The sequence below is a fragment of the Vipera berus genome, assembly GCF_964194415.1.
Source record: "Vipera berus genome assembly, chromosome: Z".
NCBI classification, from domain to species: domain Eukaryota; kingdom Metazoa; phylum Chordata; class Lepidosauria; order Squamata; family Viperidae; genus Vipera; species Vipera berus.
In genome coordinates this window covers 15493498-15779093 of record NC_138205.1, presented here as the reverse complement: position 1 = coordinate 15779093, position 285596 = coordinate 15493498, and the positions used below count along the sequence as shown (strand labels likewise).

Sequence of the window (285596 nt, the reverse complement as noted above, 5' to 3'; positions counted from 1 at the left end):
AAGGGTATCAGATTAGAGCAGTCTTTTTCAACCTTGGCAACTTGAAGATGGGTGGATTTCAACTCCCAGAATTCCCCAGCCTGGAAGTCCAGCCATCTTCAAGCTGCCAAGGATGATAAACACTGGGTGAGAGAAACCGATTAATGGCACACACAGTTCCAGTGCTTGTGCACGATGGATGGACGTTCATCCAGAAAACCCACCAAACACAATAATGATAATTCAGAGAAATAATATTCTGTGAACGCTCCAACACTGGAAGATTTTAAGAAAAGATTGGACAATCTTTTGTCTGAAATGGTATAGGGTTTCCTGCCTGAGCAAATGATTGGACTAGAAGACCTCCAAGGTCCCTTCCAACTACGGTGTGTTAATAAATAATAATAATAATAATAATAATAATAATAATAATAATAATAATAATAATAATAATAGTAGTAGTAGTAGTAGTAGAAGAAGAAGAAGAAGAAGAAGAAGAAGAAGAAGAAGAAGAAGAAGAAGAAGAAGAAGAAGAAGAAGAAGAAGAAGAAGAAGAAGAAGAAGAAGAAGACCTTGGAGGTCATCTAGTTCAACCCCCTGCTCAGGCAGGAAACCCTATACCATTTCAGGCAAATGGCTGTCCAGTCACTTCTTAAAAACTTCCAGTGTTGGAGCATTCACTTCTGGAGGCAGGTTGTTCCACTGGTTAATTGTTCTAACTGTCAGGAAGTTTCTCCTTAGTTCTAGGTTGCTTCTCTCCTTGACTAGTTTCCATCCATTGCTTCTTGTCCTGCTTTCAGGTGATTTGGAGAATAGCTTGACTCCCTCTTTTTTGTGGCAGCCCCTGAGATACTGGAACACGGCTATCATGTCACCCCTCACCCTTCTCTTCGTTAAACTACACATACCCAATTCCAGCAACCGTTCCCTCTATGTTTTAGCCTCCAGTCCCCCAATCATCCTTGTTGCTCTTCTCTGTACTCTTTCTAGAGTCTCGACATCTTTTTTACATCGTGGTGACCAAAACTGGATGCAGTATTCCAGGTGTGGCCTTACCAAGGCATTGTAAAGTGGTATTAGTACTTCACGTGATCTTGATTCTATCCCTCTGTTAATGCAGCCTAGTACTGTGTTGGCTTTTTTGGCAGCTGCAGCACACTGCTGGCTCATTTTGAAGTGATTGTCTACTAGGACTCCGAGATCCCTCTCACAGTTACTACTATTGAGCAAGGTACCACCTATACAATACCTGACTAAATGTAGAACCTTACTTTTTTCACCATTGAATTTCATTTTGTTAGATAGCGCCCAGTGTTTGAGTCTGTCCAGATCCTCCTGTATTTTAAGCCTATCTTCTGGAGTATTGGCTATTCCTGCCAGCTTGGTGTCGTCTGCAAATTTGATGAGTTCCCCATCTATCCCCTCATCCAAATCATTAATGAAGATGATGGGCCCAGAACAGAGCCCTGGGGCACCCCACTACACACTTTCTTCCATGTAGATGCAGTTCCATTGAGGACCACAATATTTCTTTAATTATTCTTTATTAATAATAATGTGCTCTTTGGGCTCCATCAGACTGTTTGTGTTTCAGTAGACCTTAATTATTGTGATTCATTATTTTTAACTGGATTAGTCCTTTTTAATAAGATCTTTCACATCTTCTGGTTATTTATACTTCTGAAAGAGGGTACCTATTTTCCATTTATTTAGTTTTGTCATTTATATCTTGCCCACCTACTCCCTTAAGCGAATAGAATATAAAAAGAAACATGGACAACTAATGCTTTATCTGCCCACAAGCTAGTTTTGCAGCAGACTGGACTGGATAAAAATAATCAACATTAAAAATAAATAAATACCTGGAGCGTCCAGCCACAGGTCATTGTAGCATCTTGTTCTTCCAAAAATTGCTTGATGGAAGATGGTCTATTTTTATCATGTCTGGAAAGGTTTCATGAAAAGTTGTGAGATACAATACAGTCGTCCTTGACTTATGACCATAGTTGAGCCAAACGTTTGTGTAGCTAAGCAAAACATTTGCTAAGTGAATTTTATCCCATTTTATGACTTTTCTCCCCACAGTTGTTAAGTGAATCCCTGTAATTGCTAAGTTAGTAACACAGCTGTGAAGTGAATCTGGCCTCCCCACTGACTTTGCTTGTCAAGAGGTTGCAAAAAGGGATCACATGATCCCAGGACACTGCAACCGTCATAAACACAGGTCAGTTGCCACGCATCCAAATTTTGATCACATGATCGTGGGGATGCTGCAACTGTCATAAGGGTGGAAAAAATGGTCATAAGTCACTCCTCCTGAGGTGTGGACCTGGAGCTCAGTTGGGCTTGTTGCTGACATACCTGGTGCCCAGCTGTGTAGCAACGGCCCTGCCTGGGCTTCTCAACACCCTTTCAGGGTTGGTGGTTGAGTTTCCCAGACTTATAGTTCTGGGTGACTTTAACCTTCCTTCCCTGGGGAGGTCATCAGAGTTGGCTCGGGAGTTCATGGCCTCCATGACGGCCATGGACCTGACCCAAATAATTCAGGGTCCGACTCATGGGGGGGGTCACACTCTCAACCTAGTTTTTCTATCTGGACAGTGGTTTGATGATCTGGGAGGGGGCTCGCCAACGATTGTCCCCCTGTCATGGTCCGATCATCATCTCCTGGAGTTGGTCTTCGGTTTTGCTACCCCTCGCTGCTGGGCTACGGAACCGACCAGGTGGTTCCAACCCAGGCGCCTAATGGATCCGGAACAGTTCCAAACGGCGCTTGGGTCTATACCTATCTCCCTCACTCACAGCCCGGCCGACGCCTTGGTGGACGCCTGGGAAAAGGTTGCCGAGGTGCTCGACCGCGTTGTACCCTTGCGACCCCTGATCCGGTGCAGATCCCGATTGGCCCCATGGTTTTCTGTGGAGCTCCGGGAGATGAAGCGTTGGAGACGGATTCTGGAGAGCAGTTGGAGATCCAGCCGGTCTGAATCTGACCGATTGCTGTTGAGAACCACTACAAGGTTTTACCTCGCGGCGATGAGGACAGCGAAGTCTAATTACTTCGCTGCTCTCATCGCGTCCGCAGATAATCGCCCAGCCGCCCTGTTTAGGGTGACCCGCTCCCTCCTTAATCAGGAGGTGAGGGAGGAGCCCTTGCAGGGACGGGCCGAGGAGTTTAGTCATCATCTTGCAGACAAGATCGCTCAGATTCGGACCGGTCTGGATTCTGACTGGGCAGAGACTGACGGGGAGGAATCGAGCGGTCTTGAGAACATCATTTGGAATGAATTCGATCCTGTGACCCCAGATGAAGTGGACAGGATCATGAGGAGACTGAGTTCCACCACGTGTTTATTGGACCTGTGCCCCTCCTGGCTGGTGTATGCAGCTCGGGAGGACACACGAGGCTGGTTCCAGGCAGTAATAACTGCTTCTTTGAGGGAGGGTATCTTTCCTGCCGCCTTGAAGGAGGCGGTGGTGAGGCCCCTCCTCAAGAAGCCTGCTCTGGACCCGGCTGTTTTAAACAACTATTGTCCGGTCTCCAACCTTCGCTTTTTAGCGAAGGTTGTTGAGAGCGTGGTGGCGCATCAGCTTCCTTTGTTCCTGGAGGAAACTGATTATCTGGACCCGTACCAATTGGGCTTTAGGCCCGGGTACAGCACGGAGACGGCATTGGTCGCGCTGGTGAATGATCTCTGGCAGGCTCGGGACAGGGGTTGTTCCTCTGTCCTAGTCCTGTTAGATCTCTCAGCGGCTTTTGATACCATCGACCATGGTATCCTACTGCGGCGTCTCAGGGGGTTGGGAGTGGGGGACACTGTTTTACAGTGGTTCTCCTTCTACCTCCTGGGCCGCTCGCAGTCGGTGTTGATGGGAGGGCAGAGGTCCGCCCCGAGGCCTCTCGTTTGTGGAGTCCCTCAGGGGTCGGTCCTCTCTCCCCTCTTGTTCAACCTCTACATGAAGCCACTGGGCGAGCTCATTCGTGGTTTTGGGGTGGGTATCATCAGTATGCTGATGATACGCAGCTTTTTCTTTCCACCCCGAACCAACCCAGTGATGCCCTCGACATGATGTCCCGTTGCCTAGAGGCGGTCCAGGTTTGGATGGGGAGAAACAGGCTTCGACTCAATCCTGCCAAGACTGAGTGGCTGTGCATACCGGCATCTCGGATGAACCAGTTTTGTCCATCGTTAACTATGGGGGGTGAGGTGTTACCCCCCCGTTGATAGGGCTCGCAACTTGGGTGTCCTCCTGGACTCATGGCTCAGTTTGGAAGATCATATAAGAGCCGTGACCAGGGGGGCTTTTGCCCAGGTCCGCCTGGTGTGCCAGTTGCGGCCCTATCTGGACCGAGATGCCCTACGCACAGTCACTCATGCGCTCGTGACCTCCCGGTTAGACTACTGCAATGCTCTCTACATGGGGCTGCCCTTGAGGACCACTCAGAGGCTTCAGCTGGTGCAGAATGCAACCGCACGAGTTGTGATGGGAGTTTCCCGATACTCCCGTGTAACACCTCTCCTCCGCGAGCTGCATTGGCTTCCAGTTGTCCTCCGGGTGAGATTCAAGGTGCTGGTGATGACCTATAAAGCCCTAAATGGCATGGGTCTAGATTATCTTAGGGAGCACCTGCTGCCAGCATCAACTTCCCATCGTCCTGTGCGCTCCCAGGGGAAGGGCGTTCTCTGTGGGTGCGCCTGCCCTATGGAATGATCTACCTGTGGATCTCTGGACTGCCCCCGACCTTCGTTCGTTTCGCCGGGACCTAAAAACCTGGTTATTTGATTTATCTGGCCTTGACTGAGGGGTTTTAAATTTTTAACTTTTGGGGCTATTAATTGTTATTTAATTTTATTTTAACTCTATTTTAACTTATATTGTTTTTTAACTTTGTCCTGTAAACCGCCCTGAGTCCTTCGGGAATAGGGCGGTATATAAAACCAAATAAATAAATAAATAAATAAAATAACTCATTTTTTCCAGTGCTGTTATAACTTTAAATGGTTACTAGAGGGATGGTGGTAAGTGAAGAACTACCTTTATGCTATTCCACTGCTGATTCTTTTTTAGCTTTGATGTTTTTAATATATAGTACGATATCATCACATCACCTGGAATGGCAGGAAATTATAATGAATCCAGCACTGTCTGAGTGAACCATACAGAATTAAGAACCCATAGGGCCTTTTAATAATAGGTATAGCTTTCTTCCAAAGAGTGCTCAGCCCTCATTTTAAAATGCTAAGGTTCACCTGCAACACCAGTGACCCATAAGCCAAGATTTCCATTTGTCAAAACCAAGATTACATTGTCACTTTCTATCCAAGCCAAACAGGGAATCAAACAATCATAGGCATGCGCACTCTGGTACAGGGGTCTTCAAACTTGGCCCTTTTATTTTATTTGGCCCTTGGATAGAAAGTGACAATGTAATCTTGGTTTTGACAAATGGAAATCTTGGCTTATGGGTCACTGGTGTTGCAGGTGAACCTTAGCATTTTAAAATGAGGGCTGAGCACTCTTTGGAAGAAAGCTATACCTATTATTAAAAGGCCGTATGGGTTCTTAATTCTGTATGGTTCACTCAGACAGTGCTGGATTCATTATAATTTCCTGCCATTCCAGGTGATGTGATGATATCGTACTATATATTAAAAACATCAAAGCTAAAAAAGAATCAGCAGTGGAATAGCATAAAGGTAGTTCTTCGCTGGCTAAGGAATTCTGGGAGTTGAAGTCCACAAATCATATAAGGGCCAGGTTTGAAGACCCTTGCTCTAGTTCAGACATGTCAAACTCACGATGTCCTGTGACATCGCACAACATATTGGAGCTTTTTCCCCATTGTCGGCAATGGGCGGGCGCGGTTTTCTCATGACGCGTCCGGCCCCTGGGCCGGCAGTTTGACACCCCTGCTCTAGTTACTTAAGAGGGGCAGGGCCTTTTACACCCTCAGTGGTTCTCAATTCTGGCAACTTTAAGATGTGTGGACTTCAACTCCCAGAATTCCCTTGCTAGCACATTTGTCAAGACTGAGAAATATTTCTCTAAGAATTTTCTGACCATACCCTGCAGTAATATGCTACATCCATGGCAAAAGGTTTAAAGATGGAAAAAACACTTCAATGCCCAAATTGCTACAGACATATTAAGGCTGCCCCTGGCATAAGACAGAGAACAAAGAGGAAAGTACCTCAAAAAAAAATAAAGGTTGTGACGTCATATGAGCTGCACATTAAAAAGACTTTCACTAGCAATCTAAGTGGGGCACCATCACTGAACATTCAATTAAGCCCTTAACATTTACCATAAAGGATTAACACAATTTAAAATACATGCAGTCCTCCACTTAGGACCAGAATTGAACCCAAAATTTGTGTTGCTAAGCGAGACATTTATTGTGAGTTTTGCCCCATTTTACGATCTTTCTTGTCACAGTTAAGATGAAGCACTGCTAGTTGGTAACATGGTTGTCAAGGGAATCTGGATTCCCCATTGACTTTGCTTGTCAGAAGGTTGCAAAAGGTGATCACATGACTCTGTGACACTGCAACTGTCACAAATACGAACCAGTTGCCAAGCATCTGAATTTTGATCATGTGACCGTGGGGATGCTGCAGTGGTCCTAAGTGTGAATAATCCTCATGTCACTTTTTTCAGTGCCGCTGTAACTTTGAATGGTCACTAAATGAACAGTTTTAAGTGGAGGACTGCCTGTATAAAGATATGAATGCCCTTTAGGGCAGGGGTCTGCAACCTGGCTGAGGAATTCCGGTAGCTGAAGTCCACAAGTCTTAAATTTGTCAAGGTTGCAGACCTTTGCTTTAGGGGGACGGTGAGCGTTTGGTTTTTACAAGCGATGGGATCCAGATTCTTTGACTTAGGAAAAATTGAAAACAGTTCTTACACGAAGAGTTTTTGACACACACAAATGCCACCAGCTAGCCACAAAGGGGACCACCGTAGGTGTGGTGAAAATATTGTGCTTTCTTTCTCTACAGCTGTCTCAAGAAATAAACCAATCCCTTTTCTGAAGCAAGTATATCGCCATTGGAAGGGAACCTTCCACAGGCCACAAGGCAATCCTCCTTTGTTTATGTAACTGTGGAGATGGGATCTGTGTGGCTTCCAGAAGTCTCCAGGTGTGCACGGTGATGAAGGAGACAGGTGTCCAGATCCGAAAGTGGAGTCCAATTCTTGAGGGCACAGAAGGTAGAAGCAAGTAGGCCCAATCCTGTCTTGATTCTCCTGTCAAGAAAGCGGCTTTTTTCCCCCCACGGGTGTGGCAAAATGACAACATAAGCAGCTTGGCAGAAGGCTGGGAGGGGCCGAACCATGTGTGCCCATTTATGACCATGTGACCTGTAAACACACACACACACTAAAAACCAATAGGTAAAAAGTCATGATGGGCAGGTGCTGGTAGCAAAGGGGAGGGTTACGTTTCTGACCTTTGCTTCTACACACCCATTAACTCCTACTCCTGCCCTTCACTGCCTTGCTTACCTACAGCATTCAAGATTCATGGCACCAGCAAATCAGGATTTCCAATCTACCTGATTTCACCTACCGACTTTTTCCAGGCTCTCTGCAGATGACCTAATCCCTACTTTTCTTGCTGAGAAAACCAGGAGCGCTTCTCATTCCAGAGCATCTGAGTGTCCCAGCTCCTGGTTGCTGCTCCTTGCTTTAATTTACCAACCTCAGAAATACTAACCACCTGCTTCCTCGTTGCCACATACCACAATGAGCTGCAACGTGCTCCTCTATGGGCTACCTGCCTTGGGAATCTACGCGCTGGCATCTCACTGTCTTCGGAAGAAGCCACATCTCCTTCACAAACCGCACAGGTTTCCCGTTCGATGCTTGCATGTCTCTCACAGGGGTGGTAAGTTGTGAGGTGTAAATTGGGTATTTTGATAGAGTGGCTTTGTGGGCAGCTAGAGGGAGGCTGGAGAGGCCAGCATGTCCACCTCAGCTGCAAGTCAAGGATGAATGAGGGAAGCAGGGAGAAAAGCAATAAGTCATGAGACTCCTGCCTCTGCTTCTCCTCTTGAGAAGTGGGCAGGTGGGATATTTGCATTTCTTCCTGCTCCGCGGTAGTCTCAAGACTTGTAAAGCCACATTCCTAAAGCCCAAAGCAGAACCTACCTTCCAAGGAGGTAGACTGCCCAAGATAAAGTTTCTTGGAATCTGATTTCCTCTTCAGGTGCTGGAGAGCAGATTGAGAACACTTTGGGCGCCTTTAAAAAGTGAGTAATGCAATCTCCACTCTACCTCAACTTGCCCTTCTTCTGCACTAATCCTGTCCTTCAACTTCTCTTGCCAATCTTTGCATCTTCCCAGTGCAGTGAGCCAGGGGACAAACCTGCTTGAACTGGATTGCCACATAACGAAAGATGGGGTTGTGGTTGTGTCCCATGATGAAAATCTGAAACGCCAGACAGGGCACAACATTGATATCAGCCTCACATACTATAAGGTGAGCGTTTCTAGATCCCTGGTCCCCCACGTGCTCTGGCTTTGGGTTGTTTATTCAGTTCCATTCTATGACAGATTTTAAGGCAAGATTTTAAGGCGACATATGTAATGTTCCCAGACTGTTTCCCATTATTAAGTCATTATTTATACACACATATATATATATATATATATATATATATATATATATATATATATATATATATATATATATATATATATATACACAATATATATATACACAATATATATATATATATATATATATATATATATATATATATATATATATATATATATATATATACAATATATATATATATATATATATATATATATATATATATATATATATATATATATATATATATATATATATATATATATATATATATATATATATATATATATATATATAAAGGGACACGGAGGCTCAGTGGGTTAGGATGCTGAGCTTGTCGATCAGAAGGTTGGCACTTTGGTGGGTCGAATCCCGAGTGCTGCGTAGCAGAGTGAGCACCTGTTACTCGTCCCAGCTTCTGCCAACCAAGCAGTTCAAAAGCACGTAAAAATGCAAGTAGAAAAATAGGGACCACTACGGTGGGAAGGTAACAGCGTTCCATGCACCTTTGGCATCTAGTCATGCCAGCCACATGACCACGGAGACGTCCTCGGACAAGTGCTGGCTCTTCGGCTTTGAAACGGAGATGAGCACCGGCCCCTAGAGTCGGAAACGACTAGCACGCATGTGCGGGGGAACCTTTACCTTTGTCTATCTATCTATCTATCTATCTATCTATCTATCTATCTATCTATCTATCTATCTATCTATCTATATAAGTGTTAACAATGGAGAGTGTTAATATATATCCCATTGAGCTATGTTGGGTAGAGTGTGTGTGATTCGCCCAAAGTCACCTCGTGAAATGTATGACTGGGAGAGGGCTTGTGTTTGGGTTGGGCACCATTGTAATGATATAATGATCCTTGACAAAACCACCATTGTGCCATCACAATGCAAGCTTCACCACTTTTGAGAGCACAACACGATATCACATAACGAAAGAGGTGAAGCTTGGGTCACGACAGAATAAGGCTGCATTTGGATGAAGGTGTTGATCTCCTACAAATGGATCTAGCTTGGACCTTATCACTCCTATTTCAGCATTCCAACCACTGCACCCCAAGGGCTTTACCCGTTTTCCAGAAACAAGATAACTTCCATATTACTCCCTTTGAACAATGGTTCTAGCTCTATGGGGAGAACCAAAGAGCTTCTCCCAAAACTTCTAGGAAGGCCTGCTCTCCATTCCCTCCTTTCAACACATATGGCAAATCTCTCTCAAAACCACTCTTACCACTCCTTACTCTCATTGGTTGTGTTCCCTAGGATTTGCCACACTATCTGTCTTCTCTGGAGGTGACATTTGCTCCAGGTGAGTAGGACTATGAGTTGCTTTGGGGGAAAATGCACTGTGGTAGAAAGCAAATCATCTGTTCTCTTTGTCCCTGAGAAAAATGCTCAGTTCTTTGTAGTAACCCTCAACCTACCCTTCCTAACAGGAAGCTTCTCCCATGGCACTGATCATCAGATTCCTCGTTTGGAAGAGGTTTTTGAGCAGTTCCCTTCAGTCCCGATTAACATTGAAATTAAAGAGGATAATGATGAGCTCATCCATCAGGTAAGAAACCCAACTGAGCTATTCAAATGTCTTTCCTGCCCAACATCTCCAGCACCATTTTGCATGGAGCACAGACCTTGGCCAATGTCCACCTTCCAGCCTCTACATCTCTCTTGCTTTTATACCTGTCAACATGAAGCTATGTTATTCACCAAAACAGTCTCTCCCATGCACAGAACCATATTCAACTTGAAAATCTCTTATCAATTAAGATACAGGACACTTTCTATTTTTCTAGCAGACAAAAATAACGTTAATAGTAGAGGTGTTCCTTGTGCGTCTAATCACACTTGGTCAATAAAAAAATATCCAACCCTACCCTACCCTACCCTACCCTACTCTATTCTATTCTATTATTTCTATTCTTATTTCTATTTCTATTGCTGTTCTCTCATTCCTGTAATTCAGTCACATTCCTAAGAATATATAGAACATCCAGGAAGATGTTGACCTCCCAGGTCTCATTCCACTTCTGCAGTTAACTCTTTCATCTGAGGCTGCTCAAATCTGTTGAGAAATTTGGATTCATCATTTTGAAGAAAAAAAAAGTTTGCTACAGGAATGAACTTTCCATGGGTTTTAAAACATATCTGGGATTTTACATAAAAATGGCAGCCATAGAGGAAAGGAAATAAGTAATCAAAGGCTTACATAGTGTCAAGAAATATTCACAACATTGAATTATGGAATCATAATTTAGAGCAGGAACTGGCAGTCTTCTCCTGAGAGATAACTAATTTTGTATAAGGCTTTCAGTTTTGCTAGGACCAGGAATATCACAGGCTGCCGGAGTCACCAAAACCAAAAGAACCACAATTTTTACGTCCTTTTGACCATATAACAACAGAGAGTCCTCAGTTTACAACCATTTGTTCTGAAGTTGTGAAGAAAAGTTATTTATGACCCGGTCCTTGCACTTACAGTCATTGTAGCATCCCCCTGATCAAAATTTGGACACTTGGCAACTGGCATGTATTTATGGTGGTTGCAGCGTCTGAGGGTCACTTCATCCCATTTGCAACCTTCTCAGATGGCTCCCAACAAACAGGGTCAATGGGGGAAGCCAGATTTGCTTAACGACTGCAGTGATTCACTTAATCATGGCAAAAAAGTTGTAAAATCGGGCACAACTCATTTAAAAATGGCTTATCAGTGGAAATTCTGGTCCCCATTGTGATTATAAGATGATGACTACCTGTATTTTATGGTACTATGAACTTTGAAGCTTTAGAGGCAGTAAAAGAATAAAGAGAGCTATAATTAGCCTATGGTCTTCAAGTTGTCATCCTTGTGCCGAGAGTACAGGTGGCCACAGTCCTGGCTAGCGGATTGGGAGCCCGACATACAGGTATGGTCCTTGACTTACAACAGCTCATTTAGTGACTGTTCAAAGTTACAACGGTACTGGGGAAAAGATGACTTGTCATTTTTCCCAGTTATGACAGTTGCAGCATTCCCACGGTGACGTGATTTACATTCGGATGCTTGACAACTGATTCATTCTTATGACAGATGCAGTATCTTGGGGTCGTGGGATCCCCTTTTGCGGCCTTCTGACCAGCAAAGTCAATGAGGAAGCCAGATCCGCTTAACTAATTTAACAACTGCAGTGGTTCACTTAACAAACACGGCCAGAAAAGTTGTAAAATGGGGCAAAACTCACTTAACAAATTTCTCACTTAGCAAATGAAATTTTGGGCTCCGTTGTGGTCGTACGTTGAGGACTACCTGTATTCATATCAGTGTTCACATCAAGGTGTTAGAAGAAGCTGAATGTCTGTAGAGCTCCACAATATAGTAGGAAAATGCGTAAGACTACCTTTGCCCAAATCAATGCCCAACAGAGAAACCCCGATTGGTGGCTTCAGACTCCCTTTTCACTCATCTGATTGGTGCTTCTGCAACTAAAAACTTGACATTCCTTCTAGAAATCCGTTATCTGAGTATGTGTTATTTTGCCTTCTTTCTGTGAACACAGGTAGCGCATCTTGTCCAGAAATACCATCGTTCCCACATCACCATCTGGGCCTCCATACAGGATCGAATACTTAAAAAATGCCACAAAGCTGTGCGTATAAAATGTCTTTTTCTCCAGTTTCACATTTTATGTTTACAAACACTTTTTTTGCTTAAAGCAGGGGTCTCCAAACTTGGCCTTTTTATGACTCGTGGACTTTAACTCCCAGAATTCCTCAGCATTGAAGTCCACGAGTCATAAAAGGGCCAAGTTTGAAGACCCCTGGCTTAAAGATTCAGGCTGCATAAAGATAATGTAAGTTTTTTTTTCCAATTCTTCAGACAGCAGTAAATAAAATATCCCTTAACAGAAGTCCTCCTCTACTTACAAGCATTCATTTAGTGACCCGGTTACCATGGTGCTGAAAAAAAGTCACTTACCTCACACTTACAAATGTTGCAGCATCTCCACTGTTACGAATTCAGGTGCTTGGCAACTGTCCTGTATTTATGACCGTTGCTGTGTCTCAAGAGTCATGAGAGCTTCTGACAAGCAAAGTCAACGGGGGGAAGCCAGACTCGCTTAACAAGTGTGTGATTCACTTATCAACCACAGCCGAAGAGTCATAAAATTAGGCACAACAACTCACTTAAGACCACCTTATGTAGCAGTGGGAAAGTTCCTGTCACAATTGTGGTTGTAAGTCGAGGATTACTTGTAACACATTAGAGCACGGGGGTCAAACTCGCCGTGTCACGTGGCATGTCGTGATGTATCGAGACTTTTTTTGCATTGCTGGAGCTGGGGTGGGCGTAGCCTCAGCACAATGCAACTGGCCCGTGGGTTGGCAGTTTGACACCCCTGCATTAGAGCATGGTTAAAAACTTCCCTCCCTTTCTCCTTTCTCTCCTTAAGCTTTCTTTGTAGACCAACATGTTACACCTGCTTTTTCCAATTCTGCATAAGCATCAGACAGCAGTTCCCTATATCCACCAAGCAAGATGGAAAGACTGTGTTAAGCAGTTGTGTTTGCCAAGTCAGGGCAAGAATTCCCTGGGGCATTTGGATACTCAGCGAGCTAGAAAACAAAGCAGTGGGATGAAGGGCAGAAACCTTCCTAGGACTTGAAGTGTAGGCATGACAAAATCCTCCCGCTGTCTAAAATAAAAATAAATGTTATTTATCCTCCAGAACAAAGACATGCCCTACATCTTCTCCAGGAAGAGAGTCATCGCCCTGCTTTGTCTCTGGTATCTTGGACTCCTGCCCTTCGTCCCTCTGAAGGAATCGTTCCTTGAATTCGTGCTGCCCTCGATCATAAACAGGTAACAGTCACTACAAGGGTGGGGGATTCAGGCAGAAAAATATACAGAGTTAGAAACTTGGTCATCTATCTACCGTAATGATCAGACTTTGGAAGTCGCGGGCCCTTCAAACAGAGCCGTGTGCCAGCTTTGGAGAAACACTTTCCTGGTATGCTAATTCTGAGAAAAGGGAGGGTTATTTTGTGTCCACATCACACAATGGCCTTTCTGCAGGACCAGTAGCTAAGCAGCATCCAAGAATTCTCAACCGAGGAGAGCAGAGAAGTAGGCAACCTTGGCTCTTTTATAACTCGTGGACTTCAACTCCCAGAATTCCTGAGCCAGCCATCCTGAGGGGAAAGGGAGAGGTTTCCAAGCTGAGCCATGCTGGCTCAGGAATTCTGGGAGTTGAAGTCCACGAGTCATAAAAGAGCCAAGGTTGCCTACCCCTGGTCTATCAGCTCCAGTGAGCCATGGCCAAGGCTGCCCTCTCAAACCCTTTGCTCTGGCTTTGCTTGCGTTTTGTATGAGACAACCTATCTCCAGCTGCTCCTGCTCATCTAATACAGCTAGTCCTCGACTTACAACAGTTCATTTAGTGACAGTTCGAAGTTAGAACGGCACTGAAAAATGTGACTTACGACCATTTTCACAATTACCACCTTTGCAGCAACCCCATGATCATGTGATCAAAATTCAGATGCTTGGCAACTGGTTCATAGTTATGACCGTTGCTGTGTCCCAAGGTCATGGGGTTGCCTTTTGTGACTTTCCAACAAGGAAGTCGGATTCATTTAATAACTGGATTACTAACTTATCAACTGCACTGAATCACTTAACAACTGTGGCAAGAAAGGTCGCAAAATGGGGCAAAACACACTTAACAAATGTCTCACTGAACCACACAAATTTTGGGGTCAGTTGAGGACTACCTGTACAATCTGATAAGGTTGACATGTGCCAGGTCCCATCCATTAATCAATGTCATCTGATGGGATCTGAGCCGTGTGCCTTTTCTATTGCTGTTCTATTGCTGTTCCTGTGGGACATCATTTTCCCAAGATCCAAATGGCCCTGCCTGTCGGTCTTCTGAAAGGCTAGGAAGACCAGCCTTTTCCCAGGCATTCAGTCAAGAGATATGGGGAGTCCTTCTGGATCAATTGCTTCTGTCTGCAAGCTGCCTCTATTTGATTATATTTTATTCTTTTGCCAGTTGTCATTTTATATGCTACTCTGAGCTATATGTCAATCAGTGACCATGGAGCATGTATTCATGAGCCGTTAATGGTCTAGTAGTTAAGGCACTAGGCATGAAAGCCTACTGGATGACTTTGGACTAATTGCCAGGAGGCTGTGAGTTCTAGTCCCGCCTTAGGCATAAAAGCTGGCTGGATGACTTTGAGCCAATCACCAGGAGATGATGAGTTCTAGTCCCACTGTAGGAATGAAAGCCAGCTGGGTGATTTTGGGAAAGTCAATCTCTCTCAATCCAACCCACCTCACAGGATTATTGTTGTGGGGAAAATTAGGGAGAGTAATTGGTATGTTCCCGACCTTCAGTTATTTATAAAAAATAATAAAAGATGGGAAACAAACAAAGAGTTTGTTTGATCTAAAGAAAAGATGGACTAGGGGTGACACAATAGCAGTATTCCAGTATTTAAGGGGCTGCCACAAAGAACGGTCAACCTATTCTCCAAAGCACCTGAAGGCAAGACAAGAAACAATGGATGGAAACTAATCAAGGAGAGAAGCAACCTGGAATTAAGGAGAAACTTCCTAACAGGGGGGACAATTAACCAGTGGAATGGCTTGCCTTCAGAAATTGTAGGTACTCCAATATTGGAGGTTTTTAAGAGACTGAACAGCCATTTGTCTCAAATTTATTTATTTATTTATTTATTAAATTTTTATACCGCCCTTCTCCCGAAGGACTCAGGGCGGTGTACAGGGCAATAAATATCAAAATATAAATACAAAAGTTAAAAAGAATTAAATAATTATGCCCAATATAATACAATAATTGAATCTCACCCGGAGGGCAACTGGCAGCCAATGCAGCTCGCGGAGCAGAGGTGTAACATGGGAGTATCGGGAGACCCCCAACACCACTCGCGCGGCTGCATTCTGTACCAGTTGAAGCCTCCAAGTGGTCCTCAAGGGCAGCCCCATGTAGAGAGCGTTGCAGTAGTCCAAACGAGAGGTCACGAGCGCATGAGTGACTGTACGCAAGGCATCCCAGTCTAGATAGGGCCGCAACTGGCGCACCAGGCGAACCTGGGCGAAGGCCCCCCCTAGTCACAGCTCCTATATGATCTTCTAAAAAGAGCTGTGAATCTAGAAGGACCCCCAAGTTGCGAGCCCGATCTATGGGGGGTAACTCACCCCCCATATTAAGAGATGGAATAATCTGCGTTTCCCGAGATGCCAACACACACAGCCACTCAGTCTTGTCAGGGTTGAGCTGAAGCCTGTTCCTCCCCATCCAGACCCGGACCGCCTCCAGGTCTTCTGTGTAAGGTCTTCTGCTTGAGCAGGGGGCTGGACTAGATGATCTCCAAGGTCCCTTCCAGAAATATGAATACAGTAGTACTCTTTTCCCCCTTCTCAGATAGCTTCTCCCCTTGCCACTTCTAGAACCAGTAAACATTTCACTGACCATCAACAGAAGGATGACAACTACGTAGGATCTTTTGCTTCAGAGGCAATTGCTGTGAAGCATAGCAAGAAAAGACTGGAATTTTTTTTTATAAGGCATAATGTTGACTCTTTGAGAAGCAGGAAGTATTAAAATGCAAAAAACACAAACCACCAAAGGAAATAACTCCCAAGGTTTCAAATGGAATTATTTGAATCTCCTTGAAGTTCCAATATCTAAAAGGAATTCTGAAGGAAAAATGATGGAGGCTGGTGTGGAGGAGAAGCGACTTAGCAAAATTGCAGGTGCCTCGGGTTGTCTTCTCCTCCCATCGGCGTCTTCCACCCAGCATCAACACAAAAGAGTTGCCAATAAATGCTGCAACCTTTGACACAGCTGTGGGAGGAGAATGGAGGAGATGCTCTTTTGCAGCTCTGCAGCCTCCAGCAAATAGTTCAGCAGCCAAACAAAAGACGGTGTTTTCCTTCAGGAGCAGAGAGTGCAAAAGGGAAGTATAGCAATGCAGCAACACAAAGTACAGTATAAAAAAAATTGCAAGAGCTCTACATGCAGCCATTAACAGGAAAAAAAAAGAAGAAATCAGAGGCAACTTAAGACAGAGCAGGCTTAAGAAAGAAATGTTAATGCATAGTAGTAATATTCTCGAGGACAGTATACACCAGGGGCTCCCAATCTTGGCAACTTTTAAGATGTGTGGACCTCAACTCCCAGAATTCCCCAGCCAGCTGCTGTATACAGGTAGAGCTCAACAGAAACCAGAAAGTTCATCATTAAGTGGTGCAGTAATTGCGTGAGATCTCACAAGAAAATACTCAATTCTACCTTCTTTTTTTTGCCATGGTGGTTAAGTGAATCACTGTGGTGGTTAAATAAGTCATCACATGACTGCAACTTGTGACCTTCCCTGCCAGCTTCCCCACTTGCATCTTGGAAGCTGGGATGGAAGGTCACAGACGTTGTCCTATGAGTGTCAAGCGTCCCAATCACAATCATGTGACTGACGGTGGGGATGGAGAGACGGTCGTAAGTGCAAGGGCAGCCCTAAGATGCTTTTTTCCCCCCAACTCAGTCGTAACTCTGAACAGTCACCAAATGAATGGTCATTAGTGGGATGGAACAATGTGTACCTGGAGCAGCAGAAAACCTTGGACCACACAAAGTTTTCCCAGAAAAAAAAGAGAGTGCAGTCTCTTAATCTGAGCATTTTTCTAAGAAAGCCAAAGTTTCGCAATAGTAGTGGAGAATATCTGTGGCTCGGGTGTAGGATGAGGGTGAAGGTTTTGGTTTTTTTTAATAATATATTTTATTAATTTTTTAACATGGTCACCTTAATAGCCGGTAAACAGTGTGTTGTCTGGGTTTACATTTAAAAAACGTTCGCTAACGATTGGTTTCTATCATCTATAATCCACAAAACAGCTTTACTTGATTTCCTCTTCTTCCCATAATGTTCTCTTTTACCAACCTTAACACAGTTCTTATTGTTTTGATAGATAACAATTGAATGTAAATTTTTTTCTAATATTTCCACAAATAATGATCACAATATAATATTTCTTTTCTATCTAGTCCAGACATGTCAAACACAAGGCCCGGGGGCCGGATCCGGCCCGCGAAATGGTTTCATGTGGCCCGCGAAGCCATCCTGGAAACAGTGAGGGAAGGGCCCCCACTGCCTTGGCCCTGGCCCAGAGACCCTCCTTCTGCCAGAGACCCTCAGATCTGTCCCACTCCTGCCCAGGCCCCCATAGGCACCCTTGATGCAAACGATATAGAGCTGGCCACGCCCACCCAGTAGGCCATACGCACTCTAGCCACGCCCACCCAGTAGGCCACGCCCACCCAGCCCCTTGAGGGCAACTGCAATGCTGATGCGGCCCTCAATGAAATTGAGTTTGACACCCCTGATCTAGTCATTCTGGTTGCCTCATCATAGATCCCGCTTACCGTTCTTGTTCACATTTGTTTTTCCCACAATAGTCAAGACATTCTTACTGGTTAAGATTTTCTCAAAGTTAATTACATTTAGATACTTGATTCTATTTTTTTCTCATGTAAACCATCCCATAACTTTTACCTTACTTAAGGAATAAATAAGAGGGGGGGGGGAAGAGGAAAAAAAGAACAAGAGTAAAGAGGGATAAAAAGATAGAATACTACTGAAAGCCCAAGGTTCCCCTAAGCTAATACATATTTCCAAAATTTTTCCATTCTTTTTTTTTTACCATAATTAAGAATGCATTTAATCTTTAAATATTGCATTTAATAAATCTAGTCATTCTGGCCTTTTAACTCTTATTCAAAACATATTTTCAATCCATTGTAATTTTCTTTAAATCAATCACACTTAAATATCTAAAATATGTCTAAAATATGAGGGTGAAGGTTTGTTTCCCGAGCTTCCCCTGAACGCCGCTGAAGAGGTTACCTAGCCTGGTAACAAAATGTTTGGAAACCCGCCCACAACCTGAGAGAATGAATCTTCACCCTCAAGGCCAAAAGTCCCACCTGTTTGTTCCTGCAGGTACACATTCCATCACATCAAGAGAGGACAAGCTGTATAGGAAATTGTAGCAAAACAATGTTGGCTTGTTTTTCATTCAATCTTATCTGATTCTCAGAGACTGCGGTTTTCTTGGCCAGGTTTTTCAGAAGTGGTTTGTCACTGACTCCTTCCTAGGGCTGAGAGAAAGCGACTGGCCCAAGGTCACCCAACTGGTTTTGTGCCTAAGGTGGGGCTAGAAATCCCAGTCTTCTGGTTTTGAGCCTAATGCCGTAACCACTATGCTAAACTGGCTCTCTTAGAATAATAACAGTATAAATGCTGCCATAAAGTAACAGTAATCGAGGAGCAATAATGTATTGCAATAGTCATTACCACAGGAATAGTATGGGGTTAACAATAAAATGAGGGACACAGTGGCTCAGGACGCTGAGCTTGTCGATCAGAAGATCGGCAGTTTGGCGGGTCGAATCCCGAGTGCCACGTAGCAGAGTGAGCACCTGTTACTCATCCCAGCTTCTGCCAACCTAGCAGTTCGAAAGCACGTAAAAATGCAAGTAGAAAAATAGGGACCACTACGGTGGGAAGGTAACAGCATCTCGTGCGCCTTTGGCGTCTAGTCCACGGAGACGTCCTTGGACATCCTCGGACAAATGCTGGCTCTTCGGCTTTGAAACAGAGATGAGCACCGGCCCCTAGAGTTGGAAATGACTAGCACACATGTGCAGGGGAACCTTTACCTTTACTAACAGTAGAATAGAATAGAGGAAGTACTCCTGTATCATTTTGTTTTTAGCAAATAAAACATCTCCCCCACTCTTATGGGAAGACATAAGAAAACCACCTGTCCAGGGTCCAATGATTCTGTGTCTCTCTTGGATCTGAATCCATCTAACTGGGTGCAGTTTAACAAAGAAACTTAATGCACAAGGCATTCAGTTACATCAGGTCTCACAGCTTGGGGCTTTCCCCCTATAATGTGACTAACGCCTAGGTTAATTGGACAGGATAAAGTTAAGCTGACCTTCCTCACATGTTCTCTTTCATGTTCTGTAGAAGTTTAGTTGTGAAGAAAAACAGGGCAGGTGTGTAAAAATTATTCTAAGAGTTTCTCCCGTCAACGACCAGATGCGTTTGTCGTATGTTTTGTAATTCATGGATTCTTGGGGGGGGGAGAAGTGTGGGATCCAATATTTTAGAGGAGGAACAGCAGGAAACCAGCAGTTGTCAGGAGCTTGTTAATTTTGCCACCTTTTTGTTTTGTTTAATCGTAGGACTTATTTTCCAGTGGAAAAGGGAAGACTTGGATCACTACTGGCAAAATTTACCACCAAGTGAGTGACACAGAGCTGTGGTTTTAATTGTTTCGTTGCTACTAAGTATTCCTTTCCTTCATCACCTTCTCTCCTTTCCCAGCAGGAGAGTTCTTAATGAAGCCCATAACCCAAGCCAGCTGTTTCCCTGCTAGAGACAATAAATTTCAGAAAAATAACCCCTCTCTCCCCAAGTGAGACTATGATTTTTCTCATATCTAGCTTTTTTCCCCTTTTTCTGCTGGGCTCTGCAATAGATAAAGTAGAGTGGTTACACCTAAACTTCTTGTATTGCTATTTCTTTCCTTTCCCAACAGGGTGGCAATGCATAAACAGCTGTTCAAACATCTGGAAGACAGAGGAATACAAGTATGTTGGGGAAGACTGAGAAATCAGAATTTTGGGTGGCAGCCTAGTCTCTACTTCTGGGGATGATCAGAATTATTATTTATTTATTCATTTATTATTAAAGTTATATGCCACTCATCTCACTATTAAGCAACTCTGGGTGGCTTACAATATTATAAACATTGATATAAGCAATTAAAACATCAAAAGAGCAAAACTTTGGGCATCAAAAGTTAAAATACTAAGTTAACAACAAAGCGAATAAAATGAAATGTGTACTCCGGGTGGAGTTGGGATCTTCTAATAGTCTACTAGCCACCTTGGAAATGAGACCACCTCCCATTGGGGCCCCAGGCCAGTTGGCAAAGTCAGGTTCTTTCGGAAGGCCAAGAGGGCGAGGGCAGATCTCACCTCAAGTGGCATGACGTTCCAAAGGGCAGGAGCCACAGCAAAAAGGCTTTCCCATTGGATCTCACCAGCTACAATTCCTTGGCCAACTGAATCCAGAGCCTCCCACTCCTGCCAAACTAAGTAGGGAGGGCCAATCCCATCAGGGTGAGACTGTTTTTCAGATAACCTGGACCGTGCCCTACACGGGGCTTTAAAGGTAATGACTAACACCTTGAATACCGGAAGCAAATCAGCAACCAAAGCAGTTCGTGTAGCAGTGGTGTAACATGGGCCACTCTAGGGACCCCTAAAACTGTTCGCGCTGCTGCATTTTGTGCCAGCTATAGCTCCCAAATGCTCTTCAAGGGTAGCTCCACATAGAGTGGATTGCAGTAGTCCAAGTGCAAGATGACCCCAGGGCCTCAGTGGCTGAGCCTGAATTAAAACCTGAGTTGGAACAATTGCCAAAAAAAAAATTGCTATTGACCTAGCTAATGGGTGTATGTTTTAGCTTCTGAGTACAGATAGTCCCTGACTTACAGCCATTTGTTTAGTGACCGCTCAAAGTTACAACAGCACTGAAAAAAGTGACTTATGACCGTTTTTCATACTTACAACCATTGCTGCATCCCTGTGGTCAGGTGAGCAAAATTCAGGCAACTGTAGTGTTCGTATTTATGACGGTTGCAGTGTCCTGGGGTTATATGATCACCTTCTGCGATCTGATAAGAAAGGGAACAAGATTCACTTAACAATTGTGTTACTAACTTAACAACTGCAGTGATTCACTTAACAACCATGGCAAGAAAGGTTGTAAAATGGGCAAAACTCACTTAACTGTCTTGCTTAGCCACAGAAATTTTGGGCTCAATTGCAGTCATAAGTCAAGGACTACTTCTACTCCATGTAGATCCATGAATGTGGTACATCCACAGAAATCTCCATGTCTTGCCTGATCATTTCTATATATATATATTTGAAGCTTGCATGCTAGAAGCCATTTTGAATTCTCAAACACAATCTTTTTTTCTCTCTAAGAAAAGCACATTTGTATTTTCACCAACGCTGTAAGAAAGGATGAGGAAGAACCAACTTCCCAGTTTTCCATAATCATTTTTACAGGAATGTTCATAATATAGTATCAAAATGTCAAACATGAGTTCCAGTCCTAAAAGCTTGGCTATCCTCTTTTAACAGAAGATTAAATTGTGGGAAATTCTAATAATGTGGAATTGCTAACCACGTTAAAGACTTCACCTTTCCAAACTCCAAGTTAGAGGCGTCCTACCTCTAACACCCTCTACACCAGTATCTTTTAAACTTGGCAACTTGTGTGTGGATTTCAACTCCCAAACTTGGCAACTTGTGTGCGGATTTCAACTCCCAGAATTCCCCAACCATTCTGGGAGTTGAAGTCCACCCATCTTAAAGTTGCCAAGTTTTAAAAAAACACCCCTCTACTCTTTTCTAGTTTCCCCTGTCTGTGACATAGGCTAATGCAACCATACTTCACAGGGTTTATTTCAGATAACCAATCACAAGACTTTTTCTGCAGCTTGTTGCTAAGGTAGGGATGGCAGCAGAAGCAAAGATTCTTCTTCTTCCCTTCAGTGACAAGATGCTTTGCACTTGGTCTGCTGGGGAAATGCTGGAGAAATAATTGTACATATAAATAATAGACTTTTACAAGGGAAATCTGGCTTCAGAGAGTTCTCTGAAGATTCTACATTATTACTATATAATATGGAATGGAATGGAATGGAATGGAATGGAATGGAATGGAATGGAATGGAATAGAATGGAATAGAATAGAATCTGGAAGGGACCTTGGAGGTCTTCTAGTCCAGCCCCCTGCTCAAGCAGGAGAACTTATGTTTATATATCCAGCCAGATGTTTAGACTGGATTTGGCAAGAACATAGGATAGGCAGATACAGGTAGTCCTTGAATTAGGACCACAATTGAGCCCAAAATTTCTGTTGTCAAGTAAGACATTTCTTAAGTGAGCTTTGCCCCATTTTACAATCTTACTTGCCAGTTATTTTTTTTATTAAAGAGTTTTACAGATACATTTTAAACATTGTTGTTGTTGTTAGCTGCGAAGTCGTGTCCGACCCATCGCGACCCCATGGACAACGTTCCTCCAGGCCTTTCTGTCCTCTACCATCTTCTGGAGTCCATCTAAGCTCACGCCTACTGCTTCAGTGACTCCATCCAGCCACCTCATTCTCTGTCGTCCCCTTCTTCTCTTGCCCTCAATCTTTCCCAGCATTAGGCTCTTCTCCAGTGAGTCCTTCCTTCTCATTAGGTGGCCAAAGTATTTTGAGTTTCAGCTTCAGGATCTGGTCTTTCTAAAGAGCAGTCAGGGTTGATCTCCTCTAGGACTGACCGGTTTGATCGCCTGGCAGACCAAGGGACTCGCAGGAGTCTTCTCCAGCACCAGAGCTCAAAGGCCTCAATTCTTTGGCGCTCAGACTGCAAGGCGATCAAACAAACATAAAAAACATAAAAAGCCATCCCCCCCCACCCAGTTCCCCCTCCCTCTCCCTGCCCCCCCCAGACTTCCCAGAGCATAATACAGGGTATTGACCCTAACAATCTTAAACTATAATATGCAAACTAACTATAATAACATTTTGAGTCCTATCGCACTTTAACTCTCCTTAAAAATAACTAAATAATAACAAATCTTCTAAATCTAATACTCATTCAAATGCTAAATGAAACTTTTTGGTCCCATATTTATTCTGGATATAATCAATCCATCTTCTCCATTCCAGAATATATCTTTGTTGTGAATGGTCTTTCAAATATGCTGACATTTTCGCCATTTCTGCCAGGTTCGAAACTTTTAAAGTCCATTCTTCTATAGTAGGCAAATCCTCCTTCTTCCAATATTGCGCTACCAAAAGTCTTGCTGCCGTTATTAAATACAGCATCAATTTAGTTTCTATAGCAGTACAGTCTATAGTAATACCCAGCAAAAATAATTGTGGAGAAAATTTTATCTTTTTCTTAAAATATCTTCTGCATATTCCACCAAATTTTAATCCAAAAAGCTTTAACTTTTTTACAAGTCCACCATATATGTTAATACGTTGCATCATCACAACCACACCTCCAGCATTTAGGCTGATAATTTGAATACATAGATGCCAGTTTCTTAGGATCTAAATGCCATCTATAAAACATCTTATAAAAATTCTCTCTTAAATTTTGTGCCTGTGTAAATTTTACATTTCTGACCCATATTGTTTCCCAAGTATCCATCATTATTGGTTCTTGAATATTCTGAGCCCATTTTATCATACAATCTTTAACAAGTTCCGTTTCTGAATCTAATTCTATCAATGCATTATATATCCTTCTTATATGTGCAGGATTTGATCTCTAATTTGTTTAATCAAGTTTTCATCTACTATAGAAATACCAATTTTCTGATCCTGTTTCCATCTAGCTTGTAACTGCCCATACTGAAACCAAGTTTGTACTATCTTTTCTTCTTTTAAAATATTAAATGACTTTAATTGCCACATATTTCTTTCCAATCTAAGAATTTCTTTATATTTATTTATTTATTAAATTTATTTATTTATTAAATTCTTATACCGCCCTTCTCCCGAAGGACTCAGGGCGGTGTACAGGGCAATAAATATCAAAAGTGTAAATACAAAAGTTAAAAAAGAGATTTAAAAAAATTAAATAATTATGCCCAAGAATACAATACTAAAAATGTGTTAAGAACTTATTTAAATCCAACCCCAAACCCATCAGACCAGGCCAGATTGTTCAAATAGATAAGTTTTTAAATCACGCCGGAAGGAGCACAGGTCGGGGGCCATCCGGAACTCAACCGGAAGGCGGTTCCACAGGTCTGGCGCGCCCACAGAGAACGCCCTCCCCCTGGGGGCCACCAATCGACATTCTTTGATCGGAGGCACCCTGAGGAGGCCCTCTCTGTGGGAGCGCACTGGACGGAGGGAAGTTGATGCCGGCAGCAGGTGCTGCCCTAGGTAATCCAGACCCATGCCATGTAGGGCTTTATATGTAGTCACATCATGCTTAAATCCCACATTTATATTTTCTATCGCATGTTTAGGTATTGCCCAAATTGGAATTTTAAGGTTCAACTTATAACGATATTTTTTCCAAACTCGCAACAGGGCATATCTTAATATATGTGTCTTAAAAACATTATCCACTTTTTTATCATACAATAAATAAGCATGCCAACCATATAACAAATCATATCCTTCAATATTCACTAATCTCTCTTGTGTTAAATTGAACCAATTACTAATTGATGATAATACCGCAGCTTCATACTATAATTTAAAATTTAATTTAAGACCACCTCTTTCACGTGCAACTTGCATTATCTTAAGTTTAACTCTCGGTCTCTTCCCTGCCCAAACAAATTTATTAATACCTCTCTGCCATTCCTCCAAATTTTAATCATTTTTAAGTATAGGTATCATTTGAAACAAAAATAAGAATTTAGGTAAAACATTCATTTTCACAGCTGCAATACTTCCCAATAAAGACAATTGCAATTTTTTCCAACTATCTAGTTCTTTTTGTATTTTTAACCATAACAATTCATAATTATTTTTATATAATTTCACATTTGAAGCTGAAAGATATACCCCCAAGTATTTGACCTTTTTAACTATTTCAAATCCTGTTAGTTTTCCTAAAACTTCCTTTTGTTCTTTGGTCATATTTTTAGACAATATTTTAGTTTTTTGCCTATTTACCTTAAATCCAGAGACTTCTCCATATTGTAAAATTATTTCCATTAAATCTATAACCGATTGAGTTGGTTGACCTAATGTAATAACCAAATCATCCGCAAACGCTTTCAATCTATAATCTTGATCTTTAATTTTAATTCCCTTTATTTTCTTTGATTCACGCATCTTAATCAACAATATTTCCAATGTTAAAACAAACAATGGCGACAACGGACAACCCTGTCTTGTACCCTTTTCAATTTTACAAGCTTCTGTTAAGCTACCATTAATTATTATTTGAGCTGTTTGTTTTTGATATATTGCCCTAATAGATTGTAAAAACTTACCACCAAACTCCATTTTCTCCAAAACCTTAAATAAAAATTGCCAATTCAATTGATCAAACGCTTTTTCAGCATCCAAAAAAATCAGCGCTGCAGGGACTTATTTCTTTCCAAATATTCTAATAAATTTACAATATGTCTCACATTATTTTTCATTTGCCTACCACTTATAAAACCTGTTTGATCAGAATAAATCATTTGCTGCATAACCCCCATTAATCTATTTGCTAAAATCTTTGAAAATATTTTATAATCATTATTTAAAAGCGATATAGGCCTATAATTTTTAAGTTGAACAAGATCTTGATCTTCCTTCGGAATCAAAGTTATAAATGCTGTTTTCCACGATGGAGGCTTGCCACAGTTATTAAGTAGATCATTGCAGTTGTTAAGTTAGTAACACGGTTGTAAAGTGAATCTGGCTTCCCCATTGACTTTGCTTGTCAGAAGCTCGCCAAAGGTGATCTCGTGACTCTGGGGCATTGCAACCGTCATAAATATGAGCCAGTTGCCAAGCGTCTGAATTTTGATCACATGACCATAGGGATGCTGCAATGGTCGTATGTGTGAAAAAACGGTCATAGGTCACTTTTCCACTGCCGTTGTAATTTCGGTCACTAAACGAACTGTTGTAAGTTTGAAGTCTATCTGTATTACAGTTGTTTGGTGGTGTTAAAAGCATCATCGCAGGATCTTCCAGGTAAAGCTGCCTCATGCAACTGACTGATGGTGATTTTTGTCAATATTGCTGGTGTTCCAAGAGTTGCTCCAGAAATTTTGGGATTGCAGCAAAGGCACCTCTTCTGCTCGGTACTGTCTTGGCTTTGGTCATTTTATTTCCCGTGTTTGCATTCTGGGATTGTATTTTCCCTTTTCCTCTTTTCTATTTAAGATTCTTCTGTGGGTTTTGAATGAAGAAAAAGACTTTGAGGAAGCCTTTAGCTATGGAGTCTCCGGAGTCATGTCTGACTACCCAACTCTTCTTCGGCATTACCTGGATGCTCACCCGCCACCACCTTCCCAGGCATAAATTGCTATGTTATCTTAGAATCACCATTGACATTTCTGGTGGGGAATGGAGAGAGAAAAAGAAGATGAATGTGAACGATCGGTATACCTGTGTATACTGTAATTTTGAAAAGAAAAAAAATAACAATTCTGTTACCGGTGTGGGGCATTTTCAGTAGCTGAGTAACATATTACGTACTGAAGCAAGGGACTGAAGATAATGCGAGGCTACTGTTTTGCTACAATCCTGCTTGTAGAACACTGACATTTTCATCATTCACCTCCTGGATAATCGGAACAAAAAGACAAAGGAGGAGGACAACTCTCTCATTAACGCTCAGCAAAACAAACAGAAATAAAAAAGCACTCGGTAAAGAATAATCAACTTTCTTTTTCTCCTGAGGGGAGTGCTTCCTTTGTAATAAACAGTGCTTTTTTTGTAAAAGAAAAAGGTGCCGGAACTCACACGTCGTACAACCCTCCTTGCCTATCCTACAAGGTTCCATCCAGAAAAGGTGCCGGAACTCCGTTCTGAGCAAAAAAAGCCCTGGTAATAAATAGGCCACAAGGTTAGTTTGGTGTAGTGCAAGTGGTCTTCAAACTTGGCCCTTTTATGACTTGCTGACTTCAGCTTCCAGAATTCCTCAGCCAGGCACGCTGGCTGAGGAATTCTGGGAGTTGAAGTCCGCAAGTCATAAAAGGGCCAAGTTTGAAGATCCCTGGTGTAAAAACAGAATTATAAAGACACTGAAAGCATTAAAGTTAAGGTGGCACAATGATGTGATTTTTTTTTGTCAAAATACTTTCCACAGATTTTTTTCCTAGAGCACAAATATGGAATCCGTGAGTCTCCAGATATTGTTGGATATTAATTCCCATCAGTTTAAGCCAGCAGGACCAATAATCAGAAACAATGGCAGCTATAGCTGCAAATCTTTTTAAACCAAGCTTAGATGGCATTATGTTAACCTCCACACATAGGTTTTACACTCATGGTACCAGTGCTCTTACTTTTACATTCCACAAATCTCATTTCCCAATCTAAGAGGTGAGCCAATCTCAGAATGGTAATAGAATTCACACCTGGCCAGAGACTTCCTCCGTATTATTTGGTAAGATGTTCCTTGGCTGAGCCCTAACACTGAAAAACCGGTTTTGCCAGCTAAGTCCCAATTCAAATTAACTGCACTGTAAAAATTGAGGTCCCCATAATTATCATTCATTTCACTATGTAACATATCCTTTAGTGACAATAGTCTGAGTCTATATCAATTGCCTTTTCTCTGATCGAAGTGCTTATCCTAAGAAGCTACACTATACTGTACTATGTTGGTGCAAAATTGTAGGAAATTGGTCACCACCCAAAGGGGAAGGGAATTATAGATATAATAGTGGCAGAAGGACACCACAATTAAACTTCTTATTCCTAGAATTGTTGCCTAGCAGAAGGGAGGTTGGTTCATGGACCAGGATGAATCATGGGGATATCGTTGAAAATTCTGGTCTCCAATTCGGTTTAGTCAATACTGTACATCAGGGATATCCAACCTTGGCAACTTTAAAACTTACGGACTTCAACTCCCAGAATTTGCCAGCTGGCATGGCTGGCTGCGGAATTCTGGGAGTTGAAGTCCATAAGACTTAAAATTGCCAAGATTGGGAACCTCTACTGTACATCATCCCTTCCAATCTGATTATGATTTACTCATGTGTTATCAAGTTGGCATTGACTCTTAGAAATCACATAGATATGAATAATAGATCACATTGTACTATTTGGACAATAAATAGAATCAATCTTAAATACATAAGTTTTATCCTTTTTCTCTTGGTTTGAAGACTTGGGTCTCTTGGTCATATGTCCAGGGCTATTCTCACAAGCAGAATACAGAATAACAAAATTGGAAGGAACTTTGGACATCTTCTAGTCTAACCCCCTGCAACCCTATTACAGACAGATTGCTCTTCAGACTCTTCTGTCCAAACCCACTCTGGGTGTGTTTTAGAATGAGAAGTAAAAATAAAAGTTTTCTGAAGAAGCTGCATAGCTGAGTGGGAATTGGTACCCAGGTCTTCCCACTCCTAACCGCTAGGGGACACTCTCTTTCAAATAAATATTTGCTAGAGCTGGCTGCAGTTAAGCCAAGTAAACAGTATAAAGAAAGCCAAAGGCAACAACTTGGAAAACACCCACAATCACACAAGCTGTATACGTGCAGTTCTGCAGCTAACTTAGCAAGTAAATTCATTTCTATCTCCCATTCTACTTCATTTCAAGCATATCAACGTAGCTCATAGAATCCAGCTGACAAGGTGGGGGGTCATGTATAAAATCTCTAGCAAAAAAACTGCAAGGTTTTTAGACTCCTGTGGAATCCAATTAAAAAGAACCACATTGACGAAGACTTTTATTAGAACCACTGGATTTCCTTAACCAAAGTCAATCTTCTCAAATCCAAGGACAAGATAATTGCAGAATGTAGAATATCTATCTTCCTCTGTGCAGAATCAGCAGTTGCTGGTTAGAAAAAGGTTACTGCCATGCTGATTAGATCATGTTGCCTCTTGATAAGTGGGCACTCATTCATGTTTTGCATAATATTACAATGTGCTGTGTTCTACCTCATACAGGCTGGAGGTAGGTAAAAAGCACGTTTCTCTATCTGGACTCAGATCATTTTTGTTTATTTGCATCCCACCTTTATTACTTTTACAAATAACTCAAGACAGCAAACATATCGAACACACTTTCCTCCTATTTTCACCACAACAACCCTGTGAGGTGGGCTGGGCTAAGAGAAAGTGATTGGCCCAGGATCATCCAACTGGCTTTTGTGTCTAAGGAGGGACTAGACCTCATGGTCCGTTGGTTTCTAGCCTTGTGTCTTAACCACTAGCCCTGGTCATAAGCTGCCTATTCACTTTTTTAAAAAGTCATTTTATGCAGCTGATAAAACAGGCTGCGGCCATCACAACTGATGCCCCAAATGCATATATTAATCTAATCAGCAACATTGGACTTGGTTTCAGTGCAGCAGCATGGTTATTTTTCTGGCATTAGCCAACTTGTGGAACTGAAGTCATTATATGCAGATTCAGATCCTGCATAACCATAAAACTTTAATCTAGTCTACTTTGTTGCAGGCATGCCAGACAATTTCCTTCCTCCTGACATCTAACCCTGACTCACAATGAGGAAGTAAACAATGACCACCTTCCCCTCCCAGACCAATGTTGTCTCCTTTGGCTTGCAGTGGTTTTCCAAAATACCCAAGCACAAAATAATTGTTCAGATCCCACCATATACAATTCCCCCCCCCCACACACACACCTCCTTTTTACTGGAATGTAGAGTCTGCAACTTCTGAATTTAATAAGATGCCCCCATAAGATAAAAGTCGTTGGCACTGTTTGAATTTGTTCTACCAGCAGCAAGATCTGACTGCTGGGCCAGTGATGGATTGTATTGCAAATCAGGGCTGTTTCCAGAGGAGGCAGAGGAGGAGAGGACCTGGAGCTTATGGAGTGAAGGAGCTGGATGAGGCTGTCAGCAGGCCCAGAGGAAGGGAGTGGGGCTTTTGGAGGAGTTGGTGGCTGCGGCATGCTCCAGGGGTGAAAAGAAGCAGGGCCTCTTTGAGGAAAAGGTGGAAGAGTCAGGATCAGAAAAAGGAAAGAAGGCGAGGTTGTCAGAATACAAGCGAATTTGAGGGCTAGTCCACATGGAGCCCCATTTCCATCTGTCCTGTGTGCCATCGTTCACTCCCTAGACTAAAATGGACAATGTGAAATTTGAGCGGGACACAAACAAGGAGTATATATCGGAGATGGTGACCCTTTGAGAGCTGTATGCAACGAAATTTCATTTTGATGTATGCCGACTGGTGTACATTCAAAGTGACAATAAAGTTATCATGCTCAAGGTTGACTCAGCCTTCCACCCTTCCCAGGTAGGTAAAATGAGGACCCAGATTGTTGGGGGCAATTAAGCTGACTTTGTAATAATGCCACTTGGGATGTGTGTGAAAGCCCTAATAAGCAGGCATATACATAGAATGAAGGCTACTGCTAAGCTTGTAAGCCGCCCTGAGTCTTCAGAGAAGGGCGGGATATAAATGGAATTAAAATAAAAATAAAATAAATAAATAAATAAATAAATCATCACGATGTGGTCTGCCTTGGGGGAAGAGCTTCTACTACAGCGATGATGGTGTTTATATTTGTTTACATTTTAATATCCGGATTTTTATTTTATTTATTTATTTATTTATTTAAAAAGCGTTATTACCAGCAGAAAAGTCAATTTCAGCACCGAGACGTTTGCAGGATCCTCTGTTTCCTCGGTACAAAATCTGCCAGGCACGGAAGGCTATCATATTAAAGTGTATTAGCGCCCATCTGCAAGATGCCACTTTCGCTGTAAAAAAAAAAAGACTAAGACTAAGACGTCGTTTCCAAAGAAAAAAAAGTTCCCGCCTCCACCCTTCCCTCCGGCCGCCCGATCGTCTGGGCGCGAGGCACTCTGCACGCGCCCAGAAGCCCGTCGCTTTCAGGGCCGGCCCACGCGCGGCTCTAACGCGCCGCCCAGCCACGCCATCTCTGCCGACTGGCCTCGCCGCGCCCCGCCCCCCGACTCCGTGCGTGCGCGTGTGCGTCCGTCCCCCTCCCCTTTTATCAGCTCTGCAGTTTATTTGCATAGCCGCACCCGATTGGCTGGGCGGAAAGAGGAAGGAGCGGAGGGGGAAGCCCGCAGAAAGGAGGAGGGAGGGGGGGAAAGGGGGAGGAGACACCTTTGTTTCACAGCCTGGGTTTGTAAACAAGAGGAAGTCTAGACTCCCAGCTGAAGCTCTTGGCGGGGGGCTGCGGGTCTGTCGGCGGGGCGACTCCCCTCCCCAAAAGCCGCATCGAGGCACCATCCCAGGCGGGGGCGCTTCGCCGTTGCTCTTCGGACAGGTGAGACGGGGAAAAGGGCTCAAGGGAAGCGGCGGCGCCCGTGGACGCGTCTTCCCCCGCGAAAGGCTGGCGGTGCGTGGTCGGTCTCTCCGGGTGTATGTATCAAAAGACGCACGGCGTCCCTTGGGTCCTCCCTTGCGGGAATGAAGGGAGGGGGGAGGCATTGGGTGTCTGTGGGCACCGATTTCCAGTGACCCGCTGACCCCGCCTGAAAAGGAGGGAGATCCTCCAAGCTATCAGAACGGATCTGATAAGCCGGAGAGGGAGGAAACGGATTCCGGTGGGTTCTTTTCAGAGGATTTCCAGTTATTGCCCTCATCCCGTCCACGCAAAGAGAGCCTATTTCCTGCGATAACCAAATGTACCTTTTGTTATTTCAGCAGGGGATTTATCTCCTCCCCTCGCGGTTGGCCCGCATCCCCTCTAATCCCACAGGAAATGCTATAGGGAGAGGGATCCGTTTTCGAGAGTCTCTAATTCGGGATCAGGTGGCATCTTTTATCTATTGAGCAGTCGGGGCTGCGGTTTTTTTGTTTTTTGTTTTTGTCCTTGGAGGATAGTTTCCTGCACACTATCGATTGGTAGCCAAACGACTGAACTGTTTATGAAAGCTGGTTTTAACCCTCCCTTAGTCTCTCCGAGCAAGTAGATTTCTCTCCTTTCTCTGTCCATCAGTCAAGGGAATTTACATTTTTCCAGCTGCTATTTTTCAAAAGTTTTAGTAGAAGGAGGGGGTGCTGGTGGTTTACACCTCCAACTTCTCTTTCCATACCCTTTTTTCCTTATTCTAAAAGTTCATATTTTAGGAAGTTTTTAATAAACATAAATGCTTGGATGAGTGGTCCTACAATTTATACGGAAATATAAATATAAATATAATATGGCCTATTACTCAACAACTGCCTCCTTCTGATCTCGAAGTAAAAAATCTTGCCATTTACCTCTGACAGAGAACACAAACACAGTTTTCAGTTTATGACTCTCATCCCAGCCCTATCATCAACTGTCCCACCCCCTGTATCAACCTCCTCTTTTTCTACATGCATATTTCAAGCTTCCTGTTTAACAGTTATAAAAATAAGTAAATATAAAGTGCACGTGATTGTTACAATAAAAGGAAACCAAGATACTTCAGCTTGTCTCATGTCTTTCTCTATTCCTATTTTTCTCTCATGAAAGGGTTCCCAAATAGCCTATTTCTGGGTGTGTTTCTACAGGCACACTGTATTTGATATATCAGATCCACTATATTTTCTTGAGGTTCAAATCATTTCAATATCTTATCATGCCCATTTATTTCTTACTTGCTATACCAGAGTCGAATTGCTATATATAAACAAGTATGTTGTTCTTAGAGCACAATATATCATGGCAATAATAATCTTTTCCATTATCAGCACAGAGACTAAAGTCAGATAAGCTCAATGTTTATTTATGGGCCTCACGTATAAAACAAATTAGCTTAGGAAAATCCCTCCTCATACCTGGTATATATTTTCCTTATCATATTTAAAAAAGCTTTATTATCTTCTGAAATAAATGTGCAAAAGATAATATTTGAATTATATGGTCCAGTTCATTTGGTGTTCAGACAAAAACATATACGTATTTCCTGTGCACATCTGGTAGAAAAGCAATTAATAAATTGCTGGTAAACAAGATGCCTCCCCATTAGTTATGGCTAGTATGTTTCTGTTCTTTCTTAAGACTGTCTTGGATGTTGTTTAGAAGACAATCTCAGTTGCAACTGTTACTGGCAAATATGTAATTTATTTAGAAGAACAATATTTTGTGTTACAGTTCCTTGGGAACTTTGATGACATTTTTATAAGGCATATAATGGGAGGACATTTAAGATTTTTTAAAAATCTTTTTCAAAATTGTAAACAAATCCTTTTTTAAAAAAATAAAGGAACTGTATTTTTTTTAAAACAAAACCACTTCCTTCTTTGTTTCCTTCCTTTCACTTCTTCCTTTATTACTCCTGTCTAGCTATTCCTCACATTCATCCCTTGTTATATTCCTCTCTTTCCTTGGCCTACCAGTAATTTCTGTGTTCAGTGTAGATTCTTAAGAGAAATTATGGGGAAATTTAAAAAAGGTGGGGAATAAAAAACCTCTACGCCATGGCCACACATGGAAAAGCAGAGGTTTGCCTGTAAGGTAGATATTCATAACTTGCTTTAAGTTTAAAGCTTGCTTAGGAGGAAGAGGGGAAAATGTGGAGGGGGTGGGGGATTAAGTTGGATCTTTAAGTTCTCCCAAATGCTAAGATCTTGTCTAAAAAAAAGTCAAAGCACAAATCCAGCTTCCAGGGAGATTTTCCTGGCTCAGCATTTCCTTGCTTGCTTGACTGGCTGGTTTGCTTCCCTTTGAAGGAAGCACCTTTCTCCTCCTCCACCATGAGGTTCCAGACAACCACTCCACCCACCCGCTTTGAAAACCAAGCCTCCATCCTTCCTTCCAGAGGTTTTCCTCTTGCCCGCCTCCCCTCAAATTCCTCTCCAGCTGATTGGTTTAGCCCACTGTATTTCCTAGCAATCCCATCACTTTGCTCCTCCCTCCTCTTCTCTCATCTTCAAGGCTGCTTTGTGTCTACCCCATTCTTCTCCAGCTAGCTGTCCCATGTGGTGCCTTATTCTATGTCTCCAATGCCTCTGGTTTGGCTGCACTTAAGGGCCACACAATTCTCCAAGCCCTTTGTTGTGTTTCTTTGAAGCTGCCCCTTGCCATCATGTAACATGATTCCTCTAGATTCCTTCTGCCTTCTTCCTGGCTTAGCAGCAGATCCCTTCACCATTTCACAACTCCTAATGTTGCCTGCTATTCAGTGACAAGCTGTTGATGTCTGTCACCACCAAGTATGCTTTCTAGACTTTGCTACTTTCTGTCTTGACATTCCCTTCCCTCTCAACCAAGCGGATGTTAGTTGCCAGTTTGGTCTAGTGGTAAAGGCACCCAGCTAGAAACCAGAAGTCTGAATTCTAGTCCCACTTTAGGCATGTAAACCAGTTGGGTGGCTCTGGGCCAGTCACTCTCTCTCAGCCCAGCCCACCCCACAGGGCTGTTGTGAAAAAAATAGGAGGAAGATTACAATTACAAATAGCAATAAAGGTGGGATACAAATAAACAGATATATATATATACAAATAGCTACAAATAGCAATAAAGGTGGGATATAAATAAACAGATATATATATATATTGGAACAAAGGCCCATGCTGCAAAAGTGAAAACTGCTCATAGGTTTGGGGTCTGTGGCTGGTTATAATACTTGACAGTTATGTCCACAATCTGGTAGAATAAAGAAAACGGAAAGCTGTTTTTATAAGAAAAGTCTAGAGTTTACAGCGAGGGGTGTTCATGGTTGGAGACGTACTAGGACAGGGGGGGTCTTCAAACTTGGCCAATTTAAGACTTGTGGACTTCAACTCCCAGAACTCCTCAACCAGCGTGTTCTGGCTGAGGAATTTTGGGAGTTGAAGTCCACAGGTCTTAAATTGGGCAAGTCTGAAGACCCCTGTATTAAGAAGACCTACCCTGAAATTAATTGGAAGGGTGGCTTGGAAAGTTAAAGCCTTATTCCTAAGGTAGTTTTCTTTCATCACGGGATGATCAGCTGTGACCTACATCCTGGGGTTAATTACAGGCTGAGTCTCCAAGAAGCTGCCGGGAGGGAGGGAGGGAGAGCATGAGGGAGGGAAGGAAAGCACCACGTGGTATTGTTTTTGTTTAGATACCAGACTGGTTACACAGAACCTGGCCAGTTCCCAGAGCTAAGAAGCAAAATCTTGGCATTCTGACTCTAGGTCTGTAAGCTGTCACTTCTGATAGGTTCTCTGTAGGTTGGTGATCTGCCTCTTCCTCTTTTTTTAGGGCTTTCATCTGCCCTCCCCCAACATCTCCTCCAGGAGCTGTCTAGTTCTCCACAACTCTCCTGCAGCTTTTCTCCTGGTGTGACTCCCACCACAATGGTGAGGCTGTCCAAACCCAAAACTTTTCAGGCCTATCTGGACAACTGTCACCGTCGCTACAGTTGTGTGCATTGCCGGGCCCACCTGGCTAATCACGACGACCTCATCTCCAAGGTACAAAAAAGGGAATGAGATAACCCTGGTACACCCCTCTAGAGAAGATCACAGCACCCAAGGGAAAGGGGTTGCTGCGCCTAGGTTAGCTCATTTTAAAAGAAAAAGGAAAACATAAGGCGGTTTATTGCCAAAGGAGGAGAATGTAATACGGAAGGGCGACAGAGAAAGGACAGCCATATTTTCTTATACCCCAACGTAAAAATTACTACTGTGGATTTTCTGTGTTCCTTTAAAATTTCTCAATCCTCTAACAAGTACAGGTAGTCCTCAGTTTACAACCATTTGTTTAGTGACCATTTGAAGTTACAACAGCACTGAAAAAAGTGGCTTACAATTGAACTGCGTGGTGACCAACTACTGCAGCATCCCCACGGTCAGGTGATCAGAATTTGAATGCTTGACAACTAGCATGTATTTACGATGTCTGCAGCATCCCAGGTCATATGATCACCATTTGCAACTTTCCCAGCCAGCTTCTGGCAAGCAAAGTCAATGGGGGAACCCAGACTTGCTTAACAATCACAGGCTTCACTTAACAGCCACAGTAATTCCCTACAGTAATTGCAATTGTGGGCATAAACTGAGGACTACCTGTAAGTCATTCCAGGACCAGTGTCAAATAATATCTTAAAATACTTTTTACCCTAACGGAGCAATATTAATGTTTTAAGTTAAATACAGAGGCTTGGGAACATAGATTATAATTAGTATAGATCAGACATGTCAAACACAAGGCCTGGGGGCCAGATCCGGCCCGCAAAGTGGTTTCATGCGGCCCGCGAAGCCATCCTGGAAACAGTGAGGGAACGGCCCCCACTGCCTTGGCCCTGGCCCAGAGACCCTCCTTCTGCCAGAGACCCTCAGATCTGTCCCATTCCTGCCTAGGCCCCTATAGGCACCCTTGATGTGAACAAGGTAGAGCTGGCCACGCCCACCCAGTAGGCCATACCCACTCTAGCCCCGCCCACCCAGTAGGCCGTGCCCACCCTGGTCATACACCCCCCCACCCCTGCAACTGCAATGCTGATGCGGCCCTCAATGAAATTGAGTTTGACACCCTTGGTATAGATTAAGCAAGCCAAACTCTGGCCGGTATGGTTTATTGGAGAAATCAGCACCTCCCAAGCAAACCACCATTTAGATCTAGAAGTTTCTCCTCTGGGAATAAAGCAGTTAAAAACAGACAAAGAAGGGGAGGGCCGTCCTCTAAGCAGCCACCGCCAATTGCAACATCACATCTCTTTCCGGAGCCACCTTCCAGATGCTGCAGAATTTCTGAGCAGTAAAAGATGGGAAATTATTTGGGACTAGAAGAAGGCATGAAGAGAAGGGTGTGTGGGGGGGGGTTTGTTTACAGAGGGCAATGGGTTCTTTCAGAGATGCCTGCCTAGGCTTGCCAGCCACCTCCACCCCAATTCTCAAGAGCTTTCAAGGGCAACAGGTCTCAGCTGTGGCTGATTAATCATTAAATTCAGTTTCATGGGTTTGAAAGCAAACTAGAGAATCAACAAGGAAACGGGGAAGAGAGCGATGGCCATCAGCCAAGCCAGGGAGGGGAAGATAAGCAGCTGATCTGGAACTAAAGTCTACAGAAGATGATAAAAACAGCTTGAGACAGGCTGAAGGCCGCTCCTGGGATTTGGGTTCCCAAAGTGTGTGTGTGTGTGTGTGTGTGTGTGTGTGTGTGTGTGTGTGATAACCAGGGAGACAGAGTGGCAGGATGAGAAATAACTGCGGAAAGTACTCAGGGTTGATGGGAGGCATTTGTTTAAAATAGGGACAGGAAAGTATTTTGTTTTTTAACTATGCCCCCTTCCCCTTTTTGTTACAGTCTTTTCAAGGAAGCCAAGGACGGGCATACCTATTCAACTCTGTGTGAGTATCACAAAAGAGGAACATATTTTGGAAGAAAAAAATATAAAACCTGCACTCAGGTTTTCTCTCCCAAAGGACCTCTAGCTATGTTAAGTGGCATTGTCTGGGGCCAGGACAGATGAGATGGTTGTTTTAGTTTACCATCAGAAGAGCAGCAAGTCTCTGCCGTATCCTAATTCTATGTCTGAATGCTCATTGAGCTAGTACTCTCAGGTCCTACTATACTGCATCTTCTATAAGGACTCCCAGACTCAATTCATAACACCTTACCTGATAAAATATCCGAGAAATGCTGATCTTATTTTTACATGCAACTACTGTTACCAGATCGGTATAAAATAACTTCCCTGAATGTGGCCAAATTCTGTTATACTGTATGTAAAAGTAGGCAAACTTTAACAGGCCACTGTTAATCCACCACCAATTACAATAAATTATTCTGCCTGTCTTTCAATTTTATTTTTTACTATTAATTATTGTTTTAATGCTTTTATTTGCCGGTCTGTGAACGTAATAAAGATTGATTGATGGAGGTAGTAACTCTATTTAGTCAGTACTCTAACACTAGCACTAACCACAAGGACTTTGGCCAGCCAGAGTCCTCTGTTGAGAAAAATCTAGCTACCTGAAAGAAAAAATCTTGCACTGAAGTCTTTCCCCTACCACTGTCCCTATGGGGCATCTGTAGATTAAAGGGTCAACAGAAGAGACAATCTCTCATTTTCCATGGATGGGAGCTGAAACAAAGGAAAGCAGAAGCAGTTAAGCTATTAAGATAGTAGAAATGAGAGAAGGAAGGAAATAGATTTCAGTAAAAGATAACCTAATAGGCTAATCCCCTTTTCCAAAACAGTCAACCCAGCAGGAATGGGGGCTATTCAGATACAATTCAAAAACATATAAGAGACCTTCAAAGCAAACTTAAAATACTTCAGGACTAGTATTGATCGGCACATTATTCCAAACTGAAACTCACACCTAATCAAAGAGGGTTATTTCCCAGTGATCCCATAGGAATAAATGAACACTGCAAGTGAGTTACAGGAGCAAGTAGCTACTCATACCTTGTTGCTATTTTGATAGCAGAGCCACAGCCCGGAGGCTAACCAGATCCTCTCCTAATATGCAGGCTGTTGTTTGTCCCTGTGCATTGCACACTTGACTTCCACCATAAGGTTATAAACCATTTGGGTTTTCCTTTCTCCCCAGCTCCAGCCTGTCTCTGTGGCACTACACTTCAAAAGACCTTGGTAGACACCCCCCCAAAAAAAACCAGAAACCCTACCCTCCTTTCCAGATGGGGGTTGTGGGCTGACCTCCCTCATTGGGTGCTGTTTCTGAAGTCACTGAGTGACTCTGAAGCTGGACATAATCCAAATGCTGGAATAATCTCCATCTTCGTATTCCAGTTTGTGAGAAAGTTTTGGGCTAGTTCTTGTCCTGGTGTGCGTCCAAACTAACCTAACAGAACTGGGGGAAATCCAATCCAATCCCAACCTTTTTCCCACTGGAAGACCAAACCAGCCTGAGCTTTGTCAAGCACCCACAAAGGGAATAGAATCATTATGGCAGTGACGGGTCCAGCTTCAAAGAACAATGCCATTCATTTCATCCCTCGATTGGTTTCCATTTTCAGTGATTTCAAGGCAAAGTAGAAGTCGTACTAGGAAGACGATTGGGCGGAGGGGCCCTCTTAAATCCAGATGATATTGTGCTTTCTTTTGGCTCCCTACAGAGTGAATGTGGGATGTGGCCCAGCAGAGGAACGTGTTCTGCTGACGGGCCTGCATGCTGTAGCTGATATATACTGTGAAAACTGCAAGACTACCCTTGGATGGAAATATGTGAGTCTCCTGCTTTGTGCCTTCCTCTTCCTCCTTAAAACAATTGCAACCCCCCCCCCATAGCTGGCTCCCACCTGTATTGTTCCTTTCTCTTCTTCTTCTTCTATCTACAGGAGCAGGCCTTTGAAACTAGCCAGAAATACAAGGAGGGCAAATTTATAATTGAACTGAACCACATGATTAAAGACAATGGCTGGGATTGAAAGCCAACCAGCATCTTTGGACAACTGTATGTAGGGGGTGGTGCCTAAGAAATGTCAAATTTCCACCAAACCTGCCTCTACCTTCTCAACCATTGGATTGCCATCCCAGGCACCTCCAGGGGCACCTGAGTTGTGAAGGAGGAGGCGGTGCTCCTGCCAGAGACACATACCCACAGCTCAGTCATGTTAACTTCCTGTGGCACAAGGTGGAAGCTCCAGGACACCGTTAGGCCAGGGACTGTGTGCAAGCAGGGACTGGGGTGGGGTGGGGTGGGAGGACTACGGCTGGCTGTTGTCCAGAGAAAAATACTGTATTAAGAGAAATACAGAGGGGAAATGTACAGTGCGAGGGGGAAGGGAAACGTTAGGCGTGTACAGTACTTGTGTGTGAGTGTGCGTGTGTATGTATTATATAAATAAAAGTATTGGAAGTGATGGAGTTTTTTTTCTTCTTCTTCCTTCTGCAGTATGGTAGATTGGAGCAAGGGAGACATGATAAATTCCTTGGGCTGCTCCCTGCTTAGCTAATTAAAGTTAAGGCTTGGGTATTTTTTTTTATTAAAAAGTTTTACAATACATTTTTAAATACAATAAACTCCCTCCTCCCCCTCCCCTCTCCCCAAACCTCCCCCCCTCCCCTCCCCCCTCCCCGACTTCCCAGAGCTGAATACAGGGTATAGTAATACAAACATAAGCTAAAATATAAAGGTAAAGGTTCCCCCACACGTGCGTGCCAGTCGTTTCCGACTCTAGGGGCCGGTGCTCATCTCCGTTTCAAAGCCGAAGAGCCAGCGCTTGTCCGAGGATGTCTCCGTGGTCATGTGGCCGGCATGACTAGACGTCAAAGGCGCACGGAACGCTGTTACCTTCCCACCATAGTGGTCCCTATTTTTCTACTTGCATTTTTACGTGCTTTCAAACTGCTAGGTTGGCAGAAGCTGGGACAAGTAACAGGCGCTCGCTCTGTTACACGGCACTCTGGATTTGACCCGCCAAACTGCCGACCTTCTGATCGACAAGCTCAGCGTCCTAACCCACTGAGCCACCGCGTCCCTTATAAGCTAAAATATGCTAACAACAAAAAAAACATTAAGTTCTATCGGACTTTAACTCTCCATAGTCATAATATTAATAAAGTAACAAATAACTAATAAAAATCCACTACTTATTCAAATGCTAAATGAAACTTTTTAGTCCCATATTTATTCTGAATATATTCAATCCATCTTCTCCATTCTACAATATATCTCTGTTGCGATTGGTCTTTCAAATATGCTGAAATCTTTGCCATTTCCGCCAGATTGGAAACTTTCAAAGTCCACTCTTCTATAGTCGGCAATTCCTCCTTCTTCCAATATTGCGCAACTAAAAGTCTTGCCGCCATAATTAGATGCAACATCAACTTAGTATCTATAACAGTAGTATCTGTAATAATACCCAATAAAAACAATTGCGGAGAAAACTTTATCCTTTTCTTAAATATCTTTTGCATATTCCACCAAATTTTAATCCAAAAGGCTTTAACCTTTTTACAAGTCCACCATATATGAAAATACGTTGCATCCTCACAACCACACCTCCAACATTTGGGCTGGCAGTTCGGATACATACTTGCTAATTTTTTAGGATCTAAGTGCCACCTATAAAACATTTTATAAAAATACTCTCTTAAATTTTGGGCAGTATTTTTATTTTTATCCAGTTGTTCTGAAACATTCAAGACTTTCTGTGAGCAGTGGAACACCACCAGCAAATCAGGATTTGTAGCTGTTTCACTAGCCGTATGTTGTTTTTCTAATTTATTAGATTTTTACCCTGCCTTTATTATTATAGCAGTGGACATACCTTATGCTCCTTCCTCCCCCTATTTTCCCCGCAACAGCCCTGTGAGATGGATTGGGCTGAGAGAGTGACTGGCCCAAACCCACTCAGCCTAAGGCGGGACTAGAATTCACATTCTCCTGATGATTGGCCCAAAGTCACCTATTTGGCTTTCACACCTAGGGTGGCACTAGAATTCACAGTGTCCTGGTGATAGGCTCAAAGTCACCCAGCCAGCTTTCATGCCTAAGATGATACTACAACTCACATTCTCCTGATGATCGGCCCAAAGTCACCTATTTGACTTTCACGCCTAAGGTGGCACTAGAATTCACAGTGTCCTGGTGATAGGTTCAAAGTCATCCAGGCAGCTTTCATGCCCAAAGACTAGAATTTACGGTCTCCTAGTTCCTAAGCCAGCACCTTAAACACTGGATTAATTTGGCAATACATTCTTGCAATATGTTCACAATTCTTATTGAGAGGGAATAATTGCCTCTAAGCCTGCGTAGAAGTCACAATCTGTCAATCTATCAAAATATTGTGGAGGAATGGGGCTGTGTCACAGAAGAAAATATGATTCATCTCAACTCAAGGTTGGTGGTACCTAATTCTAATCACACTGCCCCCCTGCTATAGCTGAGTTCTAGAAAGCTAATAGCACAGGATGAGTGGACAGGGTCCAAATCATATTATGTGGCTCCATTTATTAAGACAGACTGTCCCTCATTTAGCCCCTGAAAGGTCAACTCAGCCTTGCTTGAAGTACAGGTAATTCTTGACTTACAACCAAACTGGGATCATAATTTCGGTTGCTAAGTAAAGTAGTTGTTAAGTGAGTTACACCCAATTTTATGGCCTTTTTTGCGAAGTTGTTAAGCACTTGTTAAGTGAATCAGTTTAGTTTTTAGTTTAGTTTTATTAAATTTTTATACCGCCCTTCTCCCAAGGGACTCAGGGCGGTGAACAGGGCATATGATAAAAATACAAAACTACAAAAGTTAAAATAGAATTAAATTAATGCCCAAGATAAAACAATAAAATATACAAATATTTAAAACCCAAATTAACTCCCCATCAGGCCAGGCCAGCTTGTTCAAACAGGTGGGTCTTTAACCCGCGCCGGAAGGAGCGGAGATCCGGTGACATCCGGAGCTCCACCGGCAGTTGATTCCACAAAGCCGGGGCGCCCACAGAGAAGGCCCTCCCCCTGGGGGCCACCAGCCGGCATTCTCTGACTGGAGGCACCCTGAGGAGGCCCTCTCTGTGGGAACGCACAGGGCGGAGGGGAGTTGACGCCGGCAGCAGGTGGTCCCCGAGGAATCACACTGTCATTAAGCAAAATATAGCTCTGAAGCCCAAATGAAGCAGTTGGCTGAAAGTAAAAACGATTTGCTAAAGGAAGAAGATTATGGATTAACTTCACCCAGCCTCCCTTTGGAGCAAGCTGACGCCAGCTCAGCTGAAAGTAAAGACTCCAAGACCCAATTGGACCATTATCAAAACACATTGCACACCCCTTTCATAACTCAGGGTGAGAAACCAACCAAGGGCATACAATTTGAACTCTGGTCTAAATATGGCTTTATTCCTAGATTCTGCAATAGCTGATCATTGTTTTTAGAGCTTCTTTGGCAACTGCATTAAATTGATTTAGTCATCCAATTTAGTCCTCAGCCTTATCCTTGATTCTTTGCTACTAATTGCTGAATGCAGTTATAAATAACAACACTGATGCCCTGTGGGAAGCTTTCACATATTGATCTTGGAATCCTAGTGGACAATCACTTAAATATGAGCCAGCAGTGTGCTACAGCTGCCAAAAAAGCCAACACAGTGTTAGGCTGCATTAACAGAGGGATAGAATCAAGATCACGTGAAGTATTAATACCACTTTACAATGCCTTGGTAAGGCCACACTTAGAACACTGCATCCAGTTTTGGTCACCACGATGTAAAAAAAGATGTTGAGACTCTTAGAAAGAGTACAGGGAAGAGCAACAAAGTTGATTAGGGGACTGGAGGCTAAAACATATAAGGAATGGTTGCTGGAATTGGGTATGTCTAGTTCAGGGGTAGGCAACCTTGGCTCTTTTATGACTCGTGGACTTCAATTCCCAGAGTTCCTGAGCCATGGGAGTTGAAGTCCACAAGTCATAAAAGAGCCAAGGTTGCCTACCGCTGGTCTAGTTAAATGAAGAGAAGGATGAGGGGTTGCCACAAAGAAGAGGGAGTCAAGCTGTTCTCCAAAGCACCTGAAGGCAGGACAAGAAGCAACGGATGGAAACTAGTCAAGGAGAGAAGCAACCTAGAACTAAGGAGACACTTCCTGACAGTACAATTAATCAGTGGAACAACCTGCCTCCAGAAGCTGTGAATGCTCCAACACTGGAAGTTTTTAAGAAGAGACTGGACAGCCATTTGCCTGAAATGGTATAGGGTTTCCTGCCTGAGCAGGGGGTTGGACTAGATGACCTCCAAGGTCCCTTCCAACATCATCATCATCATCATCATCATCATCATCATTATTTTAAATGGTGCTCTCCATCCCTCTGTGGTTGGAGCACTTTTCCATTCTGGACAGCATGGCTAATGGTGAGGAGGAATAACAGACGTCGAAGGCCACAAATAGCTGGAGGGAGAGGAGACTCACTGCACTGGCTTCTGGCAGCAATTCTTGCAAAGGGATGCTGCTGCCTTTAGTCCAGGTTCCTACCAAATTAACCTGGGACTCAGTGCAGTACACCACAATTTCTCTTTGCATTTTCTAGCCTTTTATTAGTTCATTCCCATTTTAATCCCAATTCAGTATGCCTTCAAAGGGTGTATCACTTCCAACCCCAGAAGATTAAGCTGCTGTACAATATAGGTAGAGGAATAGGGAGAGGAAATTGGGGTGGGGGGGGAGGGTGTTAGGTAGCTTTCTACACCTTGTGTGCTTAGCCAAAGGATGTGTGTTTCTGGCATGCAACAGAAGCTGCACAAAGGCCTGATGACCTATTTCAGCCACTTACGGCTCTTTCCTTAAAAAAAACACGTATTTCTCAAAGCCTCCCTCTGCTGGCCAAAGCATAACCTCGCTCTAGTTAAGGATTAACCTACATTTGTCATTTGTAAAGCCCGTTGGAGGACTTCTTACAATTACACCATCCCATCACACAATACAAAGAACTATTCAAATACTGCTTTACATAGCCCAACATTCTCCCTTTCAACAACGATGGGCAAATTTTATATTTTAGCTATTCTGAAAATTGTGCAACAGCAGCCAAAAAAGCTAATACAATCCTTGGTTGTGCAAACAGGTATAGAATCAAAATCACATGAAGTATTAGTATTGCTTTATAAAGACTTAGGAAGACCACACCTGGAATACGGGCACCCAATTTTGGTCACCACATTGCAAAAATGATGTTGAGACTTTGGAAAAAGACCAGAGAAGAGCAACTAAGATGAATAAGGGCTTGGAGACAAAAAACATATGAAGAACGGTTGTAGGAATTGGGTATGGCCAGTCTAGAGAAAAGAACTAGGGGTGACAATGATAGCAATATTGAGTAGTTGAGGGGCTACCACAAAGAGAAGGGGGTCAATTCATTTCCCAAAGCACCAGAAGGCAAGACAAGAAGCAATGGATGGAAACTAATCAAGGAGAGAAGCATCCTGGAATTAAGGAGAAACTTCCTAAGAGTGAGGAGAATCAAGCAGTGGAACAGTTTGCCTTCAGAATTTGTGGGTACTTCATCACTGGAGGTTTTTAAGAAAAAACTGGACAGCCACTTGTGTGAAATGGTCTAGGTCAGCAGGAGGTTGGACTAGAAGACCTCTAAGGTCCCTTCCAGCTCCATTCTGATTGATTGAAATCTTATAATCAAAAGTAAATTGATGCAGAATATGGAAGTTCTCTTTAATTATGTTGTCATCAGTGGCTTTATTTCATCCTTCAGAATTTAGGAAAACGCGAGTACTGTCCTAATCTAGAGGAAGAAATGCACACACACACACACACACACACACACATGCAACAGATAATTATTTTGAAGGGGATGAGTGGGAGACAGATCCATTCATATAAAGAATGCATGTGCGAAGTGTAAGATACTTCACCATGCTCTTGATTTCACAATAATCCAGAAAATCATGTCTGTCTAAATCAGATGCAAGTAAATACTATTTCCACTAACTCTCAATTAATCAGGATAAGTCTCCTGCAATTGCTTAAGAGGGAAGGATGTATCGGTTCCTTGTTTTAAGGGTTTGGATGCTCACAGAGGACCATTCTGAGGTCCACTGCCCATTTCTCATCTGTTTCCCCTGAGTAGAAGAAAATGGCCGTTGAGAGTGGATAGAGAAGGGCAGTGAGGAAGGGTTGCAGCCAAGACAATGGTCAGGTAAAGGAAATCTGAGCCCAAAGCGGACATGTAATTTGAGAACACATTTCTTATTTTCAGGGGAACACGGTACCTGTATGTGATCACACATGACATCACTGTTACTTTTACCAGATGCCATGCCGATAGCCTATTTCTTTCACTAAAGAAACAACAGAAACTCTTAGAATTAAGTTTTAAACATTTAACATGCCAAATGTACTATTAAATTCAGATACAAATGTCACCAGGAGTGTAAAGAAACCATTAAATAGTATCCATATATGGGTCTTTAACTTTGCTGTTAAACAGTAAAGAATTAATCCACATCTTTTCATTAAAAACAATTTCCCTCAAAGATTTCCTGCATCTTTATCAAGTGTGCAAATGCTTCTTTAAAACATTTACATAGCCACCTATCTTATACTGAAAATAGTTATCACAGGGAACTTACTGAAACTGCCTTGATTTATATAGAAAATAAAATCAGGCTGATTTTAAAAAGTATGGTATTTAAGATTAGCTATATGGTACCTGAATAGTATGAGTTAGTATCAGTTCTTCAAGGTAAATCAGATTAGGAAACAGACACCTTAAGAATCTTTGGAGTTTCTTTTTATTAAGGGAATAATAACAGAAACTTGAAAGCCTGTCAGAGAGTCTGTCTTTCCCCCTAGTATACCAAAGAGAATCTGTTGTGATTCAGGGTCAGCCTGTGGGTTCGGCAGTTGGGTCGGACGACTCAGAGGAAGAGGGGGGTGTTGAAGAGCTTGCTGAGGGGGTTGGAGAGCTTGCTGATGAGAGCCCTCAGCCAGGCCCCTCCCACCTGGTCACGACAGAGACCCAGCTGTGTGAGCCTGACAGCGTGGATGAAGATGACCCACAGCTGGCCCTGTTCAAGGACGCCCGACGCAGGAGGCAGTCAATCAGGAGTAAACAGAGGAAGGCAATGGGGCACCTCGGAAGGAGGCAGAGAGAAGCCACGCCCTGAACTGTATAAAAGGGGAATGCGTGGGAGGGCTGGTTTGCTGAAGGCAACCGCTTGAATAGTTCCTGTTTCATAGCTCCTGTTTCATGGTTCGTGTCTTGTTTTGCTCTGTTTTATGTTAATAAATTTGGCAGGCTTAATTCCAGCCTCTTGCCGTTTGTAAAGGGGTTGTCCCTGCCTTTTCTGCAGGGCCGGTAGCAGGCTGGTACAGAACAGAATCAAGGCAGAGCAATCTTGAACTTCTTTCTCAACCCTTCCTTTCTTTCAGGGGTAAACTGGTATTTACCTAACAAATTCCTTTTCTACAAGACCATCTCTTAAGAGCATTAGCAATGCTTTGCTGGAACAGATTCCTGGGCCATGCAGTGCAGCAGTTTGTTCTCACAGAAGAAGCCAGCGGACTGCACAAGGAGGCCCACCTTCTTCTCTCAGTAGATGGTCCTCACAGGCAGCCATCCTGCCATCAAGGCTAATAGCCATTGATCCCCATGACTTCTGTGAACTGATCTAACCTTTTTTTGAAGCCAGTCAGGTTGGTTGCCAGCCCCAGATCCCGTGGTAGCAAATTCCAAAGTTTAATTATGTGTTGTGTAACCACATTAATCCTTTTGTGTCTCCTGATTCTTTCAGACATCTCCACAGTTCAGATTTTCAACTTTGGCAATAACCCACTGATACCAACACCAATCACTAAAGACCATATTTTTATTTTTATCTTTAATATTTGGCCAAACAGCAATGATTAAATTCTGACTTAAATCTAAATCACAGAGCCAATTCTGGACACGTCCTTGCTTTCTGTGTGGCCATCTCCGAAAGGATTTCCAGCCAAAAGGAAGAACAGTGGAGACAAATCTACCACAGGAACTGAATGAAGACAGGCCCTTAACTTGCTTCCGTTGTATCTCCCTCAGCTATACAGTAGTGGCCAAAATTGTGGAAACCTTTTGGAAAAAGTGCATTTTTGAGGTTTGATGGCTAATAACACCACTTTTTTTTTGGAGTAGTACCATAAAATTAGGGACGCGGTGGCTCAGTGGGTTAGGACGCTGAGCTTGTCGATCAGAAGGTCGGCAGTTTGGCGGGTTGAATCCCGAGTGCCGCGTAACAGAGTGAGCGCCTGTTACTCGTCCCAGCTTCTGCCAACCTAGCAGTTCGAAAGCATGTAAAAATGCAAGTAGAAAAATAGGGACCACTACGGTGGGAAGGTAACAGCATTCCATGTGCCTTTGGCGTCTAGACATGCCGGCCACGTGACCACGGAGACGTCCTCAGACAAGCGCTGGCTCTTCGGCTTTGAAACGGAGATGAGCACCGGGCCCTAGAGTCGGAAACGACTGGCACGCATGTGCGGTGGAACCTTTACCTTTACCATAAAATTATATATCAATGGAGAGATAATTTAATCAAGAATGTAATGCAACATAGTTTGTTCAATTATCTGTACTGTACTCTATGAAAAGTTATAGCCAAATAACCAGAAAAAGGAAACACAACTTGCTTAGGTTGATATCAGGTAGCTTTCCTTCATCTGATTGTAGCCAATGAGCATGAGTGTTTAGAGAGCCAATCAGGTGTTTTGGCAATGAGCCAATCGGATCACAGTAGGACTCAGTTATTGATGTCATGTATTGAAGCTGAGAGGAGGACATTTGTCGGTGTGTTATGTGATCACTATCAAGTGGGATGGGGGTTTTTTGTGTTCTTTCATTTAGTGAGCTTGTAAAATGTAATAAAATTAAAGTAATGGTGCAAAGAGTTGACTGGTTGCCCAGAAAGCGATGTAAAATAGCATTATTAAGTGAATAAGGCTTATAAAGAAATTAGAAGAAAAATTGGTGGAAACTTAACCAAAGGTGGCATTCCTACTGTACACTTTTCCCAAAAGGTTTCCACAAATTTGGCCACTACTGGATATCTATACTTTGTAAATACAGATGTGTCCATCCAAATGTGTTTGTCATACAGGACAGGACATTTGTGCACTGTAGTTCCCAAGAGCATCAGGGACACTTCTGCAGATACAAACCGTCCACATCTCACCTAAGTTTTAGATCAGTGGGGAAAGAGATTTGTATGCTATTCTGCCATGCCTTTAATTTCTGGTCCCAAATTCTTTTCATATCTGAGTCATAGAATATGGACTGGAAGAATGATTGCAGGAATTGGGTATGTCTAGCCTAGTGAAAAGAAAGTCTAGGGGCGACACTGTTATGTACGGGGATGAATGAACACAAGCAGCGGCTCACTGACACCATCAGGTGGCGCTGTACTGTGACAGGATTGGCTGACTAGCGCTCGGCGGGAAAACCAGATAAAGGGATTGGCCGCGAGCGCACCTGGCCAGGTATATAAGGGGCACAGGTGACCCCTATTGTCCGTTGAGTACTTCCACCAATAAAGAGCTGCCATGCTGAACCCTTTGTCCATCGTATTGCCATGCGGTCGAGAACCCACAATAGACACGACAGCAGTGTTTCAATATTTGAGGGGCTGTCACAAAGAAGAGGGGAGACAACCTAGTCTCCAAAGCACCTGAAGGCAGGACAAGAAACAGTGGGTGGAAACTAATCAAGGAGAGAAGCAATCTGGAACTAAGGACAAATTTCCTGACAGTGAGAACAATCAAAAACCAGCTTGCCTTCAAAAGTTGTGGGTTCTTCATCACTGGAGGTTTTTAAGAAGAGATTGGACAGCCATTTGACTGAAATGGTACAGGGTCTCCTGCTCGACCACGGGTTTGGACTAGAAGATCTCCAAGGTCCCTTACAACTCTGTTGTTATACGTTCTATGAAAAGAATTGGTGGATGGATGTGGCTGCTCCGAATCATATTCCAGATTTTCTGCACTTCTTTTATTCACCTTAAGAGGGCACTCCAATCACATAGCAAGACATCACAGGGGGTTATTACCATTGTACTGCATTGCCTTGTTTTCATCTGCTAGAGAGGTGGGGCACACTATTTTTCACTTAACCCACTTTTTTTGAGGGAGAGAGAAAATGCAATGTTCATTCAGTTGCATAGCAACCGCCTCTTCTTGAAGTCAAAGGAAGGGAAATAAATATTAAATGGATGAAATTAATTTTGTCTGCCATGTGCCCTTAATTCCTATAGTCACCACTTGTTAAATTTTGCTTCAGCAACAAAAATCACCTGCACCTACCTATTAAGCAATGATTCCAAGGAAGCATTTTTAATCCCTACTTCCTTCAAAACCTAGAATTTCCGGTTAATGGTTCTAGATTGTACTTCCTTCCTAGAGGAACTACACTGGGTTTTGTTTTTTTAAATATCTAGCTAAAATAAGTTGGGGTGGTGACCAAGCCTGTTTTTCTCCATAGCAAATTGGCTCATGAGTGACTCTTCGACATTCAATTCTTGGAAAGATGAGTAAACAACACGTGCACTAGGAAACTACAGTAGTGGCCAAAATTGTGGAAACCTTTTGGGAAAAGTGTACAGTAGAGATGCCACCTTTGGTTAAGTTTCCACCAATTTTTCTTCTAATTTCTTTATAACTGTAGCCTTGTTCACTTAATAATACTATTTTATATCTCTTTCTGGGCAACCAGTCAACTCTTTGCACCATTACTTTAATTTTATTACGTTTTACAAGCTCACTAAATGAAAGCATACAAAAAAACCCCAACCCACTTGATAGCGATCACATAACACACCGACAAATGTCCTCCTCTCAGCTTCAATACATGACATCAATAACTGAGTCCTACTGTGATCCGATTGGCTCATTGCCAAAACAAGATGACACCTGATTGGCTCTCTAAACACTCATGCTCATTGGCTACAATCAGATGAAGGAAAGCTACCTGATATCAACCTAAGCAAGTTGTGTTTCCTTTTTCTGGTTATTTGGCTATAACTTTTTATAGAGTAAAGTACAGATAATTGAACAAACTATGTTACATTACATTCTTGATTAAATTATCTTTCCATTAATATATAATTTTATGGTTACTCCCAAAAAAGTGGTGTTATTAGCCATCAAATCTCAAAAATGCACTTTTCCCAAAAGGTTTCCACAATTTTGGTCACTACTGCAAACAGTAGAAATTCAGCTAGAGTCGATCTTTAGAAAAGGCCAATTAATGGAAATATTTCAATAGTATTTATGAGTATTATTTTATATCTTTCCTCCGCACTCAAGAATTGAGAAATCGTCGCCAATGCAACAAATTTTCATTTTTCTGCCAGAAATCAGGAATGGGATCAAGCACCAATAAGATGCAAACAAAGCACATAGGGATCTGGAGCCCCTAGATAGGTTATTGTATCTCAGATTATTGTGACGGGGACTACATAGAGGAAAATTTTCATATCACACTAGTTGCCCTAAGATATTTGAAGAAATGGCTGGAGAAAAATACAGAGAAATAAATAAATACTTCCTCTAGATTCCAGTTAGAAATTTTAAGCATGATGGTTCTCTTGATTGAGAAATGGAGAGTTTTGTGGCACTTTAAAGACTAACAAATGGCTGTAAACCCTCCTTCAATGGAGCTTGACTTTTGGTGATCATTCTCTACAACACAGTAATATCTTCAGGAACGATTTGAAATCTCCACTCTCCAAACTTTCTTTGCCACTAATTTTATTACCTGATTTAGTGGAAGAATGCCCCAGCAAATGATTTTGGTTTCAGTAACTTCCACTTTAGCATTAATTCCCAACTTGTCATGCAAATTCACTTTCTGGACATTACAGAGGACATTTGTATGCTTCTTGCATGCTTTCAACGAGAACACATGGCAAAATCCATTGTTTACTGCAAAGCCCTTAATCATCACCACTCAGATGAAGGGATCTAAGTCAGAACTTTCTCAAACTACAATACTGTGGGAAGAAAAACACCAGATAAAGAAGACCAGATTGATACCTAAGAATAGTTCACTTTTGGAGAGGACTAGAAGAACATTGCTTCATTGTTTATTGTCAGCTACAGTTCCTCTAAGGCAGGGGTGTCAAACTGCCGGCCCACACGCAAGTTGCATCATACAGAGGCCGCGCCCACCCCAGCTCCAGCAATGCAAAAAAAGTCACGATATGTCGTGACACGTCACATGACGTGACGGGTTTGACACCCGTGCTCTAAGGAAACAATGTTTTATAGCTCATTCTGTAAAGTAACAGTTCACTTTCACAAGCCTTGATTTATTTGATTTTTTTAAATCGCACTTTATCACTTTATAAGTAATTATAAAGTAATTATAAGTAATTATAAGTAAACAAAAAGGTGAACATTCCTAATTCTTCTTCCTCCTATTATTCCCCACAACAACCACCTTGTAAATTGGGTTGGGCTGAGAGAGAGTCAACCAGCCAGTTTTCATGCCTAAAACGGGATTAGAACTCACAGTTCTGGTTATTGACCCAATGTCATTTAATTGGCTTTTAGGCCTAAAGTGGAATTAGTACTCACAGCCTTCTGGTTTCTAAGATGGAACCTTAACCATTGCACGAAACTGTCTCTCTTAATGATATTAAAAAGAGCCAATCAGATTAAAAAGTTAATCAAGGTGTTTTAATGGGGCCGACACAGGAGCCAGCTCAACAGCAGACCCATATGTGCCCCTATATTTGTTTTGACAACACTGCTGTCTTGCAACTCCTACTAATGTCACCTACAGGCTTTGTGGTTGTTAATTCACTAAGTCATGTCTGACTCTTCATGATCCTACGGGCCACGGGACACCAGGCCCACCTGTCCTCCACTGTCTCCAGGAGTTTGCCCAATTTTATGTGAATTGCGTCAACAAGACTATCCAACCATCTCATCCTCCTCCATCCCTTATCTCCTTTTGCCTTCAATCCTTCCCAACATCAGGGTCTCTTCCAGTGAGTCTTCTCTTTTTTCGTTAGGTGGCAGAAGCCTTCAGCTCCAGCATCTGCCCTTCCAAAGAACAATGAGGGGGAAATTTCCTTAGGATTGACTGGTCTGATCTCCTTGTAGTCCAAGGAACTCTCGAGAATCTTCTTCAGGACCACAATTCAAGAGCATCAATTCTTGGGTGCTCTGCCTTCCTTATGGTCCAGTTCTCACAGTCATACATTACTACTGGGAAAACCATAGCTTTGACTTTTGTCAGCAAGATGGCATCTCTGCTTTTTAATATGCTGTCTAGGTTTACCTTACTAGCCCCTTTTCCAAAACAATCTTCCATCAGAAATTCCCCACCGCCTTCCAGAAAGATTGGGCAATAAGTCAATGCATAATAGTGACAATGCAGCAATAAATGGGCACAGATCTAATATGAGAATTAAGTATGTCTCCCCCACAAAAAAACAGTGGAGCCCCTCCCCCGCTCCTTTTCCAAATTGCTCTGTCTCTGATCTCATGGCAACCATCCACTGTTCTCACTGACTCTGCAGTGTTCAGCCACCATTTTTTAAAACAGGAGGATCTGGCAACATTTTTGTGGTTCCAACGAACTAAGGTTTTGATCAGAGGATGTGTGTTGATCATGTCACTAATGCAAAACTTTCTGTCTCACAAACCTAAACCCCATTTTTGTGCACAACCATTAAAGGTAATGTGTCTTTTCAGTCAAACGTCTGGAAACAGAGCTGCCAAAAGGCTCTGTAAACGAGATGGGCAGCCAATGAATTTCATTGATTCATTCATTCATTCATTCATTCATTCATTCATTCATTTATTCACAAATAAATAAATAAATATCACTGAATTTTTGTGGCGATGATAAGTGATTTGCCACTGCCTTTATTTATTTTTTCAACTTCACAGTCCAGCTTCAATCCTGCTTCATTTTTGAGATCAATCAAGGCCACCTGGGTGCTGCCATAACTTTCAGCTTCTTATTACTGTCCACCTCTTATATTTCATATGTCTCTGATCTCCCCTTTAATTATCTTCCTTCCTTCTTTATATGTGCCAGGAAAAGCACACACATATTATAATAAGCATCTTAGTCTTAAGATACTAGAAGCTTCTGCTGTTTTCCTGCAACATAGAAATTTAAGCCAGCCTATTTCAATCTGGGTGTGGATTCTGGAGGTTTATTCACAACAGAAGATCTTTGGCAGAAACTAACGTTTTGTAGTCTAACATAACTCCCTGGACAGCAATTCTCGTGACCCATTAGAACTGCATTTCAAAAAACTGTCATCAAATGACCCTTCAAGAATCTGAAGTATGGTTCTGTCACCGTACCCTATAGCTGAGAAGATCTCACTTGCCTCTCCCAGGATCTGGCAGTCTTTTGCAGCTGTCCTGCCCAGCTGTGAAAACATCTGGATGATAAATGACTCTGGCAAACTCTCCCCGCCCCCCTTCACTCACTTGTAAACCAAGGATCCCATAGGTCAGGATCAATCAGGAAACTTTGGAGTCAGGGTGTTAATTAGGCAATTAGGAGGATTCAAGGGGTGGGCGCAGAAAGAGATTCAGCCACCACTCTTAATGAAGTCTGAGATGGAGTTGGGCAGCCGGACTTAAGTGGGAGAAGGTCTGGCTGGGCATCTCTAGTTCTGAAGGAGGAGCAGACGGAGACTGGGGAGGGCAGCTGGGCCTAGAAGCAACTTCCCAAAAGAGGGCAGAGGGCCGACGTAACAGGGGAGGCAGAAGGAGAAAACCGACCTTGGGAAGTAGAGGGATCCTGACAGAAATAGCTGGAAGGTGTGTAAAGATGGGACATCCCAAGGCTGAGCCACTGCTCTGCTGCTTCTTCCCTGCAGCTCCCCTGCTACCAGCCCCAAACCCCTCCCCTCTTGAGGTGTGAATGTGCCATTTGGGGTCTCACTTCAAAGAGCCTTGGCGGAATCATAAATACAAGCCCCCAACCAGGGGCGCTTCAGGGAAAGAGAGGATTTGGAGGGGGACACATCCCAGACTTGCTTCAAGAGACCAAGCCAAGGAGATTTGGCTCCCAGCTCCTGAAACAGCTCCTACCTTTCTGCCTCTGAGCCCGCCCTCCTTCCTTCCTTCCTTTCCTTCTCTCCCCAAATCACATCCAACTTTGCTCCCCAAACCAACTTTCCAGCCTCCAAGCCTTCTCCTCTACCCCCACCCTCAAGGCAGGAGCTCTGGCTTCCAGCCTCACCTGTTCCCATCCACAGGACCCCCACTCCCTCCCCAGGGAAGCCGGTCCTGCCCTCCAGCCTTCTGTCCACCCCTCATGTATCACCCATCAGAGGTGTTCCCCCAATACGGGGGCTCCTATGCTCTGCGACCGCCACCCCCTCCTGGAGCTGCCTATCCCCAGAGTCAGGCACCCCAATATGAAGCCTTCAGATACTCAGGTGAGAAATTGGGAGATGATGTGGCAAAGTGGCGGGGGAAGGAAGAACTGGGTCAGGGTAAAGCCGTGAATGGGAGGGAGCGAAAAATGCTGGTGAGGATTGTGGGCTCAAGAACATCTTCATTTAGCCATTACGCTCCATGGTGGCCTGATCCAGAGCCAGGCACCATGATTCAGTCTGTCTACCTCACAGGGCTGTTGTGTGAAAGGGAACGGGATAGAAGAAAAAGCATCTGTGCCTTCCTGGAGTGTCTCTTGAGATGGATATGGTGGGACTGTGAGAGACATTTAAGGAAGAAGATGGGAATTAAGCATCTCTGAAGACTCAGAGGAGGTTAAAGAAGTAGGAATCTGGCACGGAGATACTTTCTTCTTGTATAAGAAAGTAAAATAAAACCAGCAATGTTTTGGGGACACCGGGAGAGAAGGTGGTAGCCAGGATGTTTACGATAAGAGGGTCAAGCAAGCTGATTCCAGGATGTAACTAACTATATTAGAGTGGAAGAGTGGACCCAAAATGTTTATGTTGTGAAGCCGCCCAGAGTCGCCCAGGGTATGACATGGGTAGCAAATAAATTCCATAAATAAATAAAATCAATACAGAATGGGTGAGCTGGAATCAGACAATGAGGATTAGAAGGCGAGGCTATTATATCCGTGGGAAAAGTGGGACCTACATTTAAAAAAAAAAAGAAAAGAAAGGGAGGGGAGGGGAGTCCACTAGGCACCCCGAGGATGAGAGTGGTCCTCAGATGAAGGGGAAGCAGCTTGTGATTTAGACAGGCCAGTGGGAGGTCAGGGCTGGGGAGCGCAGAAAGGGAGCTGAGAGATGGAGAATTCCCATAAATTGTTGGCTTTTGCCCACCACCCCCATCAGCTGGATATTTAGCACCCAAGACCAACTGGTCAGGGAAAGGGGGAGAGGGGGGGAGAGAATAAAACGGGCGGAAACCAGCAGGAGAGTGACAAATTCCTTTTGACGATGCCCCCTCAGTAATGCCTGCAGCCCCCTCCTTACCCTTAACTCCACATGGCTCAGCAGCCGATGCCCCTCGGTTCTCTTAACCTTCCCCTCAGCACTCTTTTCTCTGCGTTTTTGTCAGCAGAGCTGGAAGCGGCTCCCAAACTGGAAGGCTTCTTCCCAGGCTTGGACCCTCCTGGGCGCCTCCTGCCCCCAAACCCTGGCCTCCCTTATGGATCGTCTCAGGCGCTCCCATCAGGCCCCCCCACAACTTCACAGCTACCCCCTGGAGTACGGATGAGCCTGGAGAACAGCGAACTCTGGAAGCGGTTCAGCGGCATTGGCACCGAGATGATCATCACCAAAGCAGGCAGGTGAGCTGCTGGTCCATCATCATCTCTCTCTCTCCTTGCAGAGGCAGGGATCAATCTTGGATCATGTAAATCAGAGCTTCGGATGACGGTTCTTCTGTCCTAAAGTTAAAACATCTCCCCAATAGACGGATGCCGTAATCTTATCCTTCCCTACTCTGAAGTAAGCCCTATAAAGTTCAGTGGCTCTTGTTTGTATATAAATATAGATAAGATAAGATAACCTTTACTGTCATTTTTTTACTGTGGGCACAATGGCACACATCAAAAATGAAATTTAGTTGCCCGCTGTCAAAGTGGAGCACATACATGACACACACCTAACCATACTATATACACATAGGTATAGACCACACCCCTACATATACAAAACAAATAAATATTAAATATTAAATACTGTCCATTTTGAATATATAAGGGAAGGAGGAAGCCTGAGAGTTCACAAGGTTAATGCTGTATAGAATGAAATTATGGCTGAATCTGGACGTTCTGCTACGGATACCACGAAGCCTCCTCCTCCCAGAAGGTAACAAGGAAAACAGGTCTTGAAGAGGATGAGTTGTGTCCCAGATAATCTTACGGACCCTGCTCAAGCAACGCTTCTGTGCTATGTCCTGGATGGAGGGGAGGGAAGTGCCAATGATCTTTTCGGCCATCCTCACCACTCTCTGCACCGTCTTCCTGTCTGAAGCAGTGAGGCTTCCAAACCAGACTATACAGAGGGTTATGACTGCAACCAAAATTATTTTAACATACTAGCTTTGCATATGTTCACTGGGCTTTTTGTGTGTGTGTGTGTGTGTCTCACTGGAGCTGGCAGGGAGGAAGACTATAATGCAAAATATGAAAATTGTTTATAGAATTCACTAGTTTAGGGATCTATGGCCATAACACATATTGATGAATTATAGTTTAAATAGCTTGCAAATGGGATTTGACAAGTTCACCAAGGATAAGCAATCTAAACCTACTTTCTCTGTTACTAAGTCTAAGCTGGACTTAGATGCCTGAATGGTCCCTTCTAATTCTCCACTTCTAATATTTTAAATGAAGCCTCATGTTCAAAGGCAGTATACCTGCATCATGCTCATTTTGTAAGTTCTGTTTAGGATGCTGATGGAAAATAATGTACTTGATTAGACTGTTAATTTGATTTAGCAAGGCTCTCAAGACATTAAGAGAAATAAATCTTTTCTCGGTTACTATTTAATTAAGTGACCAAAGAGAGAAGGAACCATGGAATTAAGGAGAAACTTCCTAACAATGAGGACAATTTTTTATTTTTTTTAATTTTTATTTTAATTCCATTTATATCCTGCCCTTCTCCGAAGACTCAGGGCGGCTTACAAACTTAGCAGTAGCCAGTGGAACAGCTTGCCTGCAGAAACTATGGGCACTCCATCACTGGAGATTTTTAAGAAGAGACTAGACAGTCACTTGTCTGAAATAGTATAGGTTCTCCTGCTCAAGCAGGGGGCTGGACTAGAAGACCTCCAAGGTCCCTTCCTATTCTATTCTATTCTATTCTATTCTATTCTATTCTATTCTATTCTATTCTATTCTATTCTATTCTATTCTATTCTATTCTATTCTATTCTATTCTATTCTAAATTTTGCTGAGTTATTACAATAAAAGCAATATTCTGAGAAGCAGGTGTACCTTTTGGGTACCGGAGAATAAAGGGAAAATGTTTCCTAACATTGGGTCTCCAGCTGTTGGACCATTTTAAGTCACTGCAGACCAGAGATGAGCTGATCTGGTGAGAAACAATGTTGGGAATTTATAGTAATTGTATGAAACCTATATAGATGGGTGAAGGGAGAAATGAACTAGAAAGACTGCATCCCAGAAAACTGGGAAAGAATATTCACTGCTCTAAGGAATTAAATGAGAGTGTTTTGTATGTTTTCAGCTTTCCAAGGAATAATCAAAAGCCATTTGTCATGCACAGGATCCTAACATTCTTCCACTAAAGTTAGTCCTCAGCTTAAAAGCATTTATTTAGCAATCCTTTAAAGTTATAATGGCACTGAAAAAAATGTTTCGTTCAACCGGTCCTCGCACTTTCTTTCGCAGCATCCCCACAGTCACGTGATCAAAATCCGGGCACCTGGCAACCATTGTATATTTCCAACCATTGCAGCATCCCAGTGTCAATGCCATCCGCAGGCTTCACAGCTGGCTTCCCACAAACAACATCAGTGGGGGGAAACAGATTTGCTTAACGACAGTGTGATTCACTTAACAACTGCTTAACAACTTGGCAAAAAAAGTCATAAAATTGGGCGCAGCTCACTTAACAACTGCTTTGCTTAGCAACCGAAATTATGATCCCAGTTTGGTTGTCAGTCAAGGGCAGAGTTGACCTTTCAAGGGCTGTCTGTCTTTTCTTAATAAACGGAGCCAAATAATATGATTTGGACCCCGTCCACTCATCCTGTGCTATTAGCTTTCTAGAACTCAGCTACAGCGGGGGGGGGGTGAGGCATGTGATTAGAATTGCCTACCCACCAACCTTGAGTTGAGACGAATCCTAATTTCTTCTTCGGTGACACAGCCCTGTTCCTCCACGCTTTGAATTTTTCTAATCCATGTTTTAATCACTTTTCAGGCGGATGTTTCCACAGCTAAAAGTTGCAGTCACAGGCTTGGATTCTGAAGCTAAATACCTACTGCTGGTAGACGTCGTCCCTGTAGGAGGCTCCCGTTACAAGTGGCATGGCAAAAAGTGGGAAGCCAGTGGCAAGGCAGAATTACCACCTCCAGACCGGGTTTACATCCATCCTGACTCACCTGCATCAGGTGCCCACTGGATGCGTCAACCTGTATCCTTCCATCGGCTGAAGCTCACCAACAATACCCTGGATCCTCATGGACATGTATGACTGGGGCCTGAGATTGGAGGAAAGATAAATGGGGAAGAGGGGATATACACCCAGGAGACGATAATTGATAGAGTACACTTATAGCCCAAATAAAATGATTTAGAAGTGGGGACACATGTGGGAGGATCTTTTAGGCTACTAACTATGAGGAGTTATAGTTAAGCTCCAGGAGTTTGTGAATCCAGTGACAAAAACGAAGCAAAATCTTTCCCAGAGGAGCACTACATTTTGAAATTCAAAGTAAACAAATTCTATAGCAACCATGCAGTATTTAAACTTAGGTTTTGTTGGTATGTGTTGGATTATTATTAAAAAATTGTTCATGGATGTAAGGCATGAAACAACTTAGCTCACTGAGATCCCTCTAGAAAAATGACTTGGGGATTTTGTTTTGTTCTTTTGGCAGATTGTCATGCCTAGATTCTTACTCTTCCTTTTAATTACAAAATGAAGTCATATTTCAGGTTAATGAATCATGCAATTAGAATCATATTTTGTGCTTTGCCCAGAATGACAGCAGGCATAGGCAGCTCAGCTTTGCAGAGAACTAAAATGGAGTGGGGAAATGGAGGAACATAAGATGGCCAGGTAAAATAAAGATCATTGTCGATTCTTCTCTTCTTAGTTGATTGTTCATTCCATGCATCGTTACCAGCCCCGAATACATGTGGTGGGAGCTGGAGGGCGCCGCGGAGCAGGTGGTGGCTGTGCTTCCTTCACCTTTCCTGAGACGCAGTTTCTGACTGTCACAGCTTACCAGAACCCACAGGTGAGAGAGCAAGAGCAGGGTTTTAAAAAGTGTTTTTTTATACTGTATGTTAAATAGCGGGTTCTTTGGCGCAGGAATGAAGACGCGGAACTGAGTACAGGGTAACTCATCGTTTATTTCGTGCAGTAACTGTACTGGGGGAATGACTGCAACTAGCCACAATATATAGTCTAGCCCCTAGGTGGCAGACAATAGGTTTGAATCAACCATTGCTGCCTGGAGGTAGCCAATTGCAGCACAGGAGACTTGTAGTCTGGGTTGCTGGAGAGCCGTTAGCTGCTCCAGCAACCCACATGGTGTTCCCTCAAGAGCCCAATACACAACACTGTAGACCAGGGGTCTTCACACTTGGCCCTTTTATGACTTGTGGACTTCAACTCCCAGAATTCTTCAGACAGCATGCCTGGCTGAGGAATTCTGGGACGAAGTCCACAAGTCATTAAAGGGCCAAGTTTGAAGAGCCCTGCTGTAGACTTATTCTCATTTGTAGAGTCCATAATATCCCCAAACTTCTTCTCCTTCATTGTCTCCTTCTTTTCATAGATAGATAGATAGATAGATAGATAGATAGATAGATAGATAGATAGATAGATAGATAGATAGATAGATATAGACAGATAGACAGATGAGAGAGAGAAAGAGAGAGACAGAGACAGAGAGCACTTTGTTAGTCTACGGTACCTAAAAACAGCCTTACCCTCTTTAATAAAATGTATTAATATCGCACAGGGGGTGGACTAGAAGACCTCCAAAATCCCTTCCAACCCTATTATTCTATGTCTTAGAGTTAGTTGTCTAGAATCTCTAGGAATGTTTTCAGCCAGAAAAATGCCTAGGCAAATATACCAATGGACTTTCAGAAGATATAGTAATTGAGAGAAATCTTGTCTCTTTACAAAAATCCATTTTGCCCCTCCGTATATTTTCCCCCCTTATCCCACCATTGCCCGTTCTTCGTTTAACTTCACCTGTTTCCTCATGTTTAGAGATGTCCCTCCACCCCTTATCTTCACAGTCCTGTAGCCTTTGCTATTTATATTTCCTATATACATTGACTTTCTAGGGTTCCTTAATACTCTCTTTCTGCATATTTTCCTATTCTTTTATCCTTTGACATCCTCGTCCAAGCCAAATCTTTTCAGAACTAACCCTTACCTGGCAGTCTTAATGTGCCCTTTTCTTGCCCTCAGAATCTGTTTTTCTGTCTAGCAATTTCAGTTCACAACACTTTGGGTCCTCCTATTATTCACAACAATTGTATTTTTCAGTATAAACATGTCTCCAGCAAAGTTTAATCTCCACCCCCACCCCCCATAGCTTTTCACAGTCTTTCATTTCAATACCTTTCACCGGTGTTTCTCACTGTCACCAACTTTAAGATGTATGGACTTCAACTTCCCTAGCATGGTTGGATAGGGAATTCTGGGAGCTGAAGTTCATGCATCTTCAGGTTGCTGAGTTAAAGAACACTACATTACACCATCATAGTCTTTCATGTTATGAAGACTTTATAAGTCTTATTTTGTTCATTTTAGTTGGTCTAGGACAGGGCTTTTCAACCAGTGGTACGGGTACCACCTGTGGTACATTGGCACCTGGCAGGTGGTACACGACCATCCTAGAAAAGTGGTAGTGGGGGAGGGGAATGAGCTGAACCGGTGGCAGCACCGCACAAGCCTGAGCGAGAGATGGCTGGAGCTGCAGGGCTGTCAGGGCTCAGCAGAAGCGCCAGGATCAGCACTTCTTCGGGGCTGTCAGGGCTCAGCGGAAGTGCCAGGATCAGCGCCAGGCTCCAGGTGGAGCTCGGTGCTGATCCTGGCAGTTCTGCTGAGCCCAGAAGAACCGCCGATCAGCTGGAATGTTGCAGCATCTCCAGGGTCTTGTGATTTACATTCAGATGCTTGGCAACTGATTCATATTTATGACAGTCACAATGTCCCAGGGTCATGTGAAGTGACCAAAACCTGCTGCAACCACCCAGCAGACGGGGGGAATAAAAACCAAACACCCACCACCCCACCCTCGCTGCCAATCCTCAACAGAAATGCTCACAACAATGAAAACCTTGGACAGGAGGAAGAGCACCGCTGGGCAGTGGCTTGGGGGGCACTTTTTTCAGTGCCATTGTAACTTCGAACAGTCACTAAGCAAACTGTTGTAAGTCGAGGAGTACCTGTACTTCATCACTTTTTTCCTTTTTTGGGGGGGTCATCAAGTTTTTGACACGTTCCTAGGCGACTGGTGGTACTCGGATGTTGCCATATCCTAAAAGTGGAACAATGAGTGAAAAGGTTGAAAAGTCCTGGTCTAGGTGGGCTAACTGAACTGGGAATATAATCTTAATAATATTTCTAATGGAATCTAATAGAAATTTCTCCACTGGTGTCATCCACTGATATTGAGCCAGGGTTTCCCAGGCTGGCTGAGGAATTCTGGGAGTTGAAATCCACACATCTTAAGCTCGCCAATTGGGAAACCGTGTGTTGAACTATAACTCCAGCAGTTCTCAGACAATGGCCATTCTGGCTTGGGATCAAGGGAACTATAATCCATTGTAGAAAGGTTTAAATAGAAAAATAAATCTGCAAGAGTTGCTGAAAATTGGTTGCTGGGAGGGGCAGAAGTAATCATCTCCCATTAATATACAAACCCACTTCAGAAATATAACTGAATATACATAGCCGAAGAATTCATTCGTTTTGTTGGCTGCAGCTACTCAGAGTCATAAAAATTAGACTTTTATCTTATTTATTTGTGCCCTGCCTATATGGTTTTTATAAATAACTCAAAGTGGTGAACATTTCCAACATACCTTCCTCCTCCTATTTTCCCCATAACAGCAACCCTGTGAGGTAGGTTGGGCTGAGAGAGAGTGACTGGCCCAAAGTCACCAGGCTGGCTTTCATGCCTAAGGCAAGACTAGAACTCACTGTCTCCTGGCAATTGGCCCAAAGCCACCCAGCCAGCTTACATGCCTAATGCTGCACTAGAACTCACAGTTTCCTGGTTTCTAGGCCAGCTCCTTAAGCACTACATCGAAGTGGCTCTAGATCTCTTTCTAAGAAATTTCTGCCAGACCACTAATTGGTACTTAAATGGGCAAAACCCATTGTCAACTTTATAATTTGTACAGCGGCTATTCTAAACATACATTGTTGTCCCTTGTCCCTCTCATTTTCAGCTTAGCTAGGATATCTCCCAAATCACATTTTTGCCATCTTCTCTTGCATTGTGCTATTCCTGGCCTCCAAGAACACATACACATATGAATTTTGCACACAGAAACAAAACTTAAAATCCTAACCCCCCCCAAACAGATTGAGAGTAACATTAACATACGTTTATGCTTATTTCAGAAATAACCCTAAACTGGGTGGAAAAAAACACCAAGGCAGAATGTATGTATTACTGTCAATATGTATAATGACTTCTATCCTTTTAATTCTAACGTATACATTTGTTATTTCTTTTACTCCTCGCCGTCCATTCAGATCACTCAGATGAAGATAGAAAGCAATCCTTTTGCAAAGGGCTTCCGAGAAAATGGCATGAACAGCAAAAGGTGAGCAGGAAGTAATCAAAACTATGGGTCTCCCGATGTTTCCTACTGCAAAAGGTGTCCTTCTAGATTGGCTGAGGCTGAAGGACATTGTAATCCCTCTATGGATGGCTGCATAGTTTGTGGCCTCCAGATTATCTGGCATGAGAGAGTTCATTCCAACAAGCCGAATGGTCACAAACAAAATGGGATTGTGATAGCACACAAAAGATATGGGACATGGTGTTTAGGGAAATTAGACAACTTTTGAATGTAAATTTAGATATGTCATGGAGGAAAAAAAGGAATTGATTGTAAATTTGATAATGGCAGCTAGATGTAAAGGTAAAGGTAAAGGTTCCCCCCACATGCGTGCTAGTCGTTTCTGACTCTAGGGGCCGGTGCTCATCTCCGTTTCAAAGCCGAAGAGCCAGCGCTTGTCCAAGGACGTCTCCGTGGTCATGTGGCCGGCATGACTAGACGCCAAAGGCACACGGAACACTGTTACCTTCCCACCGTAGTGGTCCCTATTTTTCTACTTGCATTTTACGTGCTTTTGAACTGCTAGGTTGGCAGAAGTTGGGACGAGTAACAGGCGCTCACTCTGTTACACGGCACTCAGGATTCGACCTGCCAAACTGCCAACCTTCTGATCGACAAGCTCAGCGTCCTAACCCACTGAACCACCGCGTCCCTATAGCAGCTAGATGAGTGATAAATATTGGAGACGGAATTAGGTTATCCAAAGAAATGAGTGGTATAATGAAATATGGAATATGGCAATAAATGATAAATTAACAACAGAAATTAAACTTTAAAAAGGGATGATTAAAGTAAATAATTATAATGAAATATGGGAGGATTTTATAAAAACAGTGTTGGTGGAAGGCAAAGGGAATAAATCTATTCAGGAATATATGCTGTTTTGGAGGGGATAAGGCAGACATGTCAAACACAAGGCCCGGGGGCTGGATTCGGTTTCATGTGGCCCGCGAAGCCATCCTGGAAACAGTGAGGGAATGGCCCCCACTGCCTTGGCCCTGGCCCAGAGACGCTCCTTCTGCCAGAGACCCTCAGATCTGTCCCACTCCTGCCCAAGCCCCCATAGGCACCCTTGATGCGAACGATGTAGAGCTGGCCACGCCCACCCAGCAGGCCATACGCACTCTAGCCATGCCCACTCAGTAGGCCACGCCCACCCAGGCCACACCCACCCGGCCCCCTGAGGGCAACTGCAATGCTGATGCGGCCCTCAGTGAAATTGAGTTTGACACCCCTGGGATAAGGGCACAATTGAAATACGTTGTATATTGTTAGTTGTTATATGAGAAGAAATATAGGTAACAAAAATGGTCTCCAGGGGATGGGTGCAATATATATATATATATATATATATATATATATATATATATATATATATATATATATATATATATATATATATATATATATATATATATATATATATATATATATATATATATATATATAATGTTTGTATTATTTCTATTTGAATAAAAAAATATAAATTAAAAAATTAGCATAAAAAATAAACAAACAAAATGCTAAGACTCTAGAAAGCAGATGGGGTGAACTCTGCTAGACCAACAATCGGCAACTGCATGATCCTGAAAGATGTTTGAGCTCTGACTGCTGTTTTATCAGATTTCATTATGGTCCGTTACAAAATACAGGGAGCGTGAGGCCCGAATCAAAAGGAAGATGAAGATCAGTGAATGCGAAGCAAATCAGGGAGAAAGCGGTGAGGACAATAGAGCTACCTTATTCTGTCAACTTCCTAAATGCTACTTCTAAGCTTCAGCCTCTCCTCTTCCGTGGAGGCATGTTTGCAGACTGTGGTCCAAAAAAGTCAAAACGGCAGTTATGCTGATGCAATAACAGCCCCACCTGTTTTTAGGTGCATTACATGTAATTCCTATGTGATTCTTCATTCAGGACTAGCTAAGGCTGGCCTGCTGAAATTCTGTGGTTAATCAACATTTGTCAACAAGGATCTCACTATGTCAAACTGACGAGCTTTATCCCTTTGGGCATGTATGCAATGTTGCAATACATGTAGAAAATGGGTAGAGCTTGTTTTGTGATGTCTGATGTTTTCATCTCTCTGATCCCCTTTACTAGTGGATACGCCTGGATCACTCATAACTATGATTCTAGATCAGAGATGGGGAACTATGTGGACTTCAAATCCAAGGATTCCTGTGCCAGCATGGCTCAGGAATTCTGGAAGTCCACAAGTCATAAAAGGACCATAGTTCCCCATCCCTGTTCTAGATAGTTCACCAAATGCCTACATCTCCATCTCTTGCCTAGGTATCCATCACCCTAGACACACATTCAATAATCCCTTCTTGTTCGCTTTTCTAATTCTCTGCACATCCCTTCCCATAGAGAGCAAAAAGGGTCCTTGCGACTCCACCCTGACGGAAGAGGGGCCTCTGGAACAACAGCCCCCCCCTGCACTTCCACAGCCTTCCTGTTCCTTCTACCCCCCTGCAGGAATTAATCTCAATGGGGCCGAGGCTTATGTACAACATCCAGCTGCTTTTCATGGTTTAAGGGGGCCATCCTCACCTTACGGCAGGTAACAGAATATTTATTTATTTCATTATTTGGTGTTAAAACTCCAAAAAAAATGTCTTGCAATATTTAAAAGAATACCTAATTGAAGTATGGCTGTCAGGGGAATTCTGGGATTGAAGTCCACAGGTCTGAAAGTTGCCAAGGTTGGACACCCCTGATTTAAAGGGCCCCTCAGTTGAGGGAAGAGCATATAGCTGGTGCACATAAAAGGGCTCTTATAGCTGCCATTTGAGCAGTTGTGACCCCAGGAGGAACCCCAAGTTGCTTACTAATCTCAAAAAGGAAAGTGCAACTCCATCCAGAACCAGAAGTGGAAACATCCCAAACTTAGGATCCCAAACAGCCACAGCCACTCAGTCTTGTCAGGATTGATCCTGAAGGTGCCCTTCACCCATATAGGCCTGCACAGCCTCCAGATCCTGAGTCATCATTTGCACAGCCTGGGAATGAGATGCACAGATCACATTACCGATGATCCTGTACTCTGAATTGATCATTGATATCACGCAGTAGTTTCATATCAAAGCAAGCTAATTGCTTATATCCCGTATCAGGCAGCAATCCAAATTTAACGACTGACACTCTTCTGTCTTTAGGAAACGGGTGGCAACCTCTGTAGATTTTATTTATATCCAGCCTTTATTATTTTTACAAACAACTCAAGGCAGCAATCATATCGTAATGCTCCTTCTTCTTCCTACTTTCCCCACTACAACAATCCTGTGAGGTTAGTTGGGCTGAGACAGAGTGGCCCAAATCACTGAGCTGGCTTTCATGCCTGAAACAGAATTAGAACTCACAGTCCTCCAGATTTTGGTCTGTTGCCTTCACCACTGGACCATTTAGCTAACTTCAGATATTCAGATTGTTTTTTTTTAGTTGCTATCTAATAAAGGACCATGTTACTTTTCCTCCAGGGTGGCAGGACTGACCTGGATTTATTATTATTCTTCCTAGCGTTTTCCCAGAAGCACAGTCTGCTTTTTTCAGATCAACCAAGTGTTAATCCAATGGTTGCCTGGTCTGAACCATGACATTGTGGGCTGAGAGTGACTGACCCAGTCACCCAGCTGGCTTTCATGCCTAAGCACGATTATAACTGACAGTTTCCTGGTTTCTAGCCCTGGTGCCTTATCACTAGACCAGGGGTAGGCAACCTTGGCTCTTTTATGACTCGTGGACTTCAACTCCCAGAATTCCTGAGCCACCTGGCTCAGAAATTCTGGGAGTTGAAGTCCACGAGTCATAAAAGAGCCAAAGTTGCCTACCCCTGCACTAGACCAAACTGGCTTTTAAAAATATCCTTATATCCCGAAAATACCCTCATTATATGTTAGAGAAATATATTGTTTTAGTAATTTTTACATGTTCCATGTATCCACTTTTGAGAACCAGGCATTTATTTTTTCCCCCAACTCAAGACTGCATGGAAACTTAAATTGAGTGTGAAAATTTATCTATAACAAAGTCCTTTCTCCTCCAAATAAATTCTGTACAAAACCATTTTGTTTGTGCACACATGCTCCAATATTTGTCACACTTAGGACTTAAGACTCTTAGAGGAATCTAGGGATATAGCCCCGAGAAAGGATATATAACTGATGCCTATCAAATGTTTCAGACGCAGCTATACATAATAGGAGTTACTTATAACTACATTAATTTTTATTGTGCAAGAGTGATCATTGTCTAAATCCTGCCCTGAAAATTGCTCTTGGCTTTTTCTGGCAAAGGCTTTGTTTTATACGTAAATCAATATTTTAGGTTTGACAAGAGAGTTGGAGGGCTTCTACAGATGTTTCAGTAGATTAAGTTTGCTTCACTGATCATATGATCAAAATGAGTCAAGCCAGCATCTTTATTAGCAGCTGTTCCAATCATGTGCAAGATTTTCCTCCAGCTTATCTTTTAATGTCAGCTGTGTTGCTAGAGGCAATAACCTATCGCTTAATATCATCCTGCACTCCATCCTTGGTTTCAGGCCAATGCGAAAGTATTTAAAAAGAATCATATCTGGCTGATTTGCAATTATCCTTTCGACTCAATGTCATAAGAAAGTCAAAATTCACGACGTTATCAATTTACACCAGGAGTGTCCAACCTCGGCAACTTTTAAGACTTGTGGACTTCAACTCCCAGAAGTCTGGCTGGCGAATTCTGGGAGTTGAAGTCCACAATCTTTAAAGTTGCCAGGGTTGGACACCCGATTTACGTCAAAGTAGGATATTGCAAGAAGAAAAAGGAATGTTTTCAGTGGAATGAGAAAGGACTAAGGAAGGTTAGAAATACCTAAGGCAGGGAAATCAGAATGAAAATCCTGAGATACGTAAGGGAAAGCACAATTGTGTGAACCACGAAATGGGAGGCTAGGCAGGTTCAGCCAATGATCTACAAGTTCTGTCTTCTTAGGTGCTGACTTTATGCTATGCTTTTCCGCAGCCCGAGCCAAGAAATAGCAGCTCTTCCATCTTCTCCCCCTACCAAGTCTCCTCCTGAGCAAGCCGATTTCAGACCGATGCTCCCAGCAAGCTGGGCCAGCCTGGATGTGATTCCTTTCCTTGGAAGTGCAGAACCACCGGAAGCGTCCTCGTTCTCTCCTTTCAAGTTCAGTTTTGCACCCTACCCGCCTCCACCTCGTGTCTATGGACCTCCCTCTGGCTATCCTGGCTCACAGCCATCCATGCTTTAACCCCTGCGCAAGCTGGATACCTGCATTTTATTTGTTTCTGCTTGCAAAATTTCGTGGCGTTTTCCTCGTCCATTTAAGCAAGTAGAGCTTGTTTATATCCGCATAGTTTGTAATTAAATCCCACAAAGGCTGCAACAGACTGTACATTTTTCCCCACAGTGAATATAAGTTAAGTTGAGACACTCACATTCAAACTTCTCTTTTTCAATTACTTCCCAAGTAGAAAATTTCTCTTCAGTTTCCTGACTTAAGTGGTGGCTATGCTTTAGCTATTCCTTTTAAAACATCTTACAAAGAGTAACATGCAAGTACACATTCTTACATATGTCTGCACAATGTGTCATCTTAGCATTGATATTGCAGTGGTACATGTGGTAGGGCAGCACCATAGGAACTGGCAACTTGCTTTTTTTAAAAAAAAATATATTTTTATCAGGTGTTAAAAACCAAATCCCATAGCTGGCAGATCCCATCTGGCTTGATGAGAGGATGCAAATTCTCTTAATGTTCACCTGCAGCTAAAGTGAATATATTAAAATTATCCTCCTTTTTCAGCCACTACCAAATTAATTAGGAAATTAACTATCATAAGACAGGACATATTTGCAGACATTTCCGTAGCACTCATTCATAAATGATGTGGCAGTGCAAATACACAAGGTACAAGAGACTCAATTTTTCTTAATTTTATTATTTTTTATCTAAAAGTTGTAAATAGGAAAAACAAAATGAAAACAAAATAAAATTAGAGCAGGAGACAGATCATGGGAGATGGCAGGAAGTTCCCCCTTCTAACTCTAAGTAGATACCTGGACTGCACATTCCTTCACAGGAATAAAGGTAAAGAAGGGAAGGGAAAGACGTCAGCCTTGGGATGACAGGTGTGGCTACCTCATCCCCACAGGGGCACAAGAGCAGAGGGAAGAGAGAGAAAACATGCCCCATTGGTCAAATTCATTAGCATGATGTGGTCCCAATCTCCACAGTCGGGGAGAAGGAGAAGAAGTAAGAGAACCAGATCCGCCAATAAAAGATTTAATAAACCCATCGCCAAAGCTGAATGGATTCCAGAGAGCCTTTGGATCCTCCAGTGACCACAAAAAAAATCTTTTTGCAAGATCAGGATTTTTTTTTTGGTATAGTATGCTGGGGACAGTCTTGTCTTCCACTGGCCATATAGTTTTTAAGGAGCAGAGTGGGAATCAGGAGCGGTGGAGCACAAAGGAAGGACTTCCTGTATTAGCTCAAAAACTATTCCGCATAACTGAAGCAAATTACAGAATGAAGTGCCCCGAACCCCTCAGCATTGTAGGTCTTCCAGCAACCCAAAACAGCAGAGTTTGAAGCACTTCCTGTTCTTTGCTTCAGTCTTTCAGAGTGGCGCCAAAAACCACGGAGTCCCAAGGTCAGCTGACAAAAAGCAAAAGCAAAAAGCATCTTAAGTGACCCGGCAGGAGAGGGAGGAATTAATCCAGATAATTAGCTCCCCTAACAAGATCAGATATTCTTTGATCAAGCTGGCTTCTCCTTATTTCTGAATCCAGTTCTTTGTAATGTATAGATTCTCTAAGCCATAACTTCCAGTTCTTCTAAAACAGCCTTCTCTAAATTAAGTGTCCTCCAGTTTGGATTATGCTACCATTCCCATCATCTAAAATTCAGAATGGCCAGGTTGGCTAGGATGATAGGGAGTTTCAGGGCCAATACATTTGGAGGGCACCAGCTGGGACGATGCTGCTTCATTAGAAAAGCCCCGTCAACAGTTGCTCAAGAAATCGGTCAGTGACTTCTCTACAAAACTAGAGAACTTTAAAGAGCTACTTTTCTTCGTTCCTGGGCTGATACTTCTTTTCATGGAAAGAGCTGACAAAGTTCCAGGTTTTTCCACAGGTAGAAATCCTAAGAAACGTGTGTGGTGTGTTTTTTTAGGGGTGGGGTGGGGAATATACCAATTATGGCAATGCTAGGGATTGCCCAGGAATCAGCAATGTTGGGAAAAGATGGCTAATTCAGTCTAAGGGGTCCAGAACGGAGAATTTATTGGGCGAGGGCCAAGGTAAGGGAGAGAAGGAAAGAAGAGAGCTGAACCCCTGCCAAAGGCTGAAAGGGAAGCTGACCGCTCCGTCCAGAATAGGAAACAGAAGCCGCACAAGGGGGGAGGAGGGAGGAGCAGCATTCACAGGAAGTAGTCCGCAACAGGCTTCTTAGATGGGATGCCTCGGGTTTCTTGAGGGGCTGCTTCAAAGATGATAAATTCCTTTTGAAGGTGTTCGTCCAGTTCCAAGATGGCTGCAACGTTCCCACAGCTGTGGTTGGAAGAGAGAAGGGAGGTCAAATGTGTGTGTTTTCAGGTTTTATCCATGCCACACATCCCTGGACAACACCTCCAGCTAATTTCAATCTCCCTCTCCTTCTCCCCATCCCACAGTTCTTCCTCTTCACAGGCATACCCTGTCGCAATTTTCTCACCGGTAGCAATAGTTGGGGGCTGACCACACGGTAAGAACGGTCTCGTTGAAATGCCATTTGTAACCCTCCATGACCAGCTGATGTGCCCGGCAAATCATGTCGATGTCATTTGCTGCGTTGAACTGCGCTACCACATCGCTGCCAAATAAATAGCCAGCACCTCGAGGACTGACCCCCCAGCCTGTAGTGTCTAGGAAGAGCAAAGGAAGAGAATATCGACAACATGGGAACCCAAATGGCAGGCAAACGCTAGGAAAAGTAAACATCTGGTCTTGCAAGCTAATAGAAGAAGCCATTACAGTGTCTACTATCGACCTAATATTTGCACGAACAGAAAAAAGAAAGACTCATAGCTCTACCTTCAGGGTCAGACCATAGAAGATCACACATGGGGCCATCATGAGGGACCTCTTGTTTGCGATCTATCGTTCGGATCTGGTCCAGCGTCTGGATGGATGGGGATAAGCCACCATGGACACAGAAAATCTGAACAGAAAAGACACACTTATACAATATACATCATGGATCTCCCTCCATCTTTAAACTGTCATTTTTTTTTCTCTGATCACCTTACCCCAGAGACATAATATCTACGTGCCCCACTACCCCTTTACAGTCTCCGATATTCAGTTATGCAATTGATTAAAAACAATCGAGTGCTGGATTTGAATTAAGAGAAAACATTCATTTTGAATCAGCCCTATGCCACCAGTGATTAGCCCATAATTACATCTCCTGGCAAGTAAAATGTTGTCCCCTCCCCCCCTCTATTTTTCAGACAGTAAGTCTTTCAAATTAGAATCTGATCTCGTTCAGATCCACAATTCATCATGATTCAAGAATTATACTTGCATACTCACCTTGCCATCAATAATGGCAGAGAGGCTGAGGTAGTCAAAAATCTCAGTGCAATAGCGCCACACAGTGACAGAGCCATATTTTCTCAAGCACTCATCATAAAACCCATAGACCTGGGTGATCTGCCTGCTTTCGTGATTGCCACGGATAAGGGTGATTCTGTCCGGGTAACGGACCTGTAAAAAGAAGTGGATCCATTTAGCTTAGCCTACAGATTTAAAGAGGTATTAGCCAAACTTGCATAATTGCCAACACGTATTGACTTTTAAATAAAAAAGGGGAAAAAAATAATGCTAACTTATCAGGACTTTCCTTACTTTGAGTGCCAGCAGCAGCAAGAATGTTTCAACACTGTAGAAGCCTCGGTCAACAAAGTCTCCCATGAAAAGATAGTTGGTCTCAGGTACATCGCCACCCACCTGACGCATGAAGACACGGAACACACGAAACGATTAATTCATAAAATTAGGGAGTCTACAGAAAACAAGCAAAAAGCAGCAGAAGGCAGCATGGAACTAGTGGGTTTCAGTACTCACCCTGAATAGCTCTTTAAGGTCATAGAACTGGCCATGGATATCCCCACAAACCTGGGGGGAAAAGCATCAAGGATAAAAAAAAATAAGTTTGCCTGACTGCCGATGTCACACCAGTCTAAGGTATTATGAAGCGTTTCCCCCCAAACCCTTACTCACTGTTACTGGGGAATCTACTCGCTGGACATTACTTTCTTCCACCAAGATCTCTCTGTTGGAAGGAAAAGGGAGTTGTATTATCTGGAATTGCTTTCATATCATCAGCTGCATGCTGCAGTATAAAAGCAGCTACTGCTCAGAAATCTACAAACACTTGCCTGGCCTTTGCACAGAGGGCTTTGACCTCACTCTCCTTGATGAGTTCACAGCGCCGCAGTTGTTCAATCTGACGGTCAAGGTCACTGATTTCAGCCATCTCTCCCCCCTTGTAAAAATAGGAAATGTTGTCAGTTACATGTGTGGACAAACACATGGATAAACATGTTGCGCCCAGACTTTCTATGAGCACACACAGATTCTTCTTGAAAAGGATTCCAGACCAGAGCATACCACAACTAAGCACTACAAGTAGTCCTCAACTTACGATCACAACTGAGCCCAGAATTTCTGTTGCTAAGGGAGACAATTGTTAGGTTTTGCCCCATTTTACGATCTTTCTTGCCACAGCTGTTAAACGAAACACTGCAGTTGTTAAAATTAATAACATGGCTGTTAAGTGAATCTGGCGTCCCCATTGACTGGGATACTGCAACTGTCAGAAATACATGCCAATTGCCAAATGCCTGAATTTTGATCATGTGACCACAGAGGGATGCTGCTACAGTTGTGTGAAAAATTGTCAAAAGTCACTTTTTTCAGTGCTGGTGTAACTTCGAACCGTCAGTAAATGAAAGCTTAAGTCAAGGACTACATGTATATTCTTAAGATTGTAATATTGATGAAAGCAAGGTGAAGCTAAAGAAATTCCCCATCCTCAAACAACTCCTAATAAACTACAGGAAAATCTCAGTTATGGGTATCTTTTCATCTACAGTCTCCTCACTGGAAACTAACAAAAAAGAAACACCAAGACAGGCAGAATGAAATTGTGTTGAAGTATAGCCAGGCAGATAATAATAATAAATAATAATAATAATAAACCTTTAATGTCAAAGTACAACATGTGTACATTGAGATTAGCTGAGCCTCCCCCCCCATGCTCTCTCCCCCCAACACACAGTGACAACAAACCCTCCATCCTACCACACCATGTGAACCAACTACACCACACACCGGCCTCCCAAGTCAATTCTGCATAAGATTATGTCCCATTTAAAAGCCTAACAGCCCACGGATAAAAGCTATTTTTCAGCCTGTTGGTACGGCTGGCTATATTCCTATATCTCCTACCGGATGGTAGGAGAGTAAAGAGATACCGTCCAGGGTGTGAGTCATCCCTGAGAATCTTCCTCACTCTTCCAAGGCAACGATACTTTCACACTACAACCAAACCACTCAGGAAGCCCACGTAAACCAGTGATAAAATGCAAGACGATTTCTTCAAATCTTCCCAGCGGACTACAGCAAAGCTACACTTTTGGTAAAGAAATGGAAACACACCTTGTAGAGCCAAGCTAAGCAGTTTCTGGGATACCAATTACTGTACTGAAGTTAAAAAAAACACCAGCTCATAGAATATATTCAACAGGTTCCTGCAAACTGCAGCGCTTGTTCATTTTGTCCTTTGTGCAACACTAATAATACTGCTTGATCCAGCTCCCTTCGGTTCACAGCCTTCCAAAAACCGGGTGCTGTCAAGGTGAGTTGGCACACGCAACCGCCACCACCATTCCTAAGCCTATATGGCCCAAGCAAAAGAGCAATTCAACCTCCTTAGAAGAGAAGCACCAGAAATCGGGAGAGGAGGAAGCAAAGCTCACTGCACCAAGTTCATAAATTTCTCGGTGGAGAAAGCCACACGAACTTTTTAGGTGCCTTATCAAGGGGGGGGGCGGGGGAGAAGGGGAAGAAAAGAGAAAGTAAATGCGGGTGTGATATATCAAGACTCCCCCTCACCGCCACCCACCCCCACCCCCACCAGTGAAGCTCAGGGGCCGCCACAAAGAAGAGGGAGCCAAGCTCTTCTCCAAAGCACCTGAAGGCAGGACAAGAAGCAACGGATGGAAACTAACCAAGGAGAGAAGCAACCTAGAACTAAGGAGAATTTTCCTGAGAGTGGAACGACCTGCCTCTAGAGGTGGTGAATGCTCCAACACTGGAAGTTTTTAAGAAGAGACTGGACAGCCATTTGTCTGAAATGGTATAGGGTTTCCTGCCTGAGCAGGGGGTTGGACTAGATGACCTCCAAGGTCCCTTCCAACATTATTATTATTATTATTATTATTATTATTATTATTATTATTATTATTATTATTATTATTATTATTATTACTATTATTAAGCTGGCAGATCAATCAAGCCCAAGGCGTCAGAAGGAACCTCAACCCAATCTTTCCACCCCCCTCCCCCCCCCCCGTGGGCCCAGGCTGTTGCTTCACACGACTTTTAACACAATACGGGGGAGGGAAGGGGGGGAGGGAAGAGGAAGCAGCATAAGGAAGGACCCCTCCCTCCTTTACCATAGCAAGCCCCCCCTCCCCCGACACGCCATATCCATCCCCTCCTCTTAACTTCCCGAGACGACACCCATCAGAGAAGCCTCCCGGCCGCCTCCCTGCAATGAAACCGACCGACCGACCCTCCCCTGAGCCCCGCCACCACCATGGAGAGCCCGCCGCGCTCCTCACCCGAGCCGGCAACCTCTGCCCTCTCCTCGCCCTCGGGGAGAAGAAGAAGCTTGCCCCTCTTCGACATGACACCCTGGCTGGAGCGCCCCGGCCCCGGCGCCCCACAGCTTCCCCAACGAGGCATCGCTTCACCGGCAGCGCCCCCCCCCCCCACACCGCTTTTCCCTCCCTCGCCGGCACTCCCTAACTCCTGTCTCTATGGCAACCAACTTTCCCCCGGCGGCCCCGTCACGAGGGTCGAAGGGAGGCAGAGAAGAGGGCTCCTCGCGCATGCGCGCGATAACCCCCACCCCACCCCCGCGCGCGCGCGTACCTGGAGGGTCCGGGCAGCTACGGCGGAGACAGTAGCAGCTGCTCTGCGGCTCCCTCCGGCTCCCGGGCCCGAGCCTTTAACCCTCCCTCTTTCCGGCTCTCCACTAACTACTAAGCCCAGGACGTCACTTCCGCTTCCTTCCTTAGACGCAAGTGGGAGGAGGCGGAGCGACTTTGGCTCTTTAAAGCAAGGGTCTTCAAACTTGGCCCTTTTATGACTTGTGGACTTCAACTCCCAGAATTCCTCAGCCAGCGTATGCTGGCGTATGCTGGCTGAGGAATTCTGGGAGTTGAAGTCCACAAGTCATAAAAGGGCCAAGTTTGAAGACCCCTGCGAGTTTAAAGCGACTCGCCTGACTTGCGCGTGTGTGCACATATAGGCGTGTATTTTATTGATAGCTAGCGGCTTAATGTTGTAAGGTAACGTGGAAAAGAAGATGTCTTCCTTCCAGGAAGGATTTTAAAAGAAGGGGGACACAGCGCCGGAAATGAGGAAACGGAATCGCGAAGAGTTTTTTAAGTACACTTTTTTTTAAATGGTATGTGTACTGTAAAAAAACTTCCGGGTGCTTTTTCTGTTGTGCACTTCCCGTTCCTCTTCCTTTCCCCCCCCCCAACTTCCTCGTATCATCCGGCAAGATGTTATGCCGCTCAGGGTAAAGTCAAGAATGTCTTCCAGTTGAGTTTGACTTCCGGTTGATAAAGTTCATGTAGTTTCTTGGCAACGGTATGGAAATGTTTCTTTGATTCCAATCTATTACATTGCTTACTTGGTCAAGAATGTTTGATGATCACGGGCGGCCAAGCATTTTCGGCCTGCAAAACTCCAAAGGACCACTAGATGGCGGCAAGAAGGCGATACAGAAAACCAGTCCTTTGCTGCCACCGAGAGGTCACCCCATATAAAAGTTAGGGTTCATCTGGAATTTTGCAGGCCATATATGGGAGCTCTGATATTATTACTGAAGAGAGACACAATTTTATATTTTAATAAGGTGGAGGAGATTAGCATAGCCTCAATATGATGACAGTGTGCCACATCTAATTATGTGCTGCGTGTATATGTCTCACAACTTTTATTAGAGGATGATCATGACTGGATAAAGATACTACAAATACATTTTATTTATTAGATTTTTATTCCACCTTTATTATTTTTATAAATAAGGCAGTAAACGTACCTAATCTTCCTTCCTCCTATTTTACCCACCACAACAACCCTGTGAGGTAGGTTGGGTTGAGAAAATGTGATCGGCCCAGTCACCTAGGTGATTTTTTTCATTCCTAAGGTGGAACTAGCGCTCACTTTTTCTTGGTTGGCTGTCTTTATTTAAAGTTTATTTATTTAAACAAAAATGGTTTAACAGTTGAAATAGTACTAGGCCCATCTTGTTGGACCCAGCCTGAAGCTGTGGGTCTGGCATTTTCCCATTGGGAGAATTCAACACCCTACCATCTTCTGGCCCCTCTGCTCTTTCCCATTCCTGCAGAAATCAGAGCAACCTCAGCCCTTTGTCCTCATTTCAGCAGATTTTTTTAAATTGAGCTGTATTTTTTTATATTGTGAGGCCATGGTAAGGAAGGGCAAAGGCATTGACTGGAAGCTCTTATTGATGCTACTCTATTGGCCAGGAAATAGGGAGGAGCACTACGTTGCAAGGATATTCATAAAATTGTTTGAAAATATGGCTAAAGATTTGGAGTGTGTGTGTGTGGGGGGGGAGCTAGTGATTTCAAAAGACTTTCCCTGTTGAGATTTAGCTGAAGAAGAGAACTATCCCTATCAGGGTGAACTTTACACAGGTGAGATATTCTCAAAATTGGCTCGGAATGACTGAGAATTATGGAAGTTGCAGCCCAATAATACGTCATGAAACTCTTAGCTGTATACATCCGACAGATCCACTCGCTCGATGTGCCTTGCCCAAACAGAACCTAAACTGGAAAGGTAGATTAAAATCTCTCTTAAGTACAGTACACAAGTAAGGAAAGGCACCTCAGCCAAGAGCAGAGAGGAGCAGCTTAGAAACGTAAAAAAAAATAACTTTCTATTCAGTTTAAACATGTTGGGTTTGGAATTAGTTCTTTCGTTAAGTAACATCATTTGACACATCTCTGTTGCATGCTTGCTCAGTAACTTTAGTATGTAGCGTGTAATATTCCATATCATCCCATAATATTCTTAGTACGGATAGGATCTTGTTAATGCTCACCTTCATATTCAGAAGGTAGGATTCTCACAGTATGACGAGCTTGCAAGTAACTAAAATTCAAGTCCTTGTACCAATAGAAGAGAATCCTTGTCTTTGACAAGTTTGAACCAGTTCTTATCAGACTCTACATTCCTCATGGGGAGCTTGCTTTGCAACTTCAAATACATCTTAAATCTATAGTAACATTAATCAAAGAATTTCCTAGTTACTAAAAACATTAATCAAACAGGCCCCCATCTGCTGCTGCATCAATACTGCAATGGAAATTGCAGATGAAAAATAAACTAAGAGGAATGACTCTTCAAAACAATTGGCAATGTGCGCATTGGTGCATTTGACATGTTGGACTAATAATTTCTGTTTTATGTTCTCATTTTTATGGGTGTGAGCGGGCATAGAAATGCAATAACTGGTCTTATAGAGGAGAAAAATGCAAAACAAATTTGCATGTAAAATACAGAAAAATGAAAAACTAAGTCAGAAGTAGTACATTGCATTACTGAATTAAGTGTTCCTCTTTTTTTTTTGAACACACACTAATTTGCAGTGTACGGCTACTTTTTTTTCTGAGTGAATTCACAGAAATTTGCTAGCACCTCTTTTTCCTAGTGGTGACTTCCAAGCTGAATACTAAATAGCATCCTACTTTCTTTCCATGTTTTGGGAAGTAAAAAAAACTTCTTTCCTAGTGTGGAGCTTCCATCGTGCAAATGATTTCTAAGTAAGAACATTTTTATGAATGCCCCTGTTCTGTTTAAGTTCTGTATACAATTTCTTTCAAAATCTTGATGTGGGACCAGGAAGATTGCAATTCAATAAACCAGTATGATTTATACTTTTGGCTACTCTATTAAAAATTCATGGATGGGTGTTTTTTTCCATTGGGCTAGTTTGTCAACATTAATTATGATTTTTTTAACTGAAGAGTGAGGCAGCAGTTCTCCAAGATTAATTCCTTAAACACTACAGAACAATGATAGCTCATTGTTATCAATCATATTCACATAGCTAATCGTTTCTCAGATGCCAGAGAAAAAAATCCTTTGATATAGTTGAAGATAGGCCAAATCCTCTCTGGTGTAATTAACACATTCCTATATCCAATCTTTCAATCTAAAGGATTATAAGAGGTTTTTGAATTTCATCTGTAGTCTCAGAAAGGTGAGAAATTGATTTTTGTAGACTTACTCCAGGCCCAACTGGAGAATAGGAACAGTAAATCATATTGCCACTCTAGCCGTTTACAATAAATATTAATATTCTCCTTTGTTACTTAACCGTTGTGCTTAAATAACTAGCATACCTTGACACATGCCTACCAAACTGATTACCATGCTATACCACTAATATAACTCTCCAGTTTACACCCCCCCCTTTTTTCCGGTGTAAATTCTCAGTTGTTGTGTTGACTATTAAGCATTTACTTTAGTATATAGGTAGTCCTTGACTTAACAAAAATTCATTTAGTGACTGTTCAAAGTTACAACAGCACTGAAAAAACTGACATGACTGTTTTTCACACTTACGACCATTGCAGCATCCCCAGGGTCACGTAATCAGAATTCAGACGCTTGGCAACTGTCTCATATTTATAATGGTTGCAGTGTCCCAGAGTCATGTGATCACTTTTTGCAACCTTTTGACAAGCAAAATCAATGGGGAAGCCAGATTCACTTAACAGTTGCATTACTAATTTAACTGCAGTGATTCACTTAATAACTCTGGCAAGAAAGGTTGTAAAATGGGGTAAAATTCACTGTCTCGCTTAGCAACGGAAACTTTGGGCTCAATTGTGGTCATAAGTCGAGGACTACCTGTACCAAATTGCTTTCCCTCTCTTACCCACAAATGTTATAGGTTTAACTAACTAACAGCCTCTGAACGGGTGGTTTAAGGCCCATAAAGCAGTTCTGCCCGTTGTAAAATGGCTACGGTGAAATGTCATAAAATTGTTGCACTCTCCATTTTCAATCTTCCCTGCTGGCTTCCCCAGAAAAGTCGTTGGGGAAGCTGACAGGAAAGGTTGCTGGATTTGAACATCCATTTCCCCTCGCACACTGCAGGATTTCTATGCAGGGAGAAAAAATCTCTCATGCTGGAGGAACCGACCTCAAATCTGATGAAAATGCTAACAAACGCCATCGTTCTCCCTGATGGGTCAGGGAGAGCGTCTAAAATTCCTTGGTGTGGTGTGAGGCTGATGTCCTCTCCCTGGCACAGCTTAATGTCTGCAACTGGGAGACATTAGATTGTGGGCGTTGAGCAAAGCGGTCAGATGGTATCTCGCTTAACAATCACTTCACTCAAGAACCAAGATTCCTGGCCCAACCCAATGCGGTCCTAAGTGGAGGACTAACTATTGAAAACATGTAGACAATAGATTGCGCTTCAGCTCTTCCAGTCACATTTCTGCTTTGAAATGTTACACTCTGCTTGAATTAACTAGCACGATCCAGACTAACTAGAACAGGAATGGAAAGTCTGCCCAAGTATAACAGGAAGTTATAGTCAGATTACTACTTCAACACTGAAATTGCCACCTCTTCAGAAGTAAAGGGATGCTGACTGCCCAATGTTTGCCTAGAATAGAATAGAGCTGGAAGGGACCTTGGAGGTCTTCTAGTCCAGCCCCCTGTTCAAACAGGAGAGCCTATAGCATTTCAGATAAGTGGCTGTCCAGTCTCTTCTTAAAAACCTCCAGTGATGGAGCGCCCACGATTTCTGGAGGCAAGTAGTTCCGCTGGTTAATTGTTCTCACTGTTAGGAAGTTTCTCCTTAATGCCAGGTTGCTTCTCTCTTTGATTTGTTTCCAACCATTGTTTCTTGTCCTGCCCTCTGGTGCTTTGGAGAACTTGACCCCCTCTTCTTTGTGGCAGCCCCTCAAATACTGGAATATTGCTATCATGTCACCCCTATTTTTTCTTTTCTTTGACTAGCCCAGGGGTAGGCAACCTCGGCTCTTTTATGAGTCATGGACTTCAACTCCCAGAATTCCTGAGTCAGCATATTGCCGAGGTTGCCTACCCCTGGACTAGCCTAATTCAATCCTGTGCCCAGTTTATCTAGTTTAAAAGAGACCAGGGGTAGACTTTTTTAAAGGTGTTTTCTACCACTCCTAGAGATAGCTATGGTGTAGTGATTAAGGCACCAGACTGGGAAATTAGGAGACTTTTGAGTTCTAGTCCAATCTTAGGTACAAAGCCACCTGAATAACTGTGGGCCAGTCATAGTCTCTCAGCCCTAGGAAGGAGGCAATGGCAAACCACTTCTGAAAAACCATGTTAAGAAAATGCAGGGACTTGTCCAGGCAGTCTGAGAATCGGACAAATTGAATGTAAGAGGGGGGGGGGGAAATAGCTTCTGCCTACTTATAATTCCAAACTGGGGTTGTTGTATCACACAATCCTTACTGCATTTGGTACCTCCATCTTAACAAACCTATAGTCATTTCTTAAGCAACCTTCCAACTCTGTTATTCTGTATTCTGAATTGGCTTTTATGGAGTTCTTGGTATTATGTATTTACCAGGCTAATACAAGAGGATTGTTTTAAGCTATTTCTAGAGCATAATGATCATCGGTGTGCTTCCCAGAGATTTTGTAATAGGCTTGTAACTACTTTTTCAATTGTGGACATTTCCAAGGGGTCAATAAAATCTAAATAGCTACTTGAGAGACATAGCATCCTCAAAACAGGCTCCAACTGGTCAGTTGAATGAGATGTGTTTTTCTCAATTAAAAAAAACCTCATTAAGTTCTTTAATGTCCGTGCTATGTCTTGTCATCAGATTTAAAAACCAAAGTTCTGATCTCTGTCTGCCCCACCCTTTTTTGTCAGAATGCTGTCTGGCTTCATCTGAACAGGGAACGATGGGACCGAGGTCAGAATTCTTGCTTCCCAGGCAAAATGAAACAAGGCCAGGGGAAAGTACTGCAAACCATAAGCAGCAGCGTGACCTCACAAGGACCAGAGCAATCTCCCCATTTGTAAAAAAAAAAAAAAAAGCAAAAACGAAATTTGAAGAAATCGCCTTGCCTTTCTGTTCAATTGGGGTTTTTTGCTAGAGCAGAATAGGTTCAAAAGAATGTCAATTCCTCCCACTTTAATCCACAAAATAGGTGTTCTCCTATAACTGTATTTGAATCGCCTCCGAGAACTGCTTTGAATGTTAGAATTGTTAATACCAAAAATCTCTTTGAAACTTTCACACAACAGGGAAAAGAAAAAACACCTAGATTTTTGATCGTGAGGGACTAGATCAAGGGTAGGCAACCTTGGCTCTTTTATGACTCATGGACTTCAACTCCCAGAATTCCTCAGCCAGCCATGCTGAGGGGAAAGGGAGAGGTTTCCAAGCTGAGCCATGCTGGCTCAGGAATTCTGGGAATTGAAGTCCACAAGTCATAAAAGAGCCAAGGTTGCCTGCCCCTGGGCTAGATGAACTACTGATTTACCAGAGCTGAAGGAAGAAGCTCTTCTCTGGCAGAATTTAGGATTAGCCTTCCCCTAAATTCCCAGGTTGCTGGTTGAGAAGTGAGGGATTTCCTGACAGAAGAATTAATCAATGAACAGCTCGCCTCCAGGAGTTGTGGGTGCTCGGTTGCTGGAGATTTTCCGGAAAAGATCTATTTGTCTGGGATAAGGACTCCTGCTTTTAAAAGGCCTACAAGATCCCTCCCAGCCCTATGATTCTGAGAAGTCTAAGTTCAGTGTGCCTTGATTTATTAAGCTTGAAGCTTAGAAGCAGATGGCCAAAATGACTAATCACCCAAGCAGAAGGATCCGCCATTCCCATGCTACACTGTGCCTGCAGCACTGTTCCACAAGGACGCAAGGGGGAGTCCACTGGAGTAATGAAATTAGAGGATGGCAATAGCTTCAGAATTTCTTGGAACTCAAAACAAGAAGCCATTTCAAAACCTGAAATGAAATTCACGGGGCGGGGGGCAGATAGAGAAATAACTACAATTTGGACCAGAATTTCCCTTAAGCAAGGCAGTTAAGTAAGTCGCATCCAATGAAATGGCAATCATATAACACACACACAGACACAGACGCTGGTTAGAAATGGCGATCATCTCTCACTCATCTCTCTCTCTCTTTCAGAGAGAGAGAGAGAGAGAGAGAGAGAGAGAGAGAGAGAGAGAGAGAGAGAGAGAGAGAGAGAGAGAGAGAGAGAGAGAGCGAGCAACCTGGTAAATACATGCCAGTTGCCGAGCACTCAAGATTTTGATCATGTGACTGTGGGATACCATGACAGGTTGCATGCGTGAGGACAGGTTGCAACTCACTTTTTTCGGTACCATTATAATTTCAAATTGTCATTAATCAAATAGTTCTAAATTGTCCTTCCATCTAATGGCAGGAGTATTTTTTTGTTGTTGTTGTTCTTAAGCAATCAACTTTGTTGAAGTTCTGCAGAGGGACAAGAAAAAGAGGCACTTGCAATGTTTAAATAGATTTTTATTTCAAGAGGTCTGCAAGTCAGACGTCCCTGCTCCGGAGACATTTTGATGTTTTGGCCGCAGACCCGGGAGTGTCGTTCACCAGAAGAAGCTGGATTTCACATACAAAGATGGGGATGTGTGAGAGAAGGGAGTAAGCCAGAACTTCTAGGTTTTTCACAACAAGACAAAGATCTACACCTTTCTCTTTATGAGGGAAGCTGGCAAAAGGGACAGGTGAGGGTAAGGGAAGGAGGGGGACAGGGGAAAAACAGTCAGCAGACATCACAGTAGCCCAGGCACAATATAGCAACAAGAGAGCAGACAAGGTAACCAAGCCTCCGATTTTTAATAAGCGTGGTTGGAAACAAAGAGCGACTCGCTGGCAGCTGCTCCCGTTTGGCCAGATGAAACGTATTTACCTTGGCAGGCAAGGCTGTTGGCCTGTAAGGGGGGAAAAAGTCATTGTGAGAGGAGTAGGACCGGTCAAAAGCAGAAATAGCACATCGCTTCGCCTTCCCTGCCTTATTGAGCTCAGGGACAGCCACAGGGCACTGAGGGCACCTATCAAAGTCCTTTCTCTTGTTGAAGGAGACAAAAGAACTGCAGGGGAATCTCTTTCCCACAAACCCTCTTTTCTGGCAGAATTGCTGGCAAATACAAGAGCTCTCCTACCACTTTCAATCTCTTTTCCCCCAAAAGGCTCCTGGGTAAGTGTGGCCCACCAGCATGATATAGAAATAACACTCAGACTTATATACTGCCCCATAGTGCTTTACAGCACTCTCTGGGCTGTTTATATCATCAGCATTCTCTGCATATTGCCCCTCAAGAGCCAGGATCGAACTCCAGGCTGTGAGCAGAGTTTGCCTGCAATGCTGCATTCTAACCACTGCGCCACCAGGTGGTGGACTCTTGTGAAATGCAACATCGCAAACCATTCCCACTAAAATTGCTTCACCATTCTGCTTTTCCGCTTAATCTTCTTGCCTCATCTTAATTAAAAAGTATGACTAACACACTATATGCTTCACTTTGGGGGAAACTGGCTTTTTTAACTCTTTCACGGATTACACATGTTCTTTTCCACAATCATAACCCCTTGTTAAACCCTGCTAGATGTAACCTACCAAAGCACGCTTGATGTATTCCTCCTGGGCGTTCTTCAAGTTTTCTTTCTTACCGCTCCAGGCCTTGAGGGCAGAAGCTTGGAGGGCACGGCCATAAGAGAAGGTCAGGGCCCATGGCTTGTGCAGAGGGCACTTATTGATGGCATTCAAATGGATGGAAGCCTCTTCCTCACTCTGACCTCCAGACAGGAAAGTGATGCCTGTGACCACAGAAAGAATGTGAGTAGGCCAGGCAGAACTAAGCATGGATTTAAGGTCTATGGAAAATAGCTTTAAGAAGGAGGAAGTGTCTGTATGGGGAAATTCAACACTCAGAAATCCAGGAGAAAAATTGAAGGATTCTTGCTTTCTTTTCTATCTTCACTCTACACTGACCCTTTAAGAAAATGGTTCCAATTATATAGGTGGGGTGCACCTTGTCTACACTTACAAAATGGGGGAGCCCCCAAGGGGGGGGAATTCTATAGGACTCCAGTAGCAAACATGGTATAAAATATCAATGATGTCACAGGTCAGTTTTCCCCAACTGGATGCGTAGGCTCTATAATTCCCAGAGTTGCAGTCCCCACAGACCCAAATAATTGAAGAACCCCAGAATGACAAAAAAAACTAACATATTAATAACTTTTGTTATTATAAAATGCAGAGAAGCCCAAATGCACACAAGTAATCTTCTACAGCTGTCCATGTGTCTACATGACCCACTTTGGGATTAGAAGCAGGCAGAAAATTGGGGTGTTAGAAGTTTGATTTTTCTTACCAGGCACTGCTGGAGGGACGGTGCGGCGCAGGGCAGTCACGGTGGCAAAAGCAATTTCCTCAGGCGCGTATTTGGTAGTACAGGCATGGCCAGGTGTCACCATGTTTGGCTTGAGCAGGGTCCCCTCCAGGTAGACATGATGGTCACTTAAGGCCTTGTACACAGCAGCCAGAACCTGTCCAGAGAGTGAATCAAAGCAAGAAATAATAAGATTCCTATTGTCAAAAGAATTCTCAGTTGCATCGGGAGCCTCCTTTTCCAGTTACGAGGCATGCAAAAGGCTTTTCCGCCTAGACCCACTGTACCCTACTGAGGTCGGTTGAGGAGCCCCCTTCCCCGTCCTCACCTTCTCTGTCACATACTGGCAGCGTTTGAGGTCATGGTCACCATCGGGAAGGATTTCTGGTTCCACAATGGGAACAATTCCATTCTGCAGTTCAGGGAAAGGAGAGACATTATCATGTTTAGAACCCCAAATTGATCATGCATATATATTTTTTTATTAAAAAAATCCCATTTCAGAAACCAGTGCAGCCCCTTTTCAGGTCACCGGCTGTATTCAACTTTGGAATAGTGCGCAGCACTGCACCAATTGCCAGATGCCTCCTAAGCACTTTTTTAAGGTGGTGGCATTAATCCTAAGAGGCTGAGGGCTTCGCCACCTGAAATATTTCCCTCTTCTTCACACAAACCCATTGGCCATTAAGAACTTCATGCTGTTCCTTTGTGTCCCCTCTGCTGGAGAGACCGCAGTCACATTGCTCTTGAGAAACTTGTCTGCCCATCACGTTATTTAGAAAATCACTAGCTTTTTAAACCATCACAAAAAGGGCCATGAAATTAGGTGATCAATCTGTTTTACAACTACCACAAGTTACAACCATGGAGCGAGAGTCTACTAAGTTGAGGACTACCTAGCTTTTAATTATACACCGATTTTCAAATTAACCGTTTTTCATTTTCTTAGCTCCCTTAGCTCTTGCCCAAGCAAAAAGGTAGAATATAAATTTAATAAGTAAAGCAAATATGATTATTTCCTGTGGGTTCCCTTTTCCCTTCTTCACATTAAAATTATAGATAAATGGCATTTTTTTAAAAAGAGAAATCTGAAATGTGGGGTTTAGATTTTAACCCCTGCCATAAACGACCTCTATTTTCAGGGGGAAACAACCCAAAACTCTTATTCCTTTCCAATTTATCCATGCTGTCTGTGAAATTGCAAGCAGTGAAGCATAATATATTGGGGGACGTTTATGGAAGTATGCCCCAGGAAAAATTTACAGTCATGTACATATCTAACTCCAGCCACTGGAAAAATAAGGACATTGAAAAAGGTCCTTGCAAAATTGCCCAGAACTATTTCTGTTGATAGGAGACCACAAAACAGCCATTTGAGCACTGCCCTCTTGAGACATACTTGGCAGCTAAATGACATTAGGAGCTCTGCTCCACACAGCTGCATCGAGCTAACTGAAACCCAGCTTGTCTCCCAACCTAGCCAGCTAAGAATTTTTAAGGAGAGATCAAACTTTGGCTCTGTTCCATGAATTGCATTTGCTCCATTATGATGCTTTCTGTCCATTAAATATCAGTGGGTATATCGATCATCGCTGAGGCAAAAAAAAGGGGGGGGGGAGGGGAGGGGCAAAAAAGCCAACACAGTGCTAGACTGCATTAACAGAGGGATAGAATCAAGATCACGTGAAGTGTTAATACTTTACAATGCCACACTTGGAATACAGCATCCAGTTTTGGACACCATGATGTAAAAAAGATGTCGAGATTCTAGAAAGAGTGCAGAGAAGAGCAACAAAGATGATTAGGGGACTGGAGGCTAAAACATATAAGGAACGGTTGCTGGAATTGGGTATGTCTAGTTTAACGAAGAGAAGGACGAGGGGTGACGTGATAGCAGTGTTCCAGTATCTCAGGGGCTGCCACAAAGAGGGAGTCAAGCTATTCTCCAAAGCACCTGAAGGCAGGACAAGAAGCAACGGATGGAAACTAATCAAGGAGAGAAGCAACCTAGAACTAAGGAGAAACTTCCTGACAGAACAATTAATCAGTGGAACAACCTGTCTCCAGAAGCTGTGAATGCTCCAACACTGGAAGTTTTTTTTTAAGAAGAGACTGGACACTCAAATTTGTTTTGAAATGGTATAGGGTTTCCTGCCTGAGCAGGGGGCTGGACTAGATGATCTCCAAGGTCCCTCCCAATTGTATTATTATTGCTATCCAATGACAGCCAGAATTCCTCTCCTAATGCCGCTGTGCACCCACCTGCTGGCAGATGCTGGCATAACGAGCAAGCACATTGGCATTCTCAATGATGGCCAGGTGGGAAGGGGTGGTGGGAGTGATCTTCAAGACACAGCGCCACTTGGCAAAGTCAGCACCATCCTTCTTGTACTGGGCACAGCGTTCAGACAAGCCATCCAGACCTACAAAGTTAGGAAGAGATTATAAGAATAAACTTCTTGGAACGCCTCAACCTGAACCTTTCATTGCTACGTGAATCCAGGTTTCTAGTCCATAATGTCAGCCACCTCTCATAATCTGCTGACATATATTTGCTTACCCTGGGTGGTGGTCTCTCCATTAGTCCCAGCAAGAGGCACAACACCTTTGTCAACCTGCACGGAGGGAAGAACGGAGGAATATCTGTCAAACCAATGACTGATCACTCCATTCTCATCAATACACCTTTAGTTTCCCATAGTGATTAGGGCAAAAATATAAACATTCCCTTTTCATCCCTATCAGCGGTCTGTGTCTTCCTCAGTCTTGGGTCCTCTACCAGACCTCTGGAAGTCTGAGGGTTCTGCACAGAAACTTAGCTGTTCCTAGCACTGCCTTCTTCCAGACAGAGAACTATGATGTTGTTCCTGGAATCTGTTGAAGTCACTTTCCCAGCTTAGGAGTTGCAGTTCTGAATGCTCCTACCAGCACTGGAACTACTTCAGCCTTTACTTTTCACAGCTTCTCTAGTTCATCCTTCAGGTCCTGGTACTTCTCATATACGTAGTCCTCAACTTACAACTTGCGACTTAGTGACCGTTCAAATTTACGACAGATCTACTTGGGGGCTTACGACCCCAGATTTCAAGTTCTGCAGTTATATGACCAAATTTAGGGTGCTTAGCACCAGCTGGACACACTTATGGCCATATTTACAGCTGTTTGCAGTGTCCTCCAGTCCTGTAAACCCATTTTAGTTACTTCCGGTTTTCGGCAAAACCATGCCAACAGAGGACGATTGGTTTGCTTAAAGACAGCGGTGTCCGCTTAACTTTCGGAAAGTACACCAGCCCTTGAAATTCTAATCTATCAGATTAGCTGAATGTAGGAAACAATAGACGATCCAAATGAAAAAAATATAAAGGCACCACTCTGAATAATTTTGTTACGGTTGTCAATCTCCTGTTTCAATAGCAAAACTTTGTAGCCACCATCTCTCTCCTCCCTTGTTGGTCCCCCCCATTAAGCACACTAAAGGGATTCCAGTGTTTAGTATCCCAAAAGCTTCCTGTTCATCATTAAACTGGAAAAAGAATTATGTTCAGTACAGTTAACCACAAAAGGTGCAAATCACCGAGGACATGGCATATCCTGTCTTCCTATGCAGACAATATCTAGATATGTTACGAGAGACACTATCTAAAACCCACTTTATTCAACCCAATGGCCTCGTGTATCTTGGATCAGCTCCATCCAAAGAGTTCAATGGCGACAATGAATATTATTAGCATCCATCAGCATTTTTCTTATACGATTTAGTAAAAGAAAATCAGGCATGGGTGAAATCAAATGTTCCCGTCCCTTGCATTCTGTTCCAGATTTGTTCACACCATTCCATTCCCACCATTTTGGGTTTTGCAAACCCCTAATTAAAACCCAACGAGATGCTTACCTTGATGCCAACCAGGGCACCTTTGTCCTTAATGACCTTTGTGAAGAGATTCCCGTCATCAGCTTTTTGGTACATGGTCTCGTGGAAGAGGATCACACCACCGATGCAAGGGTTGACACGGGCGTCTGCGGTGAAGAGCAGTTGCCTGTAGAAGCGGCGGTTTTCTTCGGTGTTTTCGGTGCCAATGGACTGCAGGCGTTTGGCAATGCTGCCTAAGAGGCAAAAAGACAAAGCAGAAATTTGTGTCAAATGCTCCATTTGAGACCTGCAGGCCTTTTAAAGTCCTGTCTCCACACCCCACCCCACCCTATTTTTACCCCACTGCCCTCCCAACCCCCCAACCTCCCCCCCCCAGCCCAGAGCCTCTCAATGTGCCTCTTTGGCTCTTACCAGTAGACTCATCAGCTGCTAGGATGCCTTTGCCGGTTGCCACAATGCGGAGAGCATTTTCTGACAGCTCCTTCTTCTGCTCTGGAGTCAAGGCTGGGTATTGGTGAGGCATCTTGGATGACTAAACTGGAGAAGGCCAGGAAGTGTTAACGGCTTGGCAACAAAGATCCTGTAGCCGAAGGGCGGATCAGCAGGGGGACCCAAGCGCTCTTCTCAATTCCCAAAAGCATAGCTTAAAACAAGAGTTTTAAGCCGCAAAATCATAACACAAAATACACCGGGGGGGGGGGGGAGATTTTCTGTGCTTTATCAATTCCTGCACTAGGTACATGCTCAGGAGAGCCTTAATCTTGCCCTTCCCAATTCTGAGACGTTACAGGTAGGTTGGAATGCAACCCTATCATTGTTAGCCAGCAGAAGCCCAGGTTAACAACCTTAGTGCGATACATCTGAAGGGTTAATTAGGGAAAGGAGGCTACGAATATATTCATCCTGAGCCACGATTTCAGCCCCCAACCACTGTGATGGTTTACATGACTGGCCATTGATGAACCAGGTCTCCTTGTTCCTTCCCATTGCAACACAACCATACATCTACTATCTAACCCTGATGAACCAACAAACGTTTCTACAGAGACAGAGAATTATATTACCATAGAGATTAGAGGATTTCCATTCAGGTTAAAAGGAGGCCTCTAATTTCCTGTCAAGGGAGCAAATTAACCCAGCCAAGGTCATTTCAAGGACAAGGAAATCTTTTATTCTCATTTTCAGCTTCCCTAAACCACCCCCCCCCATGTTTCTAGCACAGCCTCTCTTTCACCTAGCCTCATTCATATCTTTCGTTCTGCAAACTACTATAGATTATTAAAAAAAAGAATAAGGAGGGGGGGAAAAGCATTAACTTCGAAAGCTTGGCTGGGGCGCAAAAACCGGAACTTGGAAGAGTGGGAATTACCCTGGAAGGAAGAAAAAAAGGCAAAAATCCCTGATTTCTCCGGCGGCAAGAGTTAAAATGTGCTAAGCCCATTGGTTTGTGCTTAAATTGTAAGCCGCCCAGAGTCTTCGGAGAAGGGCGGGATATAAATGGGATTAAAATTAAAAAAAATAAAATAAATAAAAATAAAAAGAGATGAAACGTCGCCACGTGACTTCGTCTCCTGCTCCCCCCCCCTCCCCAAGCGGTTTCTTTTCCCTCCCTTCGGCAAATATTATTACCTCTCCAAAACAAGATTCTTGCATGCATAAATATATATTTTTTTAAAAAAAATGAAACGGAGATAAATTGGAACCGTCCCTCAACCTTGTAGCAATGTCCACTGTTCCCCTTCTCATCCCCCCCCCCCCGGCCACTTCCAAATCAAGATGGCTCACCGCTCTCCTCCTTCGGAAAAGTACTAACGCCTGCGCGCGGGGGAACAGCAGCAGCAGAAGCAGCTACAGACGGCGAGAGAGCCCGAAACCCGAGTGAGGAGCTCGAGTCGAACGCAGAGAGGCCCCGCCGTTCCAAAATCGAACGTCACGTAACTTAGGCGGAAAAAGGTGAGAAGTTGACTCATTAAGGATTGGGGGGAGGGGAGAGACTTAAAGGGCCCGAGTCCTTTCTTCGCATCACGACAAAGTATTTAAAACACACACACACACACACGCGCACGCACACAGAGACGGAAACGAAGCGTAACGTGGGCGGAAGGCTTTGCTGAGTCGCGCCCGGGAAAAGGAAGGCCAGGGTAATAATTTCGCATGGCCTGGCCGTGATTGTGCAAAAAAAAACAACACACACACACAAAAAAGGGGCTGCTACTTGAATAGTCTTGGAGCAGTAAAATTACACAATAAAATGTGGCATTCTGATGGCAATTGAAAGGCAAGGGAAAGGCCTGGCTTAGAATCTCCCTACATGGTAACTTTTAAGGGCACTGTGGCAAGATAACAACGATCCTTTCTTTAATTAGCCTTCCATCCTTCCGAGGTAGGTAAAATGAGGACCCAGATTGTTGGGGGCAATAAGCTGACTTTGTAATAATGCCGCTGGTGGGGGAAAGCCCTAATAAACAGGCATATACATAGAATGAAGGCTATTGCTAAGCACATTGGTTTGTGCTTAAATTGTAAGCCGCCCTGAGTCTTCGGAGAAGGGCGGGATATAAATGGAATTAAAATAAAAATAAAATAAAAAAATTACCCTGCCCTAATGGTATGGAGATCGCTGCAGATGGGGAGTGTAGCCAAGAAATTAAAAGACGCTTGCTCCTGGGGAGGATAAGCCATGGCAAATCTAGACAGCACGCTAAAAAGCAGAGACGTCACCCTGTCAACAAAAGTGCGTATAGTCAAGGCTACGGTCTTCCCAGTTGCAATGTATGGCAGTGAAAGTTGGACCATAAAAAAGGCCGAGCGCCGAAGAATGGAGGCCTTTGAACTATGGTGCTGGAGAAGACTCCTGCGAGTCCCTTGGGCTGCCAGGCGATCAAACCGGTCAGTCCTAGAGGAGATCAACCCTGACTGCTCTTTAGAAGGCCAGATCCTGAAGCTGAAACTCAAATACTTGGGCCACCTAATGAGAAGGAAGGACTCACTGGAGAAGAGCCTAAGGCTGGGAAAGGCTGAGGGCAAGAGAAGAAGGGGACGACAGAGAATGAGGTGGCTGGATGGAGTCACTGAAGCAGTAGGCATGAGCTTAAATGGACTCCAGAAGATGGCAGAGGACAGGAAGGCCTGGAGGAACGTTGTCCATGGGGTTGCGATGGGTCAGATACGACTTCGCAACTAACAACAACAAATGGTATGGAGGGCAGTTAAAGATCATGAAGGAATCAAAGCCAACTGCTGAAGTTACATCAAATTGGTGGCTCTGTAGGGTTCCCCCCACCCCTTTCTCCTTAACATCCTCTCCAACTTCAGTTTCACTAGTGACCTTTCAAGGGGAAACCTGATCACTCCTCCTTCAGCTCTTCTGTCCTTTCCTGAAGGACACATTACTATTTCTGGATCTCCCCCTACCCCACCCTGGGCCTGTGAGCGCTGGATCTCAGCTACCAGAAAAATGCCCTGGGCATATATGGACTGAAAGATAGCAAAATGCCATGGAAGTGATAAGAGGGAAGCAGGAGCGTGAAGAAAAGAGGCGTTAAATTAATAAACCGGGTAGAAAAATCCCAGAACTTTGGATGCCCGCCACATCTGCCCAAGCCTTACAAGCTGAAGCACTTCGGTTGAGGTGGCTGAGTTTGGAATCACTACTAAGTGTTCCAAAGAGCCCCTAAGTAGGGGAACCTCTTGACACAAAACATAGCAAAGGCTGCCAGTGTAGATTCCTTGGCGGCAGCAGCTAGGGAAGAGGGGTGGGAGCCGACTGCCCCCAGTCCTGTTTGTTAAACTTCCTCTGGTATGGAACAGCTGCAGTGGGAGTAGATGCTGGGTTAGACAAGCCTTTGGCCTGGTCCTGCATGCTTGTTTTTATCTTCAGGATCAACATTATAGATAGGGGCAAGGTTAGATGGAGGAATTCTTAACAGGACGTTTTTTGGCTGGGGAATTCTGGGAGTTGAAATCCACCTGTCTTAGACTTGCTGAGTTTGAGAAGCACTGCTTTAGGGCAAGGCGTCAGTGGCTCAGCAGCTGGAGATCATAGAATTAGGCTTTTTTTAATAAGATAAGCTTAAGTGGCATTGTCCTGTGCCAGTCTAGCAGTATTAACTCCAAGAACCTAGGGCTGGCAAGTGAAGGAGTAGAGATACAGTAATTATTCCCAGGCTGTGTTCATACAACATAATGAACTAGCCTCCTGGGTTGCACCAACTCAACTCCTGGAGTTAATTATTAGTATGAAGGTATGAAGACAATACATTAATTCCTCAAAACATTATTACAATTCTATGACCATAGTCCATGACTGATCAACACAACCAATCTAATCTACCGAGCTTTAAATAATATTTTAAAAAGGAACGCATCTGAGTTTGTACAGTATCTTAATCTGAATCAGTTTCTTCACGTTTTAATAGTTGAAGAAATAGACCAAGTGAGTGGCAAAACACTTTCTGCTTACTCAAAAGCAAAAACAAACTTATTTGAAATTAAACCACCCATTTTAGGAGCCAGGTGTGCTGGGCAGGGAGATTTTGGTTGTACCTACACAAGTCTTAACTGCAATCCATTTCTTAATGACATGAACACAATCACACTCATGACTCTCAATGCATCTTCCCAGTTTGCTTACTGGAAGTTCACGGTGAAACATTCAGTAGAAAGGCCTACTAATTACTGAGTAAGGATCATGCATAAATGCAGAGTTTCCAGGCAGAATGTTAATATCAAGGAACAACTGTTGAGTAGTCTTGCAACAGAGTGCTGCCTATTCCTCATAAGCTCAGTTGTTAAAGGAAACAACAAATGGAAGATAATGCAAAGAGGCATTTGCCAAGTTGGAAAGCCGCACTCCTTGAGAGTTATCTGATGCCCCAGTGCCTAAGCCAGCATTTCTCAACTTTAGCAACTTTCAGATTGAGAGTTGAAGCTGACATATCTGAAAATTGCTAAGGTTCAGAAATACTTGCTTCCAAGGCGAGAGAGGCACCCCTGTTTGATTTACAACAGGAGACAGGTGGCCAGGTCCCTCTGCTCTCAGTGTAACAGCATCTCATTAGTTTTGCCTGAATTTCCTAAGCCCTGCCTAAAACCAGGCTGAATCCACAGGGGCTTCTTTTGGGATGATTACGGTAACTGCTGAATCACAGGCTCTGTGCAGGATCTCACGTAGCAAGCAGTAGGGGACAGAGTGGGGAGCCCTCTCCTTCTCTCCCCCCCCCCCACTTATGGTCCTTTCTATAGCCCTGTCAAAACTAAAGGATAATTTTTGAAGAACAGATGCAACTCTTGGAGACAACTGCTCCAGGGATGCTATCTTTAAATCTGAAAGATAATTATACTGCATGCAATTATTCTTATCCATTTTAGGGATTTCTGTAGATCAGACATGTAATATTGTAGATGTGAGATGGAGAGGCCAGCAATTAGGCAACCCACAATGCTGTAATATTTTCTGATCCGTTTCAGGATTTATGAAACCTAATAACTTGACTCACTGTTTCCAGTCCCCAAAGTTCCTTTCATAGCTTGGCTTAAGCAAGAGTGTGAACAGCTGAGTTCCCCGGTGCTTCAATAAGGGGGTGGGGTGGGGGGGTGGGAGCTCCAGAGTGAGCACACTAGGGGGGAGAAACATAAATTTTCAATTCAATGCATTCATCTTCAGCTTCCAAAGAGCTTCTCTGGAGACTGATAAGAACATCAAATTCATGAAATCAAAGCAGTTTTATCATTTGGATGAAATGGACTCAGACACCAAAAATTAAGTTGTCTTGCAACAAACTATAGTACAGAGTTTTACTCCAAGATTGTGACAGGGACTCAAGGGTAACTGAATAAAACAGCTACCTGTGAAAGTTATTCAAAATTACTCCTGATTTTCATACCTCAGTAAAGCCAATAAAAGCAACCTGGATCATTTACAAGGATCTACTACAAAGCCCTTAACATAAAGATCTAACAAACCAATGGTTTAATTATTAAGCCAAAAATGTAGACAGCCTTTTTCACATTTTCATGAATCATTTTCACAAGTGATATAAAAATATATTTAGTCTGGAACATTAATGGATTTTAATGCAGGATAGAAAGCCATGGGCACATTTTTTAAAAAATGGAAATATTCATTGCATTTAATGGGTTGGACTGAGGTATGGACATACTTCGAGTGTGAAATCAATTATCTTTTATCTATTCCAATGGTGTATGTTCAGCCATATATTTTTTTTTGCAAATGAGTTACAGATGCTCTACAAGGAGCAATACAAATTATTACACATGGAAACCAGCCTACCATCCAGGCAGAAGGATGGAAAATGTTTAGGAGCAAGGGGAAAAAAAGAGAAAGTGCAAAATAGCAGCATGGATATAAATTTGTTGACTTAGTTTGCAAGTGACACATTTACAGACAACAAGATTAGATACCTCACAAGAATGCGGAGAAAACAACGAGACGCAAACATTCATGGTCTGCAAAGCAGGAAATTGTGTAAGCAGCGCTTCCTCAAGCTAGCAACCAGCAACTTGTACTTTTTGCAAGTCATACCAGTCAAAAGGAAGAAACAACTGTCTTATATTATGCATGGTGTGAGACGCTAACAATAAACTGCTGGGCCCAATCGGAGCAGAGAAACCCAATTCCAAACAGGACTGGAACTTAAATCTTCTCAAACAGACAGCACGCAGCCGCACGCACACACACACACAGAAACACAGGAATGCAAAAGCACTGTATCTAAAATCCCTGAAGAGAACGATGGATGAATGGCCTAGAAGAGGACTAAAAGGGAGCTACGGCTGTCAAACAAATAACGGGGGGGGGGGAACCCTCTCCATCTTATTTAGATAATCAAAATAAGAGACGGATAGTTTTGAGCTGGGAAGAACTTACTTGCCCAGTGAATCTGCAGCTAACCTATTCGGTGATGCTATTTTTCCAGCCCAGCCATTGTGATTTAGCACCCTCCCCCAGGACCCCGACTGCAACCCACCCCCATCTCTCTACCCCACCACCCCACCCCACCATGGCTCATTCCTATGGAGAAAAACGCCGACGCAAAGCTGGTTTCTCTCTTGCCAGTCTCTGCTCTCAGCAACCTTGCTCTCCTCTAAAAACTATAATGTGAAATCCCGGCTCCCCCGCCCCCCAATCTTTTGCCCTTCTCCCCCCCCCCCAATACCGTGGGTACAGCAGGGGGCTCTGGCGAGACACGGCAGCTCCGGAGGGCGCTTGCTGACTGGCAAGAGGCAAAGACTGGAGGAGGGCTATAAAAAGAGGGAGCAGTCACTGGGCGGGGCCGGGCTAACCTTTTCCCCAACCCCTGACCTTTTGTCAGGCAGGCTAAATATAGGCCCCGGGACCTGAACAGGTGAAACCCGAGGCTCTTCTTGACATTCCCTGCAGAGCAAGGAAGAGTGAGAGGGTCACGGGGAGGAGGGGGGAGAGGGCCAGCCAACCCCCCCCCCCAACAAGGGGGCATCTCTCAGTTGCAACACACTTTCTGTCCTTTGGACCCCTTCCTACTTGGACCCCTCTGAGCCCCACCCCCCATGCAGAGATATTTGGTTATAGCGGATACTCCCTCCCGTTCCAAGTTTTCCCCTTCTCCTCCTTGCCATCTGCAAAAAAACCTTCCGCCAAGAAGGCACCACCCTCTCTTACCAAATCTCCGCTGGAATTAATTGCTGGATTTCGGTTTCTGCTCCTGGGCCCAGGATGCCAAGGTTGTCAATGCCATCTACTGTCCTCTGGGAGGAACAGCATTTTTAAACCACCGGAGAGTTAAATGGGTCAAGGCTGCCAACTGCAACACAAGAAGGGCAGGCGGAAAGAATCAAAGAGAACAGTTTTCCCCTCTGTAGGCCCAAGGAATGGGAAAGCAAAAATGGGAAGACAAATCTTCACTGGCGGACAGGAAACTGATCAGAGATTCACTTTTTGATTTCAGGATGGAGGATAAGGCTTTGTTTATTTATTAAATTTGTTTGCCACTGGATCTCGCCACAAGGTGACTCTGGTCAGCTTGCCTTACAACATTAAGCGTTGCTGGAAATTTAGACTCTTCCAGATCTCTAGGCCCTTCCATAAATTTACGGCTTCTCCAGAGACATATTAAGCAACAGGCATGACCTGGTCTTATTTTTGGACATTGCTTGCTAATCCTTGCTCTGAATCTCTGAATGCATCAGTTTTCCCTCTCATCCATCAAATTTGCACCAGTGTGTCTTGGGGGCAAAGCTGCAGGGAACTGAAAAGTTTGCAGAGTCTTGTGTGTAGTTCTGATAAAGCTGTTGTGCAATTAAGACCACCCACATGACCACAGAGACGTCCTTAGACAAGCTTCGGCTTTGAAACGGAGATGAGCACCGGCCCCTAGAGTCGGAAACGACTAGCACGCATGTGCGGGGGAACCTTTACCTTTAATGTCATGTAGTATAAGTCATAAACTAATTTTATCAGAGTTTGCTCCTTGCACTAAGCGAACAATTTGTTTTCAGCATAGGACACTGTATGAATCCAGCACTTGTAATTAAAATCAGACTGGAATGGCTATCCAACAAGCTTTTGACAGAGAGTCCTTAAGTCAGAACTGGGACCAGAATTTCCCTCGCTAAATGAGGTGGTTGTTAAGTGAGTTATGCCCAATTTTACCGCCTTTTTCCCCACTGTTGTTAGGCGGATCACTGCAGTTGTTACTTGAATCATGCAGTCCTTAAGCAAGTCCATCTTCCCCCACTGACTTTGCTTTCAGAAGCTGCCTGGGAAAATTGCAAATGGTGATCACATGGTCACAGGTTACTCCAGGAGTCATGAAATATATGCTGGTTGCCAAACACCAGAATTTTGATCACAATGGGGATGCACTTCTTGTGTGAGTACTGGTCATAAGTCACTTTTTATCAGTGCTATGGTGTAACAGTTGCTAAATAGAATAGTTGTAAGTACAGGATTAATGTATTAAAACAAACCATGCTTTTGCATGATCCCAGCTATTAACAAGAACTAGAAATCACACATACATATTCTTCCCCACCCTATAATTAAGAGAGAAGGAAATGGCTGCACTACAGTTGTTATAAGTCAGATGAATGGTTTTTAGCAAACATTTCATTAGCATGAGGTGGACAGAAATGCACCCTGCCAGAAGGAAGAAAAAAGCGTTCTCATTTTACATTACATAAGCAGATCTCTGGGTGAGGCAAGTGTAAACATGAGCAAGATATTTCCCTGTGGCTGGTCAATTTAGCCACAGAAAGGTTGTAGGGACTTCCATATGACCATCTATAGAGTTTTCACCTTATCAATCTGTTGGATGAATAAATCATAACCTACAGGAGCTGTTGTGATAATCTGGTCATGTTTTAAATTGTCACAGGTATTTTTTACACAACTCACCAAGCCAGACTCCATAAATGGGGGATTTATACATCACACTAATCTCAAAGCAAACAAATCACAATATAGTTTAGTGCTATGTGCAAGTCATTGCAATTGGTAAATCATAGCGTATGATTTAGCACTGCATATTAACCCGAATGGGTGGAACAATGGAATAATATGATGAGTAAACCCAATCTTTGATAACATTAAGCCTGCATTGTCTTAAGAATACTGTATCTAGATTAATAGGCCAAAATATCCTTGGCAAGTTTGTGTTTCCAACACACAAAACTACCCTTTATTTATTTGCTGCAAAAATTTGCTGTAAAAAATTAACATAGCCATTTGGGTCTGGAAAGCTTTACAAAATTCTGGGATCTACAGTCAAAATCTGATGTAGAAAGATCTCAGAGTTGCATATTATTAAGGATCGAGCCAACAGTGGTGATCAAATGTTAAGAGTTATCCTGAAGATGATTAGGATCAGATTCATTCCCAGTTGTTCCAGTGAATTAGATTGTGGACAAAGAATAGAAATTAAGATATAAATGTTGGCTTAACATAAGAATAATGGCCAGAATGTTTTAAAAACTTTGAAAACCTTGAGGCCTTTGCCCAGAATGCTATGCTTCAAAGATTCTAATATACAGTATATTGTGTTTTCCCCAAAATAAAACCCATCTGGAAATAAGCTTTAGCATAATTTTTCAGGATGCTTGCAATATAAGCCCTACCCCCAATTAAGATCGTCAGCCAGCCCCATTTAGTACCATATTTTCCCCAAAATAAGACCTAACTGGAAAATAAGCTCTACTGCATCCTTTGGAGCAAAAATTAATATAAGACCTGGTCTTATTTTCAGGGAAACACGGTATATAATAGAAGTGGGTAACTTGTGGTTATCAGAATTACATACATCTCAGGAGCTTTTTATGACTTAGAATGAGGTTTTCTATCATTGTGAGTCAGAAAATACAGGAGTATTAAATCTACACCTGTACTGGGCCGTTGGGCCTCTGCTAAATATTAGAAGCCTATCTCAGCCACAAAAATTGCCTGCCACCTGCTTACATTTTTAAATACCTAGAGGAATTCAGAAAAAAAACACCTGCCTATCACATTAAATTGCCCCTATCCTCTAACGTGTATTTATGTATTATTTGTCTCTGGATTGTTTCAAAGTAATCGACTATTACAATGCACCATATCAGTCTAGTTTCTAAATATTAATTGTACATGACACAACCGTCCCCCAGCCATGTACACGGAGGTAATCACTGCAGTCATTCTGAGAATTGTGGTAGAGATTGGGAAGTTTTCCTCTAGGACACTGGATTTTGAATATAGTAAGGAAAATTTAGTAAGGAAATTTAGTAAGGAAAAATACTGCACCCGTGAGCCAGAGGAGCTGTTCCTACGCATGGAAAGGGAGGCTTGATGGAACAACAGGTGGAGATCAAGAGGCCCCAAACCACACCTGTGGTGCATACTACTGCAATCTTCAGCCTATCTCCAGCAATGGGCTGTGATCCAGTTCCCCATGGCAACCTGCAAGGCCTGGGTTGTGATGCTAGTTACCATGGCAGCACTGTTACTCTTTGCCCAGATCCATCCTCCAGCCCCTCCCCAGAAGAAGTCCATGGCAGCTGAGAAATAATCAGCAGGAAACTTTAATTAACAAGGCAGTTTTGGAACAGACATCAAGTTGAGCGGGGATCTTACAAGAAGTGGCAGAGTTCTGTTTTATTTGGTCAAAGCCAAGCATGGCCACTTCTCTCCAAGCAAGCAAGGCCCAAGGGAAAGAGGAAGGCAAGGGGGTTCCTCATGAAAGCTCAGAGCTTCTTCTGCCATAGGATGCAAATGAAGTAAATTCAAGGGCATATAATTGAAAATCACAAGGCCAAAGCAGTAAAAGTTCTTAGGAAGCAAAAGGGAACAAGCCCAGAAAAGTCAAAGTATATCAAATCAACTACAATAATAGCATTTAAGAATAATGTTATCAAGGAGCAGCTTTCCTAAGTCAAGGAGGTGAAGATGGCCACAGCGCCCATATTCCGCTGGATCATCACAAGAGTCTACTGAGGAGGTCATAATTTAACATTCACATCAAAAAGGTCAAGAAGTTCAAAGGGAATCCAGAATTCAGAGCATTGTGATCCGGTGAGGGTCAGCAGCAGTTCAGGTGTTCCCCTGGGTAATTCAGCTGGTTTCCTCCGAGTCTAGGACTTTGACGTGGGTGAAGGGGAAGTGTCCACGGCGCCCATTCAGCTCTCCCTCCCATTGGCCATTGACATTCATCTTGGTGACTGCAATGAGATCACCCACCTGTGGAATATCACAAGACACAAAGCCAAGATCAGAAGACTGCCCACCTTTCTATACTTTCCCAGTATCACAACCTTTCCTAACTTCTGTGCGGGGAATTATAACTCCTGGAACATAGGGTCAAACAACTCCCACAACTGTTGGGTATCAAGCTGGTGAAAAATGACCTCGTTTCCCCAATACCTGACAGATGAAGCTTTTTATATTCTTTTAGTAGTCATCTCAAATGAGGAATAGGTTCCAGGCCAGCATATTTCCAATTTTCAAAGTACTGCCATGAAAGAACTGGATTGCTAGGAATGCCAGAATCCAAGCTTGTTTAGTTTATTATTATTTTCAAGCTCCTTCCCCTGCATATCCCTCAGTCCTAGGAAATAGTTTGATAATTGCAATGGGCTCCTTAAGAGCATAGTCGGAAGTCTGTAGCCTGGATTCTTTCATCAGCAAACTCCTCTACTCAACATTTTGATGAATAATCATATCAGCATAATTTGTATCCCCTCCCACATAACCTTTAAAGTAAAGAGGAGGCAGGCCATAATTCCATGCTTCCTAGCAACAAAAGAAGCATTGCTCAACATTCATCATTAATCTATATCATCACCACTACCAGTGATAAATCCCCACTCACATACAGACATAATAACCAGATATTTATTCATCTCACCACCCTCCATGATCAAGATCATCCTGACCCTTTTAAAAACATTTATTTTTACTGTTTTGGTGACTTGCCTCAAAGGCCAATGCTGTTTTGTCACTGGCACCAGGCACCCTTCGTTGGACTGCTCTGGCTATTATGGGAGCGTGTCGGGGAGCGCCATGGCTGCTGGGATGAGCGTATGGACAAGGCTGGACATATGGCACGGGTATCATACCCACACGCCCATCGGCACGTTGAGCTGTCCACCACTGCTCTTCTGGCTTGGCCAAAACTCGCAAAGGCTCCCCTTTGGTGAAGGGAAGGTCTTCCTGGTCACGGCCAACAAAGTCATAGAGGGCACGGACCCACTCGCCAGCAGGAGGTGGCTGGGCAGAGGAAGGGGCTACAACGCGTCCCAAGGGAGCTACCAGGGTGGTAGTGTCCAGGTAATGCAGGCGGTAGAAGTCTAAAAGCGCTGGAAAACCATCAAATTCATGCTCCCCAATCCGTAGACGGCCAGGGAGGCTGTTTATGATGTAGTGTGATACCTGAAAGAGACAATGACAAAGAAGCATAAGCCTGTCGTCTCAAATCTTCATCAGTTTATTTTATTTATTTATTTTTATTTTAATTCCATTTATATCCCGCCCTTCTCCGAAGACTCAGGGCGGCTTACAAGCTTAGCAGTAGCCTTCATTCTATGTATATGCCTGCTTGTTAGGGCTTTCACACACACACCCCCAAGCGGCATTATTACAAAGTCAGCTTAATTGCCCCCAACAATCTGGGTCCTCATGATAGTTTCATGATAGAACAACCAACCTTGCCCAGCTAGGATGCATCCCTCTACGTAAGTGAACTTCAAATCCTAGAATGCCCCAGTGCCAAGTATTCTGGATACTAAAGTTCAAACACCTAAAAGTCACTCTTCTAAATCTATCAGCAACTCCCTGCTAACTCTCCACAAGCATATTTCTTTTCCCCCACCAGATATTAGGATTACACAAAAATCACCTTGGAGTTTTCACTGACGGAGAGGACGTAGTCACCAGGGCACGTAGTACTGTCCCGTACCAGAAAGGTCCCATGGCGGTGTCCCTGGAGACATGCAGCTGCTTCTTGACGACTCAGAGCACCCATATACCATTCATGAGCATCCCCAAAAGCAGACATGGCTTCAGGGAACATGGAAGGTGGAAAAAAACCACCACTCTCGTTGTTGAATGTTATTCCTACAAAAACCTGGTAAGTTTTGCTCCAGTATTTAACAGTGCTTTATGAAAGAAAGCTACCCTGCTGAGTGCTTGCCATTTCAGTAGTTTAGTAGGACCATTAAATAATCGCAGGTATGATCCTGCAAGGGAACAGGATTTATTTTGTAGTTCCACCCCAAAATCTTTCAGCCTAAGGTCTACTATTCAAACTTGGTATCTCCCAAGAGTATCCACAGCTACTTTCCCACACACTTCCACACCACAGCAATATTTTCTCAGAAGAAAAGTAATATCTCAGGAATGCAAATAAAGTTTTTGCAGTCAAATGGTTATAATTAATGGGAAACAATTATTAAGTCTTTCGTGTTTCCCAGTTTGAACATAATGCAATAAGAGGGATACTTTCAACAATAACAAATCACTTTATGGTTACAATCAAATCAAAGAATTAACCAGCTACTCAAAGGTAGCTTACATAGGAAAAACATCAAGATACAATGCAATCATATGAGTAATATATTTACACAGGAATCAATATAGTGTCTAATATTCAGATAAAATTAAGAGAACAGATTGCGTAAACTACAGAATCTCCACTCCTTTTAAATTAACATGAAGCATTATATGAGAAATCAGCACCACACAAAAAAAGTAATAATAATAACGGGGTGCTCTCCTTTTAAAGTCAAATTTGAAAAGCCTTAATTTTTCACAGACAAAGCTGGCATAGTTCACAGGCACCTAAACGGAAAGGATCATCTTCCACAGCACCACAAACCCCACAAAAGCCTTGAACAGGATCTGCCACAGATGGACTCAGTCCTCTCTGCCCTGCATCCTTCTATTACTAGGTCGTCCTCTGGAGAAAACCACCGCACCCCAATTAACAGCTGCTGCTTCTGAGCTAATTAAAACTATTTCCCCAAGGCCTCTGGCACATCAGACATTGACCCGCCTTCTCTCCCCCACCCCCAAGCCCCACTGCAGCAGAGGAAAAAGAAGCCCTCGCGACCCCCCCGTCCCTAAATGGGCAGCATCCCACACGAGACCATCTAGCTCTGCCTCCAAAGCCGGCCGCGCTACCCCTCCACCAGGCAAATAGACCCCGAATCCCCCATTTTATCTGCACCCGCCCGGCGATTTCTCTACCGCGGCATCGCAGCCCCTTAACTCCCCAATGCAACCGGCCAGCGCCTCTTTCGCCCAGGACATCCTCCGAATCAGCGGAGCGCCCTGCCGAGGCTCCCCCGCCGGGACCCCAGAATAAAGCCTCGGCTGCACATGTCTCCCCGCTTTCCCTGCACTCCTGTCCGTGGACGCGGCAGGGCTCGCCCGCGGCGACCCCGTTCAACAGCCCGCGCCCTCCCCGGATCCCCCGCGCGGCCTGGCGCCCATCGCCTCGGCCCTGCCCTGCCCTGCCCTGCCCTCGGAAAGCCTGGGAGTCCTGGTGGGCAGCCGACCCGCCCCTGCCCGAAAACCGCTGCCCGCAATCCGGATTGCAGCTGCCGAAGGGCTGATGGGAAAGTGACGCACCCACCCTCCTCCCCCTCCCCTTTTTAAGCGGGGGTGGGGCAGCCATCTTGAGGGTTGGCAAGGGGGGGGTCTAGGGGAAGGGGCTGTCACCATCTTCACTGTGGGAATGGCCTTCCACGCCGAGGTGGAGGCTGCGGTCGAGCTGGTGGGGGGGGGGGCGGTTTGTGGCTGCAAGGATGGGTGGATGGGAGGGGGATTTATTTATTTGTTTAGCGTATGCCATAGAATACATGGATAAAAATATTAAAAGTATATAAATAAAGGGAGCATATAATACTGTGCTACACGTATGATGGAAATATGTAGTCAAATTTGTGAGCTCTGATGTATGAGGTATTCAAGAAGCTATATATATAAGCTATAGGTTATATATATTATATTTTATAACTAATATTGATATATATACACGTGTGTGTGTGTGTACACATGGAACGTATACATATATATATATATATATATATATATATATATATATATATATATATATATATATATATATATATATATATATATATATATACACACACATGTATATATATATATATTTAAAAAAGAGGAACAAACAGCCACCACCACATATATATATATATGTGTGTGTGTGTGTGTTTTCTGAGGTTTTCGCGGGTGTCTGTATGTGGACCTTTGGTCATTCGGGTTTTTCCCCACGTAGAAATGAAGGTGTAGGCGCAACGTTTCGACGGAATCCCATCCTTCATCATCAGGCTAGTGGCTTCTGCTTCCTTCTTCTGGGAGAAGCATGTATATATATATATATATATATACACACACACACACACATACATACATACATATATATACATACACGGAACAGTGTTCCGTGCGCCTTTGGCATCTAGTCATGCCGGCCACGGCTGTGTGTGTATGTGTGTAGATCTTTGTTCATTCGGGTTTTTTCCCCACGTAGAATTGGAGGTATACCAATTCTACGTGGGGAAAAACCCGAATGAACAAAGATCTACATACAAGCACACGCGAAAACCTCAGAAAACAAATAAATATATATATAAATATATATATAAATATATAAAATTTGTTGTGTGTTTTTTTGCTATTTATTTCTCTTCATCTCTGCTGGAGGGAGCCATCGATAGAGTTAGAATTAGTGTTATGATTATTAAGAGACGTTTCCAATAAGCATTGTACTAGATTATTGGAAATGTTCACAGATAAATGAAAATAGGTGGTGTTTTTTTAAACTGATATATATTAACATATCAGTCCACTCAACCATTGGTTTGCTGATTAAATGCCAATAAGAGCCTTGGTGGCACAGTGGTTAAAATGCAATATTGCAGACTAATTTTTTCTCGTATATTTCGACTGGAAATTCTCTTCAGATGCTATTTGTGATCTTCACATTTATTTATTTTTAACTTCACCTTCAAATGAGAAAAAAGGCTTTTTCAACCTTTTGTTGTGTGTGCAAGCCTTGTGAAATTTCTGTACACCTTGTGATATTGATCTGTCTCCCAAAGGAGGAAGGGGAGACTGATTTCCCTAGTATCACATTTCACTCTACTCTGTGCTGTATATTTGATGGCATTTTTATCAGCTTTATTGTCCCTGCTAATTTACCAGGCAGGTTCGCAGGCTTTGGGACCTCCCCCCCCCCTCTCACATATCAGGGTTAAAGACAGGACATTTGATAACATCCCATGGCAGTTGTAATTACATATAGCTGCACAAAGTCAAGATGGCAGGGCCAGAGTATATAGAACCAATTGACTTCTAGGAATGGAGTATTAAGACCTCTAATCATCACCCTGCAGGGTCAGCCCTCTACCTAAATCTTATCTCTCTCTCTCTCTCATACACGTGATCTGTGGCTTCCCATCTTGTGAAATACAACTCTGGGTAACAGTAATAAGAAACACAATAAAACAATGAACAAGAAAAACTAGATGCCTAATTCAACAACTTATATTTATCCAGCTATTCCAAGTGCCTGGGGGAAAAGCCAATTCCTAACAGCTTTCCAAAAGTTTCAAGGGTGGGGGTGGGAGGGGCGGTGGCAGCGGTGTTTTCAGATCTTAAAGAGAAGGGTGTTCCATAATCGTAATTCTTAACCACTTTCAGAATTTCTAACAAACAATTTCTCTTTGTTATCACTGATTTTTGTCTTCATATTTTTTCTACTTATTCAATAAATAGTGAAGCAAACCATAGCTTACCTGTGGAATGAACATAACCATCTCAGTTTGCTTTAATTGCAGATCTTTGTCATCATAATAAAAAGTCATAATTCAGTGGGCTTTAACCTTGTTATAAGGTCATTTGACTAAGCAGAAATATTTAGGCCTAATTGTGTCAGTCTGGGAGGCATATTATAGCAGCAATCTTTTAAGTCAGTTAAGATCAAAGGCCCTCACACCTTAATCCTCAATTGTTACATATTTACCCTGGTTTTGTTCATTGCCCTTCAAATTGTTTTGCCCTCAAGTCATTTGCAGATAATCTTTACTCAAAGAAGCACACAATTTCCCTTAGCTCTATATGTGTGTGTACATAAGTGAAAAGATGAAGGTATTTTGCTTGATATTTCTGTACTGATCTGAAAAAGGTACATGCGTGGGTTTGTGCATGTGCACATATATATAGTAGCTCATTTGATGCTGTATACTGATATTTTAAATCAAGAACCATGGCTTTGGAGAGCAACATTTGACCTATTGAAAGAATTCTGACTATGCTACAAAGACAGCAACCAAGATAGCATTTGCCTTAATTTGTTTACCTACGTGAGGAACAGCATTACGGTATGTAGTTACAGACATGTGAGCTGGGCTATCTGGATCCTTGCACAAATAGATTAATGGCCCTGGGCAGCTTGGCATAATAACACAAAGCTTCATTGGTGCAGAGGTTTTTCCTTCTGGCCATAACCAAAGAAGTTGGCCTACGTGCTACCTAAATGAGGCACCTCAGTTATCTTTCAGTGGAAGATAAAAAACGGAGCAAGACGAACTTTTAATAGCTGGTGTGTTATAAAGTACCAAACAGGGACTGGAGGGAGGGGGATATAGCTTGGCAGTCCTGCTCAGACAAGAATGTTAGTGGATGAACCCATATTCCTTTTCAACCTACCCTTCTTCTTAAATGCAGTTTTTAAGTTCCCTGGTAGGAAAATATGAGCTTAAAATATAAATTTCTTTAAAGTTGAACGTTAAAAAAATGAATAGTTCACATACCCTGTTCAGGTTATGGCTTGTTTATCTATAGTTCGAATAAACTAGAGCTCTGCATCATAATGAAATGTTAAGCCAGCTTACAAACCATTGTGGTGTTATGTATTGATCACACAACATAGTAACTCAAACTGGCCCCATGATGGCTTGGCATAATGTGCAGATTCAGTCAAGATGTCCTCGTGGGAGTTCACAAAGATTTTGAATTGGACAACTATTTGTCTGAAATGGTATAAGGTATACTTGAGCAGGGGGTTGGACTAGAAGACCTCCAACGTCCCTTCCCAACTGTATTATTATTCCAGTTATTTCTGTGTACATTTCTGCTGCCTTGGCTTCCAAGATGCCAGTTCAGTTGCAGAACCTGCACAAATCAATAATTTCAAAATTGTAGAGTGCTTATTTATGCCACAAGCAAAATTCACTTGAGTTTCCAGATTGTAACTAATAAAGCGATTTAGGTAAAGAAGACTTTTTTGTGACCATGGAAGCAGAGAAAAATGCATTGGTTGAACAATAGTTGAATAAAATTGAATAATCAGATCTGAATAATCAGAATTGAATAATCACATTTAGTCCCATATTTATCAACCAAAGTGCATATGAGCACCCAAGCACTTCCATAAAATTGGCATCCAAACTCTTCACTGTTTGCATTTATACGTGTCTACTGTACATCTACATCCACATTGTTGTTTACTAGCCTTTTAATGCATATACAAAAATTAGACAAGGATAGACAATTCAATTTATTATAAATGCAGCAGTTCATATAAAACATGGTATCAATCATCAAAAAAATCGGTGTTTTGAAGAAAAAAAAGCTATAAAAAGAAGTGCAAAATTTCAAATCTCTTGGCAACAGAAAAGTTAATTTTGCCAATGTCAGCAACAATTTGTTGTATTAACCATCACTTGCAGTCGTCTACATTTTTCCATGCACCCAGATAAAAAATCTCTTTTTATTTAGAAAGCTAAGATCCCTTAACGCAATTTGATCTCAAAACAAATACAGTTGATATTCTGGCAGTCTGGGGGCTGGTATGTACAGGCACAGTCACAAAGTGGACACAGGCGTGGAAAGGAGCAACTTGCTGGTTCCAATCCCTGTTGGGAAGAGAAAAATCATACGTTGTTAAGCCACAAAATGTTCTCCATCAAAATCTATTAATCCCTTCAAACTGAAGGCATGGAGCAATATTCCAGAGTGATTATGAAGTGATTACGAAGACCGAGACAAACTGAACTTATATTTCTTCACTCAGGAACAGTCAATTAAATTCTATATGAATTTAATTGACTGTTCCTGAGTGAAGAAATATAAGCAGTTCTCAATTTATGACTGGCTGCTTAGTGATTGTTCAAAGTTATCACAGACCTCCCCAGGGCTAATGACCTGGTTCCGAAGTTTCAATGGCCGTTCCCCACCCCACCCCACCCGTCATGTGATTGCATGTCAGGCACTCAGAAACCAGCTGACATTACCGTTTGCAGCATCCTGCAGTCACATGAACACGTTTTAGGGCATTTTTGCTGAAACTCGACATTTACTTCTGGCGTTCAGCAAAAATGGCCCATAGCAAACAATGGGTTTGCTTTACAGCCATGGTGTTTGCTTAACAACCGCCACAATAAAGTGTAAAATTGGGTTGGTCACATGGGTGTCCTGATTTACAACTATCATGACTTACAACCACAGTGGAGCGGCACCACTGTGATTGTAAATTGAGGATTACCTGTATTGCATTCATTCTTAAGTATGACATCATGGTTCCTACTCCACCATGTATTGACTTTATTTCTCAGTCATTTATGCTTTTCAGCTCAGAATTTAAAATATAACTTAAATCATTCAATTTATCAAATCTGATTGTTACTCTTTGAGGAGAAAAACTCTAAAAATATTTAATTTTTCTTGGCTTTGAGATGACATCGCATGCTTAAAACAGACATTGTCTCTTGTCTGTTTTATGGAGGGTTGTTCCTGATTTTGTTTAATCAATCATACTTTTAAATGCTAGAGGGCAACTCTAAATTGGCGGTTGCAGCAGTCTCTCATTTGCTGTCATTAGGTGAATCTTGTGCAGTTACAGCATCTTGTGGTGCCATAGCTGCCATTTGCAACCTCCTACCAGCTTCCTCATTGACTTTGCCAATCAGAAGCCAGCAGTGAAGATTGGAACTGGCAATCACGTTACTGCAGGATGCTACAATGTTGTAATTACAAATCAGTTGCCAAGTGCCTGAATCGTAATCACATGACCACAGGACACTGCAATGGTTGCAACCAGGAGGACCTATTGCAAGTGCCCCTTCTTCAGCGCTGTTGAACTTTGAATGGTTGCTAACTGAGTGGTCCTTCAATGAGGACTATCTGTATAGCCAAATAATGCTGCTCCCCAGTCTAAATCCAACACCAACCTTGCCCTTTGACCCAAATCCAGAAAAAAACAAAATGTTCAAGGTTTCAATTCTACTGACCCACAGCCATCTGGAATAATTTTGCAAAACTTAAAGGACACAATGTGTTTATTTTAGGTTGGACCAAAATATATATTTTCCATTTCACAGACACCTCTTGCATTTGCTAAAGGCTGAAGGTTTTTCCATAGGCATTCAACAGAGTCCTAACAACTTATTATCTAAACCAGCTACCTTCTTACTCTAGAAAAATAGGGCGTTGAGAAAACTTACGTTAGCACAAGAACAACAGTGATCTAGACAACGGGTTGGAGTGGGAAGGGCACAGTCACATGATTCGGCACACGCCATACAGCATTCACACATAGTTGGCCAAGACCGCTTCTCACAGGAACAGCAATTGGCACAAAAACCTCTGGCCTGAGCAGCAGTATTAAAAAGCAAAACAGGATATGGCTTAATTACAAAATAACTACAAGCAACTCCACCTGTATTGAGTCTCACTGGTCAAAGCCCCTATATAATTTATTTCTTAGATTTACATATTGCAAGTACAGGTAGCCCTTGATTTATGACCACAATTGAGCCCAAAGTTTCTGTTGCTAAGTGAGACAATTGAGTTTTGCCCCATTTTTAGTTAGGTGAACCACTGCAATTGTTTAGTTGCTAACACAGTTCTTAAGTAAATCTGGCTTCCCCATTGACTTTGTTCATCCAAAGGTCACAAAAGGTGATTACATGATCCCGGGACACTGCAACCGTCATAAATATGAACCAGTTGCCAAGCGTCTGAATTTTGATCATGTGGCCCTGGGGACGCTGCAACGGTTGCAAGTCTGAAAAATGGTCATAAGCCACTCTTTTCAGTACCAGTCATTAAAGAAATGGTTGTAAATCAAGGACTACCTGTAATCCATAAGTGTCTAAGCAGCAACAATGCATGTTGGCAATCTTTGGAGAAAAAGCTAAGGTAAGACTAAATAAGGTAATAGTGGAAAATAGATCTGACTATATGGAATAACCAATGCAATCTGTGTGAATGAGAGAATCCAGTCAGGATTTCATAAGATTAGTGCCTAAATGAATTATTTTTGCTCATTTTCCAATGGAGAACTGTTCTCTTAATATACTGCTGATATAACAGCAGTATTAATATGGAAAATAGTTTAAATCTTATTTATCCTGTCATCTCTAAATCCCCAACTGCTGACTATCACTTCTCCCAGTTACCAGTAGGCACTGTCTGAGGACCAGGACCAGAATGAGGAGCAGCAGGTAGGAACCAACAACCAAGAAAACGATGGCAGGGAGGGGCAGGAACAAGGTGGCAGCAAAGGGGAGATCTGGTGGAGGATTCAGCGGTGGAGTCTGTAAGATGGAAAAAGTCAAAGGTAGGTTGACAGCAGGAGGGGTGAGGAGTAAGGAGGCATAAATGGGAGTTGCACGCAAGACCACTTAGGTTCAATATCAATTTTTTATTTATTTTTTATTTAATGTGTGTATCTCGCCTTTACTATTTTTATAAATAACTCAAGGTGGTGAATATATCCAGTACACCATCCTCCTATTCTCTCCACAACAGCCCTATGACTAGGTTGAACTGAGAGAGGAACTGGCCCAAAGTCACCCAGCTAGCTTTCATGGCGAAGATGTGATTTGAACTCGTGGTCTTCTGCTTTCTAGCCTGATGCCTTAACCACTAGACTAAATTGGCTTGTCTGGTAAACCTCAACTAAATGTTAACAAATCAAACAGCACTGACTGGAAGTCTTTATACCAAATGTATAGCTCCTCTAGTTATCAAAACTTTGGAAGTCAGGTCATCTTTTAGATTAATGCTCCTGCTACACAGTAAATACAACCAAGTAACATATAGCACATAGTATGACATGCTTACCACATTTTGTGCTATATGTTACATATATGACAGTTATCAAATGCTTAACACTGAGATTATTTCACAACTGTCAGCGTTCAAAATATTTGGGTTTGAACTCTGGGCTTCTAAGATAACTGATCTGTAGGTATATTTATGAAGTCCAGTACCATTCTGATGGAGACCCAGGAGAGGGGAATTATTGAACAGCCTGCATCTAACACCCATCTAAGATGGGTGCTGCACTTACTGCCATTCCTCAGTTGGGAAATGAGTCTGGAGGCTCCATAGATGTCAAACAGTCTTAAGAGAAAGAGAATATTGTCAATAAATTTCATCACATAAGCATAATGGCATTGATCAAAAACCAGTCAGGACTTAATCTAAGTTCCTGTTTCCATATAAATACATACCTATGCATACTTTTCAAGCAGCATACATTTAAAGAAAGCCAAGTCTTGTTCAAGAGCCGATCTTAGGCCCTCGTCTTTTTTTTCTAACTTCTACATGCACCACAGATTTTCAGATCAGCTAATGAATTTGTAATGAAAATGTAAACTATTTTTCAGATTGCAGGATATGAATTCAATAGTTAATAGCCTTGGTGGAGCAGTGGGCTAATGCCTCCTTAAGTAACACCAGCTGCCTGCAATTATTGCAGGTCCGCATCCCACCAAGGTTGACTCAGCCTTCCATCCTTCCGAGGTAGGTAAAATGAGGACCCAGATTGTTGGGGCAATAAGCTGACTTTGTAATAATGCCGCTTGGGGGGGGAAGCCCTAATAAGCAGGCATATACATAGAATGAAGGCTATTGCTAAGCACATTGGTTTGTGCTTAAATTGTAAGCCGCCCTGAGTCTTCGGAGAAGGGTGGGTTATAAATGGGATTAAAATAAAAATAAAATAAAAAATCTGTGTTGGGCCTTCTGCACAATTCCTGCCTCGAATTGCTTCCCTGATTGCGAATATTACATAAAAAAAATTCTCACCCCTAGACTAGAGAATTCAGACTTAGCCACATTTAAGCTATGTGGACTTCAAGTCCCAGAATTCCTCAGCCAGTAAGGTAATTGCTGGCTGGGGAATTCTGGGAGCTGAAGTCTATGCAATCTTAAAAGTTGTTAGGTTTGCAAAACACTGCGTGAGAAAGTACGAAGGCATCCTTAATCCGACCTTCCTCTCTCAAGCCCCACAACTCGTTAAATCATTTCCCATTAGCATTCACCCTATGGACGTCGCTCATCTTCCAGCACAGGGGTCTTCAAACTTGGCCCTTTTATGACTTGTGGACTTCAACTCCCAGAATTCCTCAGCCAGCAAAGCTGGCTGAAGAATTCTGGAAGTTGAAGTCCACAAGTCATAAAAGGGCCAAGTTTGAAGACCCCTGTTCCAGCAAGTTGCTTAGTTAATATGTAAATAAGCGTCGAGATTACAGTATGCGCTTCGCGAACCAACCAATAACCCGGCGAGTCCTTCGGGGAAAGGGCGGTATATAAATCTAATAAAATTAAAATTAAATTAAATTCATTCTAGGAAGTCAACCCAATGTCCGTTTTCACAGTTCTCGGGTTCTCCTCCCGCCAGGCATACTTCAGGTCAAATGCTTCCCGAATTTCTCTGGGTCGCTCCTTCTCTCGGCCTAACTTCACATGGTCGTTGTGGAGAAAAGGATCGACTAAATAAACAAACAAACAAACAAACCCTGGGATCTAAAATCAAAATCGCGTTCTTCCGTCGCCAAGGGAACTAGTTGCACTCCGACGTTGTGGCAGGCTCCTACGGGTTCCCATCGCGACCAAAATTCCTGAAGCCGTCTGGGCTCGCGGAAGACTCAAGGGAACCAGTGACGTCATCGAGAAACGCTTTCCCCTATCAGTTCTGGGTCATCCGCCAATCTGAAGCAGAAGCCCCCCTCCTCCACGTTCTGGCAGAAATACGGCAACTGCCCCCCCCGAACTGACGTCATCGGGGAGAGTCAGGCGGAGGATTTTTCCATCGATATAAAAAGGGGGGGGGGAAACGACAATATTTCAATGTTTATGGGGAATCCAAGCCTTTCCTATTCCATCAGCAGCATAAAATTATACGCTAATTTCTTATATTGCTAATAGCCCAGGACAAAGGATTGTTGTTTCTTTCCCGTTTAATCTGTACAGAGTCCATCGGCTCGTTTCTTTTACAAACCCACCCAGCAACAAGTCTGCTCTTCGGCGGGCCCTTCGATCATTATGGCAACCAATCATAAACCCGGAATGATGAGACGGGATGGGAAAGATTCAAAAGACGTGTTCCAATTGGAAGTTCGTAGCGGCCTCCGGCGTCCGTTCTCCCCCATGCCGGACCTGCGCATTTGCCTCGTTCTAAAGAAGCGCTCCAGCTCTACGGTAGTGCGCAAGCGCTCAGCGCTGTTGGAAAAGAAGATTCAGTCTTTCAAGGTGGAGGGAGAGCCGCTGTCAGATTTCATTCTGTTTTCTACCTTTCCCTTTCTGTAGGTTTATGCATGTAATTGCTCAGGCTACACCGGCCTTAACTTTTGCGCTGTTGAGTCTCATGTTTAACCAGTCTATTATCACATAGCAGGGATCTTCAAACTTGGCCCCTTTATGACTTGTGGACTTCAACTCCCAGAATTCCTCAGCCAGCATGTCTGGTTGAGGAATTCTGGGAGTTGAAGTCCACAAGTCATAAAAGGGCCAAGTTTGAAGACCCCTGACATACAGGGTCGCTCTGCAGAATGAGATGGGCAGCATATCATTTTAGCATATTAACAACATTGTTTTTTTACTACTTACATCAAGACTGTAACTAGCAAAAAAATAAATAAATCCAAAGCCCTAACATGGAAACCCTTTCCAATGTTTTATATATATATATGTGAAACCATTTTAAGGTGAAAATGGTTTCCTGGGTGAGCTTCCTGCGTTTTGAAGGTTGCAAAGGTTTGCATTTGTTGCTAAAAGCCTCAAAGTGCCTCTGGTCACTATAGAAATCGTGGTCTACCTACCATGCTTTGCATAGTAAGAACTTTTATCTACTATGCAAGAGTTTTCTGTAGATTGCATTATCGACTTGATAACTCATATATGGAAGGAAACTCTTAAAATGGGTATAAATCAACAATCCAAGTACATTTTTAATAATATGTCATGTTTAGTATTAAATATTTAATATTTACTTTGTATTATCTATCAACGTTAATATTCTTAAATATCATATTTGATCATTTGCTTTGTTGATTTTATTGACGTTTGATGATTGCGAGCTGCCCTGACTGGTGGAGGCATGCACGTTTAAGCCATTATGATTATTAATTTATCCTATACAAAGGGAAAGCCGGTTTATCTTCCAGATGGCCCGTTAAATCATCCTCTGTGCCCAGAAGGAGAAGCAACAAAGAAAGGCAAGGGAAATAAAATGGGATGGCGACCCCACTCCTCTTAAGACACCTGATCCAGTGGGACTTTTAACTCTTCCTTTTCCTGTCTCTACCTTGAAGAGCGGCTACCATGTCACGCATGCGTAAAAAGCGCCTTCCCCGACTGCTCTCGTTGCGGCACCTTTGTCGTTGCTATGGGAACGGCAAACTTTCAAGGTGGCGGCCACAGGGTATTCCGGGGACTCGAGAGAGGCTCGTGGCAGGTGGGCGGGAGGGTAGAGAGGAGCGGGCTTTTCATTGGCCAGCATGTTTAAGGGGCCCCCGAAGATGCTCCGCAGGAATTCAAATATGCCAATCATCACTCGTTAATTAGCCCCCCAGCTGGCGGAAGCGGGGAGGAGGCGGGGCTCACAATGTAAATTTATTTAGTCTGAAGGGAGGAGAGATGCTCTCCCCGGTCCTTAAAAGCCATTAAGCACCGGCACATCTGGCTATGACGTCACTGAAGGAAAGTGTTTAGCTCGTTGTGTTGCATTAACCGTACTTTTCTGGAAGATTTTTTTTAATTTTTATTTTAAATCCATTTATATCCCGCCCTTCTCCGAAGACTCAGGGCGGCTTACAAGCTTAGCAGTAGCCTTCATTCTATGTATATGCCTGCTTATTAGGGCTTTCACACACACCCCCAAGCGGCATTATTACAAAGTCAGCTTAATTGCCCCCAACAATCTGGGTCCTCATTTTACCTACCTCGGAAGGATGGAAGGCTGAGTCAACCTTGAGCCTGGTGGGACGCGAACCTGCATTCCTTGAAGCATGATTCCGACTTTAACAAACAAATGTATTTATCTATTCTAAGAGGGTTCAACTTTTCTATATTTTTTGTGTTTTCTACTGTACCATAGTAGACTAACGTATTAACCATTTATTTATTAAAACAATGTTGTTCAAGGTTACAGATATGAAGATAAACTAATTCAAACGAAGAAAAACTAAAGGCTAAAGAAAAAAGTGCAAAGAGATAGAAAAAAAATAAAAGTAAAAAATAAAAGATATATATAAAATGACTTCCCCTCCAGATACTGTAAGTAGAAACAGTGGCAGCAAACTAATACTTTTTCTTTTGTTTCAATTTTAAAAATGATCTCATATCTCATTCCTTATCAATGATCAAATTATAAAAACTCAATTTTAATCAGCAAAAAGCAATGAAGAGCTATTAGAAATAATAACTTATTTTAACTTTAGTCCATTTTGTATTCCATGTTATCCCTTCCTCTAAAGAAAAGCAGAAGAAATCCCTCCCCATTTATTCACAGATCCTTAAAGCCTTATCATTCAGCCCTGGTCGTTAATAGGAAACAGAAACCACAACACATATATTTTAACCCTGGTCAGATAAGTTCACTTATCTTCCATTTATTTTTTAAAAGCATAATCTTTAACCCTATCAAATGATATCCCACAAATTGATTTCTTATCACTTTCTCTATCTCCTTTCAGGAACAGCTTCAGTAGTTCAACACATCCTGTTTATAAAACCAAATAAGGCTTTCAAAATCATTCTTCTGGTTTGTTACAGTATTTGTACGTCCTCTTTAATTATTAAGACATTAGCTGGTTTCAAATGTAAACTCATTATACTGTAGCATCCCTTTAAATATCAGTCTTGCTCTTTGGTATAAATCCATTTTCAAACCCACAGCATCTTTTCCCATATCCATTTTCAATCAGCCCCAATCTCTGTTTTGTCCAGTAAAATCTGTCCTCCTATATCCTCTGATAAATCCATTTTTATTATATCAGACAATCTTATAACCAATTTCTGAGGACATTGTTCCCAAACAAACTTAATTTCTTCAACAGTCAAATAGTATTGCTCCATTGTGTTTAACATTCTCCTCCCCTTTAATTGTAATACTTCGTTCCCTCTGTCAACCTTCAAAGTTCCCACATTATATGTTTATTTTCCAATCAGCAAATTTTTCCCATGGGAGGATTGATTAACAGTTAATTTCAAAATCTTCATGTATTCTTTTATAATATTTTAAACACCCTACGGGAAATATTTTCCCAAGTCAACCTAGCTCTTTAACTTTCAGAAGTCAACATTCTAGTTCCTTCCCCTTTTGCTGTTTTTAAAAATAAATAAAGTTTTTCTAATCCTTAAACTTATATAAAACTTCTTTCATCAAGGGTAGAAATAAACTTGCCCTTCAGAAGATTCTTAACATCTTGAAAATCAATAACAAGAAATTCCTAAAGTAGTGGGCCAACCCAGTGTCTGTCTGAAGGCACTGAATCTGGGCTTAGGCAAGACCAGACCTGGGCATTTTATGCCCCCCCCAGGCCGTTTGGCTGACCCAGTCTGGCCCACATGAGGTCAATCAGAAATTAGAAATCAAATGTATATTGGTGTGTGTATGTGTGTAGCAGAAGAAGCTAAGTTGGGTCTGGCTCCTTGAATTGGTTGGTGGTCACAGAAGGATGAGAGGAGAAAGTTCTCTTCTGCACCTGTGCAGCTTTCACCCCTCACCTGGAGCAGCCTAAGGAGTTGAGCCGATGGAATTTGAGGACACCAAATCAATTTACATTGGTTCCAACCATCACAAAAGTTCCAGTTTCTCATGTGGCCCCTTGGGAACATTAATTGCCCACCCTGGGCAAGATTATTTTCCCCTGCCTCTTAGAGTGCTCAAACCCACTGGAGATTGCTATTTTGCAATCTCTTTGGGGGTAGACGCTGTATGGACCAAGCCTGTGGATGGTCCTAGACCTAGTCCTGTCCTTGATCTGGAGTTTCAAGGAGCTCTTCCATTCGCCGGCTCCTCTTTTTGCTGAGATCATTGGTTCTGTGAGAATAGTCGGCCACTGCTTCCCCAGATGTTATGCATTAACAATTTCTATTGCATTTAATTGTTTATTTAAAGATTTATAAGGCTGGCCAAGTCAGTGTCAGTCTAAAAGCTTCAAGAGTGATTTTATCCGTAAGTACTCATCTTCAGTGGGAAACTCCTCCCCAGAGTTGGAATAAATCAAGGTTTTATATAAAATGCAATTCAGTTTCAAATAGATATAGGTCCTTGGTGGTGCAGTGGTTAACAATACAGTGTTGGGGACAAACTGTATACCCACAGCCAGGAGTTTGATCCTGACTGGTTGAAACTTGACTCAGCTTTCCATCCTTCTGAAGTTGGTAAAATGAGAAGCCAGATTGTTGGGGGCAATATGCTGATGCTGTAAACTGCCCAGAGTGCCGTTACCAATTTGTGCTACATTACTTTGGGTGGTCACAAGAGAGCAGTAAACAGAGGCTAACCACAACCCCTTTGCTGACATCTAGTAATCATCAAGAGATTTGCAGCCCAGATATCGTTATCCTAGGGCAGTCATCAGATTGAAATCTAGGCTCTATGATACGGCAGAAGATACGCTACGACAGGCACATTACAACTATTAAAGGTATGTTGGGACAACACTTAGAAATCATGGCATATCCCCCATCCCCTCGCAAATATTCAAATGTTCATAGGCTCCACCAATGGCAATCTTTTCAGGCTGGGAAATCTGGAAGTTGTAATCCAATATATTGGGGAGCACCGGGCTGCAGCATATTAGATGATAGAATTTCCATTCTAGGATTAGTATTTAATTTTCCATTGAGGATAAAACATTTGAACAGTTGCTTCTCTGATCATGTGCCATAAAGTCATTGTTGACTCTTAGTGACCACATACAGCAAATTGTCTCCGTGATGATCTGCCTTCGGGTCTCCCAACATCGTATCCATGGCTATCCTCTTCTCTTTCCTTTCACCTTTCCCAGCGTTAGAGAGCTAGATCTTCACACAATCTGTCCAGAATAATTTGAGCCACGTTATTTGTGCCTCAAGACTTACTGGGTTGATTTGTTCAGTGATCCATTTGTTTATTTTCTTGGCTGCCTGTGCTATTCTCAGGAGTCTTCGACACTAAAATTCAAAAGCACCAATAAGCTTCCTAACCTGATTCTTCAAAATCCAATTTTCACTTCCAGAAGCTGTCATACCCTGTTTCCCCAAAAATGAGACTGGGTCTTATATTAATTTTTGCTCCAAAAGATGCATTAGAGCTTATTTTCTGGTTAGGTCTTATTTTCAGGGCAATATAGTACTAAATACGTCCGTCTGGTTGACAATCTTAACTGGGGCTTATTTTGGGGGTGGGGCTTACAGTATATGAGCATCCTGAAAAAATCATGCTAGGGCTTATTATCCAGTTAGTCTTATTTTTGGGGAAACACGGTAGAACACACCATTGATTCTGTGATTCTGATTTTTGTAGCTATAGACATCACAGCATTTGAATATCTTTTCCAAAGCCTTCAATGGGCATTTTAGCATTGCTGGTTTGCAATGTACTGTATTTCACGAATTCTTGTTTCTTGTGATAGTTGATCCTAAAAGGCAAAAGCTATCCACTACCTCAATATCTTAATTGTCAAGTCTAAGGCTGGTTATTGTAGCTGTTGTCATTAATTTGGTTTTCTTTATATTTATTTTAGTCCCGTGTTTTTTTTATTATGTCCCTAGACTTTTATTAATCGTTTGCAGATTGTTTGCCTTTTCAGCTAATTCTGTCTCGTGCATTATCAAAATAAGAACTCATTATTATTAGAAAGTTAGTTTGATATAGTAGTTAAGGCACGGGTGTCAAACTCGCTGGGTCATGTGATGTGTTGCAACATATCGTGACTTTTTTTTGCATTGCCAGAGCTGGGGTGGGCACGGCCTCCGTATGATGCAGCCAGCCCTGGGGGCCGGCAGTTTAACACCCCTGAGTTAAGGCATCAGGCAAGAAACTGGGAGACAGAGTTGTAGTCCAGTCCTGCCATAAGTATGAAACCAGCTGGTTGACCTTGGGCCAGTCACTCTTGGCTCTAGGAAGCAGGCAATGGCAAACCACTTCCAAAAACTTTGCAAAGAAAACTGCAGGGACGTGTCCAGGCAGTTGCCAGGAGGCATAAACTAACACGAAGGCATATATACACATATTATTAGTAACAAACTGTCCTGCCCTTAAAATCCATTAATACACAAGAGAATTAAAAACATAAATCATTGCTTCCCTGGTGAATTGTTAGACCTCTTAAAGAAATGTAATCTTTAACAGTGAATTGTTGGTAAAGCTTACTAAATACCGTATGCGAAATCTGTCAATTATGTATAAGTAATTCATTATCCAGCTGACTGGATTTGTCTCTGTGTGTGTGCGTGTGCATGTGTGTGTGAGAGAGATTTCTCCATATTTCTTTTTGCTTTCTGTAACTCTTACAGCTGCTTGAGCTGAAATGGAGACAGAAATTGATAACATAAATACATACTTAATGTTTATATTTCAATAAATTAAGAATTAATATCTTAAAGGCATAATCAAGGGAGGCATTTTATACAAATTCTGTGGGCATACATCTGTGTCTTGGAAAATTGGCTCTTTTTGCCCTGTCTGGACTATATTCAAAACTCAACTAAATCCTCCAGGACACTAAATTGATTGCATGTTGTGCTAAAATAAGACTAATCCTTTGCAATCCAGAGTTGCAACTCTACTTTTAACGCTAGTCGCATTCACATAATAACTAAACCATTTGCAAATCATGGTTAGTTGGTTGAACCGTGGGTGGCTGCCTAATGCACCAAACAATAGGCCACAACTGTTCACATACAAGCCAAAGCAAAGTAAATAACATTATGGCTGCATGAACCAGGTCACTGTATACAAACTGTAGGGTAAATTGATATAGTATCTCCTACCCATTTTCTTTGTAATTCTTATCCCTTGTTATTTTTCCAGTCTGAAGCAACAAGCTTCATTTCAGCTTAGGTCAACAGTAATAAGTTAGTATTATGTATGGCAGTGAAAGCTGGACCATAAGAAAGGCTGAGCGCCAAAGAATGGAGGCCTTTGAACTGTGGTGCTGGAGAAGACTCCTGCGAGTCCCTTGGACTGCAAGGCGATCAAACCGGTCAGTCCTAGAGGAGATCAACCCTGACTGCTCTTTAGAAGGCCAGATCCTGAAGCTGAAACTCAAATACTTTGTCCACCTAATGAGGAGGAAGGACTCACTGGAGAAGAGCCTCATGCTGGGAAAGGTTGAGGGCAAGAGAAGGAGGGGACGACAGAGAATGAGGTGGCTGGATGGAGTCACCGACGCAGTAGGCGTGAGCTTAAATGGACTCCAGAAGATGGTAGAAGACAGGAAGGCCTGGAGGAATGTTGTCCATAGGGTCGCGATGGGTCGGACACGACTTCGCAGCTAACAACAACAAATAAGTTAGTATTAGGAAAAGAATTTTCTGCTGTAAAGAGAAGGCATCCCAGATCAAGTGCAAGGTCTGAATTAAAGATAAAAAATAAATACACCTACCTAGGATGTGGATCAGAGAATAGGGAATTTATTCAGGAGATATGATGAATGTAGCTTGGGCTATTTACATACTACACATAATTTCTGCATCTCTCTTGCCCAAAGTAAATCAATTCCAGTACCATTATTTTCAAAACAATTGATTTCGGCTGCAATTCTATATCGACACATCTAGAGCAAGTCCATCCATGTGAAATGTGCTTAGCCAGATAGCACTGAAAATAACTTATTCAAATTAATGAGATTTAAAGATTGGCAGTTTTCACTGCTTTGTGTTTTATTACGATTAAAAAACTGCTGTTTACTTCTCCCTTATTCCACATTCCCTACACAAACACTTATTTTGTTAAGTATTTTGTCACATTCTTCCTTCCAGAAACGTATCCTCGGGGTGTGTGTGTGTGTGCGTGTGCCATGCCCTCCCCCAGTTTAGAATCACACTAACCCTAGGAGGTAGGCTGAGCAAAGACTTGCCCAAATAATCCTTATCACTGTGTTTTGAAATGCCATTGAATTAGCTTGTGCTATTCTGATCACTCTTAGGCAATGCATTATTTCACTGTCACAACACAAGTCATTTCTTCCACTGAATTAATCAACCAAATGTTCCGACTTGATTGCTTCATTAACTATAAAAGTAAAACTCTTCTATGTTATGCATGTTTCAATGGTGTCTTAATTAGCCCCTCAGGGAAGCATCTTGATAACATGAAGTACCCTCCATGAAGGAGGACCTATGGAATAACATGGATTTCATTTCTCACCTTTCCTGGGTTCACTAGGATGGCAGAGGAACTGGTGAGTAAACAGCTAAGCTCTTAGTATGTACACATTCCTTCTCCATCGGTTTCACAGAGGCAGTAAACAGGGGAAGAAGCTGGCTGGGTTTACATATGGGTAAATACATGTTTGTCTGTTAGCCCCGGCTTGCCTAATCAGTGTATTAAATAAGTCACAATTGGACGGGTTCACTAACACGCTGAGCTGTTAATTGTGTTTCTAGAAACCACAGTGCCCAACGAAGTTAACAAAAGTCAAAACAGATGACATTGTAGATTAGTACACACATTACGCAAACCCAACTGATCTCTTACCTGGAATGGTGAAGAGTTTCAATCCACAGTAGGAGGGGAAAGGAAGAAAAGATCTCCAGCTGGGGTCCACCAGCTTCTCAGATGATCAACTCTGCTCTTAAATGTTTGCATCAACAAGGAGGTCTTAATCTTTCATCAAATCCCTGTTCAAGTAATCCTTGCTTGGGTCCTAGGTTTGGAGCGACCCTCCCAAAAAATTTGCTGTGTAACTTATGGGACAAGCCTTTAGATATTTGCCTGTTAGGCATACTTCCAAGATAACTGCACACAAATCCCTTCATATTTTTTCTTATATTTAGGCAGTATTGTTTATACCTCCTCCAGGTGGTATACTACCCCCAAAGTCTAATAACAAATTCCACAGTTCTTGATAGGCCTCTGATCTGATCCAGCAAGACCGTCCCCATTATGTATTTAATCAACCAACATTTTTTATTATACACATATTCATACGTTTAGTCAACGCCATCACAACCTCACTTTGTTTATAATGAACTGGTTATTTAAAGACAAAAAAGGCCATTTCCTTTGCTGGAACTGTGGCAAGGACAAGGTATGCTTAGTCTGTAACCGGTAAAATCTCTGAAGTATTTCAGAAACAGCAAACTGGTACTAGTTTGGGTTTTTTTAAAAAAAAAAACATATCAGAGATTTATTGCTTCCTGCAGTAAAAGTTAAGTCAAAGTGGAACTAATAGCGCCTGATAAATTGGATCTCCATACATTTATGCCTGAAAAAAGCTTGAGCAGCCAATGGAACAGTTGCACTGTCCTCAAAAAGTGGGAAGTTGAGGGTGTGTCATTAATAAGCCGACGAAACCCACCTTACCAAACTGATGCTCAAAGATTCTTGTGGGTTTCGGAGGAAAGGCAAGAAGACCAGTGTTGCTTCGACCAAAATTGGTTGCCTTAACCATTGAATCCTGTCCTTTGCTTTGACAGTTCTCCTACTTCTTCCTTCTGGGTTTGGTTGCTTACCCCAGTCTCTACTATGTCCTGCGTTGGATCCTGGTGCACGTCTGGAAAATGGAAATCTGCTTTGCCGTCTATGTAACTGCCAGGTGGGAGACTCCCTGGAAACCTAGACCTACCACAGGCTAAAAGACACGGGGAGAAAATCACTCACATCCACCCAGCTAGCCCAACCACTTCTGCCCATCCCTGTTTTCAGAAAACCAGCATGCTACAATGCTCGTAGTCAGCCGTAAGGTGTCACTGCTGATTTAGTTACTTCCTCCTGGCAGCCAATTTCTCTTTTACCTATCAAAGGTTGTATCAGGGTCACCTCTTAGCAGGTGGAAGATTATCCCTTAATGCATTAGGAGGGGAATGGGTTAGCTGCCCCATTGTCTCCACAAACTGAGCTGAGATTATAGGCTTAGCTAAATTTCCAGCGATCCTGCCAGAGAAGGGAAGAGGGAGAGCTCCAGGAAGTTAGGCTTCGGTGTTGCGGGGGTTAAATGATGAGGCCTGATTAGCTGCTTTGGAAAAGGGGGAGCAATGCTCAGCCCGCTCTCAGACGGAAAGAAGCAACGACTTAGCGGAGTCTGTTAAGGGCAGCAAAATCTGCCTCTCGAGCTTCATCCCTCTGAGATGTCCTAAGCCTCCAGCTTAGACCTCCAATCCTGAGTCAGATCCATCCTACCCGGCTTCGTCCCCCACTGGGCAGGTTCCCCACAATCCTTCTCCACCCATACATAGATCTCATCTTCCCTCTCCCACCATGCCTTGCAACCTGGGCCCTGAGCTTCTTTAGCTGTGATTATTCAACACTGAGCTGTGCTACCCTGCTCTTCTTTCTGCCGGTCCATCTGCACAGCGCAGTCCACTGTCTCTTTAAGTTGTTCCCGCACTGTGCTGACAGCTGCTCCCCCTCCCTCCCTCCCTCCCTCCCTCCCTCACTCACTCCCTCCTTCCCCCGACTGAGTCTCTCTCTGTGTCTGTCACAGCAGCTCTGCTAGGGACCAACCCTCCCACCGCCATCCCCCCTTCCCTCTCCATCCCCCCTTGCCCCCTGGGGGACCATGAGCCTTCCTCGTGGACACCCGGAGGGATCCCAGCCCCACTGACCCTCCCCATCCTCCGCTCTGCCCTCCTTCCTCCTTCCTCCTCCTCCTCCTCCTCCTCCCCCCATCACCCCAACCCTGCAGCCTGAGCGAGATGTTTCACGCCTTGGTAGCAGGGACCATTGTCTTTCCTGGCCTCTTCCTGTTGTCCAAGAACGGCCTCAAGTGGCTACCGGGCCTGCGATGGGAGGAAGCTGACGCGGTCATCGTCTCAGCCAGGTAACCAGGGATGCAGGAGGGGATGCCAGCAGGATCTAGCAGTCCAGAGGGTGGGCAGGCAGGAGGGCAGGCCGAAGGCCTCAAGGATGAGCTGATAGGCACCTGGAATTTCTGTAGGCATGTTAGTTTGATGTGGGGGAGGGGGGTTAAGGAAAAGGGGGGAACTGTGGGTCCTGGGGAGATGGAATGAGAAGGGAGAGGTTTTTTTGGAGGGGGAGTGGTGTCCTCATCCCTACCAAGCTTTCCTGATGGCTTCAGAAGGAGAGGCTAAAGCTGGAAGCCAATCCTTAGGCTCACAGGGAATAGAGTAGGGTGCGTTGAGTTTCCAACTCTCTTGGACCCGTGAGGAATCTCTATCAATAGAAAAGCATCCAGGATTTTCTGGAAGAAGCATTGTATTGAGGCTGTCAGCCAGTGGATATGTTCCTAGGACCCCCACAGTGGGAATGGGACCATCATAGGGAAAGCAACCCACACAGAGTCGAAAGGGCGTCATTCCCACCTCTTGATAACCCAACAGTAGTGATAACTCATGAAAGTCAAGTCTTAGCAGGGTGTTTTGAGCCTGGGATAGAGGTGTCACCAAACGGGTTATCGGAGTCACTGTTTGTTAAGCTGTGAGTTAAAGTACCCACAGCTCTGCACTCCAAAATGGAAATTCATTGAAAAAAGGAGTCTTTCAGGAGGCTGGGTGTTTTGTTGGGATACATAAAGAGATGCTTTAAAAAAAAGGGGGGGCATTTAGTGAAAGCCCCAGGTATGTCTTCTAAGATGGGGTGGGGGGACACTGAGTTGCCCTAATCACTTAGGATGTTTTCTTTAAAGCATGAAAGCCTCTCTGTTGATTGATTTCTGGAATCACTTGAGAATGTAGCTGGGTCAATGGGCAGCTGAACCGTTTAGCCATTGCTACTTATCTCCAAATGTATCCAACCAATGGCAGTTGTTATGGGATGGTGGAAGGTGGGTGGGTTGGAATTAAAGCTGTCGGTCAAGGCTGGCAGAGTTCTGGAGCAATGTAATAGTCTAGGCTGGCTCCCAGAGTATCAGATTGGGATCGAGAACTACAGTTTGGGCCTCATAACTTCAGACCTAAAATGGAAACAGGGTTCTAGAATCCAAGAGAAGAGGAAGAAGAAACCAGAGTTACTTAAACTTCTTACCATTTCCCATTCTCCTATCACAGACTTGTCTCCTCAGTGCAGGCCATTATGGCTTCCACGGTTGGCTACATCATCTCCTCATCCTGCAAGCACATTATCGATGACCAGTAAGTCAGCATTTATGGTGTAATGCCAGGGCAGCCCTATGGTGCAGTAATCTCATTCCTACCCCAACCCCATCTCTACCTTATTTTCTGAGTGCAGCCCAGACAGCATCTTGGCAAGGTCACACTACTGAGAAACTTGATACCTGCGCCAGGAGTGGCACCAAATTTAGAACAGGATGACAGTGACATGTTCCAAGCAGATGTACCGCAATGAGTAGGCTGGATCAGGAAGCTGGGAGCAGGGCAGAGAGTTTGGGGCCACCAGCGGGAGTGCTACGGTGTAGGGTCAGGCTCTGGTTTCTGGACCCAGAAAGAGCGTGTTCAGGATGCTGTTCCAAACTGAGGTGTTTCAAAGATTATGGGGATGGTGGAGAAAAGGTGCTTTGCATATAAGGATTGCACCCACCACGAAACTAGTAGAGGTGTTAGAGTAAGACAAAAGTAGCAGGATGGCAGAAGCCAAGCCTTGCTGAACTTGCACAATACAGTGCTGTCCATGGTGCTGCAAAAAAAGGTAGGCCTCAGAGTTGGTAACTTCCCTTTTCAGCACCATGGACAGCCCCCGCTCAAACTACAGCGAGTCGTCCCATTCTCATCCTAAATCCTCATATAATGTATGGGAGAGTTGATTTCTACAATATGTGCTGGAAATAAGCTCCAGGATCAGATTTGTCAGTCCCTCTGGCTTCTGGGAGGACTGCCAGCCCTCAGTTTCTGCAGAATCCAATTTGGCAGTAGGGCAGTTCTGCAGGACAAGAAAGACTGGAAACGCAGCACAAGTCCACACTGGGGGATTCTGAGGACAGAACAGGGTAGAGATGAAGGTTTGGGGTGGCTGTAAGTTATGGCAGGGGGTGTAAGTTGAATCTATTTCTATCGTGTCCTTCCTTTTTTTCCACAACGATAGTTTAGCTTCTCATTAATGAATTTAGTTGGGATTAATTCCCTCCCTGGGTGATGTTAGATAGGCATGTGGGAGCAGCAGAGGGAATTAGACCAAAGGAACAGCTGTTTCCGTTGCTGATTTGCATTCTGTGTATGTGTAATTAAGTTTTATTGGGCAGCCAGTGAGGAGGAACTCCAGGGCCTTTAGGAGAGGAGGAGGTTAAACCAGAGGGAAGTTGGATTGTTGGGTCCTCTGCCATGAGCTCCGATTGGATATGCACAGAAGGAGGGAGCTATGAGATAAGACCTCTCTTAAGGATGTGAAAACTGCCTCGGCGTTTTTATTTTCACAAAAATATCACGGTGCCCCTTCCACAGCAAACCTCCTTCTGGGAAGTAACGTGAGGTTTCACTGGCAACATTTCAACACTTTTGAAGTATCCTCTTCATTGACCCTCGTGACTAGATAAATCAAGAAAGAACCCTTCCTATGTAGGTCCTTCCGCATGGAAATCAAATACTGCTGTACCCGTCCTCAAAGCATACAGCCCAGTCCTCCTAAATGTGCTTCAGACCCAAATGCCCTACTTTTCCTTAGGTCTGGGCTCCACAAGGACGTTTGAGCTTAGCATCCTGCATTGCACTGCTGCTTTGGCATTTGGCCTAATCACCTTGCATGGAGCAGAGACTATCGTCAGCAGAAATGTTTGGGAGAGGGGGGGAGATAGCAAAGAGAGCTAGCTGAGCAAGGGATACAATGGTTAAGAAGTTGGGTCCCATCTGTAAAGAAACCCTGTTTTATTTATCTCTATTTCAGTTGCTCCTTAGCGTTTTCAAAAATTAGTCTGGACCAGGAAATTCAGGGGGGGTTAAAGTAGAACGAAATTAGTAGAAATTAGTCTGGACCAGGAAATTCAGGGGGGGGGGGTGTTAAAGTAGAACGAGACTAAGGCCAATGTTCCAAATTTACATGAATCTCAGTGCCTATTTATAGAGTTGTTGGGTTTCTAAGCCAAGTTGAACGGATGGGTCTCAGCCAGATACTAGCAAGCTAAAACATCCTGTTCATAAAAGCCAGAGGGAGTAATATGGAACCGATAAGTAAGGAGGAATTGCTAAGAGTATACCTGTCCTAGATGCAGCAGTGTCTGGAGTATCTTAGAAATAAGGTTGTCAGCAAGTAGAAAGCGGGGGAAGAGAACTGGAGAGAGGCCACATTTTCTCCAGGAGCAGAAGGATGTGATCAGGATCAGAGAGTGGGAGTGGGAGTGAGAGTGGGGGGGGGAGAGAGAGAGAGAGAGAGAGAGAGAGAGAGAGAGAGAGAGAGAGAGAGAGAGAGAGAGAGAGAGAGAGAGAGAGAGAGAAGGACGATGTGAGCAAGGCAGAATCTATGTTACCATTGTCCTTGGGAGTGAAGCACATCAGCATGTCATCAATTCCTCATTGATTGTGGCCTTGAGTCTGTTCCAGAGGGGTGGAGTGTGTCCTACTCTTCCATCCCCTTTGCTTGTGGCTCAAGTTATCTGCAGGGATTACTGTGTCTGTTAGCTGCTTATATTCCTTTACCCCTTTTTCACCTCCTGCAGGCACTGGCTGACTTCCAACTACACCCAATTTGCCGTCCCCTACTTCATCTACGACATCTACGCTATGTTCTTGTGCCACTGGCACAGGTACCAGGTCAAAGGGCACGAGTCGAGATGCGTCGAGAGCCAGACGCTGCACACCGCCATCCGTGCCTACTTGCACAAGGAATTACTGATGGTGATTCACCATCTTTTCATGGTGTTGGTTTGCTTCCCTGTGTCTGTGGTGAGTGGGACCAGGGGGGACCCGTGTGCACAGATGAGGATGGGAAGGGAAAGGATGGGCTGTTGACCCACGCGGCAGAAGTTGCATATAAGGTGGCTGTGCTTTAGAAGATGCTGCCCCACCCAACCAGGTCTGCCATGTTTATCCCTTTCCCCCCTTCAGCTGTGGCGTCAAGGCAAAGGTGACTTCTTTCTGGGTTGCATGTTGATGGCTGAACTCAGCACCCCCTTTGTCTGCCTGGGCAAGGTTCTCATCCTGGTGAGTATGATCTGCTACTGAGCTTCTCTCTTAGGGGAGCGGGCTAAGAGAAAGGTTCAGATTGGTTTTTACCTTGGTGTACATTACAGGTAGTCCTTGACTAATAGCCACAGGTAGCCCTCAACGCACGACCGCAGTTGAGGCCAAAATTTGTGTGGCTAAGTGAGAAATTTGTTCAGTGAGTTTTGGCCCATTTTACTACTTTTCTTGACACGTTTGCTAAGTGAATCACTGCAGCTGTTAAATTAGCAACACGGGTTGTTCAGTGATATCTGACATTGCTTGTCAGAAGGTCACAAAAGGCCATTACATGTCTCCGGGACACAGCAACCGTCATAAATGTGAGTCAATTGTCAAGGGTCCCAATGTAAATCACGTGACCAGGAGGATGCTACAATAGTTGTAAGAGTGAAAAAAAAAGGTCATAAGTCACTTTTTTCAATTCCTGGGAGTCTACCTCTGTGAAGATCTTACCTGGAAAGTCAATACAACCCAGGTGGCCAGAAAGGCCCAACAGAGACTCTACTTCCTCAGGGTCTTGTGGAAGAACAGGGTAGAACAATGGCTAATGACCTTCTTTTACCGGTCTACTATAGAGAGCGTCCTCTCACACTGTATTGTGGTTTGGTATGCTGGCCTGACAGCCACGGATAGAAAGATACTACAGAGGGTGGTGAGCACAGCACAAAACATCGTGGGCTGTCCCCTGACACCACTGGATGACCTCACCAGGGCTCGCTGCCTTGGAAGAGTGAAGAAAATTCTCAGGGACGACTCACATCCTGGTCGGTACCTCTTTACTCTCCTACCATCGGGTAGGAGATACAGGAGTATAGCCAGCCACACCAACAGGCTGAAGAACAGCTTCTATCCGTGGGCTGTCAGGCTCCTGAATGGGAAATAACTTAATGTATGATTGACTTGCAAGGCCGGTGTGTTGTGCAATTAGCTCACATGGTGTAACATTATGGTGGGTTTGTCGTCACTGTGAGTTGTGGTGGTGGGGGACATGAAGGGAGGCTCAGCCCATCTCACTGTATACGTGTCGTACTTTGATAATAAAGGTTCATTCATTCATTCATTCATTCATGCAACTTGGAATGGTCACTAAATGGACTGTTGTAAGTCAAGGACTACCTGCATTGACTTAGCGACCATCCAGAGTTACTGCTGCCCTGAAAAAATTACGACAGTCCTATGATCAAAATTTGGGCCCTTGGTATTTATGATAGTCGCAGAGTCCTGGAGTCACGTGGTCGCCATTCGCAACCTTCCCAGCTGGCTTCCGATAAGTAAAGTCAAGGGGGGGAAACCAGATTCCCTTAATGGGTGTGTGACTCACTTAACAACCACCTTGCTTTTGAAAAGAAATTCTGGTCCCCATTGTGGTCGTAAGTCGAGGACTATCCGTATAGGTTTTATATATTTGTCGTTGGGTTTGTTGACATTTTATACACTATTATAATTTATGAGATGCCCAGAGTTGCTAGGGTAAGATGGGAGACCTAATGGGAAGGCAGAAGAGGCTCACCCCTGGTGCTACAGAGAGAAGTGGAAGTGTTAGTCAACCTGAGCTGAATTTGCCTTTCAACTCTCTTCCCCCCCCTCTCTCCACAGTACAAGCAGCAGCACACTCTTCTCCACAAGGTGAATGGCATGGCCATGCTACTCACATTCTTCTGCTGCCGAATCCTGCTCTTTCCATATATGTACTGGGTATATGGGCAGTATGCTGGCTTGCCCTTCTACCGTGTACCCTTCTCCATCCCTGCCGAGTACAACTTGGGATCGGCCATCCTGATGGCTCCCCAAATATATTGGTTTGGCCTCATCTGCCGCGGAGCGTTCCGTGTCTTCCGTGCCCGGGGTACCACCAAGGAACAAGTCGTGCGAAACGGGCACAGGATGGATAGCCAGGCGCTGGACTAATGGCTCTCTTGCCCCCTCCCACAGCTGCAAACGGACAAGACGCCTTTTTTCCCCTATGACTTTATTTATTGGGGGGATGGGAGGGAGTGGGGAAGCTGGCTCCTAAGCCAAAGGGGAAACGGGAGGGTCTGGGAAGGGGGTGGGGGTGTCTCAAAGGAAGTCTTTAGAGGGCACAAAACCAAAGTATTCCTTGGTTTGCTATGTGGAAATCCTTTGCCAAAGGAAACCCTCTAAATTTGCAACGCTGTCAATATTTTGAAATGTCTATGAGTTGGGCAGGGTTTGAACCAGAGTGTAGTCCTAAACCAATGGGAATACTGAGGTTATCTATGTTGGGAGATAGTCAGGCCAGTGGGGCACAAGTAGATCAAGAGTCAACCGGATGTGGGCCTGTAGAGCAAAACCAGGTTTCTAATGCATCAGGACTCTGCCAAGCTGAAGAATGCATAGTGGCTATTGCTTGCTAGACTATGCTTAGATGACCTAAGATTTTTCTGAGCATGGCTAGCCAAGGAGAGACCCATGTGGCTTGCATGGGGGTGATACTATTACCTGAAAGCAGGGGTTATACCGTTGGATAGCAAGATTAAGTCAAATTCCCCCCCCCCCAATCCTATTTTTTTTAGAGTTGCAGAATCTCTATCACCTGTAAACACGATGGAGAAATAATACTGGGTTTGGCTTGCCCTCACCCCAGGCAGCAATAGGGGACCTATCAGCAGAATCAGTTATATTTGTAGGATAACCAATAAGGAAACACATCATTTTTTTTGGATGCTAGTAACATACATGGTCTTCAGTATTGCTGGAATGTCACCTACCCAGGATATTTAATTCATTCATATGTAGGTGTGGGTGTGAGCACACACCCACCCACAAACACACCCACACATTTATCCTCTGTAGCAAGATGATCAGAGGGGTGCTGCTTAAAAACCACATGCCCTCCTCCCCATAGCAATAACCAAGCAGGGGGAAAGACATATTCTTCTCCTCTTGACACTTTCCTCTGTTCAGCACAGAATTCCTTCACTGCTCACTCCTAGACTCTTCTTCACTTCATAGGGCAGGAATCTAGCTGTAAATAAAGAGCAAGGGGGGGGGGAATGTACTTATAACCCAAGGTCTGCCAAGTATTAAAGGAGCCTTTATCTACTGTCAGCAGAGGGGCTGTGTGTGTCATTTATTAATTCCAAATCCCCAGCCCCTTGTGTATTGCCGAGTCCTGCACAGTATTCGGATCACTCTTTCCCTAAAACCATGGAGGACCACGTAGCGTGTCTTTACAGCTCTCCCTCTTTAATCGTCTTTTATTTCTTTACTGATTTGTATCCCGCCTTTTATCATTTTTACAAACAACACAAGGTGGCAAACGTATCCAGCACGCCTTCCTCCTCCTCGTTTTCCCCGCAACGTTATTGTGAGGTGGGTTCAGCTGAGCAAGAGGGACTGGCCCAGCCGCCTTTGATGCCTTAAGATGGAACTAGAACTCACTGTCTCCTGGTGTTTGGCCCAAAAGTCACCTGGCCAGCTTTCATGGCTAAGGTGGGACTTGAATTCAGAGTCTCCCGCTTTCTAGCCTGGCGCGTTATCTCTTCATCGGTGAATACCTTGCAAATGCGTACAGATTCAAAGGCCTTTTACTTAACAGGAAGGACGGGGGGGGGAGGGGGGGAAGAGCACAGGGCAAGCCGTTCGGCTCAGGAAACTCTAGTCCTCTTCTCTAGTTGTGTTGTTTACGAAAAAGCCTGGAATGAGGAAGGAGGGGAAATCAGATCCGGGAGGAAATGGGAATGAGGAAATGGGCCCAAAATGTGGGCTCTTGAGAGCACCAGGGAAAAGGGTTCCAGCCGAGGCCTAAAAGATGTGGGCCGGGGCATCACTTACGCTTGGACAATCTGGAAAACAAAGAACAGCAGGATGAGGAGAATGGATCCCACCAGGATGTAGCGCAGCAGCTGAGGGAAAGCGCCTGGAAGACAAGAGAGAAAGGAGGCTTCTCGTGGGCCCCCACAACTCCAGCAGAGACTGAGGGAGCCCACTGCTCAGAAATAAACTGGGAGGGTTGTTTACCGGCTTAGGATCTAACAAGCAGGAATCCTGCAAAAAAAAAAAAAAGGCCAGGGCAGGGATTTGGAGGCATAATCTGTTGTGTCAAGCAAGTGACCTTCCCTTGGACTTCTTTTTTCTCACAAACAGGTTTAGAAGCCCCAACATGGAGGAGAGGGGGAGAGGGAGGAATGAAAGCTGTAACAAGGGAAGATATATCACACGCGTGGGCAGCGTATGCTTCTTTTTAGCCCCATGCTATAGTTTTCAAATGTCCCGTTGCTTGATTTCAGTCTTCCTGGAGGGGATTCTGGCAATCCCTAGAACGGTGTTTCTCAACCTTATCAACTTTAAGATGGGTGGACTTCAACGCCCAGAATTCCCCAGCCAGCCAGGGAATTCTGGGAGTTGAAGTCCACCCAATCTTCAAGGTGTCCGAGGTTGAGAAACGCTGCCTTAGAGGTGAATACAAACTGACATCTCACTTGGAGCAATAAATTCGGGCTTTTCTCCAATAAACTTATAGACATCTAGGATCTTCTCTTTATCGGAGTCAGGGTAGTCAAACCAGAGTGCCTCATGGGAGGAGGACTCCATTGTCTCATTGGCGTCTTCTACTTTTTCTGCCGGTGCTGTGGGCCAAAGAAATAAGAAGCAGATCCATCAGAGAACACAGGAAAGCATTCTTGATGCCAAAGGGAAGTTAACACTTCTTAAAATTGGTTTCATATTATTACTGATCAAGGACAAAAGTATCTTCCTTACTTTTATATCTGTTTTCAGAACTGGTGGATAATGACTTTATTCCTCAAACATAACCATCCTTACATTCAGTCATAACTTTTCTATCTACCTTCTCTCTTTTAACATTTTATGGAAGGTCTCTTTTAAGCATTCAATTCCCATCAATTGTGTGATCAATTAACTGTTCCCCAGGTCTTTGTTTATAAAATGAACAAACTTTTTTCTGACTGCAATGCATATAGCCAGGAACTAATGAAAAAAGTGCTGGAGTTTATCACAATATTTTTTTCTGTACGACTATACGTGGATAGTGCTATGATAGTAGGCTCTTGAAATTTCCCAAGTCATTTCAACATCTCTTTTGTAGTTTAAAAAGGCATTAATCACTTTTATTTATTTTATTTATTTTATTAAATTTATATACCACCCTATTCCCGTAGGACTCAGGGCGGTTTACAGGGAGGGTTAAAAACAAACATACAAAATCAGATTAAAATTAATTAAATCAAGTCCCCAATTTAAACTAAAACCCAATAAAATTAAAACCCCTCAGCCTGGGCCAGACAGCTCGAAGAGCCAAGTTTTCAGGTCCCAGCGAAATGAGCGAAGGTCGAGGGCAGTCCTAAGTTCCATTGGGAGTTGGTTCCATAGGGCCGGCGCGCCCACAGAGAACGCTCTTCCCCTGGGAATAACCCACCGGCATTCCTTAACCGGCGGTATCCTGAGAAGGCCCTCCCTGTGGGAGCGCACAGGACGAAGGGAGCTTGATGCTGGCAGCAGGTGTTCCCTCAGATAACCTGGACCCAAGCCATTTAGGGCTTTATAGGTCATCACCAGCACCTTGAATCTCACCCGAAGGGCAACCGGAAGCCAATGCAGCTCGCGGAGTAGAGGTGTTACATGGGAGTATCGGGAAACCCCCATCACAACTCGCGCGGCCGCATCCTGCACCAGTTGAAGCCTCCGAGTGGTCCTCAAGGGCAGCTCCATGTAGAGAGTGTTGCAGCAGTCTAAACGGGAGGTCACGAGCACGAGTGACTGTGCATAGGGCATCTCGGTCCAGATAGGGTCGCAACTGGCGCAACAGGCGAACACTTTTAAATAGTGTTAACACAGAACTAGAATCAACTTTGGTCTGGCATTGATGTTAGCCTTGTCACACTATGCTGGAGAATACCTAAAGACAATTCTGAGATAAAAGCCGCATCCATGTAGAGTTGTGGAATTATATTGTGAACAGATTTTTTTTCCCCCAGTTGCACACAGGCTCTAAAGAAGCTGCTGAAATTTATTCCGAAAACTTCAAAGAGTGGATTCATTAACAATAAAATAATCTCGACTTCACCTTTTTAGAGCCTGGGTTCATGCCTCATATGGATGATTTGGTTCTAGTTTGGTAGGTTGAATGAGATTTGTGTTATTTTGCCGGACCATAGTTGAACAAACCAGGGCTTGGCGTTATATAATCCCAAACTAAGACTGAAGTTTTTTTTTAAATTAGTTACAATAGCTTGTCTGCAAAAACACGGACAATCACTAGAGGGTAGCAGATCTGACCACATATGGCCACTGTTTTAACCAGAGATGCAGGAACTTAACCCAAGACCTGTTGCACTTGAACTAAGCACACCAAGCCAGATTTACTTTCCTTGCAGTAGGTGTAACTGTAGAATTAAGGTGGATAATGTTAAGTTTTAGACAAATGGAGAAAGCTGGGCAGGAGGGCCTGGGCTCACCTTCCATTAGTCGATCGATCCATTTTTCCTGGGAGAGATTTGCAAAATTGCATAAGATGCAGAGAAACAAAGACTGCAAGTGGCTTGGCATATTGGAGCAGTCTCTCTCTCACACACATCTCAACACACATACTTGATGACCTCACAGTGCATGCTTCTCTGCTCACATTCCAGCTGACTTCACCACCACAACAGCCAAGATTCCACCCCCACCCCCACCCCTCCAGGTTCTATCGTTGTTCCCAGGAACAATCATTCTCAAAACAATTAACAGCAAAGCAGAGGATGCTATTGCAACAGAAAAGATGTTTATTTTATACTTTGCCCCCATCAAAAGATTCACGCATTCTGGGGATGCACAGTATCATAGCACACGGACCCCTGGCATGTTCTTGTAAGGCACTCATTAAGTAATAATAGAGAGTATTACTCTGGAGTGGTATCTCCACCCCCCACCCCACCCCACCCCTTGATTTCATGTCTCCGAAGGCCTGGGCAGGATCCCCAGCAGTCCTCCAGCAGCTGTGAAGAGGTTAATAGGAGAAGAACCATCTGTAATGAGGGTGGATTGGATTCCCAGACCCTGGAGCAATTTGACCTGCAAGGAATAGAAAGCAAAAAGTCATGCATCAGGGTTTCAAAACCTCAGATGAATATTTCTAATTTGCTATCACATTGTGGCATCTGAGATATGTAGCTGGCTGCTCCTGCTCTTGTAGCAGGTAGTCCTCAACTTATAACCATCCATTTAGGGACCGTTTGAAGCTGAAAAAAAAGACTTATGACCAGTTTTTACACAACCGTTGCAGCATCCCTGTGGTCACGTGATCAAAATTCGGGTGCTTGGCAACTGGCATGTATTTATGACAGCTGCACTGTCCCGCGGCCGTGTGATCACCGCTCGCAACCTTCCCAGCTTGGCTTCCAACAAGCAAAGTCAATGGGAGGGAGAAGCCAGATTCACTTAACAACTGCATGCTTCACTTAACAACTGCAGTGATTCACTTAACTGTGGCAAAAAGATCGTAACACGGGGCACAACTCAGCTGTCTTGCTTACCCAAGGGAAAATTTGGACTCAACTGTGCTTGTAAGTCGAGGACTACCTATCGTTTACTGTGCCCCGTGCTTAGATTAGTAGGAATGTTCACCCCTGTCTTGTGTCTTCATGCCACTTGGCCCAGCCTGGTGTTCTCCAGATATGGTAGAATTGACAGTTGCCTCCTGAAAAAGCACCTTTGGGACAACCATGACCTGGATGACTGAGAATCTCCATAGACATTTAGCTATGCACTTTGCGATGAACACCCTTCGAATGGTGCGGGAGTATGAACGGATTTCCAGAAAACACTGCAGACTACAGGAACCATTTGCACTTCTGTTTGAGAGGCAGACAAGACAGACACATCCCCAACAGCCTGTGTGTCTGTCTTCAACAGTGAAGGGACCTGGGCAGAAAACATCCTGCAGCCAAGAAGGCTCCACACCCATTTGCACTACTCAGGTGACTCTGAGGACATAGATAAACCTCCAAGTGACTCTCTAAAAGAAGGCAAATGACCAGCTGTCTGTAAGGAGTATAAATCCTTCCATTCCCCACCATCCAGTCAGAGCTGAAGAAGCTTCTTGGATGAGAAGCGAAACGTCTTCAAAGAAGAAACAAGAAAGTCCAGTAGCCTCCTGAAAAACAGCACCTTTGGGACAACCATGACCTCGAAGACTGAGAAGGTCCAAAATTGACATTTCCAGAATTTCCCCAACCAGAATTAGAGGAAAACCATACTGGGGAAGGCTGATCTGACCTCATTGCCAGTGGGGTTGGTTGTTTTTTTTGTTTGGTAGACTAGAAGCCACAGTCCACATCAAAATGAGTAAACTTTGAGTTTAAGCACACCCATTATTTGGAACGCCAATGTTCTCCTCCTCCCTCTTCCTTTCTCTGCTTCTCACCTGCATCTCTGGCCCAGCCACTGCAATGTCGCGGATAGTGCTGGCTCCAAGAGATTTGATGACAGCTTCAAATTTCTTAACTTCAACAGCAGCCAGAGCTTCTGCCCGGCTCACATCCAAGTCGGCTTGCTCTTTGGCAAAACGCAGCTCTTGTTCCCGGGCTTGCGCGAGACGCTGCAGTTCTGATTCCTGGAAATGTTTAGAGAATAAGGGAGGGAGGGAGGACGTAGGCCGGATCCAAACATCAGAGTGGAAGAAAAGCAGCTACCAATGTGATTTCTTAAATACTCTGGCAACAATTTATACCGCACTATTGCATACCATTTTTTTCCTCTTAATCCCTGCTAGAGAGGTTATATCAGCTGGTGGGTCTTCTCTAGTTTGCCTTTATTTTTCCCACCTAAAGTTTATTAAGATACCCATTCTGTGAGCAAAATCTATCTGCATATAAAACAATGGATGTAATCTAAAGGCTTTAAAATTCAGCATGTTCTTCTTAGTCTGACAAGCAACTATCATCAGTCATCTATCAAGTTAGCCTAGGAAAGTTTTCGGGAGGACTGGCAGGACTCACCGTCTCTATGGCAGTAGCTTGAGCCTTCAGCTTGGCCTGCAGAACAGCTCCTTCTCCTTCAATTCGGGCTGCCTCTGCTCGGGACTGGGCCTCAGCCTTGGCTGCCCCTGTGCTCTCAACAGCCGTGCTGGAAAGATAGGGGAGTGGAAGAAGAGCCTTTAGAAGCTGCATCTCAGGATAGGCAACCTTGGCTCTTTTATGACTCGTGGACTTCAACTCCCAGAATTCCTGAGCCAGCCACGCTGAGGAGAAAGGGAGAGGTTTTCATGCTGAGCCATGCTGGCTCAGGAATTCTGGGAGTTGAAGTCCACGAGTCATAAGGTTGCCTACCCCCGGCCTATGCAATCAAAGGCTAGATCAGCCTTCCCAAACTTGCAGTCTCCAGATTTAAGGAGTCCAGCATTTAGCTAGCACTGCCTGGGGCCTCAGAGAGCAGGAAAGAAGTAAGTTTGGAACAAATGTCCATAGTTCTTCCTTAAAAGCTGGATCCTGCACACTCACCACAGTGCTTCCAGCTCCAGCAGCTCCTTCCGGGCTCGTTCTGCCTCAGCCTGATCAAGGATTTTCTGCCGTTCAAGGCGACCTCGGGCCTCTTGTTCCAGCCTCTCTGCCTCATGTCTGGAGAGGGAGATGATGTCAGTGGATCAGGGGAAATGAACAGCAAAAACGGAAACAAGCTTACCTAAGATCCATCTCTTTATTCCGGGAAAAGCTCAAAGGCATTCTCCAGGTGTAAATTAGAAGAGAATTTGCCAGGAAGGAAAGAGCAGGCCGTTTCCATTTTTCTTTGTTTTTGAGTAAACAAGAAGCTTGAGAAGAATATAGTGGTGCCTTGGTATTCAACGGCTTTGAAACTCGCCAAATTTGGTAATCAACACATTTAGATGTGAAAAGTTTGCCTCACTGTTGGTTTGGTACTCAATGCCCAAGCTAGAACTTTTCAGTATTGGCTGCCTTGTGACTCACTATATTATTCTTTCTCTTTCTTTCTTTCTTTCTTTCTTTCTTTCTTTCTTTCTTTCTTTCTTTCTTTCTTTCTTTCTTTCTTTCTTTCTTATTATTTATTTAAATAAATAAATAAATAAATAAATAAATAAATATTCTTTATGGGAAAAAATTGTTTGGTACTCATCATTTTTGGTACTCATTGCAGCTCCCGGAACCAATTAACGATGAGTACCGAGGTACCACTGTAAGTAATCCGTGAGAACTCTGTAGGTTGTTTGATGATTTGAAAGCAACGGTCGGACTCGAAAAACCAAGAAAGACGTGTTGTGATTCTTCCAAGCAGATTTCTTTATTGTTCCTCACCTCTAGATAGAATCTTGCCACACTAGAGCAGGCTACCAGCCACAATAAACATACGGTACACTCTAGGAACTGTTAAGGAGGAAACGTCTTTACCCTCTTTCGCTCACACAAACTGTCAGAACTGTGTGGTCGCTTGTTCCTCCGGAATGCCCCCCCTCCCACCTGGGAATCCAGACTACATTCCTTTACAGCAACAGACTTGGAAATTTGAATGGCCATAGAGAAAAGGCTTAGGCGTTTCAAACTGTCCTTAAAGTGACAGAGCTACAGTTGAATTAGGTCAGCAAGAGCAGACATTTTGGAAGTCGCAGAAATCGTGTTTGTCAGATATCTTCATATCTGATCCTTTCACAAGCCAAGAAAAGTAAAACAGTGACCAAAACCAAGAACTTTTCCATGCTTGTGGTTTTGCTTATTCAAAAAGAGGGGTGCCCTCTGTATCAAAATTTCTTTTTTTTCCCTGGCAGCTCCTAAAACCTTCAGCGATCCCTTTTATTTCTCTGGCTGGAGGTAGAAATTCATAGTCTATGCTCACTAAGCGCCTATAACCCCCACAGTATAAATGCAGGTTCTTCTGTTAACCCAGGGGTAGGCAATCTCGGCTCTTTTATGACTCATGGACTTCAACTCCCAGAATTCCTGAGTCAGCATAGCTGACTCAGGAATTCTGGGAGTTGAAGTCCATGAGTCACAAACGAGCCGAGGTTGCTTACCCCTGTGTTCACCTTTCCCTGCCATCTGAAGAGATCACCCACCCTTGTCACCCCCTCCTTGGGGGAAAATAGCCTTAATCACCAGGAGATGATGGGTTTTAGTCATTAAGCCAGCTAGGTGGCTTTGGGGCTATCACTCTCTCTCTCTCTCTCAGCCCAGCTCACCTCGCAGGGTTGTTGTTGTGCGGAAAATAAGAGGTAGAAGGAATGTTAGGTATTTCACTGCCTTGAGTTACTTGTCAGTAATACAAGTGAAATAAAAATCAAATAAATAAATTTAAATTGCACAGAGATTCAGGGGCAAGTTACACATATTGTTAATGAGGTGAATAGGGGAAACCTGGTTGCTTCCCACCCCAGTTGCTCCATACCGAGCGGCAGCTTCCTGAGAGTTGGTGGTGATCTCAATGGCGAGCTGCACACTGCGCTGGAGGGCATCCCGTGTCCGTTGGTCCACTGGCTCCACACTTTGAATATCAACACTGCTGATGACTAGGCCATTTGGGGTAAAGCGTAAGGAGTTGCGCAGGGCCCCTTCTCCATCAAACCCAAAGACAGCAGCACAGATCAGACGATTTGAGTTCTAGGAACATCAATTGAAGTAAGATAACACGAGAAGAGAAATATTAACTATTAACCCACTCCAAAAAGTCCGTCTTCCCTTCACCTCACAGTGACTTCCCTCACAATAATCAAAAACGGTGTTTTTCAAGCTTGGCAGCTTTTTAAGATGCGTGGACTTCAACTGCCAGAATTCCCCAGTCAGCATGCTGGCTGGGGAATTCTGGGAGTTGAAGTCCACGCATCTTAAAAGTTGCCGAGGTTGAGAAACACTGACCTAAAGTACATTTCTCCTCCAGCACTCAGGTCACTGCATTCCCACCTGGAAGTCTTTCTCTGCAAGAAAAAAAAAACCAAGCTCAGAGAACATCAAGGACCCCACAAGTTTTTCTCTCTTGATTTTATCTTACAAATCAGACTTTTCTGTCGTTGAATGGATTTTTGCAGTCCTGGAATCAAATGCCTATTCTCTGTCCCCTTTTTCCTCGACATGCAGCAAGGAGGAAGAGACAGATAAGAGGAAAAAAGAAGGTCTAAGGACAAGAACTCCAGTTCTTCCAAGGCCTCTATTCCAGCACTGGCAGTTGGTTGCTTCCGAGACCACAGCTGACTTGGAAGCAGCAGTGGAGAAGCTATAAGCAGCATTTCTTAATTCCCCTTTCTTCCCCTCCCCTCCCCTCCCCTCCCCTCCCCTGGTTTACATCCCAACTTTCTTTTGTAAATAAGACACCTATCTCCTATTTTCTCCAGAACACCTTGTGAAGTGAGGTGGATTCGGAGAGAATGACTAGTCCAAAGTCACCCAGCCAGCTTTCATGCTTAAAGTAGGACTAAAATGCACAGTCTCCTGGTTTCTAGGCCAGCACTTTAACCATTACATCAGTGGTTCCTTCCATGCAACTCTTCTCTGACAGCTCCTTTTGGGGCCTTCTGCTTAGGTTAACATATCTGGGCTGCAAAAATCAAGCATCCTTTAGATGGCAGCAAAGTGATAACCACCCAACTCTTTGCTACCACCTAGCGGCTGTCTAGATTTTGCAGTCTAGATGTGGCAGGATTTTGTGATAATTTTGTACCTATTCTATTAAACAGAAGTAGTAGGCGTGAGCTTAAATGGACTCCAGAAAATGGTAGAGGACAGGAAGGCCTGGAGGAACGTTGTCCATAGGGTCGCAATGGGTTGGACACGACTTCGCAGCTAACAACAACAAAGTGTATTTACTAATAAATCTGTTACTATTGATAATATATAAGAGTATTTGTCCCTTTTTTCTTTCTTACTTTGGGTTTTTTTCCCTTTTACTTTCCTTTTAATCTTTTTAAGCTTAAAAGATTGTTTTCTTAATTTGTAGTAGATTAAAAAGGAAAAATAAATAAATAAAAATCAAATACCCAATGAAACCAACACAAGGCAAACCAAATAGCGTTCAAAAACAAATAGGAACACCTGTATAATAAGTATCTGTCTTATCTGCTTTGTCTCTATGGATTGGAAAGCCACTAGACATCAGATTTCCCCTACAATGCCCAAGTCTCAAGAAAAGTTTACTGAACACTGAAGATGTGGAACATCTCCCTAGTCACACCTCTCACCTTTTCCAATCTGTGGTCATGGATAAACAAAACCACAAGGAAGAGACACGGCATTTTTAACTCTTGGTTTTGAAGGGCAGTATGCCAAGTTTAAAAGTAAATAGGGATTTACACATAAATGACAGAGGAGCTGGTGGGACAACAGTCATGGAGGAGAAGCTAAAGTTAAGCTCACCTTATGGAAATCATCAAAGGTGACAGCAGCCACAGCTCCCCGAATGCGTGAGGCCAATGTCTTACAGGCATCCCCTATAAAATCTGGGACTGAGAAAAGGCGGGTTGCTTCAGCCGCTGCAGGAATCTCAAAGTGCCTGATGGGAAAACAGATCCACATACAGTTACCAAGAAAACCTGAGAAGATGACGGTGATTTGATTGATGAAACTTTGCTTGCCTGAAACCAGACCATTGTGACTTTACAAACCACACGTCTATGGAGATTCTCTGTCCTCCAGGCCATGGTTGTCCCAAAGGTGCTTTTTCCAAGAGGCAACTGGACTTCCTTGGTTTTTCCTTGCGGACATGTCGCTTCTCATCCAAGAAGCTTCTTCAGTGAAGTTTCTTCTTGGATGAGAAGTGAAATGTCTTCTAGGAAAAGCAAAGTCCAGTTGCCTCTTGAAAGAAAGCACTTTTGGGATTTACAAGCATCACTTAAGTGTCCTGCATCCACCCAGGCAATATTTAAATATTTTCAAAACAGAGATTTAAATAGTTCATAATGAAAATCAGAATGGAGAATTAAGGCAATTAAATATATTTGATAAAGCAGATGTACCATATGCCATACTGAGGATTAGATCACATTTAAGAATGAAAGGAGCTTTAAGATCTAGTTGAAATATTAAGGATAACTTAAATAGCTAGATAGCCTCGTATGACTTTCAACTGAAAAATATACTTCTGACCCCAAAGAGTATAAAAAAAGTCATGCAAGGTTTGTAACTGTTATATAGATATTGCTAAATGGGAGTAACTGATTTTATATCCCCTTGGTAGAATTGTTTAAAGACTTAATCACTTTACTGTGTTTTTTTTAAAAAAACCCACATACTCATCACTTTCTTCCATTTCAAGCTAAGGAATATAATGCAAGTGCAAAACAGTTCCAGCAAATAGTGAGCCAAACACAGAGAGAAGGAAACCTAAATAAATTAATACTGTATTGTTGATGACTATTATTTTGTAGATCAGCTGGCCCAATCTGTTATGACTCTTGCCAGCTTACAAAATACAATGATAAAAGTACTAGAGAAACACCAAACCATCTAAAGGTCTGAAAACCCCATGGAATTTCCTGACAGTGAGAACTATTTTGCCTGCCTCCCAGAGTTGAAGGTGCCCCATTGCTGGAGATTTTCGAGAAAAGAGTGGAAAACAATTTGTCCGAGACAGTATGAGGACTCCTGCCTTGGGCAAGGATTTGGAGACCTCCATGGTCCCATCTAGCCAAGTGATTCTATAATCTTTAAAAGACCAGAACACCACGTAAGGGATCCATCCTCTCATTCTAATCAAGACCTGGGCCAACTTTCAATCCATCCAGTTACCCTTCACTCACCAGTTGTAGGCCAGCTGGAGCTGGAGACGGGCATGGTCAGCTGTTTCAATAGTGATAATGTCAGTGCAGAAATCTGGCCCCAAGAGGAGGCATAGAGAACGGCGGGTGTGGGGGCGTTTGGGTCTGCCCCCAGAGAGACTCAGGATTGTGAATTGCTCATCTGGACCCAGTAGCACTAGTTCTGGTCCAAAAACCACCCTGGAGGAAAGAGAAGATCATATTAAATCACAGAGGTTCCAAACAGCATTTGATAGTGTTACCTGGAATTTTAGCCTTGATTATTAGCCTGCTGCAAATTCCGTATGGTGTCAGGAACGGCATCCAGCCAGTAAATGCTCAGCTCCATCCAGTCTCCCCAATTCTACCCCAAATTAAGGGATTACAGGGTTGTAAAAAAAGGAGTTTATTAACATTTTAAAAAGTGATGTTAGCATTTTTAACAGGATGGTCTAGGCCAGAGGTCCCCAACCATCGTACCGGTACTGGGCCACGGCATGCCAGCAACCAGTCTGCACAAACAAGCAAAGCCCCATCCGCAGGATGTAGGCAGCAAAAACATGCACCCTCCGGTCCGCGGAAAAACCTCCCTCTACATAACCAGTCCCTGGCGCTCAAAAGGTTGGGGACCTCTGGTCTAGGCTACTTTTTTTAACTTCAGGAAAATGTCTTTTTTTTCCTTCTTGGTCAGGGCCATTTCTTTTGGTATGCAAGAACTTGTCTTTTCAACACCAAACAATAGAGACCATATTGTGACAGTCCTCAAATATTCTTGCAAGTTCTAAGAAAGGTACAAACCTAGCTGGGAAAGAGTAATATAACCCATAAATTTACCACTTGTGAAATCTTATCTAGAATCAATGTTTTCTGTTGTTCAAATCTTACATGTAATCAGTATCTTTAATTGTTTGATCACTTGCTTTCTGACGTATCACACATACCAAATGTATATATTACATTCATTTCTGTACCCTATAAAAAGACTTGACATCCCCCCCCTGCTTTGCCTGAATCACTTAGCAATTTGCATTTTAGAGGGGGGGGAAACCTGGTAAAGGTGTTCTCTCTCAAATTCAGGGATCACTTATCAGCTCACACCAAATTCAGGTACCCAACAATTTAACATGGGATGAAATTTTCTCTAAGGCCAAAGTTCTTTTGCAATGCTTATTTTCATATTTCACGTCTCATTTGTTGAAGGACTCCTCCTCTGTCAATCTAGCCAGTAGATTAAATGTTATTCTTTCTGATCCACTGGGACTCTTATAATGAATCCATTCTCAACTTAATATAATTATATTAACTTCATAGCAGCATTAAGGACACCTGTAATCTTTTAGAAAAAGAGTGCTAATTTAGTAAAATGTAGGGAGAAAAGGGAGGAATCAGAGACCTGAACATATCCACTTCTCAGCCTCACTGGGAGATACACAAGAGACTGAATTTGTGAAGAGAAGATCTTATTAAAGACATGACAGCCCTTTATCAAACCTTTAAAGGGCCGTCTTACCTTTAATTTTGTGTGTTAAAGTTGCAGAGCTGAGAGCACAAATTGGCGTCTTTACTAAAATATACTGCTAATAATTAAGTCTGAGGGGGAAAAAAACACATGAAGGCCTTGCAGTGAAGTGCAATAATGTGGCTATTAATAGCATGTGAAATTAATTGGGTTATCTGGGCTAGCCATCTCAAAATTAAATGGGAGAAGGCCAGAAGGGACAAGTAGTATGTGTTATCTTATCCTTCTTGAATAAAAGATGGAAAATAAATGAAAATTACAGTTATCACAAATGAGAAAGCAGCCGTTCTAAAAGTCAACCAAGCAACTTACTTTCCCCGAAGTCTAAGGTCTGGAATGGGCAAAGCTTATTTCTTATTCCACAGGAAATTCAAGGTCACTTCCTTGGGCTCTACCTCAAAATCAAAGAATGACCAGATTACCAAATTTGGGTGCCAAGGTTCTGACTGACGAACCCAATCAAGCAAACACCTTCGAGACATTCTGATCGCTTAATGTAAGACTTTATTGAGTACATCACTTCAGCACTAATGAAGGCAAAACCAGTCCTGGCAAGACCCCTCCCAAACCCATATAGTAAAAGCACTGAATTCTCCTTCCTCTCTCTGGATCAGGTCACGTTGCCCAATCAAGTAGAAAAATATGGTTATGAGAAAGCATCTCTAGGTTTGGCTAGACCAGGGGTAGGCAACCTCGGCTCTTTTATGACTCATGGACTTCAACTCCCAGAATTCCTGAGTCAAAGCTGACTCAGGAATTCTGGGAGTTGAAGTCCATGAGTCATAAAAGAGCCGAGGTTGCCTACCCCTGGGCTAGACGCCTGGTGTTATGCCCTTGAGTCTCACGGTCTGGCTTCTTAACCTTTGAAGTCTGCATTCCCAACCTCTCCCCACGCCACCCCCCCACGTTCGTTGGCAAGCTGAGAAGCAGTTATTTGTCACACCAGCAAAACCCCGTGCTTCGTAACTTGACATTGGGGCTACGAAATTGCAGGCAAAAAACTAAATCCACTTTCCAACAGCAATCAAACGTGTTTGTCGGGAACTATTGGAACTTGCAAACTTCATTTCCTGAGCCCAATTGTGAGTGTTAGCATCCCCACAAGTTTGTCCAGCAACAACAACAACAGGCCATGAAAGCCAATTCTTAAGAATGTGCCATTCCACATCTGGCCCAGAAAGAGTACAGGTAGTCCTTGATTTATAACCATTCGTTGATTGACCGTTCAAAGTTACAACAGCACTGGAAAAAATGACTTCTGGCCATTTTTTCCACACTTGCAACCATTGCAGCATCCCCTTGGTCATGTGATCAAAATTTGGCCCTTGGCAACTGGCATGCATTTATGATGGGTCCCGGAGTCATGTAATTACTATTTGTAACTTTCCTGGCTTCTGACAAGTCAATGAGGGGCGCTAGATTCGCTTAAGGACTGTATGATTCACTTAACCACTGCAGATGTTCACTTAACCACTGTGGCCAAAAGTTCCCAAAATGAGGTGCAAACTCACTTAAGAGCTGCCTTGCTTAACAACACAAAGGTTGAGCAAAATTGTGATCAGCCAAGGACTATCTGTAGGTCAATTTTCTCACCTGGATTTACGCTCCTTGTAGTCGTAAACTTGCACAGCCGCGTTGTGAGGGACACGATAAGACACAGCCCGTGTCTTATCACGGGGCAACGCCACGACTTTATCTGAGCTGTCTTTGGAGCGATCAAGAAGAGGATCCCTGCCTGTGGTCAACAAATCCTCCACGTGGGCAGGCAGGTGTTTCTCCCACAGTTCCTCATCCTGAGACAGCATGTAAGAGTGGCCAATCACAGCCCTAATCTGGGAGAGAGAGACAAATGGTAGAAAACATAAAAATACATAACAGCCCCATAAATTTAGTAGAATTTCCTGGGCAATCTTTATTTCAGAAGCACTACAAAAAGGAGGTCTCTGCCTATAGCTCTGAAAGAACAAGGATGTTCTCCACGTTAGCAATTGTTTTCCCTATAGCAGCATGGAAGGGAAAGTTGGATTTTCAAGAAAAGTATTGACACTTTTGAACTTCAGTGCTGGAGAAGGTTTCTGAGGATAGCCCCAAAAGCAAACAAATGGACGATAAAAACAAATAAATCCAGAGCACAAATGACCAGTCTCAAATCCATCGTATTTTGGGCAAGTTATGTAACGATCCAGTTTCCTTAAGAAGTCCATTAAACTGGGAAAGGAAGGAAAGAAATGAAGAGGATAACCAGCAGCAAGATGGGCAACTACACTGGACTGTTGGAAGACCTCAAGAGCAAGGCTGGAGACACATCATCCTTGAGAAGGTCTATCTAAGTGGGTGCTGAGAGTTGGCACTAAGTTAACAGAACAAGGAGAGAACCAACCTAGAACTCAGGAGAATTTTCCTGACAGTTCGTTAATACAATTAATCAGTGGAATGATTTGCATTGAGAGGTTTTGGGTGCTCCAACACTGGATGTTTTTAAAAATAGATTAGACAACCATTTGTCTGGGATGGTATAGGACCGTGGTGGCAAACCTATGGCACGGGTGCCACAGGTGGCACGCAGAGCCCTCTCTGTGAGCACGCGCGCAGTCGCCCCAGTCCTAGGCCTTCAGCTGGGTTTTATAAAACATTTTCGCTTTAGGCCTCCACCACCATGTGCAAAAAAAAAAGGTTCAATCAATCAATTTCAACTTCTTGCGGAACCATGACAAGCAGTTAATAATGTCATGAAGCATATTAGAGAATTGCGGTCCTTTTGCTAAAATTGACCTCTAAAAGTCTGCATTCCTAAAGACTGATGTGCTTCTTCAGGAACCACTGCTGGATCTATTCCACTCACCTTCCCTGTCTTAATATCCCGGACATAAATGCCTTCATTCTCAGCCAGGGGAATAGCGTGGCGTTGCTCCATCACTTCGACCTCCGCAGGTGGTATGTACTCCAGAGGGCCTCGGATCAGCCAGCGGTCACCTGGCTTGCGCAGAATGTCCTCGTCGTCCTGGGTAAGAGACAAAGGAAGGAGAAGAGGTATCATATCCACCTGTAGCAACTCATCCACCCTCCCTGGCCATCAGAGACTCAGCACCTCCTACCTCGTTTCGGTCTTCAATGGGACGAACTGCACGTAGTAAGAGGCCATCTTCTTCAGACAGGACATAAATGTCTTGGATCCCATCTTTCAACCATTCTCCAGGCTGTAGGAAAAATGATATCTCGCCCTGCAGAATGAGAAGCAAGAATTGGAGAAAACTCAAGAATGATTGCCAGTCATTGGTTTTAAAAAGTGTGTGTGTTTATCCCATAGAATAAAAAGATGTAAGAATGCATGCAGGGTACAGCTATTATATAAAGAATTCAAGTCTACATTTCTTGTTAATTATACTAAGTGGTAACTGCTCATCTGATCTACTGAAACACAAATGGGTAGATCTGAAAAGCTGAGGGAAAAGGCAGAAGAAGGCCGATCAGCAACACAGTTATATAATCAGAAAAAGGCCTCTCCCATCCTCTGTGTTCCCCAAGATGAGACAAAATCCCATTACTGAAATTTGACTGCAACGTAAACGAGTTTCAGGGCTGCATACGCACCAAACGTCGCCAGCCAATTTCAAGTATCCCTAACGAAAAACAGAGCTTGATACGCAGAGCTTAAAACAGGCGGACCATCAAAATTGAGCATGGAATTTTGCTTGTAAGTTATTGTGGTCACAAGCAGAGTCACCACATGCTCAGATTCAATTTTATGAGCCTTTTTATGATTGTTGTTGAACAAGACACCGCAGTCATTAAGCAAATCACGTCGTTGCAAGTCCAAATCGAGCTTATCCAATGGGTGGTTTTTGCCACAAAATGGCAAAAAAGGTCACAAAACACGAGCACATGGCTGCAGGAGACTGCAGGTGGTTGTAAATACGAGCCAGATGCCAAGCACCCAAAATGGAATCACTGGATCACAGGGGTGGTTCCGACAGTTGTTAACTTTTGGGACAGATCGTAACTTTTTTTCAAGTCCATTATAACTTTGAACAGTCATTGCAAACTATCAGAACTGTGATTTCTGGCAAGTTTATCCTAATGTTTAGCCCAAATCTGCTCCAGTGGCAATCGCTTTCCTGCTTTCTGGAGCAACACGGTTTAAGAGAGCAGGAGCTGTGGATACTATCAAGGTTACTTCCCAAATCATTTACCACGGATATAGCATCTAAACAAAGTATTTTCTAACACCAGCTTCCTAATCTGCCTCCCGGTAGGAGATGCAGACCAGCTTCTCCTGAAGGAGAGGCTGCTTTAAGGAGTTCTGTTATAATCCCTAGGGCTGCCCTGCTGAATGGTAACAGTACAGGTGGTCCTCTACTTACAACCATTTATTTAGTGACCATTTGAAGTTGCAACAGCACTGAAAAAAGTGACTAATGACCATTTTTCTCACTTACTACCATTGCAGCATCCCTGTGGTCACGTGACCAAAATTCAGATGCTTGGCAACTGACTCATCTTTATGACGGTTGCAGTGTCCCGGAGTCACGTGATCACTCCTTGTGACCTTCTGACAAGCAAAGTCAATGGGGAAGCCAGATTCACTTAGAACAGACATGTCAAACTCGTGACGTCACGCAACGTATTGGGTCAGTCAATTGGGTGGGCATGGCTTCCAGATGACGAGTCCGGCCCACGAGCCGGCAGTTTGACACCCCTTAGAACATGTTATTAACAGCTACAGTGATTCACTTAACAATCGTGGCAGGAAAGGTCGTAAAATGGGCCAAAACTCATTTTAACAACTGTCTCGCTTAGCAACAGAAATTTTGGGCTCAGTTGTGGTCCTAAAGTCAAGGGCTACCTGTAGGTCATTAGAGTCCTTCATGATCCTGAGGTAAAGATACATACCTTAATGACCTTCTTCTGCCCAAGCTGAGGCTTTCCATCTATGCCTATCGGGTCACAAACTACACAATACTGGCAACTGTTCAAGGTGGTGATGTCAATAATGCCCAGCACTTCCTCATACACATCAGGGATGTGGGCTTCAGTTTCCGCCATGGTGACCAACCACTCTTCTCCAGTTTTCCTCACGATACTTTGAGAGTCCCGAAACGTTTTAGTGGCCCGGAGGTGCAGTGCTTTCTTCAAAGAGCAAAAGAAGCAGAAATATATATATATATATATATGTATGTGTATATTAGTGCAAAGCCTCCTTTTTATGATTTAACATTGTTATTAATCTGACTCTTCATGCAAATGACACCATGTAGGGTTTAAGCCCCCCCACACACAATGTTGCTTCTGATTAAATTTCGCTAAGAAACAGGCAAGAATGCAAATATGAGGCAGCAATGGTAACTGTGCATCCTTTCAGAAAATGTTGGTCGACAAACTTTCACCTCTGGTTGCCAGTGGGACAGGACTAATCTATCAGCATCTGGCAACATATTGTTTTTTAAAACAACCCTTAGGAAAAGAGGCCTTGCAAAGCAGAGAACGATCACAAGATCCATACAAGACTGTCTGGTGTAGTGCAGCATTTTTAAACTTGACAAAATTAAGATGTGTGGACTTCAGTTCCCAGAATTCCCCAGCCACTGTGAGTTCTAGTTCCACCTTAGGCATGAAAGCCAGCTGGGTGACTTTGAGCCAATCATTCCCTCCCAGCCCAACCCACCTCACAGGGTTGTTGTTGTTGTGAGGAAAACAGGATGAAGGAGCATTAGGTGTGTTTGCCATCTTGAGTTATCAATCAATCAATCAATCAATCAATCAATCAAGGTGGGATAAAAGTCTAATAATAGTAATGCAAGACCATGGATGTCATTTCCATATAATCAGAGATTAGTTTAGTGACTTTTAAATTTGTATTAAGGTATTGGGAAGGCTAAACTAAAAGTCTCTAACCAAACATACTTTCCCAGAGAAACTAAAATGCTAATTTCAGCCATGAAATATTCAGAAACCAAGGACGGCTGGAAATTTAGAAAAGGATTTACTGGGAGGCCAGTACAGCTTTGGGACAGTAAAAGAAAGTAACTCTTAGGAAAAAATGAGGTTCATGCCTCTTTATTGCTTCAAAACCCCATTGTGTTTATAGTCCTGCACCATTACCCCACAGTTACCTAACTACCCCACTGCTTTTGTGAAACGTGTTTTATCCAGTCAAATACCTGCTGTTGTCTATACCCAACCCAATACCTTGATGCCATATCCCAGAAGTGGGGAATGATAGCTCCTTTATGGCTGGCTCAGGAATTCTGGGAGTTGAAGTCCACAAGTCATAAAAGGGCCATCATTCCCCACCCTTGCCAAATCCAGCCACACATATATTTTAAGCATACAAAATGGGACCAAGACCCCTCCTTCTTTAGGCCTGCCTTGCCTCCAGCGCCATCAATAAATCCACTTGTGTTTCAATACAATGCATCTTGGCCTCCAGTTCACACATTCCCCTGGGAATGTTCTCCTACATAGTGTAAGGCCCCAGAGTCACTGAGCGAATGGTGCTACTCAAAAGGCATTAGAACCTGGGTCTTCCTTTCTTTGTCTAACTAGGAGATTGTCTTTTGGAGCAATTCACACAATCTCTAAGATCGTGACGGGCAAAAATCTTTCCATACATCTTCAATTAGCTATTAAAAAGGAGCTTTTTCATATTTGTTAGGCAAGGACAGTCATAGTATGCCTGTACAATGGGGCGCCTGATCATAAGTGGAGGAGCTTCAGAATCAAAGGAGAGTTTGGCCTGGCCTTTGCAACAAAGACCTCGAAAACGAAAGCAAATGAAATCAATAACCTCTTTCCCATAACCACCATCTACCATTAGAAGCTGCACTTACTTTCTCAGTCAGAATGACAGCATCAACAATGTCAACTACTTCCTCAAATACACCTGGTAAGTAAGCCCCAACTTTCTTTACCATCCATTCCTCACCTGCAGAGAAAAGAAATTGGAAACTCAAGATATATACACACACATACTCAAAAGCTGTCCTCTCATGGGATCGTGGGCAGGAAACCAAAAAGATACCTGTCACACGTTTGTTCCCCTCTCTGTCCTTGCATTCCTTCCGTGCTTGAAGTTTGATGGCTTGATTGGGACGAATGATGGTGGCCAGGATTGTCTCCACAATTTCAACCTCTTTTCGTGGGATGTAGGTGCCTAGAAACGACAATGGTTTAGTAGATGAGCTACGTAGGCTCCATCTCAGTTATGGTAGGGATGGGAAAGGGTTGCAAGCCAACACACAGGAAGAAAAGGGATGGAAGCTATTTTTCTGGTTCCATGCATAGAGGGGAAGTCCTCGTAAAATACACTGTGGTCTTTGGGGAAGAAAAATCAGATGGATCCATTTTTTTAATACAATTGTTCACTTAAAACATATTCCCTACACCAGAGTGCCCAAACTGCAACCCAAAACCCACTTACGTATCCTTGGGTGCTGGGTGCGCATGGCTCATTGGGTGGGTGTGGCCCATTGGGTGGGCGTGGCTGCAGTGGTAATGGCAGACAGGGTGGGACTAAAAAGTTCAATCAATAAATTCCAACTTTGTGAGATCCTTTTTTTCCTACGAGAAGTTGAAATTGACTGAACCTTTTTTTTTTTTTGCACATGGCGGCGGAGGCCTAAGGCGAAAAAGTTTGTATAAAATCCAGTTGAAGGCCTAAGACTTGGGGTGACAGTGCGCGTGCCCACAGAGAGGACTCTGGGTGCCACCTGTGGCACATGTGCCATAGGTTCGGCACCACGGCCCTACACCTTTTCCAATGCTGTCATTTTTGCCATTAATTTCAACTGGGATAAAAAATAGAGAAAAAATTACATTCATATCGGATGCAATGAGAAGAAAGGGGAGAATTCAGAGGAATATTTTGGCCCCAGGTTTCCTGGAGTCCTGGAAAACAACTGGATCTGACTCAGTTTTGCCTATTTGACTGGCAACAGCTTGGTGAAATCTCAGAATTCCTCACCTTTCTTCATATCCATTTGTTTCAGTTGAAGATGCTGGGAAGTGAAGCCATAATCTTCTGCAAAGATCTGCATGTGACCTCCCGGGGTGTGGAATCTATGGCTCCCCACATTTGGCTGAAGTAGTGCATTCAGGATTCCTCACCACTGGCTATGCTAATTGGGGCGATTGGGACCTCTACTTCAGCCACATATTTAGTATCCTATGACTATCACCGAATGTTGTGTCTTATGACTTACGATGAATGTATTTTACGATTATAATCATGATTTATCATTTGTTGCTTATATGTACAGTGAGAGCTTATGCACCGGAGACAAATTTCTTGTGTGTCCAATGACACTTGGCCAATGAAGAATTCTATTCTATATAAAGGACCATACATCTCACCTCCCAAGCAACGTTTCCTTCCTTGACAATTGCCACTTACCAGGTCCTTCAAACAGCCATTCATCTCCAGCAACATATTTGCCCTCTTGGTCATCTTCAAAGTCCAGTAGGGCTTTCAAATGCAGGGCGGTGTTAGCCAAGACAATTTGTAAAGGTGTAACATCCTAGAAAATCAGATGAACAAAGGGGCTAGTAACAGGAGCAACTTCAGGGAGTAGTCAAGCCTTGGGAGGCTGGCAAACTCGGGAAACAAGACCCCTTTGGATTTCTGGAAAGAACTTTCTTAGCGGTCAAGTAAATTGAACAGAGCAAAAATTTCAAGAAAATTGAACCGGACAAATACAGGATCTTGAAACTTACCAAAGTAATTCTCCAGCACAACCTATGTAAATAGTCCCCAACTTACAACCGCAACTGAGCCCCAACTTACAACTGCAACTTAGCAACATTTCTGTTGCTAAGCCAGAGAGCTCTGAAGTGAGTCGTGCCCCATTTTACGGCCTTTCTTGCCACAGTTGTTAAGTGAATCACTGCAGTTCTTTAGTAACACGGCTGAGTGAATCTGGCTTTCCCACTGGCTTTGCTTGTCAAAAGGTCTCAAGAGGTGATCACACCACCCCGGGGACACTCCATCCGTCATAAATAAGAATCAGTTGCCAAGCACCCTGGTGCGCCAGTTGCGGCCCTATCTGGACCGAGATGCCCTACGTACAGTCACTCATGCGCTCGTGACCTCTCGAATAGACTACTGCAATGCTCTCTACATGGGGCTGCCCTTGAGGACCACTCGGAGGTTTCAGCTGGTGCAGAATGCGGCCGCGCGAGTTGTGATGGGGGGTCTCCTGATACTCCCATGTTACGCCTCTTCTCCGTGAGCTGCATTGGCTTCCAGTTGCCCTCCGGATGAGATTCAAGGTGCTGGTGATGACCTATAAAGCCCTAAATGGCATGGGTCCAGATTATTTACGGGAGCACCTGCTGCCGGCGTCTACTTTCCATCGCCCCGTGCACTCCCACAGAGAGGGTCTCCTCAGGGTGCTGTTGGTCAGGGAGTGCTGGCTGGTGGGCACCAGGGGGAGAGCATTCTCTGTGGGTGCGCCTGCCCTCTGGAATCAGCTGCCTGTGGAGCTCCGGATGGCTTCTGACCTTCGCTCTTTTCACCGTGACCTGAAAACCTGGTTATTTGAGCTTGCCGGCCTGGACTGAGGGATTGGGGGTCTTAAATTTTATAATTTAATTTATTTGTTTGGGGCTAAATTTAATTTAATCTATTTTAACTTTTGTATGCTGTATTTTAATTGCCCTGTACACCACCCTGAGTCCTTCGGGAGAAGGGCGGTACATAAATCTAATAAATAAATAAATAAATAAATAAATAAGCACCCGAATTTTGATCACATGACAAAGGGAATGCAAGGTTCGTAAGTATGAAAAAAGGTCATGACCTTTTTCCCAGTGTTGTTGGAACTTCGAATGGTCACTAAATGAATAAATTGAAGACTACCAGTACTTAGGGTAATCAAGGCAGAATTTCTTTCAGTCTCTTTCTCACACTTTCTGCTCCCCTGAAGTCAAGAATCATTTATGTAATGGTTCCGTCACCTCCCTTAAGTGTCCCTTCTATTTTCTCTGTGTTCTCACGTTCTCTTGGGCCGAGGGTAGGCAACCTTGGCTCTTTTATGACTCGTGGACTTCAACTCCCAGAATTCCTGAGCCAGCATGGCTCAAGAATTCTGGGAGTTAAAGACCACAAGACATAAAAGAGCTAAGGTTGCCTAACCCTGTCTTAGGCATTCCATCACACATAGAAATTTACAGCATGGAATTCATACATTTCCCCTGCCCTTGCTACAAGAGACCATTACTCATTATGGGCCATTTGAGGGGAAGAGAAATTAAAGACACCCTTACCTGTTTTAGTTCCTCTCCTGGATATAAAGGGAAAGGGTCCCGAGCCATTCTGATCTCCAAGTCAGCATGTGCGAGACGGACTTGCCCTAGAGCATCAAGATGCACTGCCCCATCTGTCCCATGAACCACTGGATTGAGGATGATGCAGTAATGTCGTGGGGGAACCATCACCATCTTCTTTGGAGCTAATATGATCCTGAAGTAGGAAAGAAGTTTAGTAAGGTGGAGGAAATGGAAAGGGAGAAATAAGATCTTGGGTTTCTTGGTTCCTGGTTAAAGACGCTGACCTTATGCTTGCCTTCTTTGAGTTTTGGCATACAGGTAAGTCCTTGACTTACACCAGTTCGTTTAGTAACCATTTGAAGTTACAACAGCACTGAAAAAAGTGACCTATGATGTTTTTCACACTCATGACTGTTGCAGCATCCCCATAGTCACATGATCAAAATTTGACACTTGGCAACTGACATGTATTTATAATGGTCGCAGTGTCCCGTGGTCATGTGATCACCTTTTACCACCTTCTGACAAGTCAAGTCAATGGGGAAGCCAAATTCACTTCACATCTGTGTTGCCAACTTAATAACGATTAACAACCTGGCAAGAAAGTTCGTAAAATGGTGCAAAACTCTAACAATAGAAATTTTCTGCTCACTTGTGGTTGTAAGTCGAGTACAACATGTATTACGTATTTGACCCAAATTTTGCAAAACATGGCAGATTGACACTCTTGAGAGGTGTTTGGAAAGTTCAGGCTAGGTCTGCAGTGGGCTACCTTTTTGGGGGGGGCTGGGGGAAACAGTAGATTCAGCCATGTAACATGTCAACAGAAGGCTCTACTCTGATTTTTTGGAAAGATGTGGTAATTCTTCTTAGTTCCTTTATATACTTGAAGCCTGCACCCACAGGTGCTTTTCTAAAAGGCAACCGGATTTCTGTTTTTCTTTGAAGATGTTTCGGGTTTTCTTTGAAGATGTTTTGTTTCTAATCTAAGAAGCTTGGGTTGAGAGTCATTGAGGCCATTTGCATTCTAAAAGGTGGCAAATGACCAGCTGTCTGCAAGGTGTATAAGTCCTTCCATTCCCCACCATCCAGTCAGAGCTGAAGAAGCTTCTTGGATGAGAAGCCAAACGTCTTCAAAGAAAAACAAGAAAGTCCAGTTGCCTCTTGAAAGAGCACCATTGGATCATCATCAGAATTTGCAAAAATAGCTTTCAAGGGCCCAGGTGGTCCAGAAGCTGCTCTTTGCTCATCCTGGTGTAACAAGTGTTACTCAAAACAGCCAAAGTGACAGCAGAGAAAGTGCCAATAAACGTAACAGAAAACTGGAAGAAAGTTAAGGGATCCAGTCATCCAAAGCCAAAAGGCGAGGTTTAAAATAGCAAGATAAAGAAATCAGAACAATGACTTTTGAAACTGCCCTTTTGATAAGTAAAAGGAACTTTGCACCAAGTGAAATTCAACTCAGCAGCCTCACTTCCTCAAAGGAATTGATCCCCATCCAGAATTCAGTTTGCCAGTCCCACCCAAGATTGATTGTAACAAGCACTGTATTTGCATTCTCGTTCCTAACTTGTTTCATATCCAGGAATGTTATGTTAATGTTGTAAATGTTTCTAACCCCCGCAGAGTGGCCCGACCGTGTGATGGGCGGCATATAAATTTAATAAATGTAGAGCAGGCGTCTCCAAACTTGACAACTTTAAGACTTGTGAACTTCAACCCCCCAAATTCCCCAACCAGCAGCTGGCTGAGAAATTCTGGGAGTTGAAGTCCACAAGTCTTAAAAGTTGCCAAGTTTGGAGACCCATCATTTAGAGCATGCAAACAGTAGCTTCTTTACCCCAAGCCCCTGGGGGAAAAAAATCAGCAGACACACAGACACACACACACACCCACACACACCCTCCAGCCCCCCCCTGCAGACTAATTCTTGGTCTCAACAGGAAGACTTGAGCAACTGCCCCCTTGCGGGAAGTTTGGGGGGAAAAGTAAAAGGAGCGGCTTTTTACCCACGCGAATAGAAAACGTCTATTTTATTGCAAAACTTTGGACAAACCGGAGCTTTTGCTCCCCGCTGGAGTCAGGCGCGGAGGGCTTGGAAGACCGGCAACTATTTTGCCAAGGAAGGCAGAGGCGTCACATCGCCTGGCGGTTGCAGCGCAATTATTTTTCCCGGTTAGAGTCCTCTTTCTGCCGGGGGTGGGTGGGACTCACCTCTCGTTATCCTGGCGGATGTAGGTCTTGGGCCCGATTTCCACGCGGGTGACATTGGAGTTCTGATCCAAGACGTGGATGTAATGATAGGGAGGGATCCGGATAATCGACTCGTTCGCCATTTTGTCTCCCGAGCTGCGTTTGGCGAGAGAAGAGCAATGGGATTTTAGACATCGGCCAGAAAAATAATCACGGCAAGAATGCCCGCTGAGTCATTCCTCCCCTTTTCTCTCTGACCGGGAGGACTTGAAGAAAGCCTGCAACCTCTTTCCCTCGCCGGCAGCCCTGCGAGGCGCTTTAATCCTGCAAGAATTCAGATGGGTTTACTCAGCAACCAGCGCCCTAAGGGCGGGTGGGTGGGTGGGGGAGAGAAAGAAGCGAGACACCCGCTCCCTAAGTTCATAGCCCTTTGGCAGTTACGGGAAAACCTAGTTAAAAGAGCTGGGCGTGCAACGTGGGGAGTTGGTCATTGCCGAACGAGGTGGATGTCAGGTTTGCTTTTCTGGGTGAAAAAGAAAGCCACACAAACGCTCCGGGTTTGGAGATTTTTATTTTATTTTTTTTGCGCGTGTCGGCCAGAAAAAAATCCACCCTAAAACTCTCATTCCTCGTAGCCCCCGAGCCTTCTTAACTACTGTACGTAATTGGTGAGAAAGTCAATTTCATTCACTAACTGAGAATGGGCTAATTTATACGTCCCGGCTCCTAATGCTACGCTTTGGGAAACTTCTTAGCTGAAAGATGGATAGTTTGGAAGAAAAAAAAAAGGATGGCAAAGCAAAAGACAGAGGGAAGGAAGTAAGGGGCAGGGGTGGGGTCTACCTAAGGCATGGGCCACCCCAATCTGGAACTAAGGAGACAAGGATAAAGAGGGTGCATTAAACTTACCAAGTGAAAATTGCTTTCTGTCGCTTCAGCGATGGATGACCGTAGACTTGGAATTCCTCTTATATAGTAAATTTATTTCCTGGTTTGAGAGGTGGAGCAAACTACAGCTGTTCAGAAAAATGTTAAAGGAGAAGCCGAGTTCAGATGCAGCCAAATAATAGTCCTACCAACGTATAAAACATTTGATATAAATTTTCTTTATACGCAGTTGACATGGTCAATTTATAATTTCTCTCCCATAGTTTTTGCCATTTTTCTAATTCTATATTATAACCAAAGTTTTTCGCCCACCTTGTCATTGTCTCTTTAGTTTGTTCACTTTCCATCTCTAAAATTAACAAAAAATTATACATTTTCTTAATTAATTTCTCATCAGAAGTTAATAATATCTTATCAAATGCAGTTTGTTCTTTGTAAAATCCATACAGTTTCACATCTTGTTCATATCTATTTTGTATTTGTAACAATATCCACCATGATATGTTGATGCCCTGATTTTCCAGCTCTTGTTTTGATTTAAAAAAGTGACTTACGACCATTTTTCAGAGTTACAGCCTTTCCAGCACCCCCATGACCATGTGATCAAAATTCAGATGTTTGGCAACTGACTCATAGTTATGACTGTTGCTGTGTCCCAAGATCGTGTAATCACCTTTCGCAATCTTCTGACAAGCAAACTCAAATGGGGAAGCCAGGTTCACTTAACAACCGAGTTACTAACTTAGCAACTGAGGCAAGGTCCTAAAATGGGTCTAAAATGTCTCATTTAACAACAGAAATTTTGGGCTCAATTATTGTCGTAAGTTGAGGACTACCTGTATTGTAGACTCTAAAGCAGGGGTGGGCAACCGTGGCTCTTTTATGACTCATGGATTTCAACTCCCAGAATTCAGGGCTTCTCAACTTTGAGAAGTGTGGCTTTCAGTTCCCAGAATTCCCCAGCCAGCACAGATAGGGAATTATGGCAGTTGAAGTCCTCTTAAACCTTACAGTTGCCAAGGTTGAGAAACACTGCTGTAGAGCAAGGGTCTGCAACCTTGACAACTTTTAAGACTTGTGGACTTCAGCTTCCAGAATTTCTCAGCCAGCATAGCTGGCTGAGGAATTCTAGAAGCTGAAGTCCACAAGTCTTAAAGTTGTCAAGCTGGCTGAGGAATTCTGGGAGCTGAAGTCCACAAGTCTTAAAGTTGTCAAGCTGGCTGAGGAATTCTGGGAGCTGAAGTCCAAAAGTCAAGGTTGCAAACCCCTGCTGTAGAGTCTGGAGGATTCTTGTGGGATTGGAGGAACGCTTGAGAACCAAAGAAATTTCTCCACAAACCTGGTGAGGGGCAATATGTATACTTATCCTGTCTACCACACACGCTTTGGGGGGCATTTCACAAAGTGAAAATAAAATGGCCATCATTCTGACTCATGACTCTGCTGACTTGCACAAAGCAGGCTGAACCAGGAAAATAGATCATCAAGAATGGGAATTGGGGAGATCCTTTACAGCACAGTAATGTACAGGTAACTCGATTTACAACAGTTCATTTAGTGACCCGTTGACGATTTTTCCCAGTTACAACTTTTGCAGCATCCCGATGAGCATGTGATCAAAATTCAGATGCTTGCCAACTGGTTCATACTTATGACCGCTGCAGCATCCTGGGGTCATGTGATCCCCTTTTGCAACCTTCTGACAAGCAAAGCCAATGGGGGAGTCAGATTCACTTAACAACCAGATTACTAATCAATTGCAGGAATTCACTTAACTTGGGCAAGAAATGTCATAAAATGGGGCAAAGCTCACTTAACAAATGTCTCACTTAACAACAGCAATTTTGGACTCAGTTGTAAGTTAAGGATTACCTGCATTGTGGAGAAGTGTTGGTTCAGGAAACTCCTGAACTGGAGGAAGGAATTTATTTATGGAATTGTTCAGAATAATTGACAGACTGTCTACATTAGACATGTCAAACTCGCGACGTCGCGAGACATATCGGGACTGTTTTGCCATTGCCGGCAATGGGGTGGGTGTGGCTTCCAGATGACACATCCGGCCTGTGGGCCAGCAGTTTGACACCCTTGGTCCTACATCCAAACTAAAAATCAAAATAAGTCTGGTAACATTCTTTCCATCTAACAAATTTTGGCATATTGAGATCTATGTCTGTACATGACACTGGTTTGCAAGTATATTTTATTGCCAAAGGTGAAGTAGTTATAAATGATTTCAAAGTTACACAGTCCAACAGAATTCATGAACCAGAGGGTTATCCCTGATAGTAAACCAAAGAGACATATAACTGTATATTGGGGTATAAATATGTAAACCCTGAAGCTGTGAGAGGCAATGATAATAAATTCATTTCAGATTTTACAATTAAAATAGTAAAGCTTGGAGATTATTTTCTTCAACCTTGGCTGACTACTGCAGAAAACCAGTTTTAAAACAACAGATGAAGTATGCTTGGAAACACAGCTTTATGAAGAATTTACCTGTTGGAATCCTGCCTATTACACAGCTGGAAGATGTAAAAATTGTTCCCGAGAAAAAAAGTGTCATGTTTGCTGATCAAACTGAAATTAGAAATAGATTATTTATGGTATGACAAGGTTAAGGTAAATGTTGATCTTTAACCATCACTTTGTTAGATGTGCCATTCTAAGAGTTAGGAATAAATATAAAATAAGGTTTTCTACGAGGATGCCCCTTTGGGTGTCTCTACAGGAAGCTTTTGTTGAAAAGAAACAGGGACAAAGCCAGACTGGTGGACTTATGGTAAAATAATATGTTTTAATATTGGTGATTGTATCCTCAAGTCTAAGGAAGAGCTAGTCTCAGAAGGACATGTCTACCATTGGTTTACATATTTAAAACTGAAAGAATTAAATTAGACAAAAAGGACTATGAATTTGACTGTTAAAAATGAATTGGAAACTGGTAGTGATGAACATATCATTGCTAAGGTCTATAAAACATTGAATTTGAATTTGGAAAGTGAATATGTAAAGCATTTATGAGTCAGAGTGCAAGGAACCTTAGATCTAATGTAAAGCTTGAACAATGGGAGAATATGTGGATGAAAAGTTTAAAATTTACATTAAATTACAATTTAAAAGCAATTTTTATAAGATGATGCAATACTGGTATTTAACACCAGATAAGTTATCAAGAAGGGAAGCGGTGGGTTAGGACGCTGAGCTTGTCGATCAGAAGATCGGCAGTTTGGCGGGTCGAATCCCAAGTGCCGTGTAACAGAGTGAGCGCCTGTTACTCGTCCCAGCTGCCAACTTAGCAGTTCTAAAGCACATAAAAATGCAACTAGAAAAATAGGGACCACTACAGTGGGAAGGTAACAGCGTTCCGTGCGCCTTTGGCGTCTAGTCATGCCGGCCACATGACCACAGAGACGTCCTCGGACAAGCGCTGGCTCTTCGGCTTTGAAACAGAGATGAGCACCGGCCCCTAGAGTTGGAAACAACTAGCACGCATGTGCGGGGGAACTTTTACCTTTACCTTAAGTTATCAAGACTATATAAAGATATTTCAAATGAATGCTGGTAATACAAATGTAAAGAAGGGATGTTTGATCATTTATGGTGGACATGTGATAAAGCAAAGGAATATTGGAGTAGACTTCATATTTTAATACAGAAGATTCTTAAAGTGAATATAAAGATAAAACCAGAAATTTTTCTTTGGGGTTTAATGGAAAAAGACTTGGTAAAAAAAAATTGGAACTTTGATATTATGTATGTTGATGGCAGCAAGATTACTTTATGCACAAAAAGATGGAAGGATGCTTCTGTCCCCACAATGGATGAATGGTTGCAAAAGCTGGTGGAGTTAGCAGAGTTAGCTAAATTGACTGTTTGATTTTTTTTAAAAAAGTACTTTTGTTTCTACTTGGACAGGGCTTTTCAACCAGTGGTAGGGGTACCACCTGGGGTACATTGGCACCTGGCAGGTGGTACGTGACCATCCTAGAAAAGTGGTAGCGGGCGAGGGGAATGAGCTGAACCGGTGGTAGCACCACACAAGCCTGAGCGAGAGACGGCTGGAGCTGCAGGGCTGTCAGGACTCAGTGGAAGCACCAGGATCAGTGCCAGGCTCCAGCTGGAGCTCGGCGCTGATCCTGGCCCTTCTGCTGAGCCCAGAAGAACCGCCGATCAGCTGGAATGTTGCAGCATCTCCAGGGTCTTGTGATTTACATTCAGATGCTTGGGAACTGATTCATATTTATGACGGTCACAGAGTCCCAGGGTAATGTGAAGTGACCAAAATCTGCTGCAACCACCCAGCAGACGGGGGGAATAAAAACCAAACACCACCCCACCCCACCCCACCCCCACTGCCAATCCTCAACAGAAATGCTCACAACAATGAAAACCTCAGGAGGAAGAGCACCGCCGGGCGGGCAGGCAAGTGTCTTACTCGGCTGTGGCTTGGGGGGAGCACTTTTTCAGTGCCATTGTAACTTCGAACAGTCACTAAGCGAACTGCTGTAAGTCGAGGACTACCTGTGCTTCATCACTTTTTTCCTTTTTTTTTTGGGTCATCAAGTTTTTGACACCTTGCTAAGCGACTGGTGGTACTTGGATGTTGCCATATCCTAAAAGTGGTACAATGGGTGAAAAAGTTGAAAAGCCCTGTACTTGGAAACCACTTCTGGACTTTGTGCTTGAGATGGAAAAAAAAAAGAAACTTTGATTTTGGGTTTTACTGATTAGGTAGATCTGTTGTTATAGAAATGGGTGGTTTATGTTATTATGTAAAAGTAAGTTATTCGTGCTATTTGAAGTAAGTTCCGGTTTCTCACATAAACACTGCAGGCTGATTTATTCATGGGGGTTTTATTTCTTAGCCTTATAGTCCGCCTCCGCTGAGGATCAAAGCATGATCGTCTTCCAATGGTGCCCACGCTATGAAGTAGGCTGAGCTGACAGAGACAGAGAGTGGCACAGTCACCTAGTAAGCATGCTGACTAGGGAATTCTGGGAACTGAAGTCCAGATTGAAAATATTCCTTAGTCCTAATCCAACCCCTTTCCATTACAATATGCAGATTCTATTTTAAAAAATTATTAGAAACTGTCACTTGACAGTTTCAACCTTTCAACCTTGGCAATTTTGGTGGACTTCAACTCCCAGAATTCCCCAGCTAGCATGCTGGAGAAACCTATGGCTAGATCTCTGTATTATAGTGAACTGTAAAATGACATAGATATGCCACGACACACATACATCCATGGTTTGTGGACCACAGTGATTTGTAAGGTGTTCAAACCTCCAGCCAGCATAGCCAATAGTAACGGATACTGGGTATTTTGCTCAGCACTTTACCCAGCATGGCTGGGGGGATTCTGGGAGTTGAAGTCCACAAATCTAAGTGTTGTCAAAGTTGGGCACCCCTAACCTACATGATTCTAAACAACTCCTCTGGTTTATTCAGTAAATTATAATTAAATAAACCAAGGGTTGGCAGGATGGATGACTAAATGACAGGATTTATCATCTATATATTTAGAAATTCTGGATTCAATAATTAGCTTAGTTGACTAAAAATGTCATTTAATCCAGCAGAGAAAAAAAGTTGAAACTTCAGAAAGTGATAGCAAATATTCAGAATATTCTGGATATAAGTGGGCTTGAAGCTTGTGAAAACTCTTTTGACATTCTGCCTGGCTGTGGATTTTGACAGGTATGCAAATCCTACTTGCAACAAATAGATTAACAAGCTTCCTTTCCTTGGATATGTCAAAACACCTTCATTTTAGCTGCTGTGTGGGGAAAAAAAATGAGACAGCTGATCCTTTTTTCCATCATTAGGTTTCCATGCAAGACAAATTTGGCCCAGCTGTTATAAACATAAGTGTAGCAAGAAAACAGTTAACTACAGTTCAGCCAAGGTACATCAGATCAGAAAACAGACTCCACGATGTCTGATTTAGTGATAGATTATAATAACAGAATCTTGCAGGTCTGTCTCTGTTTTCCCTCCCCCCCCCCTATACTTCTCCTTCCCTGTTGCTTTCTCTGTACCTGTTGTCTTAACAGCTTCTGGATGACTTCTCCAAGGTCATCTCCATGGCTATCTCTGCTAACATTTATTCAGCTGGGTAAATTGATCACCATTCGGGTTAAAGAAGACTTCTTTGTTGAGGAGACTGAAAACGGAATTGTCATAGACCAGGGGACTTCAAACTTGGCCCTTTTATGACTTGTGGACTTCAACTCCCAGAATTCCTCAGCCAGGCATGCTGGCTGAGGAATTCTGGGAGTTGAAGTCCACAAGTCATAAAAGGGCCCAGGTTTGAAGACCCCTGTCATAGAATCATACCAGTGGAAATGATCTAAGAAGTCATCAAGTTCAACCTTTTGCACATTTTTATTTTATTTTAATCCCATTTATATCCCGCCCTTCTCCGAAGACTCGGGGCGGCTTACAATCTAAGAAACACAAATCAATGTGCTTAGCAATAGCCTTCATTCTATGTATATGCCTGCTTATTAGGGCTTTCGCCCCCCCCCCAAGCGGCATTATTACAAAGTCAGCTTATTGCCCCCAACAATCTAGGTCCTCATTTTACCTACCTCGGAAGGATGGAAGGCTACTCAGTCTCCATTTAAAAACCTCCAGTGAAGAGAAAGAAACCGCTTCCACTGACTGATGGCTCTTTACTGCCAAGAAGGTCTTCCTCATACCAGTAGCTAATCTAAAAGCGCCATGGTGGTGCAGTGGTTAGAATGCTGAGGATCCAAGACACCATCCCTAGGAATTTTAAAGGAAGGGTGAATGAGAAAACAATAGTACTTAAAGGACTATATTAGCCTGTAATATGTGGGTTGAAAATTACAATTAATTTTTTGTACATCTCTGATATCATCCATAGATTGTCTGGATTATTATGCCCCAAAATCCCAAATAAAGTTGTTGACTGCAGTCCATCAAGTCATGGGATTAAGAGCAGTTCCATGTGCATCCATAGGCTTTGAATGTAGGCTAAATCTACTTTGAAAAGGATTTGGAAGATGTGATTCAGACTTCCTGTAATCCTAACTCCTCTTCATTGTTGATTAAAACTGTGTGCTTTTCCACACTTTGATGGCTGCTGTTTTAAAGAATCCACCTATTAAAAAAGTTAAAAATCACTTCTAAAACACCTTTTGATTATTTGAAGTGTGGAGACCTTTTTTTCAAACCATGTTCTATTTTGATTAATGATGCAAGAATATTATGAACTACATATATAGATTGCTCAGGATTAATATTCTAAAGCTGTTCCTGATGATGTGGGATGCATACTTTAAGTCAGTTAATAGGATTAAATTATACATTTTTGTTATCTGAGGTGTCGCAACATAATGCTCATTTTCATCTGTTCTGTTGTTAATACTATAGAAATGTCTTAGCATTATCTTCTCCTGTGAGATTCTTTTGACTTCCCAGACTCCTATACTGTAATCTCAAAATAATAACTATTCTCCCAATATATAACTTACAAAGAGTATTAAGTATGCTGTTCCTGACTTGACTTATGACAGCAAGATTTCAGCAGGAAAAAAATTTCTGTTCATTAACCTGAAAGAAGATGCACTTGATGGAATAAATTCAAGTTTCTGGAATTTGGAAACAGCACAATTTCTTTGTTCAAGAATGGATAGCCTAAGATGAGTTTGGAATTCTGCTCAAACAATAACTGTATATTACAGGTAGTCCTTGAGTTTACAACAGTTCTTTTAATGACCTGTTCGAAGTTACAATGGCACTGAAAATTGTGGCTTATGACCATTTTTCAAACTTATGACCGTTGCAGCATCCCCATGGTCACATGATCAAAATCCAGAAGCTTGGCAATTGACTCATATTTATGACAGCTGCAGTGTCCTGTGGTCATGTCAGCAACTTTTGTGACCTTCTGACAAGCAAAGTCAATGGGTGAGCTAGATTCACTTAACAACCGTATTACTAACCTTACAAAAACAGTGATTCACTTAACAACAGTGGCAAGAAAGATCATAAAATGGGACAAATTTCATTTCACCATGTTGGCACAGTGGTTAGAATGCAGTATTGGAGGCTAATTCTGCCGACTGCCAGGAGTTCAATCCTGACTGGCTCAAGGTTGACTCAGCCTTCTATCCCCCCGAGGTCAGTAAAATGAGGAGCCAGATTGTTGGGGGCAATAGGCTGACTTTGTAAATTACTTTGAGCTGTAAAGCACTGTGAAGTGCTATATAAGTCTAAGTGCTCTTGCTACTGCTATTAACTGTCTCAATTAGCAACTGAAATTTTGGGCTCAATTGTAGTCGTAAGATGAGGACTGCCTGCATTAATTACTGAATTAATCCGGTTGTTGACTTCACACAATATAGTGAACCCCAAATAAACATGCCACATGTTAATTTAGCATATTCTATGAATTCAGGTATAGAGATCTCTAGAAACTTGAGAAATTTGTTTACTTTTATTATTTCCAACTCAACAGACTGTTGAAATGATGGTTTAACTCATTCATTTATAACCAAAATACAGAAAGAAAAACAAGAAAAAGGGGGGGGGAAACCACCACATTTTTTGCTATTATTGAAAAGCCAACTAAAAGAATAATAAAGGAAATCATGCAAAAAGTGACTTTATTGGTCAGCAAAATAACCCTTTGAAAACAGTATTGGACAAGAATTTAATGAGAAATGGGAGGATTATGTTACTAAAGGATGGGTGAGATCCAGCTGGGGACATGGAAAAATAGAAATCCTGAAAAATTATTTCTCTTCTATGGGAAATGCTAATGAGTGGGTAACACTGCTTCAGTCTAAGCCACTCTTTTGGTCATGTGACAGAGAATAGAGCACACAATACAGTAGGCAGCCTACCCTGTGCTTCCCTGTTCAAATGTATATATATAGGCACATGGTAGGTAGTAGACACATGTAGATAGATAAATATGGTGTTGTGCAACTTAGTGTTGTGCATCAATTACACCCTTTCCTGCAATGCACTCTACCTGGGGCTATTCTTGAAGAGTATTTGTAAGTTACAGATGGGTACAGTGAGCAGTGCAAGCAGTTTTGGGTGCCTCTTGAGTTATGCATGTTACACCTCTGCCGCAGGAGCTGCATTGGATGTCAATTAGCTTCCGGGTTCAATTAACCTCTTGGTTATCACCTTTGAAGTCCTTTATGGCATGGGATCGGGTTACCTGAGGAACTGTCTCATCCCAATCACATTGTCCAGTCCCACCTGATCCTGCAGGGAGGGTATGTTGCAGATCCCATCAGTTAAAAGAATTTCAACCAGTGGGATTCAAAATGGCAGCCTTTTCTGCGGTTGTGCCTGCTCTTTGGAATATCAGCCCAGAAAAGAGGTGGAACGCCCCCCTCTTCTGGCCTTCCAAAGGAGTGTTAAAGACCCTGCTCTGCCAATTGGTGTATGGTGTGTGTGTCAAAGAGTGTGATTCAATCAAGAAAAATTAATAAATTATAATAGAAGACAATCCCCTCTCAGAGAAAGAGTTTGGTAATGGCTTGGGATGCTGGTTACACTCCATTTAACATGCCGCCACCCCCACCCCAATAGCCCAGAATAGGAGGAATAACCCATATAAACCCAGAATAATCCAGCATATGAAGCAACCCCCTGCTTTCCAGTGGAAATAGGGGCACTACTAGTAAAGGAGTTGCAAAGAATTCCATAAGCCATGCTCTGCATGTTTTCTTTGCCTTATTTTTATATTATCCTTTATGATGTCACCTATATGCCTTTATATTTTAAACTATCCTATTTATCCTAAGTACAACCCATGGGCATTGCTGACATTGCTTCACATGTGAAGCTGAGTGTGTATATGAATTTTTCATACTGTAGTTCAGACAATGATATTTACCCAGCAGAAAAGTTAAATAGTTGGAGACATCATCACAGCAAAATGCAGATGTCTTTGAAAAAATAAATAATAAAACCTTTATTGTCAAAGTACAACGTGTACATTGAGATTAGCTGAGGTGAATTTAACCCTTTTGAAAGACTTAAGCGAGACTTCTGTTTTTCTTTCTCTGTTAACTTTCCCACTTAATTTCTCTATCCAGTTATGTTCTTGCCTCTTTTCTTCCCTTCTAAGTGTAACTTTTTAAAGCTCATTTTTAGCTTAGTGCTACAACCTACAATACTGTAGTCAATAAGTACATATACTGATATCAGTAAAACCACCTCCTCTATTTCTACCAGACTAGAGGAAAAGAGGGGAAAACTTGTACCGTAGGTATGTGTGGGCTTTAATGGGTAAGAGAAGTCTGTGCGTGAGAAAATTGTTGATATACATGGATCAATTACTTATGTGAGTAGGCTAACTAATTTTACAATTGATTTTATTTATCCAGTTGAGTATTACAACATTTTTATAGTGCCCTAATTTCTGATGACTCAGGTATGTAATGTCAAATATACTGACATTTTAAAAAGCCTATTTGCGTAAAATAATATAGATAATATGTCTGTTTCAATTAGTTTTTAATTCAGTGAAATATGTGCCTATTTCTGGTTCTAGAGCAGGGGTGTCAAACTGACGGTCCATGGCCGGATGCATCATAGCGAAACCGTGCCCACCCCATTGCTGACAATGGCAAAAAAGTCACGACACATCACGTAACATTGCAGGTTTGACACCCCTGTTCTAGAGTATGTCTTCTGACAGATATATATATTTACAGATAGATGTACATTTGAACAAATTACATACATGTAAGGGTGGGTGGGTATCTTTGTGTGTGTGTAATCTTCAAGTATGTTTTCAGCTAGAATTGGCAATTGAGGGGAAACTGAGCACTGCAATGAATTTTTGTCTATGTTTATTTGTATTTGCTTTTTCTCAATATACAGTTGTATTTCTTTTAGCAATGAATCTAATAAAGGTATAATAACATAAGACTTAAGATATCCATCTAGTCTTTATTCTTTTCCCCTGCATATGTCTTTATAGATTTACCTAATAATTTATGGCATCTCATGCCTGTCTTCTAATATTTATTTCTAGCCTTTATTTTTATACATAACTCAAGGTGGCAAACACACCTAATTCTCCTTCCTCTTATTTTCCCCACAACTACAGAAATAAAAGACAAATGTCACATTTCTGGAATGCCCTTGTTAGAAGTTAAAAAAAACCCTCTAATCTGCCTGTTAGGCAGATAAGGGAAATCTTTTATGTCAATACTTGTTTGATTACCTCATTATAAATCCACACCTAGGAAGGAATCTATACAGCTGAAGGCAACCTTCCTTTCCTTTCTCCGGATATTACATCACCTCAGACTAACATCCTAATATATACATCCAGCATGCACTTCAGGAACAAAGCCCAGGGCAGGAGCATCTGGATCTGCACATGTAAACATCAAAGCCCACGTCATGATATATTCCTCTACTGGTAGGCCCCTAATGAGGTAGGCTACCTTTAACCACTGTCTTATGTTGAATGAATAAAATACTTTACTTCCAGCAGCTGCCATTTGTGTTTATTGATGACTTGGCTCAGAAAACCAGACCAAGAAAATTCTTCTGATAAAGGTGAATATTTGTAGGTCGGGCTTGAAATGAGGGGTCCATGCTGCCCTATGAGCTTGGTTGTTTTCTTGCAGAGGTTTCATTGCAAAACTAGGTAGCATAATCAATGCTAAAAGGGGTGGGATTTGCTCTCAATTTATATTCTCACAGGGAAAGCCACTAGAATATAAATTGAGAGCAAACCCGACTCCTTACTAGCATTGATGTTATCTAGCTTGGGTAATGAATCGTCTGCAAGAGAGCAACCAAGCTCAGAGAGTAGCATGGATCCCCTCAATTCTCCTAACAGCCTCTCTGAGGATAGTTGGAGTAGAGTGAAGACTTCAAAAGGAATCTTGCAGTACAGTGTGATGGGACTGGGTACTTAATCCATGCGGAGCACCATCGAACTGCAATTATTTAAGGAACCGTTCAAACGTTCACCGATCTCGCCTAAGCATCCAGTGAAATAGCGACCCCACGTCCAGTCGCCACCCGGAAGTTAGAATTACTAGCCGGTCTTATTACGCATGCGGCATATTGTCCCCGCATTCTCACGCTTGTGGAAAAACGCATGCGCAAAACGAGCTACTTTGCACACCGCGGCGGACGCGGTGTAAATCTGGAATCACAAGACCCCTGAGACGCATGCGCTTTACTTTATTTACAACTTCTCTTGAGCTCAGGCGCGCACGACAGTCGAGCACGAGCATATTGTTTTCGCAGTGCCTCCGCATCTCTCCGTGCACGGTTCCGTTCCTTCCTGGAGCGCATGCGTCTTTCTGATCTACGAGCGCGGAATTGGCGTACGCAGCCCGCATGTGCTTAGAGAAAATTGGTTGGTGGAATTACGGAGATGTAGTTTGTTACTATGTATCTGTAAGTGACTCAGCCAGTTGAAAGGATTGGGTGAAACAAAACCGGGAAGTGTGTGTCTCTTCTAGCTCGTCAGCCATTTTCTTTGACTTTCTCCTATTGAGGCACGAGACGTAGTATTGCTCCTACGATAAACATGAGGCGTTCTGTATGTTTCAGCACATTGCATCAATTCTTTATATTTGGTCATAAATATTACTGAATACTGTAAATGTGCATACATCTGGACTGTACAACTGCAATGAAAGCACTTTTTATTGTCATCTGGTAATTGATAAGATACAGAGAAGTAAACTGTAGTCACTAGAAAGATATCTAATTTGCTCAGACCAGATAAGTATAAAGAAATGCTGAGCTTGTATTTTGATGTGCTTTTAAAACAAGGTTTTTAGAAGCTGCCAGGGCAGAATTTGGAAACCTGACAACTAAGAAAATATCTGCAACAACTGGAAACGATACGGTGATCAGTCCACAGAAAATGGATGTATCAAAAATGGATGAGCATTTGTAGCAAGCCCGTGATATCAAAATGATACGTGCATGATGAGAGGATCACAAAAATGCCACCATTATTTCTCTCTTGCATCCTGTCAGCTGTGAATTATATATGTGGACACTGGCCTGATAACATGCGCATTATTTGTCTCCTTTGAAGATATCCAAGGATTATATCTGCAGGATGTGGTTTTATTCAATACAGTACAGCTTTCTGATCAACATACCATGTCATAAAATAACCACATACAAAAGCAATTTGTGATCCAAGATGCTGTGTGAAAACAGCTTATCTGAACTGTGGTAAAGTGGATTTTGAAGACTTCATTAAATATTTTGTACTGCATGCAATTCAAAGTAATAAATACAAAAACTTATCAGTATTAGAAGATTGGGAGCATATCCTAATCCAGTGATGTTAATTGGTTTGAGAACTACTAAAAGGGTTCAGGTCAAGTTAAACCATGATTTAACCATGGCTAAATATGCACATCATGCCAAGTCATTATACTTGGATCTCTTTGTTGTGGTCAGTAGCCATATATATTTTCCCAACATGGCAATCCTGTTAAATTTGAGCATGGCAGGTATGAATTCAGGGACTGGATCACTGGATTTCCTTAGAAGAAAGCAAACAAAAGTAAAATAAGTGAAAATCAGAATTGCAATTTTTTTCAAGTGTAAAGAAATGATATTTTATTTTAGGTTATTGTTCACTAGAAATAAATTATCTTTCAATGTAAAAAATGACAAATTTCCAGCAAATTTTGGCAATATATAAAGACCTGTTCAGAGCTCTAACTTTAAGTTCTGTTATGCAGCTCTCACAGCTCTGCAGTAGCATATCTACTATTGCTTATTAATACTTAATACTCCATTTTCTACTCCATTTTTCTTGAATTCCCCTTTTTTTCTTCTGTTGAATTGTGTCCGAGTCTTGGAAACTGCCTAGATAAGTCCCTGCAATTTTCTTTTTTTCAGAATTGGCTTGCTAATGCCTTCTACTGAGGGCTGAAAGAGAAGAACTGGCCCAAGGTCATCCAGCTGGCTTTGTGCAAAAAAGGTGGCACTACAACTCCTGATTTCTAGCTTGATTCCTTAACCACTTCACCAAAGGGGCATGCAGTAGTATACAAAAAGAAAAAAAATCAGTTTAAAACATTGGATCTATCTGTTGCTCTTACTGTTTTTCACAATGATTTATATCCCATTTTTCTATCCAGGGAGCAGGTAAAAATAGTTAAAATAAAGTATTTAAAAATGCACTCAATTATGGCCCAACAGTTATCCATCAATGGAAATTTATTTTCATTGGAGGTATAGGTAGTCTTCCACTGACAAGTCTGTTTAGTGACTGTTCAATGTTACATAACTGCAAAAATTGACTTCTGACAGTTTTTCTCACTTAGCATCTCCATGGGCAAGTGATTTACATTCAGATGCTTGACAATTCACTCATTTATGATTGTTGCAGTATCCTGAAGACAAGGACTCTCATTTTGTTACCTGACAGTCAATGAGGAAATCAGATTCAGTTAACCATTACTAATTTAACAACTGCAGTGATTCACTTGAAGTGGCAAGAAAAGTTGTAAAATGGGGCAAAACTCACTTAAACATAAATTTTGTGCTCAATTTTGGTCGTAAATTGAGTACCTGTATTGGCTTGCCTAAAGCTATCTTTGGCTCATCAGTTAAGAGATACCTTTTCACCCAGGCATTTATAGGGTAACACTGCTAGAATCAAAATCACTTAACTTGTTTTTCCCCCAATAATTTTAAATCAATTTGTCTATTATTTAAACATTGATAATGCTTTATTTTGTATACTGTCTAAATTACAAGAGAGGACGGTACTATGCTTCCTGAATAGGTTGGTTAGAAGAAAAAATCCCGTGTTACAGCTTCTCAGAACGCAAGGTACATGTATACTTTACATTATAAGGTACTTGTCCTCTGCAATGGAGCTCTTTACTGGTCAATACAATAATTTAAACTTAACAGGCTAATATGGACTTCGTTAATCCTTGTCGCGCTTTTTCCAGTAAAGATTAAATCGATGTAAAGCCGAATAATATGGACGGCTGGCAGCAAAAATGTAACCAAATTAGAAGGTGAAAAGATCAAGGCTGGCGGCCATTTTGTAAAACGGGTCCATGTCACTCAGATAAGAAAAAAAAATAACGGCGAAGAGACAGACAACCGTTACTCGCGCGCGGCCGTCTTGGCATTGGCCAATCAACTTTAGTCTTTAAAAGAATGAGCCCTACGGTCACAGCGCTCGCCAGTCCGCCCAATCAGCAGGCACCACACGTGGGATCCCTTGTACGGTTCCGCGCACGTCGGGAGCGAGGACTACAGCCCCACCCAATCACTACCTGCCGCCTTCTCCACACCCCTCCTTTCCCCCTCCCGCTCAGAAACGCTGTGGCGCGGGAGGGGGGGAACGCACGCGCGCGCGCGCGCGCAGAAGGGGCCAATCAGCGTGCGCGCCGAGGAATCCTCGCGCCGCTGCCTCCTCGCTCTATCCCCCCTCCCACCTCACTCCCCCCGCCCGCGCGACGTTGCTGCTGCTCCCCACTCGCTCCCCCCTCCCTTCCCGACCCCCCCTCTCGCCGAGCCGAACCCCCTCCCCCGCTCGTTACCGCCGCCATGGACCCGAGCAACTGGAGCAGCTTCATCTTCCAGGTAACCCCCCCTTTTTTTCCTCCACCTTCCCCCTCCCTTCTCCGCAAAAAAAAAGGGGGGGGAGCGCGAGCAGGGAAGGACAAGAGAGCGCAAGCTGCAGCTCTAGGCTCCCTACTCACACCCTCCCTGCCCCGCCCCTCCCCTCGGGAATCTCAGCGGGCGGGGGCCCTTGCGCGCGCGGGCCAGCAGGGCGCACTCGGCACGCGCTCCCCCCCCTCCACCGTCCGCCTCGCGCTGCCCCAACGGTCACCTCCCTCCGCCCAGCGTTGCCTTGCGCTCCCTCTACCCCCTCGTTGTCTACGCTCGCTGTGCCCAGCCCCTCGCGCTTCTCTCTCTCCCCCCCCCCGCCAACGGTCACCTCCCTCTCGCGCTTGCTCTGCCCAGCCCCTCGCGCTGCTCCCCCACCTTTTTCCTCTGCCAGTTGCTACCTCGGTGCCTCCTCAGCCCCACTCCGAGGGAGCTGTCTTTCCAAAATGCCCCCCAAGATAGGCGCGCCTTAGTCGCCTCGCCCTAGTTTTGCCACACGCGCGTAACCCTCCCTTTCCTGCTCCCACCACCCTCTGCCAATATCATGCCCCTTATCCGTGTTGGCTCCCTGCTTGTCAGGCCGGTATCTCAGGGGTTTCCACCCCGCGTTAGTTTGAACTTGGCCACTCATGCTCAAAAGGTGCTTCCTTCTTCTTTTCCGGTCCCCAGTATTTGCTTGCCCTCAAGCGCATGCACTTACGGTAGGGGGTGGCTATGGACTACCTTCTGGGGCCAACAGGTGTAGTGTGAATTTTCCACCTGTTTCCTCTCATGTTTTTTGGTATGAACTCTCAAGGGTAGGTGGTCTGCCATAGGATAATGCAGAAAAATCCCCAAGTCTTCCATCTGACCTAGTAATAGAGAGCTATAGACATCACTAGGAAGAGGCATATTGACTCCATTTATTTAACTTTCTAACATTTGGGGTGAATTGGTGTGGGTGGTCAAACCCCACCCCAGGTGTGTTGCCTTGGACTTGCCTTGACATGCTGTCCTTTCTTCACTCCATTGAGTTGTCTTAATTTGTTCCCCTTTTGTAATCATTTAAGCCTGTTTTAGTCCATTCCCCAACAGTTTCAAACATACATGTAAATCCTGGATTCTGCCGTTTTGCCAATAAATAGTTAATATTATATAAATAGATGTAGATATGCCTAATAAGAGGCACATCTCTTCCATTCGTTTACTCCCCAGTGTTTTGGGACAAAATGTGCATATGGCTCAGAGGCCTCAAGTCAGTTGATTGTATTTGCTTCAACGTCTTTTTTCCACCACCTTTAATTCTTTGAACCTCAGTTTTCAGTGTTTATCAGCAAAGACTAGCCTCTTCCTGTTATATGCTCCCCCAAAAGAAATGCTGTATTTCTTTCCAGTACCTTTTCTTTCTGATCAGAAATTTCTCTGCAGAAGACAACCAAGGCCTTCTATTTTTCAGATAGACCACCACTCAGTTTTCAAACCACTTCTAAATAATTCTCCTTTAAACTGTTTTCTTAAGTTTCATACACTACACCTCAACTTCATCTGCAGCTTTCTCTTTATCTTCCCCCATCATAGCCTTTATTCTATACTTCAGAAATGTAAGGCACATACATATACAGTGACTGTCTATATCTATTGCTACCAGTTATCTTTTCTGGTCTCCTTACAGAACATTTTCATACAACTCTAGTATTCTAGATAGAATCTCAATTTATTTTGGCTGCAAACATAATCAACTATCTGTTTTGACACCATGCTGTTTCATGTGATTTGAATTTGAATGCTAATTGATGTACTTAATGTTATAAATTCTTTTTTTTCCTGCTATTTTTTCATTTCCAACTCAATTTTGCAATGTATTCATAATTTGTTCATACTTGCATACAGTGCTTAAAATTACTTAGCTCAGATGAAGAAAAGTTTGAGCTTTCTCCCAATCCAAAAATTCAATATGGCTGACATTTTCAAAAATATTTTTATTAAAGAAGCCTTTTTTATAAGGTAAAAACAACTCAAATTTAAAGAGAAACTTAAGGTAAAAGAAAAGTGATAAATAGCAAAGAAAAAATGAAGGAAAGAAAAGGGTATAAAAATGGTTTCTGATCTTTACAGCAGTTATATTTGTATTTATATTTTATCCTTTCTAAGGGTCATGCTGCCACCTGGTTTAAGGTATTTTATTTTTTATAATGAGCTCCTCTTCCAGTTTAAATCAGCTTTCCTGTGGAATCACTAAGTTATTTCTCTCTATTGGTTTTTGAATTTAACTCTTGCAGTTGCCTGTCATAAGAGTCATTTTTTATTAAAATTCCCTGATCTTTATTTTGTTTTTTTAGCAGAGTCATACTCAGAATCCTCTACAGGTCGGGTCTGAAATCCAGTCAAGATTTTTTGCTGCTCAGGGCTGTAGTCAAAGTCCTTTCCAGGTGAGCTATTTAGGCAATAAAGGAAAATCAAGTGATTCTTTGGAAAACAATTGCTAGAAGCAACCGTCTCACTATTGCAGATTAGATTTTATGTATATCAGAAGTAATCGTACCCTTTGCAAGACTTTTATTGAAAGTTGTTGCTGTTGCTATAAATGAGTTTTATAATAATCTAGTCATTATTTGAAGTCACTTTCATTTTGATACTGTTGGCTCTGAAATAATGATTAGGCCAAGACTAATAAAACTGGTGAGAGTCAGTTTAGTGTAGTGGTTAAAACATCAGGCTAGAAACTAGGACCTCCTTAGGCACGAAGCCAGCTGAATAATCTTGGCCTAGTCATTTCTTGCAGCCCTAGGAAAAGAGGCAATGACAGACCACTTCTAAAAACCTTGCCAAAAAAACTGCAGAGACTAATTCAGACAAGTCTTGAGTATTGGACAGGATTGAACAGAAAAAAAAGTTTGACCCATCATTTTGGATTTGTTCTGCTTTTTAAAGTAAAGATTAAATTATTCAATGGGGCCTAACTCCCAGTATAACTGCACCCTAAGATTTCCTCATGATTATTTAAAAATAAAGCCAATCTGCATAAAAATGGTACTGTATTTCTGGAAAATGCAAAACGTTTGATGCTGACAGATGTCTGACAGATGAGTGTTGCTCAGCCCTAGGAAAAAAATGCCTCCGTGTACTTACTATCCAAACATGGTTTGAGATGATGTATCCCAAAACACAATACATCTGGAATAGCTTCGTCACGTAAGTCTTGCAGTCAATTGGAGCTTCATTTACCAAGCAGGCATAAACATAAACATCCATGCCTTTACTGCTTATAGTAGATAAATAGCATGAAACACAGGTTGCTATCTTTGACCTTGTAGCTGAGATGCCAGTTTTTTCAGGGATAAGTCAAAAGTCTACCCACTTTTTCTCTTCATTTTGTGGCTTGATTACTTTGGATTTTTATTTGTATCCCACAAGAACAAGTAGCAATTTGCACCCATGTTTGGGACTATGGAAAGAGGGGGCTCCCTCCTCTCCCCCCCCCCCGTTACAGCTGTAATTTTGAAAGACTTAGAATTGCTTATCTTACCATTTTGCCATCTTTTGTCATGGACACAGAAGCAAGTGAGATTGGCATACTCTATGTCAATAAATTGTTTTGCTTTTTAAAGATTATATTTAAATATATTTTTTCTTTATAAAGCACTAAAACCTACTTGTTAATAATATAGCTAACAGATCATTTTCTGAAATTGTAGGTCAAAGATTATGTAGCGTTTTATGGTCATTTTTTTTTCTAAGGCATGTTACCGTAATTATATCATTTTAGTGACAATATTTCTTTGCATGTTTCATGACTATATCTTGCTGAACGTATTGAGATTTATTTCCAAATAAAATTAACTCGTTCAAAGTTACAAAAAATGTCTGATCTGGACACCTACAGTGCATTCAGAAAGTATTCAGACCCCTTCACTTTTATCAATTTTGTTATGCTGCAGCCTGATTCTACAGTTTTTGAAGTTTATTTTTTTTCTCATTAATCTACACTCAGTATCCTATAATGATAAAGTTAAAACAGAATTTTAGAAATGTCTGTAAATTTATTAAAAAGGAAAAAACAGCAAAATCACATTGGTATAAGTATTTAGACCCTTTACTCAGTACTTTGTTGAAGTACTTTTGGCAGCAATGAGAGCCTTGAGTCTTTGGGGTTATGATGTGACAAGCTTTGCACATCTGGATTGGGGGGATTTTCTACCATTCTTCCTTGCAAATCCTCTCAAGCTCAGTCAGGTTGGATGGCGACCCTCGGTGGGCAGCCATTTTCAGGTCTCTCCAGAGATGGTCAATAGAGTTCAAGTCAGGCCTCTGACTGGGCCACTCATTCACAGAGTTGCCCCTAAGCCACTCCTGTGTTGTCTTGGTTGTGTGCTTAGGATTGTTGTTATGTTGGAAAGTGAACCTTTGGCTCAGTCTGAGGTCCTGAGTGCTGTGGAACAGGTTTTAATCGAGGATATTCCTGTACTTTGCACTATTCAGCCTTCCCTCAACCATGACTAAACTCCCAGTCCCTGCTGCTGAAAAACACCCCCACAGCATGATGCTGCCACCACCATGCTTCACTGTTGGGGTGATATTGGGCAGGTGAGGAGCGATGCCTGCTTGTCTCCAGACATAACATTTAGAATTGAGGCCAAACAGTTCATTCTTTGTTCCATCAGATCAGAGAATCTTGTTCCTCATAGTCAGAGAGTACTTCAGTTGCTTTTTTGCAAATTTGGGCTTTCATGTGTTTTGCACTGAGGAGAGGCTTCTATCTAACCACTCTGCCATAAAACCCAGATCGGTAGAGGGCTGCAGTGATGGTTGTCCTTCTGGAACTCTGTCCCACCTCCACACAGGATCTCTGGAACTCAGAATGACCATTGGGTTCTTGGTCACCTCTCTTACTAAGGTCGGTCTCCCCTGATTGCTCAGTTTGAGCGGGTGACCAGCTCTTGGAAGAGATCTGGTTGTGCCAAACTTTTCCCATTTATTTATTTATTGATTGATTGATGGGATTTATATCCCGCCCTATCTCCCGAAGGACTCAGGGCGGCTAACAACAAAACATATAATAAGTACAGAAATCAAGATAAAAATAAAATTAAAATCATCTGTGCAATAAATTAAAATTAAAAACTAAAAATAAATTAAAAATTCTAAATATAATTAATTAAAATGCCTGTCAGTCCAGGTCAGCCTGGTGGAAAAGGAGTGTTTTGAGGCCGCGGCGAAAGGATTGGAGATTTTGGGCCATCCGAAGCTCGGGGGAGCTGGTTCCACAGGGCTGGTGCTCCCACAGAGAAGGCCCTCCCCCTGGGGGTCGCCAGCCAACATTGCCTAGCTGACGGTACCCTGAGGAGGCCTTCTCTGTGTGAGCGTACTGGACGATGGGAATTTGTTCCCGGCAGCAGATGGTCCTGAGAATTATGGAGGCCACTGTGCTTGTAGGAACCTTCAGTGCAGCAGAAATTTTATTATAGAGGTTCCTTGATCTGTGCCTTGCAATAATCCTGTCTGAGCTCTACAGGCAATTCCTTTGACCTCATGGCTTTTGCTCTGCTACAGCATGCATTGTCAGCTCTGTGTGTGCCTTTCCAAATCATGTCCAATCAATTTAATTTACCACAGGCGGACTCCAATCAAGGTGTAGAAACATGTCAGCAACAATTAAGAGAAATGGGGGGCACCTGAGCTAGGTTTCAAGTGTTGTTGCAAAGGGTCTGAATACTTATGCCAATCTGATATTTCAGGGTGTTTTTTTTCTTTTTAATAATTTACAGACGTTTCTAAAATTCCGTATCCACTTTCTCATTATGGGATACTGAGTGTAGATTAATGAGAAAAAATGAATTTCAACAATTATAGAATCAAAAGTGAAGGGAGTTTGAAAACTTTCTGAATGCCTTGTATATTGATTATTATATCACAAGATTATTATATCACAAACAAGAATTTATATATAAATCTAATAAGCGGCATTTTTCTCTACTTTTTCACAAGTTTATATGTTCAATCCTACATATGTCTTAGAAAAGTTAAACTATATGATAGTTCCTGTTCCGTGCTTTCTTTTGAGTGGTTGGAGCAATCACTATAATACTGAGAATCTGTCTTTGAGATAGGTATGGCAGTATCACTGTTCACTTATACCTTGGATTGTCTGGACTATACTTCTGCCCTTCATTTTAATCAGCAGTACAGATAATATGCAGAACATAATATTTATACCTTGTGGTGTGAAGATGCACTTCTTTTGTAAGTATGAAAGGCAAAATAAAATGCCTAAATATGACAACAGTATCTACATGTTTTTGTTAGAATTGATTGATTTTTGAAACCTAGGAATCGTTCATATATATATATGTTTATGTTTAATTTTAGCAGTGCTGTAATCTCAGAACTCCATGCTCTGGGCAACTAGAGAGAAATTAGATAAACATTGAAATATGCATGATTGAGGATAATCATGCATTTTAAAATGCAACTGAATTTTTCCTAGATGGGTTCTATAAATCTACCTTGTAATAGCTGATCATCTGATGCTTCTGAGGAAGAGGGTAGGCCTTCCCTTACTGATTTTGCCTATAAATTTTCTGAAATTGTGAAAGCAAGCATGTTTGAGCAACAGGGTGGTCATTTTTATGGAAGCGGTTTCAAGGTTGATTTAATTTAAAAAATAGTTTTTGAAACTGACTCAGAAACTTATTTAACAGCACAGACTTGAGAGAGTATAATTAGTTTTATACTAAGAAAACTATTATGTGCTGCAAGAGAGATCACTGTTCAGTATCATTTAAAAATAAATATTTTAAGTTAAATTTTATTACTGTAATTCTTCAGGATAAATTAGAAGCAGGTCTGTCTTAAAAAAATGAAAATATGCTCCCTATCACTGTGAATGAACATTTCTGCAGTGCTGAGAACATCAAGGTAAAATTAAAGTGATTCCTCCAGGAAGCTAAACTAGTGGTAGGCATTGTTTAAAAAGAAAAATAATTATAAACTGCTACAGTTTTTTTCACATTTTAGGATGCCTGTATTTTCACTTCACAGTACAGTACAGTACATAGAAATTCCCAACCATTTGGCAAAAGTATAATTGGAAAGTTCAACCTAGTCAAAAGCATTCATTTCTAGAGAGTACTACTACATGGACTTAATCTCTAATACATAGTACTGAAGGAAAACCATAAGAAAAATGAGATTGTTCTGCCTTGCAGGTATTAAAACATAAAAGCATCATTTGGGCATTTGCACATCTATATACCCTTAAGTCTAGATGACAGTTGTTTGTGCACACACTAAAACTGATCACCTCTGTTTAGTGTAGAGAAAGACATTCTCTGGAAAACAAATGGGATAGAACTCAACATATCACAATATCTTTCTGCTGAACTGTGGAATTACTCCCTCCACTGCACTGTCATAGACAAAAGCCAGCTACTTTTCTTCCACTCTTATTCCAAGGATATTTCACAGGTGCTGATATTGTTCCTTATATTTGTAAACAATCAATTTTAAATACACACACTGTGTCACTTATCTGTTATGCAACAAGGAAACTAATTTTAGTCTCAGTAGTGGGACATTGTAATACATTCTAGGAGCAGAAAAGGGAAATTCTCCACATGATGGAACTCTCAAATATTGGTATATTAAAAACTAATTTGCTTTTATTTTGCTTAGTAGCACATGCTGCATATTGATTAATCCAGCTCTTTTTGCTAGGAAAAACTATGCTTGCTTTTGAAGTGAGAATTTACTTAGCTTTGTATTTAAGTTGCTAGATTACTGTAGGGTTTCAGACTTCATTGTTCATCACTATGTTACTCAATTATACAATCTCTCTTTTTTCAGACTGCCACCACAACTGCTCCTCCCCAACAGACAACTACCCCTGCGGAGTCCCTCCAAGTGGACCTCCTGCCTGTTTTGGCTGCAGCACAAGAAACAGCAGCTGCAGCTGCTGTGGTTGCTGCTGCCACTGCTTCTGCACCAGCTGCTTCCACAGTAGATACAGCTGCCTTGAAACAGCAGCAGCCTTCTGCCTCCGAAGGTGGGAGTGGGCAGGTAGTGCCATCCACTCAGACCACGCAAGCCCCTACCCCACAGGCAGCTCCTGCCAACCCACAGGCAGCTGAGGCCCAGAAGAAACCGAAGAGTAAAGGGCCCTACATCTGCTCCCTGTGTGCTAAAGAATTCAAGAATGGCTACAACTTGCGGCGTCATGAAGCTATACACACAGGAGCAAAAGCTTCTCGCGCTGGACCCACAACCATGAAGATGCCCACTATGGTTCCCCTCAGCTTGCTTAGCGTTTCTGCCATCGGTGGTACAGCCCCAGCAACACCTGCCCCTGCTGAGGGTACTGGAAACACAGCAGGGTCAGGTGCAGGCCTAGTGACCACTACAGCATCAGGCAAACGTATCCGGAAGAACCATGCTTGTGAGATGTGTGGGAAAGCCTTCCGGGATGTCTACCATCTCAATCGGCATAAGTTGTCACATTCAGATGAGAAGCCCTACCAATGTCCTGTCTGCCAGCAACGGTTCAAACGGAAGGACCGCATGAGCTATCATGTCCGTTCACATGATGGTGCTGTGCACAAGCCGTACATCTGCAGCCACTGTGGGAAGAGTTTCTCTCGGTATGAGGGAGTTGAGGGCTCAGGGAGGATTTATTTATTTATTTATTTATTTATTTATTTTCTTATTTTATTTTATTTATTTTATTTTATTTTATTTTATTTTATTTTATTTTATTTTATTTTATTTTATTTTATTTTATTTTATTTTATTTTATTTGTATACCACCCTTCTCCCGATGCAGTTCATATGGGAATTTTTAAAGTGTTTGCACGAGAAATGTGAGAAAAATAGTTCCCCTTTTTGGTAAAGACAAATACACATACCACATGCCAAACTGACTTACGAAGGCATAATAATATAGGAGTGCAAGTTCCCAAATCATCTAGGGAGGTCTGTGGGCCAGACCAGGCCCTCCTCCTTTATTAACTTCCCCATATATCTACATAACATTCTAAGAGACACTGGTAGACACTTAGTTCTATGGGTCTCCATAATAGTCAACTCCTTAGGAAATCTTTGCTTGCTTTTCATCATTAACCTTAGCAACAATTTCCTTATTCTATATAAATAGCAGCTGAGAGAAAAATAGTGAACAAATGTGAGAACATATTTCTCCTTGGTGTGGCTACAGGTGACAATGTGCAACCTTAACTTGGAAAGCTTCCCAATTCTTGCCATAGTTCTGTTGGATTCTGACATAAAAGAATCTCTCAGGCAGTTTTCTGATTATTATGTGCACAAGACACCGAAAGTGAATTGAAATGCCTTGGCAGGCTTAAGAATTAGGTTTGGAACCTCAGAAAACAAAAGATCTATTGAATTTAAAAAGAAATGGGGAAAAACATTTTAATCTCATTCCAATGCATACTCATTTTGATATTACCTGTGAAATTACCTCGTCAGCTTGATACAGTTTGAAGCAATTCTTCAAAGACATTCTAAAAAAAACTTGCTCTTTAGGTAGTAAATGACTTAGAATTTCTCCAAATAAAGAAGTCTATACTAAGAAAGTTATGGGAAGTGGGGGGAAACAAAATTTATCATTGCCAGCATACTACATTTGGGGAGATCTTTGTTTTTAACTCCATGTTAACATGGAATGCCTTACATTTTCCTCAAAATGACAGTCTGAAAAGATTCCAGGCTGTCTGATTTTTACATATTAGAAAATATTCTTGGATCAAGCAGCAAACCATGTGGTCAGTTTGTGGGAAAAGGAAATGCCACATTTTCAGAAATAAAACCTTGCAAGTGTATCAAGTAATGACATTATGGTACTGTATTGGCAACAAGCTTATAAATATTTGTCAGTGTGCTGTGGTTAAAAGTTTTAAATACTTTGGCACTCCGGGATATTTCAACAAACACCTGCCCAGAAGAAATAGAACTATAAAATAGCAAGAGTCTGGAATACCTTGGACTAAAATACTGAAACTGCTTAATTTAGGGCATAGATTGTAAGAAAAATAAATTATTTAAAATGGCATGAGCAGAAGTGAGAAATCTCAAACGGTATTTAGACCTAGAGACTGCACAATTTCTTCAGTTCAAAATTAGAACTGAAAAGCGGAGAAGACTCAGGATTCAAAACAAGACACAAGAGGGAAAGGGAAATTGGGATTTTGAACAGGTCTAAGATTTTGCCTCTAAAGTGTTTGGTTGTTAAAATCACTCCAAAATATACCAAAGAAGTCGGTTTTGATCCTGCGTACTCTGGAGGCCACCAGACAGATGCTGATGAGATGCATATGGCTTATGAACTACACTTTTTTACATCCTTGCCCTAAAGGCAAGTTCCAAACAATAAGAATGTGTGTTCCACTTCAGAAATGCAAATAAGCTTACCAGGTTGGTGATTTTCAGACATTCCCACAAACGTTGAATTAAAAAAAAATACACAGGAAAAATAGTTCCGGCTGATATGTCTTAGCAAATAAAATTAAAGGTTATGTTGCTTTCACTTGCCTACTAACAGGGATATTAAATTTTTCTGGCTGTTTTGGAAAAAAAGACAATAAAAGTTGCACCTTGTATGTGGAAGGCAAGGGAAAAATGGATAATAGCAATCAAAAAGGTTGCTGGTACTCAAGAAACTTCCTTGGTTTCTATTTGCTGCCCTCACTCCCCCTCCCCCCACTATGGAAGCCATGTGCTTGCTTTTTAAATATATGATATTTTTAATGTTTACAGTATATTCATGTTCTGCAAATGCCAAGCATTTGTAATTTTGCATCCCAAATAAATTGCCAGGTTGATCAATTATTACATTTTACTTAAGGAAAGCTCCTTTTAAAAAGAACCAATAGTTATAAACCAGTTTGTTTTATAAAAGGAATTGATTCTTTTGGATTCAAAAATACAAGATATCTTCAATATTTTTAAACACTTTATAATAATTAAAAACTATTAAAAAAGTCTAATACCTTTGATACTTGCTGGGTTAGAAAGATTTGTTAAAGATAGTCCTCTAGCAACCACAATTGGGACTGGCAATTAGTCATTAAGGGATGGAGTCACTAAATGAAACTGCAACTGTGCTTATGATCTTATTTCAGTTTTTCTTTGCTTTACAAACCTGTGAAGGCTATAAATGAGCTGGTTAAGTTACTTTTTCATTACTGTGATAATTGCAAATGGTCTCTAAATAAGACAGTCATTGAATTCAAAATACAAGTATAGTCTGAAGCAAAAGAAATTGCATAAAACAGGATGTACCACTGTCTGCAATAAATCCCTCCTGCCTACTTTTATTTAATATTTATAGCAGACACTACTTGAATCTATTTACAAATTGTTCCCATTATTATGAATGCTAGAAGCAAAATCTTACAGAAATTAGTTCCAATTAAACCAGGTGTAGTTAAACAGTCTCATTTTTAATAGTGAATGTTCTGACACGTGAAAACCATAATGTCACATCCAGGATTCTAATTTCCAGACTTGCTCGATATGGGCCCTCCATAAGTCCAACAGATTAATTCCTTATGAATTGCTCAGGATATAATTATCTAAATTCTCATTAGTTAATTCTTTAAAGTGTCAAACATGTATTTTCCACCACTAGTGGTATGTATTGTACATAATGAGAATTTCCAGAGTGGAACTAAAATTCTGAAGGCTGTTCCTATTATATGTGCTGCTTTTGCAGCAGTTAAGTACATGATTCTTCCAAGTTTTTTAAAAATATATAAAATCCTACTACAAAATAAATTTACCACTGTTATTCCAGTCTTCCCCCAAATATTCCTCAACACAAGGTTTTTTTGGTGGATAAGTAGAATCACCCCAACCTCTTTTAGAGATTGAATAAGAAAAGCACTTTTCATCTTACTTTTTTTTCCTTTCCTCCCACAGGCCAGACCATTTGAACAGCCATGTTCGACAAGTCCACTCAACAGAGAGACCCTTCAAATGTGAGGTATTTTTTCTCCATTGATAACTGTGTTCTATTTATTTATGTTCAAGTGTTCTGGGGAATCTTCCTGATGCAACAGGGAGCAAAGATGATCTCCACCTTAACACCTTATGTGTACTTTAGTCTTTAGCTGTTAAATGCATTGAGCAATGGACCAATGGATATAACATTCATTCATAGGATTCCTTTGCTCCTATTTTTGCAGACTTGTGAAGCAGCTTTTGCCACTAAGGATCGCCTACGTGCTCACACAGTCCGTCATGAGGAAAAGGTCCCATGTCACGTGTGTGGAAAGATGCTGAGTGCTGCCTATATCACAGACCACATGAAAGTACACAGCCAAGGGCCGAATCATGTCTGTGAACTGTGCAACAAAGGTAAGAGAATAGGGCTCAGATGCGTAACATTTGAACTTAACTGTAAATATAAATATTACTCTTTTTTGAAATGTGCTAAGAGGCCCTGTATGCAAATGTGTACAGGTTTTCTTAGGTTTCACTCAGTTTCACTGGAATTTAATCCCAGGTAAATTAGTTTTTCAAGCTTTACACTTACACTCTTTTCTTCAGGAATATCTCAATCATAAATCTCTTTGTTCTGGACTAACCTGTTTGAAGATAAATTTAAGTTCAACTTTGTTTCTGGGTACTATTCCCAGCCTCAGCCCCCACCCCAATTTAATCTCTGTTCTGGATATTACTTTCCCTTTTTTGCAAGGGGGTATCTTCAAGTCAGTTTCAACTTCTGGCAACTGTCTGAGTGAGTCATTTCAGTTAGTGGGTTGCCATTGCCTTCTTCCTAGAACTGAGGGAGAATGACCGGCTTAAGTCAACTCATTGGCTTCATAACCTAATGCAGTACAAGAATTAGTTTCCTAGTTTCTAGCCTATTTGAATATTACTAAATTTCCATATTTTTTTTAAAAAAGCTGCATAATTTCCATCAACTAGAATACAGCTAAATAGCTTTATATAAATGACTCAGGCCTTATGGAAAGGATATTAAAAACCTTTAAACATGGAACCAAATTTGTTGCCCATGAGCAGTTCTGCAAAAATGCAGGTGTGGCCTGTTAAGATTATCCATAATACACCTTGGAAATTGTGAACTAAGCTTTCTTAATACACAAGGGTTAATCAGGCTGCCAATTTATATTTGTTTACAATAAGCAAACTGCTGGGCAATACAAATGGTTCCCAGTATTTCTTTCTCCCATTTATGTATCAAAGCATTTCCTTAGTTTCATTTTGTAGGACACTGAAGAGATTTATAGTATGCAGTGTAAGTGAAAGATTATGCTTCTTATTTCTGTGGATATAGTCCAATGAATTGATAGACGTGTACAAGAAATAATTTTAAGAATGGTTGAAAGGCATCTGCAGTGGATGTGTCTGTTTCTGCTCTATCCATCTGATAGATCAGTATCCCAAATGATCTTGACAATGCAATAGCCTTAATACATTAATTAAAATTATTGGACAATGTGCAAATTAAAAATTGTTGAATTTTTAAAAGTTTAACAGTGCTTTTATTATATCTCCTGGATTACATTTTTGACTGATGTGTGTTATCCATATATTTATAATTATATGTTCATATATCTGGAATGTTGGAAACATAAAATAGCAGTTAATTATTAATTTTTATTCAATTTTAGCTCTGAAGTTTGTAGTGAATTAAATAATAGAAATACAACATTATAAATCTCTTGTAGGGGGATTCTACTAACATTCTCTTACCAAAATGTCTCTGTTGAAGGTTTGATGACTTTATGTTAAGAGGTTTAGGTTATTTGTACTATATTGATTTCCTTAGTAGCAAGATGCAGCTGCCCTTAGGGTGGGATGTGCTGTTTGTGCAGTAATAACCTGCTTGGTGGCAAGAAACAGCTGTCTTTGGGATGAGAAGCTGTCTCTGAAATTAGGGAAGCTTGTTGCAATAGATCCTTCACTAAGTTTCAAGACACAGCCACCTCTAAGATGAAGCACAACCAAGCATTGCAGGACACCGGGTTAACGCTTTCACTAGGCCGGACACTGACCTGGCTGGTTTTTGTCCTTCTCCCCCTCCCGTAGGGTTCACCACAGCGGCCTACCTCAGGGTCCACGCGGTCAAGGACCATGGACTAGCCGCCCCGCGGCTGGAGCGTTTCCTTTGCAAGCTGTGTGGCGTGCACTGCAAGACCCCAGCTCAGCTCAACGGGCATCTGCAGACGCACGCAGGAGAAGGGGCCGCGGCCACTGAGGGCCAACCGCTGCGGTGAAACACTGGCCGGGCCACCAGGCAAGAGCCACTTCCTTCTGTCCTGGGAAGGGGGAGGGGAGGCCCATTTTCCCCCTAGGGTTGTTTAGGCATCCTTATATGTTGAGTGAGAAAAGGGAGAATCCCAGCTCCTTGGGGGCAGCTGCATCCTAACTTAGCATCTCTTTGCCAGTTTAAAGTGCTGCGTATAGCAGTATCTGACTAGTGTGATTTGACTGATCTTCCTGCAGGTTCATCTTCAGGATTTGAGCTCTAGTTTTTAAAAAGCCACACATGGTCCATTGAGTGTTGTATTTATCTGAATATTTTTCTACGGGATTTGTGTGTTTTTTTAATGTTAAAACCAGGAGGGTTGGGGATATCAACAAATACCTTTATGTTATCAGCAGATACAAACCCATTGGTAAGTGTTTGAGCTTCTTTTTGCCTTTACAGACTGTTGCTTGCACTATGCATCCTGGACAGATCCATTTTATTTTATATTGTACTCTACAGTTTCCTAATCCAGGCACTTAAGCGATAAACCGAGTTTCCATATTGTCTTCAGGCTTAACAGTTAGTGCCAGCCTATTTAATTAGCATACCGCAGATTTAAAATACTTAATCCGTTCAGCTTTTTAGAGAGAAATTCTACCAGTCTGTGGCTAAATAGGGTATTTTGGAGAAGGGACAGCTGCATCTCTCCTTTACCTCATCAAACCGGATGATTAAACCCGAACTAGTTTAAGGTAGTAATAAGAGGATGTAGGAAGCAAGTTGAAAGCTTGGGCCAATAACAGTAAGAGTTTGGGTATGAACACTCTGACTTTTCTATTTCTCTTCCTCCACAGGTACGGGTGAGGTCTGCCCCCTCGCTGCAGCCGTCTCGGCTCCACCTCCAGCTGCCGTCACGGTGCTGCCCATGGAGGGAGCTTCGGTTGTGAGCCAAGCCCTCCCCACACAGCCCTGGTGATTTCTGGGAGTGGGGAGACAGAAGCCAACCCTCCCAGACCCATCCCTCTCCCTCACTGGCAGCTGGAGCCTTCCAAGCCCAGATGGATACTCATTGGCCATATATGGGTTTCTAATGTAATGGCAGTTTCATTCATTCTTTTCCCCCTGCCTGTGCTCATAAAATAGTGGAGCTGGGAAAGCATCTGCTCAGCCAATGAAGCAACTCTTATTCAGAGGGCCACGAAAGGACTTTGTGCGTTTTGAGAGCACCCTCATTTTATCGACTCCCTTACTCTGTTACTCTTAACTTGTGGCTCTCGGAACAGTCCTGGAAATGCTTTCATTTCTGTTGTCCATGGTCTAAGCCAAATAACGATAGTCTTTTTTATCAAAGTAGATCTTGCTTATTCCAGCAGTGCCCCCTGTGGCCCCCCCAAGGGAACTACACAAAAAGAGTGAAACAACGAGACTTAGTAAGCTCAGCTCACAGACCAAGGGGGACTGAAGACTGGCATAGTTGTGAGACGTAGTATAAGCAACATTGCAGGAGCAGGGAGGACTGAGTTAGAAATAATGGGGTTGGTTGAGGGATTGACAAAACTTGGGGAGCCTACAGAGAAGTTAGAAGGGGGTGCAGGTTGGGATTATCACGGCATCTTGGGTGCCTTGTGCTCATGGCTGGGGTTGTGGGGGCTGCAGTGAGATGAGATGGAGAAGGGCTGTACTTCTTTCTCCGTGGCTTCAGTGTGGAGTGTTCTCCATTTCCATGCTGAGAATCTGCTCTGAATTCCCCTCCTTGCCCAGCGCCTCATTCTTCCATGGTGTCTTTTAATGCTCCATTTCCTCAGCTTCTCTCGTGATTCGTGTTCCAAGCGCATCAGCCCTTCGCACCAAGCATTGATGCCCCACCTGCTGAACACCCCCCTTGTTGCATGCGACCCCCACAGTTCGGGGTTAGAGTCTCTCGCTTTTTTGTATTATATATATATTAAAAAAAATCCCCTGACATTTAAAATAACCCTCCTTTGTGGGGTTTTTTTTTGTTGTTAACACAAATGTAATGAAGCTGTGTCCACCTATATCCACTCTCCCTGTTCCTTCTCTCGTAAGCCCTTCCCCCTCTCCATCCTTTCCTCTTCTGTGAGCCCTTTCTGGATCTGTGTCTCAGCAGCAAAAGATTTTAGTAAAACAATTGAAGGGAAAAATCCACACTTGTGTCTATTTATTGTCAGATTATTTTGGTATCACTTGGTGGGCGTGGGGGGAAGTATCCTGGTTCCTGGCTTCTCTCGCACCTCCTTTTATTATCATATTTATTTATTTATTTATTTATTTATTTATTTATTTATTTATTTATTTATTTATTTATTTATTAATTATCATATTATCTTGGGACCTCTCATATGTATTTAAAATGTGTAATGGATCAAACATCAGGTTGCCTATCTCCATTCTAACCACTTCCTTATTTCTTCCAATTACTCATGAGACTGCTTTCTGGGTTATGGCTTAGTGGGCATAGCCTTCTTTATAGGAGAAAGAGCAATTCTGAATGTTTTGGAGCCAGAAACTGTGGTGTGATGCAGTTGCTGTGCCCTGGCAAGCCGTTAAATGCTGCACTGGAGCTCTGCTGTGCTTGGAGTTAATTTGTGGGCTCTTTTTGTCCTCCCTCCTGCAGCAGCCTGGGCAGCTTATAAATAATTGATGAAAGACTGGAACCGAGAGATTTTATATAATTTTCTCCTGAGGAAGCAGGATTTCCCCCTGAAAACATTTTTCTGCATCAAACCTCCCGCATCAGCTTGCTGAGCTCGTTTGGATCCGAAGCATAATTAATTAGTCTGGTTTCTCCCATCTTTCCTAGGCTGGCGTTTCAGTTCTGCACCTTCGATGGGAGCTTTCAGTTCTTCCTAATTTGGCCAGGTTTTGATTTGCGCTGGGCAGTCCCAGAGGAAATGGTGTTCAATTGTTCTGGGACTCTAGTTCTTCCATACTCTCTGCACTTGTAGCTTGTCAATGTGAAGTTTTTATCATTGGCAAGGAAAGACAGGCATATATATATATATATCCGGGAATATATGGGACTTTCCAGCAACAGCACCATCTCTGCTAATCTCTTGCCCCTGCCAGATCAGCTGGTTCTTCATAAAACTCAAAACCACAACTACTCCCCCCACAGCTTGCACTGAAGAAGCAGGGTCGATGAGACCATTTGACGCGCACCAGTGCAAAGGGAGGGGAAGGGGCGTCCTTGCAGACAAAGCTGCCGAGTGAGCAAGTAAGAGGAGTGGGTGTGGGGGGGGAGGGAGGGAGGGAAGGAAGGGGGGCGGAGGCTGCATTTTTTCCCATCTACAGTAGCCTCACTGTCCATGGAAGGGGAGAAAGGAGGGTTACAGCAGCAAGAAGGAGGGGTGTGATGTGTGAGTAAGGGAGGGGGGCATCCAACCTTCTAGCTCTCTGTTCACCCCACCTCAACACCTTCTGCCAACCGGACATAGCCAGAAGCTCAGGTAGGAGAACGGGAGACCTTGCTTGGGTCCAGCCTTTCTCTCTCTCTCACACACAAACACAACACACACCCGCCGCCCCAAACCTCTCTCTCTCTCAATCTCTATAACGGGAGACCGGTTGTTGCTGCGGCAAGCGGGCGGGGGAGACCAAAAAGACCGAAGCGAGCTGGGTGTGGGTGAGAGGAGTGCGGCGCTCGCTGGTAGATGAAGGGGCGTCCTGCTCCTGGGGGGCAGCAGGCTGTGGGAAAGTGTCGGGATGCGGAATAAGGGCAGGGGCAGTCAGGAATGCTGGGTGGGCGTGGATCCCATCCTCGGATGAGGTTCCCTCTGGAGACCGGGAAGACTGAGCAGCAGGTATAAGGGCGTGGGAGGGGGGGAGAGTGCGTGGGAGGAAGGAGCTGAAAGAGGAAAGTGGCGGGTTGGCGGAGGCGAGGAGACATCGGCGACGAGAGGCGCTTCGGCCCCGTGTGTGTGTGTGTGTGTGTGTGCGTGCGTGCGTGCGCGCGACTGCCCGCCGAAATGGCTGGGGGGTGGTGGTGGGGGGGTGGAGAGACAGGGTTTTGGCCCTCTTTGCTCCAAGATGGGTGTGAACTAGGGATGCGGGAAGAGGGCGTGCGATGAAGTTGGAAACTGATGGAGGGAGGGCTCGGCAATGAAGGCTTTTGACTGAGTTAGGGGGTCTTCCAGACGACGCGCCCTACCTTGAAAAGGGAGAAAGCGAAGGCTGGTGGGACACGGAGTAACGCAAGGATCCTTATGCACGCTTAGTCGCGTGTGTGGAGCAGAGAGGGGCAGGGTGACATCAGGGCTTTCTGAAGGCAGCAAAGTGGGGAGGGGAGCGAACGGCCTGTAGACCGGAGGAGGGAGCGAGGGATCAACTTGGTGGAGGGAGGGAGTAGCCACGAGGTAGAGCAGAAAGAAGAGCAGAGGGAGCGGGGCGGCGGGGATTGGCGGCGGAAAGTAAGAGGTTCCTAAGGAGCTGTCCATGGTAAAAGCCAGATCTGGGGGAGGGTTGAATGGCGGAGAAGAAACGCGTGTAAGCAAAGGGTTTGTGGAAGTGAGTTCACCCTCAAGAGCGGATGGGAAGTGTGGGGGAGAAGGGAAACAGCCGATTCAAGCGGTTTGGGTGCTTGGATGATGTTGAGTGATCTGAGATATGTACGATTCCCCAGGCAATAGTTATGGGGCCGGTTGAGAGAGAAGACAGAGGTCAAGACGGAGGAAACAAAAAAAATCAAGGTGGTTATTGGAGATATATCCGTAAAGAGAAGGGAATCAATACAAGCCGTTCAAACCTCTTTAGACAAGAAGGCTTCCAATCAGTGGAGGAGTAGATAAAAAGGCATCTGCTTAGAATGGAAAGCATGTACACAGGTTGGATTCGCACCAACCCCAACCAACCCAGCCAAAAGAAAGAATGGGAGTGGGGGAGAAGATATTGAGGACCATAAGTCCCATTTTTGTGTCAGGTGTTGTTTTTTTGTAATAAAAAGAAGCTGTTCCAATGTAGCTGTTCTGTGATAAGTGACTCTAGCACCTGTTCTCCATCCCAGATGATAAAAATTAATCTGGTTTTAGAAAACTTGCATAACTTAATACTCAGATATTTTCTATTCCTTGTGCAAGACAGAGCTGCTGAAATTCCATCCGCTTTTAATTCTTTCTGTGAAATAATGTGGCTTTATTGTTAGGAATCTCTTTGCAAGCTTGAGTTATGGTTGCCTCAGAGAACAAAACAGATGAATTCAAAATATATAGAACTGCATCAGATTAAAAGAGAGAAGATGATTAAAAATACCAAGATTTGGGGCTGGGCATGCCTTTTATCCTGTGGTGCTTTTCAATCTCAGCAACTTTTAAGATGCATGGATTCCCAGAATTCCCCAGTCAGCTTTGTCAGACAAAGATGGAGGCATTGGCAAGGATTTTTTTTCTTGGGATTACTCTTTTGCCTTTCAATGAGCAGTCAAAAAGTTTAGAGAATCAAGTCAGATGTTTCCTTTTTATGAATGTGTGTAAATAATGGAAAGAGACACTTGTACCACCAGGCCATGTGCCACAAATGTGTGCCAGCTAATTAATACAAAATAACGGGTTAGCAGTTGTTTTGTATGTGCTGGTGATGCTGCTCATAAGACTATCAGCAAGTTGCTATGCCTTTTTATACACAAGGAATTTCCCTGTCTGAGGGTTTTCTCTAAGGGACAATTGTGTCCATCAGAAAATCAGTTATGGCATTCATGTGCCAGCATCAGAAGCTGGTGATTGTATGTTAATTATATAGCATGTCAGAAAAAAATGGGAATGTGCCATCTGGAGACATATGCTATATAATTACTTGTAACAATAATGGTTATTTTTCTAGCCTGTTTATAAAAGGGTGTGTGTGTATGCATACGGAGATAAAGCATAAAATACCACGTTGTAAATACAGGAGCACATACTCGTTGAGAAGATTACTTTTCTAATGTTGAATTCCGAAGTAAACCTGACTGAGTTCTGTTGGAGTCATTTCCAGGTAGGTGTGTATACAGCCTTTCCCTATCTTGGCATCCTATAGATGTGTTCAGACTGCAGCATTCAGAATTTCCAGGTGGAATTTTTTCTGGCATCAAGAGGGATTGCACAGGATGTGTTGAAACTCTCTCACATTAGCTGAAACATCACTTGGGCCACATGCTGCATGAAGCCATAGGATGTTTTATTTTGTGGAATGTGTTTTGTTAATGAACAATTGTGGTTTGCAAGGCACTATTTATGACTTAGCGTCTTGTGCAAACCTAGACAATGTAATAAGCCGTGGTTAACCAAACCTAAACTAAAGTATTTAGTATTTAAACTAAATTCTGAGTTTAAGATGACTTATGGATGACATTAACAGCAGCCTGTAACAGCCTCATCCCTCCAGAATTCATTGTTAACTTGCAGTTCATGTATTCTGTATTGGATCAACATCTGATTTTGTAGTCCTCATCTCTTGCCCAGTGAGCTCTGTAACATGGTACTCTCTCTGTTTTGATTAGGTGTAAACTGCCCTTTATGATTCCTGATTATGTGAGTCAATCTTTGCTACACCCCCTATTATGGATCTTGAAAGAAGAGTTGTGGGGGCAAAAAAAATTGGAATCCAATAGTACCTTTTCCAGTTAACAAACATATTAAAAGGCTAAATAAATAATAAAAGAGCCTGTTTGCTCTAGTGGTTAAGGCACCTGGCTAGAAACTGGGAGATAGTGAGTTCTACTCCTGCCTAATGCACGAAAGCTGACTGGATGACTTCGGGCCAACCACCAGAGACTGAGAGTTCTAGTCCCGCCTTAGGCGTGAAAGCCTGCTGGGTGATTTTGGACCTGTCACTCTTTTTCAGCCCTACCCACCTCACAGGGTTGTTGTTGTGGAGCAAGGAGGAGGAGGAAGGAGTATTAGATATGTTCACCACCTTGAGTTATTTGTAAAAAAGAATAATAAAGGTGGGGTTAAAAAAATATCTAAATTTTGAATGAAGCTTATAGCCTTTCATACAAATTTTAGTCAGGAAAAAATGTTCCAGATGTTTTGCATTGTTGGTCATTTGACTCAAATGAGTTCATCTCTTTTGAATTAATATATTCTGCAATAGATTTACAAGGTAATAACTCAAGCTAAGTAGATTTGGCAAAGATGGCTAAATCCATCCATTTTTATTCCTGTTTGCTTCTCATTTTCAATTGTTTGTGTCCCACTTCTACACCACTTTGAGCTTAGAAAAACCTGAAGAGGCCTAGTCTCTTTTCTTTTTCCCCCCTAATCTGCACTTTTTGGAACACAATTTTGTCCTAGGCATACTTTTTCAAGGAATCCTTTTCTTGCATAATATATGTGTCTATATCATTTTTATCATTACCGTTTTATGATCTCTTTCCTTTTATTTATACATTTTTACATCTTTAAAACTCTACAACGGCATTTTTTTTAACAAACAACTAAGTGTTGTTTGCATTTTGGTTTGAAACTAAATTTGCACTGAAAGGTGAACTGATGTCTCATTTATCCCTTGGACTGAATATGCTTAGAGACTGGGTGACTATTATTTTGAATTACTGAATGAAGGCACAATTTATGTACAATTAATAATATGTACTGTTGAACTTCCACATATTCCTCTGAATCATAGCTCCTAATCTTGATTTACAGTTAACTACAGTATTTTATGTAAGATAAGAATCAGTTTTGGTGCTTTAAGCTTAATGTCTGGCAGTTCTTGGGGAAAATATCCCAACAATTATATCTTGTTTTTATTTCCTTATTTAACAGCTGCCTAAAGTGTTTATAAAGCTTCAGATGGTTTTATTGTTTTAAAAACAAAACGCATGTGCCAATAATGAAATATTAAGTAGATATAAAAATGGAAAATTGGCAACCATGTATCAAGAACGGGGCTAACAAGAATTAAGAAGCGATAATGAGGGTCACCTTCTGCAAATTCTTAACACATTTTTGAAAAGACATTTTGGGGAAAAAGCTAGTTGTGCCATCTAAAGAGTTTCTGGTAAATCTGACCTTCCAATGGAAAACATTTACTTCTACTGGAAGTGAATCAAACCACTTTGTAGGATCTGAAGAGGCAGGCTGGGGTGGGAGAGGAAATTACTTTCTTGCAGAAGGATTTTTTTTTCCATGGATCATTTGAACTCTAGCAATTACAGAGTTAAGAGGGAGGATCCAGTATTGAACTGAGCTGAGAAACTAATCAGCAATTTATGCAGACTTCACAAATGGATGATGGGTGAGACCATTAAATTGCTTCCATTAGCCTGCCACACTCGACCCTAGATGAAGTTCCTGAACTGCCTTTAGCTCCATAAAAAGTGCATTACAAGCCTCCAATCTGGAAGACACCAATGCAGGAATTATAGCAGTCTGCATGGCAGATGAGCATCAGGCAAACCTGCTCACACCAAGCAAGGCAAGTCGTAATGCAAGGCCAGTTTAAGAAACAATTTGCATCTTTAACTTATGCCTAAGAAGGGCACGTGTGAATGCCTCAGACCTGTTTTTAAATACGTATCAGGAATGGCCACTGAGCAGGGAGTTGGATCTTAAGATGAATCCCTGACCATCGAACCTGGCGGAAAGGTCCACATCAGCTTCCTCTTCCCAGTTTCGTGTCTGCATGAAAAGAGGGATGCAAAAGTCTTGAACCTGGAAAGGAAGCAGTAGGAATTGAAAGCCTGAAGAATTTAACACAGCTGAGGCTCCCTCCTCTCCATGAGTGCCCACAACTCTTTTATATCCTCAGCATCGGTGCAAGAGGGCATACATTTTATGTAAGATAAAAAACAGTTAGGAATCAGTTTTGGGGCTATAAGCCAAATGTCTCCTGCTATAAGCTTGATATTAGGTCTGCATTCCAAAATGAAAATGGTGTGTGTGTGTGTGTGTGTGTGTTGTCTAATTATTGATCCTTGGTGAGTTGCAGTGCAACCACAATAGTTCCTGTGAACTATGAATTACTATAATAGTTTCTTCCCCAGCCTGGTCTTGCCAAAGTTTCACGTTAGCTGACAATGGTAGAAGCTATAAGCTCGAATATCAGGATGTCAGAGATGAGAAGGAATGATGTAAGTTTTTAAAATTAAAATAATGTCTATATATATATTTAAAAGTCTTAGTATATTATTTCTTAGCAGTTTTCCTTTATTTTGCAAATGCCTAAACATGTTGTAAGGATGAAGGGCTTTATGTTAGCTTGTATTCAAACATTAATTTTGAATGTATCCCAAGTTTTGACATTTAGGTATTATGGTCCTGCTGACCTCCAAAAGCAAGCACAACCTGGTTAATATTTGAAAGGGGGATCATTAAGAAATCTCAGGATAGGATAGGAAAGGAAAGGAAAGGAAAGGAAAGGAAAGGAAAGGAAAGGAAAGGAAAGGAAAGGAAAGGAAAGGAAAGGAAAGGAAAGGAAAGGAAAGGAAAGGAAAGGAGGAAAGGGAAGGGAAGGGAAGGGAAGGGAAGGGAAGGGAAGGGAAAGAAAGAAGGAAAGAGGAAAAGAAGGAGAGGAGAGGAATCCCCGTGGATTTTACTCCACTAATCATTGCTGACTATAAGGGGTAGCATCTCTGTTTCAAGGCCATTCAGACAGTGCTGTCCGAAGATGTTCCCATGGTCATGTGGCCAGCATGACATAGCGGAGCTTCCTCCCCACTGAAGTGGTACCTATTTATCTACTTGCATTTGCATGCTTTCAAACTGCTAGGTGGGCGGAAGCTAGATGAAGATGGGCCTTGATTCTGTTGCGCGGCACTTGGTCTTAAGTCTTGAACCCAAACTGTTGGCCATCCAGCCAACAAGTCCAGCGTCTTAACCACTGAGCCATTGCGTTGCCCTGGGAAAGCAGATAAGGTGGTTAACATTTTTTTAAAAAACCACTATCTGGGAGCCTTGGTGGAGCAGTGGGCTAATGCCTCCTTAAGTAACACCAGCTGCCTGCAATTAGTGCAGGTTCCCATCCCACCAGGCTCAAGGTTGACTCAGCCTTCCATCCTTCCGAGGTAGGTAAAATGAGGACCCAGATTGTTGGGGGCAATTAAGCTGACTTTGTAATAATGCCGCTTGGGTGTGTGTGTGAAAGCCCTAATAAGCAGGCATATACATAGAATGAAGGCTACTGCTAAGCTTGTAAGCCGCCCTGAGTCTTCGGAGAAGGCGGGATATAAATGGAATTAAAATAAAAAATAAAAAAATAAAAAACAGCAGTAACTCACTTCTATAGATTTATTTATTTTCCTCTATTTGTTCAATTTATTTGGTGCTTATCTCACCATGAGGCTGCTCTAGGCATCTTACAGTAATAAAAGCAACCACCTCCACTGTAGAACTTTCCCATTGGGTTGCCAGGCTATCTGGCAGAGTCAGATCTTCAGGTCCTTGTGGAAGGATAGGAGTTAGGACCAGATCTCATCCCAGAGGGCAGAATGTTCCAAAGGGCGGGTGCTACAGCAGAGAGGCTCTTTTTCTGGATCCCAATGGTTGGAGTTTTTTTTACTCTGCCAGCACAGGTTAGGACCGCTTATCCTAGTGCAGGGGTCTTCAAACCTAGTCCTTTTATGATTTGTGGACTTCCACTCCCAGAATTCCTCAGCCAGCATGGCTCAGCTTGGAAACCTCTCCCTTTCCCCTCAGCATGGCTGGCTCAGGAATTCTGGGAGTTGAACTCCATGAGCCATAAAAGATCCAAGGTTGCCTACCCCTGGCCTAGACCCAAGGTGGGGGGGACTATGGCCAGTTTGTGACTTGTGGACTTCAACTCCCCAAATTCCCGAATTATGGGAGTTGAAGTCCACAAGTGATAAAGGAGCTGTAGTTCTCCACCTCTGGCCTAGACCAATAGTAGAGGCATTTGTGAAGTCACCAGGTGTGCATCGCAACACGAGGGTGTATTTTTAAAATTATTATTAAATCTTGTCTCCCAAACGTGAAATTCCTCTTTGTTTCCCTTTCTCTCACCTATTATTCAACTCTATGTTGGATTGATGTTGGCATACTTAACTTAAATTATGTTAGCCAGCATAAGCATAAGCTTAGCCAGCATAAGCCCTCTCAAGTCAACCTGAAAAGTTAAGCTGACAGTTTGAAATTCTGTTCAATTTCAGATTAGCTACTACACGTAAATCTCAGAGCTTTTCTTCTTCCACATGGCAATCACAATGGGTCAGGTTTCATCTGATGTCTGGAACTCATCACTGTTCTTCCCACCATCATTCAGGCTGACTCTCAACACCTCAGAATGAGGTGAAAGATGGTGGATGGGGATACAGGTAGTCCTTGACTTACAATAGTTTGTTTAGTGGCCGTCCGAAGTTACAACGGCACTGAAAAAAATGACTTATAACCGGTTTTGTACCTATGACCATTGCAGTATCTCCACGGCCAAGTGATCAAAATCTTATACTTGATAACTGTCTCATATTTATGACGGTTGCAGTGTCCCGGGGTCGTGTGATCACCTTTTGCGACCTTCTGATAAGCAAAGTCAGTGGAGAAGCCGGGTTCACTTAACAACTGTGTTACTAATGCAGTTAACAGATGCAGTGATTCACTTAACAACTGTGGCAAGAAGGGCCGTAAAAAGGGGCAAAACTCAACAAATGTCTTGCTTAGCAACATAAATTTTGGGCTCAATTGTGGTCATAAGTCAAGGACTATCTGTATGAGGCTGTGTTGGTGGTAAGGTGTCCTTGGGCTGGATCTTCACGTTTCATCCTTATGTTAGCTATAACTCTTCAGTTTAATTGTTATTTGGGGGGGGAAAATCAATTCAAAGTGTGAGAAAGCCTTGTGCAAAGGAAGCTCAAACTAGAATGCAGAAGCTCAAAGTAATATGTATACAATCTATGCCTTACTAAACATTATTTATTTATTTATTTATTTATTTATTTAATCCCATTTATATCCCGCCCTTCTCCGAAGACTCAGGGCGGCTTACAATCTAAAGCGCAAATCAATGTGCTTAGCAATAGCCTTCATTCTATGTATATGCCTGCTTATTAGGGCTTTCGCCCCCCCCCCCAAGCGGCATTATTACAAAGTCAGCTTATTGCCCCCAACAATCTGGGTCCTCATTTTACCTACCTCAGAAGGATGGAAGGCTGAGTCAACCTTGAGCCTGGTGGGATGCGAACCTGCACTAATTGCAGGCAGCTGGTGTTACTTAAGGAGGCATTAGCCCACTGCTCCACCAAGGCTCAATTTGTCTATTTATTATAGAAATCCAAATGAATTTATATTTAATATGCATACATAAAATGTCAGTATATCAATTTCTGATCAATAGGATGATGGGTTTTTCCCCCCAAATTTAATACTACGGAAAAATGAAAGGCAGTTTTAAAAAGTAACTAAGGAACGCCAGTTCTGGATTTATTATTCTAAACATAATAAAAGCCATTATTTCTAAAATGCAAATTTCCATCCAAAATGTACCTCATATGAAAGCTTAATTCTATTACTCTGCAGAAAATAGAGGAAGGAGGAAGACCTGGACCTTTTGTAGTTTTGCGTGTTTGTGTGTACCAGCGCTAGATGGAAATTTGGAAGTCATAAATGTTGTTTCAAGTACTGGAATTGAATAAACCTCACACCCTTCTTCATTTCAGCAGCATATATTGCTGCTGTCAACATCCTCTTGTCTTGTTATTATTTCTGAAAAACAGACGTCAAACCCTCGTGTTGACTTTCACCAGCGGTTTTTAATTTACCTTCACTCCGACCCTGGAAAACCAATCACATGCAGAGGAGACAATATCCGTTCCTGGCAGTATGAAGAGATCAAAGGGATTGCAAACATTTCTCTTTCCCCCCCCCCCCGGAAATTTTATTAGTTAATCAAAATACAAAATACAGAGAAACAAAGAAAACGAAGATAATGTGAAAATAGGGGAAGAAAAAAGTGTTAGGTAAAGGAGGGGGGAAAAAAAGGATTGACTTCTGACTCCTTTTGGCCCAGTAGAACAAGGTAATAACACCTTGACTTTTTATTTTTATATAACACCGTGCTATATGGTAGCCGTTTCTATATCAAGAAATCTATCTAGTCAGCAAAACCCAAAATCAGAAGTTTCATATTTTTTTTCTAGCTCAAGCACAAAGTCCAGAAGAGGTTTCTTAGTAGCAACAAAATTAATTGTGTTCTTTTCTATAACCAAAGCAGTCGATTTAGCCATCTCTGCTAACTCCATCAACATTTGCAGCCCTTCATCCTTTGTGGGAGGATTGCAGACGTTTCTCTGCTAATAGCCATTTCCGTGTCCAAGTCCTTATCCCCAAATTATCACTTTAGGAATTCTAAAGGTCTCCTTGAAAATCTTGGAGTCTCGGGTTGAAAGACATGGAAAGAGGGTCTCTATTATTTCCTGTTTTCCTCACGGCAATTCAGACATAGAGAGCAAGCTCTGGGGTTGATGCAATCCAAGGTATCTCCTGTTGTTGTTGTTGTTAGCTGCGAAGTTGTTTCCGACCCATCGTGAGCCCATGGACAACGCTCCTCCAGGCCTTCCTGTCCTCTACCTAGTTTTATGGTATCTCCTAGTTTGATGTTATTGAATTCAAGCCTCCTCTAATTTCCCCCAGATCCTTGCCTGTCATGTCAGATGATGTGGAGAAGAATGAGGCTCCTCCAGAGCCAGAGGCAAAGCAAGATGAAGGAGAGAAGAAAGAGCCGGAGCCAAAAACTGAGCCAGAGGGAAAGCTGGAGCAACAACCAGAGCTGGAACCTCCACCTCGTAGCCCCCCAGCACCAGAAGCCCCTCCGTCATCCATGCTGGTGACTGTCACCGTTGAAGAGGAGAATGTGGGGGGACCACAACTGAATGGGGATCCTTTGGGGCTGAGGGCCGGCTCAGCGGAGGAATTAGGAACCACCCCAGCCCCTCCTGGCAGCCCCCCGGCACGGTCCAAGTCAGCGTCGCTGAACGACCTGAAGCCACAGAACAGCGTCAATGGAGGCCCGCGGGCAGTTGCGAGGGGCAGCTTGTGCGGCTCTCAGGTGCATATTGCGGGCACAGCAGCATCTTCGCGGGCCAGTCTGAGTCGGCAGGCCTCAGCAACTGGTTCGGCAGCTGGGGAGGCTGGGGCAAAACCCAGAGACTACATATTCTTGGCTGCTCTGTCCTGCTTTTGCCCCATCTGGCCGATCAACATTGTGGCCTTCGTGTACTCGGTCATGGTAAGTGCCTAGGCGGGATTGGGCAATTAAAAGAACCACCGGCTACACGGATCCTGCAAAACGCTTTCCCCAGCATGGCTGAATGCTGGTTTGCATGCACCCTTTCCACCCAGCCTACCTACTGCTGCATCCAACACTTCATCCCCACGAGACAAAAGAAGAGAAGTACACTTACTCATGCAGGAGTGGAACAGGCAGGATAAGCTACTGTATATAAACAGGAAGCAAGCTCCACTCCCCCTCACACTGATGATGTTGCCTATTTGGGTAAGGAGATGTCTGCAAACAAAGAACCAAGCTCAGAGAGCAGCAAGGACCCACAGTTCAACCCTGAGCCAAAGATACAGGCAGTCCTCAATTTACAACCATTGGTTCAGTGACCATCTGCAGTTACAACAGCACTGAAATAAGTTACTTACAACTGGTCCTCACATTTATGACTGTCACAGCATCCCCACATCATGTGATCAAAATTCAGGCACTTGGCAATCAGCTTGTGTTTCAAACAATTGGAGTTTCTCGGAGTCAGGTGACTTTGCCATTTGTGACCTTCCCAGCTGCCTTTCTGACAAATGAAGTCAATGGGGAAAGCTAGATTCCCTTAACAACTGCAGTGATTTGCTTAAGGTGTGTGGCAAAACAGATCCTAAAATCGGTCTCAACTCACTTAACAAGTGCCTCGCTTAACAAACAGAAATTCTGATCCCAACTGTGTCTGTAAGTCGAGGACTACCTGTATTCTCTTCGATTTCCATTTTTGGCCCCTTGTGCCAGGGGAGAAATAGATCCCACTTGCTTTGTCAAAAAAGAAAGGACAGTACAATGCTGTGGCCTGTGTAAAATTTGCACATGCTAATCTGTCTATATATGTGCGCATATGCACAAATGAAAAAAAAATAAATCTATCGTGCAAACAAGTTCGGCTTAGTGGGCAAGGATCTGAGGGGAGGGGGGCAAAAAGTCAAAGTGGTGTCACAACCATGCAGTTAATGCACATAAAGAGGGGATGGGTTTGATTGCGTGGTTCAGGCTGTCATCCTGACTTTTCAGATACCCCGGTACAGACATGTCAAACACAAGGCCCGGGAGCCAGAGCCGGCCCGCGAAGTGGTTTCATGTGGCCCACGAAGCCATCCTGGAAACAGTGAGGGAACGGTCCCCACTGCCTTGGCCCTGGCCAGAGACCCTCCTTCTGCCAGAGACCCTCAAATCTGTCCCACTCCTGCCCAGGCCCCCATAGGCACCCTTGATGCGAACGATGTAGAGCTGGCCACGCCCACCCAGTAGGCCATACACACTCTAGCCACGCCCACCCAGTAGGCCACGCACACCCTGGCCATACCCACTTGGCCCCCTGAGGGCAACTGCAATGTTGATGCGGCCCTCAGTGAAATTGAGTTTGACACCCCTGCCCCAGTAGATGATTTTTTCATGCCTGATTGAGAAGCTGTCTAACGGTTAATATCTCAGCTTCTCCTTCTTCTGGGTCTCTAAATCAAACATGGCCTTTGCAGTCTTTCAGTCAGAGCTTGAAAAAATGCCCAGGGGTCATGTGGAAATGGTTGAGGTGCTCAGGTGAGCTCTTATATTTTTAACATCATTTTTCTTTTTGTTCCCTCTTCAGTCCCGTAACAGCTTTCAGCAGGGAGACATTGATGGGGCTCGGCGCTTGGGACGGGTAGCAAAGCTGCTGAGTGTCGTGGCCCTGGTCGGGGGCTTGCTCATCATTGTGGCCTCTTGTGCCATCAATTTTGGAGGTGAGTGGACAGGAAAGCACTGCATGACGGGAGGATTTCTCTAGAGCAGGGTTTTTCAAACTTGGCCCTTTTATGACTTGTGGACTTCAACTCCCAGAATTCCTCAGCCAGGCACGCTGGCTGAGGAATTCTGGGAGTGGAAGTCCACAAGTCATAAAGGGGCCAAGTTTGAAGAGCCCTGCTCTAGGGAGTTGTGATGCTTAGATTTTAGACCAGTGATTCCAAATCTCAGCAATTTTAAGATGTGTGGAGTTCAAGTCCCAGAATTCTCCAGCCAGCATCCTGGCTTGGGAGTTCTGGGAGTTGAAGTTCTCCCTTCTTGGTTGAGGAACACTGTTTTGGATTACTTCAGAAGATGATTTCAGAATAAAGACTTCCTTTTCTTAAAATGGAGTCTATGTTGATACTCTGTGGAGTGGACCCCACTGGGGAGGACAAAGCCAGATGAGGTACTGTGTTGATTGTGCTGCAACCATTAATGGCTGCTAATGTTCCCCCAAGAGAAATAAACTGCTATAATCATCATCATCATCATAATACATTGAAGAGTCTTGTTGTGGCAAGAAGTTACATAATTATGACCCAAAAGATCATTGACAGAGAAGCAGCCCACATCTACAGTACAAAATCTGGCTCATGGAAATCAGCATTCTTATTAAAACCTGCAGCTGCTCCAGAAAAACTCTTTTTTTGGGGGGGGGGTCAGTCTTTTTTCTGGGGAGGCCTATGAGCCAACCAGAGCATTGTGAGACTTTGAGGTAACCAGATAAGATATAATTATCAATATTAATTATAATAGATAAAGCCCCAGCCTAAGACCTTTACCACTGACGATAGCAAAAAAAAAAGAAGTCAAAATTGCAGTCAGGGCATCAAAGCCACACCTGGTCTATTTATTCATTTGCCGCTGTTATTACTTTTATACATAACTCAAGGTGGTATATACACACACAGTATTCCCTCTTCCTCCTAATTTGCCCACAACAACCTGGTGGGGTGGGATGGGCTAAGAGAGAGTGATAGGCCCTAGGTCAGCCAGCCAGATTTCATGCTAAGGGAGGATTAGAACTCATAATCTCTTGATTTCTAGCCTGGTGCCTTAACCACTAGACCAGGGGTAGGAAACCTTGGCTCTTTTATGACTTGTGGACTTCAACTCCCAGAATTCCTGAGCTAGCCATGCTGAGGAGAAATGGAGAGGTTTCCATACTGAGCCATGCTGGCTCAGGAATTCTGGGAGCTGAAGTCCACGAGTCATAAAAGAGATACCCCTGCACTAGACCAAATCTTTCTATATATCACCTGTGCAATCTGTATAAAAAGAGGGTGGGGCTTTGATCACATGATCACACCTGCCATTTTGACTTTTTTGACCCCTGCACACACCTGAATCTCACAACTTCCCTTGAAGTAACATCATGAATCTCCCCTTTGCTTTTCCTAATGGTCTGCTCCTGCATGCTTCGGGTTCCAATGAGTGCCAGGGGTAGGGAGGGTGAATTGAGCACATCTGAGATACTAATCCCTCATGTTTCTCAACAAATAGTAAATAAGTCCCTTGTTTTGCTCTTTTTTCCTGTGTTCATCCTCCCCTCCTCGATTCCTTTGCCCTTGTCCCCTTTCCCTCAAACCTTTCTCCTTCCCAGTCTTTCAGTGAAGGCAGCCCTTGGCTGCTACTGCACCCCTAGCCTCAAAATTTCCACCTTTGGAGCAGGGGACCTGTATGACTACAGCGCACCCATCCCTTCTCATCCCACCCACCTTCCCTGCATCCCAGAACCATACAAAGCAAGAGCACAAGGATGGAAACGAGAGGGAGAGAGAGAGAGGGGGGGAAACGCAAATGAAAGAAAACCGCAGAAACTGGAAGCAACCCCCCTCCCCATCCAATGGAGAAAGAAGGAAAAAGGAGGAGCAGGTTTGCCACTTTCTCTCCCACAGTCTCTCTCTTTCTCTCTCATTTTCTTTTCATCCCTCCGTCCATCCATCCATCGGTTCAACCGATGACCTGCCTGCCCATCTTCCATCGACTGCCAAATTTCAACAGCAAATAAAACTCTTTCAATGTTCCATGTTTACAAGAAACTTCTGGAGAAAAGCTCTTCCCCCCCCCACAGCCCCTATGAAGATAGTGGGGGGGAGCATGTTTACACGTTTTTGCTGGGAACAAAGGAAAAGAAAGAGCCTTGGAAAAGAGGAAAATCTGATCTCTCCTCTGTGGTGTTTACAAAAGACAACAGACAGGGATGTGCAGGAGTGGGCTCAGAGCCATGAATTGGTTTACAAACTGGCAGTGATGGAGCAACTTAGAGCAACTTACCACAACTTCAAAGATGAGGGATCCAGGTGGAGTATAATTCAAATAGGTGTGTTTGCACACCTATAAGACATCCAGAAAGGCTTGTATAACCAAACACACCATCCCGCCAATCAACCAGTGGAAAAGAAACGACAACGAAATGAATGAAATTGTCTGAAGGAATCAATTAAACCAACAGAGAGTCAACAGCTTGAATCACAAGAAGATCAAAAATGTATGGTGGAAACTGGTGTGAAAGTGAAGATGAAAAAAAGGGGGGATTCCCCCCCCACACAGAGCAAAAGAAGGAGGTGATTGGCAGAATGGGCTTTACGGAGAAAAATGTTACAGGTCCAACACACCAGAGTGAAATGACAGCAAAAGAAGTTGGAAGAATTTGGCAACAGAGCTAGTGGAGGACATGAAATACCTGTCTTGGGAATCCTACAGAAAAAAGTGAGATTGCAATGTTTAAAATGTGAACGTTCAAACTTGGCCCTTTTATGACTTGTGGACTTCAGCTCCCAGAATTCTGGGAGTTAAAGTCCACAAGTCATAAAAGGGACAAGTTTGAAGACCCCTGCATTGGAATGAATGAAATGAAGGTTGTAGTAGAAGTAAGTGTTGGGGGGGGGATGTTAGCAGGCATCCCATTCAGAAGTTGAGAGCATGAAAGAGATAAAGACCATTTTTCCCCTCTTTTTAAAGGACCAGCTGTAGCCAGACAAATAGGATTGCAAAGCATGAATTTGTGCAGCGTCTTTTAATTGGTGAACCGACGTATTAACCTCAGAATCAGGCTGTGGGAAGAGATGAATCTTGGCCAAACACTGCTTAGAGAAACCCAAATATTTAGCAGATGTGAGAGACAGCTGGGGTATGAATGTAGCAGGAATTCAGGGTGGCTATTGGGCGAGTTGTGAAACGTGCCAAGAAATTGTGGGGAAAGACGGTTCCAAGATCTTACGCTACCTGAAACAAAAGATAAAATATTGATGTGCAAAAGCAGATTTAAGTATCCCATTGTACTTGAGGAGGGAAAAATAACTTAAAGAGGAAAGGACAGGCTGCACAGCATTCATAGTTTGGTTGTCCAGCATATTGTACACAGTGATTGCTACCCCCTTAAATCTTTGTGAAGCATCTGCCATCAAAGGCACGTTAAACAGGATATCTTTCACATATCTAAGTCCAGACCCACCCAGAGGTCATGTGCACACTGGCTGGACTTGATGGGAGTTGTGGTCAAAAATATCTGGAGGAGTCCAGTTGAGGAAACTGAAGTTCAGTATCTCTTCTTGTTCAGTCCTTTTCTTTGGTCAAATAAGAGATTGTGAACTTTTTTGCTCAGTTGCTTTAAAAGGCAGAAAAGGCAGAGAGAGGAAGGACACACACACACACACATACACACACACACACACACACGTATCGACATGCTCTCTTTCACACACACAACAGAGGAGTTACCGTACTGTACACCTTCACCCTCACCATGAAGAGTAAAAACCCTACACATTGTGAGGATCAGAATTAAAGCAGCGACCAAGAAGATGTGTGAGGGAAGCATAAATGTGTTTATATAGATACATACAGGAGTGAAGATGTGATAAGAGAGGAATATATGTTTCCACCCTGTATATATATTATATTATTTCTTCTCTGCTGGACAAAGGAAGCGTATAATTCTAATCTGCCGTCGGAACTGTGCTATTAAAAACAAAATAAGGCACCCCTGTTATTGGAAGTGTACAGATCCTAGTCAACATTATCCACAGTGTAAGAGTCAAAGACAAGAAGGAATGGGATAATACCACCTAGTACTAACAAGTAAAAAAGCAAGACATTCTCTAAGGGGGGGGGGGTAAAGGAGGGGGGAAGCCTGGGATAGATGGAAGTTTGCATGATTCAGTTTAAAAACCAAGACAGGGGGAACACAACTATCCTTGGAGAAGGAAAGGAAGCTGGGATGATACAGACCCCTCCTTGGATGGAGAGAAGATCACTCCAGCCAGAGAGGGAAGCACATCTGCCTAGCGGGCTCACCAGATGTGACGCAGCAGCACAGGGAGGGACAGGTTGAACGATGTTGCTTTGCTGAGAAATTTATTCTTGAGAGGCCAAATGCTCCATACAAGCCAGAAAGACAGAATATCTTGAAAAGGGTCAGATAGACAACCACGTATGTGATTGGACAAAATCTACTTGGGGGGGCGAGGTGGGGATGGCAGGGGAGGAGAACAGGGTGAGGGAAGGACACCAGCAAAGAAGTTGTGTGTAGCAGACACTAAATTTACACCCAGCACAATGTGAGTTTTATTTCTTTTCTTTCCCCACCCCCACTGGCTTTGCTTTCCTGCAGACTGTTACACAAAGGGGATGGGGTGGGGTGGGTGGGTGGATGGGACACTAGCAGCCTCGTGGCAGCCTCCTTTATAATTTGTACTTGGGAGACAGCATGGAGCATTACTTAAGCGGGAGGAGAGTCTGAAACTCCTTCCACTATTAATCCCATCTGCACGATGTACAAGCCTCTGGCTCCCCCCTGCCAACCGTCCTGTCCAATTAAGCCAAGGAAAACCAAAATGGCCCGTCCCCCGATGGATGCATGGTGCAGGTGGGAGGGCAGTTTTGGTGGAAGGAGTCTTCTCTTTGGCGCACGTTAATCTCTAGGGGGCCGAAAGGGACGGCTGGCAGGGTGGGGCCCAGGGTTGTTGTATTTTGATGTTGAAATGCAAGTATTCTGTCTGCATGTTTTTATATGCTTATATTTGGGGCAGGGAGGGAAATCAGGATCTTGGAAGGGTTGAGAGAGAGAGAGAGAGAGAGAGAGAGACGTTAGGGTAGTGAATTTCTCAAGCCTGGCAACTTTTTGACATGTGGACTTACAACACCCAGAATTCCCCTGGCTGGGGAATTCTAGGAGTTGAAGTCCACATATCCGGGCTTGAGAAACACTGTGTTAGGGGAGTGAGATTTAAGACAAGATCATAGCATTCAAACATGGATCAGTTTGGGGAACAGGCAATTGATGGAGCTGCTAGCTAGGAGGTGCTTTGGAGTCACTCAGGATGGAAAGAGGTTCATCTGAGGGGGATGCAGGGCTGTGGGTGCCAGTAGCGACGGTGGGTCAGGAAAGGATTAGATGAGTTCAAGAAATTGAGATTTCACACAGCCCTAGATCTAAATTTTATAGATAAAGGACCGTTTAAGAGTTCAGAACAGACCAACCTCAACCGAACAATATGAGAACAAACAATTGTCAGCAAACTGGGCTTTGCTGGGCCAAATCCTGTGAATTTAAAGGGAATTTATTTCAACTTCTGTTGCCAAGAAGGGGAATGGAATAACCAATTCCTCCTCTGGAGCAGAAAGTCAGTCCCCGAATCCTAGTTCTCTCACTCAAGGTGACTTGTTAGTTGACTTAAATTTTAAATTTAATCTTAAATCTGAAGATATGAGGCCAAAATATTATTTAGACGGGCAACCTTGGTTGCTGTCCTCCCATGCTAAAGGAAAAATGCTCCTTGATCGTATCCACTGAAATAGCTACAAGGGCGATCTCAGGAGAGAGAAAATGCAGATTACTGGAGTGTGTAACAAGTAGAATTTGGGTGAAGAGGTAAAGAAAGAAATGTTTAGAGTCCCATGGGAAGAGAGGAAGGAAAGAAGGACCTAGAATGAAGGAAAGGCTGGTTTGTAAGGGGTTTTGTTTACACATATCAGTTATTGAATGAAAATCACATAACCTATATCTTTGACATGCTGCTTGATAGATGTTTTCATATCGGGGTGGGCAATTGTTTGGATGCTAACTGATAAAACTTTGCTTTAATATCCTATTCAGGGAGGAGAATTTAGGCTTTTCTATGGGGAAAGAACAGGGGAGACTATTTTTTATTCCTTCCTTCCCCTTCCCCCAAAGTGTAAGATGTAAATTAATTTCCTGCTTTGTCGAGAATTTGTTGTGCTTCTGATGGTGCAAAGTTGAGGGGCCAAAGCAGAATACATTATCCATTTAGTCCTCTCTCTTCCTGGGTATATGTGGACAATGAGTTTCCTGTCTACAGAGAATCAAATCGTGCCATTATTCTAAAACAGCATCCAGTTTGTTATCTAGATCCACTCTTCCCAAACTGGTGTCGCCATAGAAGTGCTCACCTGCAATTCCCATCACCTGAAGACAAGAGACATCACAATTGAATGCCCAACAGGTTTGGATGTCATCCAGTTAAGGCTGAGCTCTACGCTGCTCATCAAATATAGTTATGAGCGAAAACCTGACCAACAGGTTTCATTACGATTTTGTAGATGTTGCTGTTTATTTCCTTACATGTCCCATTTGGTTCTTTTGACATGATTTGTTCTCATCAATTAAAAAAGATTCCAATCAAAATAAGGAAGGGATAGACTGGTCTTGAATCTGGGGCCCACCAATCCTCTTGGTGAGATTCAGAATTCTATTCCTTTCGCAGGTTGGGTGGGCTCACAAAATATTATAAATCTTAGTACCAGTTTGTATAAAGGTAGTGGGTGGGTGGGTGGGTGGGTGGGAGAGTGGACCTGATCAAATTATAAACTGCTACAGACTTTTGTATCAACGCATGAATCGAGTAAAATAAACTCAGATGCATGAAGTGGTGTCAAGTGATTCTTCTGAGAAAATTGGGGGACGTCCAAGCCATATGACGTCACCAGCCTTGTGTAAATTCACAGCCTTTTAAAATCCACAATGAAAATGAAAAAAATAAAAAAAATAAAAAATGCACACTCTTGTTAAAGCAGATGTGTTTATTTCTCACATTGTTCTGTTTCTATGAGTCACAGCCAGCAATTACGTAGCCTCGGGTACCAACAATTTTGGCTTCTACATCAACCAGGCATTTTCAGATGGACGGCTGGAATTACTGGAGCAGAAATTTTAAGTAAGACCCCAGGAGAAGTGAGCAACCCTCAGCAATTATAATGCAACTAACAGATGCAGCCAAGATTTGGAAAAATGTCGTCCTCCCCAGCCAATGTCTCAATGCAAACAGACACAGAGCATAAAATGACATATGGAACAAAAAAGGAAGTTTGCTGTAGAAATCTTGGAAACAGCTCCGGCCACATTACAAAATGATGGACACAACAGTCACAAACCAATAATTTACCAGAGGATAAATTGAGCACTTCGGTGAGGTTCAACGGCAGGACTGCATCTAAATATATTAACTTGGTCTGTTGCAGTATCCTTCCTATTTTTAAATAGCTTATTTTTTTTTATTAAGTGCCTTCTAAAAAGTTGAGCAAGTGAAGGAATTGGTAGCCATCTGGAAGTTCTGTTGCCCAGTTATCACGTTGCCCAGCCCTACTTAGCATTAAGCACGACTGCATTGAGTTTGTATACACATCTGAGATTACTGTGTGTGCTTTAGTGGACCTTTGAGTCCATCTTAATAAGTGCAGTGTCTGGGCAGAACATTATCCCGTAAGAGAGGAATTAATCTTTAATGCAGATTTTTGCAGGCTCTCTCCGTATCAGCGCGAGTTAGCTTTAAAGTTCACAGACCCTCAAAATGATTACTGTGTTAAAAAAATTAAGATGATCAAAATTTCAGATTTTTAGTCACTTCTTTTATATTTTGGGGCATCTGTAACACTACAGGGGGGAAAAACTGCTGATCACTGCTGCAAAGTGTTCTAGATATTTTATAAAACTTACAGTAGCAACTATGGCAACAAGGCCTTTCTCTCTTCAAATGCGGTTCTTTAGGCCCTTTAAGATAGGAAAACAAAGCGACATGTAACAATTTGACTTTAATTTCTGCAGCCTCTTGGGAATGGAAGAGGTGTCTTGGCAAGAGTTGGGTCTTGGCAGGGCAACAGACTGCCTCTTTTATCTTCATTCGACTTCCTCCCTTAGGTCTTGTTGACAAAGAGGCTTAATCTGCAGACATCAGCCTATTTTATGGCTCCACGAATGTTGGCTTCTGCTCTACTGAAAACATTTATTCCCCCATTGATTAGGTGGTTAATCTTCTTGGTCTCCAGAAGACCATTAAATACTGAGCTAGGAATATCTGCCACATTTATACTTGGCTGTCCATCCAGATCCTTCCACAAATAACCAGAGACAACCAAATCAAGACAATCAGATGATCACAACCTCAATTTTGTTGCGAGAGAAAGAGGTTGTTGCGTTTTTTTTATCGGACAACAGTTTTACACTTTAAAAATCTACATACAATATGCAGACACTCAGGTTTGAAATGTGCAGCAACACCACTGTGGATTTAGGAGAGCTGTTAAGATCAGCCCCTGCCTGGAGGAGACAGGGTGAGAATATTACAAGGAAGGACCAAAAATAACCATTTCAATTTCAGAGGCCTCCTTGCAGTTTAAGCAAAAGGTCATGGCATTCTAATTTGGCTCAGTCAAAATGTTCTCCATGACAGTCTTCACATTTGGTTCCTTCAATACAGCCACATGATTAAGCGATGCCCAGGGCTCTGGCCTCTCTCTTCTATTCTGGCCCCAAGGTAGTGCTTATGCTGTGAATTTCTAATTGTGTAAGCCGCCCAGAGTTACCATGTGTCTACCGTGGGCAGCCATAATTTTTTAAAAAATAAATTAAAAACCCTGCCTCCATCATCTCCATCTTTTATTTCTCTTGACCTCCGGGTCCTAATACAAGCACGAAAAGCCAGCTTTTGTGGGAAAGGAAGAAGAGGAGCTTTAATAGGTACGGAGCTACCACGGTAATGTAAACCTCTTGCTGAAAGCCACAGGAGGAGAGCTTGCTAATGCGCTAATGCAGAAACCAATGAGGAAAGAAAGAAAGATAAAACGGTTGTCTGTATAAACGAGTTACTAACTACCTCAGAAAAGTACTGAATGTTCAGAATCTTGGAGAAAATAAATAGGTAAATACATCTCTGCCACTGGTAAATGTCAGAATCGTGGTGGAGAAGTCAGACAAGGACTCCAGAAGGGCGAAACCGATGCTGAAAGTTGTCCTTATTTAGTTCACTTCAATATTGCACAGCCCAAGGACATGACTGAAGGAAAGGAAAGTACAGCCGTCAGCTACAGTCAATCTGAATTGCTTGAGAAATGAAGCAGTTTGCCACCGCTGGTCTATGTATTTCTAATTAAAAAAAATTTACAAGAGAAAAGAGCAGATAATCTGGGTCATGAGCTAAAGCGCAAAAGTTAAACTGAACATTCAGAGATAATTCCAAGGAAATAATGCAAGATATGATCTTAAGACCTCCATGGTCAATAGGGAGCCTACCAATACTATATCCTTTTTAAAGCTGCGTATTCATATTGTCCAAAATAAATGACTTCCTAATGGTATCTTTGCAGAATGCAGGGGATTAATACATTCTCCTCTTCAGAGATCTGCTCCTATACGGTTTGGGAACACAAAAAACCCTAGTCCAGGTTTCAAAAGGTGTTCAGATGTGATCTTCTTGATTTTTAGGCAACAAAATCCTAGTTTGGTTTATTATATCAAGACAAGTGCAGTCCTATATTTCATTCTCCCCAAAGATACCCCAAAAGTGTGAGGTAAAAAAGCGTTCAATTCCAAAACCACAAGCTCTTCAGCTGCCCCTAAAAAGGGTAGATCAGGATCCTCCTCAACAGCCAATTTTTAACTCAACTGCTCATACTATTATGGGAGTAAAACCAGAAGAAGCCAGGAGGAGCAGGAGTTACCCTATTGCCCTACACAGATATTACAAAAGCATCATGGGAAGGTGAAGTGAACACATCAGAGAAAAACTGTACAACCGGAGTGACTGATCAGAGGCAAAGATCTCATTCCTTCATCATGAAGATTGGGAGCTGATCTCTCTGGAAGACTTAGGGGAGTTCCTTCCCACAACTTTGAAATCCTACATCTTCTTTACCCGTTCAGCAGCATCTAAGGCAGCCATATTGCACGAGGCCGAGACCAAGTGAATTAAGCTGATGAAGCTCTTGGTGATGGCAATGGGGCTACAAACCCACAGAATCAGGCGGTAGAGTCCAGCGTATCCTGACAGGACTACAAAGTAGAAGAACAAAAAAGAGAAGGGTGGAAAAATCCAACATGTTCTTCAGCCCTAAAGCCTCCCCTCCCCCTCAATCCCCTCAGCTTTCTGTACTTACTTTCTGGCCCTTCACCGAAACACAACAAGTATAACATGCAATAGAAGAGTTCGTTACCAGCACACATAATGAAAAGAACAGGCTGAAAGGAAGGAGAAACTACATCAGATCAAATCAGGCAAGAAATGGCAGCCAACAAAAGCCAGTTTAAATCAGATGGCCTTTATGAGGGCATCAGCTGGGATTGCACGACAAATCATGATGGCTTTATGGAAACATCTTTCTATGTAAATAAAAAGGTAAAGGTAAAGGTTCCCCCGCACATGCGTGCTAGTCGTTTCCGACTCTAGGGGCCAGTGCTCATCTCCGTTTCAAAGCCGAAGAGCCAGCGTTTGTCCGAGGACGTCTCCGTGGTCATGTGGCCGGCATGACTAGACGCCAAAGGCGCACGGAACGCTGTTACCTTCCCACCGTAGTGGTCCCTATTTTTCTACTTGCATTTTTACGTGCTTTCGAACTGCTAGGTTGGCAGAAGCTGGGACGAGTAACAGGCGCTCACTCTGTTACGCGGCACTCGGGATTCGACCTGCCAAACTGCCGACCTTCTGATCGACAGGCTCAGTGCCCTAACCCACTGAGCCACCGCGTCCCCTTTTTCTATGTAAATAATCTATATTAAAAAAATAACCTACTGCATACGATAAAAAATAATATTCCAGAATGCACAAAATTCATAAAAACAGCAGTCGGATAACCCTTTCAGGAAAGAGATGGCTTGGATGGCCATCTAAGCAACATGGAAGAAGAGAAGCAAATTGTATCAACAAAAGAGAATACTTGTGGCTCAGGGTTGAACTGTGGGGTCCATAGCGCTCTCTGAGCTTGGTTGTTTTCTTGCAGACATTTCATTACCCAACTAGGTAAGATCATCAGTACTAGATAGTGCTAGACATCAGTGCTAAACAGTGCTTCTAGCACTGATGATGTTGCCTAGCTGGATAATGAAACATCTGCAAGAAAACAAGCAACCTCGGGAAGCAAATTGATTAGTAAGGGATCCTATAACACTGGTGCCATCCCACAGAAGAATCTGGTCTCACTTCAAATGGGAAGGAGGCATCACTCAACCATGATACAGATTGGTTTACATAGGTTTTAAGCACTTGATAGTCAAGGTCAACATCTTAAAATTAGCTTCACTGGAAGTCTACCAAATTGCCACTTTTCCTCCCATTTGAAGGAAATGATTCATGAAAATAAACATGCTAGAACAGCGACTGACATGGCTGGAAATATCTCTTTCCATAGCGGACTTTGGGCACTGGGGGAATGGGGTAGAGTGGGGTGTGTCCAATGGTAATGTGTTACACTGCAAACTCCCCCCATTCTGTCCAATTAAATGACAGATGGAGCTTGCATTGCAATTCAGCTTACTGCGGAGGCCAGTGGGAGTGGGAAAATTTACTGAACACAACTCTATTGTTCATTAAAAATGAGAAATCACCCCAGTGGTGCTTTCTCTCCAAAGCATTTTGAATTAAGAGAGAGATCTTAGGAGAGAATTTCATAACAAAATTGCCGAGAAAAGGCCTGCAGTGGGGTTTTGGTTTTGAGAAAACAGAATGAGAGGAAGGTTGGGATGGGGTTAGTAATGCAATGCTGTGAAGACTCCAAAGAGACAATTTTTGTGACACTCACCCGTGAGTTGTAATACACTCTCAAGATCGGATTTCCTGTTAAGTCAATACTCTTATGGCTTTCTCCACCTTTCACCACAGTGCTAAGGGGAGGCAGGGGAAGAAAATTAAAATGGGAATTAAGAATAATCAGTTCTACCTCAACTCCCCTCACATGCCTGTATATCTCTTCCATATGAAATCCTCCCAGAACGACTTTCTCCGCTGCACAGGAAGCATGTTCTAACTTTCACATCACGTTTCTCCAGGTTGTGTATGCTTTAAAAACAACTCAGCCTCAAAACTGCAATTTTACTCCCTTTACCCTTATTTTCTTAAGAAGTCAGTCTTTCATGGGCATCAGATCCCTTCCAACTCTTTACACGATATTAATTTTATTAAGTTTTAAAAATTTTATGCTGTCCTTTAGAACCAAGCTTTCTCACCGTACCTTGCAATACATTAAAGCAATGCATTCGTTTATTAATAAAGGGGAGTCAGTTTGGTCTAGCGCAGGGGTAGGCAACCTTGGCTCTTTTATGACTCGTGGACTTCAACTCCCAGAATTCCTGAGTCAGCCATGCTGAGGGGAAAAGGAGAGGTTTCCAAGCTGAGCGATGCTGGCTCAGGAATTCTGGGAGTTGAAGTCCACGAGTCATAAAAGAGCCAAGGTTGCCTACACCTGGCTCTAGCGGTTAAGATGGGCAATAAACAAACAAACAAATAAATCTGATGGACATTATGAGACTTAGAGAACTTCTCCAAAGGCCTAAAGAATTTTTGGGAATAAAGAAGAGATGTGAAAGGCAGCTCACTTTGTAGCTCCATCTAGAATACAGTCCTACACCTGTACCCATGACTCAGCAGAAGAGCCACCAAATAGAGCTCTGTCTCAGAAAAAATGTACAGGATTACAGGTAGCCCTTGACTTCTAGGACCACAAATGAGCCCAAAGCTTCTGTTGTTAAGCAAGACAGTGATAAGTGCCTTTTGCCCCCTTTTCACAACTTTACTTGCTACAGTTGTTAAGTGAATCACTGCAATTGTTAAGTTAGTAACACAGTTGTTAAGTGAATCTGGCTTCCCCATTGATTTTGCTTGTCAGAAGGTCGCAAAAGGGGATCACATGACCCCGGGACACGGCAACCGTCGTAATTATGAGGCAGTTGCCAAGAGTCTGAATTTTGATCACGTGACTATGGGGGAACGCTGCAACGGCCTTAAGTGTGAAAAACGATCATAAGTCACTTTTTTCAGTGCCGTTGTAACTTTGGTCACTAAACAAAGAGTTGTAAATCCAGGACTACTGGTCACACAAATAGAACTTTGTATGTAAGCACGAGTGCCTGTCGCTCGTGCAAGTGGAGCTGCGCGCCTGCCGCTTACGCCGTCCAATTCCAAACGGGCCGCAACCCGAGGGTTGAGGATCCCTGCTTTACAAGGTGAAAGGGTCTTTAAAAATGCGCAGGCAACACAAGCCTAAGCTCCTCCAGTCTGAAGACCCAAGTGACGCTAAATCTGAAGCGAAGTGTCTACCCCCCTTTTCAATGCAAAGCTGAACTGGGTTACAAGTTCAACTGGATTTGAAGGAGGAGGAGGAGGATCTAAGTAGAGGAGGGCCATTCTACCCATCGCTATTTAAGAGCGGCGTTTTCCAAACTTGGCCTCTTTAAGAGGCATGGACTTCAACTCCCAGAATTCCCCAGCCAGCATTGCATCGCTACCTAAATTTGATAAGACAGCTAAATAAACTGCATTCAGCTCTGCTATTTCCCCAGCCGATACCTGTGGAGATGTAGCCAATGGGAGGCCACATCCAGGCTCATGCTCAGCTGAAACCAGAGGGCAGACTCTGGATAGAGCATAGCCAGGTTCACCAGCAGACACATAGTAGTGCAGCGGTCAGTCAGCATGTCCAGCATGGCGCCAAAGCGAGTTCCTAGGAGGAAGGCCATAGGTTAGGAGAGGAACAGTGCTTGGGGTTTTTTCGTTCATTTGTGCCTTTTAGTATAATTTTATTAAGTAAAAAGCAACAGGAAAAAAAAGCACATAAAAAGGGGGAACCATACACGTAATCACATACATAGCAACATGAGCTCAGCTCCAACTTCAACTTACTGATCCTTTTTTAAAAAATTAATATTAATGCTGTTGCGTAAGCTCCATGCTGAAATGTAGTCTGAAACAAGAGTTTCAAAGGACACTGCGTGTCCAATACAGGTAGTCCTCGAATTACGACAGTTCACTTAGCGACAGCTCAAAGTTACGACACTACCCCCCAAAGTACTTACGACAGTCTCAAAGTTACGAATGTTGCAGCACCACAGAAGTCGTTCACCCTTACGACTGACCGCAGAGACACTGCAACATTCCCCCTGCCTATTCCACCCCCACCCTCCCCACGGGGACCTAACAGGCACTGGCCCTGCTATGCTAGCCCATCGGCTCCTCCCCACCCCATTACTGATCGCTCACTTAACTTTCGAAGATCCAGAGTTCCAGAACAGGCTGACCGCTCCTTCTCTCTCCTCAAGCGAGCTGTCTTCTCTCCAGCCTCTCTGCTGCAGGGTTGGCCTGCTCCCAGCGCTCCAAAAGTGGAGCAATGAGGGCAGAGGCAGAATAGGACAAGCATGCCCTGCTCAGCTTCACTGAGTCACTGAGGATGCGTGTGCAGGACATCCAGTCTGCTTTTGGAGCACCGGGCAATCTCGGTGACTCTAAAGGAGTGCGAGATCGCGCCTCCGAAGGCCGCTGTCCCTTTGTAAAAGCTTTTGGGCTGGAGGACGGAGGCCCGAAGGCGTGTGAGATCACCCCCCCCCCAAAGGCCTCTGTTCTCCACACCAAAAGCTTTTGCAAAGGGACAGAGGCCTTCGGAGGTGCGATCTCGTGTGGCTTCAGGCCTCCATCGTTTCACAAAAGCTTTTGGTGCAGAGACCAGAAGCCTTTGGGTGGGCGTGATCTCACATTCCTTCAGGCCTCTGTGCTCCGTGCCAAAAAGTTTTGCAAAGGGACGGAGGCCTTTGGAAGCACGATCTCATGCTCCTTCAGACTCACCAAGGCTGCCTGGCGCTCAAAAAGTGGAACAGGGATCCTGCACAGGCAGCCTCGGTGGGTCAGCCAAGCTGAGCAGAGCCCACTCCTCCCGTTCTGCCTCGGCTCTCAGCGCTTTGCATTTGGAGTGCTCGGGAGCAGGCAAAGGAACCACAGCAGAGAGGCTGGAGAGGAGAGAGTTCACTTGATCATCAAGATCTTCAAAAGGTAAGTGAGTCTCCCTAGGGCCAGTGCCTGTGGAGACCCAGTGGGCAGGAAGGGGGAGAGGGAAGCATGAGATATCTCAGTGGATCGGGGGAGGCCCTGGGTGGCTGGAAGCACTAGCCCCCCCCACGGTCTTTCCCACCCTCAGATACCTCATGTGCACTTAATGACCTGTGCATTCGATTAGCAAATGGACTGGGTAAAGCAGTGAGGGATCACGTTAATTTAACATGATCCAATGAATGAATCCTCGGGTTATGAATTTAATTGGCAAGTTCTATTACATTCATGAGGATTACCTTATTAAGAAAAATGACCATACTCAGCTTGGCACTGTAGCCCCTGAGGTCTTGGCCCAAAACTCTCAGAATTCCCTAGCTATCTTAATTCTTTCTTCAAATGGTTGTTGAATTTCTTTTGACTTGGAGGATCAACATGTCTTTTGTTTCAGATATCTCAGTAAAAAAACAGCCCAAACTGCTGGAATGGGTTATATAGCTTGATAAGTAATTTAAACATGTTTTTGTAGAAAGCTGTTAATTTGCTTTTTTTCCCCCTGAATTTCAATAGGGGAGTTGAAAGTTTTTGGAGACCAGCATGACAAATCCGAAGGTACAAATGGAAGTTTAATGAATGAACCTTTATTGTCAAAGTACAACCATGTATACATTGAGATTGGCTGAGCCTCCCTTCGTGCCCCCACCACCACAACTCACAGTGACAACAAACCCTCCATCTTGTTACACCATGTGAGCTAATTGCACAACACACCGGCCTTGCAAGTCAGTCATACATAAAATTATAAAATTATTTCCCATTCAAGAGCCTATGGATAAAAGCTGTTCTTCAGCCTGTTGTTCTTCAGCCTGTTTAACTTAAGTAAGCTTAATTATTTGATTAATCCATTACTTGGTTATTTAATTAGTGATAGGATAAAGGGAAGCCATAGGAAAGGAACTCAACCAAGCCATTTTAAAATCTTCCTTTCAGATATTACAGCTTTTTACAGGGACTTTGTCTTTCATGTTCACATATACAATTTATTTTATAGATTGTTTTATTGGAATTTTTAGACTATAAGACTTCTTAATTTATTTGCTATAAATATTTATATGCTATTCATTCAATAAATCCCAATAGGTAGATGTTATAGCAAATCCTTGTTTAAATCAAACAATTAAGCAAACTTATCACCTATAGAAATATAACTTGACTGGAAAAAAGCTGACAAAATCTAACATTCATATTTTGATATAAATACTAGAGGCAGAATCCTTTCCCTACATACTTGAGGTAAGGTTTGCACTTACCTTCATTTAAATGTGCATGAATTAAATGTTTCTAACTATAAAATGCTCCTTAGCTATAGAGAAGAATTCTCAAACAATCCCTTCTAAAGCAATCAAACAATTCTCTGAGGTGATTCAAGATCTTCTCCCCTAAATAACAGATTTGAGAAGAAGGCAGGGGAGAGACAGCATGAACGACAATCTAGTCAACTTAAAAATATACTGAGATTGCTTCCCTGTTGTAACCAACCACAGTGATAGGCCAGTTCTCTTTTTGGGAAAGAGACAAGGGCTTAATGGTGGATCACATATTTTAAAGATGAAAGTCCCAAGGTCAATTTCTGGTAAAAATGATCAGGTCCCCATTAATGGGAATTGTAGAGAGCTGGTGATGCTCTCGGAAGTAAAGCAAAAAACATGGAGTTTGACAGCCAAGACTTTGTCACTTCCACTCTCTTCCCCTTCCTTCTTCCCCCCCCCTCCCTCTCATCTTCCCTCCCTCCTTTTCCCATCCTCTCTTCTTCCAGCACCCCCCCTCTCTTTCCCTTCCTTCCTCCCGCACTATTACCCCGCCACAGTCCAGTCCTACCTTGGTTAAGAGCCCGGGCAGCATGACCATCAAAGGCATCAAGGAAGCCACTAAGTAGGTAGAAGAATGATGCCAGCAAGGGGGAAGTTGGCATATAATAAAAAGCAATAAAAGCGAAGATTATACGAGCATAACCTGCAAAGGAAAGGCAAGCAACATAAGCCACCATTCTTCAACCCTGCACCCCATGCAGAGACTATAGTCTCCAACTCCCCAAATTTCAGCTAAATCCACCCTACAATCATCCACATTCCCCTTCCCCATATTCTTGGCAGAATTCCCCCCATTTCTCAAATCCCTGTCACATAGACAAGAAACAAGGAAGATGTTAATTTAGAGACTTTTCTGGGAGAAAGTACAATCTGTTCAACCATCAAATAAGGGGCTGGGCTGTTTGCTGGTGTTTTCATCAGGTTGTTTGTGGCTTCCCTTAGGGACAGGATCATCACTGCAAGAGCAATGAAATGGAAATGGAGGAAAGCTATTTTTCTCAACCTTGGGTGACTTTAAAATGTCTGGATCTCCACTCCCAGAATTCCTGGCTGGCTGGGGAATTCTGGGAGTTGAAGTCCAGACATTTTTAAAGTCACCCCAGGTTGAAGAAACACTGAATTAAAGAATAAGTCAAGCAAAGAGATCAGAGCCAGAAGGCGAAAATATAAGCAGGTCCACCACGTCCAGCATTTTGGGACTGGCTACCTGGCCCGCCTGAGGGACGCGGTGGCTCAGTGGGTTAGGACGCTGAGCTTGTCGATCAGAAGGTCGGCAGTTTGGCGGGTCGAATCCCGAGTGCCGCGTAACAGAGTGAGCGCCTGTTACCCGTCCCAGCTTCTGCCAACCTAGCAGTTCGAAAGCACGTAAAAATGCAAGTAGAAAAATAGGGACCACTACGGTGGGAAGGTAACAGCGTTCCGTGCGCCTTTGGCGTCTAGTCATGCCGGCCACATGACCACGGAGACGTCCTCGGACAAGCGCTGGCTCTTCGGCTTTGAAACAGAGATGAGCACCGGCCCCTAGAGTTGGAAACGACTAGCACGCATGTGCGGGGGAACCTTTACCTTTACCTTTACCTGGCCCGCATCCCATCACTCACCAATGAGGTTGGGAACGAAGAGGAATATATTCTCTTGCTTCATCTTGCTGCCGGCGGCGGCTCTGCGCAGATCGGTGATGCCCTGCAAAACCAGCCTTGGTCCCAGGTCCAAGGCGAGACTGAGATCAGGCGACACCCATCGCAGCCCTCCCAGGAGCCCTCCCGCCGCCACAGTGGTCCCTACCCCACCCCTCCCGGTCCCTCTTGCTCGCAGGAGGAGAGCAAAAAAAGCCGCCCTGCTTACAGACGTTCAGGCGATTCACTGCCTCTTCCTGGTCTGGACTATCTCTGAAGCAGGAAACGCCATTTTTAAATCGGGAAAGGGGAGCCGTTTTATTATAATGAATAATAAGGTGATAACCCCCTCCTTCAATAAGGCGCCGGTCTGGTTCTTTAGCTTCAGGATTGCTATTTGGAGCTCCCTTTCTTTCTTTTCTGTCCCTCCCGGAGAGCATTTGCTGCAGTAAATGTCCTTGAGATTCCCCCAGCATTTCGGATTGGTTTAGTCCGACTTTCGAAAGTCTATTCCAGGGGTCTTCAAACTTGGCCCTTTTATGACTTGTGGACTTCAACTCCCAGAATTCCTCAGCCAGCTATGCTGGCTGAGGAATTCTGGGAGTTGAAGTCCACAAGTCATAAAAGGGCCAAGTTTGAAGACCCCTGGTCTATTCACTGTGTGTTGGGGGGAGAGAGCACGGGGGGGGGAGGCTCAGCTAATCTCAATGTACACATGTTGTACTTTGACAATAAAGGTTTATTATTATTATTATTATTAAAAAAAGGCTAGATAGGTGAGAGAGAATCTACGTTTCCCCCCCACACACTTAGTTGGTCTTAGTCCGCTGCAAGAGCGCCTGCAGAGTTCAAATTTGGAAAGCGAATTTTGCAAATCGGAAGAGATCAAAAGACGCTTTTTTTAGGAAGAATGATGATTTTTTTATGGTCACTATAGATTCTTAATGGTTCCCTTAGTGCAGGGTTTTGTCGACCGTAGGCATTTGAAGATGTGTGGACTTCAACTCCCAGAACACCCCATTGCTGACTACGGAGTTCTGGGAGTTGAAGTCCACACTTCTTCAAATGGCTAAAGCTGGGAAACGCTGCCTTAGCGGATCCTGATGTCTAGCCCAGCCAAATACAGGAAAGCAAAACGAAGACATCAAACGCAGATTCTATGAAGATTCTTATAATTTCTGAGCAAAATTCAGGCCATCCACCCTGTTTATATTCTCATCAAAGTTTCAAATTGTTTGTGAGAAGATAGTTTGAGAGCGATGGTTTCAATATCGTGTGTTCACAGTTCTGGGAATACAGAAATGATCCATCTTTAATGCTTTCACCTAATTTGCTGCTTTATAAAAAATAAATTATCTTTTTTAAAATAAAAAAAATCTGTTCATTTACCATGAGGTTTGAAAATTTTACTATTTGAATATTTTTTTGAAAAAAATAAGTATTGACTTACAAAATGGACTTGAAAAAATTCTGGAAATGGACACAGCGGTTGTAAAAGATTTTCAAGAGACTGATAAGGGAAATATACTTAAATCCAAAATTCTTAGTTTTTCTTTTTACAAAGCCTTTAATTTGAAAATAGTATATGCTGATCGGTAATTTTACATGTCACTTGGACATATTGATTTAAAATATATGGCGTGGGAACACAATGTATACATTGGAAAATTTCACCAAATGTGACTTTTCTTGTCAAATGGTGCCCTGATAGAAGAACAGAAGATGACTAGAGAAGCCTTCCAAACATCTAGATCTGAATATCCTATGTAATCCAACCTACAGGATCAATAAACAATCGATTTTGGGCCAGTCATTTTCTCTCAGCCCAACCGACCTCACATGGTTGTTGTGGGGAAAAAGAGAAGGAAGTGTTATGTATATTTGCCATCTTGAGTAACTTATAAGAATAAAAATGTACTAACCAACCAACCAACAGCTGGGAAGGAAAGAGATTGACTGGATTTGTTCATTATACTAAGCAGTTTGCTTAATTATGATTATTTGAATAAACCACAATTGGCTGATTTTACCCCACACATTGAACCTGGCCAAATAAACCACCTTAGGGTTAAATCAATTTATTCAACTTAGCCATCCAGCCTACTGTTGGTATTGAATGCTGTAGTTTCATGCATCTGTTACAGTTGTTTACTGAACAGCTGACCTTGTAGATGTAGCAGAACTGAATTAGTCGGTCTATCCAAAAACCACACATTGAGAGCACTTTTCAAACTAACAAATATTAAATGTATACACATGTTTCTAGCTTAATTTTTATTAAAGTTTATTATGGAATAAAATACAATGGAAATATAGATTAATTGCTTCCAAACTTTATGCTCCAAATAGAAGAAAAAAAGAAACAAACATTGACCTTAGTGTGAACGTTGAATAGTTGTGTGGATATAGAAATGGCTTGTAGTAACAAAATATAACACAAAAACTTGAGGCTATAATGGTAGTCAATACTTGATTGTACAGATAGTCCTCAATTTACAAGTTTGTTTAGCTACTGTTCAAAGTTACAACAGAATTTTAAAAAGTGAGTTATGACTGTTTTCCATACTTATGACCATTGCAGCATCCCCAGGGTCACATGATAAAAATTCAGACGCTTGGCAACAGACTCGTATTTATGATGGTTGCACTGTCCTAGGGTCACGTGATCCCCTTTTGCGACCTTCTGACAAGCTAAGTCAGATTCACTTAACAACTATATTACTAACTTAGCAACTGCAGTGATTCACTTAACTGTGGTAAGAAAGGTTGTAAAATGAGGTAAAACTCACTTAACAAATATCTCACTTAGCAACAGAAATTTTGGGCTCAATTGTGGATGTAAGTCGAGGACTACCTGTACAGGAAAGAGTCAAAAGTCAACGGGTTTTTTTTTCTTCTTCCTTTTATCCTGCCTTCCCCCCCCCCACATACACATTTCCCCCTTTTTCTGATCTTTTATTTTCGTTGTTTTTCATAGCAAAATAAGCTCCAAGATGCTTCCTGATTGCCAAAATAGTTGCAAATAAATATTCTGGCTATATATATAAAAGAGCAATGGCTAGAATTTGGTTTGTCTCATTTATATTTTATTTATATTTACTTGGTGGGGGAAGAGGTGACAACCTTGGGAGAGTCTTCATATCTCTTCTTAGATTGGGTCAGCATTGAGCTAGAACGGCTCTTGGGAAGAAAATGCAAATGACTTATTATAACATTTCTGTCCAGCTAAACCTTTGTTGCAATAATGCTGGACAACTAATAACGGAAAGTGGTGTCTCTTTCTTTGCTTTCAAGCTGACGGTTTCGGATTGTACCCAGAACATGCAGCTCTGGGCACAGCCAACTTATCCCATATCCTTGGCTGTGGTATCTGGCTGGTTGTCGATGGTGGTGTCACTGTCGAAATTCTCCTGCTGGGGGGCAGTGTTGCAAAGAGTCCCTTTGCTCAGAAACTTGCCGGACTCAACCTGATGGGAGACAGACAACAGATCAGGATCTGCAGTGTAGGAAGTGGGGGAGGAAGGAAGGAACAATATACTGTAGAGTCCCAAGTGCCACTTCCCCCACCCTCCACCCCGCTGCAGTTTTATTTCTTTCTTGGCAGACAGTCTCACTACCTTGATCACAAGCAGTGGGGAATATAGGTAGTCCTCAACTCACGACCAGCATTTGAGGTTGCTAAGTGAGATAATTGTTAAGTGAATCTTGCACTGTTTTGCAACCTTAATTGCCCTAGTGCAGGGGTAGGCAACCTTGGCTCTTTTATGGCTCGTGGACTTCAACTCCCAGAATGCCTGAGCCAGCCATGCTGAGGGGGGAAAGGGAGAGGTTTCCAAGCTGAGCCATGCCGGCTCAGGCATTCTGGGAGTTGAAGTCCACGAGTCACAGAAAAGCCAAGGTTGCCTACCCCTGCCCTAATCACTGCAGATGTTAGTAACACAGTTGCTAAGTGACTCTGGCTTCTCCATTGACTATGCTTGTCATAAGGTCTCAAAAGGCGATCACATGATCCTAGGCCTTCCCAGTTGTACAGGTAGTTCTTGACTTATGACTACAATTGGGACCAGAATTTCAGTGGCTGAGCAAGAAGGTTATTATGTGATTTGTGCCTGTTTTTGTGACCTTTTTTGCCACGGTTGTTAAGCGAATCACTGCAGTTATTAAGTGAATTGGGGTTAAGCAAATCTGGCTTCTCCCATTGACTTTGCTTGTTAGGGGTCGGCTAGGAAGGTCACAAATGGTGAACACCTGACTCTGGGATGCTGTCACCATCATAAATACATACCAATTGCCAAATACCCAAATACTGATCACATGACCATAGGGATGCTGCAATGGTCATAAGCGTAAGGACTGATCCTAAGTTTCCTTTTTCGGCACCTCTGTACATTTGAATGGTTGCTAAATAAATGATTGTAAGTCTAGGACTTCCTGTAATCAATTTTAAAATGAAGATGGTTTATTTATTTATTAAAAGTATATCCTACCCATCTCACTTAGAGCAGAGGTCCCCAACCTTTTGGGCACCAGGGACCAGTTCTGTGGAGAAAGGTTTTTGCGTGGACCGGAGGAGGTGTGGTTTTGTGTGCTGCCTGCATCCTGTGAATGGGTTTTCCTTGTTTGTGTGGACCGGTTGTTGGTATGCTGCAGCCCAGTACCGGTCCACAGACCAGGAGTTGGGGACTCCTGACCTAGAGGCATTAATGCAGACATGTCAAACATAAGGCCCGGGGGCCGGATCCGGCCTGCGAAGTGGTTTCATGTGGCCCGCGAAGCCATCCTGGAAACAGTGAGGGAACAGCCCCCATTTCCTTGGCCCTGGCCCAGAGACCCTCCTTCTGCCAGAGACCCTCAGATCTGTCCCACTCCTGCCCAGGCCCCCATAGGCACCCTTGATGCGAACGATGTAGAGCTTGCCATGCCCACCCAGTAGGCCATACGCACTCTAGCCACGCCCACCCAGTAGGCCACGCCCACCCAGGCCATACCCACCCGGCCCCTTGAGGGCAACCGCAATGCTGATGCAGCCCTCAATGAAATTGAGTTTGACACCCCTGCTTAATGTGTTAAGATGTATTGATGTAGAAAAAAACAGATAAGAGTTTGAAAAGCCTGTACACAGTATCTGATTTTTAGTGGGTTTAGTGTTTTTACAGGCTTAGTGTTTTTTACAAAAATTAATTACAAAGCAGATCAGTGGATATACTCAGGTGATAGAGAAATGGTAAACAGAACCTTAAATAAGGGGATCAAAAATCGACGAAATACAAGTAGTATGATCCTGTTACTAGAGATACGTTTAATATAATTGGGAAAGAACGTACTACTTTTCTCAAGTTCGTGTTGTAAGAAACCTTTAGGCTTTAGCGTGCTAGCTTTATTCCACAGGCAGCCTCCCCAATGCCATTTAGACAGAGGTTAGGAAAAGAAATTTTCAGGCTAACGTTTTTGCATTTTGTAATTTAGGAAATTAAATGAAAACTGAGTCCTACTTTTTTGTGGTGTGACGGATTTTGGTCTCGAATCTCCACTGATTGATTCTCCTCTTCATCTGTCCTGTTGTCATTCTGTGATAAGAGTAACAAGGAAACATTGGGATGAGGATCACCTACAGAATATCATCCCTCTTGGTCCTATTCTGTGGCCTTGGATCTGAGCCACTCCTGAACCAACTTTCATTAGGGTTCGGCTGATCAATTTCTAAAAGATCCCAGCCACAGAAGTCTTCACTTTATACACAGGGACAGTTTCCTATTAGAACAGAAAGCCCATACAAGAGATCTTATCTACACAATTATTTTTCCATTGATCTTATTACAGAGTAAATACTAAGGATCACAAATCAGTTCTCATCTAATCTGAATGCTTCATTTTATTCCCCATAATAGAATATTCTTTATATCTGATGTAAAACAAAAAGTAGGCCCCAGTCTGCTCTTGGTTTATGGCTTGCTGCATGAACTCAGTTAACCATGATTAAAGAAATCATGGTTCAGCTGTGTTTAGTTCCTATTTCTAGTTTTGCCTGTGTCCAGAGTCCTTTCTTACAATTAACCTATATCAGCTCTCATCGTGGATCTCTACTGAAGGGAACAGGAGGCTTTTTTGAGTAATTGTTTTGAGTAACAAGGAGTGCCTTTGATTAATGTGTCTAGTTCTTTGAAGTAAGGAAGGAAGAATAGAATAGAGATAGAAATTGCCCAGAAAGTTGAATTTTAGTAACCTGAAAACTCATTATACTATGGCAAACACATCTCCTGTAATTAGGCATTAACAAGATCATGCTAAGGATATTATGGGATGATATGAATTGTTACAGGGAACATATAAAGTTACTGAGCATGTTCTCCAGAGGCTTGATGACTCAAATGATGCTGGCCAATTGAGGAACACATTCCGAATCCAATATGTTTGTATATCTAAAGAGATTTTTTTCCCCTTTAAGGGGTCCCTCACCTTGTATCCATGGGAGACCTTGCTTTTACTTATGCATAAATAGATATTAATCTACTTTTCCATCTCGGATTGGCAAAAGGGCACACTGCGCTAAGAATTTCACTGTTTTTCATGTCTAAACAGTACTTAATATTTTCCCTGTTGTTTAGAGAAATTCTTTTAAAAATTTCCCATGCAGCTTTGAGGGTTATTTTATGTTAGCAAGGCACAAGGAGTATTTGAAAGGTGATTCACATCCATCAAGCATTCTTCTGGTTGGCGTATGGACTTCTCAGACCTGCTGCCCTTTGATCTCCTGCTCCAAGTGGGTATGTGCAAAGCTCACTCTGGAGAACACCTCTCCTTTTTACTAACCTCTATTGATGAGAAAGCCATAGTACAGGTAGTCTTACAACCTTTTTTTTAATGGCCATTCAAAGTTACAACAGCAGTGGAAAAAAGTGACCTTTTCTCTCATTTATAACCGTTGCAGCATCCACATGAAAATGTAATCAGAATTTGGGTGCTTGGCAGCTGGTATACCTTTCCCATGGTGCCAGCAGCCAGCAATCATCACTTGTGGCTTTCCCACCCAACGTCCAACAAGCAGAGTCAGTGGCGTAGCTGGATGGGCTTAATAACCAAGACAAAAGAGGTGGCCCAATCAGGTAGAACTCACTTAACAAACTGCCTTGCCTCTGGTCCCAATTCTGGTTGTAAGTCAAGGACTGCTTAATTTCCTCCACATCCTCATCTCCACTTCAAGTACAATTTAAGTTTTGACTGCCTCTCCAGTTGGTTCAAACGGTGCATGTTATAGTATGCATGTCTTTCTTGCACATGTATTTAATATTGTCAGATGTTTTACAAAGGCAGTGGAACATAGCTCTCCGTCTCAGAGTTAATTGACGGCTATCCAACTTTGGCAACTTTTTAAGACTTGTGATCTTCAGGTTCCAGAATTCCTCAGGTAGCCATGGTGGCTGGAGAATTCTGAGAGTTGAAGTCCACAGGTCTTAAAGTTGCCAAGGTTGGACACTTGTCATCTGATTGGTCCTTCCTACAGCAACCCAACTGGCCCCGCTTGCAAGCAAACCCTACTCTTCAGATACTACAAAATGGAACTTTTGACTGCAGACGTTTTCAAGTCTGCATGGATGTGTTTTACTTACCATTTTGCTGACACAACAGGGTTTAAAGAACTGGAGATCAGGAAACCCTCTCTGAAGACCATCATCGGCAATGTCTGGTCTGGGAAAAGAAGATCGAACCAGGATGGAAATGATAGGCCAGAGATTTGTCTCCATAAGCAACCCTGAACCCCAGCTCCTTCCACAAAGTCACTTACGGCCAGCTGCATTCAGAACCTGGGCTGGGTTCCCGTCGCACTCGGAATCCCGGCTTGCATTTGAGAACGGGGTGTAGGAGGGCTAGGGGTGGCAAGAAGGGAGATGCATTTAGAACAGAATTTCTCAATCTTGGCAACTTTAAGATGAATAGACTTCAAATCCCAGAATTCCCCTGTCACCAAGGCTGCCTGGGGAATTCTGGGAGTTGGGGGGGGTCTGCTTATCTTAAAGTTGCCAAAGTTGAGAAACCTTCTTTTAGAAGGACTTGAATTTCTTGACAATGAGCGGGGGCTGTTAAGTAGTAGGTAGAGGGTACAGTGGTACTACTCCAGAGTAAGAGGAAGTAGCAATGCTGGGCAGTTGCTTACCATTTTCTGTCCGTCGGATGATAGTGCAAAACTCAGAATATGGCATGGGGGGCTGTGAGAGTATCTGGAAGAGTCCCTGGAAGTCAGGGGGGCTCAAGAATCCTAAAAGTCGCTCAGCCAGCCCCTTTGCTGCCATGTAGCTCAGGCGGGCTTGGGTCAGTGCGTGCTCTGCATGGAAACAAGCTAGCTGAAAAAAAGTGGGGAGACAGATCAACTTGGAGCCCTGTGCTTTCCTATGGAAGACTATTCCTGTAGACAGGTAGTCCTTGACTTACAACATTCGTTTCGTGGCTCAAGTTACAACAGCAGTAAAAAAAAAAGTGACTTATTTTTCACACTTATAACCATTGCAGCATCACCATGGTCACATGATCAGAATTTGGATGCTTGGCAACTGGTTGATATTTATGATGGTTGCAGTGTCCCGGGGTCCTCTGATCCCCTTCTGACAGGCAAAGTCAATGGGGAAGCCAGATTCACTTAACAACCGTGTTATTAACTTAAATGCAGTGATTCACTTAACAAATGTGGCAAGAAAAGTCATAAAATGAGATGAAACTCACTTAACAACTGTCTCGCTTACCAACAGACTTTTGAGCTCAATTGTGGTCGCATGTCGAGGACTACCTGTAATTGGATTATTGGTTGATCCGTTCACCTTTTCACTTTCATTAATACTACTTTCACATATGGACATTTAAGCAAGTAGTCCTCGACTTACAACTGTAATGGCGCCTGCCCATCAAGGTTATAAATTGTGGTGGTCATAAAACGAGTCGGTCACGTGACTGACCCAATTATACTGACCCTTTTCTGCAGTTTTTAAGCAAAACACTGTAGCTGTTAAGCCAACTAATGGTTTGCTATGGGTGTGGTTTTGCCGAAAACTGGACATGCCGATTTTCAGCAAAACCATTGCAAAGCCGGTCACGTGACCCTGGGCCTCTGCAAATGACTGTAAATGTGGCTGTGTTGCCAAGTGACCAAAGTTTGGTCATGTGACTGCAGGGGGCGGGGTGACTGTCAGAACTTCAGATTCGTGTTGCACATAGGCCCAAGGTAGGTTCATGAATGGTTGCTAAGCAAGCAGTCGTAAGTCGAGGACTAACCTGTACCCTCGTATCTTACGCTGCACAGAATTCTTTTCTCATTTCAGTATTACTGTTTGTATGAATAGGTTTCAGGGATAGAAGGACTGGATAGCTTTGGCTTATGAATAAATGACTTTTATTCCTTTTTCACAGTTCCTAGGCTCGCCTGCTACAATTGGAAAGATGGTACAGGTAGTCCTCAACACACAAGAGTTTGTTTAGTGACCATTCAAATTTACAGTGGCACTGAAAAATGTGACTTACGACTGTTTTTCACAGTTACACTCTTTCCAGCATCCCCATGATCATGCTTGGCAACTGATTCACACTTACGACCGTTGCCATATCCTAGGGTCACGTGATCACATTATGTGACCTTCTGACAAGCAAAGTCAATGGAGCCGATGGGGCCTCTGAGCATAAGCCAGGGGCCTCTTATCTGCGAGATGCTTCCAAAAGGAGGTTTCTAGCTCATCTTTTAATAGTAAAGGGATCTAGGAGATCCTGGCCAGCTCATCCTATGGAAGGGATAAGCTTGAATTCTGCTAAGAGCTGTGTGCTGATGCTAAACCCAATTCTGTTTTTGTCAACTTCGAGGGACCAGATAAAAATGATTTTAAAAAACCAACACCAAGTATTGCATAGCTTTTAAAAATTCACTTAACAACCGGGTTGCTAACTTACCAACTGCAGTGATTCACTTAACAACTGTGGCAAGAAATGGGACAAGACTCACTTAACAAATGTCTCAACAACAGCAATGTTGGGCTCAATTGCGGTCGTGAGTCGAGGACTACCTGTAAACCATTGTGGTTTTAATGTTGTTTTATGATGGGCCACGACTAAAAAATAAACAAATCTTTGAATCCTTTCTCTTTAACCAGAGAGAGAATTCTCACTTGCACAGACGCCAAATGTTTCTCCTCTTTAGGGCCGGGCTGGAAAGTCAACCGGACGTACCTGGGCAGATTTTTGGGCTTCCACAGAGACCTGGACCATTTGGGCAGTACCAGCCACGGTGTTGACAAGCAGCTCGGCCATGGTTTCGGAGATTCTTGGGGCAAAAACTCCCGGGAGGCTCTGATCAGGCTGAGGAGGACTGTTCATCTCCAAACCGGAGCTCTTTTCCATTTTGGATCTTAAGGAAAATGGTTTGGGGTGGGATGTGGGGAATGGATCCTGAAGGGTCTGGATGAAAGCTGAAATGGAGGCTGAAAGGGAGAACGTTTCTTCACTGGGACTGTCAAAGGAGAACTTTTGAGAAGAAAACAAGGCCTCCTCTCAGCAGAAGGAATGACCAGGCCAGGCGTAGGCAACCTTGGCTCTTTTATGACTCGTGGACTTCAATGGCTGACTCAGGAATTCTGGGAGTTGAAGTCCATGAGTCATAAAAGAGCCAAGGTTACCTACCCCTGGACCAGGCCATAATAGCAATAGCACTTAGACTTATATACCGCTACATGGTGCTTTACAGCCCTCTTTAAGCAGTTTTATGGAGTCGCATATCGGCCCCAACAATCTGGCCCATCTTACCCATTTTGGAAGGATGGAAGGCTAACCTTGAGCCGGTCAGGATCAAACTGCTGGCAGTCGGCAGAATTAGCCTGCAATACTGCATTCTAACCACTGTGCCACCACGGCTCTTATAATGCTCTACTTTTGAGGCATTCTCTTTGGAAAAGCCTCTTTTCCTTAACACCATTTAGTCTGGAGCAGACGTGTCAAACTCCCGACGTCACGTGACGTCGTGCAATGTTATCAGGACGGTTTTGCCATTGCCGGCAATGGGGTGGGCGCAGCTTCCGAATGATGCGTCCGGCCTGCGGGCTGGCAGTTTGACACCCCTGGTCTGGAGTCTAAAGACACTGAAACTGTTCTGTACCAGCCTGCTACCGGCCCTGCAGAAAAGGCAGGGGCAACCCCTTTTACAAGAAGGCAAGAGGCTGGAACTAAGTCTGCCAAATTTATGGATACAAAAGCAAACAGAACAAGACACGAACCATGAAACAGGAGCTATTCAAGCGGTTGCCTTCAGAAAACCAGCCCTCCCACGCATTCCCCTTTTATACAGTTCAGGGCGTGGCTTCTCTCTGCCTCCTTCTGAGGTGCCCCATTGCCTTCCTCTGTTTACTCCTGATTGACTGCCTCCTGCGTCGGGCGTCCTTGAACAGGACCAGCTGTGGGTCATCTTCATCCACGCTGTCAGGCTCACACAGCTGGGTCTGTGTCGTGACCAGGTGGGAGGGGCCTGGCTGAGGGCTCTGTGGAGCCTCAATATTATTCTCAGCAAGCTCTTCAACACTCCCCTCCTCCTCCTCTGAGTCGTCCGACCCAACTGCTAAACCCACAGGCTGACCCTGAATCACAACAGAAACTAGGTTTAACTATAGTAACAGTCCTCCTCAATAGCACTGCTCCAAAGAATCCCCATCGGGATTTGTGTGCTCTGCTGCGTCAAACTTATATTCTGCATTTCAGGAGCAGCTGTTTGGCCATAGAAATTAAAAGTCCTCCAACAAAACATCAGCAGGAATCATTTGACTTTGCTCCTTTGAACTGAATGGAGCCGATGGGGCCTCTGAGCATAAGCCAGGGGCCTCTTATCTGCAAGATGCTTCCAAAAGGAGGTTTCTAGCTCATCTTTTAATAGTAAAGGGATCTAGGGGATCCTGGCCAGCTCATCCTATGGAAGGGATAAGGTTGAATTCTGCTAAGAGCTGTGTGCTGATGCTAAACCCAATTCTGTTTTTGTCAACTTCAAGGGACCAGATAAAAATGATTTTTTTTAAAAAAACATTAAGTATTGCATAGCTTTTAAAATGTTAACAATCTCATCTTTGGCAAATGTTTCCATTTCTTGCTGATTGACAATTTTATTTATTGTTTTGCTTTTTGTCCCCCTGCCTCACCCCCAGTATTTTAAAGTATTGTCAGCTATTTTTCAAGTGAGAAGAAAAATAGATTGTCCTCGGCACTGTCCTTGCCCAGAAAGAAATGAAGTAAAATGACTTTGCTGAACCTTCCGGGTCTACTTCTAAAGGAAGTTCCTAGTCCTCATGGCACCAGAGAACTTTGAGATGCCCAGACAATGGAATTTAGCAAAACCTGTATACACACACACACACACACACACACACACACTGCTTTGTTATTTCTGTGAGAATTTTGTCTTGGACTCTTGATCACACTGTATTCTATTTCACTGCCGTCAGTCTATTTTGTTTCATTTTATGATTTCTGTATTGCTAGCCACCTGGTCATTTTGCTGTGATGGGTAGCCATACCAATTCTTGAAACAAATGGAAAAGCACGCCTATAGAAAACTTAGAAACTGGGGTCAAAAACCTCAAGATAAGTTTACTAACAATTAATTAAAATCTTATCACTTGTGCCCACCTTTGGACACCTATTTGTTCCATGGAAGAAGAAAATAATTATTTGCAGATTGTTTAAGTAATATTACATTGTAAATTGGCTGCTTGCTTCTCTAGTGCTTTTACATAAAGGAGCATGGGTGAATGAGGGTAACTAGTGAGGATGAAAGGGATTTCTGTAAAATATAGCAGGGAAAAAAAAGTTAACATGCCAGCATGATGGTGTGGCCAAAACTCCCATCTATTTTTTTTATGCACATTTTGACCCTACCCGTACAAACACCCCTCGCTGCTACACCAAGATCTTTGAACCACTGCTACAGAATAATCAAAAGCTAGATTTACTCCATGCTTTGTTTACCTTTGGGAAATCTTGCAGCTTGGATCACGATTGTAGGGTTAATTGGGAGAGCTGTGATTTTCCGCTGTCCAGGACGGGAAGGTAGCTGCTAAAAGCACAAATCCTCCCCCTTTATCCTAAAGTGACAGGCAGAACACAACCACGTGCACACAAGGTCAGCATGCCGTGCCTGAAATTCAGATTCCCAAGACTGATTACAGGCACCAATCGGTCCTGTTGTTCCGCAATATTATGACATAAGATCCAGCAGATTTCAAACATCTGGCATTTTTTTCAAGGGCCCAACGGAACAGGAAGTCGGGACTTTGGCCATGCCAAGATGCTTGGCTGTAAAGAGAGGAGAATCTGCATTTGGGAAATGTACACAGTCACCTATCTTGGATGTAGACACAAGCCCTCTTGCCCACTCAAACACCAACCATCACCCCTTTCCTCATCTGGTGCCCCAGTGTGGGAGGTGGAATGAAACCAAGCTGTGTCTCCAGTTGCTTGCCAAACTGCCGGGATGCTGTTACCATGGGAATGCTTCCAGAATCCAGTTGCTAGGTGACGGAATTCCTTATCATGCAGAAGGACCGGAACTTTTGCAAACTGCCACAGAGGACAGATCTGCAGAGACACAGCAGTTCCAGGATGCTGGCTGTTGAGTCAGAAAACGTACTTCAGAAAGGAAACGAAGAAGCTCACGATTTCAAGCGAGGACAGCAACTTTTCAGGGCTGAGAAGAAAAGGGCTGTTGAAATGTGCCAAGGGCTAATAGAACAGAATATTTGTAGTTCAGGGTTCCTCGGTGCTCTCTGGGTTTGGGTCTTTTCTTGCAGACGTTTCATCACCCAACTAGGTAACACCATCAGTGCTTAGTAGGGTTTGAGAGAAAAGCCCAAGCTGAGAGAGAACCAAGCAACCCACAGTTTTAGCATCTGGTCTCAAAGAAACCTGCTTGAGCCCTGGAGTTCTCTCCCCCGCCCCCCAATCAAAAGACGAGACACTCTTTTTTTTTTAAATATTCAACATTTTTATTAAAAGATTTCTCACCCCACCCAAAGCCTCTCTCATTGGTAGCCTTCGAGAAAGCTACCACCTTTGCGTTCTCCTTCCATGCTTGCTCTCCTGTGTAAGATTCAAGCTTCCCCACCCCTCCCCTTTCTTTCTTTTTTTTAAAAAGTGTTTTATTTTCTAATACATTCCATAGGACACATATGTCTAAGTTTCCCCGCAACATTTTTCTTCATATATAAAAAAAGACATACACACACACACACTCACATTAGTTTTTAATCACCCACACAGAGGGAGACAGGAAAAGAAAAGGGGGGCGGCGGGGCAGCACAAACAAACAAAAACAAAAAAAAACAAAGAAAAAAAACCCAGGAAGAGGAAAACTGTACATGGGGAAAGTTATGGCACCAAAAACAGAAAAAAAAGATTATCATTATTATTATTATTATTTTTAGAAACATAAGGATTATTATAATACATCAAGCCCCTCCAGCCGTATCCCTCCCTGTTAACCCCATTTCTCAGTCCCAGGCAGGCAGGAGAAAGAGATCACTAAACGTCTTGAAGTCATCGGAAGATCCTTCCTCCTCCTCCTCCCTCCCACCCTCCCCTCTTAAACAAAGGGGGCCTGATTCAAGTAGAAAATGGACTTGCCAAATCTGGGAGAGGGTTCTGGGAAAAAAATCCACCAGACAAGTTGACAGTGGAGGCAAACTTTGGGCCCGAGGGTTGCGTTGGGGGAAAGGAGCACTGTGGAGATTTGGGGAAAATTTTTTTTGAATTAAGTTATGTTTGGTTAGGGAAGGAGATGTGCTTCAGCTGTCTTGCACTGGGGGGAGGGGGGGCAAAATTTCAGGTTTTTGTGCAAGAACACAAGTTTGAATGTTTTTAAGAGGAGGAAGAGATGAACTGTTTGGCCCTTCCGAGAAACTCCCGATATTCTGCTGTCCCAAATTTGGCCTCTTCCCAGTTTTGCACATGGGATATCTTGCAATAATACCCTCCTCCTACTGCTCTGAACGCTTTTTCTGGAAGCCTGGGTTTGAATGAGACAAACATCCTCTCTGCTCATTAGGACAGATGTCTCTTTCTAGAGCTCCAGAATTACTTCTCTTCCTACTCCCATTTTGAAGGGTTGAGAAACTTGAAACTTTTCTCTGGGGAAGAAAAAAAAAACACCAACCCCAAAGCTTGGTCCTTTGTGAAATGGGTAGCGTTTATTCTTCCTGTGCCTAGCTAATCTGAGTCTTATTTACAAAAAACAGCAGATGGGAGTTGGTGAAATCCTCACTTTTGCTCACTTTAATAACTGGTCGGAGTCAGCCTAGTTCAGGGATAGGCAACCTGGGCTCTTTTATGACTCATGGACTTCAACTCCCAGAATTCCTGAGTCAGCATAGCTGACTCAGGAATTCTGGGAGTTGAAGTCCATGAGTCATAAAAGAGCCCAGGTTGCCTACCCCTGGCCTAGTTAGATGACCTCCCAACAGGGCAAATAATTGTAACGCATACAAAACTAGTCTCAGAAGTTTACCTCAGAGGCCATCTGACATCTAGTTCTCCAAGGGGCATTTTAATTTACTCAACATTCTCCCACTTGCAATTTAAAACAGGAAAGTTCACCACCAGCTTTCCCATCATTATCTGCTGTCACTGGATAGGACCTTGACATTTTTCTCCGATGGAACTCTCTGCTGGATTAACTGCTAGAAGAAAAGAACTTTCTCCTGCGGCAGTCCTCAGTACTGGCCACCATATATTATTACTTAAAATCCAAACACTTCAGTGTCGTGAAGGAACGTGAGAGCCCATGCTTCACAATTTGCAAGCACTGCAAAGATCTCCCTACAACAGTCATGCTGATCCTGATGCCCTCTAGAGAGGTTGAGCTGTAGCTCTCTTTAGCCGTTCCTGGCTGGGGCTGATGGAAGTTGCAGTCCAACTTGTCTGGGGAACATCAGGTTGGAGAAGACTGTTGTGGTTTCTAGATTTTAGTGGGGAAGGGGACAGGAGGAGAATGAATCCCAAGTGACCCTCATTACCAGATTAACTTACCCTCGTGAAAGAAATTGGGTTTCAGTTCTCTAGTTCCTGTAAAATGCACACCCTTGCACAATATTGATTTCAGCCTTTCTTTTGGACAGAGCACCAAGGAAGGTCAGGCAAATCCACCAAATAAGAAAGTTACACTATTTAGTAAACCTTTCAATCGGCTGATGGGACCACTTCGGTCTCATCCTGATTGTTCTTAGGTTAATTAATCTGCCTACCTTTCAGCGGAAAGGAAGGGAGGCTATGTTTTTCAGCCCGGAGTAGAGATAGCTGGCATTCAACATCATTTATTAGGTCAAGTGGTCCCTGATCTCAAACCCTAGACAGACAGCCTTGAGGTTTGATCATACTGGGTTATTCTGTAATTTACAGAATGGATGTATGGCTTGAGAAGAAGAATGTGTAGAAAGGCAGGAAGAAATGAGATGACAATGGCACTGTGTACAATCTGAGCCAACCAAGTAAAATGCTCGACTCAGCTGGGTCCCTGAACTCTACAACCGAATCTCGTTATGTGCAAATATGAACCCGGGTCTGCAGAGCTGCAGATTGGAAGGGACTAACGTGAGCAGGGAAGGTGCCAAGTGTGTGAGAGGTGACAAATATGGAGAAGACAAAAAGGCTTGAAAATGGTAAGGTGGGCAAACTGCATCTAAAACAACTCGGAGGAGGTAATTTCATATCAAGGTTAGTTGCATCAGCACTAAGCTAAATCTCTTCCAGAGATCTAGATTGTGATCAGGGAACTAAATGTGCTATATGTGCGTGTTTGGGGAAGAGCTCCAGTCCAAGCCCCTTGTTACAAGAATTGTTAACTGTTGGATGCTTCTTCCATAAGAGAGGAGAGGGAGGGAAGAAAGACAACGTTATAAGATGAAGGGTTGACCGTTAACAGATGATCCCCAGACTAGGGTGGTCTTAGGGACACAGACAGTGGGGTTGTGGAAGGAGGGCACTGATTAATATCTACATTCGGATCATGATCAGGATAAAAAGAGCTGAAAACCCATTTGTTCTCCCCATCATGCGGGACCAGCATGATGCCAAGACACGCTCCAGACCTGGAGTAGGCCCGATTGAGAAAGAGAAGGCAATGCAGATTAAGAGCCCAGAGTAACCTGTCCTATACATTTCCCTCTCCCATCCGTGGGCTAGAGTTAAGTTAAGGAAGGTACACGGAAGCAGATTAAATTCTGTCATCTCCTTCTGTCTGTGAATTTGGACAGGAACAAAAGCCAGTGTCTATGCCCAAGATGCAAAGTTCTTCACTTGTCACTCTGAAAATTTCTAAGCATGCAAGATTAGCCCCACCATCAATGCAAATCCAGGATTTTCTCCAATTTCTAGGCCTGTTCGTTCCTCTCGCTAGCCAAGCTGACTGAAAGGAACCCCTGGCCTTGGGAGAGGAAGACGCAGGGTTTCTGGCTGCAGCAGCTCCCAATTACACCCACAAACAAGCCACAGTGCACAATTAAAAATTCTGGATTTGTTGAATTGTGGGTGTTTTTTCTTTTTCTTTTTCCCTCTTCTAAAGAGAAGAGACTATTCAGCCACACCCTGAAGAGATAACTTTATCTCCATTGCCGGAACACTATTCTCGGTCTGTCTTCATCTACAGATTGTGGCGACGCTGGGGGAGCAGCTGACAGCCATCAGGGACACAAGAATAGACTGCCAACATCACGTTCGCAGCTTCGATGTCTCTATCCATTTGGCGGGGGATAGGATACCACGATCTGAGGAGGTCCCAGCTATGCTCCAGAGGACGAGAATTCAACCTTCCATCTCACAGTCCAACCTTCTCCTGGTGATTGACAACTCAAAAGGCTACTGATGATGACCGAGAGCCTTCCACTGTGGTCCAGTTTCACAGCATCTCCCATGTTTGTTTGTTTTTTTAACTTATCGACCCCGGATAACATGCCCCGCCTCCCTCCCTTTTTCCACCAGCCAATCCCCCATTTGCCTCCAGCCAAGTCTCCCTGTTCTCTACCAATCACTTCACGAGTAGGAAAAATGTGACCCGTTGAGGATGTGAGAAGTGACGCTGGCTGAGCGGCTGATGCCCTGGTCCGACTGGCCGCCAGAAGCTGTGCGCCGCAGGGGTTGGGGGCTGTTTCTCAGCATGACCACATTGGAGCGGCCACTAGGAGCCGAGGAGGAAGAGGAAGAGGAGGAAGGAGATGAGGACGGGGGATGAAGCCAGGCGGAAGGGGGCGGGGCAAGCATGGGAGGCTGCCTCCATGCGTGAGGCGCACCAGCTGTATTCTGAACTCCATGGCTCCAATGGGAGCCGCTGCGGGGAACCGGGCGGGAGGGCCAGGGCTGAGGAGGGGCCGTGTAGCCTTGGTTGAAGGCTTCAGCTGGAATGCCTGTGAGTGCCATATTGCTGAATCCCAGACGCATACTTTCAGAGTCGAAGGCTTCTATCTCCCGGGCCTGGCGCTCCAAGAGGCTACGGATGCGGTCGGAGCGTTCATTCTGCAAGGCCAACATCTCCTCTTCGATCTGCAGAAGGAAACAGAACAACAACAACAAAAAATAATCCACCATGATCTCAAGTGGAAGAATCCACAAACACAACTTGCTCGGACACCAGGGCGGCGGTGAGAAGCAGCCCTCTGTCTCACTCGGTAGCCAACAAGGATGCGCTGCGGATAACCTTCAGTTTACGACCATTCGTTTAGTGGCCATTCAAAATTTACAACGGATCTGAAAAAAGTGACTGGCTTTCACACTTACGACCGTTACAGCATCCCCACGGTCATGTGATCAAAATTTGGGCGCTTGGCAACTGGCATGTACTTATGACTGCTGCCACCGTATTGTGTGTGTGTGTGGGGGGTGTCATACGATCACCGTTTGTAATCTTCCCAGCCGGCTTCCGACAAAGTCAATGGGAGAAGCCAGTTTAGTGAAGCCAAATTCACTAAATTCACATGATTCACTCAACAACTATGTCAAAAAGGTCATAAAATGGGGCAAGGGTAACCTGCTTTGCTTAGCAAGAAAAATTTGAGGCTCAGTTGTTAAGGAGAGAAACACCTATACCAAGATTATTGAAAACTGGATTCAATAGCACCCTGTCTTTAAGGCATGCAGGAAGTTGGATAAATTGCTTAATGAGGAACTGAGAGCTAGCACTTAACACTTATCTGTCCTAAATTAGAGGTAACAGAGATTTCTGGCACTTGTCCCCAAAAGAGGACGTGGGATGTGGCATCTGTATACTCAGATCCTCACAGTTTCAATCTTGAAACTTCATAGCTGAAACTAAAGAAGCAAAAAAAGATAACGGAGATAGGACGTTTAGCTCAGATTAATTTTTTTAAAAAAACCCACTTCAGAACAAAGCAACCCTATTTGCAAGAGATTTTGCAAGATTCTTAGGAACGCAAATTCCTCAGGAATCGAGGAATTAAAAGTGAAATAATTGCTTTTGTCATGCTAGAGCAGACATGTCAAACTCGCAACGTCACGTGACGTCACGCAACGTATCGGGGCGGTTTTTCCATTGCCGGCAATGGGGTAGGCGAGGCTTCTAGATGACGCGTCCGGCCCGCGGGCCAGCAGTTTGACACCCCTGTGCTAGAGTCTCAGGAGCATCACAGTCGGATCCCCTGCAAAGACAGGAGGAGCGTGTAATTGGAGTGCCCCGAATAATGCTTATTCCCAGCTTATTTTTCTATGTTAAAAAGAAAAGGAATTTTGTGCTTTATGAAAGCACAGTTCAGCATTGTTTTGCTGCCATGGCTGAAATCATCTTGGCTAGTAGGGAACAGGAGGTGTACGTCTCTTGTTATTCAGAAATGTGGACAAAACCTGAGCCACGAATGTCTCCGATTCATTGTAGGAGGAAGAGGAGTTCTAAATGCAGAATAGAAAAATGGCGTTTAAAAATGGTTGGGAGCAGAAGGAGAGAAGTAACTTCATTTCAGTAGCTGTAGAAGTACAAAGCTGCCACTGATCTGAAGAACAGAAAATAAAAGAGGATAATCCTAAAATTCCACTGAGTTTTTCTTACTCAAAGCAGCCATACAGATAGTGCTCGACCTGCAACCCTTTGTTTAGCAACTATTTGAAGTTACAAAGGTACTGGAAAAAGTTACTTCTGACTGTTCCTCGCACAAGACAATTGCAGCATCCCCACGGTCACGCGATCAAAATTTGGGGGCTTAACAACGCAGCATCCCAAAGTCACGTGATCGCCATCTGCAACCTTCCCAGCTGGCTTCCAGCAAGCAAAGTCAACGGGGAAAGCCGGATTCTCTTAACAGCTGTTGTTACATACTTCACAACGGCGGTGATTTAACAAACCACCGTGGCAAAAAAAGTTTACAAAATCACGTGGGACACCCTTAATAGCTGCCTTGCTTAGCCATGGAAATTCTGGTCCCAATTGCGGTCGTAGGCCGAGGTCCACCTGTGTGCAATCCTCCTCAAGCACAGTACAGGTAGTCTTCAGCTTACCACAATTCGTTTACTGACCGTTCAGTTACAACGACACTGGAAAAAGTGACCACTTTTCACACTCATGACCGTTGCACCGTCCCCATGGTCATGTGATCAAAATTCGGATGCTCGGCAACGGACTCATATTTATGACCGTTACTGGGTGCCGGGAATCATGTGGTCCCCTCTTACGACCTTCTGATAAGCAAAGTCAATGGAGAAGCCAGATTCACTTAACAACTGGGTCACTATCTTACGTTACTACGTTAAGCGATTCACTTGGCAAAAAAGTCGTAAAATTGGACAAAACTCACTTAACTTTCCAACAGAAATGTGGTTGTTAAGTTGAGGATTACCTGTATACTATTGTTATTCCCGGTCTACTTTCCATGGAAAACGAAAAGCAGGCAGGACTAACATTATCGAGTGACTTCATAGGCAAGAAGAGGCACTTCATGGCTCAAAGCACAGGAGAAGATCTGCTGAGTCAGATTAAAGGTCCAGGACAGGGGTCTTCAAACCTGGCCCTTTTATGACTTGTGGACTTCAACTCCCAGAATTCCTCAGCCAGGCACGCTGGCTGAGGAATTCTGGGAGTTGAAGTCCACAAGTCATAAAAGGGCCAAGTTTGAAGACCCCTGATCCAGGAGAATCCAGTGGCCTTTCTAAAATAACTAATCAGATCTCTCCAGGAAGCCAATGAAGAAAGCATTACTGACATGATGCCTTCAGAATGCTGTTTTCTCCTTCATGAATTCCCACTGAAGAAACCGTCGCCACACCCAACAGGAGCAAACCTCATAAAACACGTTTTTTTTTCTGTTAGTCTTCAACAGCCTGACAAGTTGGCCATTGCTAGAAACCCGGAGCTACCATCCTGTGCAGAAATGCTGGGACACTCTTGTCTTTCTTCCTAATAAACAGGATGATTTCTACTTCTTTTATTAAATTTGGAGGCTGCCCAGCTCCAAACGACTCTGAATAGCTGATACTTTAAAAAGCAATAAAGAACAATAAAGAGAGATTCCAGAATAAAAGTGGTTTTCATTCTTGATTGGTTTTCACACATACTTTAGGGAAAGCTGATCAAGCCCACACTTCCCAATTTTTCAAAAAGGAATTATCTCTACGCTACGATCAATATGAACACCATTCAACCACTGTGATTTTTTTTCTGTTCCAGAATGTAGTTCACGGGGGAAAATATTGTCCACAAAGCCCAGAACAGCTCATCTCAAACTACAGCGTGGAAAGGCTGAGCGCCAAAGAATTGAGGCCTTTGAACTACAGTGCTGGAGAAGACTCCTGCGAGTCCCTTGGACTGCAAGGCGATCAAACCGGTCAGTCCGAGAGGAGATCAACCCTGACTGCTCTTTAGAAAGACCAGATCCTGAAGTTGAAACTCAAATACTTTGGCCACCTAATGAGAAGGAAGGACTCACTGGAGAAGAGCCTAATGCTGGGAAAGATTGAGGGCAAGAGAAGAAGGGGACGACAGAGAATGAGGTGGCTGGATGGAGTCACTGAAGCAGTAGGCGTGAGCCTAAATGGACTCCAGAAGATGGTAGTGGACAGGAAGGCCTGGAGGAACATTGTCCATGGGGTCGCGATGGGTCGGACACGACTTCGCAGTTAACAACAACAACAAAATTAAGAGTGCTGATTCTCACAGGGCCTCTGAAGTGATTATGGATTAGCAATGGGTAACGTCTTGCCTGGAGACACAGTCTGAATGTCAGGTCTCAAGGACGAGGATTCTGTTCTAGACTGCCAGGTGGGGACAGTGAGGTCCAAAGGCAAAAGAAAAAAAGAATCCAGGAATGTCGGTGTGAGGGGTCAAAAGGGGGTATCGGAAAGTCCTCTGTGGCTCAGGCCCTGCCCCAAACCCCCGAAGCCCCACCCACTTTTTAAATATATGGTCTTCAGCAGATTCTTCGCGGGACTGTAGCACTCAACAGAAAAAGCTAGTTCATCTTTAGTTTAGTACTAAGAGAATAAATAGCTTAGATTTGCATGGTGGAGAACAGTTCACCTCTGGGACCTCTGAGTGAGATTGAAAATGGGGCCATGGAACTGGGTAGGTGGTGCAATCTCTCTAGACCCCAAGCTCCACAGCTTTTCCTGGAGTCAGGGAGAGCAGGAAATACTTACCCTTTGCTCTAGGAGGGCCCTGCGGATAGACACCCGCTGCTCCAGCTCCTTGATCTCACGTTCGTGCTGGGCCTCGGTGTGGATCTTGATTTTGCTCTGATAAGCGTTCAGCAGCTCAAGCTCCTGCTGCAGCTGCATCCTCAGGACTTGGTATTCTGCCTCTTGAGTTTCATCCAAACGCAGCTAGGAAGAAAGGAAGAAGGCAACGTAAGGCCCTGCACCACAAAACCCATCCTTAGGATAGCATGGCTCTTAAAAGGACAGACTAGCCGGGCCTCAAGAGTCGTCATAATCCATGCTTCCTATGCTTCTGGAAATGGTCCCTGGCCTCAGACTATTACAGGGGACTCTGTTTGGCCTGTCTGCTTTGCAAAACTGCTGCTGGGGGTGGCCTTGCAACCTCAAGATGATTATATATCAAAACTCCTGTTGGTGGTTGACGACGGCTAAAAATTCAGCCAGCTGAGCATCTCCTATCTCAACGAAGGAAAATGGGTACCTCTGGGATTTGTCTATTCTGTTTGGGAAGCATCTCCTACCTGCCCCAATAAAGAGTCCATTTTAATACCAAGCAACTGCGGTCATGTTCACGTTGCTTATGGAGTCAGGAGATCAAAGCTTGATATTCGTTACACAGCTATGGCAAAGGGAACTCTATTAGCCCCAGAACCTTAAAACTAGCCACCCACCTCGGAAGGGGTTTCTTTAGGAGTGAAGATGCTACAGAGAAAGGCATGCTTCGGAGCCCTGTGAACAAGGGCCCCATTGCACAATGGACATTGTGGTTTGGCAGCCAGCCTCTTTGCAAGGAAGCCTTGGGGGGACTACAGTTTTGAGAGCAAGCAATTACGGCTCTCGTAAAATGTGGGTTATTCTCAGCATCTTCTCTTCCGTGGTTCTTTTTTGGGGGAAAAACAAGACAATTAAACTGGTATGAAATCAAAGCAATGTTTTAAGGATAAATCAATCTCTCGGGCTTTATCCAAGGTAGACAAATTCTACCTCAAGTGGTCAACCCATAGCCAATGGGATTGGTCATTTTGTGTCAAACTTTTGCTGGCCAAAGCTGGGGGAAGGAAGGGGGATGAGGACGGGAAGAAAAGAACTGGGGAAAAAAAAGAATTGGTTGGGGGTCTAGGATTCAAAGCATAGTTGGAAAACGCTCTTCCCCGTGGATAGAGGAAGGGCCGATTCCTCCCACCCAGGGGGAGGGCAGCGCGGGGTACCTACGGCCTGGGTGGAGAGCATTTCATTGATGCTGTGGTCGTACTGCTCGGCTAAGATGGCCAGCTTGCGGGTCTGCTCATCCTTCAGACGCTTGAGGATCCCCTTGTGCTCGCTCTTTGGGGTGGTCTCCAAGAGATGGTTGCGAAGGGCCTTGTACTGCCGCGTCTGGATCTTACAGGTGTCCTGGAACTGCTTTTTAATTTGCAGTTCTTTGGACTAGGGTAGCAAGAGGAGGAAGAGGCGACAAAGGGGGAAAACAAGAAAACAAAAACAACAATGCCAGTGACCAGAGGAGGGAGAATGAGAATTGCAAATAAAGAACAAATGCAAAAGGAAGAAAGGAAAGAGAGAGAGAGAGAGAGAGAGAGAGACAGGAGCACGTATTAGACAAACAACTCCCACCAGTGGGGTTTTGGTGGGAATAATAAACTAAGTCTAGTTTTACCTAGTAATTTTTACCATTTTCATGTTCCCACTTCAATCAAAGTAGCATCAATATGAAATAAGTTTCAGCCCAACCAAATAGCTTTCATGGAGTGAAAAGATGCCTCCTGTGTCGTAGCTTGATGAAAAATAACAGAATAACACAGTTGAAAGGGACCTGGGAGGTCTTCTAGTCCAACAACCCCACCCCGGTAGGAAACCAGGGCTAGGCAACCTCGGCTCTTTTATGACTCATGGACTTCAACTCCCAGAATTCCTGAGTCAGCATAGCCGACTCAGGAATTCTGGGAGTTGAAGTCCATAAGTCATAAAAGAGCCGAGGTTGCCTACCCCTGCCCTACACCATTTCAAACAAATGGTTGTCCAATCTCTTCTTGAAAATTTCCAGTGTGGGAGCATTCACAGTTTCTGGAGGCAATCCACTGGTTGTTTTAACTGTCACGAGTTTTCTCCTTAAGTTCTAGGTTCTTCGTTCTCTCCTTGATTAGTTTCCATCCATTGCTTCTCATCCTGCCTTCAGGTGCTTCGGAGAATAGGCTAATCCTCCCTCCTTTATGGCAGCCCCCGCTATCGTGTCACCCTCCAGTCCTTCCTTTTCACTAGACTAGACATGCCCAATTCAAACTAGAAACATCCCAAATGGGATTTGCCTCATGAAAGAACAGCGCAGTCTGTCATTGGCTGACATTGCCCGTGAGGCAGCTTCAAGTAACAGGACCAGGAGGGTTTTCTTTCTGCCTAAGACCCCATAAGGGTTAAATGGCATAAGGCTGCATGGGGAAAAAAAACACCAATGGAACGAGTTGATGAAGAAGCTTCATATATGCCATTATGCGAGGATGTCCACTTGTGGAATCAGTAGGACAGTGGGAACAGGAGGGGAGACCCGCTAGCAATTCTCTACAGAAGGTGCAGGTAGTCCTCGATTTACAACCCTCCATTGAACGACCATTTAACGAAGTTACAACGGCTCCGAGAAAAGTGACTTACAACCAATCCTCGCACTTACGACCGACCGTCACTGCATTCCCAATGATCCAAATTCAAGCGCTTCGCAACCAACATTTATTGCCATGGTGGCAGTGTCCTGGGGTGATGTGATGTGACCTTCCTTGCTGGCTTCCGACAACGCAAAGTCAATAGGGGAAGCTGGATTCACTTAATGACTGCACGATCCACTGTTAACAACTGCAGTGATTCGCTTTACAACCGTGGCAATAAAAGGTTGCAAAATTGGGTATGGCGTACTTAACAACTGCCTTGCTTAGCAATGCAAATTCTGGTCCCAGTTGTGGTCGTAAGTCAAGGACTACCTGTATTATGAACTGAGAAGCAGCTAAAGGATTCTAGCTAGTTCTCCCCAGTGCCCTTGATTCTATTTCCTATTTATCTGTGTTTGGCCGATGACCAGGTGACAGCCAAAGATGCTCCAGGAGAGAAATTTAACCAGGAGCCTGCTTGCTCAAAAGGTTTAAAGCTTGGACAAACATTCAGTAAATATTTGCTTGTTTGTTTCTTCCCGAGTTATCGATGATCATTCCTGAATATAAAAAGCACAAATGAATGATAGGCCAGATTCTGAACTACACACACACACACCTTGGCGTGTGCGAAACAACTGCGCGTTGGATGTCTGTGGAGATTCTCAGTCAACCGACAGTCTGTTGGCTCAAAGGTGCTTTTTTTCCAAAGGCCACTGGACTGGTTTTTTGTTTTTTTTTCCTTCAGGAAGAAGTACAAAACGTTTCCTTTCTCATCCAAGAAACCTCATCAGTTCTGATGGCGGGGGAGGTATGGGAGGATATAGGTCAGTGATGGCGAACCTTTTAGAGACCCAATGCCCAAAATGCAACCCAAAACCCACTTATTTATCACCAGGTGCCGGCCGGGCGTGGCCACGGTGGTCATGGCGGACTGGGTGGGCAGGGTCAGGATGGCAGGGGCCAGTCCCTCACTATCTCTGGAGCACGGCACGCATGCCCACAAAGAGGGCTCCGAGTGCCGCCTCTGGCACGTGTGCCATAGGTTCCCCACCACTGATATAGGTCCTGATCAGATGGTGGGGGTAGAAGGATTGCATTTCTTTGAAGTCCTCTGGTCATGAACAGTCTTCCCTGAGAGCTTTCCAGGCCATTTGGGGGTTTATCTTTGCCCTCAAGAGTCACCTGAAACAAGAGCGCAATTGGTTGTGGACCACTTACCTCCAGTCTACAATGCAGCCCTTGCAGCAGTTCCAAGAAGTCTCCACAACCAATTGCACTCTGATTCCAGTCAGCCTGAGGGCAAAGATAAACTCTCAAGTGGCCTCCATAGCTCTCAGAGAGAGTCCTAACAAGCAGATGACTGCAAAGAAACACAATCCTTCCATTCCCCCCTGCCCCCCCCCGGCGCCCATCCAGTCAGATCCTATCCCCAATATTCACTCAACTGTCAGTACCTATCCTTCCATTTCCCCCACCCCACCCGAAAAATCACAACTAATGAAGTTTCTTGAGTGAGAAACGAAACATTTTGTTCCTTCTTCCTCAAGAAAAAAAAAACAGCTTTGAAAAAGCAGCCTTGAGACAACTGTATGTTGGTTTTTCTAAAAAATGCTAAAGCGGAAAAGTTTCAGGAAATTTTTTCCCCCAGTGCAAATTACCATAATTGCATAAAAAAATGACATCATTGCATCTCTACCTCACGGTCTAAATATAGATTGTAGGTGATATTCTCAACACCCATTCCCCAAAGAGCTGGTGGCTGGCTCTTCATCCTCTATCATCCTGCTCTGCAACAGAAAATATTCTTCATTCTCATGTTCAGGGGTTGGGAAGTTTCTACAGGATAGTTTTTGAAGACTTAGCTCCGCTGGGGGGGGGAACCTGCACACCCTTTAAAAATGTCTGTCCTTTTAGGTCTTCTAATCTCAACATTATCTAGGTTCCTTTCAAAACACATGTTGGAGAAGTGGAAGGAAGGGTGAGAAGGCAGTTTCAGCATTAAGATTTCAAATGGAAATTGACATCACATTTTGCCTAGCAAAACCAAAAAGATGATTATTTTTTTAGTTATCGACAGAACAAACTCGGCTACAGGCTGATTTTGAGAGACAAGAGTCTCTCGTACAAAATGTTAGGATGGACCCCAAATTTCATGCATTTGACAAAAATGGACTTGCAGTTACGAAGGACAAATGTCATTAAGGATTTTTAAATTTTGGAAAAGTTCGGTTCTTTGGCTAGGCCTTTTAGCGATTTATTGGTTTGTCAGCCAGGCTAAAAAAAACAACAAAAAAACAAAAAACCAGTCACATCAAACTATTCAGTGCAGAATTTGAACCACCTACTATAGTTTCAAATGATTCAGGAAGAATGCTTACACCAGTTTTTCCAATTCGGTGCATTCCAGTTATGTGTGGACTACAGCCCCCATTATCCATGCTAAATTGACCACATGGAAAGCACAAAGCAGGGAAGGCTTTGCACAAAAGTTGATGTATCAGGCAGGAATCCACTTGACTATCACAAAACGTAATGCAAGAGATGGGGCTAGTTCAAAGTACTTTTTATATATATACAAGCTATGTTTCCAATTGCGGTGTGAATTTTGGATACGCAGAAGTGAACTTTTGAGCTGCCAAGGAAATGCTATTCTCTTTTTATTTAAACAGTCTAATACACCCCAAAGCTCATATTGATGAGCAAAATGTTTATTTCCTTGCATTTTTGATGATATCCCTCATATCAAAACCCACTTAATCACCTGTAATTTATGCTATGCCTAACTGCTTGAGGCTTCTTGCCTCAAGAGCAATCTTTTTCATGGCTACAATCTTTCATCACTCTTTGGACAACATCTAAAATGACCCCAAACCACAAATGGTGTGGGGGAAAAACTGTCTAGATTACACATTTTTCACCTGTGTATGTTATTTTAATTCATTTCATGAACACCTCATATGCTTGAGAGATCGTAGAGAGAGAAATGAGGTACTAGGAATTAAGGCAGGGGTCTTCAAACTTGGCCCTTTTATGACTTGTGGACTTCAACTCCCAGAATTCCTCAGCCAGGTACTCTGGCTGAGGAATTCTGGGAGTTGAAGTCCACAAGTCATAAAGGGGCCAAGTTTGAAGACCCCTGAATTAAGGTAACACTGGAATGTGGAAGAACAGACCTCCACTTACACCCTCCAAATAATTTTACTTTTGGAAATCTAAAAGTACATCACTTGAGGATGTTTTGTGGCACAGAGTGCATGAAAATAGACATATAGCCCAGTTTTTAAGTGCCCTATTTTCTTAAAAATCAAATCACATCAAACTCAAAACTCACAATACAGAAGTGGTGACTTGTGGTGCAGAATTTTTATTTCTTTTTCCTTCAAAATTTCACATGCATCCACAACAGGGAAGGGAGAAATAAATAAACCACAGAAGAATGTCCCCCCACACAAAATGGGAGAAATAAATTAAAAATATTTAACATAGTTTTTTAAAAATGTGAAGATAAGAGGAAAAAAACATAGTTCAAACACACAAAAAATGGGAATACAAAGTACATTATTAAAATGGACAAAATAGAATCTAGATTAATGAAAACAAGTTTGGCCAAAAAAAAAATAAAGGTTAAAAGGAATGCTAAAAAAAAATACACAAATCCATGGATGATGCAAAATTGGAATAAATTAAAAAAATCACAGATGAACCAAAAAAGGGAGAAATGCAAGGTATGTGCTTTATGCAAACATGGGACCAAAAGCCAGAATCAATGAACATGGAATTATATCTAATTTAGGATAATCTGAAATGTATTGATGGGTGAGGCTGCAAATTGGGAGAAGAGAACTAGCTACAATATGAATGGATGTAAGAAACTGAAAAAATACGTAGAAATGCTTAGAAGTAACCGTTCTAAAATTATGCTACCGAAATAAATAGAAATGAAGACCGTTTTAAACTGATTTAGCTCTATAAAACCTGGTACTGCCTGCAGTTGATGAAGAACTCAAAAAGACAAAAAAATCTTAGCCACAGCAAAGCCAATTTTCTTAATTAACTGCCATTGAAACAAATGAAGTCAAAGTCTCTTTGTGGTCAGTCACATAAACACCCTGAGTGGGTTAAAAAAAATATTGACTCTGTGATGATAAGATTATATAGAATTCACTGAACCTTTGGTTTTATTCCCTACCAAATAAATAAAACTTCTGAAAGCTAGTTAACCAACAAGACAACAAATGCAAACTAAACTGGAATTTTATACAGCAGCTTCCCCTTAGTCTTTGGCAAAGTCATCCCAATGCAGGGGATTTCAGGATGTCACAATTAAAATGGATCAAGATACTGCACTTATAGGATAAATATCGAGAGGGTATATCAGAAGAGAGGGACAGGCTGTGATAGTGCTTACCTGCTCAAAGTTCAAAGAAAAAAAAAGGTGGATCCATACAGCATTTGGGTTTGCCAGAACTCTCTAGCCTGGCTATTAATTGGATGAAAAAAATAGGCCTCTCCTCCCAGTGTGACAAGGTCACTAAGGAGCAAGCTGCTGGCGACAAGAACGGCATACTAGCCACTGAGGGGTGTGTGTGTCTGTCTCTCTCTCTCTCTCTCTCTGTGTGTGTGTGTGTGTGTGTGTGTGTGTGTGTATGTATGTGTGTGTGTGTGTGTGTGTGTGAACCCTTTCACCTTAAAGCAGGGGCCTTCAAACGTGGCCCTTTTATGACTTGTGGACTTCAACTCCCAGAATTCCTCAGCCAGAGTACCTGGCTGAGGAATTCTGGGAGTTGAAGTCCACAAGTCATAAAAGGGCCAAGTTTGAAGAATCCGCCTTAAAGCTTAAGGAAATGGTTCTTGGAAACGATACGGGAACAAAGTTTAAAAGAAGTATAAAAAGTGAAGGAAAGGGGTCTGTGATGTTATGAGGCAGTTCCCCCAAATGGGGCACACCATTCCTTGGAAAATAAGGCCTATCTGGTCCCTGGGAAAGATAAGGAAAATGGAGTATCACAGTTCTGAGATCTGTCTCTGCACTTTAGAGATGGTCTAGGTCAGGGGTCCTCAACCTTGGCAACTTTAAGACTTGGGAATTTAAGTCCACAAGTCTTAAAGTTGCCAAGGATGAGGACCCCTGCTCTAGGTTTCCAGTTTTGTAAAAAAAAATAAAAATGAAAAGGCTGCCCTCCTATCTATAAGGCCTGAAACCACACTGGGGGAAGCATTAAAAGACAAAACAACTTTGGTTTTTATGTAATTTAAAGAGGCTGCCTATGCCCTGGCTGCAGGAGACATTCCTACAGAAAGTTAAATTTCATATTTAGCCATTTTTCTTCTCTTTGACCAAAATGCAACTGCCTACGCTAAAGCAAACCACCTCAATGCCAAGCCATTCACTTCAAATGCCAGCATGTGGTTTCTCATTTAAAAAAATGAAAGGAAAAAAAAACGCTACTGGATGGCCCATTATTGTTTCAAGTGAAAAAAAAATCTACAGCAATAAGCTGTCATTTTATGAATTTCTCCCATTTTCAGTCAAATTGTATTGTTTAAAAATTGTTAGTGCCCCTTTCCTCCCTCCATAAAAAAATTATATAAAACTTACCAACCTACCCACAAATACAAATATGTACATTCAAGTTCAAACTTTTAAAAAGGGGGATTGTTACATATATGGTGAAAAATGGTAAATATATATATATATGTGTGTGTTTGTGGAAACATGCACACACACACACATACCAATCAAAGGTGGAAATATAAATGAACGGCGAAAGAATCACTTAAACTAGGCAAAACACTCAGGAGCTGAAAAATGTGCGGTTTTCAAAAACATGTTTAATTTCTCAAGTTTTCATTTCACCGTAAAGGGGGGGGTTCTTTTTTCTCTGTGGCAGATGAAGAACTAATGTATTTTAGCAGGAATTGGAACTCAAAAGCTTTTCAGAAGGTAAAAATGGCTTGAAATGAAAGCAGGTATGTATCTCCTCACTATGCAAGAGATGCTGAAGATGGGAAAAACAGCCATTACTGGATCTTTTAAATAGGGCTTATGAGAAAGAATTTGTAAGGATGGAACCCCTTTTATTGGGGGGGGGGGGAGAAAGCAAACTTGGAGCTGAATGTCTTATCCCAGATGATGGAAATAGGAAATATTTGGCCCTCCCAAACAGCTGACTCAAAAGGGCATCAGGTGATTCTTTCCTCGTTGACACAATGAACACAAGACAACCCTCCCCCCCCCCCGCACACACTCCCGTCCATCCCCAATCTGTAAACAATCAGAGCTTGCACAAGGTTTGGTTCTCCACTGTGCCCATATTCAAAGTTTCTTTTACCAAACACGTCCTGCCCTTAGCTTCCTGGTAACAAGACAGCAAAACATCAACAAACCTTGGAAGGAGGAGGGGAAAAAATATATGACTTTGAGCAGGGGTAGGCAACCTCGGTTCTTTTATGACTCACGGACTTCAACTCCCAGCATTCCTCAGCCAGCCATGCTGAGGGAAAAGGGAGAGGTTTCCAAGCTGAGCCATGCTGGCTCAGGAATTCTGGGAGTTGAAGTCCATGAGTCATAAAAGAGCCGAGGTTGCCTACCCCTGACTTTGAGAGTAAATACTGGAAAAAGTGCTTCTGTCTGATTGCCCAGAATTCCAGAAGCTGGCCCCACGGCACGGAATATTGCATGTAAGAGTCAGGGTGCAGCAATTCAACCGGAATGGCTCGTTTCACAATGTTAGGCAAGGGGTAGAAACCCAAGATCCTGAGGGGCCGTTATCTCCAGGGCTTCCTGACAGATGGGGACACACGCACACGACCGCTACTTCGAGTCAACCGTCTCACTGGCTTGCTGGAATGGCCGCCGGGCCTTGCCGCACGGGCCACCAAGCAAGGGATACGGCTAGGCCTTTCCTCCCTCAAGACGTACAAGCCCTTGAGACAGCGGAGCATGGAAGGGGGCAGCTGAGCGCAGATCACCTTGGTGAGAATCCTGTTGAGGGTACGGATCGGTGTGGCAAGGAGAGAGAGGATCCAGTGGTGCCAAGGCAGGGGTGGCTGCCGCTGGCGGGATAATACCGGGATACGACTCCGGAAGTTGCCTTTGTTGGTTTTGGGGAAGAGGCGGAAGAGCCCCTGTTCGCTAACCAGCCCCAGGCGCTGCAGGATGCGGAAAACCGGGCGTGGGAAATGCAGGAGAGCCAAGAGCAAAAAACGACGGGCGTGGCGGGGGAATCCCTTTAGGGTACGCCTTGCCAGGGCCCCGAGGAGATAAAGGGGCAGGAAAATCCAGGGAGAAGCTAAGAGGTAGGCGGCCAAAAGGATGACAGGAACGTACAGGCGCCCCCTGCTGGCACTCAACCCCACCACTCCCACCGTACCCCCCAACTTGATAAGAAGAAGGAAGGAGGAGCCGGAGAGGAGAAAAACAGAGTGCAACAGGGTGTATGTAACCCCCAGGCCCACTAAGAATCCTTCGAGGGCCAGGAGGACATCTTGAAAACTGCCCCCCTGGGCCCAGAGCGCAGCGAGCAAAAGCAGGAGAGTGGGGGCACAAGGATAGGCAGAGACCAACAGGGCCAAAGCCACACAGAGAACATGGGGCAAAAAGGTTGCCACGGGAAGAGGCCCCGGATGGGACTTGCCAGCCCCCTGTTGACTGTAGGGATCGTCACTGGCTGGGCAGCCGTCCCCAGATTCTCTCAAGGACCCCTCCTCCAGGATAGTGGGGAGAGACTGAGTGTACAAATCCTCTTTGCACAGAAAAGGTTCTAGCTCATCGTCAGCTTCTTGGCCATCAGGCTCGGGAACACCTGGTCGCCCCCAGATTGGCAGCAGAGCCTCAGAAGCGTCTCTGCAGCCATCCAGCTCTCCAAGGAACGTCTGGTTGAGACCTACATCGGCAGCTCCCTTGCTGTATACGTCTTGCTGTTTTAGGCTTGCCATAGGATAGTCTACAATCCACCCTTTGCTGCTTGAACCTAAGACATCGCGATCCTCCCCGTCAAGCCCCAGGCACTCCTGTCTTTCCTCCAAAATGGCCGCTTCCTGCCCATCTGGAATTATATCTGCCAGGTAGGGCCAATCTGGCTTCACCTCCCCGCAATCTCTTATTTCTGACGTCAGAGACTCTACGCCCTGATCGCTCAAGCCTAGAACGCCCTTTTGCGACCACTCTTGGACATGAGACCCAGCATGCACAGCTTCCAGCTCTGGAGTTTCCTCCTCTTGACTGCATTCCTGGACCATCTGTTCGTGACTGTCTAGCTCAGGCTTGAAAATGTCCTTTGCATGTGCGCACTTCCCTAAAAGGTCTGGATATTTTATTCCCACGCCTACTACCTCAGCTTCGCCCCGAGTCAACTCCAAAACCTCTCCAACACGTGTGCCATCATCTGGATCATCATCACAAACACAATCCAATTCCAGGACATCCAACTGATGTTCTTTGGGATCTAGATAATCACTAGGCACATATTCCAAACCTGCCAGATGCTCCTGATCCCCTGCCACACTGTCACAAGGATCATGCCCACCCAATAGGTCCTCTCCAAAGTCTAGACTTCCAGCTTCATCTCTGTCCATTTCTGTCACCCCTGAGTACCCCTGCCCTGACTCCAGAATTCCCACAACCTGCCCTTCCGGGCACAACTGGCAGCAAGGCGGGGTGTAGGTAGCACCTACTTTGAGGCTTTTAGGCTGTTGCCGGACCTCCATGGCATGCTTCTGGCGCAGTTCCTGTTCACGGCGTTTATTGTATTCCAGCTGGTTTGACAGCTCAGTTTGGTGTTGCAGACGGGTCAGCTCTGTGCGGGTACGCTGGACAGTGTGAAGGTGACGAAATTCCAACTCCTGGGTGGACTCATGCTGGCGCAGCAACATGGCACACTCCAGATCCTTCTGTGTTTGTTTCTTGTTCAGTTCCTGGAGGCGGGGGATGGGGAAAGAGAGTGGTCAGAATTGTCACGTTCCATAAAGAATATCTATGGTTCCAAAACATTCGACATTTTTTTCTTTCTTTTGTCCAAATACTTCCAATGACTTCCCTCTTCTCTAATGGCCCGACAACTCTTTTTCATTGCCCTTGGACAGTATCCTATTTATATTAGTGAACAATGAGAGATTAAAACCAGAAGTTGTAGCCTGTAAAACTCAGCCTCGCAGTTGTTTCTAATCCTTATGGTTTGTGAAAGAGGTCAGAAAAACAGTCATCACCTGAACTCAGAAGGATGCAAGCGTGAGAACTGGATTTTAAGTGTTTAGAGAGCTGGACATGCGGTTGAAATGGAATTAATTCATTTCTTGTAATTCTCTTCATATAGAATTGCTTCATTCCTAGCCACTCACTGCGTTCACCCTTACACAAAAGCAGTAATCTACAGTTAATGGATGGATTTGAATGATTAGGGATACACAGCTGTGTGTGTCCCTCCCCCATCATTTTTAACCTCTTCTTTTTCCGTGTCAAAATTCATTAGTTTCTCAGAATATAAAATATAATGGGAAACTAGGGGAGGGGAAAAGGAAAAAGTGTGGAGTAGAAAGTGTTCCCCCCCCAACCTCCTCTTTTTGAGGTGGTGGTTGAGCTACATCTTCATCCGGCTTTGGAGAAAGAGTTATCTAGCTACCTTCCAATCAGGCTTTGGAGTAGGACACACTTTTAGACTTGAGAAAGCATTGGCTACACCTGTTGACCGCTAAAGGAGGGAACTGGGGAGGAAAATCATTCTAGCTCTTTTTGGTCTCTCAGCAGCTTTCAATACTATCAGCCATGATATCCTTCTGGACCATCTAGGGCAGGGGTAGGCAACCTTGGCTCTTTTATGACTCGTGGACTTCAATTCCCAGAATTCCTGAGCCAGCCATGCTGAGGAGAAATGGAGAGGTTTCCAAGCTGAGCTATGCTGGCTCAGGAATTCTGGGAGTTGAAGTCCACGAGTCATAAAAGAGCCAAGGTTGCCTACTCTTGGTCTAGGGATTGGGAGTGGTTCTCCTCCTCTCTCTGTAGCTGGGTTTGGTTGGTGTTGGCAGGGAGATCAAGCCTGAGACTTTTGACACACAGGGTGGATTAGATCTCAATGTGCCTCACACAATATGCCTCACATCTACTCCAATGTAGTATCTATGTAGGACTGCATTGATTTGGGGTCAGATATGATGACTGATTACGATCTCCAACTGTTACATCTTGACTCTGGGCTGACCAGGTGATTATCTCAAGGTCTTGTTCCAGTCCTTGAGGCTGTGTAGATGTGGATGGGTAGAAACACCCAACCCTGAGAAGACCAAGTGGTTTTGAGTATGTGGACTACCCAGGTCTGGAGATATTCCATCTTTAGTCTTGAAAGGGCTAATACTTCCCCCTTTAGGACTGTGGTACAATTTGAAGATCTTCATGCACTCACAACTCCTGCTCAAACAGCTGGTGGCAGTTGTGGCCAGGAATACTCTAGCTTAGAAAGCTGCAGTTACCAACAGACTTCCAGGTGCAATTCAAGGTGCTGCTTATACTTCTTCCTCTCTCTTTCTAAAACGTTCATTTCCATAACCTTTAACTGGGTGAAATGAGGGTTTAAGCAACTATTTTTGAACCAAGGCTCCTCAAATGGATTAATTGACATGTGTCCAAAATTTGAGACCCACAGCTCCCATGGAATTGAAGTTTGGCAAATTTAAAAAAAACATTTCATGACATCAACATTATCATAAAACAGTTTATGACATAATACATGTCATAAAATATTTCCTGTGCTGATATTTTGATTGTCCTATACAGTTCAACATGGGCAATTTTCTCAGTGAAGACACTACATTAGACCTTCTGTCATTCAGGAATCTGGTAAGGAAACATCTCTGAAAGGATGACCTGATGGGTCACTGGCTGTCTAGTTACCTATAATGTCCTCTGCGGCATGGCGGATTATCTACTCATCCCATGTCTAGGCAGAGTCAACCTGTTCTGGTTCCCATTTATTTAGACCATGTGATCCGATGGGACCAAAAGAGTCTGGGCTTGGTCTTTCTAAAATCATCCCCCCAAGATTCATATAGCCTCCAATCTGGCACAATTTAAACCACCTCTTAAAACCTGGCTGTTCTCCAGGGCTTGGACTCAAGTTGATGGCAGACTCCTCTTAACTGGGCTGTGCTATTTTTCTCTGAACTGTTTCCGTATGGTTTTGTACTGTAATAATTTTAAATGGTTTAATATTATACCCTGTTGAGAGTTGCTATGGAATTGGGTGGCCTAGCTTCATTTAATTAGTGGACATTTCGTTAATAAACAAGTCACAAAGAGCTTGCAAAGGCAGACATTCAAGTAACCGTCCATTAGGCCAACTCTTTCCAGAGAGATACGGGTGGGAAAAATGGGCACACAATTTAGCCTGCCCAACACATCCACCCCTCAGAGTACGTCCCCTGCAGTTTTGCTTTTCAAACACAGACCAACCCCCCCCGCTTCCTGCTCCCACCAGGCACCAATTACTGGTCCCCACCTCCCGCAGCAAATCTTGGTCCAAGTTATGGCGTGCCAGCAGCATCTTGCGTTTGTACTGGCGGCACTGTAGCTCCAAGTATTGCCGCTGGCGCCGCAAAAGGTTGGCCTCTTCTTCGGCCTGATAATGTTGCATGTTCTCTTTTTGTCTCAGCAACCATTCCTGCTTTTCCCGCTTGGGTGTGCTCTGATTCTCCTGCAGCTCCTGCAAAAGGAATAGAGGGGGGAAAAGTGAACACTCCTTTGTTGGCACATTGGGCTAAGCTTTGGTTGTTGAAGGGCAGCATGTTCGCTAACCGAGTTCATCCAACACGCTAACACACAATGCAGTACACCACTGAATTATGGTTAACGTGACGTGCAAATTTAGATGTGGGGAAGTCCAGTAATCTCCCCTCCTGCATTTGTGCACAAGACTGGAAAAAACTGTGGGTAGATTCCTTTCAATTTGGTCAGCCCAGGGATTTTGGAATACAGGTCTCATTATCTCTAGTTCACATACCAAGACACGTATTGGGGAAAGCTATCTTGACAAACAGTTCATGGCTGGAGGTAACAGAATTCCAAAAGAATGCTTGTAAAATATACCTGTGGGCAAGTGTTTTGTTTCCTTTTTAATATACCATTTTGTTTTTGTCCCGGAGCAACAACAAACGTGGAGGACATAAAACCACGACTTTCGGAAATGGCTCCCCATTTTTGCCATATTATGATGTTTGCTCTGCATATAAAAATCCTTATTGTAGAGAAACAACTCTATGATATTTCTATCTTTCTCTTCAAAGATACAGGCTGCATACTTAGGAACTGTCAGCATGACAGCATAAATCTCACTTGGTTATTTCTGGCCTTCTAGGACCTGTTATTTTCCACATATTCCTAAAGACCAGTTGAATATTTTATCTTCCCCTAAAGAAGGAATTTACAGCATTACATATGAAATAAAACAAATCAAAACAAGAAGAGAACAAATTGTGGCAAGAATTGCTAGAAGTTGGGTGGCATGTAAATTTAACTCATCATCATTGTCGTCACCATTGCTATTATCTCTGAAAGGCTTCATAGTCACAGAGGTAGGGGTGGCAAATGGAACTTTGGAAAGTCAGCTGCCAACTATTATGCGATAATGAACTTTTGACTTCCTGCTGCTATGTTTCACCATCCTTTAAATCAGGATACCTCTTTCAGCTGCTCTTTCCGTAATTTATATTGGCGCTTCTGTGATTCAAGTAAGTTGCCCAACTCCTTCTTCTGTTGACCCAAGATATGTTGCTGAAATTTCTTCTCTTCAGCCAGGGCAGCTTTTGCCTGCAGAAGTGGGAGGAGTGGTCAGGGTCACCGATGATGGGATTGGAACAGAAAGACAGCTTAGCCATGCCTAGGCTTGCATGCATGCTGGCAATTTTGTACATAGTCAGAAGATAGCAACAGCACTTAGACTGAAGCACCACTTCACAACCTTTGCCGCCCTCTCTAAATGGTTTAGAGTCAGCCTATTGCCCCCAACCATCTGGGTCCTCGTTTTACCGACCTCGGAAGGATGGAAGGCTTAGTCAACCTTGAGCCGGTGAGAATCGAACTGCTGGCAGCCAACAGTCAGCAGAATTAGCCTGCAGTACTGCACTCTAGCCACTGCACCACCACAGCTCATCCAAAGGGGGAGGAAAAACTAGACATTACTGCACATGTGACTAAGACATGTCTGCCTTAAACCATCCTTTAGAATAGAAGTCCCCAAACCCTGGGCTGTTGGGAACAGAGGGTGAGTGCACAAAGCTTCATTTGCGGACATGCAGGATTTAGGATGCATGTGTGAAATAACTGCCCCTTCCCGAAACCGCTAAAGCCACCAGCAACAGTTAGTGGAACCAAAAAGGTTGGGGACCCCTGCTTTAGAGAGAATTGGGATTACTAGTATGGGAAAGTGTACGATTTGACCTCTGGGAAGAAATGGCAAAAGGCAGTGGAATGAAGAGCCAGTGAGTAGATTGTCTCTTTGTAATTCCTCTCTGGACAAGGAGAGAACTTGAGATTGCCCACAAGCGCTCCCAACAGTTTGCTTCTCAGGAGGAGACCACAAGACTGCAATCCCTGGTAGACTTAAAGCTCTGTGAGATGAGCTATCTTGCTCAACTTACAATTGGAGCTATTAAGGATGGTGGGTTTGCATATTTCTTTATCTAATCACTTTTGGAAACTGCTTGTTGACTGCCGTTCAGCTATTAGGAATCTTTGGATTAGCTAGTTTTACAGCACTGGACGAGTTTCCTTCGATCCTTAGTGAAAAAAGAATTAAATACAAATTTAAGGACTTAAAATAATTCTTTTGGAATAAACAGCAAAATATGATTAAAATGTTGACTTTGGAAAGTTGCAAGTCAATGAGGGGCCAAAAGAGATTTGAAGTAAAATCTGGGAATTAATTGTAAGAATCCTTCCCCTGGGAAGATTATTTTGTTTTGAATTCTCCTAAAAAAATCATGATGGAGTAAGACTGAAAGTTTAACATTAAAGCGAACTAAGAGGAGCTAAATGATTATAATTAAAAAGGAACTTAAATTTGAGTTACTAATGTAGAATGAGGCAAAAATTTTAATATGGGACACACTGAAAGATTGTCTTGAACAATGTCAACTTTACAAGTGTCTGCCTCTAGTTAGACCAGGGGTCTTCAAACCTGGCCCTTTTATGACTTGTGGTCTTCAGCGTGCCTGGCTGAGGAATTCTGGGATTTGAAGTCCACCAGTCATAAAAGGGCCAAGTGTGAAGACCCCTGAGTGAACTATTTCAAGGATGTTAGGAAAGAAGAACAGGTTTTACTTGACAAGACTGAGACTGAGCTGAAAGTGGATTTAAAAATGACAGCTACAAGAATGATATGGAAAAAGATATTCTGGATATACAAAGAAACTGGCTAATGTCTTAATAATTAAAAGGGATAATATACTAAGAGAGTAATTTTCTTATACTCAATTTACCTAAGAAAGCTTTGAAGAATTTTGTAGACGGAGGGGGAAAAAGAAAATATGAAAAGAAGTTACCGGTAAGTTCTAGGACATTATTTGAGTGGACAGAGATTGTTAAAAGGAAAGGGCAGCAATATCAAGTTGGTTTATTTGTTCAAGATTAAAATAAGATACGTTGTTGTCTCTGGAAATCCCACAGTCAACTTTTGCTGACTAGGACTGAAACGACAAGAGATGGGAAGCAGAAAGAGGAGAACATGGGCTGTATTTTAAGAGAAGGTAATGAGTTACTAAAATTGTTTACACCTGTGATGAAGCAGAAGTAATTTTTTGTACAGTTTTTTATATTTATTTTTGTTTCTTTTCTATTTTTATTTTTACCCCTTTTCTGAACTTTCTATTTTTCTTTATATTCTTTTATTTTTTTAGCTGTATTAGTTTTTAATCTCTGTAATTGTAATTGTTAATAAAATTATTATAGAATAATTGTGCAATTGGTACAAGGCATAACAACTTATTTCTTCACAACGAGCAGAATTGGTTGTAACCACTCTTGTCTAAATTATTCAGTTCCTTGGGGGGTGGAGGATGTTTTAGTTTTAAAGAATAGGTCAGATCCAACAGCATACGGGTCTCTTATGATAGAACCTATTTCTGTTTGGGATAATTGATCTCCTTGTTTTCGATGGCAAGTTAATACTGATCTACCAAAATGACCAGGTTACTGCTGATGTGGCTGGAAGGAATGGGAACAATCAGAATAGTATGAGTTAATCAGGAAGGCTCTCCCCAAGCAAACCTGCGACACTTGATTTAATCTCACAAGAGTTTTGTGTATAAATTTGTACGAGAAGGAATAATCAAAAGGAAATAGGGGAAATAATTATTTCAATCTGGAGATAAGTCTTTCACCAAGGATTAAAAATGTGCCACCTACAACAGCTGCCACCCCTGAAGGTGGTGATCAGCTTAATAAAAATGGATGGTAAAAATACTGAGGGTCTCATGAGATTACTATCCATTTGCAAGATTTCAATCTTCTCTCATGAGACTGCAGTATCTCAGGCAAGAATCCTGAAATGTCACAAAATTTTGAGATTAGTATTAGCCCTTCCTTCCTTCGAAAGAAGCTGTTTTAGTGCCTACCATACTAAAAGGGGCTTAATTTTTGCATTAACCTGACATGAGGTTCCCACTGCAACGTGTTCTGGAGGCCAGAGTTTCCCACCTTCCCACTCTCCTGGGAATTTTTTGGTAGTTTCTATCCCTTTGGCCAAGTGATCTTCCATTCTCCCTATCCAAGTCTCCCATCCTCACCTCTTTCTCAAAAATAGCCTGATGCTTCTTGGCCAGTTTTTCAGCCTCAGCTGAAAAGTTGTTGCGGTGGGCCTCAAGCTCTTTGTCGAGACGCAGCTGGTGCTCATCCAGTTCAGCCCGCAGTTTGTTCTCCAAAGCCAGCAACTGTTTCTGATGTTGACGCCGCATCCGTTTGTAGCCACTCATCTGATCCCGCAGTGCCGAGTCTTGCTCATGCTCCTGGATTTGGCGGGTCACCTGAAAGGAAGGAACGGAAGAAAGGAAGAAGAGAGAAACAAGGAAGTCTAATTTAATCCAATTCATTTAATTGTGAAATATAAACAACACCAATCATGGGTTTATGACGGAACAAATCCTGCTGTGGGGTAAGAGGAACAATATGCTGAAGTGTTGTGCACATTCAGATCCGAAGCAGGCAAGGATCTTCTGATCTGGTACGCGCGTCTTGCTCAGTCCCCATTGGCTGATCCTTAAGGAAGCTTAGCTTTTCCTGGATTTGAATGGTGCCTGAAGGGGCTCAGGAAAAATTACATTCCAGTCCAGGAGAGGTTAGGGTGATGGGAGACAGGGCAACAGCAGGCAGTTTCCCACTACCACTGGTGCAGTGCAAGACCAAGAAAAGGCACAGCTTGTTGAAGGAGCCTCCAAAAAGTAGAAAAAGAGTGCTCACACTGGATCCTATGTACCCTTGCGCACTTCAGGCCCAACTGTAGTGCGCACAGAACTTCCCCTTGATGGTAAAGAAACCTAACAGTTGTTCATTCAAGATGACTCATCTTAGATCAGTGGTGGCAAACCTACGGCACACGTGCCGGAGGCGGCACTCAAGAGCCCCTCTCTGTGGGCACACGTGCCATGCTCCGGAGATGGTGAGGGACTGGCCCCCGCCATCGTGACCCTGCCCACCCAGTCCGCCATGACCACCGTGGCCAGCACCCGGTGATAAATAAGTGGGTTTTGGGTTGCAGTTTGGGCACTGGGACTCTAAAAGGTTCGCCATCGCTGGCTTAGATCAGGAAATAAAAGGAGTAAAACGTGATGCACATAGAGAAGAGGAACACTCTTCTACTGCGTATCAACGATTCTTATTTGGGCATAATGATTATGGAAATTGGGAATGCTGGCTCTGCTCTTTCCACATAGAAACCGTATGAAAACTGAATTCAGCTCTGAAAGGATTCAACGCAGAAAAACCAAGAAAAATACTGAATCTCCCAAACACACCCTCACTAAAGCCCCAGCTCTGTCCACCTGGTATGGTTCTACTCACTTGGTGCCTTTTGCCTTTCCTTCTGCAATCCTTACCACTATCGTCATCCAAACATTAAATATCATTATCTAGCTTCTGAAAGTTTGCCACCCCCACAAAAGTTGTGCTCTAAATTAAATAAGGAAATAATCAAATTATTAATGATTCAGAATTTCTTTAATTGCATGGGATTTAATGACGCAGCTGTCTTAAGAAACAGAAACATTCACATTTTAAATAAATATTGCTAACCTCTCTTAGAAAATGGTTGGGGAAAAAAAGGTTCTCAATACAAAAGGTGTAGATTTCTGGCACTTATCCACTGTTCCGGTCTTACCAAAGGAAACTTGTAAACTACTTTGCTTGATCGGCTCCTAAATAATGTTAAAAAATAATCATAGTATCCAAAGCCAGCTTGCTCACCACGAATATACCTTTTTAAAAAAAAAAAAAAAACAGGCAGAACTACTGCATTTCAGGTAGATTTCTTTCTGTCCCTAATTTTCTCTGCTTCTTCCTTAACAACTGCGCTGCAGCAAATTCCTACCGAGGGCTCCAGACGCCACAGACATTGAAACTTTACTAATACATTAGGAGAAAGCAAGAGGAAGGTTTTGTAGGCAGCACCACCAGCAATTTATGAAGGCACCAGGAAAGGAACAAGGCTGGCAAAACAAAAATGAAAGGACCACATCCAACTGAGATCACGTTTCGTGTTGGGGTGAAGGTGCTGGACCAGAAACAAGGAAACGGTGAGTTCTAGTCCTCCTTTAGGCATGAAAATCACTTTGGCCACACTCTTAATCAGCCAATCCATCTCACCAGTGTACTTGTTGAGGGGAAAACAGAAAGCGTGACCCTTCTACGCGCTGCTTTGACATGTACAAAATAATAATAATAATAAGTTGGAAGGGACATTGGAGGTCATCTAGTCCAACCCCCTGCTCAGGCAGGAAACCCTATACCATTTCAGACAAATGGCTGTCTAGTCTCTTCTTAAAAACTTCCAGCATTGGAGCGTTCACCACTTCTGAAGGCAGGTTGTTCCACTGGTTAATTGTTCTAACTGTCAGGAGGTTTCTCCTTAGTTCTAGGTTGCTTCTCTCCTTGACTAGTTTCCATCCGTTGCTTCTTGTCCTGCTTTCAGGTGCTTTGGAGAATAGCTTGACTCCCTCTACTTTGTGGCAGCCCCTGAGATATTGGAACACCACTATCATGTCCCCCCTTATCCTTCTCTCCATTAAACTACACATACCCAATTCCAGCAACCTTTCCCTATATGTTTTAGCCTCCAGTCCCCCAATCATCTTTGTTGCTCTTCTCTGTACTCTTTCTAGAGTCTCGACATATGAAGGCAGGATATAAATCTAATAATACCATAAAATATAAGCAAGTTTCTCCCCCTCACCAGAGAAGCTGTACGAATGGTGGCAAAGTGATCTCGGTTACGGCAGTAGGCACGACGCCGGGCGGCTGACGATGAGCTCTGGGGCTCCATTTCCGGCTGGTAGGGATCATCATACAGATTGTCATGACCCTGAAAAAGCATTAAAATGCATGTTAAGAAGCTACGCCTCAGCTTCTAACATTGCCTCGGCAAATTTTCCTTCAAAAGGCACAGACTATAGAGTCGAGAGATCAAACAGCACTTCTGTGAGCCATTTGGGATCCGCCAGTTTTAGGAAGTGGAAGTGTGGCGATAGAGCGGAGCAGGACCACAAACTGTTGTAGAGAGTACTATAGAACAGAGGTCCCCAACTTTTGGGCAACAGGGACCGGTTCCATGGAGAAAGGATTTTCCACAGACTGGAGGGTGCGTGGATTTGTGTGCTGCTTGCGTCCCCTGGAGGGAGCTTTGTTTGTTTGCGCAGACCGATTGCTGGTATGCCGCGGCCCGGTACTGGTCCGTGGACTGGGGGTTGGGGACCTCTGCTATAGAAGGAGTCCCAGGATTTTGGAAGTTTAAAGTAATATAGTGCCTAAGGCAATCTTCCAAACTCGATGCCTTCCAAATGTGTTGTGGCAGTAATTCCTTGAATACTAAGCAACTGGAGGTTGTATCGGATGAACATCTGTGCCATATTGAGGAAACCTAGGTTAAGGCTTCAAATTCAGTCACGTTTCCAGTTTTAAGCATAAAGCAAGACCACACAAACAGCCCAGATTAAACATGAACAGACTAGGCGTTTTTAATCTAGTTGGGTTTCCTCCAACTGCTGTTTCCAAAGTATGTAGAAATTTAGCTGCAATCCCAAGAAATGTGGACAGCTGGGGAACACTAGTCTAGAAAAAAACAACAACACCTGATTTTTCCCCAAAAAACAAAAGGGGAAGGGGAAAGTGTACCCACCCAAGTCTCAGTCACTCAACATAAGGAAGAAAGTAGGATGTAATGATCCACTGGATTCCAATTCTGTGATCATCAGCATGCTTCTCTCTCTTCCTCCCATCCCTCTCTGGACTTCCATTTTCTCTATCAACTCTGTTGTTGTTGTTGTTTTTGTTTCATCACAACGAGGTGAAGGACACTCCAAATTCAAAACTGAGCTTTTCCCTTTATTATCTCAGGATACCCATATCTTTTATGGCCGATATGCAGGGAGGCTTCCATTTTCTATCACTTACATTTTCTATCACAGGCTAGAAAATATTCCACAATGTTTCCCAACCTTCGCTTTATTCTGAAATTGACATTTGACTGCTCTTGCGGAAGCACACTGAGTTCTATACCGGCAGACGGTGGATGACGGAGCTATTGGAGGTGACGGTGTGCTCGCCTTCCTGCATCATGGCGATCTCAGCCCCGTCATCATCATCTGAGGCATCAGCCAGGCTGTTAACGCTGCTGCTCTGACTGCTGGCACTAATGGACATACTGGGTACCGAGTGACTGCTCTCCATGCTATTGATGGTTCCTGTCCGGTGAAGAAACTGCTCTACTTCCTGAAACAAAAAAGAAGGATTAAATGAGAATGAGACAGGTGATACTGCAAACAACTGCTTCTGTGAAAGACAGAGAGAAAGGGGGGGGGGGGAGGGTGTATATGTGTGTGTGTAGGGCAGGGCTCTTCAAACTTGGCCCTTTTATGACTTGTGGACTTCAACTCCCAGAATTCCTCAGCCAGTGTGCCTGGGAGTTGAAGTCCACAAGTCATAAAAGGGCCAAGTTTGAAGAGCCCTGGTGTAGGGAATGGTCTTGGAGTAAGGAAGCCTCCTGCACTGTTACTCTCACGATGGTGAGAGAATCGTATGAGCTGAAGTCCAAGAAAGCCAGGGAGAACTGCATTAGGAAACGTGGGGAGACAACTACAGACACCCAAAGGGAGATCTTAACCTCTTCCTCTTCTGGTGCCTCTGCATTTGGACCATTCTGAGCCTCCTGGAAGAGGATTTTCTTCATCTTGCGGTACTGCAGATTGTCAAGCTCCCTCACTGCATCCTTGGTCCTCTGAATCAGGTCCATGATCACCGTCTGGGGTCGCTCCCTCAAGAGAAAGCGATGCTGTGGAGTCACAGGAAGCAATAGCATGAAACTAAGGAAGTAGGTCTGCAAAAGGTCCCAGATCCACCAATTTCTTAGAATCTGTGATCTGACCAATCCTTTCCCATTATTAAGTACACTCACGGGGTTGGGATAACGACTACTGAGATTTCTTAGCACCTAATAACTACATTCTTTTAACAACAGTGTATAATTACTCTCGAATTAACTTGAGTAAACATAGATTTAACATGTAATGGTTACTCAAGTCCACTTAGGAACAGAAAGTGAGAGAATCTCAAATACTTTGGAAGACGGAATAACTCATTGCTTATCAACAACTTAATAATCAACCAATCAACCAAAATCAATGCTAGGTGTACACTTCCAATACACAATTCTACAATTCTATGAATCCAATGTGAAGACTCAGTATTTATCATGGGTCTCTGGGGAATTAATGATGAAGCCTGTTATTTATTAGGGTGTTTCCCTAGAAACATCTTTCATGAATTACCATTTCCCGAGGCTAGCATTCCTTTAACACACACTTCTAATTTAAATATCTTAGTGTTCTTATCTTTAACTTCTTGTTACTGTCCCGGATGGGATAAAACAAATACAACTTCCACAGCTATGCTGGGGATGGGGAAAAAAAAGGAGGAATCTTTCAGGAGTGAAAACAGGTGGGAGATACCTTAAGCAGCACATCAGAGGTTGGACGGTCCTGGGGGATCTTCTGTAGGCATGAATCCACAAAATTTCGGAAATATTCAGACCTGGGAAAAACAGGGAAGAAAGTCAGGGATTCATTTGAACCTATAAACCTCTCTCTCTCTCTTTTGCAAGGTTTAAAGCCATTCGTGGAATTTTCCTTACCAGTGACTGGATTGCAGCAGTGGTGAATCATTCTGGGCGATGTGGTATAAGGCACTCATAGCATTCATGTTAAAGAGGGGTGGTTTGCGCTCCGCTGGAGATACAAGGACAGTAACGTCAGCACCGGGACTCATGTTTTTGCAGAAAGCCCTCTCCCACATCATTCCCCCCAATAACTCCAACCTTATCAAGCAAGCTCATTCCGTACCAAGTTCAATGCAAGTGATGCCAAGTGACCAGACATCCACCTTGCCATCATACTGCCCCTCATCCATGGCTAGAATCACCTCGGGAGCCATCCTAGGAAGAAATCGCAAGACAAAGCAATCATGCACTGGGACCTAGCAACGGCACACGTGGTTACTTAAGAGCCTGAAAGATTATTGCACCAAGGATGCATGACCCTGGACACAGACCACAAAGTCCTGCCAAGTTGTCAGTGTTACTGTTAATCAAAGAGGGGAAACTATTAAACGGATTAATGTGTATCATTAATAAAAAGGTAGTTCCCCCGCACATGCGTGCTAGTCGTTTCCGACTCTAGGGCCTGGTGCTCATCTCCGTTTCGAAGCCAAAGAGCCAGCGCTTGTCCGAGGACGTCTCTGTGGTCATGTGGCCGGCATGACTAGACGCCAAAGGCGCATGGAACGCTGTTACCTTCCCACCGTAGCGGTCCCTATTTTTCTACTTGCATTTTTTACATGCTTTCAAACTGCTAGGTTGGCAGAAGCTGGGACGAGTAACAGGCACTCATTCTGTTACGCGGAACTCGGGATTCGACCCGCCAAACTGCCGACCTGATCGACAAGCTCAGCATCCTAACCCACTGAGCCAATACAAATATATAATTTATTTCATTTTCTTAGACCCCCCACCCATTACTTCTTGAAATGAGGCTCCAAAGCATGCCATTTAAAGTTCACCTACGGCGCCTCCCAAAACTGGAACACTCCTGAATTAAACCCTCCAATCTTTGACCTATAAAAGGAGAAGACTTCATAGCTTTTTTTTCTTTTTTACAACTGACTGTTGTTAAACTACACTGGGACTCTGTGCAAAAACCCAGGGAAGCCACATTTCTAATGACCAATTTCTCTAATTTCTTCCTTGTTCAAAGAATCGGGGAGTCTCAAACGCGTATCTACTCCCACACTCTCTCTTCAGCCACATCTTCACTCCTCCCAGTGGCTCGGATATGGGGATGTGGTCAATAAAGGCCTTCCTGATCTGTTTCAGGTTAAACAAAACAAAAAAAATCTCATTCTGCCAGCTTACCAATATGGGGTGCCAACAAAGGAGTTAGCAGGAGCAATTATAGAAGCTGAGCCAAAATCCCCCAGCTTCACTTGCCCTGGTTCAGTCAGAAGGATATTCCCAGCTTTCACATCCCTGAAAAGACAGGCACAGCAAATAAAAACTGAACAGAGAAGCAGAGAACACAGTGGAGGAATATGGGCAGCCAGATGAAAAACAGTGTGAGCGGCAGGAGAAAGGTTAGAGCAACATTTATACGGACAAAGAAGACCAGGAGAAAGAGAGAGGGCGACATTAGCAAACTTCTATATTGGTAATGCCCTCTAATTTGATAGCAACAAGTGAAAGATTTCTGCTCTAGGTTGCCGAAATGACTGACTCCTGAGGTAATTAAGATTTTTTTTTTGTAGAAGAAGAATGTGTACAGCACAGTTCTTGAGTTGAAAACATATAGGTAGCCTTTTTTTTTTTAGTGGTCATTAAGCAAAGTGGCCACAGATGGGGACTGTAGCCAAGAAATTAAAAGACGCTTGCTCCTTGGGAGGAAAGCCATGGCAAATCTAGACAGCACACTAAAAAGCAGAGACATCACCCTGTCAACAAAAGTGCGTATAGTCAAGGCTATGGTCTTCCCAGTTGCAATGTATGGCAGTGAAAGCTGGACCATAAGAAAGGCTGAGCGCCAAAGAATTGAAGCCTTTGAACTATGGTGCTGGAGAAGACTCCTGCGAGTCCCTTGGACTGCAAGGCGATCAAACCGGTCAGTCCTAGAGGAGATCAACCCTGACTGCTCTTTAGAAGGCCAGATCCTGAAGCTAAAACTCAAATACTTTGGCCACCTAATGAGAAGGAAGGACTCACTGGAGAAGAGCCTCATGCTGGGAAAGATTGAGGGTAATAGAAGAAGGGGACGACAGAGAATGAGGTGGCTGGATGGAGTCACTGAAGCAGTAGGCGTGAGCTTAAATGGACTCCAGAAGATGGCAGAGGACAGGAAGGCCTGGAGGAACATTGTCCATAGGGTCGCGATGGGTCGGACACGACTTCGCAACTAACAACAACAACAAGCACAGTGGTCACGAAGTGAAACTGTGACTGCATTTATTATCAGCCTTCAGGTTTTGTTTGCTTTACCGACCTGTGAAGGTTGTAAATGTGAGGATTGGTAGTTATTTTTTCATCCATGTGGTAACTTCCAACAGTTGTTAAAAGAGGCAGGCGCTAAACGTGGACTACCTATATTAACTGCAAAATCTGATAAAAAGCAACATGTTGTTTAACTGTGTGTCTTTTCCTTAAGTTGTTTGGGATATCAAGGATTTATTAAAATGTAAAGCTGATTTGAGAAAATGTGAAAACTGTCCTAATTGAGCTAAACTGCATAAAGTGCAACATTGGGACTGAAGCATGAATTTGACAGGTAATTTTGCCATTCTGCCTGCAAATCACCTAAAGAGAATAAACCGTAAAATGTAGCAAGAAATAGGGTCGGGTCAGAAGAACGATGCACGGAGTTGACTGAAAGACAAGACTAACAGATTCCGGTACAGATTTCACAATGCAGCAACAACTAGATCGTACTATCCTACACTTAAATGGGTGTTACAAGCAGCAACGTCTCTTCAGAGAGCGCAGTCATACAATATAGAGCTCACCTGTGGATCATATTGTGTGAATGCAGGTAGGCAAGTCCCTGCAGAGCACCATGGGTTATGGCTGCAATCTCTACTTCCTGCAGTGGCTTCTTGTGCACTAGGAAAGGAGGGACGGAGGAAAGAACATTATTGAAAGGCCTCAGAAAAGCTTTGTGAGAAGACTCTCCAATTGGTCCTGGGACTCACCTTCCAGCAAATCTGAGGCTGAGCCTAGGCAGTATTCCATCACCAGCTAGTAAATTAAGAGGAAATGTTAGCATAGGGCAAATAAATCCTTTGAGCTTCAAACATCCTGTCCCCAATCAGAGCTCCGGGAACCCAGGACGCCAATTCCATTTTGTACCTGGCATTTCCAATTCACTTGAGAATATAAGAACAGCCCCCCACCCCTGCGAAATCAGACTAAAAGTCCACCATTCTTGCACCAATGTCATCCAGACACCTCCCGAAACCCTCATGAAAATAAATAGAATACCACTAAAAAAAAATTGTCCACGGTTTTCAAAGCGAGGAGCCGCCACTCTATTGCGTTGCAATTCCCTCCCCTTAAACTTAAGCAAGAAACCCAGTCATCGTTCAGACTCCCCCCCCCTTCATCCAAAGCCCAGTTCATCTGCATTTTCACCGTGTTTCTTAAAATTCTTTAAAAGGCTTTCTGTAATGTACCGCCAAAATGGCTTAGAACGATGCGTTTCGCTCTCGTCTTACCCATGCTGTATGTTCCCGTAAGTAGCAGCCCTTGTATTCAATTGTGTTTGGGTGTCGTAGCTTTTGCAAAAATTTCACCTCCTTGATAATGTCCTGCCATTTCTGGAAAATACAAAAAGTGAGCCTGAGCTCCAAGAGACTTCTATGTTTCGAGCAAAGGAGGGGATATTTTACAAGAAGCCTAGAAAATTTGAAAATCAGGAGAACTGGATTACCTAGGCCAGGGAGAGGCTAGGAGTTAATGGTCAACACAACTGTGTTAAGAGTCTTAAAAAGGACCAACCTCATTAGATTGCTTCCCACTGTAGGACATCTTCTTAATAGCCACCACTTCATTGTTGCGTATGTCTCTGGCCTGGGGAAGGTAAAGAGAATACACCAAAGAAGGATGGGTGAAAATAACTATCAGCGCCCACAGACGGTCAAGTTCAGAGAGGAACTTTGTTCCTATGCCTGGGGAAAAATACCACTCAAAGGGAGTAAATTTTACACCTCACGGTGAATCAGGCATTCTTAGAGCACAGCTGCCTAGGAGGGCAGAGACACGTGGGACTGGCGAGTACCCGATATCCACTTAAAGTTATAACATCTCTTGTACGTAAATCAGACCAGCTCATCTTCCCACTTCTGATCGTGACCAATCACGATTCCCCCTGAGAAAGGAAGCCATTATCAAGATGTGGAGAAAGTCCCTCTCACTACTGCTCCTCAACATCTAACGTTCAGTAGCAGGGGTCTCCTGATGGGATGGGACCCAGGAGCCAAACCGATTCAACGATAAGCAAGGCCAGTGGGAAAGAGTTGTGTGAAATGATCTTGGCAAGGCTTGAGCGTGAGCATTAACACTCGGTTGGCACTCACAAAGTAGACAGCTCCAAAACTGCCATGACCAATCTCCCGCAGGTCAACAAAGAGCTTCTCAGGGTCATCCTTGAAGAACAGCTCAGCCACTTCAGGGTCCTTCAAACTGCCAGCCCGGGCATTAGACGGCATGGCGGCCGTGGATGAGGCTGGACGTCACTGTTGCTGTTCTCCTAAAGTGGGAATCAAATGTTAATTGAAACAGCTGGGTAGAAATAAGGTAATTCATTCTTACTTATAAGGTTGTAATTCAGTGAGATCTGATGCCACCATCTTGCTGCAGCAAAGCGAATCCTGAGATCCTTGCTAGAAGGGTATAAATATACGAAAAATTATACTCCCGTGTAAAGCAGTGGGTTCAAGGCCACACGCAACCCCTGACAAATCTCAGAAAGCCTTTTCAAAAGGAATCTGTAAGCACTGACTCCTATTCACAGAAATAAGAGGTCTGAAACAAGATAATCAATGAGAGACCTCTATAGCGGGAAGGCCATCAATGCCAAATAGAGGCAGATCTTGCAGCGGTACAGAAAGTAGACTTCTCTTGTTCCAATTGGGCTTCTGCTATTTATATGAGAGCATTCAACTAGTAATTGTTAGGACACTGAAAGTATTAATATCCGCTTACTTCTCTCTACACCTCCCACGTGTAGCTCAAAGTATGCTTGTTCTTTATTCTATGAAAATCCAGGAGTTTTGATAAAGCTATACTTACTTTCCATAGACACAAAGGTCACAGCAGATTTGCCCCTAATTTTTGACCACTAAAATATTCTCCATTGATTGCTACTTTAATGAGTACATTTTCTCTCTCATACAGCGACGCGTGTTTCAGTCTTGTACTTCTACACCCCACGTTTATATTGCAGTGGTCACACACTTCCATTCAAGTAATAAAATTCCCATCTACTCAGTTTACCAGATTCGTTATTTGCATTAATTTCTGCCCTATATTGATTGAAAGGAGAGAGGAAGAAAATATGATTCTCTATTTTATAAAAAAAAAAACAACACAAGCCTTTGCAGGGTTTGCTAAATATTTTCATTTTCATTTTTAACTGAATGTTATATTAACTGAGTCCAGTTCAATGCTATGTGTTTTTGTCCACTATAACGACTCTGCTGCACTTAAGCAACTGCTTCTTATGCAAAATGAAGAAGTTGGCTATAAGGGATTAAAAGGAATTATAGGAACATAGACCAAGGGATTTCTAGAGTCTTGAACAAAATTTTGCTGGACTTGTAGTATTTGTTAGCTGGGAAGCAGACAATTTAGTCCTTTACAAAGAATGCAGCAAGTATGGAAGTTGGATAATAATAATAATAATAATGATGATGATGATGATGATGATGATGATGGAAGGGACCTTGGAGGTCATCTTGTCCAACCCCCTGCTCACGCAGGAAACCCTATCATTTCGGACAAATGGCTGTCCAGTCTCTTCTTAAAAACTTCCAGTGTTGGAGCATTCACACCTTCTGGAGGCAGGTTGTTCCACTGGTTAATTGTCCTAACTGTCAGGAAGTTTCTCCTTAGTTCTAGGTTGCTTCTCTCCTTGATTAGTTTCCATCCGTTGCTTCTTGTCCTGCCTTTGGGCGCTTTGGAGAATAGCTTGACTCCCTCTTCTTTGTGGCAGCCCCTGAGATATTGGAACACTGCTATCATGTCCCCCCTCGCCCTTCTCTTCATTAAACTACACATACCCAATTCCAGCAACCGTTCCCTATATGTTTTAGCCTCCAGTCCCCTAATCATCTTTGTTGCTCTAGGTACATCAATCTCTTCATTATTGCACAATGTCACCCAAGTCTTAACTTTTATGAACATCACATGCATGCACATGAAATATTACATCCTATTAAGCAGATACCAAGAATGTAATGAGTTAGAGAAAAAAGCGTATAACTCACGAATGAAGGCAAATTATGTGTCCCAGGATAATGTTACCAAATCCAATCTGGGTAGGTCACCGGGACCAAGGTTTAGTTTTCCTGAGCTTTCTGACTCGTCCTGGAGCCATCCTCGGGGGACTTATTTATGTGAGACATTCCGTTAGAGACAAGTTCCCCGGAATGGGCTCCAGGATGAGTTCGAAAGCTTGGAAAACTAAACCTCTAGTCCCGGTGACCGACCCAAGTTGGATCCTGCAAGCGTGCAACTGTTTCTGGAACATGTGGGAACAGCTGTATCGGATGACATTCCCCCATACAAAAACATTGTTCCTTCTCTGTAAATGAGTCCTTTTGAGAAGGGCAATTTTTCTGTATTCTTTCCCCATATAGTCTGCTATATCTACAGCAAATTTCTACAACATGATTCCCTCCAAGTGCGCTGGACTACAATTTCCATCCAACATCGCCAATAACTTGTTGAGAAATCTGGAAATCTATAGATTAATCCCCTTTGGCAGGCACATTCTGGCTAAAAGCTATTTACACAACATTTCCAAAGTGAGCCCTTTAAAGGTGAAAGATATATGTTTAAAAACTGATCCTTTGAGCCTCTGAAACATGAGGGAATCAATGTTAAAATATACAAGAATATTTAGTCCAATCACAAAGTAACCATGTGGTTAGAAAGCGAGCCTCACTCCAAAAAGCAGGAGGTAAAATGTGTGTCCTCCCAAACAGACTGTTCCTTTTGTTCTCAGTCCAATGGTGAAGAACTTAAGATTCCCAAAATGTCCAACAGAAGCAGCCTGGCAGGCATTCATGAGCAAGAAAACTTGCTTGCCAGGAGTTGATATTAATAACAAGGAGTGCAGCTACAGCCTTGAAAGTCACAGAATTGGTATCTCTCATGTCTGGTTCATTCAAGATATCTTCATAAGTATCTTTAACTGCATTTCCCCCCCCCCCATTAAGGATGGTCCAATCACAATTCAGGATCCAGTGTCTTAATTTTAATCCATGAGTAAATTCTGGAAAAGGCCTCCTCCTCCTCCTCCTCCCTAGTTGCTTATACTTCAGAAATCTAGCATTTTGCTTACTGGCTCCTCAGTAAATCCACAGAATTTCATTTGCAGCACAAGTGAGCGGGATCCAAAGTTTCCCAGAAGCCACTTGTTGCACTCTTTTCACTGTACAGTGCAATAACAGAAAAAGGAACACTCAACGCGTTTCGCAATAGAAGAGTCTCTTTTCTAGAATAAAACGTCTACAAGCTGCCTATCCGCCCCCCCCCCCCCACACACACACTGCTGCTATGACTGTCAAATGCACGAAGCATACGGGTATCAATGCGGATCAAATGCTCAACAGATCTAGACCGCAGAAATAAGATTTATCCCAGAAATGCACAGCCACCTAGACAGGAGGTTTCTCCCCCTGGGTTGGGTAGCAACAGAGGTGAGCTGAAAAATAAGATCCACAGCCTTGCTGCAAACCCTACAATTTGAAGCAACCACACAAGAGTCCTTCCTGTTCACTCTCTGGGATGGGCAGTGGTTGCTGGACTGACTCCAGGGGGCTGAAATGAAAAATAAGGAAATCAACAGTTTGCAGGCGGGTTATGCCGGTCAGAGGAAATCCTTGCATTGTTCAGTTGCTTCCCTGGGAACAATCTAAAGAAGAAGAAGAAAAAAAAGAAAGGCAAAGCATAAAGCTACCTTTGGCAGTGATACCACTGGCAAGAAAGCATCTGGAAGGATTCCCCTTGCGGGTGGTTGGTGCCTGGCTGCACCAAAGTGGCCGAAATTTAAGGCAGGCCCTGGAGTTCGGTTTCAAATTAAGAGACGGAAGGGTAGGGAGACCAGTCACAGGGAATCATCTGGGGTTCACCTTTAGAACAGCAACTTGAGAAAGAGCCGTGTGTCCTAGCAAAGGAGCGCAAGAACTGATTAATCTCTTAAACATGAACTGGCTTCCTGGCAGGCAGCAAAAGCAGAAGACATTTCACCTGCTGATTTTAAGTGGAGACCCACAAAAGAGTAGTTTGTTTGTAAGTCATGAATCCTAAGAGTTTTTTTTTAAAAAAAATATAAAATAAAGCAGCCCACCACTTTGAACCGAACAGAATCATTTTATCAGCTGTGTTGAAACGCTACATTTTCAAGAATTCACAGTGACGGAATAAATTGAGTGTACTTAACTTGAAAACAATTTGCAACATTTCAAAGCATAATGTGCACTATAACTAAACTAAAAAAAAACCTGAATGGGGAAAAAAACAACCCCAACCCTCTCCCTCAGGAGAGTCCAATTTATTTTTATTTCACATATACTGCAGAGTGGGACTAAAAGCCACATCGACAAGGGGAAGAAGCTTCTCCTTAGATGAAGTTACTGACAAAGCCACGCATGCTGCTTTCAAAGCGTATTATTTTGGTCCGCACGTTTCATCTATTTATAGTGAGCAATACTAGAGGCAAAGCCTCCAGTGAACTAGGCACCCATCATCAGAAAAATAGGGATTCTTCAGCATCTGCATGAAGCTGCTACAGGAGCTCATCTGGCGATTCAGGCTGTTGTATCAACAATACTTTTGACGATCCTCGACTATACATGGTGACCCCAGGCTGGAAAGATTATCTAAGTCTTGTCCCAGTCAGTGTCTTGGGAGGTTTTGAGGATCTGGATGGGACAGAACAGGCTTAAACTGAACTCTACCAAGACACAGCTGCTGTTTGTATGTTGGGATTTACTTCTTTGTCGAATGAATGAATGAATGAATGAATGAATGAATGAATGAATGAATGAATATGCTAACCATCCCACTATCCATATCCTCTGTGCCCCTTGGTTTGTCTCTAGATGAGTTGAGCTGCCTCTGAAGGAGCAGGTTTGTGGCTTGGTGGCCTTCCTGGATTTGTGACTCCTGCTGGATCAGCAGTCAGATGCTGTGGTGAGAGGGATTTTCCCCAACTTTGGCTTCCATGCCAATTGCAACCTTACTTGGGACGGGAGGGCCTGACTAGAGTGGCTCGTAGTGTCACCATCACCTGGTTAGATTACTGCAGTGTACGCCGCAGTGCTGGTTTTAATCTATAAATCCATCTGTGCCTTTCTGCCAGGTTACCTAGAGGACCCCCTCTCCCCACCAGGATTACCTCTGATCCATTTTGTGCCAGAAGCAGCGCTGGGTTGTCCTCCACTTAAAAAAATAAAATAAAATCCAAAACACATTTTTCCTACGATGAGCCTGGCCTTCTGGAATGGCATTTGGTTGGAGATGTTAGTTATCTCCAACATAACCTGCCCTCTGGAAAGAAGTTGAAAACAAGAGCTTTTCTAGAGGGCTTTTGAGGCCAGATATTGTATTGTTTGAAGATTTACACAATTTTATATTTAGATTGTCCTGTTTGTTTTTGTAAGCTACTGATAAAAGTCTTTTTATGATGGCAGCACAATAGAAATCGGATGGATAAATAAATGTTGGGTAAGATCCTCATCCAGTAGACAGATAGTATGAAAATAGTTTTTAGGCAAGAAAATGGACCTTCGAAACTTTCCAACCTTGGAAATTTAAAGAATGGCCAACTATAGTTCTCAAGCTGGCTAGGGAATTCTGAGACCTGAAGTCTACATATTGTAAAGTTGAGAAGGTTGAGAAACACTGGTAAAGAGGATCTCAACATCTGTGGCTGGAAATTGTGACATGCATGATGGGTAGGATAAAGAAGTCCATTTGTGCAAGACAAAGAAACGAAAGTGTACTGTGCATTTGTAATGGCTCCATATCTTTCCCCACTCCACAAGAAGAAGAGTTTCCTTGTTTCTGGGTAACACAATTTGTGAAAGATGGAAAACACCAGCGGTCTCTCAGTGGTCTATACTATGCTTAAAGACCTCTTAATTGTTCTAGGTTTAGGCTGCTCACTTTGAAAATGTTAGTCCTTGGCCACTGAAGGAGGATAAAATGGGAGACTTCACAGAAATCGTAGGAAAAATTGAGTGGAAAATAAGTGACAATATTCTTTTGTGCAAAAGCTAGAGCTGACAATGGCAGAGATGGAGAAAGGAAAGAAGAGCCATCTCAACCAGAGATGGGAGAGGCAGACTCACCAACGTCTGTTGTTTGACTCCGGTTTTGGTAATACTGTAACAGCAGCACATTTGTATTCTTCTTTAAAGACAAAAGTCAGGAACGCTAGTAAGAGTTCAAAAAAAAATCAGCAGCAGCTATTTTTCCCTTGCTGCCTTCCAAGATTATCTACAGGTAGTCTTCAATTTATGACAACTGGGACTGGAATGTCTGTTGCTAGGCGGCGTGTTGCCACACCTGATTTTATGACATTTTTTTTGTTGCAGTTGTTAAGCAAATCTGGCATCTCCCATTGACTTTTGTCAGAAACCAGCTGGGAAAGTGGCAAATGGTGATCCAATGACCGCAGGACGCTGCAATGGACGTAAATGCGAGCTGGTTGCCAAGTGCCCAGATTGCTGTTACACGATTGCAGGGACGCTGCCGTGGTCCTAAGTGTGAACTAAAAGTCTTTTTTTTTCCCCAGTGCCTGCTTAAACTTCAAATAGCTGCTCAATGAATGGCCCCAAGTCGAGGACCACCTGTATTGTTCTTTGTATACAGGCAACCAATAATATAATTGTTTTAAAAAGCTGATAAACCTGGCTTGTAATGATGTTAGATTGATCCAGTGTAATGGTATAAGTTAGATCTTTCTTACATCACTTGTCATTATGATGTGATACCCTGGCTTGGGCTGTTGAATCAATTAACAGAAATACTGGCATATTTACACACAGCCCTTCGTACCCTTTCAAATTTAAATATTTAAAAATTTATGTGTGAGATTTCTAAACGCTCTTGATGACGCAGGACAGCAGTTTGGTACCCTTCACGTTTTGGTGCTTTCTTGCAAGCTTCCCATTGGAATTAACAAAAGTCAAAAAGCTCTTGCTTTCAAACCCATTTTTTTTAAAAAAGGCATTTTTATTTATAGCTCTCGGATATAAACACTACCTTTCTGCTATCGTGGAACTCAAGGTAGTAGATATAGGATTCTTAGGCCATTGGCCAAACAGGGAATTCTGAGATTCAGACCTGTTAGAACCAGGATGGCTGCTGCAACAAATGCTTGAGACTGTGCCTTGGGACAGAAAAATCCAATGAGGCACGTGTTAAATGTCACTACTGTTTCTGTCTTCTGCTCCCCCTACAACATTATTCTCTACATAATTATTCAAATGTGATTCCCAAGAGGTTCGATAGCAGGCAGGAGATTGTATCCTAGGTGTCCCTTCCCCAAATTATCCTGCACTGATTTTTTGTTTCCCTGTCAAAGGTTCAAAGAGCTTTTATGGCAAAGATGATTCCCCCCCCTTCACTTACATTATTAAGACCTTCTGAATTGGAAGAAGAAAGTGCTTACTGAGGCACCTGTGGGTAACTCAGGAGCAACCCCTAGGGGTTGTATTCTACTACAACAGCATGTGATAAAAATAATGCTTTGGGAACACACTGCAGTCATTTTCAGAGATTTTGCTGCAGCCGTAAGAAAACTATATTAAGAAAAGATAGGCGAGATTCCTTCCAATTCTAATAAATGCCCTAATGTTTTATTTCACTAGCAAGGAAAATAGCTTTTTGCATAGGCTGCTCCATTTCTTAAATGTATCACTGTGAGAAACTGGAAATGGAAAACATGCTGCAGTCATGAGGAGGACAGAACCTCACCAAAACAGGAATTAAAGGGCAAAAATAAAGAGAAGCGATGGATGTTCTGGAAAGCACTTCCACGTTTCTTAGATCTGAACGAGAACTTATAATAAAGGAAGAAAGATCTAAAAGTTCTGTAAATGGGTGAAGTTTCCACAGCTGTCTTTTCAGACATTACAAAGCATATAATCTATTTATCCAGGGGTCAAATGGGATTACTAAAATTTGCAATGTCTAAATAAAGAAGTCCAGCTTATTAAAGACGTTTCGTATTAGTCAGTTTACTGGGCGCCATGAAAGCTGTGCAAAACTGAGGTGAACCCAGTCACAAAGCGATTCTTTTCTTTGAAATGTCAACTTCTGCTACACAGAAGGGTATATGAGCTTTCTTCTCAGGCACACGGCTATCTATCATTTGGCTCAAAAATAAGAATTTTCTACATTTGTTTTTCTTAATGTAGAAATCCAGAGGATATTCTCTGCCATAAGGTATCTTCTTTGCAAAAAAAAATAAGATTTTAGAACCTAAAGATAGAATCCCATTCATACAGAAATCAGAATTATAAGCTAGTTTATCAGAATTCTGACAGTATAGGTTGTTCAGCTTTTTGTCTGGATCCGCCTACCAGGGGGTGGAGATAAACCAACCAGGAGACCATATTAGTGGTTAGTCGACTTGGATCCAAAATCTCTGGTTTGAAATTTTTTTCAACAAGCAAGAATCTTAAGACAACAAATCTTGACTTAAAACTTTAGCTTGTCAAGAGACCAATAATCTAGAAATTCTGATTGAGACAAAACGCTAATTAAAACATAGCAATTTCCTGTTATTCAGCAATTCCTATTAGCATGCTGAACTAATCATTAGCACTTGGGCACTGTGTACCAATATGGTTATTTGATCCCAATATGCCAAAATTCTTAAGGGGACTCAGTCCAAGCAATATGTGATAAGAAATACCTTCAGGGGAACAATGGTCGAGGGCTGCTGATAAAACAAAAATTACTACATTAAAGAACAAAGGTAAGTCAACAACTTTGAGGCATGTATTTTCAAAGATACATAACATTCACCACACACTCAAAAATAGCTAACCATTGGTTAGAGGCTAGTGGACAAATCTGAACAACTCCAGCAGCCAGCAGACTTATAAATTATATGTTTCTAGACAATAAAACAACGCTGTAATTAGAATAGATGTAAGCAACACTGGCACAAGCCTTACACAGCTTGCAAAAAGTTACTCATTTTGACAAGAACATGATATGCAAATCGTCCCTAAAATAATACATTTAACATGAAACTTTACTGGGTGTATTTCAGGAGACAAAACTGTTATACCTGGCTTTCTTTCCAATCTCTATATGACCACCATGTCCCAATACCATGCAACTCTCTTGAGCAGAAAACTCTCTTGATCAAGGGTCAAGGAATATAATCCATAAAGATAGAAGCCCTAAAACCTAATGCTTTCCACCAACGGTTCCTGTTAAATAGTGGCTATTCATATATGCACAATTATACACAAAGCCTAGATAACTGAAGAAGTCCTATTTCTGTTAGTATAAGATACCAGCATTCATCTTACTAGGATAGTGGAGAAGAGACGATTTCCATTTTGGAAAAAGTAACTGCTTTTTCATATCCTGTTACACACAAATACTATCTCTAAACAGCATTTATTGCTCTAATGCTTCCATATAAGTCAAACATTAAACAGTTTTTAAACATTACAATAAAACTAATGAAAGCTAAGTATCTGAATAATGATGATATGAATGGATGTGAAGGTGAATTTCTTTGACCATGGAACTGGCTTTCTTTTATAAATATTATACTATTACTATTAATACACTTCTGTGTTATTCTAGCACTGCTAAATAATTTGGGACTGGGAATGATAAATGTATATATTAAGTCCAACCTTTCTTCATAATTAAGTTAGCTTCTTTAATCAACAGAATACGATCATCATTATTCATAACAAACAAAATCTAATGATTTAAAGAACCCAATAGGGTTCTCCCCCATTCTTACATATCTCACTGATACTAATTTCCCAAATCCTATCATTATAGGAATATTTAAGGGCATATAATAGCTCTGATATATGAAAACCAGAACAGGAGTTAAGGCCTCTGTCTAGCCTAAGGAGGAAAAAGTCTAGCAGACTAGAAAGACCATTTCCTAGGTTCCTTGATTCTGAGGTTCCAAAGGAAAGAAAAACTGAGGGGATGAGGAACTGTAGTGTACACGGAGGACCTCTGATGAAATACTTGATCCTTTTTCCCTTTGCAGGAAGATGTTAGGCCCAGACCCCAAGCTCTGGAAAACATAACTCAGTCTCTTGCCTAGCAAAGCCCTCAAACAGGGGGGAAACATGAAGAGGAAACAGAATATGTTTCCCAATCAAGACAATACCATTTCTGACTTATCTGGAAGGACAATTATAGGAGAAAGAAGACAGAGCAGACAGACAGAAAATCAGATTGTTTTTCCTTAATTGGTGCAATACAATCTCTTTTGTTCTCTCCCCATTGCCCGGCCTTCCCATCCCACAAAAATACCCTTCCCCCCCACCCCCATTCCCCTTATCTGCGTGCTTGGGTCTCACCTGTAAGTCTCCGCAGCTGCCTAGATATTCTTGCGGCTCCAGCTCCAAGATATTGGGGGTGGGGAGAGTACCCCCAACTACCTCCTCTTTCCCTACTCCTCCAATCAAGAAAGAGGGCTTAGAGGGAACTGTCAGTGGCTCCCCTGGAAAAGGAAGGCCTCTGGGTGGGAAGCATAGGGCATCTACAGCCCGATTCCAAGCCTCTCCCTCCCTCCCTCTTGTTTGGGTAGGAAAAAATTGTCCTGCAGGAGTGAAGGCATGCAAGTGGCTTGGTAACGGGAATGCGATGGAGGTAGCAGCCCTGTAAAAGGATACAGCAAGAGCCTAGGGCCCGTCTGCAGTGGCTCTAATTCAGGGGTAGGGAGAGGGAGAGAAAATCCCAAAATGAGAAGAGGGAGGGTGGGTGGGTGGGTGGGAAGAAGACGATCTATATCAGCCAAGTAGCTCGCTTTGCAAAGAGACCAAGGGATGGGCTCCGAGGGGAAAAAGAAGGCATGGGCTTCATAGGACGCTGCGGTCCCTTCCAGCTGTTAGCGGCTGCCTACAGATGTTTACAGATGAGGCATAAGGGACCTACAGATAACGGGCGAGGAGAAGCGCCAAGAGCCTGCAAACGAGATTTCCGTCTTTAACGGAAACCGGCGGGGCGGGGGGCGGGAAGGGGGAACAAAAAGGAATGAGAGGTCAGGTGGGCGGGGGGGGTGGAGTGGTCCCTATAAAAGGCAAAGGAATCCTTTCAGATCCAGGGGATGGGCAGGGGTGTGGGTGGAAGAATAGGAAAAGGGAGGGAGTCTCTACAGGGGAGGGTGCTGTGGGGGTGGGGGGCCTGACTCTATCCGGGCCCCCCTCCCCTCTCTCTTGCCTCTTCGGGTTCCTCCGTCTGCTCCCTCCCTCTCACTCACTCCAGTTGTCCCCAAATCCAAGATGGCGCCCAAGGCAGGAGCAAGACCGGAACCAAGGCAGAGGAAAAAGTCAAGCGCATGCGTGGAGGGAAAGGGGGGGGCGCCGAAGAAGAGCGCACACGCGCGATGGGTTCAGGGGCGGGAACCCGTGAAAACTCGCATGCGTCCCAGTCGGGCATAAGCGACGAACATCATCCCGAACCTAACCAGCCTGGTGCGTAAAACGTTTTTTTGGTGGGGCACTGTGCGCATGCGTCTTGCTCGGGTCATTCTTGAGGAAAAAAAGGGTGAGTAGAGCGAACCGAGGGGCGAGGAGCGCGCCGTGAGCAATTGTAGGAAGGCATTACTGAATGGAAACGCAACGCACGCGCAGT

The 285596-nt window shown here is 43.2% G+C and overlaps 14 protein-coding genes and 1 long non-coding RNA gene across 25 annotated transcripts; 6 read left to right on the top strand and 9 right to left on the bottom strand.

Annotated features, from left to right (window-relative positions):
- Positions 1 to 7722: 7722 nt before the first annotated feature.
- LOC308677898 (lysophospholipase D GDPD3-like) lies at positions 7723 to 26869 on the top strand (the record flags this gene model as incomplete). The annotated part of the gene is made up of 10 exons (XM_081344596.1): positions 7723 to 7864; positions 8186 to 8228; positions 8323 to 8458; positions 9848 to 9893; positions 10021 to 10139; positions 12118 to 12207; positions 13288 to 13421; positions 19837 to 19896; positions 20193 to 20244; positions 26582 to 26869. 10 exons carry the CDS (start codon positions 7723 to 7725, stop codon positions 26717 to 26719), a joined length of 960 nt encoding a protein of 319 aa, XP_081200722.1. The 3' UTR covers positions 26720 to 26869.
- Positions 26870 to 31520: 4651 nt separating this feature from the next.
- Positions 31521 to 40095, top strand: LOC308677314 (protein yippee-like 3). Of its 2 annotated transcripts, XM_081343583.1 has the most exons (5): positions 31521 to 31647; positions 35524 to 35735; positions 37570 to 37613; positions 39349 to 39457; positions 39571 to 40095. In XM_081343583.1, exons 2-5 carry the CDS (start codon positions 35619 to 35621, stop codon positions 39658 to 39660), a joined length of 360 nt encoding a protein of 119 aa, XP_081199709.1. In that variant the 5' UTR covers positions 31521 to 31647; positions 35524 to 35618; the 3' UTR covers positions 39661 to 40095. The 2 variants fall into 2 exon arrangements, with proteins under 2 accessions (XP_081199709.1, XP_081199710.1); XM_081343584.1 differs by lacking the exon at positions 31521 to 31647 and having other exon boundaries at positions 35049 to 35735.
- Positions 40096 to 54992: 14897 nt separating this feature from the next.
- Positions 54993 to 68933, top strand: LOC308679078 (T-box transcription factor TBX6-like; the record flags this gene model as incomplete). The annotated part of the gene is made up of 8 exons (XM_081346317.1): positions 54993 to 55116; positions 56222 to 56450; positions 59060 to 59327; positions 59959 to 60102; positions 63594 to 63664; positions 65335 to 65402; positions 66053 to 66245; positions 68684 to 68933. 8 exons carry the CDS (start codon positions 54993 to 54995, stop codon positions 68931 to 68933), a joined length of 1347 nt encoding a protein of 448 aa, XP_081202443.1.
- Positions 68934 to 69608: 675 nt separating this feature from the next.
- LOC308677897 (serine/threonine-protein phosphatase 4 catalytic subunit) lies at positions 69609 to 75932 on the bottom strand. Of its 2 annotated transcripts, none has more exons than XM_081344595.1 (9): positions 75893 to 75932; positions 73107 to 73217; positions 72953 to 73000; positions 72797 to 72847; positions 72578 to 72679; positions 72263 to 72436; positions 71762 to 71888; positions 71403 to 71592; positions 69609 to 71239 (listed from the first exon to the last, which is right to left on the bottom strand). In XM_081344595.1, the coding sequence occupies exons 2-9, from the start codon at positions 73206 to 73208 to the stop codon at positions 71110 to 71112; spliced, it is 924 nt and encodes a 307-aa protein (XP_081200721.1). In that variant the 5' UTR covers positions 73209 to 73217; positions 75893 to 75932; the 3' UTR covers positions 69609 to 71109. The 2 variants fall into 2 exon arrangements, with proteins under 2 accessions (XP_081200721.1, XP_081200720.1); XM_081344594.1 differs by lacking the exon at positions 75893 to 75932 and adding an exon at positions 75580 to 75702.
- A 7614-nt stretch (positions 75933 to 83546) lies between these two features.
- Positions 83547 to 96607, bottom strand: LOC308678246 (fructose-bisphosphate aldolase A). 2 transcript variants are annotated; one of them, XM_081345310.1, is made up of 9 exons: positions 96506 to 96607; positions 89739 to 89864; positions 89349 to 89560; positions 88017 to 88071; positions 87719 to 87879; positions 85785 to 85868; positions 85439 to 85613; positions 84679 to 84878; positions 83547 to 83992 (listed from the first exon to the last, which is right to left on the bottom strand). In XM_081345310.1, exons 2-9 carry the CDS (start codon positions 89848 to 89850, stop codon positions 83897 to 83899), a joined length of 1095 nt encoding a protein of 364 aa, XP_081201436.1. In that variant the 5' UTR covers positions 89851 to 89864; positions 96506 to 96607; the 3' UTR covers positions 83547 to 83896. The 2 variants fall into 2 exon arrangements, with proteins under 2 accessions (XP_081201436.1, XP_081201437.1); XM_081345311.1 differs by lacking the exon at positions 96506 to 96607 and adding an exon at positions 91113 to 91226.
- A 3762-nt stretch (positions 96608 to 100369) lies between these two features.
- Positions 100370 to 102862, bottom strand: LOC308678319 (crk-like protein; the record flags this gene model as incomplete). Its single annotated transcript, XM_081345431.1, has 3 exons — positions 100370 to 101031; positions 101767 to 102222; positions 102689 to 102862. 3 exons carry the CDS (start codon positions 102860 to 102862, stop codon positions 100906 to 100908), a joined length of 756 nt encoding a protein of 251 aa, XP_081201557.1. The 3' UTR covers positions 100370 to 100905.
- A 5501-nt stretch (positions 102863 to 108363) lies between these two features.
- On the bottom strand, positions 108364 to 114240 carry LOC308677473 (uncharacterized protein). Of its 3 annotated transcripts, XM_081343916.1 has the most exons (6): positions 113321 to 113589; positions 113151 to 113177; positions 112175 to 112227; positions 111279 to 111416; positions 110322 to 110468; positions 108364 to 108734 (listed from the first exon to the last, which is right to left on the bottom strand). In XM_081343916.1, the coding sequence occupies exons 3-6, from the start codon at positions 112178 to 112180 to the stop codon at positions 108612 to 108614; spliced, it is 414 nt and encodes a 137-aa protein (XP_081200042.1). In that variant the 5' UTR covers positions 112181 to 112227; positions 113151 to 113177; positions 113321 to 113589; the 3' UTR covers positions 108364 to 108611. The 3 variants fall into 3 exon arrangements, with proteins under 3 accessions (XP_081200042.1, XP_081200041.1, XP_081200043.1); XM_081343915.1 differs by lacking the exons at positions 113151 to 113177; positions 113321 to 113589 and adding an exon at positions 113627 to 114240; XM_081343917.1 differs by lacking the exons at positions 113151 to 113177; positions 113321 to 113589 and adding an exon at positions 112338 to 113131.
- Positions 114241 to 126280: 12040 nt separating this feature from the next.
- Positions 126281 to 131348, top strand: LOC308677158 (ceramide synthase-like). Its single transcript, XM_081343326.1, has 4 exons — positions 126281 to 126354; positions 128826 to 129051; positions 129214 to 129309; positions 130927 to 131348. The coding sequence occupies exons 1-4, from the start codon at positions 126296 to 126298 to the stop codon at positions 131236 to 131238; spliced, it is 693 nt and encodes a 230-aa protein (XP_081199452.1). The 5' UTR covers positions 126281 to 126295; the 3' UTR covers positions 131239 to 131348.
- Positions 131349 to 132668: 1320 nt separating this feature from the next.
- LOC308676957 lies at positions 132669 to 133902 on the bottom strand. The gene is made up of 3 exons (XR_014028389.1): positions 133766 to 133902; positions 133126 to 133210; positions 132669 to 132986 (listed from the first exon to the last, which is right to left on the bottom strand). It is a non-coding gene; the product is annotated as an uncharacterized lncRNA (long non-coding RNA).
- Positions 133903 to 135988: 2086 nt separating this feature from the next.
- Positions 135989 to 158934, bottom strand: LOC308678448 (major vault protein-like). Its single transcript, XM_081345650.1, has 17 exons — positions 158907 to 158934; positions 158019 to 158153; positions 155802 to 155997; positions 153931 to 154054; positions 152560 to 152691; positions 152369 to 152463; positions 150432 to 150668; positions 148637 to 148762; positions 148384 to 148542; positions 147135 to 147373; positions 144026 to 144223; positions 142644 to 142779; positions 140686 to 140897; positions 138792 to 138908; positions 138291 to 138417; positions 137717 to 137905; positions 135989 to 136365 (listed from the first exon to the last, which is right to left on the bottom strand). The coding sequence occupies exons 2-17, from the start codon at positions 158138 to 158140 to the stop codon at positions 136243 to 136245; spliced, it is 2532 nt and encodes an 843-aa protein (XP_081201776.1). The 5' UTR covers positions 158141 to 158153; positions 158907 to 158934; the 3' UTR covers positions 135989 to 136242.
- Positions 158935 to 173576: 14642 nt separating this feature from the next.
- Positions 173577 to 190885, top strand: LOC308677982 (myc-associated zinc finger protein-like). Of its 5 annotated transcripts, XM_081344741.1 has the most exons (8): positions 173577 to 174492; positions 176838 to 176927; positions 180983 to 181040; positions 182341 to 183131; positions 186427 to 186490; positions 186693 to 186864; positions 188563 to 188770; positions 189580 to 190885. In XM_081344741.1, the coding sequence occupies exons 3-7, from the start codon at positions 181023 to 181025 to the stop codon at positions 188748 to 188750; spliced, it is 1233 nt and encodes a 410-aa protein (XP_081200867.1). In that variant the 5' UTR covers positions 173577 to 174492; positions 176838 to 176927; positions 180983 to 181022; the 3' UTR covers positions 188751 to 188770; positions 189580 to 190885. The 5 variants fall into 5 exon arrangements, with proteins under 5 accessions (XP_081200867.1, XP_081200864.1, XP_081200863.1 ...); XM_081344738.1 differs by lacking the exon at positions 180983 to 181040 and having other exon boundaries at positions 176841 to 176927; XM_081344737.1 differs by lacking the exon at positions 180983 to 181040.
- Positions 190886 to 201607: 10722 nt separating this feature from the next.
- Positions 201608 to 206693, top strand: LOC308677883 (trafficking regulator of GLUT4 1-like). The gene is made up of 3 exons (XM_081344578.1): positions 201608 to 202897; positions 204522 to 204654; positions 206301 to 206693. The coding sequence occupies exons 1-3, from the start codon at positions 202316 to 202318 to the stop codon at positions 206309 to 206311; spliced, it is 726 nt and encodes a 241-aa protein (XP_081200704.1). The 5' UTR covers positions 201608 to 202315; the 3' UTR covers positions 206312 to 206693.
- A 4832-nt stretch (positions 206694 to 211525) lies between these two features.
- Positions 211526 to 223185, bottom strand: LOC308677114 (CDP-diacylglycerol--inositol 3-phosphatidyltransferase-like). Its single transcript, XM_081343278.1, has 7 exons — positions 223176 to 223185; positions 222932 to 223026; positions 221839 to 221973; positions 218491 to 218644; positions 216728 to 216809; positions 215090 to 215171; positions 211526 to 214985 (listed from the first exon to the last, which is right to left on the bottom strand). Exons 2-7 carry the CDS (start codon positions 222972 to 222974, stop codon positions 214834 to 214836), a joined length of 648 nt encoding a protein of 215 aa, XP_081199404.1. The 5' UTR covers positions 222975 to 223026; positions 223176 to 223185; the 3' UTR covers positions 211526 to 214833.
- A 3037-nt stretch (positions 223186 to 226222) lies between these two features.
- On the bottom strand, positions 226223 to 233230 carry LOC308678665 (uncharacterized protein; the record flags this gene model as incomplete). The annotated part of the gene is made up of 6 exons (XM_081345895.1): positions 226223 to 226413; positions 228439 to 228513; positions 230554 to 230632; positions 230730 to 230811; positions 231099 to 231285; positions 233150 to 233230. 6 exons carry the CDS (start codon positions 233228 to 233230, stop codon positions 226291 to 226293), a joined length of 627 nt encoding a protein of 208 aa, XP_081202021.1. The 3' UTR covers positions 226223 to 226290.
- A 4309-nt stretch (positions 233231 to 237539) lies between these two features.
- On the bottom strand, positions 237540 to 285238 carry LOC308679131 (serine/threonine-protein kinase TAO2; the record flags this gene model as incomplete). Of its 2 annotated transcripts, XM_081346405.1 has the most annotated exons (20): positions 284321 to 285238; positions 274091 to 274263; positions 273513 to 273584; positions 273230 to 273331; positions 272708 to 272753; positions 272522 to 272618; positions 270888 to 271001; positions 269821 to 269912; positions 269613 to 269706; positions 269431 to 269512; positions 268587 to 268754; positions 267983 to 268195; positions 266661 to 266789; positions 264004 to 264240; positions 260900 to 261028; positions 259722 to 259925; positions 256909 to 257148; positions 246809 to 247021; positions 245579 to 245761; positions 237540 to 241483 (listed from the first exon to the last, which is right to left on the bottom strand). In XM_081346405.1, the coding sequence occupies exons 2-20, from the start codon at positions 274220 to 274222 to the stop codon at positions 240977 to 240979; spliced, it is 3054 nt and encodes a 1017-aa protein (XP_081202531.1). In that variant the 5' UTR covers positions 274223 to 274263; positions 284321 to 285238. The 2 variants fall into 2 exon arrangements, with proteins under 2 accessions (XP_081202531.1, XP_081202530.1); XM_081346404.1 differs by lacking the exons at positions 237540 to 241483; positions 245579 to 245761; positions 246809 to 247021 and having other exon boundaries at positions 255001 to 257148.
- Between the last annotated feature and the right edge of the window lie 358 nt (positions 285239 to 285596).

Excerpts from the sequence above, each read along its gene's own strand:
- LOC308677883 (XM_081344578.1), top strand. The coding sequence starts at position 202,316 with ATGTCAGATGATGTGGAGAAGAATGAGGCTCCTCCAGAGCCAGAGGCA. Across the intron at positions 202,898-204,521 it reads CCTTCGTGTACTCGGTCATG|TCCCGTAACAGCTTTCAGCA; the intron begins GTAAGTGCCTAG and ends TTCCCTCTTCAG.
- LOC308678448 (XM_081345650.1), bottom strand. The coding sequence starts at position 158,140 with ATGGCGAACGAGTCGATTATCCGGATCCCTCCCTATCATTACATCCAC. Across the intron at positions 148,543-148,636 it reads CCATTGAAGACCGAAACGAG|GACGACGAGGACATTCTGCG; the intron begins GTAGGAGGTGCT and ends TCTCTTACCCAG. Across the intron at positions 138,909-140,685 it reads TCTCAGGAAGCTGCCGCTCG|ACATGAGGCAGAGAGGCTGG; the intron begins GTATGGAGCAAC and ends CTCCCTCTCCAG.
- LOC308677473 (XM_081343915.1), bottom strand. Across the intron at positions 110,469-111,278 it reads TCCTCAGACAGTGCCTACTG|GCCAGAGGTTTTTGTGCCAA; the intron begins GTAACTGGGAGA and ends ACTGCTGCTCAG. Across the intron at positions 108,735-110,321 it reads ACTGTTGTTCTTGTGCTAAC|GGATTGGAACCAGCAAGTTG; the intron begins GTAAGTTTTCTC and ends TCTTCCCAACAG.
- LOC308677158 (XM_081343326.1), top strand. The coding sequence starts at position 126,296 with ATGGCTTCCACGGTTGGCTACATCATCTCCTCATCCTGCAAGCACATT. Across the intron at positions 129,052-129,213 it reads TTTGCTTCCCTGTGTCTGTG|CTGTGGCGTCAAGGCAAAGG; the intron begins GTGAGTGGGACC and ends TCCCCCCTTCAG. Across the intron at positions 129,310-130,926 it reads TGGGCAAGGTTCTCATCCTG|TACAAGCAGCAGCACACTCT; the intron begins GTGAGTATGATC and ends CTCTCTCCACAG.
- LOC308677897 (XM_081344595.1), bottom strand. The coding sequence starts at position 73,208 with ATGGCTGAAATCAGTGACCTTGACCGTCAGATTGAACAACTGCGGCGC. Across the intron at positions 72,848-72,952 it reads GAGTAGATTCCCCAGTAACA|GTTTGTGGGGATATCCATGG; the intron begins GTGAGTAAGGGT and ends TTTTCCCCCCAG. Across the intron at positions 72,680-72,796 it reads ACCTTAAAGAGCTATTCAGG|GTGGGTGGCGATGTACCTGA; the intron begins GTGAGTACTGAA and ends TTCATGCGTCAG.
- LOC308677314 (XM_081343583.1), top strand. The coding sequence starts at position 35,619 with ATGGTGAGGCTGTCCAAACCCAAAACTTTTCAGGCCTATCTGGACAAC. Across the intron at positions 35,736-37,569 it reads ACGACGACCTCATCTCCAAG|TCTTTTCAAGGAAGCCAAGG; the intron begins GTACAAAAAAGG and ends TTTTTGTTACAG. Across the intron at positions 37,614-39,348 it reads GCATACCTATTCAACTCTGT|AGTGAATGTGGGATGTGGCC; the intron begins GTGAGTATCACA and ends GGCTCCCTACAG.
- LOC308677114 (XM_081343278.1), bottom strand. The coding sequence starts at position 222,974 with ATGAAGCAAGAGAATATATTCCTCTTCGTTCCCAACCTCATTG. Across the intron at positions 221,974-222,931 it reads CTTCGTTCCCAACCTCATTG|GTTATGCTCGTATAATCTTC; the intron begins GTGAGTGATGGG and ends TTTCCTTTGCAG. Across the intron at positions 218,645-221,838 it reads TGCCCGGGCTCTTAACCAAG|GAACTCGCTTTGGCGCCATG; the intron begins GTAGGACTGGAC and ends CCTTCCTCCTAG.
- LOC308677982 (XM_081344737.1), top strand. The coding sequence starts at position 174,064 with ATGAGCCCTACGGTCACAGCGCTCGCCAGTCCGCCCAATCAGCAGGCA. Across the intron at positions 183,132-186,426 it reads TGTGGGAAGAGTTTCTCTCG|GCCAGACCATTTGAACAGCC; the intron begins GTATGAGGGAGT and ends TTCCTCCCACAG. Across the intron at positions 186,491-186,692 it reads AGAGACCCTTCAAATGTGAG|ACTTGTGAAGCAGCTTTTGC; the intron begins GTATTTTTTCTC and ends CTATTTTTGCAG.
- LOC308678246 (XM_081345310.1), bottom strand. The coding sequence starts at position 89,850 with ATGCCTCACCAATACCCAGCCTTGACTCCAGAGCAGAAGAAGGAGCTG. Across the intron at positions 89,561-89,738 it reads AGCAGCTGATGAGTCTACTG|GCAGCATTGCCAAACGCCTG; the intron begins GTAAGAGCCAAA and ends TTTGCCTCTTAG. Across the intron at positions 85,869-87,718 it reads ATGCCAGCATCTGCCAGCAG|AATGGAATTGTTCCCATTGT; the intron begins GTGGGTGCACAG and ends CCTGAACTGCAG.